This window comes from Carettochelys insculpta, chromosome 11 (assembly GCF_033958435.1).
Source record: "Carettochelys insculpta isolate YL-2023 chromosome 11, ASM3395843v1, whole genome shotgun sequence".
Lineage (NCBI taxonomy): Eukaryota > Metazoa > Chordata > Testudines > Carettochelyidae > Carettochelys > Carettochelys insculpta.
This window is the reverse complement of record NC_134147.1, coordinates 25,517,039-25,805,396: the sequence shown is the minus strand read 5'-3', so window position 1 is coordinate 25,805,396 and position 288,358 is coordinate 25,517,039. Positions and strand designations below refer to the sequence as shown.

Here is a 288,358-nt window from a genome sequence, read left to right as displayed (position 1 = left end):
AAACAGAGGGTTGGCTACTGACTTCTAGAGTCGTCACTAACTCTCTTGTCTGAATGGCTAAATCCCTGCTCCAGATTCAACAGACCTTGAGTTTGGTGTCCCACTCATCTCTGCCTGGGATTTGGCTTCACTGGTGAATAAAAACGACTAATGAAACCTAAATCTAAGTGTCCTTCTCTGATCCAAAGAGATACGCCCCACTCCTTTTGTATCCTGGTTGTTACTAACTCCACCCACTTGTAGGCAAGGCTCAGCAGTCATCACCCCAAATGTTAACAAAGTTTTAGCTTCCAAGGCTAGGATGGCTGAACAGAATTGCTCAGCGCCCCTCTATAGGGTGTTCGTCTGCCACTCTGTTAATGTGGGGGTCACTCCAGCTACTAGCAGGCACATGCTCCCATCCTAGCTGGCACCCCTGCCATCTCCACAGAGCTGGTAAGCCACAGCTCTCTTCCACAGTGTAATAAATGAACACATGAAAATGAGTAGAAAAATCTATAAATTTACTGTCTCCTCTTGGGAACAGCTTTGTTCATTCCTGTCAGCTTGGTGCTCTTGCTTAGTCAGTAGGAGAAAGAGTTAAACAGTACCACAGTGCTGTATCTGGCCCCACCGAAGCAGGAAAGAGCATTCAGGCTGGGCTTCCTGTTGTCACCCTCAACATCACCCCTGCAGAACACCTCTGCATGCACTTCCTGGCTCAGTAAGACTTTGCTGCCGGATTCTGTCTTTTGGGGGTTTCAGCTTCTCCTGCATTTTACAGCCAAGGTTCCTGACAAGAAATTAAGTTTGGAATGAACCAGACTGATTTGAGTGTTCTCCTTTCTTGCCTGGAGGGACTCCCAGTGATAGTGATCTGGAGATGACAGAATGGGGGAGGGGGAACAAAACAAAACAAAAACAAAAACAAAAAAAACCTTACCCTCCCTTTTGTTGCCTGTATTGTATCTATTCCACGGCCCAGAAGTCTTCATTTTCCACAGCTGTCAGTCCAGCCTCTTTCATTTGCTCTTTAATAACAGAATGCTGAGTGCCACTTAGTGTTCCACCAAATGTTGGAATGGATTTACTCATGATGGGCTAAACCACTCTCCATCTCCATTAGGGTTGCCAAACCTCCATGATTGTCCTGGGCCTGGAGTCTCCAGGAATTAAAGATTAATCTCTAATTAAGGTCGTGTAATGAGATGAAAACTCCAGGAATACATCCAATCAAACCTTTAATCTCTTTCACTAAGAGACCGGAGCAGTACTACTTCTGCAGGTGTAGTAACAGAGAGAGCCGTGCTACTTTATATACTTTCAAAATAAAAAAGCCGTCCAGTAGCGCTTTGAAGACTAACAAAATAATTTATTAGGTGATGAGCTTTTGTGGGACAGTCCCACTTCTTCAGACCACAGCCAGACCAGAACAGGCTCAGTATTTAAGGCACAGAGAACCAAAACTAGCAATCAAGATTCCTGCTTTTTTGTTCTGCAGACATGCTTCTTTTCCTTGTTAGGATTACAGACATATAGGAGCCATGAACGAAACTACCAGCTCCGCCTATAATGACCGCCCAGCCCCCCCTTCAAAGCTCCATATTTTGGAGATTCCCCAGCCCAGCGTGGCTAGACTTGGCTTCCTCCAGAGCTCAGCATCAACCTTCTTGAGTGGGCTAAAAGAGAGGCTCCTGACTCCCATCTCAGTTTTGAATACATTCCCCCCCAGCACCTTTTACCCTGGAGTGATCTTTTGACTCCAACTATGCTTCCTACTGCACTGCCCCTAGATTCTCCCTGATAATCCCACTGAAGACAGATATGAATACTAAAAACCAAAGAATCAAAACCTGTTGTCCTTTCACAAGACAGGTAACCCCCAAAGCCATTGCCAGAGTTAGCCTGAAATCTGTCAGAGCACAGATCTTTGAGAGGCAGAGTGCAGGCCTTTTCAGATTAACCCCTTCTATACTACAAGGCCATCTGCACATGAACAGCAATTTAAGTGAATATATTTTCATTAGAAAGAGCCATCAGGTCATATAAGGCAAATATAGTGCCTATCTTTAAAAAAGGAAAGAAAGATTCTGGGCAACTACAGATTGCTCATCCTTACCTCAGTCCCCAGAGACATTATGGAGCAGGTCCTCAATGAATTCATTTTGAAATACCTGGAGGAGAGGAAGGTGATCAGGAACACTCAACATGGATTATTGTTACCATAGTTGATCTTTTGAAAAAAGAGGACACCCCTGAGAGGGAGTGTATCTGTATTGGTATCTACCAACTCACATTGCATTAATGTACTGTATATACTGTAACACATTAATTCATTGTGAGTTGGTAGATACCGATGCAGATACCTCTGAGGAGTGTCCTCTTTTTTTATATGGAAAGCCTAACATGGATTCACCAAGGGCAAGTCATGCCTGACAACCCAATTTCCTTCTATGATGAGATAACTGGCTCAGTGGATAGGGGAAAGTGGTGGATGTAATAAACATCGGATTTAGCAAAACTGTTGATATGGTCTCACAGTATTTTTACCTGCAAATTAAAAAGTAGGAATTGGATGAGTGGACTGTAAGGTGGATAGAAAGCTGGCTAGATCATCGGGCTCAATGCGTAGCGATCAACAGCTTGACATCCAGTTAGCAGCCAGTATCAAGTGGCACGCTCCAGGTGTCAGGCCTGGGGCCTGTTTTGTTCAACATCTTCATTCATGATCTGGATAATGGGATGGATTGCACCCTCAGAAGTTTGTGGATGACAGTAAGACAGGAGCAAGAGTAGATATGCTGGAGGGTAGGAATAGGGTCCAGGGTAAAAGACAAGTTGGAGGACTGGACCATAAGAAATCTGATGCAGTTCAACAAGGCCAAGTGCAGAGTTTTGCACTCAGGACAGAAGAATCCTGTGCACTACTACAGGCTGGGGATGGACTGGCTAAGCAGCAGTTCTGAAGAAAAGGACCCGAGGATTACAATGGACTAGAAGCTGGATATATGAGTAAACAGTGTGCCCTTGTTGCCAAGAAGGCTACTGGCATGTTGGGCTGCTTTAGTGGAAGCATTGCCAGCAGGCTGAGGGAAGCAATTATTTCTCTCTATTTGGCACATCTGGAGTATTGCATCCAGTTTTGGGCCACCTACTAAAGAAAGGATGTGGAATAACTGGAGAGAGTTGAGCAGAAGGTAACAAAAATGATTTGCCGGGGGTGAGGGGGCCGGGGCACATGACTTATGAAAAGCTAAAGGAACTGGTCTTCTTTAGTCTGCAGAAGAGAAGAGTTAAGGGAGATTTGATAGCAGCCTGCAACTACCTGAAAAACGGGGGGGGGGTGCGGTTGGAGGGGAGATTGAAGTGGAGCTGGTGGCAGATGACAGAACAAGAAACAATGGTCTTGCAGTGGGGGGAGATCTAGGTTGGATATCAGGAAAAATCTATTTCACTAGGAGTGGGTAAAGCACTGGAATCGGTTACTTAGATGGACGGTGGACTCTCCATCCTTAGTCTTTTCAACACCAGGCTTGACAAAGCCCTGACTGGGAGGAATTAGTTGGCATTGGTCCTGCTTTAAGTAGGGGTTTAGACAGGATGATTTCCTGTGGTCTCTTGCAGTCCTAATCTGCTATGATTCTATGAGGCATTATTAATCTTATGTTTATTACAGTAGCAGCTAATGACCAGCCATTGTGCTATGGGGTGTACAAAGCCAGAGAAGTTGTCTATAAGACCTTCAAGACCAGCCAATTAATGATGTGCCTGGTCACAGAGCCTCACCAGGTACAGTCATTTCCATGGCACAGCCTGGTTTTGCCCTAAAGCAGATGCACCAAAATCCCAGGAATGAGGCTCTTCCTGCAGAACTATTTATCTAACAAGAAAGCTGACAAGAATGTCATTTCTCACAGAATTTCCAGCCTATTTTCCAGATCATTAGAGTTTCAAGTGATTTTGACCATCAGCAGCAGTAAAACCTTGGTCTGTTTATCTGGCTCTCTGAACTGTTTCAGTCTCTCCAGTGGCAAAGTCCTGGATTCCACTGAAAACATTTCCATTCCCAGTTCAGCCAATTTAATGCTCATAAGATTTTGATCCAGTAAATAAAACAAATAAGAGATATATTCCTGCAGAACTGCGGAAGGAGCTGGAATTGCACATTATAGAACAGTTTTGGGCCCACAGGACATTTATCTTGGCTCATGACAACTCACTCACAGGGACATATGTGAGTCAGCAAGGGGTCTCTGGGAATCACATTTACTTTCTGTAAACATTCACAATGACAGACATGTACTGACATTACTGTATCCTATTTAAACCAACACTTCGGCAGCCAATGAGCCACAGACACAGTATTTGTGATGCTAATGTTCTAGAAGCAGTGAAAGAGACATTCCAGCATGCACAGACCCAGCTCTCCCCGTAGTTACTAAATCACTCTTTGGCTACGTCTACACGTGCCCCAAACTTCGAAATGGCCACGCAAATGGCCATTTCGAAGTTTACTAATGAAGCGCTGAAATGCATAGTCAGAGCTTCATTAGCACGCGGGCGGCCGCGGCACATCGAAATTGACGCGCCTCGCCGCCGCGCGTCTCGTCCAGATGGGGCTCCTTTTCGAAAGGACCCCGCCTCCTTCGAAGTCCCCTTATTCCCATGAGCTGATGGGAATAAGGGGACTTTGAAGTAGGTGGGGTCCTTTCGAAAAGGAGCCCCATCTGGACGAGACGCGCGGCGGCGAGGCGCGTCAATTTCGAAGTGCCGCATCCGCCCGCATGCTAATGAAGCGCTGACTATGCATTTCAGCGCTTCATTAGTAAACTTCGAAATGGCCATTTGCGTGGCCATTTCGAAGTTTGGGGCACGTGTAGACACGGCCTTTGTTCTTTATTGCAGATGGGATCTATTAACCTGCTGGTTTTTTCTTCTGTGGGCAGGGCATACTCTCTCTTCCCTCTAGATAAGTTTTACTCCATAGTTTTTTACTTTGCCCACTGCTGTTACTAGTTCCCATCAGACCCATCCCATCCCACCAAAAATGCTGACCCTTGATTTAGCCATCAGGGAAGTATATGACTTCAGTGCTCAGATATCACAATAACTACCTCATTTATTTTACCTTCATGAGATTTGGGATTATTTTGTTCCCTCCCCCCACCAATATTAAAGGAAAAATTCTGCCAGACTTTAATGAATGAGAAAGGGCAGCTTGGCTCAGGAAGCAATCCCACTTTCTCATGGAAGGCTTGGACTTCTGCCAAAGCAGGTCACTCTCCGCCACTTATCATCTGAGGTGGTCTGTCAAATGGGGAGACAGGGATGAATAATTCTCAGCAGTGATCCACCAGCCAGGACAAGTTTATAAAATCATAGAATCCTAGGGTTGGAAGAGACCTTAGGACGTCATCAAGTCCAGCCCCTGTCTCAAAGCTGGACCAACCCTAACTAAATCATCCCAGACAGGACTTAAAAATCCCTAGGGATAGAGATTCCACCACGTCTTTAGGTAACACGCTCCAGAGTTTCACCACCCTCCTCATGAAATAGTTTTTCCGAATATCCAACCTGGACCTCCCTCAGTGTAACTCAAGAACATTGCTCTGTGTTCTACCATCTGTCACTACTGAGAACAGTCTCTCTCTATCCTCTTTAGAGCCCCCCTTCAGGAAACTGAAGGCTGCTATCAAACCTCCTCTCACTCTTAAAACATGGAGATACACATCTCATATAACTGGAAGGGACCTCCGGAGGTCATTGAGTCCAGTCCCCTGCCCTCTTGGCAGGACCAAGCACCATCACCCTTTCTTGTTTTTTTTAAATCTATTTGCCCCAGATCCCTAAATACCTCCGCCCAGGACTGAACTCACAGCCCTGAGTTTAGCAGGCCAATGCTCTTCTCTTCTGCAAACTAAATAAACCCATATCCCTCAGCTTCTCCTGGTAAAGTTCTCATCTGTTTTGCAGGACGTCATCTTGTACATCCAGAATGAAGAAATGGAAACATGGGTGTTTCTCTTACAAAAGTAAACCCCCACCATCACCAAAAAACGCACGTACAAGTCACCAGAAATTGCCATATAATTGTTGTTCCCCATCAACTTATGGTACAGGGCCAGTTACCTCCCCACACACCTCTCTGCCCCTTGTGGAGTATCCTTTATTTTAATGTTCTAATGTGCTTCCGTAGACTTGCAAAGCCCCATCCCTTTTCTTTGGGACATTTACTTGGTAGCACTTGCCCATCCAGGCTTAGATGGCTAAGGAATTGGACTAGTATTGTGGCTGCTCTACGCACCATCTGGCAAAAGCTAATAGGGATTAGAATGAGTAGGGTTCTCACTCCAGAGATTAAATGTGGTACATCTGCCACAGGAGAAGAAACCTCCCCTCTCCCTCTGAGAACGTTCCTAGCCCAGAATAGTCTAGACAGTGGCATGAGTGTTTTGGGCAATGCTAACCAGACAGACTGGGACTCATCACCATTAACCAGCAATGGGCTACTTAGGCTACTACGTGGGCTGCATGAGTGGCCATCCTTCATCTCAATGGGAGGCAGGACTGTTGTAACCAAGATGGTCTCCTGGGCTAAGTTAGTTTTGCAAACTGCCTACCTAGAATTTGCAGGGTGCATGGACTGAACTGTAGCCGTGCTGTGAATGGATGCAAAGAGAGAGCACAGCTCTCACAGTCAGTATTGCGTGCAACCAGCATGCACCTCACTTGGCGTGCTCTTGCTTTGCTTGTGTGTCATGTTACTAATACCAGACGGGGGAAAAAACTACACAGACAGAAATCAGCAGAATCTGCCAACCCTGCGTGACATGGGCAAAATATCTCACAGGCCACACGTACAACTCTGATGCCGTTTCTTGTGTGTTTCACCTTTTGGTCTATCCCTTTGCTACAGATTTTCCCTGATACAGGATTTCTTCCTCTTGCTATTCTTAGTGCTCTGCCCTTGCATTATGTAATTAGACAGCTCATCCTGCCTGGCAAACAGACATTTACTGTAAATACCAAGACATCTGCTAAAGAAAGAGAGCTGCACAGCTCTAATGAAGAGAGCCTTATAAATCATCCGTGAGGCTGTATTTGTGATGACACTAACAGACTGTAGGTAGGAACAAACAAAGACTCTCTCCATACTGCCAATACACAGAAGAAGGGGGAGTGCTGCGCAATGGGGGGGGGGGCAGATCAGGGGATTACGAGTCATGAAAACTGCAGTCACACAAACATTGCAAGTGCTTTGCTGTGTGACACTGGGCAAGCTAGTTAACCTCTCCCAGCTGTTGTTCCTCCTTTTTAAAGAGAACACAAGACCTACTTCTCAGGGGCACTGCCAAGTGCTTTGAGATCTTCGAAGATGATCAGTTTCTGTAGAAAGGACTAATTCTGGTTACCAATATACAGAAGTCTGTGGTAAGCAAAAGAGAAACACAGTGGCTCAGGAGAACTGGCTTTGTAGAGGAGGATGTTGTAGGTCAGGTTACACAATCTCAACCAGTAAAACATATGTTAGCTCCTGGAGAAGGAAGCATTTTCATGCTACCGCAGTGACAGATTCTGGCTCATGGGCCATGGAAATGTAGACATATGTAAGGATTGTTTTGCTTCTGTGACAGCAAGCACAGCCAATTGGGCTTTTGGGAAATGCTGCCTATTTGGTGCTGGAGGCAAAGAGAGCTCCCAAGGTCAGCAGCTTTCCAGAGGCAGATCTAATGAAGACTGAATGCTCGCTGTACAGTCTCATGAAGTGCCTTGTCTACATGCCTGGGAATCCTGGCAGTCATTTGCTAAAGCCTCATTCCTTGTTTTAGGAGGGTTCTGGTGCAACTCAGTGTGTAATGGATACAAGTACGTAGTCACAGTCAGGCTAGAGGGTGGATCTTCAGTTCAGCCCCCTGGCTGCCCGCTAATCTGGCAGGGTTTAGAATTCCTTTCTGGTTACGGTAACGCTGTTACATTCAGTTATGCAATCTTACAGGACCCTTGAGGCTGCTTTTCATTTTGAGCTGGCATGAGTTTTATTTCGTTGCCCTCCCTCTCCCAGCTATGCCCTACTCTGAATGTGGAGGCAGAACTGCATATAGGGAGAACAGGAAGGGGGAAATAATGACATTTTAGCAGTTATACATACATATGAAATGAAAGCAGATTGTAATTTAGAGCTCAGCAAAAGCCAAATCCAGGGTTAAAGAGTTAGGGCCAGATCTTCAATTTGTGTGAATTGAGATAGCTCTGCCAGTTTAGACCATTTGAGGATCTGACTCCCCATTTTATTACCAAGCTCTCCACTAATTCCTCTTAAATTGCTGAGGCCAAAGAGACAACAATGAAGCAGTCAAAGGCCTGCTAGATATTGCAATCTGTTTATCATCTGTTTTCACTGAACCGCTCTCAGTCAAAAGTCCAAAGCCCGGGCAGGATTGCAAACAGTCACCAGTGACCTACAAGAAGATATTCTGCTACTGATTAAGGGAGGACAAGCAAGCACACACACCCCAGGGAGAGCAAGCGCAGCTGACTTTGTTAGACTGAATTTATCAGCAAGGTCAATAATACGACTAATAATCTGTTTTATTTTGGTGCTACTAGAACTATGCAGGGAATTGCAGTACTAATCACAGGGATTTTTCTTCCCAATTCCCAGAGCCGCAGCAAGCATCCTTCATCTGGGCAATTCATGTAGAGATTATTAAATCAAACTGCCTTCACTGCAGCTGGGCCAAGGTTAACTAGACAGCCCACAAACACCCCATGAGCCACAACATTTGAGTCCATTTGAGAAACTGCGTCATGATGGCAAGGGATGGGCAAAACAGCTGGCACGCATGCACATTCTGACCCTGGGCAGGTGGAGACAGACCGACATTGGGTTTCCCCATTCTACTACAAGAATCAAGGGGCTTAATTCCTTCATGTTTGTATACCCCATGGAGCACCTCAGTGGAGGGGAGTAGCAGAGGGCAAAGGAGTGTTATTAGTGATCGTGATCACTCTGCAGCGACAAGCCTGGTACTACTCAGTGATGGCTATATTCACCCCAGAATAAAGGGGAGAGCTCTGCTTCCCCCTTCTCTGACTGGTATGACAACTGAAGCATGAGAGTAACTGGTGATTCAGTGTTGTGTTGTGACAGAGCAGCCAGCTTCATAATGCTGCCTCAGTGTGGGACATCACCGCACAGCAATTCAACACCACCAGACAAGCAGATAGCAACTCAAGTATCTGGCTGGTGCGGGTGCACCTACTCACAGAGCCTGCTGCATTTCACAGGTTGAGGCTACCTCATTTCCACCAACTAGGTTAAGATGTTTGTTTCCTCATGTTGCTACCCACTGCTGGGGAATTTTCAATGGTAGAGATACCCAAAGGCTACAAATGCCACGTTCTCTCTCTGAAGCTGCTGGGTGTAGGCCTTGTTTGGTTCCTTCCTCCAATTCAGCTACATTTTATTTTTGATCCTGCAACTGCAGGCGCGTTGTTTTACTGACATTCACAGCAGACAGCTTTGTCTCTCCTGTCAGCTCTCCTTCAGCTCAAGTAATCCCCACGCACTCTGATAATGCTCTGTGCCATCAGTCTGGTTCCACGTTGGTTAACTAGCAGGGAGACGTCAGAGGATGATGCCCATCTGCTGGGGCACCTTCCTATGTAAACTGTCAGACGATAGGTGTGCCTGTCTCAGAGTCCCAAGTAGAGTCCAGTGACTCGGCCCTTTTCTACCTCCCAGCCCGGGCTTTAGAGTTCACAGCAGTCAGCAGATTAGCCACAGAACCGTCCAAGGAGCCAATGCCTATTTCTTCACAGCGAGAGCCTACTGAGCTCTCTGAAGCTCTTGTCGCTCCAAGGCAGCCCCAGTCCTTTGTCCCCTGGTCCCTCCCATCTGTGCTGTCAGGGATCCTGCACCTGCCAGTCTCTCACTCCCGGACAGTTCTGAGCCATCAGCTCTCTGGCCCACCAAGGGCCCAGGCGGCATCTTCTAAACCCAACAGGGAAACAGCTGATATCACTGGCGCACCAGACCTTCTTAAAGGGCCAGGGTCACCCTCTGACATCAGTCCAAGGTAGGTCTCCCACCAATCTCTAGAAACAAATTCTCTCTCCCTCCTCCACGGTTCAGTAGTTGTGGGCACAAGGTGCTGTACTTCGGCTGTGAGAGCTCTGAGTCATTTACACTGGGTATACTCACTGGCCATTTGTTTAAAAGGCAAGTGCAAGACGTTCTGTCTCATATACTGAGACACAGCCACTCATTCACCAACATCCGAAACAAATCGCTGCTGCTCTCCTACCTCCATAGCTAAATTGACGGGTTGTGACTGGGCAGCAGACTGGGGGTTGATTGTTGTTTGCTGTATGCCTGTTTTCCACTGCTTAGAGTATGTCTACACAGGAAAATTGTTTCGAAATAACTTTGCTAGCATCTACACAATGCAAACGATATTTGGAAATAATTTTGAAATAGCAGTTGGCTTAGTTCAAAACAGGTAAACCTCATCCCATGAGGAACAGCACTTCTTTCGAAACAGGGACAGTATAGACAGGGAATAGAGCCTATTTCAAAATAAGCCATAGTGCATCCAATGGCTCTGTTTTGAACTAGGCTCTGAGCGTGTGGATGCTTTATTTCAAAATAGTTTTTGGGTGTAGCAGCCTTATATTGAAATAAGCTATTCTGGATCAACTCTTCCAGACTAGTTTATTATGGAATAACTCTGTTGTGTAGGCATACCCCTACTCTCCTGACTTCAGTGGAGTTAACCTGATTTAGCTAGGAGTGAGATAAGAATCTGCCCCATTATAGTTAAGTTAGAAGCAATGGCTGAGATATTGGAATTTAAAAATATTCCTTACCTGAAGCCATTGACAACTGATTTAGAAGCCTGCAGCCTTTATGGCTGAATGCTAACTCTTCCAAAGCTCCTTGTGCTTGCTTTCTTGGGGGCCTCTCTCAGCTGTCTCTTGGCAGATCAGTATTGCCCTTTCTGGGAACTTCTGCACTGGCACTGTTTTACTGCTCAGCTGACAAACACAAACCAGGCAAGGGACTTGCCCAAACACAGATTGAGTCAGTGGCTGTGCTCACACTGGAACACAGTTGACATTTATTGGCAATCACTGTGTAAAAGGCCATCTGACTTGCACACGCTCAATTATCCCTCTCCCACTATCCATTAAAAACAGTGAATCAGAGATTCTTGCACTGCCCAAGGCCCCCCCGTAAACACTGGTCAAGAGCAGCCTTATCAAGGTAATGGGTATGTCTATGCTTTCCAGGGGATCAGAGCACCACAGTCAATCTCTCTGGGGCTGACCATCAACCCTGGTACTCACATAGGGTAAGGGATGTCAATGCAAGCCTGAAGTGGCCTGATCTACACCTGGGAATAAAGTCAATCTAGTTACGCAAATGGCATGGCTAGAACTGCATGTCTGGGCTGGACTTTGATTCCTAGTGTAGGCCAGACCAAAATCTCCAGCTTGCCCACTTCACTTAGCTGGAAGACTGATGGGTTTTCTGAGCACCTTGTCAATGGTGTGTGGGAGTGAGGCAGGCAGATAGTCTGGAAGCAATAAGATCACTCTCCCTAACAGGAGGCATGATTTACTTGTGTTACATGAATCTTTGGGAATGGTACCTTTCAGACATGGTGCTGTGGATGTGCTGGGGCCCAGAAAGCCAGGTTCAGGCGTTAGGATTCTTCTGGAGGAAGAGTCAGCAGAAAGCAGAGAACATCTAATGATCTGAGTAGAGCAGTCCATGGCACTCTCACTTGCAGCATCTTCTTTCAGAATACAGCTATTAGAACATTTGCGTCTGCACCTACCCATGCTCATCCCAATGTACTGTGGAGAAAATGTGGGCAGCTCTCCCATAGTGCTACAGCAGGGGACAGAATACCTGGAAGATAGAGTTCCCGAGCAGTCGGTGGGTAAAGGCATGGAGAGATGGAAGGATGGACTGCCAAACTGCTCACGTGACACACAGCAAAGCAACGTGGTGCTGAACTAGTTACACTCAGACAGCCACATATCAGGTTTGGGCTGGCCAGAGGTAGAACATGGTTAGCTACCTTGGTTAGTAACGGCATACGAACCATATTGTGGGTTGACATGGACCATGTCTTGAGCCACCCTTCTCAGGAATGTAGGCTAAAGTTTGCAATATGGAAAGAGTCTAAGAGCAGAGGTCAGGGGAGGAAAGGACGCCTAGAAGAATGGCACCTCATGTGGGAGGAGATCTATGACAGGATACACCCGGCTGCCACGTGTGGACAGAGAAGCTGCCAGAGGACGGCATTCAAGTAAGTCTGTTAAATATTAAGCTTTGGCCATTTGGACATGCAAGTCTTAAAGAGTCAGTTGCAAAAATATGCTGACGATCAGCCCAACTGGGAAGAAGATGGAACTTCTCCGGTCTTGCCCACACTTCGTTAAGCACACAGACTCATGCTCTGCAGCCCCAGTAGCATCCCCTAAGGTGATGGAGTGGCAGGAGAGTTTGTGGTTAAACCTTTATAAGCCACCCCAGCAGGAGGGAACCAGATCCCAAGGTAGACTAACCCTGGTGAACATCTCCCTGCTTTGCATGCTGCAGCCCAAACCAATCATGTTCTTTGGCCAGCAGCATGGGACTCGGCCTTCTTGCAGGTTAAAAAATAGGGGTTTGGAGCAGAGAGGAGAAATAGACAATGAGGGCCAAATTCAACCCAGGCATTGACAGCAATCAGTGGTGTTACACTTGGGTGGCTTTGACTCACAGAGACCTAAAAGGGAAAGATGCACTCTCAGATGCAGAACTGCAGATCCCCCGTTCCCTCTGCATATCACACACACTGGCCTTACTTCATTACAGAAAAGAATAGATGAGGAGCCTGTTCCCTGAATACTTCTTGTTTTCCTCCTGCGCTGTTTTATCCAACAGCTGATAATTACCCCCGCTCTGAGCTGAGCTCTAGGAAATCCCTGCTTATCAGTTAAATTGCCCCTTGGGCAGGGATTGCCAAGGCCTGGGGGCGAGAGAGGGCACCGATAGGAGAACAGAGAATTTACCAGTAGAGCAAAGCATACAGCACATTTAAAAGCAAAAAGCTTGGATATGGATTGCAAGGGGCGGGCGGGGAGGAATCCATTCTCAGGTTGCTATGGCAGCTGCTTTCTTTTTACTGATCCAATAGAGACCATGTGGAAAGCTGTAACCTAGGCACCTTGTAATTAAAAAGGCTCTCATGTAACTTGTGCTGCACCATTAAAATGTTCCCTCTGGCATCAAGGAGGAAGGAAAGCTGGGAGAGGCTTCTTCTGGGACCTAATCCAATTAAAATACCACCCCCAGAAGCAAAAGCCAAGTTAACAGCAAAAGAAGGGTCAGTAGAGAAGGGAGGAGAGCAGCCTGCTGCAGCAACAACTGTTTGGGATGGTTCCTGAGTTGCAGGAGGACTCCAGTGTATTTGGGATCAATGGGGAGAGAGAAGCTCATCAGCCACCCAGGAGCTGTAACTCCATGTCTTGCTGTTAGGCTTTGGAAACGTGGTGATATTTCTGCTTCCTGGGTGTAGCCCCTCCCTGTACTGTGCAAGAATAAGGTAGGGAGGCTGGAACTGGCCATCACTGAGCACTCAGAATACATCCTCTATGGCTGTTCCCTCTGCACTACCTGTGCTAAAACTTGGGGCTGTATTTGGACTCTGCCTGGGGACATGCCTTTCACTTCATGTCTTGTGTCATCCCATTTTAACACCTCTGCCTCCAATCACTTCTGTCCAGGCCAGCCAGGGCTGTTAGCCCGTTGGAGATGATCGGCATCAAATGTGGGTTTAGATCACCAGGGAAATGCTTTTATTAGTGTTAGATTCGTGTCACCGATCATTTGTCAGGTGGAAGCCATTACACAAATTAGTCCACTATACTGTCTCTGCTCAAGACAGACCCTGGACTGGCCCAGCAGGGGGACTGCAGGGGGGCTCATGAGTGAGAGGCATTAGCACAGGCAATGGGGGTCAGAGGGGGTACTGGATTGGAACAGAAAAGATTGCTGAGGGCTTACCTAAGGGCTTGTCTACACGGGGAAGTTTAGGGTCTGAATTTAAAATTGCCTAATGCCTGCTGCAGACAAATGTACTGGGCACTGTGAGCAGTTAATGGCAATTAACTTCATATACTTCCAAAGTACATTAAGCTAACACACACAAAGACTCTCAAAGTGCAGTGAGTGTCAATACAGGGAGTTAGCGTAGAGTATCTAGAATGCACTGGCTCTGGTGGGCTCTTTCCTGATGCAGGCCAGCTCTTAGACAGGGGCACTGGCAGAGCTGTGTCACTAAATTCAGCCAAAATTAAGTTAAAAATAAAGCATGAAACAGACGAGCCAGCCCACTTCCATTCAAACAGCAGTAATGACACATTAAGAAAAGCAGCCATGAGGCTATCACATCATGCTAAGAAAGAAGTGGTAATGGCGAGGCACATGTAATCAGCTGAAAAACCTATATACAGTCCTATAGAAAAAAACAACATTGGGAGACGATGATAGGCAGGAGGATTCAAAGAGGTACACAGGCCTGAGCAGTTCAACTGGTGGGATGGGGGTTTGATCTGGAGAGACGATGTTGTCTAGAGAACCTATGCTACCAAACAAATTTCCAGTGTCAGCTCACCCCAGGACCTTCCCTCAGAGAAGGAAGCTACTGCCACAGACAAATGAGATACCCGCCTCCTTGGATTTGGTTTGTTGGCAGGAGACGAATCAATTCATGAGATAAAACAACAGAGGCGTTTGACTTCACAGCTGTGGAAATTAATGGGCCGGGCTGAAAGAGACGCTCCAGTGGAACGTGCAGGACCAGCTGCTGGGCTCTGTGAAGCGGAAGAGGTGCCTCAGGAGATGATTTCCTACACAGATGGAGCTGTACATAGCCTGTGCTTTACATCTACAGAATGGCAGAAGCCCACCCCCACCATTGCCAAGGAGAAGGAAGTGCTGCTCCCACATCGCTGCATGCATGAGACCGGTCTTCCCAGGAAAAAGCCAATGTTCCCTCTCCCATTTACCAAACCCGTGGAGTCACTCCATGCCACCAATCTCTGGGAGGGACAACAGGAGTAAACACACTCCAGGGAAAGCAACAACAAAAGAGAAAAACTGCAAGACATGTTGTGGCTTGGACCTCGTGAGCTCAGGGAACTCTTCCAGCCCTAATATGGGTTGAACTTCTATTGTCCAGCACCCTCGGGACCTGACCAGCATTTCTGGGACCTTACTGGTGCCAAACAAGATAATTTACTGGACTATGGGAGGTCAATATTGTCCAGCAGCATTACGAAACATTTCCACTGCTTACTGGGCTCTTAGATGACATTAGAGGTATTACAGATAAATAACAGCACAGAACCCTGAAAGCCAGGAGGGGTGGCTATAAACAAACTTTTTCAGACCCCAGAAAACTTGGCCACACCCATGATAAGCAGTCATCCAGCTAACTAAATTCATGCTGGATTACAGATGTTGTCAGATGAGAGTGTGCTGGACTAGAGAGGCTCAACCTCTGCAATAGCCCAAGCCTCTCATCTGCCTCAGCCTCTTAGTGGCTGATGAGTTTCAGATGCGTAGCCATGTTGGTCTGTAGCTACAAAAACAACAAGGAGTTGTTGGAGCATAAGCTTTAGTGGGCAAAGACGCACTTTGTCAGATTTGCGAGCGGGTCTTTGCCCACGAAAGCCTATGCTCCAAAATATCTGTTAGTTGAAAAGGTGCCACAGGACTTCTTGCCTTTTTTTTTTTTTTTAAGCAGATGATATGACTGACACAGATGTGAAAAGCCTGGAAAAACATAACAGAGAGGTCCCTGTGGTGTGACTCACATTCTGGAGCAGGACTGCCTGTGGCAATGGCTCGGCCCTATGTTCACAATCAAAGTTACACTCATGTCAGCAGCCAGGGCACGAGAATCCCTCTCACCTCAGCACAAAGCGCCTGCACTTATTACTCTGTAGCCCGCTAATTACACAGCAGGTAGAACTCTTGGTGGGCCCTGTCATTTATAGGCTCCCAAAATAGCTCAAGCTGTATAGAGATATACATGCTTTCCCACCTGACACCAGCGATGAGGGAATGGTGCAGTGTGGTCAGGCCGAGGCAGTGGGGCTGGGGTGGGGTCGCCCGACGATTCAGCAGAGTGGTCTGGTGCAGGCCATATGTTCCACTCATTTTTTATGCTCTGGTGCCATGTGGGAGTCCCCCTGTCCCCAGAACCCCAGCAGCACTGGTAGGTCAGTAGCACTTGAAGTTGGCAGCTGGAGCTGAGCCCGTAAAATAACACTGGGCCCATCCTCCTGTGTGTGCCCATGGATAACAACTGAACCCAGAGGAAGGTTCAAGCGTTGCCTCCTAGCTGAGTCCCTTTGCCCTAGCATTGGAAGGGTTCAAATGATCGTTCACACTGCACATGGCTGCAGCCCACTCCAAGGCAGAATGCGTATGGAAGACCCTCTTTTCCCCCACTCACTTCATGCATAAACCCCCTCTCCGTTATATTTCTTGGATTTCCTCCAAGCCTTCTTCCTGAGTTTTGTCCTACATGCACCTCGGTGGCTGCTCCCACTCTTCCAGACGCAGACCAGAGCAGATCACCCTGCTACTGGTGCTAAGATCTTCCTAGTCCTGCTGTAAATGCAGCCCCAGGCTGGTTACATAACAGGGCTACTCACACGTTGCACAGCCCCTCTAGCCCTATATTTAGCCTCTTTGCTCATTTTCAAAGCCACCCACGGGAAACATTTCCATTTTATCATGAAAACAGCTTTGCTGCGAGAATGAATTATGAGGCTATCAAAGCACTACTATAAAAATCTCCCTATGAAAGAGAGCCCTAGGGCACAAAGTAGGCAGCTCTTCTGTATGCCACTGGGTCAGATACAAAACAACCTCCTAAAGCTCCTTTCAGAACCAAAAATAATGCTACAAAGGAGAAAAGCAAATTAAAACAGAAGGGAAGTGCGGCAGCAGCGAGCTAATCAGGACCAGGAGAGTGACTCAGCCCAGCTTTTGCATGGAAATGAACCCAGCAAAATCCATCATGCAGCTCTCCAAACATGGCATCTCTGAGCATAAACATTGTCCCAAACTCCCCTGGTTCCTACCATTTAGGGGCCAATGTTGCAGCATGCCATAGCCAATGGGGGAAGTACATCCAGGGATCTTAACGTAAAGGAATTGGGGGTCAGATTGGCTAGGGAGCTATGGAGCGAGTTACTCTGTTAGCAGATGGAAATTCACAACATACATTGGAAAAATCACAGTGTATAATACAGATTGAACCCCTCTAGTCCCACACCTTGAGACCTGACCAGTGCTGAATGAGAAAATTTGCTGGACCAAGGGAGGTCAATACGATCTAGCAGCATTACCAACACTTCCAGTGCTTACTGGGCTCTTAGCAGACCTTTAGGGGTAAATTAGAGCTAAATAACAGCACGGAACACTGACAGACAGGACTGGTGACTGTAAACAAACTGTATGGGAATCACTGGAAATTTGGCCACACCCAGGACAAGTGGTCATCTGGCTAACTAAAATCATGCCAGTTTATGGATATTGCTGGACAAGAGAGGCTCAGCCTGGAGTAAAATTACACCTATTTGCTTTTAGTCACAGGAGGGGGAAGGACTAAGCCACCAGGGCTGGGAACTTAGGAACTATCAGGCTGGAGCCAAACTAACCAGCACCCCTTCTAGCTCAGTGTTCAGCAGGGACCACATCAAACTCCATAATGGACAGTCATGTAATATCTGCCCAGTTCTCCTTTTGGAAGAACTATTCCTAAGTCGAAGGCGAGGGAGTGACTTTCAGCACAAGATGAGTAAAGGACTGAACAGGTCACAAAAGATTGACTTCTCCTCTGACCCCACCACATACAACTACTATTACAACTGCTTAACCCTAGTATTCCTCCAAATAAAGCTGAGGCACGCTGGCAGGGGACATTGTGTGGGGTAAACATGCTGCAGCAGCTGCACAAAAAGCACCTTAGGGACATCCATCTCCAGTGAAGTCGATCCAGAGAAACAGCCAGTTAAAAAGGAGCAAGAGACAACTCAAAATGCACCCAGGCTGAGTCCCACTCATCCAGTACAGACCAGACCAGACCAGGCTCTGTGATCTATTAACTCATCAGCTTCTCAGTTGAGAATGCCAACCAAGCTGGCCTTCTTTGGTGCTATTTTCCTTAGGGGGACAAATCATCTGCCCCCATAGGAGGAACTGCTCAGAGACTCATCAGCTGATTTTATACAGGGCACTAAATGGCCTTCAGGCAAGAATGAATTTGATGATGCCTGACCCATTCAGATTTCAATTCAACTCATATTTCAATGAGCAGCGGTTGCTATGTCAGAGAACGCTGTAATCATTCCTCAGTGAAGAAAGAGAAGTTACTCACCGTAGTAACGATGGTTCTTCAAGATGTGTCCCCATGGGTGCTCCACAATAGGTGTCGGGCTCACCCGGCGCCGCAGATCGGAAACTTTCCAGCATTCTCCTGGATCGCGCATGCGCCGGCGCACACCGCTCCCTTGTGTGCTCCCGGCCACGTGTGCGATCCGGTCCCCGCCAGTTCCTTGACCAACCGCCTCGAATGCTCCTGAAAAAGACTAAACAGAGATCCGAAGCGGGGTGGATGGGCGGGTGGTGGAGCACCCACGGGGACACATCTTGAAGAACCATCGTTACTATGGTGAGTAACTTCTTTCTTCTACGAGTGTCCCTGTGGGTGCTCCACAATAGGTGACTACTCAGCAGTAACCCAAGTAAGGAGGTGGGTAATCGGTTTATGTGCAGCTTGCCCCCAAAAGGACCACTGGTCGACAGACGAGTGTCCTCTTGGTATACCCGATGTAGTGCATAATGTTTGGCGAAGGTGTCATAGGATGACCAGGTCGCCACTCTACAGATGTCTTTCAACGCGATGCCCTTGAAAAAGGCTGTTGACGCCGCCACCGCCCTGGTGGAGTGAGCCCTAGGCGGGGCCAGCAAAGGAGTCTTTCGAAGTTCGTAGCACATTTTTATACAGGACACAATGTGCTTCGAGATTCTCTGTGAAGAGAGACCCTCTCCTTTTGACCTGGGAGCGAGAGAGACTAGAAGTCTGTCCGTTTTCCGGAAGAACTTAGTTCTGTCTATGTAGAAGGCCAACGCCCTCCTCACATCCAGGAGATGTAGGCGTGCCTCCTTGCTGGAGCTGTGAGGCTTCGGGTAAAACAAGGGTAAAACTATGGGTTTGTTAAGGTGGAACTCTGAAGAAACCTTCGGAACAAAGGCTGGTGCAGTCGTAAAGTTACCGCCTCCTTTGAGAATACTGTGCAGGGCGGCGTTGCCACAACTGCTGCGAGCTCACTCACCCTGCGAGCTGACGTAATTGCAAGGAGGAAGGTTGTTTTTATCGTAAGGAGACGTAGGGGAACTGAGGCTAATGGTTGAAAAGGTGGACCCGTTAGCGTGCTGAGCACCAAGTCCAAGCTCCACGATGGTGGAAGCGGTTTCCGAGGGGGGTACAGGTTTACCAGCCCCTTCAGGAACCTGGTAACAATAGGATGGGCAAATACCGTGGGCCCTTCCTCTGCATGCTGAAAAGCAGATATAGCGGCGAGGTGGACTTTTAGCGAGGATAGGGAAAGCCCGCCCGTCTTGAGGTCCAATAAGTATTCTAGTATTACAGGTATAGGAACGTCAAGGGGAGCTAACTGCTTGGCGGAACACCATGCAGTGAATCGAGTCCATTTCTGCTTGTAGGTCTTCCTGGTGGAGGTCCTTTGGCTACTTTCCAGGACTTGTTGTACTCCCTCCGTACATGTACTTTCTAGGGAGCTGAGCCATGGATTAGCCATGCTTGTAGGCACAGACCTTGGGGGTGTGGGTGCACTATGGACCCCTGGGCCTGCATGAGTAGGTCCGGCGCCACCGGAAGCGGGAGCGGTGGGTGGTCCGACATGCGCAGAAGCAAGGGGAACCATTGCTGTCGATCCCACGTTGGGACTACTAGAATCATGCGGGCTCTCTCCCTTCTGGCTTTCTGCAAGACCTTGTGGATGAGCACTGTGGGGGGGAAAACGCATAAAGTAGAGGGCCCTTCCATGAGATCGCGAATGCGTCCCCCAGGGACCCCCGCCCCAATCCTGCCCTGGAGCAGTACTGGGGGCACTTCTTGCTGTGCTGAGTGGCAAACAGGTCGATCTGGGGAAACCCCCATATGTGAAAGATCGGTCATAGCAGATCGGAGCGGATCTGTCATTTGTGCATGAGTGCAAAGCACCTGCTCAGCTGGTCTGCTTTCATGTTGTGAGCGCCCGGCAAATACGAGGCTTTCAACGTTACGTTGTTGGCGATGCACCAGTTCCACAGCCGGACTACTTCCGCACATAGGGCACGGGATTGGGCGCCTCCTTGTTGATTTATATAAAACATGGTGGAGGTATTGTCTGTATTGATCCTGACTACTTTGCCCTGTATGTGGTCTCGAAAGTGTTTGCAGGCGTTGAACACTGCTCTGAGCTCCAGTATATTTATGTGCAGTGACTGCTCCGCAGGGCACCATAGTCCTTGCGTCACCTTGTCGCTGATGTGTGCTCCCCATCCTACGTGGGAAGCGTCGGTAGTAAGAAAGATAGAGATTTGTGGTTGGTGAAAGGGTACCCCTGTTAGCAGGTTCTCGGGGTTTACCCACCATTGCAGGGATCTGCGCACCTCTGTCATGGGCGACACCACCCTGCGGACAGTGTGGGATGCCGGCTTGTAGACGCTCGCCAGCCAATGTTGTAGGCTGCGCATATGCAATCTGGCATTCTGCACCACCAACGTCGCCGCCGCCATGTGGCCTAGCAGCTGCAAGCACATTAAGACCGGCACCATGGGGCTGTATGTGATGACTTGCACCAGCGAACTGATGGTGCAAAAGCGGGCGTCGGGTAGATAGACCCTTGCTGTAATAGAGTTTATACGTGCCCCTATAAACTCTATGTCTTGTGTGGGGTCGGTCTTTGACTTCGCGAGGTTGATGACCAAGCCCAGCAAATAAAACGTGTCTGCTGTTACGCGTATCATGCGTAGGACCTCTGCCTTTGAGGCCCCTTTCAATAGGCAGTCGTCCAGGTATGGGAATATAAATACCCCGTCTGTGCAGGTAGGCTGACACCACTGCCAGGGTTTTGGTAAAGACTCTGGGGGCCGAGGAGAGGCCGAACGGAAGAACCTTGTACTGGAAATGCTCCTTGCCAACCACAAAACGGAGAAATCGTCTGTGTGCCAGGTGGATCGTTATATGAAAATACGCATCTTGTAAGTCGAGGGCTGCAAACCAATCTCCATCATCCAGTGCCGTGAGTATGGAGGCGACTGTTGTCATCCGAAAACGTTGTTTGCGCAAGTACCGGTTGAGGCCCCGAAGATCTAAGATGGGCCTCCAGCCTCCTGTTTTCTTCTGTGTAAGGAAGTAGTGTGAATAGAAACCTTTCCCCTGGAATTGCTCCGGCACTCTTTCCACGGCCCCTATGAACATAAGATGGTCCACCTCCTGTTTGAGTCTCGCCTCGTGGGAAGCGTCCCTGAGGTGGGGCCTGGGCGGAGGTTTCGGCGGTGGGAGCGACTGGAAGGGGATCGCGTAACCCGTGGCTATGATCTCCAGTACCCATTTGTCTGTGGTGATCTTTTGCCATTGGGGGTGGAACGGTCAGAGGCGATGCTGGAACATTAGCTGGGAATGGCATTGCACGATGGTAGTGATAGTGCAGCCCTCGACCTGCCCGTCAAACTTGTTGCCTTTGGGCCTGCCCCGAGGATGCACGGCTTTGTTGAGAACGTCACCTGGGAGTTCTATACTGTTGCTGCTGCTGCTGTCGCCCTTGGTCGTAGCCCCGTTGGTATTGAGCACGCTGTGGTTGGTACGGGTATCGTCTTTGCTGAGGGTAATACTTTTTCTTCCTATATGGAGGGGTATAAATACCCAGGGTTCTACGTGTAGCTCTGGAGTCCTTACTGGAGTGGAGGACCGAGTCGGTTGAGTCTGCAAACAGCTTCTGCGTGTCAAAGGGAAGATCAACAATCTTCGCCTGCAGATCCCTCGGGATACCCGATGCCTGGAGCCAGGATTCTCTACGCATTACCACTGCTGCAGCCGTTGAGCGTGCCGCTGTGTCCGCCACATCCAGGGTGATCTGGACTCCCGTCCTCGAAGCCACGTAGCCCTCTTGTACAATCGCCTTTGGCACCGGCTTCTTATCTTCCGGAAGCGAATCCATGAGAGAAGTAAGCCTGGAGTAATTGTCAAAATTATGGTTCGCTAGATGTGCTGCATAATTTGCCATTCTCAATAGCAGGGTGGAGGAGAAATATACCTTTCTGCCAAACAGCTCTAGCTTCTTGGCATCTTTGTCTGAACCCCCCGATTTGTACTGGGAAGTCTTTGATCTCTGCTGAGATGATTCTACCACCAGTGAGTTTGGTTGTGGGTGACTAAAGAGGAACTCCATGCCCTTTGCCGGGACGAAGTATTTCTTATCCTCTCTCTTGTTTATAGGTGGAGTGGAGGCCGGGGTCTGCCATATGGTAGTGGCTGACTCCATGATGGCTTCGTCGAGCGGGATAGCAATTTTGGATGAAGCCGGGGGTCTCAAATTTTTCAGGAGTTTGTGATGTTTCTCCTGTACCTCTGCCGTTTGGATGCCTTGCGTGAAAGCCACCCTTTTAAACAGCTCCTGAAACTGTTTGAGGTCGTCCGGGGGAGCAACATCCCCCGGGGGCCGTGGCCTCGTCAGGGGAGGACGAGGAGGAACCACTAGGGTAAACCTCCCTCGAACTCTCAGGTTCTTGCGGCTGATGGTACACCCGCTCGCTGGGGGCTTGCGAAGGAAAGTCTCGGGGTTCCAAAATTAACTCCCCTTGAGACAGCTGTGTTTCCATCCCCGGCCGGGAGGGTCTGCGGGGGTATTGGACGGCTGGGGGGGGACCTGCCCCTAGGTGTATGCCTGGGGCGTCTGCGTCCAGCATGGTAAGAACGACCATGGCAGCATGGGCACGGGTCCGGGGATGAAGACATGGACCACTCTCGGGGTGCGTACCCCCGATGTCTGGGAGAGCGAGATCTCCGTGACAATTCAGACAATGGTGAAACTGGTTTGTGATAGTACTCCAAGGGATCCAATCCCAGAAAGGGTGAAGGTGGCCCAAGCCATGGTGACGCTGGTTGGAGGAACGGAGAAGGAGGCTCTGGATAGGCCGGTGGAGACCTAGATCTTCTGGGTGGCGTGTGCAGCATAAAGGGAGGGCTTGTTGATAGCAGCATTGCAGCCCTGTCCAGAGAAGGGCTGCGGTGCCGGGTTTTTGCTCTCACCTTTCCCCTCCCCTGTGGGGCTGGCACCGCCCCCTCCCGTGCCAGGGATCTCGGCCCCGCTGTCGGCGCCGTGCTCGGCCCGCTCAGCTGCGGTGCCGCGCGGATAGCTTCCTCCGGTGCCTGCAGGCTGCGTGCCTGTTGGCCCTGCACTGCTGGTGCTGCAGGGGTCAGTGCCGCCTGTGGTGGTGCTGCCGGTTCCGTCGCTTGCCTGGCCGCCGCTCTGAGTGCTGCGCATGCCGGCTGTTTGGTAATCGGAGGCTCAGCCTCTGCCACGTGCGCTGCTGCTCTGCCGCTTGTTTGGGTATGAGGCTGGGGGCTGTGTGCTGCGCCCGTCCCGCTTGCTGAGACCGCCGACAGGGATCGGGCTGGAGAGAGCTTCCTCCATTTCTGTACCGAGGGGGTAAGGGAAGCCGCCTTCCTTTTATGGAGCCCAGGGGGTCCCTCTGGTTGAGGCCTCTCCGGCACGTCAGGCTGGAGAGCCTTAACAAACAGGAGCATTTTCAGCCGCATTTCTCTGTCTTTCCTGGCCCTGGCTGTGAGCTTAGCACAATAGGAACACTTCTGGGTAACGTGTGATTCCCCCAGGCACCGAATGCATTCGCTATGCCCATCGGAGGCCGGCATAGCTTCACGGCAGGACTCACACTTTTTAAAGCCTGAAGAGGACATCGTGGTGAGTCTTTAGGGCACTTAGCACTGAATTCGTGCCTGTTTACCCTTCGTGGACACCAGCCTGCAGCGGCGGGAGGCCTACTGGCCTTCACGTCCACGCGTCTTCTCTCTCCTATTATTATTTATTCATTTATTTATTTTTTAACTCTCTTGCTTTCTCTCGTCTTTTTTTTGGAACGGAAAAACAATTTACACGAAAATAACTCTAGCTAATCTGACTCTGGCCATAGCCTGAGCGGATTCCGTCTGCAGCCGATGGCGGTTGAGAAGGAACTGGCGGGGACCGGATCGCGCACGTGGCTGGGGACGCGCAAGGGAGTGGCACGCACCAGCGCATGCACGATCCAGGAGAAACTGCTGGAAAGTTTCCGATCTGCGGCGCCGGGCAAGCCCGACACCTATTGTGGAGCACCCACGGGGACACTCGTAGAAGAACATTCTGTTCACTTATTTCAGAGATAGCCAGGTGGTGCCTGAGGGAAAGGAACCCACATTCCATGAAAGCTGTAACACTCCAAGGTGTAACAGGAACAGAAGTCTCCTCCGGGCTCAGATTTGCTAATCTCAGTTATTCGTTTCATTGGAGACAGTCAGGCCTTGGCAGAATGCCTGCTTAGAACTCCACAAATAAGAGAGTGAGACCAAGTTCCAGGTCACCTTTGATTGCATTTTCACAGCTGCCCAGTTGCATGCGTTGATTCTGAGCCCAGTCCCCCAAAGCTCCCTCAGTGATCGATCCCACTGTCCAGGTTCCCTGAAACCCTGCTAAATACCCAGGTTTTTTACAATAAGCAGAGAGAAAGAGATGATGGGTGGTAGAAAGTCTTCTCCCCTTAGCGTCGACCACTCCTCTCCCTTTCAAACTGGGCACATCTCCCAGCAGGTGAAGTAGAGGTTAGTTCCCTCTCCTAACAGGGTTGTCAGACCTGCACATATTTTACCCCCACCTTCTCCTAGAGCCATCTCAGTGCTTTATCCACCCAATCCCTTAACCTTGGAACTCCCTCTCTGGATTAATCCGCAAGGCCTCTACTTTCTCCTCAAAATCCTTCCACCAGTCCCACCAGTCCCACTTCAACTATCACAGCCACTAATTACATTCCAGTGGAGATTATAGATTTTCTGAGGAAAAGGGGTAATACATAAAGAATGTTCTCCTCTTCCTAGATTGTGAACCCTTGAGATTCGCCAGAAAATGCAGTCCCTGTCTCTGCATGGTCAGCATCTGGCACGTTATGGCTGCTACCAGGAGATATGAAATAATTTAAAAATGGTGTTTCATAGACCATGTGCAAGTGAGGCATTGTAAGTTCCTTGAGAAAAATAGCTCCCTTCTGTAAAATGCACTCGGGCTGAGCCTAGCTCAAGCAGTACTGATGTGGAAGGTATGAATACCAGGGTGTAAAGAATGAATTAACTAACTATAAGACTGGGCAGAGTTCAAGAGTTCCTCAGAAGAAGGAGCGATCTACGAAAGGCTTCCCAGAGCTGGAGTCACACTTAAGGCGACTGTCAGTAATCCAGAGTGTTCTATCCATCTTCAGTGCCTTCAAATACCAATGACAACAGGAGAATCTCATTCACTTGTTAAAACATAACTTCAGCACTGACGTGTGGAGGTGCTGGGAGCCCATACACTCCGCAATCTTGAGAGGAGTAAGCTGGACCTGTGGTTGGGGAGATCTCAGCTGCTAAGGGTTCTGACTGAACAGAGCTGACTTTGTCGCAGTAAGGCAAGGCACGGGTGTGGAAATCTTGGCCCCACACCGCCCAGCCTGTGTGGATAAATGGAGATTTCACTTTCCAGAGCTGTCAACCCACCTTTCAGCAGCATGAAATGAAGAAAAAAAAAAAGTCTCTGTACAGACACCCCTATTAATTCCTAGGAAGAGACTGAAGTACTGCTACACTGCTCTGAAACAGTACATAGATTTCTGTGTCAACCAAGCACAGACATCAGCAACCCCTGGCACAGTTGCCAAGAGTGGCACAAGAGCCACTTTTCATTGGTACGTGAGGCGGGAGCTCAGCCCTGCCCCTCTTCTTCCATGCAGCTGGGAGCTTGCTCAAAGCCAGTTCATCCGTGGATTAACAAAGGACCAACTAATGCTACCAACCACCACCTAAACAGTAAAGCTCTACATCTTAATGTATTTTTAATTAGCAGTTTTAAGTAGGACTATTAGGCTATGTCTACACTAGCCCCAGACTTCGAAATGGCCACGTAAATGGCCATTTCAAAGTTTACTAATGAAGCACTGAAATACATAATCAGCACTTCATTAGCATGCGGGCGGCCGCGGCACTTCAAAATTGATGCGGCTCGCCGCTGTGCAGCTCGCCCCAATGGGGCTCCTTGTCAAAAGGACCCCGCCTACTTCAAAGTCCCCTTATTCCCATCTGCTCATAGGAATAAGGGGTTTCGAAGTAGCTGGGGGTCCTTTCGAAAAGGAGCCCCACTGGGACGAGCCACATGGTGGCGAGTCGCATCAATTTCAAAGTGCTGTGGCCGCCTGCATGCTAATGAGGTGCTGAATATGTATTTCAGCACTTCATTAGTAAACTTTGAAATGGCCACTTACATGGTCTTTTCGAAGTTTGGGGCTAGTGTAGACACGGCCTTAGTGACTTTTGAAAGTATCACTGGCTCTCAGACCATATAGAGGTCAAAAGGTCAAATTTCAGCATTCCGCCTCTGAAAGGTTGCTGTCCTCTGGCTCAGAAGATTTCAGAGCATCTCTCAGGACTGAAAGGCTTTAAAAAAATACTCTCTGAGATAAAATGTGATGGTGATGGGAGGCTGTGAGGTCCCATTACTCTGAAGGCTGTTCCCCACTCTGAAATTTGTTCTCTACAACACCTGGGAGTTTTGCTTTCAAAGGGAAACATAAAACAACAGTAATTCATTCAAAGGCACTATTTTTGTTACAGGCAGCACTATTGTTTCAGCTACACCTATATCCATCAGTGGCAGCTGTTCTAACATGTTTTCTGTGCATCACCCCTTCTAGATTGTACTACTGAGTACCATTAGATTTTGGGCATGGAGAGGACTGTAAATCCATGCCTACCCAGTGCCCTAATCTCGAAATAAGTTATGCGATGCGTGCTTCACTAATTGCATAGCCTATTTTGAAACCTGTCCTGGGAGCAGAGCACAGTTCAATACCAGACATCCATTTAAATCTGCCTTTATCCTGACCTCTATGTTCGTAGACCTTGATGTACTTTTTAGTGTGCCAGGGATCAGCAAGGCAGGAAAGCTAACAAATTTCTGTAGCTGGAAGTGAAAGGCTGCTGAGAACCCAATAATCTTGACACTACGTGTCCTACTACTGCCTAGCAATTAGTTGCACTCAGGAGAATTTCTTTGTTGTCCCATTTTTGAATTTAAAAAAAAAAAAAAAAAAAGGTCTTTGGAAGAAAATTGCATGTGATCATGCATCAGGACCCCATCTGCAAGGCTTGGGGTCGAGGACGGGGACTGAACTGGAGGGAACTCTGGAATGTGATCTGAATTCAATCTAAAAGGGTCAAGACTAGAAGCAGTGGCCTGTACCAGTGTCATGCCATAGGTTCAGCTCAGTAATGAGACTGATAAGCTGCATCAGGTTGGAGCCAAGTGAACCAGTCACAGTACAGCTAGTGGACAAGAGGCAGGACAAGACATAAGGATCAAAGCAGGAGACCAGGCGCTCATGAAGGGGAGGGATCAGGAGTGGAGCGGGGACCAGGAATCAGGGCCACAAGCAAGACCAAATATCAGGAGCATACCTAAAGTTCTGTTTACAGCAGTAAGTCACGGATCCACCTAGCTACCCAGACAACCTTCAGCAGTTTGCTGTAGGCCTTAAATAGCACTCCTGGGCTAATCAGGGAGTGCAGTAGACTCCACCATTCAGGACCATTACAGGTGGGACAGGCTGTATTGCTTGAACCAGTAGAGCTCATAGGCTCTTAGGTTCCACTTGGGCATGGACACTGTAGCTGCCCAAGAGCCAAACAGGTTTCAGACCTGTGGATCTTCACTGTGATGGAGTGGGTCACAGCTGCATGTGATAACAGACAAATCAAAGCAAGTTACTATGTGAAAATAAAACAAAACATGCCAGGTAACTTCTCTTAGTGTCTGAGGTTTATTACAAATCACAATTGCTCCTTCTAATTCTTACTTCAGGTAAAGTACTTCTCAGGCCAGAGATGATCTTTTTCCAGACCTGGGTCTAGCACAGCGGTGGGCAACCTGTGGCCTACGGCCCACAAGGGTTCCACCTGTGGCTGTTCAAGGTCTGGGAGTGGGGGAGGAGCAGGGATGGAGCACAAATCAGTGGATTCATGGCACTCTAAGAGTCCTGGGAGGGAGAGGAAGAGAGGAGTAGGAAGTGTGGGGCCTTAGTGCCCCATTGTGCAAGAGGTGTGGGGAAAAAGGGGCACAGAAGAAACGTGCAGGCCACTGGTGGAACCCCCATGGGCTACAAGCCACATGGCGTGCAGCCCACTGAGACAGTCATGTGGCCTCTCACTACTCTTGGTTGCCCACTGCTGGCTTAGAAGTTTCTCTTTGTCTTGTCCTTAGAGTTCTTTGTGTCCAGGTGCTCTCATGAATCATTTCAGGGTGGGGAGCAGGATGTGAAGCCAGCTGAGGACAATCATGGTTTGCTTCCAATTCCCTATGGAGAATTTCTGCAGGGTGAGAAGTCCTTGTTCAGTTCTGTCTCACCTCTATGGAAAAGTACAAAATTCAAGATGGAATCCAGGACCAGGTGCCAGGACCAGGTCATATGTTTTTGTAGGACCAACCACTATTCAGGTTTACAGGAAAAACAACAACAGAGAGGTAGCCGTGTTAGTCTGTATTCTAATAAAATAAGCCAGCAGTCATGTAGCCCTTTAAAGAGTAACAAAATAATTTAGATCACAGACTTCAGCACTGAGCCATTCAGTTCCCTGAGTCCTGCTAATGGCTTTCATTAACACTTATAAACATATAAGTGTGCTTATACTTCATTTTTCTAATGCCACATACAAGAATGATGCATGTACACAAACAGAATATACATATTTAGGGGATTTCAAGCTCTGCAATGATAGGTCATATGCTCTATTTATCATGTGTGAGTTACACACAGTGCTTTTTTTTGTGCCAGGACTTGCTGGTACTGAGAACTGGCACCTCAGGATTGGCTGTGGGTCAGGGCACAGGGGCAGCCAGCTGGGTACCAGCAGTTTTGTTTTGTTTTTTTTTTTAAACACAAAAAAGGTACTGGTTATATATATTTATATTCAAAATATGGGGGCAAAGTGTCACACTCAGACCATTTCATCAAAATTAATGTTACAATTTGTACACATTAAGTTCTGAGGGTTCCCCTTTAAAGCCCTAATAAAGTAAAGTACTTTCAAAAGCAGGAATTTTCTTTAATAGAGTTTTGTATTTACATACAGAAAGACTCACTATTCTTACCTCTTCTGGTCCTATTTTCCTAGCAGTCAACCCAACTGCTTTTCTTATACCTCCCTCTCCATAAATACATTTGTTTTCCTAGTTCCAGCAGTTGACACTTAAGAACACACACAATGTTCCGTTCAAGGAAACAAAAACGAAAAACAAACAACAAAGCTATAATCAGAAGAGATGTGGGGTTTGTCTAGTTTAGCTTTTTTGCAAGAACAACATTGTGGCTTGATTATTTTCAGTTTTGCACTTTACACACTGAATCAGTCTGAAGTGCTCCAACAAGCAGAGTCCCAGCATAACCAGTCATGTCCAGCCTGGCTAAAAATACTGTCAAGTAACTAACGAGCTTCTGTGAGTGGCGATTTTTATCCCTCGGCTCGTAAAGCAAGAATGAAATTGAGACCAAACTGTTGACCGTTACATTTCGAATGTCCCTCACCAACAGCAATGCAAATAGAACCTAGCACATGGCTGGAAAAAGTGCATTTGCGTTTAAAAAAAAGGAGCGTGTGCATACAGAGCTGTCCAAAGTGGGGGCTGTCCTGGGGCAACACTCCCCTGAGGTACAGGTCCCCTGGAAACCTTCCAGTGCCACAGGCCACACCCCTCCCACTGCTCTGCCCTCACCTGCCCTCCACACTTACCATGAGGCTCAAGTGGCAGCCTGCTCTGCTCCATTGCTCCCTCCCGGCCCACTGAGGCCCACTTCTCTGGATAAAGGGGAGTGCGGTGGGCTGGAGGGAGGCAGCCCCCAGCTGCCGCTGCGGTCACCCACCAGCATGCCTCACCTCAGGTCATCCTTCCTGCTCCCTTGCATAGGACAGCTGGGGTGGCTGCCATGGGGCTCCCAGAAGTACGGGGCCTCGGTGGCTGCCCCGCCTCACCCTATGGACAGGATGGCTCTGTGTGGATGTTGGTGTTTCGAGATCCATCCTGCATTTTAGGCATGCAGAAGACGTTCACAGTAGAGGTCCTCGATCTGCCACTTGACTCTCACTGAATGTAAACTACAGGTTGAACCTCTCTAGTCCGGCACTCTCATCTGGCAACATCCGTAACGTGGCATGATTTTAGTTAGCTGGAGGACCACTTATCATGCGTGTGGCCAAGTTTCCTGTGGTCCCATGAAGTTTGTTGACAACTGCCAGTCCTGGCTCTCAATATTCTGTGCAGTTGTTTAGTTCCAATTTACCCCTAACGCCCAGTAAGCAGTGGAAGTGTTGTTAATGAGCTAGAAAATATTGACCTCCCCTGATCTGGCGAATTCTCTTAGTTGGCACCAGTCAGACAGATCCTGAGGGTGCCAGACAAGAGAGCTTCAACCTGTATAAGCTCAGCAACAGGCTTCAAGCAGGAGACAGTTCAGGGCCTTAGCTCTATTGCTCGTTTTGAAAGTTTTACAGCACCCATCACAGAGCAACAGCTGACATTTTATATGTGTGGCTGAGCACTGACACAGCTCTGGCACGTGAATGCAACAGACTTACATGCAGCCTCTGGCCAGCAGTTTTGGAAGTTAGATCAGTCTGGCCCTGTGCTTTGTGAAGAGCATGAAGACTAAAGCAAACACCTAGTTGTGGCTTTTGAAATGATGTGCGGTTAACTCTTTCATATCCGGCATTCCATCCTCTGGAACTCTCAGATATCCAGCATTTTAACCATCAGTACATTTTAGTTACGTTTTCCATAAGTGCAGTATAGTGAGAGTAAATGCAAATAAACACAGCGCATGACACACCAGAGCAACTGTAGCAGTAATAAGTTCCTAAGGCAGTGATGAGCAACTAAAGCCAGTGAATGGGCCACATGAGAGGTCCCCCTTCATCTCAGTGGGTCACATGATTGTAATCAGTCACGTGCACTAACCATGACCCCAAGAATAAGACTAAATACTTTAATATCTGGCATGCTGAATATTTAATGTGAAGAAATGTAAAACCCTGGTAATTGGAGATACAGTTTTAAACAGCAGCAGCAAACATCAAAATCAACAATGAAGAGCTAGGGAGGGTAGATTGATTCACATATCTTGGAAATACAATAAGTCAAGATGGTACTCGCTCTGAGGGCGGGAAAAAAAGAATAAGGAACGGCAGAGCAAAATGCAGCCTTCAGTAAACTTAGGAACATTTGGTAACAATACTGTATTCTTACACACAAAAACTAAGCATCTGTTCAGCCATGGTTGTAGCCATAGCAACCTATGGTAGCGAAACCTGGCAACTTAAGTAAACAGATGCTCAGAAGTTAGATGCATTTCATCATAAGTGCTTGGGGAAAATATTAAGAGTGAGCTTTGAGCGAAAAAAGACCAAAACAAATGATGAGGGCAGAAAAAAATGGCTAAAGAGAGGTCTCTGTCACAAATAATTAGTAAGATAAGACATCAGTAGCTCAGGCATGTGTTACGAATGGCTCATAAATTAACTACCGATTCTGGGTCTCATTTAGAAGCCAGAAAATCCCATGAGAAAGAGCAGCGGAGGTAGTATGACTTGGAAGTATATGATCATCAAGCACAGAAATGTTTCATTTGAAATGGGAGGACTTAGGTCACATGGCAGCTGATAAGCAAGTATGGAGAAGATGGGTAGCCCAATGTGCTGTAAACCACAGCGTGGTCTAAGGACGCTGAATATTTCAAAACAAGTAGAGATTCTTTAATCATGTGTATATTACTCGAACTGTCATCAGCTTCAAACAATAAAAAACCCAAACATTTACATTTACTTTACAATATCAAATCCCAACCTGACCTCTTCCCTGCCTCCTGTTCCAAGCTGTCCTGACCCTCCCCTCCCACCCAGCACTTCCATAGCACCATGAATCAACTGGTTTGTCCCCTGACCTCACTCCTCTCCTTCCGTCTCACAGCACAAACACCGTTAATCAGCTGATTTGCAGCATTTAAGCTCTGGGAGGGAGGGGAAGGAACGGGGATGGGGTTGAATCAGCCAATTCATGGCACTCCAGGAGGGCTGGGAGGGATAGGGATAGGTAAGTACAGGGACCCCGGTGCATGGGAGGTGTAGGGGAAGGGAATAGAGAGTAGTATGTGGGTTGCACATGGAACTCCAACGGCCACATGAAGTCCATAGACCATAGGTTGCCCTTCACCGTTCTAAGGTTTAGTTAAGACCAAATCCCTGCCGTCCTTACTCAGAACTGCCAAAGAAATCAATGGAGAGAGCTCTCTTAGCTGTTCCCCTGCCCGCTATGTGTTGTACCAGTGTTTCAAGGCTTTCCTGTCTCAACCAATATTAGCTCTTTGGATTCTGAACAGTCTAAATCCTTCCATCTATGCAGCTTCATGCCCCGTGCAACTCCCATTAGCATTGCTACTGACATGACATTAAGGGCCAGGCGTTTATCTTACGTGCACAAGTAGTAAAATGCCAGGCAGAGAGTGAGGGTGAAGGTAGCAGAGCTGCCACAGATCAGTAACAAAACAAACCCCCCAACACACAGCACCACCTGCCCAGAACTGTGCCTGAGGGAGGAGCTGCAACCTTGGTCCCTTTATGCTGACAGATAGAGAAGAGGGGATGGCTACCTTGCTTGACAGCTGCTGAAGCCACATTTTAATCCGGTGCCTTTTTTGTAAGTGAGACATTTGTATCCACCTGTCCTAAATGGTGACAGGATTCCTCAGTGACACAGAGGACATGGATTTAAATGTCTCACACTGATGTCACTTCTCTGTAAAGCTGCTTTGAGCCAGATAAGAGCTCTGCTGAGCTATAGGTTCCCGTGTCTCAGCTCAGACAATGGAGAACTGTGCACTGCGTGAGGCAGAGTTGCCATACAAAAATGCTCTTGGACCACAAACAACAAGCAGTCCTCTAGCACCTGAGAGACTGACACATGTATTTGGAGATAAGCTTTTGTGGGTAAACCCACTTCCTCAGGTGAATAGATTAGAAAAATAGAATCCAGGGTTTTATACTCCTGTACTGCTATATATAGTAGTACACATCCTATTTCATTTGCTTCATTAGCTGGCTCTACGAATGACAGGTAACTTTTCCCCACTTCCTTCCAAACATGCCCGGCCCACTGCCGCCCCTAACCCCTGCTATATAAACTCTGGATTCTATTTGTCTACCCCGTTCATCCGGAGGAAGTGGATTTTACCCACAAAAGCTCATGACGTAATCAATTTGTTAGTCTCTGAAATGCTACAGGACTTCTTGTTCTTTGTGAAGCTACAGACTCACACAGCTACCCCTCAGAGACAACAGGACCATGTCATCAAACCCTTTGCTGCAATGTACGGGCACAAAGGGGCCGAACCAAGGGCAACCTTAACAGGTGGTGTTGCCTAACTGCTGTACTTGAACTTGCAATCTTGACAAACCTTTTAAACTAGCTTTTGTATCCAATTTCTATAAAACAGTGTGTTGGTGTGTACATGTAAACACACTCACTCCCCAAGCAGAGCCCCCTGTGGCAAGGACAGAGCTTGCTGAATAATACAGGAGGCGATAAGTCCTCCAAGAGTGCAATAGGAATTCATGGTTTCTCTATAATGTTTCCTACTGCTCTTAATAACGGCCCCAGTAATTATTGGGTGAGGTCAGTGGTGCTATTCAGCCTATGTAATCCATCCACAGTGGGCCTGTGCCAATCAAGTGTCATAGCAGCTGGGTTATTCATTAGTGAGCCTTCAGGCAGCTCAGCAATCTTGCGGTAGCTACTTCATGGCAGATGCACAGGGTGGCAGCCACCTCTCATTTGCACAGGGACAGCTGCACAGTTTAACTCCTGATTCATTACTCTCTTTGCAGATGGCAGCTGTGAATGTTTTCAGTGCCAGCAATCAGACTGGAATCAGGGCTGTGCCAACTGACAAGAGACCCAGTTATGAGCTAGGATACGTCTCTGCTGTATACAGATTGCAAATTAACTATGGAACTATTTGAACTAACTGTATAGTCACAAGAGAGACAAACAGAAGATGGAATTGTGTTTTAACCTTAATTACAGGTTCCCATCCGTTAAGCGTCCTGCCTCCGTCCCATCTCCCAGGGCCAGGAGACTGACCTCAGGCTCCCATATTGCACTACTTGACTTTTACCTCCTTCCTTTAACAGTGCAATTATACAGCATGCAGCAAGGCAGGAGTTTTCCCACTGTTGGTAGTCTGCATTTCATTTTCCTTTCTCCCAGCCTCTTCCTTCCCCTCTGAATCTGGCTCACTCCCAGGCTCCTTCAGTTTCATTTTAGCCTGAGCAGCTGGTCATTTCCCAGTCACAGGTTTGTGCTTGTATTTAACTTTCTTCTTGCAGTTAGCAGCCCTGATCTGAACAGGTTCCTGGTTTATTTGACTTGGAGCAAACATAACACTGCAAAATGTTTTAGATTGGGTGGGGGGGTGGGCAGAGAAAGGGCTTTTTATTGTAATGTTTCGTGGACAAACTTCATGGTTGTGAAAGTGAGTGAGAATGCACTGGCACCAGTGGTGCAGGAAATGAGGGGGAGGGAGATAACAAGCACAGAGCCTGGCCTTCCTACTGACATTTCCTGCACTCTGGAGCATTGCTGGCACACTTCCCCCTCTGACTGAACTGACTTGTTTTCTTCTCTTTTGATGTTTGTTATTCCGCATTAACTACCAATAATGGGCCACTTCCACCCTGACTGAATAGACCTTGTCAGCTCTGGGAACTGCCCCCGCTCTTTAAATCCTCCTCTGAACCCCTCCCCCTCACTCATGCATCTGACGAAGCGGGGCTTTGCCCATGAAAGCTTATGCTCCAAAATATCTGTTAGTCTATGAGGTGCCACAAGCCTTCTTGTCGTTTGTGAAGACGTGGACTGACACGGCTACCCTTCTGATACTGGTACACATTTCTACCCTTCCACCATCTTCCCCAGCCCCCTGACTTTGCTCTTGCACATCAGTGGTGACCTGCACCACCCTCTGCTATTCCAACCCTGCCACCCCAAGCTCACTCCTGGACCTACCCCCACTGAGAACTCTGGAGGAAATCACAGGCTAGGAGTGTGGGACTTCTCAGCCCACATTTGCTGCTCTGAAATAGATGCACCTTTCTTGGTCAGGGATCAGCCAGAGAAACTGCAGAGTCTACAAAGCCATTCTACAAAACACTATGTTAGTGCCTCAGTGTCAGCCAGCACAGGTGATACACAGCCCAGCACAGGCACAAGCAGCGCCTTTCCTAGTGGCGTTCTGGGTTGCAGAAAAGACCCCCTGCCCCCGTTTACACTGTTAATCTGTGGCTTGAGGTGACAGGGTAAGAGGCTCCAATCACAGCTGTTGTATAAATCCGATTCCTATCCCATTTCCCCTTCCGCACCCACAGAGATGGGCTTTCTAGCTTAAAGAGCAGCAAGGTGCTCTGAAAAAGTTGACAGTTGCTATTTGTGAACAGGCAGCTAAGTTTACTGTCAGCAGCAATGATCTTTATCATCCAGTCAAGTTAATTCAAGCTGATCCTTCTGCTGGGAACAAGAAAAGGTCATGCTGGTTTACCACCTCCAACCAGCAGAGTGAAGGCCAAGGTACCCAGGTGGCAGGGCTGTTTCTAGCACTTCCAGGCAGTTGAAAGATCTGGGAACTTGGCCCCAGTCACTTACTGCTGGGTGATTCAGCAGAGGGATTGTGGGATTAACTGGTAGTGATTGCTCCTGTTTAGCCTGAAGGGACCAAGAGCTAGGTCAATTATCTGTTTCTGGACTTGTTATTAGGTGTTGCTCATTGACAGAGCCAGACTCAACACCATTGCAGCAGAGGGACTCTGTTTTCCTTCTTCCCCTCTAAGATTTTTTTGGTAAGTCCTCAGCTGCAGAAAGCATAGCCCTATGCCCCAGCTGTGACACACTCGCCTTTTCAGCTCTTTGCTAGCGGCACAGAGGCAGTCAGCAGAGAAGCGTAAGTCCTCAACGCTGGGTTCAGTGCTTACTTTCCACCAGTGCTGAGCCCCAGTATCTCTAGGTGTGGGCCCCAGGCTCTGGGCATGCCTCCCAAGCTCAGCAGCTGCTGCTGGGGACCCTGAGCCCTGGCTGCAGCTAGAAGAGGGGGATCTCAAGCAGGACTATTTCCACAGCACCCCAGGGGTCTTTCCCAGAGCAGAACCTCCAGCCTGGCCAGGGCCTCCCTTGCAGGTGGCTGTCCTGGAGCTCAGAGGACAGGAAGGTTGTGCAGGCAGAGCTGAGAAAACAGCCATAAGAAATTCCACCTCTACAGCCAGATCGCTGGGGGCATGTCAGGGAAGCCTGTGACAAGAACCTGTAGCAGTGCTGCAAGGAGCTGCAGCAGGCAGATAGTGGCTCAACTGCAGAGCTGCAGATGTGCCACTTCTACCAACAGCTGTGTACCATCCTCTGAAGTGACCCCATCTCCCTGGCCAATGGCCTTATGGACACTTGGGGGTCTGGATGCATGAGCCACTGGGGCACACCGTGAGATTGAAGCGCTGATTGAGGAAGAGCAGAAAAATGGAGGACAGGCAGCAGTGGGATCTGGCAGTGTGGCAAACCAGGGTTTTATTTTTTCACTCCTGAGCACTCTGGCCATTCCCAGCAGTCCAGCTCTGGTGAGTCTGATGCAGAGATGGGAACCTCTGCAGCTGCAAATGCAGCCCAAGACTCCATCAAGAGGCCCATACCCAGATTCCTGGTGGTGTCCTAGGTCTCCACTGCCAGCCCCACACAGAACAGGGGTTACAGCTGCTGCACAGTGCTTTGCTGCTAACTTTATGCCCAGCACCTGTGGGGCTGGTGGCGGAGGCTGACACGATCCTGTGTTCCCACTGACACATTGATGATTAGGCTGCAACTGGAGTACTGTTCTGAGCACCGCATTTCAGGGAAGATGTGGAATAATTGGAGACGGTCCAGAGAAAAGCAACAAAAATGAAGGCTAGAAAACATGAACTATGAGGGAAGATAGATAAGCTCAGTTCCTTCAGTCTAGGAAAGACAGAGGGGACATGAAAACAGCTTCCCAAAACCTAAAAGGTTCTTGCAAGGAGGAAGGAAAAATAATGTTCTTCTTAGCTTCTGATGACAGGACAAGAAGCAATGGATTTAAATTGCAACATGGGAGGTGTAGGTTGGACATTAGGGAAAATTTTTCAACTGTCAGGTTGGTTAAACACTGGAATAAGTTGCCTCGGGAGGCTCCTGAATCTCCATCATTAGAGATATTTAAGAGGAGGTTAGCTAGACATCTGCCAGAGAAGATCTACATGGTGCTTTGTCCTATCATGAGTGCATGAGACTAGGCTTGATGACCTCAAGGTCTGTTCCAGTCTTAGTATTCTATGAAAATAACTACTTGAGCCCCAGCACTTCTGTAGTTACACTTTAAGCACAGCTTCATTTAAAAAGTGGGGAAGGATTTCTTCAAGGAGCCATTGACATTGAAATTCAGTCCCTCCTGGCCCAAAATACCTTGAGTGGGTGGATCACCAGGGAGTTCTGGAAGGGCCATATATTGCCCTAGGTGACAGAGGCACCTTATAGACGAACAGAAAAGTTTTGAGCATGAGCTTTCGTGAGCACAGACACACTTGAGTCTGTGCTCACGAAAGCTCATGCTCAAAAATTTTCTGTTAGTCTATAAGGTGCCACAGGACCCTTCGTTGCTGTTACAGATCCAGACTAACATGGCTACCCCTCCGATACTAGGTGACAGAGGAGGACTGAGAGGTTGGGAATAGATAGGTTGCAGATGCAGTTCAGCTGGCCTGTGGGTATGGGTTTGGGGTGAGGCAGGGTGGGAATGGAGCTGAGCCCTTTCAATCCTCAATGTTGTAGGAATTGTAGCTTTTAGATGATATTGGAGAGCCTAGAGTGGAGAGGCACCTTTCACAAACCTAAAGGAAATATCTTAGCACAGGAAAAATGGTTGAACTGTTTTTGTTGCTGTCAGAGTCTCCAGAGATTTGATTCCCAGCTTTGATGTGTGTGGTGCTCAAGCAAGGCCCGAGGCAGAACTGGCTGGAACACAGGCCTGATGGAACCGCCACATGAAGCAAAGCTGTGCTGCTGTGGTTGACTTGCATTTCCCTGAGGCACTTCTAGAGCAAGTGAAGCCATGTGACCGAGGACCCAAATGGAGCTACTGTTCCACTGGCAGCGTGGGGAGCAAGTCATACATTTTCCCCTGTTCCACTCAGAACAGAGCTGATGAGCATTGCCAGTAGAACAGCCTGTACAGTGATGCAGGCCTGACTGTAGCTGCAAAGCCCAGAGAAAAATAACCCCGTTTAGGGTATTTATAGGGCTTTGCATCTAGAGCTCTGAGGGTTTCTTTTCTCAATCTCCAGGCTTCCTGCTTTCCAGGCCTTTCCCTGTAAATCAGCTCTGTGCCAGTGACGGACCATCTGACAGCCAGGAGGGAGAGGAAGGGGTAGGTTGCTGGCTGAGCCTGAGTGGCCTGGTTCTGCACACCTGATGAGTTTGTAACCCTAGAGAGGGCATCTGTCCCTATTCCCCTCCTGTTGGCAGGTACTTTTGTTCCTTTCCCTTAGGGGAAGAAATGAGAGACCTCAGCAGAGGAACACCTGAGGCAGCACTTCATGGGAAAATCTGACAGCTGTGATAGGTGGGAGCCAGCACAGAAATAGGGTCTCCCCTCTGCCCCAGGAGGCTACCCTGGCAGTTAAAAAAACAAACACCACACATCATACATTCTGTTCCCTCTGTTCCCAAACCAGAGGGCCTGCCAGCTGGTGGGCTGGATAACTAGGTGGGGCTATGTAGCTATAGCCAGTAAAGCATTATAGAACTGGAAGGGACCTTGAGCAGGCATCATGTCCAGCCCCGTGCCCTCACAGCAGGATCTATCATCATCTCTGACAGTTTTTTTTTTTTTTAAATCTAACTTGCCCCAGACCCTTGAAAGGGCCCCTCAGGGGCTGGGCTCACAACCATGGGATTACCAGGCCAGTGCTCTAACCCCATGACGTCCAATATGTTTCCTGTTCACCACATGCGGTGAACAGGAAGCTGTTGTGTGGCAAAATGGAGTGCCCTCCACCTGCTCTGCTCACACCCCCCCCACTCGGACAAGTGCCTGTGGCAGTGACAAAAACAGTTCCTCCAGCAGCTCTGCGCCATGGGCTCTAGCGGCCCCAGTGGCTGTGTGTGTCTCACACACACACACACACACACACACACACACACACACACTCTGGCTCTAGTCACTGCTTACTCGCTCACACACGCGGCACCAACTCCGGCTGCTCCAGCTTGTAAGGCTCTGGCGAGTAATCTCATGGTGGGGATGATGCCTGGGGTTTCTGGAGGGGGTCTGTGGAGATTTTGCCATTTCTTTTGGACACCACTGCTCTAACCACTAGCTATTCCCTCCACCCAGCTGGGCTCATGGCTCTTTGTTTAAAGAGCTGGTTGCCATGAAGCTGCCCTCAAATGCCACTTGCTATTGACCATTGTTCCTGAGCCTAATCCAGGGTGAGACACTAGCCCTGCATCACACAGTTGTTCCTGAGGCAGTGATGCACCCCCCAACATGGGCCTATAGGCTTTTGTGACTGGGACTGCTCCCCTCCCATGTGATGGCATGTAAGCCAAACCATAAAGAACCTGGCTGGCTGTACCCACCTGTAGTGACAGGACCATGCTCAGTGGTAGATTAGCATATACCCAGGTGAATGAGGGGATCTGGGCATTAGCTGTGCTGGAGGGTACAGGGACAAATACCCTAATATCTATGAACCCACCCCTAGGGGCCAAGAATCCAGAAACCATTGCCTCTGGAACAGGAAGCTTATCACTTCTGGCCCTGCAGTGGTGATGTTCTGCAACCCAAATAGGAAACACTGGGGGATTGGAAGGAGGAAAGGGCAAGATTCTCGCATGCTGGATTATCTAAGTGACTCAGGGTCCACAGCTTATCTGGGTATTTGTTTATCCTGAGAGGTCAGCTTCTGGCCATGGATTATCTTTAGCAAAACTATTTTGCAAATGTACCCAAATTCCCTTCCTGATAAGCTCCAAGGGGAGCTCAGGCAAGTGCGGTTGGGGTAATTACTTCCCCCAACCACAGCGAATGAGTCAGCTTTAATGTATTGAGATCTTTAAGGGCTGAGGTGTATGTGTCGGTATGAGCCTCCCAGCTAGCCTGCCCACTCAGCACAGCTCCGACCCAGCGTTCGTGTAACCCACACGCCTACGTGTGGTTTGCTGTCCCACGTAGTGGTACCTAGGCCACTTCACAGAGAAAGACTGAGTGCTCTCTACAGCCTGAGCTGAGAGCCAGCTGGTCTTTAGCCCAAGCTGTAGAGGTGCCTGCATGATGCTCCCGAGGTCCCAGGTTCAAGCCTACCCCTTGGCAGCCATATTAGCTTTGTGTACAGGCAGGAAAAGCCCTACCTGGAGCACCATTACCCTGGCAAGGCCCCAGTCATTGTACCCACTGTACTCTATCAGCTCCGGTCATGAAAACAGAGAGATATGCCCAGCCACCATCACACAGCCTATGCCAGGGGTCAGCAACGCCCGGCACACTTGGGACATGAGCTGATTTCCAGCAGCTTGTGGCAGGAGCTTAGCCCCACCCCTCCATGCAGCCCAGGAAGCTGCAGCCCTGTAAGTTTTCACAGGGAGTGGGGCTGGCCCAAGAGGGACCTGAGGGGGAGGGGTATTACTAGCCCCATACATAGAAGTCAGAAGGTCAAATTTCAGCACTCTGCCTTGGAAAGGTTGCTGACCCTTGTCTACAGTTTATACGGCATAGGACAAGTTCTGCATCTCCAGAGAAAGATGTGTAGGTGCCTCTTAGCTCTTCCAGTGATTCCTTGCACAAGTTACATCTGGTGACAACTTGTTGGTGCTCTGATAAGCTCTGCAACAGAGGGCAAGGAAGGGAGAGGGATTAACAGGCTCCTCTCTTTAGACTGAAAGGAAATTGTATAGTCAACCCTCTTTACAGCCCTTTGCAAAACACAGATCTCAAAGCTGAATGGTTTGGAAGCTTCACTCACCCTCACACAAGCACTTTCAGCCTTTGTCCATGGGCACACCCTCCATCCAAGGCTGTCTCCATTCCAGAGGCTGAGGCACCAGCATTAATTCAGGGCCAAGATCTCCCCTGACAACAAATGGAGCCTTAGGACACCTGACCTGCTGACTCTGGCACCTCTACACAGCTTGAGCATTCTTTATACACTGGGAAAGATGCTGTCCTTCAGAAAATGTCACATGCTCAGGAAGGGGCAGTAGGAGGCTTGGGGACATTCAGACAGAAGCAGGAGACTTGGGTGTCTGGTAAGATTATCTATACAAACTCTCTAACCCTTTCTGTTGCCGTAGGCAGAGTTCAGTGCTGCCTCTCACCTTCTGCGATCTAGTTCGCCTCCATGCTGATGCACCAGGCAAAGAATCTCCAAGTGTATGTGAGACACAGGGTTTTATGGAAAGGTTTTAAAATTTCCCATCCACAGAAAAGCTCAAAGTTTCAATTTTTTGCAATGCTGGAACTGCCTGTGGAATGGGAATTCTCTTGTCCTGCCAGCTGCATGTGCCCCACTTCCACACACGAGCACTTTGTACTCCCAAGCCTTCCCTGACAGGTAGCAATAGGACAGACTTGCCAAGCCCCTGGGCAGAGAGTGGTAGGAGGCCAGCCCTGTGCTCCTGGAGGGAGGAAGGGGTGGGGTTGGGACGGCTAGCCTCCCTCTGCCAGCCTCTCCACACAGCACCCCACGGAGTAGCCTGACAGGACAGTGCCCCAGGGTGGCAGAGCTCCCCAGCCAGGGGCAGGCTTGGGGCTGTCCTCCCCCGCCAGACCTTCAGCAATGCCCAAGGCTCCAGCAGCAATGAGACAATACAGAGGACACTTGATACAATTCCCTGTGTGTCCCTTCTCACCCTCTTGAGCACTTCTCCAGTCAGTCATTTAGTCAGCAAGTAAGTACGGTACAGTTGGTAACCACTTTTCTATCGTGCCTCACCCAACCACACGCCCACTGGCAGAGAGCTAGGCCCACAGCCTCCCCACAACTGCGTATCAGTGCAGCACAGACACAGGAGTGCCTGACACTCGGGGAGTGCTATCACACCTAGTCACCCCTTTGCCACTCAAGAGCTTGGGGGTCACCAACTCACAAGGGGAATGGTAGGCAGTTAGGGTGGAAATTCAGCACGTATTTAAATGAGCTGGGACCACAGATCCCATAAAGCTCAGACAGGATCTCCATCGTCTGAGGAAGCGGGTCTTATCCACAAAAGCTCATGACCTGATACATTCATTAGGTGCTACAGGATTGCTTGTCATTTCCAGTGGGACTTGTCATTCTAAGTCACTTAAGTCTTTTGGAAATCCTACCCTAAGAAGTCACTTTCACTCACAGTGAATCCCCAGGCTGCTAGCAAGCCTCACCAAATGTACAACTCCCCCCGTCTTCCCCACCCACCCCAGGAGACGCCACTCCCTTCTGCCCTGCTGGAATGCAGATACCTCCATTGTGGGACAGCAAGAGGCAGCACCATACAGCCTTTCAGTGGGGAAGGCTGTGTCACAAGGGCTCAGTAGCTGATACTTCAGGAGCTGTTTGGATTGGCAGAATGTCATTCCGCTTGGCTGAATTCTGACTAGGACTTCAAGGATTTTAAGTGAGCACAAGCAGTCAGGACATTTAACATCTCATGAGCTTCCAGCAGCACAGCACCCCCTGTGGCCCTCCTGGGCCCCATTTTCATACTGACAGAAGAGTTCCAGCAAAAATGCATTGCAAACATTTATTCTGCCCACTGGAGTGTGCCCTCTTCTCCTGCTTTATGTAACTGCATAAACATCCTTCTCTTTCCTCACATCCAGAGAGACACATGCACCTATGTATAGGCTGAGTTGACGCCAATCTGGAAAAAGGCTGAGGATAACTAGGTTATTTTTAGATGTACTACGCAACCAGCGTAGATAAATAGGCTTTGTTGGCTACTTCAGACAAGTCATACCCAGCCTTCAGAATAAATTCATTAGTCTCTTCAGTGGGCTGAATGGGAAGCATACATAAGCCCCTTCTGAACCCAGACAAGGCAGGAGTAGGAAGCGAAGAGTATAGGAAAGAGGTATGCAGATGGCTCAGAGCACACTGAAGAATGACAAAAACATGACCACGCAATCTTAGGTTTTTGTTGGTTTTACCTAAATAGCAAGGCCAATTCACAGACTAATACACAGATAGCATGTTCCCTTTGCAGAGCCCTACACAAACATTGACTCATTATTCCCGACAATCCACTGACGCCTTGGGAGTAGGTCAGCACCACCCACTTTTCACAGATGAAGAAATAGAGGCCCAGCAATGGAGAGACTTGCCCACAGCACAGTGAGTCAGTGGAAGAGTCAGGACTTTGACTCAGGAGTTCCTAGCCCTCAGACTGCTGCTCTAACCATTAGACAAATTGGGTCTCAAGAAACCGCCATATTTTGTCCGTCCTTGTCTCTGCGGTCACCAGAAAAACCAAAGAGGGTGGATGAGTGCTAAAGAGTGAGCAGCCTGAGGGGATCAATCAGTGGCGAGGGATGTAGTTATTTCCAAATTTCCTGCCTGAGCAGGGGAAATTAAGATGAATCAAATTGATTTATCATCCATCCTGCTTCATACACAGAGATTTGCATTTGTATTTTCCAATCACACGTCACGGGCATTCTCCCAAATGGTAACAACTGGATAGGCAATAACATCTTGCACCCAGAGCTTCCCCAGCCCATGAAACACATACACCCTTAATCTGCCTTGGAGACAAAAGCACAACAGATGCACATTGGACATAAAAATCAACATTGCATGTAGCCATAAAACCTCTAACCGCATGCCTCTCTGTTCTCCTGTCTTCAGAAGGGAAGTGACACGTTGAGGGACAGGATGTTAAGGGCAAGGGAATGGAACGCATCAGGATGAATGCATTCCTGGGTAAAGACACGAGGAAAGTTAATTACAACCCCTGTCTATTCACCTTGAGCTGTGGTAAGGGAGTCGTTTCCTTCACTCAGAACCAAAAGATATTTCCTCGTCGGAGCAGGATCCCAGGAAACCTTCAGCAACCAGACTTTCCCTCTCATATTGCTAATGCCCATTGTACTCATGCCTCCCACCGGGAGCTGCCAGTAACTCTCCACCAATTTTGCCCATCACATTTAGCAGTTCCCAACTCTTCCTCTCAGTCATCAGGCAAAATGCTTCACAGGGTACATCTATACTTACCAGAATAGCCACTTGATCAGGGTCAACTTTTTTTTCAGGTTTCAATTTAGCTCGCCTAGAGGGGATGCACCAAACTGAACCATCATGGTTCTACCATCAAGCTGGGTACTCCTCACTGTTGTGAGGAGTAAGGAAGGTCAACAGGAGAGTTTCTCTTATTGACCTTTTGCTGTAGGGATAGCTGGAAAAATTGATTTACACTACATTGATTCCAGCTACACAATTGTAGCGGGAAATTGTGCATCTTAAGTTCACTTTTCAAATATAGTGTAGACCCAGAGCAAGGTTTGTGATTTATGTGCCAATGGACCTACCAGACAGGGAACCAACAGCACAAACACTTTGGTGACCAGTAAGAGCAGTGTCTGGGTGACTCCCCAAATGGGAATGAGGAGGGACATAATAACCGACTACAAAGCACATAAAAGGATGTTGTGAAGAGTAGGGTGATCTGTTTTTCTCCCTAACTACTGAGGGCAGGACAAGAAGTAATGAGCTTAAATTGCAGGAAAGGAGATTTAGGTCAGACATTAGAAAAGCATCTTATGAGTAAGGATGGTAAAACACTGGAATAAATTACCTAGGGAGGTTGTAGAGTCTCTATCACTGGAGGTTTTTAGGAACATGTGTCAGGAATGGTATTTAGTCCTGGCTCAGTGCAGGGGATGGGGCTTGATGCCCTGCTAAGGTCCCTTTCAGGCCAACAATTCTATGATTCTCAGACAGCTCAGCTCCTCAGGCTTGTAATTGTAATACATCCTTGTGCCTCAAATTCCTATCATGGGCTTGTCTCACTGCAGCACGTTGGTTTGTTTGCTAGTTTCATCGTATGCCCTGGAGTTGCTAATTGTGTCCCACAGTCCTGCTTCCCTTGGAATTGCCCAACCCCTGTTTTTCCTGAGACGTTCAGGCATGTATGAACAACGTGTCTCTTGCTATCCAGGAGCACAAAGCCTGTCACCAGACTATCCCTAACTAAATTGCTGAGCCGGAACCTTAAAAAAATCATGAATACAGTACAACAGGCTTTCCTATGCCACAAGGCCCATTGACCCAGGAACTTCCTGCCTTAGACAGGAAGAGTCTACAGCAGGGGGCCTAGTGCTCTGGCCCCAAAGGGGCCACTAATTCCTAGATTTGTAATTCTGTAACAGCTCCACTCAGCTGTTTGAAGTCACTCAGCCTGCTAAGATCCTCAGCTAGTTCTTCTGGGTGTACTGATTAGCTCAGAACTAGACCAGGACCCAGCCATCTCCCCTGGTCACTCTATATCTGTCAGCCAGCCCACTGAAGGGGAGGGCAAAGAGATTTGCATTCAATTCCAGCAGTGACTGGAGCCCCAGGCCTTTTAAATTGCCACCAGAGCCCGGGCTGAAGGGCTGGCAGGGGGAGGCTAGTCCCAACCCTACTCCTTCTATCACAGGCCTGCCCCTTCATGGGCCCTGCAATTCTGTTAGTCCTGCGCTTGTCAGGGAAGGCTTGGGAGGCACAGAGGGCTCATGTGTAGAAGCAGGACAATAGAATTCTCATTCCATGAGAAGTTCTGGCAGTGCAAAAGTTGAAATTTTGTGCTTTTCTGTGGATGGGAAATTCCAAAGCCCTAGGAAATGTTGAAATGTTTCCTTGTGGAATTGTTGACATGGTTTATTCTGATGTATTTTAATTAATATTAATATTCAATAGATAAATGTAATAAGATATTTCACACAAAGATGTCTAAATGAAATGAACAAAAGTCAAAAGAAATGCTTCCAAGCTTTCCTGTTGAAAGTTTAATCCAAATACATAGGTTCTTCCAAAACATTTGCCTTTTCTAACAGAGGAGTCCCATCAAAAATTTTACCTTGCTCTAGTAATAAGCCCTAAAACAGGGATGTGCAAATTGGGGGAGCAGACCCGCTTGGGGGGCATGACATTTCATAAGAGGGAGGCAGCATTATTAACCTGAGACCCAGCAGCCAACCCTACTCTTTAAAAATGTGGACCTAGGTTACTGTTTTTATGTCTGTGTATTCACATTTATATACTGATTAATAAAGTTTTTACATTCTACAGACATATGTTCTTACACATGCTGAAAGGTTGTTTTTTTGGCCCCATATGAACATAACTGAAATTTCCATCAGTTTGGATTACATTAGACAGGTGATGGGTGGGGGAAGGGGGCCCCTGCTAATTGCAGGGATGAAAAGTGGGACCTGACCTAAAAAGTTTGTTCACCCCCGGTGGGTTGCATGGGCAGCCATTCCACCAAGGCGAGTGCCTAGCTGACAAGTCCAGGCAGCCTGGGGAGGGTGTGTGTGCATAGTAAGACTGGGCAGCTGATACTAGCCAGATGAATCAATATCCAGACCTGACTCTTGCCAGTGGAACGCCTTTCTTCCAAATCAAACAGCAACAGTCACTCTTTGTTTGAGCCACTGCACTTTGATGCCCTTTTGTGTCCAGAGAGCAAGAGAACCAGTGGCAAAGGACCTGTGGATACCACTCTTCCCCTACAGTAGGAGCTCCCTGCCAGGATTTGCGAAGCAGCACATGGCAACTCATGAGCATTTTGAGCCCTTTAATTTCTCAGTCACTCATCCCTATTCATTTTACTAGACTGTGCTGCTTTTTGGCCCCGTGTTGTTTCAATGAGGACACATTGACCCAGCAGAGAGACTGGCAGCATTATCCATGAACGTCTTCTACCTTCAGCAGCAAAAGAGATTCTTGTTATCATCTTCTTCCCTCAGGCTTGGGAACAGAGGTGGGAAAAGTACCCACAAAGGTTACTTGCATAAAAGTACAGCTGCTTCAGGAGAGGGGGTGGGTGGGATGGACTGAAGTACAAGGCACTGGTGTTCCCCTGCAAAACTACTGGAGTAAAAAGTACACCCACATCACATCTTGATTGTGCAGTAAACCCTCAATTTAATAGGCCCTGATATAATGGACTTCAGAAATAACGGATGCTGTCTCCCAGCACCCTCCCCCCAGCCTAAATAGAAGCCAGAGACTCAGAGCCGCTGCCGGGGCTCAAGGAGCTGCAGGAGTAGCTGGGGGGCTGTGGCAGGGTGCAGGAGCTCTCCTCCCACAGCCCCATGTGGATGGAGTATGTCAGTGCCCAGCTGCCGCTGCCTGACATGGCACTGAACAGCAGCCATGGTGTCAGAGGCTGCTGCCCACCTGGCAGGCTGGGGGAGTCCATGCTCTACCTTCATGGGGGTGGCTCGGACCCAGGAGCTGGAGGAGCCACGGCACTGAGAGCTGCAGGAGGTGGAAAGAGCCAGGCCAGCATTCAGCTCCTCTCCTGGTAATTGGGAGAGGGAGGCAGAGGACAGGCATGAGTGATGGGCTGGGAAGGTCGGTGCATCATCATACAGTACAACCACTCAGATGGAATGGATTTTCAGCATTGACAGACACCTCCTCCCCGCATTAGTCTGTTAAATTGAGTGTTTACTGTATTCAAGTATCCAGATGTGAAAGCAGCTGCACTTTTACTCAAGTAACTTTTGAGGTACTTTTTCTCGCCTCCGCTTGGGAGCCAACTCTTCCCTCTCTGGTTCAGCTGGGGGAGGGCTTTGCAGATGAGCCGTCTGTGCATGAGGAAGTTCTAGCCAGCCAAGCCATAAGGTGTGCGTTACCAGCCCCTTCCTTATTACCAGGTTTCTGACAGCTGCGGCAATGAACGGCTTTGTGCTGGGAAAACAAGGTGTCTGGGAAGTGCCCTCTGGCTTCTGACTCAGCATTGGAGCCGCACAGACGCGCGCACGGTTCCACACAAAATGCACCCATTCCTCATTCAGAAGCCCAGCCATGTCCCGCACTGAGCTTTCCAGCAGAGAACGCACACCAGTCTGCCACTCCCCCCCTTAGCACAGCCCATAGCTACCAATGGCTATCACCGTGCTGACAGGCACATTCAGCTCTGGGCTGCTGGACGTGGGGCTGGTTTAGGTAGGCCTGTAGATGTTTCCCCAAGTGGCAGGGCTGACTAGACTGACTCACAATGGAACAGGATATTAAAAGGGCCTTTGGGGTAGGTAACAGTTCACACATTCCTTGGAATTCCCTATTACTACAGTAACATTGTTCAGTCGGAACAGAATCAGACAGGTTGGCGTGCGGTCGGCCAGCTCTGATCCAACGCTCAGAGCTGCCAGGGCAAACACCCTGACTGAGTTAATTGCGGTGGAAGGCGGAGGGCGTTTCCTAAAGCCAAAGATTAGGATTATCTTGCGGGGGGGGTGTGGGGGGTGTGGCAAAACACTCAGCTGAGGCAACCTTGCATAGGTTAAAAACTGAAGCTAGGCCCAAGGGGCCAACAGCTAATTACCCTCATTGGAAATAGGCACGACTTAATGTGAGTTTGTCCAATGATGCCTTTTTTGGCTAGATTAAAGAAGTCTATCTGAAATCTCTCCCCTGTCCAGGTACTTTTAGACCATGATCACATTACCTCTTAACCTTCTCTTGGATTAACTAACTCAATTTAGCTGCTTAAGTTTCTTCCTATCTGATGTTTTCCAGACCTTACATCATCCATGTATCTCTGTTCTGAATCCCTTCCAGTTCTCCAACCTTCATTCTGAAGGGTGGGCACCAGAACTGGACATGGTATTGAAACTGGCTAGTGCCATATGTAGCACTGATACCATCTCTTGATTCCTACTTCTTATTCCCTTGCTTATGGAGCCAAGGAACATGTTCACACTCTTAACTCCAGTGTCGCACTGGGAGTTCATGTCCAACTGGTTATGTAGTGTGACCCTGTAAGTCCTTTTTAGTGTCACTGCATTCTGGGATACAATTCCTCATCTTTGTTTGTGACTTACATCCTTTGTTCCCAGATGTACAACTGCATTAAAACATATTGTTCAGATGAATCCACCTGACAAACAAGTCAAGTCAGTCTGTAAAAATAACCTTGTCCCAATCATTATTTCCCCAAACTACAAGGTACAACATATAGTTTTCCTTCAGGGCCAGACTATCCCCAGGGTTTTGCCTGAACGCTCTTGAAAGGGAAGTTGTCTTTGTCCTCTATTGTCCTAACCTGTGACATTCCAAGAATGGCAGACAACATTCCACGAATGACAGAAAGAACCGGCATGTGACAGACTGGGGATGTGCCTATGTTGGACTATGAATTCCAATATCAAAACAAAAATGTTTTAGAAAGAGAAGTGGACGAAGTGACATTTATATTCAAATTCGGAACATTAACACATGGTTTAAATTGTGATGGAAACTTTCTGAATCACTATAGGGACTCGTCTGCATATTTGACTCAATCTAATTCTTGATCTTCCCCCCCACCCCTCCACTCTCTGATTTGCTCACCTTGATTATCTTTTTCTGATTTGTCCTCCTTGCTTACTGTTTTTGGTTCTCTGTGTCTTAAATATTGAGTCTGTTCTGATCTGGCTATGGTCTGAAGAAGTGGGTCTGTCCCACGAAAGCTCACCTAATAAACTATTTTGCTAGTCTTTAAAGTGCTACTTGACTGCTTTTTGTTTTGACAGTGTCTAGACTAGCATGGCTTCCTCTCTGTTACTATGAATTCCAACGTGTTTTGAGAAGCCCATTTTATTTCAGGGGCTCTGCTTTGCGCTGTGAATTTCATTTTTGACGTATGATCTCCATATTGCACTGCAATGGCCATTGCAGATTACAGCCTCCTTTTGGCAGTAGAGGGCTTGCCTCTTACTTGAAAGAAAAACAAGAGGTCCTGTGGCGCTTTATGGGCCAACAGATATTTGGAGCATAAGCTTTCATGGGCAAAGACTCGCTTTGTCAGATTCCTTGCAGTGCAGTGTGGAGGTCATACTCCAAAATGAAATTCACAGTCCAAAGCCCGGGTGGTAAATCTAACGCAAATGCTCAGGGTCCACCTGATATCCAGCTATGGAACTGGGAAAGAAAGTTTTCCCCAAAGGTCAGGTTGACAGGCACCTTGGGAGCTTTTCTCCTTCGCCATAGAAGGGGGCATAGTTTGCTTGCTGGGAGCATCTGGGCACATCTTGCCTAATCAAGTCCCTGTCACTACAGGGCCTCCGGCAATTGTCTCAATCTCTGCTTGTGGTGCACAGTTTAGTATCCCGAGAACTGAAATGCCATTGTCAGCAGGGCCAACAGCTACCAGGGCACAGGGGCAAAGTAGGTGAGGCCCCTGGAAGGCAGGGCCAAGGGCAGAAGGGGCAGAGCTAAGGGCAGTCAGCCCTAGCCTCTCCTTCCACCCTCCCCACTTGCTCAGAGCCACTTGCAGAGCGGCAGTACAGTGCTGCTGCACAGTTTCAAAGGAGACTGAAGTGGACAAACTGCCCGTTTGCCCACCCTGCTGGCAGGCTGAGCTGTAATGTGACTGAAGTCTTAATAGAGGAGTATCTGGGTAAACTGTAATGGCCTGTGATAGCCACAAGGTCAGACTGACTTAAAGGGTCCCTTTTAGCCTTAAACTCCATAAACTGGCTGAATAGTTTCAGCCAAAGTCTTAAATAAAATTCCACCTGAAGCAGACACCCAGCACAGAAATTTCAACCCAAAATCTATAGGTATTATAGTTATATAAACAACTGAAAAAGGGTCTAATGGGAAGTGTCAGGCAGCTTTAATTCTACCAATCGTATTAGTAACTTTATTAGTCTGTAGGCGCATTGTGGGAGAGATCAACAGTAAAATCCCAGTCTGATTAACATCTAGTTTACCACTGATTTCAGCATGGCCAGGATTTCATTCCATGGGTTTTCCTCTCTGTTGTGAGGCCATTATGCGCATGATATGACTACGCTGTTACCAGTAAGGAACAAAATATTAGAAAAACTGGAAATAACTAGGGCAAGTTTCATAGAGCCATTATTAGCTTGAAGAGTTTACGGATTCCATTAGTGACAATTTTTATATGAAAATTCACTCTAGTCATGCTAATGTCTTTATCTGATGCATAAGAGCCAGCACTTACCGATACCCATTCATTGAGACAAGTGCTGTAGGTGGTGGATGTGGAAAGCAACTGTGGGAGCTTCATCATTTGAGATGTTTAAAAATAGAAAACTCCGCAGAGATTAGCATATCAAACACCCCTGTGCAGCCTTTCAGTCTCAGTGCCCATGTAGGGGAACGGTCAAGCAACACCTTCTACTGAGAGTTGTACAGATGCAGGAGGCGCAGGGGCAGGCTGGCAGAGGCGAGACAAATGAGATACACTATGTCTACACTAAAGAGTTTTGTTAGACAAAACTCAGAGCATCTACACACAAACTGTGTTTTGCCTGAAACTGTGGACCAAAAAGACACCACATCATAGAAGAGTAGGACTGGAAGGGACCTTGAGAGGCCATCGAGTCCAGCCCCCTGCCCTCATGGCAGGGCCAAGCACTTTCTAGACCATCCCTGAAAGCCATCTATCTAACCTCTTCTTAAATATCTCCAGTGATGGTGATTCTACCACCTCCCTTGGCAATTCGTTCCAGTGTTTGATCACCCTGACAGTTAGGAACTTTTTCCTAATGTCCAACCTGAACCTCCCATGCTGCAATTTAAGTCCATTGCCTCGTTCTATCCTCAGAGGCAAGGAAGAACAAGTTCCCTCCCTCTGCCTTATGACACCCTTTTAGATACCTGAAAACTGCTATCATGTCCCCCCTCAATCTTCTCTTTTCCAAACTACACAAGCCCAATTCTTTCAGCCTTTCTTCATAGGTCACGTTCTCTAGACCTTTGATCATTCTCATTGCTCTCCTCTGGACCCTCTCCAATTTCTCCACATCCTTCCTGAACTGCGGTGCCCAGAACTGGACACAATACTCCAGCTGAGGCCTAACCAGCGCAGAGTAGAGCGGGAGAATGACTTCTCATGTTTTGTTCACAACACACCTGTTAATGCATCCTAGAATCATGTTTGCTTTTTTTGCAACAGCATCACACTGTTGACTCATATTTAGCTTGTGGTCCACTATAACCCCTAGATCCCTTTCTGCTGTACTCATTCCTAGGCAGTCCGTTCCCATTCTGCATGTGTGACACTGATTGTTGCTTCTTAAGTGGAGCACTTTGCATTTGTCCTTATTAAACCTCATCCTGTTTACCTCAGCCCATTTCTCCAGTTTATACAGATCCTTTTGAATTATGACCCTATCCTCCAAAGAAGTTGCAACCCCTCCCAGCTTGGTATCATCTGCAAACTTAGTAAGTGTACTTTCTATGTCAATATCTAAATCGTTAATGAAGATATTGAACAGAACCGGTCCTAAAACAGACCGCTGCGGAACGCCACTAGTTATACTTTTCCAGCAGGATTGAAAATCATTAATAACTACTCTCTGGGTATGGTTATCCAGCCAGTTGTTCACCCACCTTATAGTAGCCCCATCTAAGTTGTATTTCAGTAGTTTATTGATAAGTATATTATGTGAGACCGTGTCAAATGCTTTACTGAAGTCTAGGTATATCACATCCACCGCTTCTCCCTTATCCACAAGGCTCTTTATTCTATCAAAGAAAGCTATTAGATTGGTTTGACGTGATCTGTTTTTAACAAAACCATGCTGGCTGTTCCCTATCACCTTACCACCTTCCAATTGCTTGCAGATGAGTTCTTTAATGACCTGCTCCATTATCTTTCCTGGCACAGAAGTTAAGCTGACTGGCCTGTAGTTTCCCAGGTTATTCTTGTTCCCCTTTTTATAAATGGGTACTATATTTGCCCTTTTCCAGTCTTCTGGAATCTCTCCCATCTCCCATGATTTTCCAAAAATGATTACTAAAAGCTCCGATACCTCTATCAGCTCCTTGATGATTCTAGGATGCATTTCATCAGGCCCTGATGATTTGCAGACATGTGTAGACACTCAAAGGGGACCTTTTGTCAGCAGAGCAGATCAAAAGATCAATCCACTTCTACGCGCAGACATGAGTTGGTGGACAGAAGTTTTGTTAGAAGATCTCTTCTGACAGTCACTTCTGTAGACAGATGCTTCTAATGTAGATGTAGCCATCTAGAGTGTACGAAGCTTTTCTTGGCATGCTGCTGAGATGATCTCATTACTCAGGACCACCCAGGAGTTATGCAGAGCACTGTAAACAAAGACCACTAAACATTTCATAACATTATGTACTTTGCACGTGGCAAAAATATTAGATTAATTCATGGCCCATCAATAGCTATTAGCCAGGAAGGGCAGGAATGGTGTCCCTAGACTCTGTCTGACAGAGGTTGGGAATGGGCGACAAGGAATAGATCTCTACAGCACTGCCTGTTCAGTTCACTCCATCTGGAGCATCTGGCCACTCCAGGTGCACCTTCACCCCTGTCAGAAGACAGCACACTGCACTAGCTAGCCCTTCCGCCCAGTACGGCCCTTCTCATGTTCTTTTTCTGACCTCTCCCACCTCCCTCCCTTGCCCTGGGTCTGCTCAGTGGGTAGGACCCCAAACCTGCATGGTTTCCACACTCATTATCAAGCCACCATGGCCCCTTTTTGAAAATCTACATTTTCCAAAGGTTTCCCAGGCCTCATGAGGCCCTGGGAAGGCAAGACTTTCCTGCAAAGCTAGTACAAGGCCCTCCCTGGGGGGTTCTTCATGTGTGGCTCTCGACTGACTTTAGAAAGATGTCTTCCTTTTACAGATGGGGCAACTGAGGCACCAAGAGGGGAAGAAACATGCCCAACCTCACACCACAAGGCGCAGAAACCAGGCCACTCCCAGACCCAAGCTACAATCCACTAGTCCACAGCTTCTTCCCAGGCCAGGGCTACTGTAACCTTGTGTCACGCTTAATAAAAAAAGCAGACTTTGGAAACCTTGAGTCTGCCTTGCCTCCTGGAGTCACTGGCAGTCTGGTTTCCAACAGCTGGGCCAGCCATTGTCCCCTTGCTAGAGAACTCTGCTCTCACAGAAATGACGTAGCTCTTTCCCATCACTGTTCCGGGTGTGGTTTGTGCTGATACAAGCCCCTAGATGCCAAGTTCTCTGGCAGGCTGCATCCTGATAGTTACCCGAGCTCCCTGGAGGTCCCAGGCAAGGTGAGCTGCACCAGTCCTGCCTGACCTCTGGCGCTTGGGCCCCCTCTTCTGACGGCGCCTCTGGCTAGCGCCCACTGTCAAGGATTTTCTTTTCCACTTAAAGTGTTTCCTGCCTGTCTCAGGAGGGCCCTTCTCCTGGCTGCTGCTGGGCAGGGGGCAGAAAGGACAGCCAAGCCTGCTGCCCCTGGCTGACAGAGAAAGGGGGCAGTTCTCCTCAGGGTCTTGGGCAAGGAAAGCAGGGAGTCAGGACAGAGGAGACACATCCAGGGAGGGGAGAGGACAGAGGGAGCAAAGTTCATGCTAACGGCAGATGAGGAGAGCGGGTGCTGTTCTGGAGAGGGCAGTCTGAATTCCCTTCCAGAGCCATTCAGGCAGCAGGAACAGGGGCACAGGTCAAGATGGGGCTGGTTCCATGCCCAGAAGAGGCAGGGCCAAGGGCAGAAGGGGTGTGGCTAAAGGCAGCCATCCATCAGCACCACCCAGACCATGGCGCTGCATCCCTCCCCCCCCCCGACCCCCAATCACTCCCTCACAGCTGGAGCTGGGGGCAAATGGCAGACCTGAGCAGAACACACAGGGGGCAAGTCTAGGACTTTGCCCTTTCCCAGCACAGGCAGATATGACCAGCACTGGTGTCACAATACAAGACAGCCTGGCTCCAGTAGTCGAGTGTGAAAGGGTTAATTCCTCCACCTGGGCAGCCTCCCAGTGCATGCAATAGGTGGCAGCCCAAGCCAGGTCCCTGCCCCATTGCGCTGCACGGCCCCATAGCAGTCCCAGCCCCACTGCTCAGCATGGCCTCTGCCAGCCAGGCAGTATTCAAGATGGAGTTTTCCATCCTGGCCAGACTGAATGCAGCCCAGATCCCCTGACACATCTAGCCTGGGAACTTGTTTGTACCCTAGTTTGCAGCACAGAGCTGGGGAACCTGGAAGGAAGCCCTAGCTGTACAGCAGAGGCTATTTTAAACTGCTGTCACTGCCCTGCCGGTTCTCTCTTCCCTAGGAATCCCTCTGGGTTGCTGGCACCACACGTCACCACCTCGTTAGTAGCAGCTTGCTCTAGGATCTGTCTCCTGTCTCTTCTGACAGGCCAGCCAAGCAGACTTCCTGTTTATAGAAGCAATGCACAAAGCCACTGGTGCAAGCATCTCAAGCTTTAAATAAACTCTCCTGCCCCCCCCACCCCCCGCCTTCCCCCACACACTCCAAGTCTGGCAGCTGCCACGGGGACCAAATTAAATGGCCACAGAGAGCAGCATCTCAGACATGCCTGACTCTGAAAACATTCCCAGAATGGCAGGTGGGAGAGAGGAGGCTGGTCACTGAATGTGTGAGAGGGAGAGTCACTGTGGTTAAATGCGGAGCCTTTCCCTGAGATGAACTCTGAGGCCTCTCATCTCTCTGCAGTCAAATCCCTGCAAAGATCCACTTGAACTGTGACACCCATGTGCCAGCTAAGAACAGCCAGGGCTAGGGGCGACTGAGAATCCTTTATATAGCTTATCAATCATGAGCCCTCCTCCCCAAATGCAGCGGGAGCTGGCCTGCCACTGATGCAACCACACCACCTGTTTGTGGTGCCCCTCATTCCATGCCCTATGCCCCTCTCCCCCAGCATAAGCTCTTTGTGGGTGGGACTGAGCCACTGGGTGCACAAACGTGAGCTGATGGGAATACATGACCCCTGCGTGCTCTGCCCAGGACGCAGTTAGAGCAAAGGGTTGCAGCTGTTGTTCTCATGGTTCATGGGACTCCATTCCAAGCACATCCATGTCAGTCAGTCCCTCTGGAGAAGGTACATTTGAACACCACTACACTCACCCACCTCCCTGCAGGGGATGAGGGCACAGCCTTTGTCAGGTGAGAACCCACCAGGGAATCCTATCCAGCTCTTGTGCATGGCTGTACAGAACACTACCACTAGACCAGCAGGCCAACGGGAAGAATGAGCTCAGGACCAGGAAATGAGCTGTTTCCCACATGCCAAGCAGAATGCTGACCAATAAGCACAAGAACTGGTCTCCTTAACTGTTCTTCCGGGAAACAACTCCTTTGTTAAATTTACAGCACAGACCCAACTAGGCCCAGGGTCCAAAGCCAGCATCCTGCTGCTACTCATCTCTGGCCTACAGCAACGTCCAGTGACCAAAGTCACAAGACAAAAAACTATCATACCCCCATGTAGAAAGGGAGTGTGTTTGAAGGCTCTTGTTAGCCACTGCAGAAAATCCCCCAGTCTGATCTGCACTACACTGAATCAAAAATAAAGGAAACCACCATGCTAAGCTGGGAACGCTTTACTAAGGCCTGGTCTATACCAGGGAACAAAGTCAATCCTAGATATGCAATTCTAGCTATGCCATTTGCATAGCTAGAATTGATGTAACAGGATTGACTTCCTTCTGTGGTGTAGACTGGGGCTCTTTGGGCTCAAGCCAATGACTCTGGTACTCCACACGAAAGGGACAGACAGCTGAGCCCAGAGAGATCGATTTTGCTGTGTCTTCAAACACATGGCCAAACACCCCCCGCCCCCAAAAACCCCCAATCCCTGGAAGATCAATCACAGTGCATTGACCATCCCTCCTCCCTCCCATAAGTATAGACATACCCTAACATGTAGATTCTCTTAGGCACTTAACTGAAACTCTCACTGACTTCAATTGGCGTTCAGGAGCTAAATGTCTTTATGAACTCCACCCTAAGAGTCTGCCTGATGCAAGGGGCAGAATCATAAGCCACAAAAGAACCGGAATGCAAAGTAACTCCTCTGAGGCAGCCCTGCCAGGAAGAGTTATTAGGTACCACTGAGAAGAGCTAATAGAAGAGAAACCCAGAGAGAGAGAGAGAGAGAGAGTCTACAAGAACTTGCCAGTTTCTAAATTTGCTGTTTCTCAGAATTTGCAGGTTGCATTCTTAACCTGAAAAGCCTTTTGATGCGATTTATTTTTTGTGATACTATGCAATTAACATGCAAATCACACCTAGTCGAAGCAAGCCCTGGTAATATCATAATCACGTTCCATTAAGTGTCATACAAGAAAATGTGCTTTTAAATAAATAGTTTGTCCATTTCCATAATTACAAAATGCTTTCCAGAGCAGATCAGAAGCCAAAACACAGGTAGGCAATATTTTTTTGCCAAGGGGCCTAGGAAGCTATGCCCCCATATTTTTATAGAAGTATATTTGTTATGCATATTCATATTCAAAACATACTTTATACAAAACAGGTTAAGTAACCTATCATTCAAGAGCCCATAATCCCCTGAATGTGTGCATGTATCATTCTTCTATACGAAGTTAAGCAGGTTTACACTTCCTATTCTATTAATCTAGAATTTCTAGCGAGATCCATTAGTGGAACATAAGGGACTTAATGGCCTGGTGCTCAGGATAATGATTTGTAAGCAGTTTTGATTTCCTTTTAAGCTTAAACTATGGTTAGTCCTACAAAGACATGACCATTTCACCCAGTGCAGGTATCCATCTTCAATTTGATATTTTACATTGGGATGGTTAGAATGAAACAAGGACTTCCCATCCTGGGGAAGTTCTGTTTGAGGGATGGGAAGCAATCAATGATGGTCTTCAACTGGCTTTTGAAACTACCTCCTTTCATCCTAAGAGGATATATATGAAGAGGCATGAAAACAAAGAACTCTAATGACACAAGGAGCTATTAGACCCAGGCCAGAGAAAAGAGCAGTTCTCACTTCAAGGAGTTTATCTGAAATAAGGACTAAGGTGAGAAATATGATCTGCAACAGTCTCTGTTAGTGTGTTAAGCTCAACTGGTATATTTTATATTAGTAACTTGCTTTGATCTGTCTGTTTTTACTTGAAAAAAAAAATCACTTGAATCCCTTTTTTATACTTAATAGAAACATTATCAAACCCAGTGTAAATAATCGTTGGCTGGGGAGGAGCAACCAAAGTGCATATTTCTCTTTCATTGACAAAGAGAGTAAGCGTGTGACCTTTCTTTGTGTAAGACTGTTACACAGAAAAAGACAGGTTTATCTGGGGCTTTAGGCTGTTCTACTGGCTGAGCCCTTCCAGAACTTTTATCAATATTTGTGTTACTCTGATGGGGGCCTGTTACCCTAACTGCGTGCCTTTGCTGCAGAAGATCAGAGTTTCTATCCCAGAGAACAGGGTGGTGGGGTGCCCCAGAGGGAGTAAGTTCAGTGGTGTAATCAGAATACAGAGGGTCAGTCTCAAGACCACCTCTGTGATCCCACCAGTCACAGCAAATTCTTGGAATGGCCTTAAGTGGTCAAGGGCTGCACTTTATGCTATTGATGGAGGATGTGCAGAGTCTGGGACGGAGGTTAGATGCAGAAAAAAGCTTGGGGGTAAGCAACTGGGTTGCAGGAGGGGGCTGTGACCTCCCAGGGGATGGGGATACAGGAAGGGATCTGGGAGGGGGATAGGGTGCAGGAGAAGATTCCGACCTGGGGCAGGGGTGTGGGTAGCAATGAGGGGCCGGTGCAGAGGGTTTAGTTTGTGACCTGGGGCAACAGTGCAGGAAGGGGCACAGGGGTCCGGCTTGTGACTTGGAGCCAGAGAGAGTTGTGATCTGGGACGAGGAGTTATGGTGTGGGAGTGGGTGAGCCAGGTGCACACTTGAGCCTGGAGCTGCTCACTGGAGGCAGTTCTTGGCCAGCAGCCTGTAGGACCTTTGAGCAGGCTCCTTGCTTGCCACACCCCACCCCCATGCCACTCAGAGCAGCCAGCTGCTGGGACTGGCACGTGCACCTCTGTGGTGCATGCAGGGCGGTGGGGAGGCTGCTTTGCAAGTGCCTGCACTCACAAGCATGGCCCAGGCAGCTCCCATTGGCTGACTTCCAGTCAATGGGAGCAGTGAGGATTGGGCTGTGAGTGGGGGCCAGCACAGAGACCATCCCTTCCCCCATGGAGCATGCCACACAGAGAGGTACACACTGGCTCCAGCAGCTGGCTGCTTTGAGCAGCATCTGAGGGGCTGGCCAGCCCGACCACGCTAGCAGGCATAATTCGACAATGGTCGACACGGTCCAGGTTGCTTTAGACTGTAAATCATTTTGGGCCAGGGGAAATTGGCCTCCAGAGCACAATGGAGGTCAACGTGTGTAGTGAGGAAGGTGCCCAGGCAAGACCTGAGGGTATCAGGAGGTTGCCTAGAGCTCAGCGAGTAACGGACATTGGTATAGAGAACAGCCAGTGGGCACAAGGGGTAGCAACTACCTGCAGTCGTTCCAGGAATGTTCATTTCCACTTTTCTTGTTCTCTGAGGTCTGGTCTCATCAGATGTGCAGCATCCAGACCCTGTCTCTCAGTTCCCACGCCACCACATCTGTGTATCGTCAATGCCAGCAGGGTAGTTTTGTCCCTTCTACAGCTCCAGAAAGAAGTGAGTTGGAGCAGCCTAGAAAGCCCTTTGCAGATGCAAGTCTGAGAGAGCCAGTCTTCCTGGACACCAGCCCAGAGGGTCCAAGAGGTTACCAGTCATGACCTAGAGCTAGCTGGGGCCACAAGTACCAGAGAGAGTACCCATCTTAAGAACTGCCTGGCACAGCAATTCCTAAATGCACTATCCCCTTTCACACACGCACAGTGCAGGAGTCAGAGGTATAAGTCTGCAGCAGGCACCCGGTATAGCAGGAGAGAAGTCATGTAAATCTAGGAAAATAAAGGTATGCCCAAAAACCTAGATGAATAGAAAGTTAGTGCCATTTAATTCCACCTATGACAAGGAACTCAGAGGGCCAAGGACAGATGGACAAGGAGGCGTCAAAGCTGTCTTATCTTTCAGCCCATGTCTAAACCCTGCTCTTTTCACCCCCCTAAGATTCTGAAAACTTACCTGACCTCTCTAGCCACACAGCTAAAACTCCACGTGCTCATCAGCCTGTTCTACATGCTCAGCAATCTGTATTTCAATTCCTCTGATCCTCCTTCCCACCAGTCTCTCTAGAGTCCACCTCATCCTCCCCAACCTCTCCCAAACAAAAAAAAACAAACAAAAAAAAAACAAAAAAACCCAAACCAATAGTGCCTCTTCCAAAAAAATTAATGGATCAGTAATAATCACCTATTTCACCTGCAGAAGCAAACAGCACAAGGCGGCAAGGTTGTGGCCTTTCATGGGAAGAGTAAATTCAAGGGCTTAGGAGTGGCATGGGGCGCAGGGTAAGTTTGGGCACCAGTGGCCCTCCCATACAGTTTTAGGGGCCTTCTGCCACTTCTGCTTCCTCCTCTCTCTGGGGTCTGAGACAGAGCATGCATCAGCTCTCAGGCCTGCCCACCCCCAATCCCAGCTCCCACTATGGAAGTTTTCTAGGTGTACCGGGTTGGGGTTCAGTGTCCCCTGCAATAAATTCCCCACAAGGAATTACCGCTTAAGGCCCCATCCCTGAGAACCTCCTCAGAGACTCCAAGGATGGATCCAAGTATCTGGTTTCCCCACAGTCCTGACCTAAGCAGGGCAGACAAATGAACTCTACTGGGACTCAGAAGTGAGATTCTGCAGTAATCCTCATGTTGCCACAAAGATCTCTAGGAGTGGATGGTGGTCTTTCCCACCACAATGGGATTATGCGAGGGAAAAAACAAAACAAAACCCAATGTATGACACAGCCAGACACTGGGGCAACCTCAGGCTGCAGGAACCTGCACTGTGATCAGGAATAGTAGGTCAGAGGTTCTTTTCTCTTGTGAATCCCTGGGAACAGGGGGCCCTTATGCCCTGACTCGGCTCTAAAAAAAATACCAAGCACTATGACTACGTAAGGAGGGAAAGAAACAGCTACACACCTTCACTTGCCAGTCTGAGAGCTCCAGAACCCACTGCTCCCAGTCAGCCAGGGAAGGCCCAAGTAACAGAATACTGAAGTGCAAACCATTGGCATGGTAACCTTTATCCCAAAAACTTGCTGCAATTCCAGGCTAAAAACTCAGGGCTGCATTTCAAAGACAGCAGGCTTAGTCAGACACCTTCCTTATCGCCCTCCAGAGACAGGCAGGGCTACAAAGAAAGTGTTTACGCAAGGAATGTTAAGTTTCTACTGCTGGTTCAGCCTGCCTCCCTTCTGGCTGCTTCAGTAGGAAGGGAAGGGCTCATGCAGGATTGCAAAGTTTCTAAAGCCAGTGTGACCAACACACTAGCCACACGTGGCCGTTTGGCCGGCTGGGTGTGGCTAGTTAGCTTGGACAAGACATATTTCCAGAATAATGGGGCTAGTTCACTATAGAGCGGCTACTGCTTCAAAAGTGGTTGGATACCAGTTCTAAAGGCAACAGCTGGAGCCCCGGATGGGATGGACAGCTCCAGTTACGGGCCCCCTCCCCATGGGACAGAGACAAGTAAACCTTATTAAGGGTCTTCACAGGCCTGAGCTGGCTTGTCTTCATACAGTACTGTGCAATTTCAGACTCTCAAGACCAACACCCAGGCGCCATGTGAAACAACAACTGTCTTGCTCACCTGCAACTGACCTGACTGAGGGGCCAGGAGATCCAGCAGGGAGCTGCAGGACCACGCTGCTTTCTGGGCAAAGTTCTGGGGAAATCTTCGCTTCGCTTCACTCAGCGCCTGCGTCCTAGGGCTCCCAAGACATAAGAAACCAAAGCACAGGGCTACAAATTCATGGCCACGTGTAACCAAAGTGCTGCACTCCAGGGAAAGGTATGAAACTCCGTAAATACTGGTCTTTCTACAAGAGACTGCAGAGTCTAGCTAGACTCCAGACTAGGGAGTCAGTTTTCATTTTATTCCAGACTTTGCCACTTCCTGACTGCATGAGCTACAGAAGTCACTCCACATCTCTTTTCCCCCCACCCCTCTTCTCTCTCCGCAGCGGAAACAATACTTATCCTTCGCTGCTGGGTGGGGCTGTCAGTGCATATCTGGAAAGCGTTTTGAGCTCCCTAGATGGAAAGCATCCAAGAGAGCTGAAATGCTATTGTTAAATACAATCTGTTTGGTGCAGTGCAGAGCAGTGCTGGGCCACAGAACAGAGAGCTAGCTGTATTTTCAGTGTTGCTGTTTATGCAAAGAACAGTGAATGTAAGGGGAAAGAGGCACGGCAGGTGACGCCGAGGTCGCACATTTGCATGCCAGCAGTGGAGAGGGCGGGAAGGAGGAGGAAAAAAAAACACAAGGAGGAGCTTTATTCCCTTCTTCAGAGCAAGCTTGAGATGACAGAAGGCCATCTAAGGCCATGTCTCAGCAAGCGTTAGATACTTAGGACCAAAAGCCCTGAAGTAGAAAGGTGGGGGAAGGCGGAGGTGCGAGTGAGTCAATTGCTGTAGCGCTGAGCACAGATTGTGCCATTCGGAAGTAGAGAGCACAGGGCGGAGCAGCCTGTGCAATAAGACCAAGAGAAGACAGAGCCATGAAACCAAGGAACCAGAGGGTTCCAACGAAGAGGAAACTAATGTTGTGCAGCACTTGATGGCCAGCACAGCAGAAGTACCCCCTACTATTGCTCTTCAGAATGAGGGCGTTTCCCAGGATTCCTTAACATGCAAGCGGATGGGTCTGTCAGTACCGGGTAAAGGAAACACCACACACCCTCTCCACCAACAGGTGGGCTCTGGTGTAGACATCTAGGTGGAACTGGTGTGCCACGATGGGAAGATGCAGTGACACACTTGGCCATCTCACTGTTCATCTCCCTCTCAAGGAGCCTAGATCAACTCACACGTGAAGTGAGTTTGTGCTCCATTCAATGAATGCCCTGCGCCAATATAGAGCTAGCAGAGAAGGACTGCTCAAGGAAATGGCCTCCATCCTCTTGCCATCGGATAGAGAGAGAGAAGGAAATGGAGGTACAAATATAGCCCCTAGGTGAATTATTATATAATCACAGGAACACGTGACAGCTGCCTGATGAAAATCTAAACAGGGCTTGTGCCACAAATGAAACCTGAAAGTCAGCATAATTGAGAGGGTGGCTCTGACGTGGCCAAGACACCTCTACGAAGGTGGAGGGTGAGGTCCAAGAACAAGAGCAGGCTTGCAGTGGCTCGGGGCTGAGGTGCAGGCAGCAAAGGTGTCCAGGGAAGGCCAGACAAGCACCCATTTGCACTTGCGCAGGCTGGAGCTATGTAGCGTGAAGTCACTCGCTTCCAAGAGAGACGCACATAAGAGGCCTGAAAATTTGCCAGGAATTCTTTGTACAGGTTGTTCATGCTAGTCTCTCAAAAGGGAAAAGGTTTTTTGTGGCTATATGCTGTGCGCTGATGCTCTGTGGCCCTTGATGTTCTCTAGGACTTAATCGCTGTAGGCCCAGAACTTAGCTAAACCCCATTATTCTCACACACACACCCACACACACACACCCCCCAGGGATTTTAGGTCAAAGGATTTCAGATAATGCTGACAGGGAAGGGAAGCCAGATATTGCCCACAAAACTGAGTCTAAATTCAGGACATCAGTTGAAGAGGAACCACTGTGTATGCAATCACGTTCTCTGTTGCATCATCTGTCTCTCCATTTCTACGGCAGCACTGCCTGGGGCACTCCCAGCATCACACTCTCTTCCAGGCAACCTGAAATCTTTTTAACTCCCCCGTCCATGAAGGAGGCAGATGCAAAGTGCGTGTGTGCTGGATATAAACACTGGAGAAATTTATGGGAGTTTTCCTGCCTACTGAGCTCTGTTTGCATTGTTAGGGAATGCTGGCAAGGGAGCACATACTAAATAAAGCCTCCAGAGGATGTGCTGCTGTTGCATCTTCTTCAGCGCACGCCTTGATGTGCCCAAGCATTAGGAGTCTTCCTTGGTTTTAACAAGCAAACCAGCTGAGGAATCACAATGCACCTCAGATTCCTTAACAGGCTGTTCCATTTTATGGAGGCACAAAGCCAGCCAGGTACCCAGTTCCCTGGCAGCTCCTTTCTCCCATAACATGCTTCTGGACAAGTTCTCCTTGGACAGTAAACAAACTGTGGCTGAACACAGTCCTTGCAACAGCATCATCCAGGGGTGCATAATTAATGCACCCCAGGGTACTGAGGGAATTGGCAGAGGTCACTGCTGAACCTTTGGCCATTATCCTTGAAGACTGTTGGAGATCGGGGGAGATACTGGATGACTGGAAGAAGGCAAATGTAGTGCCCATCTTTAAAAAAGGAAAGAAGGACAATCCAGGGAACTATAGACCTGTCAGCCTTACCTCAATTCCTGGGAAAATAATGGAGGGAATCCTCAAAGAATCCATTTTGAAGCACTTAGAAGAGGGGAAGTGATCAAAAGTAGCCAACATGGATTCACCAGGGGCAAGTCCTACATGACCAATCTGATTAGCTTCTATGATGAGGTAACAAGCTCTGTGGACATGGGGAAGTCAGTGAATGTGATATACCTTGACTTCAGCAAGGCTTTTGCTACGGTCTCCCACAACATTCTTGTCCATAAGTTAAGGAAATATGGATTGGATCCTTGGACTATAAGATGGATAGAAAGCTGGCTTGATGGTCGGGCCCAACGGGTAGTGGTCAATGGCTCAATATCTGGATGGCGGTCTGTTTCAAGCAGAGTGCCGCAAGGCTCGGTTCTGGGGCCGGTGTTATTCAACATCTTTATTAATGACCTGGATGAGGGACTGGGTTGCACCCTCAGCATGTTTGCAGATGACACAAAACTAGGGGGAGAGGTAGATACGTTGGAGGGTAGAGAGAGAATCCAGAGGGACCCAGATAAATTGGAGGACTGGGCCAAAAGAAATCTGATGCGGTTCAATAAGGAGAAGTGTAGAGTCCTGCACCTGGGGCGGAAGAATCCCAAACATTGTTACAGGCTGAGGACCGACTGGCTCAGCAGCAGTACAATGGAAAGGGACCTAGGGGTTATGGTGGATGAAAGGCTGGATATGAGTAAACAGTGTGCCCTTGTAGCCAAGAAAGCTAAAATGGCACACTGGGGTGCACTAGGAGGAGCATTTTGAGCAGATCGAGAGAAGTAGTTATTCCTCTTTATTCAGCACTGGTGAGGCCACATCTGGAATATTGTGTCCAGTTTTGGGCCCCCCAGTATAAAAAGGATGTGGATTTGCTGGAGCAGGTTCAGCAAAGGACAACAAAAATGATTAAGGGTCTGGAGCACAAGACCTATGAGGATAGGCTGAGGGATTTGGGCTTGTTTAGTTTACAGAAGAGAAGACTTAGAGGTGATTTAATAGCAGCCTTCAACATCCTGAAGGGGAGTTCTAAAAAGGAGGGTGAGAAACTGTTCTCAGTGGTGTCAGATGGCAGAACAAGGAGTAATGGTCAGAAGTTGAAGAGGGAAAGGTGTAGGTTAGATATTAGGAAAAACTACTTCACCAGGCGGGTGGTGAAGCATTGGAATGCGTTGCCTAGAGAGGTGGTGGATTCTCCATCCCTTGAGGTTTTTAAGTCCCGGCTGGACAAGGTCCTGGCTGGGATGACTTAGTGGGAGTTGATCCTGCTTGAAGCAGGGGGCTGAACTAGATGACCTCCTGAGGTCCCTTCCAGCCCTGTGATTCTGTGATAACAGACGGAGGGACTGCTCTCAGTCCCTGTGCACAAAAGAAGCAATTAGCTCTGAGGTTTCTGCACTACCCAAAGTGCCCACCTCACCTGGTGTGTCTCAGGGCTCTATATAAGGCCTGTTGAGCTAAGCATATGAGAAGATTTAGATAAAACCCAGAGGTGAAGAAAAACAAAATTAGTTCAGGGGCTTTTCTAGGTTCTTCCCAATGCTGCCTACTTGCCCTCACCTGCCCCTCACCCCTGCCACCCCACAACAATGCCAGCTGCTACTGTCCATTTGTTCACCTCACAAAACCAGCTCTGTGCCTCCTCCCCTTACACAGAGGTCAGGATTACCCTATAGACTTCTGCCAGCACAGCTATGCTGGACAGGAAGGGGAAAAGAGCTGTAATCCGTGCTAGCAGAGCTAGGCAGTCTCAAAGATGTGGTTATACCAGCAAAGCTACTCCTGGGCCAGTTTATTTAATTTGTGGGGGGTGGGGAGGAAAGACAGGCTGGAAGCAGCTATTCAGGCAAAAGCCCAGTTTTGCCAGTATAACCAGTGTCCACAGTGGAATGCCTAGGCCAGCCAAGTTCTCCAAGTGTGGCCCCCCCCCGCCTGAACACACAGGGAAGCACACTGCTCCTCCCACGTAAGGATAGCTGGGCTGCGGGGCAGATGAGGACAGTGAAGATTTTATCTATTTACTTGATCTATTAAATGCTCAGGTGCAGCCTCAGAGTGTCACAAGCTCTTTGCAGTGTGAGGTCATACTTTTGCAGAAAGGCACATACAAAGGGGGACTAATCCTGACTGGTCCCCTTAGTTCTACTGCAATCAAAAGCTACAATTGCAACATTGTTGTCTCCTAAGGATGGTCCCCAACTCTCCCTACCCCTTGTGAATCTGGCTGTCTGCCAGGCATTTTCTAGTCCATTAGTTTCTTGCTGCAAGTCAGAACCCAGAACAAAGTACCAAAGAGTTAGAAGTAAACATCCACAAACTCCAAGTGTTTGCTTTCAGCACCTGCAGGCCTGAACTCTTAGGTTTTTGCAAAGCAAGTTAATGATTTAACCTCCTTCACAGTTGACTTGTCAGTAAACGGCCAAGTCTAGACACTTTATGAAATGGCAGACTTTGACCTTGCAAGCTATCAGCTCTGAAGGATGCAATGGGACAGGTCATGGCATAGACTAGGCATCTCATGATGGCCAACATACAGCAGAGCTTCACAAATATCCAAGCGGTAACTTCTGCCCTTCCCACCTCTGAACCAAGGACCCAAGAAGGCAACATGAAGCCTGCTATGAATTGCTAGTACATGTACTTGGCTAATAATCTAGGCCTAGCTGATGATGCATAATTTATTCCTGAAGATGTTTTGAAGGTTCCAAAAGGAAGTGGAGCAAGTCAACGTTGGATTAAAAGAAACATTGCAGATTTGGAGTTGAGAGGTGAAATCCTGGCCCTGGGGAGTCAACAGGAGTCATACAGTTTATTTCTGTGAGGTCAGGAGGAAGCCAAGGCTACAAAAATTTCAGCTGAATGCCAAGCTTCCAAGAATCGAGCAAGCATGGATCTTTCCAAATAATGGGTGTGTAACATGGTTTTACTCCTGCAGCACAGAGGGCAAGTTTTATTCCCTGCCCCTATTTGGGCCATCGATGGCCCAGTTGCAGGATTCTGCCCCAGGATTTGCAGTTGGCTGGGTTGGATCTTGCAGTGCTGCAAACGAACCTCTGGCTTTAAACACTGACAGCTGCCATCTGTTAGAAGAGATCAAATGCTGCCACCTGGTGGTGGCAGCAAGAACTGACCATTTCTTGGATTCCCCCTCAAAAAACAGCTCTGGGGCTCTAAGATGGAGCAGGATGCTATGAGCAAGTTCTGTGTACTCCCTCCACGTTGCACTGCAAATAGAAGAGGAGTATTGCCTGCTACAGAGGTGTGCCATGCTGACAGCAGAGCTTCTGTAGCTGCAGGCTGAACCCAGTAGACAGACGTATTAATGGCAAGTGGTATGATCTTCCAATCCATCGTAAAAACAAGAAGTCCTCTGGCACTTTATAGACTAACAGATATTTTGGAGCATAAGTTTTTGTGGGCAAAGATCTGCTTCATCAAATGCGATGTAGTGGAGATTTCAGAGGCATGTGCAATTATTCAGGCTCATGAAAAGCAGGGAGTCCCAATCAGGAGGAAGGCCAGAGTCGGAGGTCAATTCAGTCAACCCCTCATTAGAAGATCTCGAATTAGGTTCAACCCAAAGTTTTCAACCTGTGCTCTGCAGACTTCTGGGAGGTCTGCAAACTGCATCTACGTATTCCAAAGAAATCTGCACCTCCATTCCAAATTGTTTAGGGGTCCACAAAAGAAAACAAGATTGGGAACCCCCGGGTTTGACAGTCCAACACTCACTCAAGATTCGAGTGTTGGGGAATTTCTACACAGCAAAGTTATTTCAAAATAGCAGCTGCTATTGATAACTATCATAGCATCTACACAACACAGCTACTACTATTTCAAAACAGCAGGTGTCATTGCAAAACTGGTAAAACCTCATTGTACAAGGAACAGTGACTATTTCAAACTAGGTATTTCAAAATCAGGGCTATGTAGACAGGGATTAGATCCTATTTGAAATAAGCCACAGTGCGCCCAATGGCTCTATTTCAAAATAGACTCTGTGCATGTAAAGGCTCTAAGTGCGATTTCAAATGCATTCTGAGTGTAGCTGCACGATTTTGGAATAAGCTACTCCAGGCCTTCTCTTCCCAAATAGCTTATTCAAGAATAACATTGCTGTGTGGACAGCATTGGAGACCATGCTCAAGCTTTCAGCCACAGGAGGGGCTGGAAGCATTAGCAGAGATTGCATGGCATGTATATTTTGCTGGTGGGGGGCAGAATTTTAAAATTCAGCCACCTTCCTAAACACCTTGAGTCACTTCCCCCAGGCAAGCTCCCTACCTTATCCTGAAATAAGGAGTAACTACTGATTGGGAAGGGCACAGGTGACCATCTCATGTATTACCCCTGGATCTGCAGCGGTTTGCAAACAAACATTCAGGGGAGGCAACTGCAGTTGCAGGTGAGGGCTGCAGAGGCCAGCCAGCCCCCTATACCCTCAAACTTTGCTTAATGCCCGAGGGCAGTTCAGAGAGATTACGAGTCTGGCTCCCAGAATGAAGGGGCAGCGATTCTGGCCCATTACAGCAGTTAGGAGCTTGGAAGGAAAAAAAAAAAAAAAATCTCTGCTCCAGTTCCTGACACCACCACCACCGGTAACTCACATCCACAAGCGTTAGCGCTGTAATCTCATCCATAGAGGCCAGGCCAACACACCTGCCGGTGGCCACAGTTCCCAAAAGGTGGGGTGGGTAGACACAGGTGACTAACCCCTGTCCTGCTGCACACAGCCCCCTTCTGTCTGCTCAGAGCCTGTTAGGCAAAAACAGGTGGAAAGAAAAAAAACAACAGAAAACAAACCACCACACTTCTGAGCCCAGTTCACTTGTGGCCAGCATGCTGGGCTGATTTTGTCCCTGTTCAGTTTTGTACTCTTGCCTATTGCACAACTGGCTGGGATTCAAGGACATGCTACCCAAACCACTCAGCACCTTCTACCTCCGCACTCACCCTTCCGCTGCCGCCCCCACCCCCCGCCCACCAAACAGGTCTTTGAACTTTGTTCTGGATGTGGGTCATGCGCCCCAAGACCTCCTTGGTTACAGCACCATCAAGCAAAGAAAATCTGTTGATTTCCCTAGAAGCAGCTAGATGTTCTAGTGACCAGAAAGCATCTGTCATATTTTCCATTCACAGCCCATTAATATGGATCTGTATTTGACCATTTTCTCTTCTCATGCCAACGTCAGGTTTCCACACAGTATAGCTCTGTTGGATACGTGCCTATGTCCCTTTAGGGCCATGCTGCCCATACAAACTGAGACAAAGGTAACTGGGGGCGTGGAGAAGGAGGTTGGGGGGCGGGAAAGAGACCATGTTTCCCTATCATGAATATGGGACACCTGATAAAATTATTTGTATTCAAGTGAGTTCGGCAGGCATCACACAGAACTATGAAGTACAAATCTGCAAATTAGCATCAGGTTGACTGAGCCCCTGTCAAAAATAATCTAACCGAGCAGAATTTCTTTGTATTTACCTTCTTAGTTTTCAGGCTTTAAGGTTCAAAAGGGGTAGGGGTGACACATACTTCCCTACCCCCACACCACCCACTCAGAAGGGGGACACACACACACTCCTGTACATTATGGGGTGGGGGATCAGATGATTGACTCAGCCCTCCCTGTCCTGGTGCTCACCACCTGCCATGCATGGCTGGACCTCTCCTGGCAACTGCCACCATGTCTTTCTAAGATACTGGGAAGGGGGCATCATATGCCACCCTCTCCCATTTTCTGCCAGGGTTCACACCAGAACATGGCCAGCAGCAGCCTTCAACCCTGTGCAGGAGGGAAGGGAAGGGACCCATTTCCTGCCAGAGGGGAGGGATGACCATGTCTTTGCGGAGCTCATCTCATCTCTTCTTCCATCCTCCCCGTCTCTTGTGGCTGGAAGAGCTTGTGCCTTCCTTCCTGTACAGAGTCAAAAAGCTGCCGCTGGTCACCCACGTAACCCAGCCACCTCTTGCCCCCTGGCTACAGCATGGGCAGGAAGGAGTTAAGCCCTAAGAAGGCATTGTGCATCAGGGCCTAGGGAACCTGACTGCAGGGACTTCAACAAACCTGGCCGGAGAGAGAGCTCAGCAGGGGAAGGTGCCTGGGAGATGGAGAAGCTCCATGTTCCCTGGAGGCAGGACTCAGGGTCAGGCCACAAACAGGCTGGAAATCACTTCCTCTCCCACTTCCAGAGCTTAGCTGAGGGGGTGGAGAAGCTTCCCCATGCCAGTACTGGGGGAGCTTTGGCACATGTAGGGCTCAGCTCTTTCTGCCAGTGTGCTGAGCCAGAGGGTCCTGGGCTTTCCAGGGGCACTGGCCCAGGCAGAAAACAGAGGAGAAGGATCCTGCCAGGGAAGCTGTTGGTGAGATCCACACTCTGCCCAGAGGCTGGTTCTCTGCACAGTGCTGGGAGCAGGATGTGTCTGCTAGCAGGATATGGAAGAATAGCCAGGCTGGTGAGGGTGAAAAGGCAAAGCAGGGAGAGGTCAGTAAGAGGGTAGTATGTCAAGGGCTGATGAGTGAGCAGCAGAGGCACTTATCCGGGACTGCCCCTTAAAAACAGGACCTCTGCTCACCTTCGAGAGGTTCCCTACCTGGACTCACCACTGGTGCAAGAGATCTGCATGTCATTAATGCTCAACCTAAGGACAAGTTTTCCTGGCAGACAGTTAGGCAAATCACATGTGGCTTGAGCCCTTTCTTCACACTAGCTCACCCCCCGGCAGTGCTGTACAGTGAGAGAGTTTCTCATTGGAGAGAAACAATGGAACTCAGAGGAAGCTAGCTACAAACACCACCTTCCGTCTGCAGGTCTGCACCTGCTGGCAAGGCCGTCACAAGGCTTAGATACCCAGGCTACAGTTACTACAGTGCTCTGTTGACAGAGGTCACTGTTGGAAGAGATTTCCTGACAAAACCTCTGTCAACAGAGCACAGCCACACACAAAAGCCAGTCAGAAGAGTGCTTGGCTCTGTTGACAGAGCGGCCGATCTCTTGACAAAACAGGCACCCAGAAGCACCACAGACAGGGCTGCTTGTTGTTCTGGATGACCTGTCTGTCTGTCGGGAGAAGTTCCACCACCCTCCCCCACCCCGCCCATTGCATCCACACAGCTTTTTTGTCAAACAGCACCTGTTAACAGCAGCATTACACCTCATGGCTGAGAGGCAGAATGCTGCTGGAGAAAGTGTTGAGTTTTGTCAACAAGACACATTGTGCGCGTGGACCTTCCACCAGTTTTGTCGGCAAAACTCGCAGATGTAACCGTGGCCCAAAACCATAGAAGCCAAACTAGCCTGTTGAAGCGCCAGCAGCTTCCCTTTTCCCTCCCACAGATATGACATGTATCCACACTCTGCCTGCAGCCCCCTAACTCATTCCTTCTTGAATGCCACTAGGTAAGGCCTATTTAGTGCAGCCAGTACCACCCAATTATCCAGAGGCCTCTGGAATCAATTACAGTGCCAAAGCAGTGAGCTAACCAGCACTCTAAAACCCAGTTGCTAATTCGTGCTTTCTGGGTACCTTGTCTTACACAGCAGAAAAGTGCTCACTACACTTGCTATGAAACCTAAGCTTGTTGCAGCGTCTCCACAACTTACCTGAGATAAGCCCCCACAAGAGCACTGGCTGAGAGAAAGCAGTAGGAGTATGATCAAGCAGGCATGCTGACATCTAAAGCAACTTACTAGGAACAGCTGCAGACACCAAGAATTTGACTGTTGCCTTTCTTCCACAGGAAGTTTTGCAGAGGGTCTAATGGGGGCCTGAGCTCACTGGTTAAGTTCAGTAGGGGAACAAAGCAAACAACTAACACTGGAGAACTTGGCCAAATGAAACAGTGGCCAAACCTCCTTGGGGACTGAGTCAGTGTAGGAACAGCTTTCTGCAAATGCCAAGCTATTATGGAGACCCATGAATTTCTCATGTGAACATGACCTCCTTATAGTTAGAGGACCAAGACAAAATATTCCAGGCTTCAGAAGGGTGGACTTCCCAGCAAGCCAGAAGACTCCTTGCCAACTTGAGAATCCTTCTCCCCTGCACTAGGTGGAAAATGACCCATAGAATAGTTCCCCATTTACTCCAACTCTTGGCCCTCAGTAAGGCATCATAAAACCCCTTTCTCTGACAGAGCCATAGACATACCTCACACAGCCAGTCAGTGTACTGGCTAGGTAACAGGGTAGCACCACTCTCAAGAGACAGCTGCTTCCTGTTCTCAGAGCTGCAACTCTCTTCACCATGCTGCTCTCTCCTTGTGATATGTAACACATGACTACCAAGTTGTTTCCTTGCCCATCTCTGCTCCTTACAGCTGTTCTGCCTCCTACCTCGTTTAGCTCTGTAAATTAAGTACTTTCTCCAGCAGGAAGGGGGAAAGCTTCACTGTACCCACTTCTAGGAATTTCCCAGAACTCACCACTTTATCTGGGAGCTAACAGCTGGACACAGCCCTGACACTCTGTACTATTGATCTGATGATTGTGTTCAGCTGACAAGTCAATCAGGGGATTAAACAGGGAATCAGATTTCCACTAAAGCAAGGGTAATTCAGAGTGCAGTTAGTTGCTTTCCCTGCCAGGACTGCAGGCTGAGGGGCTCTTCTAGGAGGGTCAGAATTTTTGCTTCTGATGTTGGAAAAACTTGCCCAGATGGCTTCAAAGTATTAAAATAAAATAAAATAAAATAAATCCAGTGGCATTTCCTTGCCATAAAGGAGGGTGTCAGCGTGTTCTTATTTAAAGCAGGGGTAGGTGGAAAATGAGTATGTCTGATCGCAGCAAACTTGGTAGGGAGCATGCTATTACTGGCTGAAGTGCAAGGCAGCACATCATCTTTCTGGGCTATAAAGAGCTGCTAAATTTAGCTGGGAAGAATGTTGGCATTAAGGGATCTATAACTAGGATGAAAGGAGAAATTGTATGCTGTGGTTTAGTAGCACAGAAAAGGGCCTTGACCAATGAAATGCAGCAGCCTAGAGTCATGATAGAATGCTGGGGCTGGAAGTCTGTGTTCTTTTGCATTTAGAACGTAAAGTCTTTGCCAGGTTATGGACCTGCGCAGTTGCAAGGTTCAGTGGTACAATCCTGCTGCTGATTAGCCTTGTTTTCAGTCCACACATTGAAAAGGGAGGAACTCAGTATTGTACGGCAGTAGCAATGCATGGGATCAGAATCTGCATTCTAAGCCCCCCCTCCCAATGCTTGAGAGCGCTTGACAGCAGAACACCCATTTCTTGCAGACCGTGACCTCTCCTGTCCCAGCCCCTGCATGGTCAGTGGGCTGGAACATCCCACTGCTTTTGGAGAAATAAAATTCAAATGTCTGGTTTGAAAAAGCAAATGCAATGCAGAGGCTCTTGGGAACACAACTGCTATTCAGAGTAAGGTTCAAAAGCCTGTTTAAAGTGCGGTGAATGACTCTGCCTGGATGTGGGGGACAGTGGATTACAGTGCCAAATGTGCAACAGCCGGGAGGAACAACATTGAGCCAGGGGTGATGGCCTGCAGACACTTGGGTTTAAGTTCTACCCATTCCGTGTAACATGCAGCATGCTGGCAACTGGAAAGGGGCTGGGCTGCAGCAGAGGGAAGGAGGAAAAGTTGGGGGTTGGCCCTTGTGGACTGTGGGGCAGTTGTGTCACTGACAAAATTATAGCACTATTGCTTGTGTGCACAAAGTACCCCATTACCTTCAGGAACAGGAACAGAGATTTCCCCTTCCAGCTCCAAACTGCAGAGACTGGTCAGGAGGGGGCAGGAAAACCACCGTCCCTTAGCTTTGGGAACCTCACCAGCAGTTTTCCCTGTAAGCTGAGCACTTGAGCATCTAAGAAGTTTAGACCCAAAACAAATCTGAGACCAAGACTAAGGACAATTACACAAGTTACAACATCTCCCCATTTTTGATTTCTTGGCACAATTAGAGAGAATTTAGAGAGATGCAGGTGCCACCCAGCTGATTGGCAGAGCACCCACAGTGGGCTGCCTGGCTTTCTATCAGTGGTGCACACCTACACATGCCTTAGTGCACATAACGAAGTTTATTCCACCCACAGATGAAAAAGTGCTAACCAGGAACCTCTCCCTCTCGAGACTGAAAGGCTGGGCACAGCATTTTTTTAAACACATCTGGCACCATTAAAATACCCAAAAGTCAATTTTCTCCAGTTGGAATTACATACTGCCTCAGTGCCTGCAGAACCAGCAGGCGGCAGCCTTGCATTAAGTTGAAGACTTAAGCAACCACGAAAACAGTACAAAAGCCAAACTGTTTTCCTCTCCCTACCACCCTGACTCCCCACACCCCTTCTCATTCCTTTCATGCTTCCACTCGCTGCTCCTCACTTGTTTCAATCATCTAGCATTTGGGTCATTGCACTCCCCCAAACAGCCTCCAATCATCTTTCCTAGTTTTATTTAGCCTCTCTGTGTGGCTGTGGTCTCCTGTCTTTTTCTGGTTAGGGGAGAGATGAGCTTCTTCAAAGACACTTATCCCCATCTGCTTCTCCTTTTACTTTCCTAATGGACAAGGACCACTAGGTGCAGGTCAGTACCCTCCTGATGAAGCCCCTTCTGTTGTCTCTGTGAGGACCTCAGCTTGCTATGATCTGCTACAGCCTCCAGGTGGCACTTTCCCATTAAATGCATGATACAACTGACTAAAAGGACAAATGCTGTTTCCTAGGGAAACACACATACCTCATTCACCAGTCAAGGCAGCATCCAGCACTCGGTGCCAAATCAGTGCTGAGGCACTGGGCTGTGGTTCTTCGGGGGGGTAGGGATCAGAGGAAGGAACTGCTCTTGCCCCAGGCCATGGGACTGTGCCCTCACGGCAGCAGCAATCTTGTTTCACACATCTCTCATGAGACAAAATGGCTTCTCCTCCCCCATGCAGCAACTGCTTGCCCAGGCCTTCACTGGTGCTCCAGGACACGCAGGGAGTACTGACCCTCTGTACTTCTCCCTGTCCTCCCAAGCAGCCCCAGAGCAGAGCAGCCCTTTGGTCAGGCAGGGCCCACCTCACCAGAGTCGGGTTTGCCCCTTATATAAGCGTAACAAGCATCTTTTATCAATGTCATTGAAATTTCTTCATTCCAATAGGCTGCAAAGCACAACAGTAACAATCTGCAGCTTGTAAGAAGTTTAGACTCCAAACAAATCCAAGACCAAGACAATTACACAAGTTACAAAATCTCCCTTTTTTGATTTCATGGCACAATTAGAGAGAATTTAACTTCCATCGTGGCCTTTCCTAATGGGATTTTTATGCCACTGTGTTTTATCATTATTAGTTGTGTTTATTATGGTGGAGTCCGATGACCAACCAACAGAATGATCCTATTTTGCTAAGCACTTACACACACAGAGTTGTAGATGATCCCTGCCCCAAAGACATTGCCACCTATAAAGTCCAGATATCTGACAGGGAAAATGGAAGAACACACAAGCACAATGAACACTCCAATGGCAGCAAATGTCATGATAGCGCCATAATTTTCCCAGGGACAAAGAGTTTTGCTAAGCAGGATCATCTGAATTGGAAAGAAAAGGGAAAGGGGCTGACAGGAGCAGGTCGGGGGACAGGATAAAAGGGGCAGGCGTGGAGTGACGCTGAGAGGAAGAGTCTGTAACAGAGAGGTAGTAGCCACTCAGCACAGGGCAGAGCCAGGCTAGGCAAAACATCAGAAAAGTTGCCAAGGCACCAGTACAACGCCCAAGCTCCCAGCCTTGAGGGGATTTTTAAGAGGTTGTTTCTATTAGCAGTTTTCAGGGAATAGTCACACAGAGGTGGCCGTGTTAGTCTTTGTCTTCACAAAACAAAAAAGCAGTCCTGTAGCAGCTTAAAGACTAGCAAAATAATTTATTACGTGATGAAATTTCGTGGGACAGACCCACTGCTTCATATCTGGAAAATTTTGATAAATGTAAACTGACATGAAGAGAATTTAACAGAAAGATAGAAAAAAATTAAACGAAAACTGATGAATCAGCTATGTAGGAGAGAAGCCAGGGTAGAGCAGAAAGAAAATTACTTGCTGCAAGTGTCTATAAGTTAAGTGGGCTGCCTGAGATCACTACAAATATCAAGAGATGGGGAAACTGTTAGTCCTGGCCCCACTTAAGGTAAGCGATACCTTTGTTGCGAGGAAGGTGTAAAGTATCTAACTTCTCAGGGAGAGAGCAGAGAAGCAGAATATCAAATACAAAGACTATCATGCTGAGACCAAGTGGGGGGGGCAGGAAGCAGTCCGAAAAAGCAAGGTGTGAAGTGCCCATCTCAGTCTGGAAAAGACAAGGGCCTCCTCCTCTGAGCTCAGTCCCAACCAGAGACACACCTGGGCAGCTGCTCCAACTGGAGGAAGCAGGTTTGAAAAGGGAAGCTGCTGTGCATTGGAAGTCAGTGTCTTTCTGGAAAATAGCTGAGAGAAAAACAGCTGAGAAGCCTCCGCTGCCTACAAAGACTTCCCAAAAGACCTCTGAAAAGAGCAAGACCTCTGAAATTGCCTGAGTGTGACCCCTGAGAAAGGCCCTGGGCATCCCACAAAGACAGGTGGAATTAAGGGGTGTATGGCACCTTTACAGAAATCTCCTTAGACGTCACTGCGCCCCTATAGCTTGTGGCCTAAAGTCTGCTGTGCACATGAACGTTTCTGCAAAGGGAAGAACAGCTAATACTTGGTTTGATAATTGGATGAGAAAAGCAAATGCACAGGAACTTCACCCCACACCCTTTGCATCACAAACACCAAGAGGGGCTGTGCAAGAGGAGGCTTTTTAATACACCTGTCACACAGAAGGGACCTGCCCCATCCCAGCATTCCCTGTGGAATCTCTGGGCCAGTGGAGGAGAAGCCAGGTAAGCTGGATTTATACAGAACCAGTGACAGTTCCACACCACACAACTAGCACAGAAGCTGCAGCTGCTGTTGCAGAGAATAGACTGGAGTAGTAGATGCTAGGGGGTGAGGCCCCTGTAATATGCCCAGCCTGACAGGTAGCTGGGAGTGCACTCCACACTCACAATGCCTGCGTAGCCACCTTCATGCAGGTTTGTTTTATTTCACCCTAAGTATATCCCGCAATACAACACAGCTATTTACAGCTATCCAGGCTAGTACCAGTGGGCATGCATGCATAGAACATCCATTCTGCAACTGCTTTATTCTCTATGCGGTTTTAAAAATACAAATTCAAACCCAGAAGCAGAAGTTCAAAGGGACAATGCACACTGCATGGAAAGAATATGCTCTGCTTCTCAAGTGATGGTTGTCTGTCCCCCCGTGGGTAGCCAAACCCTTCCTGGTGCATTAAGTACTTTGAGGCCAAAGAAGTGGGGTCTGTAAGTGAGTGCATCCTTGCTGAAGTGGTCACTGCCAGAGAACACTGGAATGAAGGAAAGGGAAATATTAAATGCATAACAGAACAGTAGGGAATAAATGCCTTGGAACAGCACTCAAAATCAGTCACAGTTCTGGAGTGGCATCACCTTTAAATAAACTGTACAAGACTAGATGACTGGATTATTATTAACAGCAACATTTTCAAATTTGTAAACTGAACTCTTGGAGTTTTGCCAATCCCTGCTGAAGCAGGAAGGCATTTAGCCAACTTCCCATTACTCATTTTAAGTAACTGTACATTTTCTGGAGTTGCATCTCAAGTATAAACCAGTAGAAGTACCACAGGTATATCGCGAACTTCTGTGCCCAAATCATGGGCACCAAGTGAAGTTTAGGTGCCTACAGGATCAGGATGCAACTTAGTGGGACTTTTGTGGATTAAAAGCATGAGACTTAGGCACACATGTAGCTTTGTGGATCCCACACTAAGCAATCAGTATTCCAAGCTACAGCTACATCCCTACCCTATTACCTACATCATTTATGTAAAGAGCAGGCCTACAATATCTGACACAAATTCGTTTACAGTTCTGACTGTGGGCCAGTTAGAAACTGCACATCTGATCTGACTGTTGTAACTTGATTTTAACTCGAGCTTTTGAGGACCGAATCCCATTCTCACAGAACGCAACAGCAAAACTCCACTGACTTTAAGGAAACCAGAATTTGGCCCTCATTGCCACCCTTATATTTCTTGATTCTCTAAAGTAATCATCATCATTTCAATACAAAAAACAACAAGAAGTCCAGTGGCACCTTAGAGATTGACAGCGTATTTGGAGCATATGCATTTGATGAAGTGGGTTTTTGCCCATGAAGGCTCATGCTCCAAAAACACTGTTAGTCTCAAAAGGTGCCACAGGACTTCTTGTTGTTTTTGTGGATACAGACTAACACAGCTACCCCTCTGATATTCATCATTTCAATGAGGCTTTAATAACCTAGAGTTCAGAAATTTCAAAATCAGTCAAAATACCCCCATGATGCCCACCCGCTATCCCCCACCCAGTGAAAAATTAATGCATAGAGGACTCTGTAAATTACTAGATTTTAATTATTGTTTAAGTCCTTTGCATATTCTGGAAACTATGTAAACATCTAACAACTTTTTTTCCAGCTTTCCACAAATGAAATTGTCAACTACTTTGCATTTATTCCTGGAGCAGAAACATTGGCAAAGCAATTAATCTAATGTATTTGTAAGTTTCTAAAATAAGAATGATGATTTTTCCTTTTAAACAAAAGGCAATCTAGCAATGGATGTGAAATACATATACAGATCATAGTACATTGGAACAGGAGCTCTAAGAAATTCAGGCTTAATAATACAGTCTACAAGTGTCTTTTCAGCTTAGAAAAAATGTCAGACATTGATGTCTAAGGAAGAAGTCCATGGGAACTGAGTGATGGTTTCATCCCACACACTTGCAAGGAGACAGTGCACTCTTTAGTCTTCTATTAAATACAAACAATGCCTGAGACCACGGAGCAGCCTCCCATCAGTGCTGCAGCATGAAGTGCTGCACAGCTTCAATGAATGCATGCAGCTGATTTTTGAAGATACACAGCAGGGATGTGAACTGCAGAGTTATGTCTGTGAGGCAGTCCAGCATCAGTCTCTACATATTGTGAAAGCTGCATTACAGATAACAAAACTTAAATAGTCTGGCTCGTTTGTTTTCATACAATTTCATTTAGATGGAAGTTAGGACTGTAAATTTAATTACATATACACTTCATCAAAAGGAAACACTACTGTACTTTGTACTTTTCTGCATCACTACATTTTAAAATGCATTCCACTGGAGCTTATATTGCATCTGCTTGCAATCCACATTTTAAAAGATGTAGGAAACACAAACGCCTGTAGATCATCAAACCAATATTATGACACTTATCTCATTAAGCTTACATCTGTTGCATTTGATTTCAATTACATTACCAGCCACAGAATTCACAGAATTCATTAAGAAACATTTACATCAAATTCCTCAGCAACACAATGTAATAGCTAAGAGCTCACACCCTTGTGCTAACCTGAATTTGTTTGTTCACTCACCTATCCACAGTATTATTGCTTAAATCAGGCCCCAACCTTAAAGAACAAATGCCTCCAGGAGTTTTTTTTCATTTGTTTTAATAACCGTTTTGAAACAGCCCTCCATATTTGAGTTGTTATATACGCATCAGCTTAACATCAAAAGAAAGTATCCCCCTTTAAGCAAAGCCAGATTGTACAAACACCTCAGTATTTCAGATCATTAAGACAATATTATACACACACACACACACACACACACACACAGAGGAGTTGTTCAGGGAGTAAAAACCCATCTATGTAAGTGTAAATATTCTGGACATACAGTCATTTTTCTCTGCACACTAGTTTTAATGTGTTGCCATCATTTTCTGCATAAACCGTAAGTTAATGAATTGTATCAACAGCAATTCAGCAGATGCCTGGAACATCAGAATTCTTTTATAACAATTCATCATGCAATGCACTAGACTCCAAGCAGCAGAAATACCCTTAATCACATTTTATGAAGTTTTTCCTCTTCCCTTATTCCTTTTATAGCCTAGCAATGCCTAACATCTATGTTCCGATAAATTTTACATTATATAAGATCAGGTTTCATGGGCCGCATAAACTCAGAGTTTTCAGTATATTCCATGGTCATAAATTTTCTGATTTCACTTTATTTTCTAGTTTTGTATTTTAAAAAAAAATGTAATTTGCTCGATGGACTCCTTAGGTCTCTGCATGTTGCTAGCGCTACAGCTTTACATGTCAATGATTCTGGTTTCCTCAGGGACTCTGGCATATTTGCCGTATTTTGTACAAGATCCCTGAGAACTTACCAAAGCATCAATATTTCACAATTCAAAACATTTTTAAGTGCTTGACTCTACATGAAGTTCAGGCTAGTTTCTTATTGGTCTCTGTGTTATGCACCAAAGCTAAGAATTCCAGTAAGAGCTTCGTCATTTTCCTGGGCCGCTCCACTACCACAGCGTGTCCACAGTTTTCCAAAATATATACCTGACAGTCAGAAATAGATTTTGCTAGAACATCCGCTCCAGAAGCATCCAGAATCTGAAAGGACAGAAAAAGTATTAAGTACCAAAGGAAAAAAGTCTAGGAGTCAAATCAAAGTCTTTATTGGCTGTTCCATGAACTGCTTGAACCATCTCTAGTGTATTTTACATCAAAGAGGGCTAATAAGTTACCATGGAATCCATGTGTTTTCCACATCAGATTCTGCTAAATAGCTCACTGCTATCCAAGCACCTCCTCCACCCATCCTGCACCATGTACAAGCCATGCCCAGCAGTAGAAATAATAACTCCATGCAACAGAATCCTACGGTTACAATTTAGGCAGTCTCTGTGCACATGCATGCATATAAGTAAAGCATACACCTCTACACCCTGTAGCACAGTTTTATAAACCAGTTGCTAGGATGGTTTGCAGATAGAAAATATCCTTGTTCATATTTATCAGGGAAACCATTCTATGACCTAATAACAATCACCAAGTGTAACGAGCACTGTGGCTAGCAGTAGCTCTGCTCCCAGTGTGAATACAGCCCAAACATCCCCATCACCAGGCTCCACCTCCTCTCATCTGCAAAAGCCCTCTCTGTCAGGGACTAGTGTAGGGCTACTAGTGCAGGGGAGCTCCCTTAGCCTTCAGCACTTCCTCCACCTCTGTGCCACACCGGGGCTCTGGTGAAGGGGGAAAATGACCTTATGGCCTCACTGCCACTGTTGTGCCCCACCTTATGTCTCAGCCTCTTTTCCTGTGTTCCTTTTCACCTGTGCGTGCAAATATATGCATTCTTCTCCTTTGCATGCTCCTCTCCACTCCCCTTAACATTCCCTTTCCCTCCTTCCTAGTCTCACATCTTTGTGCCTCTCTTTTCCTCTGCGGACGCTTTTCCTTGTTGCCAAGGCAACTCTTTTTTGCCTCCAAATTCCTCTTCCAAGCCCACTTCTTGCAGTGAGCTTTCCATTAGGTGCTCTCTCATGACAATTAAGTAGACCCAATCTGAGCCCTTGGCAGCCAACTCCATTCCCAGATTCTCTCCCTGTCCTTTTTCCTGTCTGTTATCTTCCCTCCTCCATAGTCCCCCATATCTACTCTAACTGGGAGATCCCTGGAGCCGACAGGGATCTTGTAGTCTTACAATTGGCCCTATAAAACCCCATGCAAATCACTAGGGTTGGCTAAATTAAAATACGGTAACTTCTTTCATATCCAGCATTCTATCATCCAGAACTCTCAAATAACTGGCATTTTAACCATAAGTAACTTTTAGATAAATTTTCCCTAAATGCAGTATAGTGAGAGTAAATACAAATAAACACAGCAAATACAAAACAGGTTTACAGCGTATGATACTGCTGCTGTTGGTAAATAAAGTACTCAGCATGCATTTTTGTTTGTTTCTTAATACCTAATCTTGTTTGTCTTTAGTGTTATGCATTGCTAGGTATGCCTCTCTGTTATCCAGAATATTTGAGTATCTGTCAACCTCCCAGTCCTGGGGCTGCTGGATATGAAAGAGTTTTGTTGTAACAGCATCTACAATCTTCTAGTTTACTTGCTGTTCACGCAACATTTATACAGATGGAAACAGAGTACCAATTCTGGTATTAAAAAAATACAAAAAAATAAAAACAGCCCAGCAGAAGCAGTACCTGATCTTGTTTTCCCCAGATGACCAGCGTTGGGGCTTTGATCTTGCTCATATTTTCATGAAGAGCGTGTCTGGACTTTTCCTCTGTAACTTCTACAAATACTTTTCAGCAGAAAAGAATTAGTCAAACATAAGTGGAATTTATTCCATTTACTGCTATTCAGCTGGGCTGAATCCTGAGGAAATTCCTCCCTTTACTCCTGCAACAGGCCCCTGAGGCTGCCAGTGCAGGTATGCCAGAATAAGGAATGTTCTTCTCAAGTGGACTGCGTCCCAGCTGGTCCATAGGAAAGGCAGATTCACCATCCTGGTGCACAGGATGTAAGACCTGCCCATGAACCATCAGGGAGAAGACAGGATATCTGTGATTTCTAGCATGACAAGATTCTCCCACAGCTCCATTCTGTGTGCAGGAGTTAATTAAAGTTGGCCAATGATTAAAGCGGACACAGAAAAGGAGGGAGGAAATTAACTCCTCCAGCCCAGGAGAAGAGCTGTTTTCCCAAATCAGGGAGCTGTGTCGGGGTGTGGGAAGCACACCCGTATTTTTTTAGTGAGAAAGGGAGCTGTACTCCCCTCCCCATTACCTCCCCCCATATTTCAGCCCCTCAGGCAGACTCACTGGGACAGATGCAGCTCCTGAATGTAAGAGAGCTGGGATAGAGAAGAGCGAGGTAGGGCCTGGAACAGTCAGGCTGTGAGGAGCAGCGCTGCCCACGGAGAAGGATTTAGCAAGATGTCCAGGCAGGTTTTACTGGAGTTACCATTTCATTAATAAATCTGAGGGTTTATTTTCTTTTCCCCCTTCTGGGGAGAAGCCCTCTGTGAAGCATGTTTGGAGTAGATAGGGCAGGGCCAGCTCACAGTGCTGCAGTGAACAGGAAGGACGGGTGCAGATGAGTCACCCGGACTCTGGCTGCGTCACTCCATCCTTAGCTTTGCCGAAGAATACTACAGAAGAGGCAGTAACACATGTGTAAAGCTGACAGACCCTGGTCATTGCCAGGTGGGTTGAACCCGGGACCAAAGGAGCTAAATCCATAACCCTCTACTCACAAGAGCTAAAAGCCAACTGTAGGCTGTAGCAGACTTCTCTCTCCCTAGTGGTCCAAGGGCCTCTTGGTTACCCATGCCTCAGGACATTGTCCTGCCCACTCCCCTGCAGCAAGGAATCACCACACTAATGAAGCACCCACCACAGAAAAAGCCTGCTGTGGAGGTAACTCGTCCTCTTCTGCCTGAGGAGGACAGATTTGTACGCAACTTGGGCACTGAGATGCCAGATCAAGAGTTCTGCTCTGCCGGAAACGAACAAACACACTTACATTTCCGGTAAAATTCGTTATGGGGGATGCGGACATCAACAAGGCCCTGCAGGATCTATAAATAAACAAACATCCGTCAGGGTAAAAGAACAGACGTGTCACACCCAGCCCATGTGCTGCCACTCTGGGGTGATGGAATATGGGGCAGTTCTCTAGGGAGACAGGTCAAGACTGTGCCCAAAATGACTCTGCGGCTTGGACCTTTTTCTGGTCTGTCCTCTTGTGCATTACGCAACGTAGCTAAAGTGTAAGCTTACTTGCAGACACTCTCTGATAACAGGTTATTGCCATAATATCTGGTAGGGCAAGAGAGAAAGCATATTGTCCACACTCCTCATAAAGAGGCTTCAAGTTTGCAGGATAAAAACAAAGCAGAGAAAATGTCTTTTGTACTGTGCAGTTGGAATTTTCTATGAAGCCAGACCACAAATTCGTGTCCAGGTTACCTCCAGAATGACCATACATCAATTTGTTGTTCACATAAAATTAATGCTTCTCACTTGGCATCACCTTACATTTCCTTTCCTCCTGTAATCTAATCAAAGACTTCCTAAAGGAAATGTTATTGCTAAATTGCTCTCTCCTCACAGTGACACAATTAATTTGTCCATTGCATTTGCTAAAAAAGAACAAATAATTCTCATACATACTGGGCAATAACTTTTCGTCTATCTGGCTTTTCCTTGACACACACACACACACAGAGAGAGAGAGAGAGAGAGAGAGAGAGAGAGAGCACATCCACCAAGCATCCATCCAACAGGGAGGCATCAGAAAAATATGGCTGAGGGGGAAAAAAAAAGAAAAACAAAACAAAAGGAAAGTGGTCTAAACCACTAAAGATACTGTTTGGATGCAGAAATTATTGAGGGAAAGGGGGAGAATTCTATGACCAGTTTTATATAAGAGGTCGGACTCAACAGGGTGATGATAGTCTTTTTTGGCCTTAGAAGTCTATGGAAAATATTTTTCCATTAACATTCTCATCCCTAAGAAGAATACATCTCCAGAGGAGAACAGCACCATAGATGCGAGACCTTCAGGAGTATTGCCCTGACACTGCCTGCAAAGGCTGCTGTGAAGAAGTTACATTTCTGAAGAGAAACTTTTTGAAGTGTCTAGGAAACCAAAAAGAAAAAAGGTGACTTGCTACTATTAGTACAACTATGCAAATACCACATCTGCTACATTCAACAACCTGTATGCCCATTATAATTACTTCTGATTTAATACAATAAATTTAGTTGTGAACATGTCTCTTTGTAAAGATCCAATTTCACACATACTCAAAATGAAGGACTAGTCATAAGGGTGATACCCTCCAAGTTGATCTAGAGCACAAGGGGAGGAGAAAGGTATTTTGGCTAACCTTCCACACCTTCTCATTAGCTCTTTTGGCTGCTTTCATGGAGCATGAAGACACAAATGCCAAAATTATACTTCAGCATATGCTTTCTGCTACACTTCCTCTAGGATCACATCACTGATGTATCAAAGCAGGTGTGACCTACGGAGAACATGAGGACTGGACCTGACCCAGTACAAATACCAATTTTTTGCCCTGCTGTACTACTTCAAACAGTGTCTTAAGGGACCAGTATTCTGCACAAATCACTAACTGTTCTTTCTTTCACCCTCCATATATATACAGCAACATTACTGGGAGAATTACACTGTTCTAAATAGGATCCTAGATGGTGTCATTTCAGTTTCATTGCCTTTAGGACAACCATGGCTTTTAAACCCCTTGGATTTCAAACAGAGGCAGGTTTGCACTTTGTCCCTCTATGAGAGCTCTTCTGCTTATGGCCCATCCTGGTCATGTCTATTGCCTTCTGTCATGATTAAAGAGGATGACTGTCTGTGACATCTTACCTGCTGAGGTACTTTAAAGCGCACATAAGAACAGAGCTTCAGCATGTCTGCCATTTCCTCAGGCGTTGATGGAATTAAGGGAATCCTCTCAATGCACTGAGACTCTTTCAGCTCCCGCAGCTGCTTATGAAATTTGTTCTCAGTTGGATAACGCAGACCTACACAGGATAAACACACACACTAAAATCCAAAAGGAACAAGGCAGTCCTTCCCAGACAAGGCAACTTGCCACAGAACGTAGTTATTTCTGGGTACACTGTACATTTGACTTCTGTAAACTGGACAGTCTCTCTGTAAAAGAATGAATGGACATAAATCAGACATCAGAACAGTAATGTACGAAAGCCTGTGGGAGAACACTTCAATCTCCCTGGACACTCAGTGGCAAATTTAAGGGTGACAGTCCTGAAACAAAAAAATTTCAAAAATCTAACGGAGAGAGAAATCTCTGAGCTGCAATTTATTTGCAAATTTTACTCCATTGACCATGGATTAAACAGAGACTGGGAGTGGCTCGCAGCTTACAAAGGCAGTTTCTCTGCTCTGGGTGCTAATATCTCCCCATTAGACTCTGACAAAGGCTCACATCCCCCTGTCTGATCTGACTTGTTTCTTCCTCTTTTGATAAGTACTGTTGATACTGGGCCATTTCCACCTTGCTGAATAGACCCTGTCAGCTCTGGCCCTCCCTCTTACCGGGACCCCACTCTTTAAATACCCCTCTGAAACCACCCTTCCACTCAAGCATCTGATGAAGCGGGTCTTTGCCCATGAAAGCTTATGCTCCAAAATATCTGTTAGTCTATAAGGTGCCACAAGACTTCTTGTTGTTCTCGAAGCTACAGACTAACATGGCTACCTCTCTGACAGTTATTAAGTGACACTCTTGGCTTTACACAACACTTTTCCCAAACCGGTTCTACATCAAACCTCTTCACCAGCATTAAACAAAAAGCCAAAGGACTTTATGAGAAGATTGAACACAGGCCTCTTCTGCTTCATTGTCTCTCAACTTTTCCAGGCTCCTGTATCCCTTTCAGGGGGTCTGATTTGGCTTGAAGAGCTCCAGTTTCACTTCACTGAAAAACTGGTTGCTCACAAAATTGGATGTAAAAATACAGGTGTCACAGCACAAGATTACTGAAAAATGGCTGACTTCTTCACTCTTACCATAGAATTATAAAATAAATCAATTGGATTATTCACTCTATACCTACCCCTCTTCAGTGCCTAGAATACAGCAAGCGGGCTCAACTTACTGGCCCTCGGAGCTGCATATGACAAACTACTTCAAGAGCTGGAGCGCAACTGCCAAGAGCTGTGTCTTGTCTTGGGGCTTCAGCCCTGCTTCTGCTGAAGCCCTGAGTCCCAGAACGCGCACACTGCAGGCCTGATGCCCTGAGCCCCAGCTGGTGCACTCTGCAGGGCTGAAGCCCTGAGACCCCCCTCCCCACTGGACTGAAGCTCCTATCTCACCACCTCATAGCAAAGTAGAGGTCCCGCGCTTCCTCCCCTCACCCCCAGTCTGGTAGCTGGAGAAAGGAGGGGGCAGACGGGTGCAGCGGGCTTGCAAGCCACGTTTTAATGGTACAATAGATGCATGTTCCTCTCAAGCCTGCTATACAGAGCAGTATAAACAAATCAACACGGATACAGAATTTTAGTTTGTACTGGCTTGGCTAGGGCTTTCCACGTAGCCTGTTGTAAAACTAAGCAATATCTAGATGTAACCCCTGGAAGACCTCTGCATAGCCCTAGTCAGTGCTTTTTGTAAAGAAAATTTAAAAAAAGAGCCCAGGATCCCATGGCTTGGGGGTGCGGAGGCAAGTACAGGCACAAAAAAAAAAAAGCAGCACCCCTTGTGGTTATCAACATGTACCTTGGTTGAGAACCATGGTTCTGTTTAATAGATGCCTGACACACACAAATTCACATCCCTTTTTTCTCCATAAGAACATAAAAATGGCCAAACTGAGTCAGACCAAAGGTCCATCTAGCCCAGTAACCTGTCTGCAGACAGTGGCCAAAACCAGGTGCCCCAGAGGGAGTGAACCGAATGTGGCAGAGGTGATAACTAAGTAATATTCCACTTTGCCCTTTATTTCTTGCCTTAGACTCACTTGTTTACTGGCTGAGCAGCAGGAGCTATTATGACAACAGGGACAAAGAGATAACACTGTGACAACACTCACATATCTCTGCAACATGTAATTCCCCAGCTTGTACTGAACAGTCTGGCAATGGGTGAACACAGGAGAATAAGCTGACAAAATGTGAAATGCTGCATAACCAGGTACTTCAAAGTTCACATTTATTGAGTAATTTCCCTTCTTGTAACAGTCTCCAACCAGCTGGAGACAGCGGGGGAATTAAGTGGCAGATTTGAGCAGAATCAACTAAGCAAGCTTCCCTTTCAGGCTTTCCGAACACAACGGAAGCAATTCTCACGGCCAGGACTCTTTACACCACGCTAGCAGCACAAAGGTGTCTTAAAGCAGGGCCCATGTAATTTACACCCACTTCATGACACCTACCATTGCCAGAGTGCTGCAGGGAGCCCTTACAGTGACTGAGGGTCAGACCTGTACAGATGAGACTACCCAGCTACCACCCTGAAAGGTTTAAACCAGACATGTCTTGTGAAGTCCATTCAAATCACCCCACTTGACCTTCCATTTCCATTCATCTCAGCCACTCCTGTCCAAGCCATACAGCTTTGTGCTCTCCCCCTTAGAAACAACACAGAGCACAACGGCTGAGGCAGACTCTGCCTAGCTACCCAGCTGCTAATATTAGACTGTTGGATGGAATTAAAATGTAAATGTTTCTAATCTTGCCCACTCTGGGAGAGCCACAACCCACTGCTAACACCAGTGAGGAAACAGCAACTCTTTGGCTGAGCCTGCAAATACTCCACCTCATTCCAGGTCCCTCCTCTGACCTATACTTCCACTTCTGCCCTCCCTCCCCTGCAACGGATGGCAAAGCTGCTCCTTGCATAGTCTGCTCAGAAAACCTCTGCCTCGGTGTAGCTTACAACAGAGCTACACTAGGGAACAAAGTCGATCTCCAATACGAATTGACGTACCACAACCAACTTTGTTCCCTGGTATAGATGAGGTCTCTTCAGGCTCGCACCAACGTCCCTTACTCCATACTATCGCGTGGAGTACAGGGGTTGATGGCTGAGCCCAAAGACGTCGATTTTGCCACATCTTAACACTCGCAGCAAATCGAACTCCAAAAGATTGACCACAGAACGTTGATCTCCACATACGAATAGATCAGCCCACAGGCTACGCAGCAGCAAAAAACAAAGGTGCTGATGTGAGTCATCCTCTGCAACAGTGGGCATTGTGCATGGGGGTGACACCCAATTAAGGCTCCTCTCTTTCTGCCCAGAGTCTCCCTCAAGAATGCACAGCTGTGAGAGTTCCATTTTACATGGTCACAGCTCACTGAGAACCAAGCTTTTTCAAAACCATAGATGGTCGCCCCCCCCCTTCCCCAGCTTCAGCCAATATTGAGCTAAGCAAACACTGTTTTCCGCACACATCATTAAAAAACTCCAAAACATCACCTCTGGGCTGCAAGCATGGATCAGCTCAGCCTAAACAGGAGCCTGGTTGTGAAAAGTGGGAAAAGGCACTTAGAACAGAGACTAGAATTCAGCTTTCACAGCATTCACAGGCTCACATTTTCCATGGTCTGCGTTCCAAGAGTAATGTACTTTTCTGTAAGAATATTCATTAGCCTTGAGGCATATAAATAAATTTAAACTGGGTTCCAAAATACCTCAGTTGATGCCAAATATTCCTTCCCACTATCCAATTCACAAAGTTCACACTGGATTCAGTACTACAGAGGGTCCCTAAATGAATCCTTTGGTACAGGGTACACACCCTACTACTTTTATCCATGCTCAGTTGTTATTGTGCTACTCACCTGCAGGACAAACAAGAGACAGGCTGCAAATATCTGATGGGTACTGAGCAGCGTAAACTCCTGCAATATTTCCACCCATTGAGGTGCCGATCAGGTGAAAGGGTTTTCTATTCAGCTTGATGCATTCAACAAACTGAAATGGAAAGGGCAATGAGGCCCAAGGCAGCAATTAAACAAGTACAGTCAGAGCCATTAGAAAAAATAGGTTCTGAAGCTACTAAGGAATATAGCAATCATGAGTCCTCGCAGCAGGACAGTAAATCCTGAAAGTAAAGCTAGAGCAGTATGGGGGAGTTACAGAATTTTAAGAGTGCTTAAGTGTCCCCTTTAAATAAAAGGGACAAAATTGCAGTGCTGAGGGTGGAAGTCCCCATTCATACAGCAGGGGAAGCATCCCCCACCTTGTTCCAGCAAAGTGCTTTGTCTCTAAGCAGGAGGAAAAATGCTTGAGAGCTGTAAGAGTAGTTCAGGATCCAAGACCTTTCAGTTTTTAGCCATTGCTGAGACTATCAAATGAGTGACGAGTAGGGAAACAGCTTCTCTGACAGGATACCTGCCCACTGCAACAAGACTCACAGCAAAAAACAAAATGAAGTACCATCAGGTATCATAGCAAAGAAGTAGCAGCATTGTATCTGGCTTTAATAACAGAAGATATACACCCTCAGTGTATGATATCAAAAAAGTGTCAGACACTCGCAGCACATCTGCGAATTGCTCACAGAACGGCAGTGTTTCATGGATCATAGTTTAAGAAACACGGCTCTTGAGAACACCAGACCATGCTTCACCTCCTCCCACTTTCTTGCTTGGCCTTGTTCCTCTTCTCTCCTATATTCCAGCCCCACCCATCTTGATAATACCCATAGGGGAAAAGAAGAAAAAAATGTAGACTTCTAAAAAAACAAACAAACAAATGTGGTTCCACACTTTCCATTTATTTCTACAGCTAGCTCAGTGGTTAGCGCAGTAGCTTTGTAAACCCAAGGTTGTGAGTTCAAGCCCTGAAGGGGCAGGTTAGAGCACCCAAAAAAAAAGGAAAAAAAAGTCTGTGAGGGATGGCAATAGGTCCTGCTGTGAGTGCAGTGGACTGGACTCTATGACCCCTCAAGGTCTTTGCCAGCTCTGTGAGATATGTATGCATGTACAGCATCTTACCATCTGCTGCAGAGCTCACCTTAAGAGAAAGTTAATGCTCTCCATTGAGGCCTAATGCTCATTTACACGTAGGTTCCTGTACAGCAATGCAGAGGTGTTCACATAAATAAGAATCTGGCCCAGAATATATTATATTGTTAAATCAAATGTGAAGTAAAAAGCAGTGGTACGGAATCTGCTGATGATACCAAAGGAACTGGACAACGGTGCTTGGCAGCTTTTAGAGAGATGGGGGTTCAATACCACTTCAGCAGTGTCTAATCTGACAGAGTGGTGCAGGAGTGATTGAGAGAGGAGTGAGAAGGGTGGACCAGGAGGTGATGATCCTGGATCCCTGCCTGTTTTTACTGCCAGTGCTTGACAAGATTTGTGGGTGGGGAGGAACTGAAACAAAAAGTCAGAGTATATGACTGGGGAAAATACCACCACTGTGCTCCCACAGCCCTGCCCCCATCCCTCCCCATAGGCATCTGTCTTCAGCTGCACCAAACCCTTTAATTATGACTCTGCATGGCTCAGCCACTATGCTGAAAGGAAAACGGACACATTTCATAATCTGTGCAGCAAAGTACAAAAACTGTCTCCAGTCATAGGGCGCTCCTGTGAGCCGCAGGGTTTTTAAGAATGCATCTGATTGCAGAGCACAGGGTCCGAGCTGTAATTGCACACTGCGTGTTCCCACATATTCATACATGCCTAAAGCAGTAAGGCTGTTCAAGTTTGTCAATCACATGGCAGGGAGTTACTCCTTGAAGGAACAGAGGGACACATTCCCTCTGCAAAGTTCCGTCTGCAGAATGGCCGCAGCTTAGCACATGAAAGAGAGCCAAGGAGCAAAAGCCATAGGGGCCCATTTATGCTCCAAAGGAATGCACGGCTGATCTGCACAAAGGGGGAGGGAAGGGAGAAGCGAACTGCACTTGCAACAGGCCAAGAGTAAATGGTTTTCCCTGCAAGGAGAGGAGAGAGGAGAAATTACTTCACTGTGGTTTTCCTGAGTCATCACACTCACAGGCTGCCCTCTACCCAAGGCCATAATCTAGCCTTCCATGTGTTTCACCTTCAATCGTCTAGAGCAAGGGTCAGCAACCCCCGGCACAGATGCCACGAGTGGCACACAAGCTGATTTTCATTGGCAGATGAGGCGGGAGCTCAGCCCCACCCCATCCCACACATAGCCAGGATCTTGCTCAAAGCCAGACAGCCTGTGGATTAGCCAAAGACCAGCCAATGCTACCAACCACCACGTACGTGGCAAAGCTCTTAATGTATTTATTATGCTTCTTAATGTATTTATTAATGAAGCTGTTGTAAGTAGGACTATTTGGGACTTTAAAAAGTTTCACCAGCACTGGGCCCATACATAGAGGTCAAAAGGTCAAATTTTGGCATTCTGCCTCAGACAGGTGGCTGACCCCTGGTCTAGAGGAAGAAATCCTGGTTTCCAGTCGCTTCAATGACAAATCAAACCCACATCACCAGAGTGTCCAGGAAAACAGACATGAGGAAGAGGCATAGAATCCATCTCAGGCTATCACCTGGTGTATTCTTTTAACTTGCCCATTGATGGAGTAGTCATCTAACGAGGATCGGGTGGTGCCCTCGTGACCAGGCATGTCAACACAGACCAAGTGCAAGTTCTTCGGAAGGAACTGTGGATACAAAGCCCTGGGCAGTTAGGCTAGAGAAGGAATACTATGTAAGCAAATAATTAAGGAAATTGGAAATTATGGGGAAAAATTGATTTCTTATTAGAGACTCTGAGCATTGTGCTGACTAACACAACAGACCCCGGGCCGTGCCATATCACAACAGTTCACAGTGAGCTGGTCCTGTCCTCTGTAACCTTTAAGAAGTTTCAGGGTTTAAAACATAGAATCCAAGAAAAAGAGATGGGGAGGACCCAAAAAAGGGGAAAATGGGGGTGTTTGGTATGTGTCCTCCCAGTCTGAGAGGTGATTAAATCCTAGGCTAGATTTACCACACACAAAGCGTCTCTCTCGCAGCTCAGCCTTGCTGCTGCACAGAGATGGCTTCCAGCAGAACACAGGTAGCTTCTCCTCTGCTGCTGAGACCTGTAGGTACCGACTCCATGAGCACTCACAGACAAAAATTACCAGGTACTCAGCACCCACTGCCAGCCCAGCAACCTCCCTCCTCCACCCACTGACCCCAGTGATCCACTGTGTGTCCTGTCTGCCATGCACAGCTATGTCACAGCGTGCAGGATGCTCCAGCAGGGAGGGCCAGGAGCATGGACAAGGTGTGCTTTGAGGAGCGTGAGGAAAGACGTGGGGCCTGAGCGTCCTCCCCCTCACCCTACCCCCAGCAAGAGGGGAAGTGGGTGCTTATGGAGACAGTAACTTCACTTCCTTCTGCTAGCTTTGTAGGTCTGCAGTTGGAGTTGTTGTGAGGACATGTGAAATGAGAACCTCTCAGGATCATCCTGCCCACACCTCCACGCTGGCCAGTAACACCCTGGTTCTGGGGGTGGGAGTGTAAGGTCTCTACAGACAGTTTTGGCGTCAAGGAGATGTCTGGTTTTTGAGACTCTGCCCTCCTCTCCCCCTGCAGATTTCAGGTCTTATTGGCCTTCCACAGGCATTCTGCCTAGATCGGGGTCCCAGACTCGCAGAGGCCATCTATGGGCTGGAGCATATTCACAATCTGGCTTGGGAGTCCTGCAGCCTGGGGGAAGGCGGGGCATACCCATCTGTGTTCCGCAAGCTCCACCCCTTCCCGCTCACTGCACTTTGTCCCCTGAAGGAGGCGGCCTCAGGGATTAACAGGAGGCCTGGTGTGGGATGGCAGCTGCGGTCATACGCTCCCCTGCCCCGCCCCCTCCACGCTTCCCACGACCGCAGGAGCCAAGGGGAAGCCGAGTGACGCAGATATACAGGGGTCAGACTGGATGACCCTGTGGTCCTGCCTCACCAGGAACTCTGAGGGTTTGTCTACACAACAAACTCCAGTTGACTGGCATTAGGTCAACTGACAGCTACTTACAGGGGCTCATGAGCACACTACTCTCCTCCTGTCAGTGGTGCACCTCCTGGGTGGGGGCACTTCTAGCAACTGAAGAGGAGCGGTGTGCGGAGCTGAGAGAGGAGGGCTACCCGCACTGTACCACACAACTCCTCACTCGGAGCCCAGCTGCCACCTGGGCTTTTGGCTTCTCACCTTGTGTCCTGGGAACAAAGGAACAGCACCCTGGATTCTTACCTTCCTGAGCAAACAGCTGGGGTGGGAGACAGGCATGAACCTACCACTGCTCTAGGCTCTATAAAAGAGCTGTGAAATTGACAAGGGCGCCAGCCTACAGCTGAAGTAACACAGCATCTACAGAGACACTCCGTCCCCCTACCTACACCAACACCTCTTGGGGAGGTGTTCTAATGATGTTGAGGTAGCAAGGCACTTACATCCATTGGACCAAGGCTGCAGCATGTACACTGACATTAGGCGGCTTTGTCAACCTAATTCTGTTGTGCAGAATAAGCCGATAACATTATTAACTCTTGCAGTACAAATCCTGTTAAAATTTCAATGACAAAAGGGGTAGAATGCATCAGATGATCAATATGTACAGTAGCTGAGAATATCTCTAGTTTTTAAAAATAATTGTCAGAGCTATGGTCAGTAAAGTTAAACTTCTGAATGTGCTAGCAAGAGAACACTCCTTCACAACAGCAGCCCTTCAAGTAAAAACGTTCTCTTACGAAGGCAGTATCAATTTATTATTAGAGAAATGGAAACATACCTTGACCACAGACAACCACACATCTTTGTGGCCTGCAAATCCATGTAACATCAATATGGATGGTCTGAATCCAGGTCTCCCTCGATAGGAAAAACAGAACCGATAATCATCAGAGTTAGCATACCTAACCTGCATGCCCAGTGCTCGACGCCAGTACCTAGAGACAAAGAAATAAGCAAAACGGGACATTGGAGCATGATCTAATGGAGCATAAGACAGGAAGACTGGATTAAGTTCTAGGCTCAAACCTGCTGTGAGAACACACTTAACATCTAAATCCTCAATGGTATTTAGGCACCTAACTCCCGCCAATTTCAGTGGAGGTTCAGAACCTAAAGAGAAGTTACTCACCTGTGTAGTAACGATGGTTCTTTGAGATGTGTCCCTGTGGGTGCTCCACAGTAGGTGTCAGGCTCGCCCTGGCGCCGCAGCTCGGAAAATGTTCAGCAGTCTCCATCGGGTTGCGCATGCGCTGATGCGCGTCGGCTCTTCGCGCACTTACGGTCACGTGCGCGATCCGGTCCCCGCCAGTTCCTGATCAACCGCTCCGGACGCTCCTGAAAACACACAAACAGAGCTCCGAAGTGGGGAGGAATGGGTGGGTAGTGGAGCACCCACAGGGACACATCTCGAAGAACCATCGTTACTACACAGGTGAGTAACTTCTCTTTCTTCTTCGAGTGGTCCCCGTGGGTGCTCCACAGTAGGTGACTACCCAGCAGTAACCCCCCCGCCCTTCGAAAAAGGAGGTGGGTACCCGATTTATGCGCAGCTTGCCCGTGAAAGGACTGCTGTCGACAGACGTGTATCCTCATCAAGCATCCTGTGCATGGCGTAGTGCTTGGCGAAGGTGTCATAGAAAGACCACGTCGCCGCTCTGCAGATATCTCTCAGCGCGATGCCTTTGAAGAAGGCTGTTGATGCCGCCATCGCCCTCGTAGAGTGGGCTCTTGGCGGAACTGGCAGAGGAGTCTTGCGAATCTCGTAACACAGTCTTATGCAAGACACGTGATTTGAAATCCTCTGCAAAGATAGTGCTTCTCCTTTTGACCTGGATGCAATGGACACCAGGAGTCTGTCCGTTTTCCGGAAAGGTTTAGTTCTATCGATGTAGAAGGCCAGTGCCCTTCTTACGTCAAGTAAGTGCAACCGTGCCTCTTCATTTGAGTTGTGAGGCTTAGGATAGAACGAGGGCAGCACTATTGGTTCGTTGATATGAAAATCTGAAGAGACCTTCGGAACGAAGGCTGGGTGTAATCGTAAGACCACCACTTCTTTTGAGAAGATCGTGCAGGGTGGTGTGGACGTTATGGCCGCGAGCTCACTCACTCTGCGAGCTGACATGATTGCCAGGAGGAAAGCCGTTTTAATGGTAAGTAGTCGGAGGGGGACCGTAGCCAATGGTTCAAAGGGCGGTCCCGAGAGGGTATGTAGAACTAGGTCTAAACTCCATGACGGCGGTATTGGTTTCTGAGGGGGGTACAGGTTCACCAACCCCTTTAGGAAACGCGAGACAACAGGATGGGCAAATGTGGTTGATCCATCCTCTTCATGCCGAAAACGCTGATGTAGCCACCAGATGCACCTTTACAGAGGATAGCGGAAGTCCGTTTTGTTTGAGTTGTAGCAAATAATCCAGAATCGTAGGTATGGTGGCGTCCTGGGGTATTAGTTGCCTGGAGGAACACCATTCGGAAAAACGCGACCATTTGTGCTGATAAGTCTTTCTGGTGGAAGTTCTCCGACTATATTCAAGGACTTGTTGTACTCCCTCTGAGCACGTAGTCTCTAAGGCGCTTAGCCATGGATTAGCCATGCTTGTAGCCGAAGTCTCTTCAGGTGCGGGTGCAGTATTGACCCCCGAGCCTGAGAGAGAATGTCCGGTACTGTTGATAGGGGAAATGGCTGATGTTGAGCCATGCGCAAGAGCAATGGGAACCACTGTTGTTGGCCCCAGGTTGGGACTATGAGTATCATGCGTGCTTTCTCCCTTCCGGTCTTCTCCAAGACCTTGTGTACAAGTGTCGTGGGAGGGAACGCATAAAGTAGAGGGCCCTTCCATGGGATCATGAAGGCGTCCCCCAAAGACCCGTGTCCCATGCTCGCTCTGGAGCGGTATTAGGGACATTTTTTGTTTTCTCGGGTGGCAAACAAGTCGATTTGGGGAAAACCCCAACTGCGGAACACTTGGTGGAGTAGGTCTGGATGGATCTGCCACTCGTGAGTGGGCGCAAAGTGTCTGCTGAGTTGGTCCGCCTTGACGTTGTGGACCCCCGGTAGGTATGAAGCCTTTAGGGTTATATTGTTGGCGAAGCACCAGTTCCAGAGCTGGACCGCCTCCGCGCAAAGCGTACGAGACCTGGCTCCCCCGTCGGTTTATATAAAACATGGTGGTGGTGTTGTCGGTATTCACGCCGACTATTTTTCCGTGCAGATAATTGTGAAAATGCCTGCATGCATTGAACACTGCCCTGAGCTCTAATATGTTTATGTGCAGTGTCTTCTCCGCGGGGGACCATAATCCTTGAATGGTTTTGTTGTCCATGTGAGCCCCCCCATCCCATATGGGAGGCATCTGTTGTAATGAACACCGTAATTTGCGGTTGGCGGAAGGGCACCCCTGTTAGGAGATTCTTGGGGTTTCCCCACCATGTTAGCGAGCTTCGTGCCTCTGTTGTAAGTGACACCCTCTTGTGGACGGTGTGGATTGAGGGTTTGTATACGGTTGCCAACCAATGCTGCAATCCTCGCATATGCAGCCTGGCATTTTGCACCACAAACATGGTGGTTGCCCTATGCCCCAACAGTTGTAAGCACGTGAGAACTGGAACAGTGGGGCTGTACATTAGTAGTTGTACGAGAGATTCGATGGCATGAAAATGAGCCTCGGGTAAATACACCCTTGACGTGACTGAGTCTATCGGAACCCCTATAAACTCTATATTTTGCGTGGGGTCGGTCTTTGATTTTGAGAAATTGATGATGAGGCCCAGTGAGGTAAATGTGTTTGTGGTGATGTGTATCATCCGTAATACCTCCTCCCGGGAAGTTCCCTTTAGCAGGCAATCGTCCAGGTACGGGAAAATGAAAACTCCCTGTCTGTGTAGGTATGCTGACACCACCGCTAAGGTCTTGGTGAAGACTCTGGGTGCTGAAGAGAGTCCGAATGGGAGGACTCTGTACTGGAAATGATCCGTACCCACAAGGAACCGGAGGAAAACGCCTGTGGGCTGGATGAACTGCGATATGAAAATACGTATCCTGTAAGTCGAGGGCTGCAAATCAATCGCCATGGTCAAGTGCCGTGATTATTGAAGCCATCGTAGTCATTTTGAAGCGCTGTTAGCGTAGGTACTGGTTCAGTGCGCATAGATCCAAAATGGGTCTCCACCCTCCTGTCTTCTGCTCCGTCAGGAAATACCTGGAGTAGAACCCTTTGCCTTGAAATTGTTCCGGTACTCTCTCCACCGCCCCTATGAATAGGAGGTGGTCCACCTCTCGCCTTAATTCCGGTAGGTGAGAGGGGTCTCTGAGCATGGGTGCGGTGGGAGGATTTGGTGGAGGTAAAGACTGGAAGGGGATCGTGTATCCCGTGTTTACAATCTCCAATACCCACTTGTCCGACGTGATGCTTTTCCATTGTGGGTAAAATGGCTCAAGCTGGTGATGGAACATGTACTGAGATTGGCACTGAGGTACGGTCTTGGCTTCGTGGCCCTCGACATATCCGTCAAACTTGCTGTCTTGCACTTTGCCCTGCGGATGCGCTGCCCTGCTGAGGCCGGCACCTAGGGCCCTTATAACATGTTTGTTGATGACGTCCCTGATCATACCCCCCTTGAAATTGGGTACGTTGCTGTTGGTAACCATAACGGCGTTGCTGAGGATAAAATTTCTTCCTTCTGAACGGTGGGGTATATATCCCCAAAGTCCGAAGTGTCGCTCTGGAATCTTTGCTGGAGTGTAGGACTGAGTCGGACGATTCAGCAAACAATTTTATTTTGTCGAAGGGGAGGTCTGCAATTTTGACCTGTAACTCCTTTGGAATGCCGGATGTGTGAAGCCATGACTCTCTCCACATTACCACTGCAGTGGCCACGGCGCGGGCCGCTGTGTCCGCCACATCCAGTGCAATCTGCACACCTGCTCGAGAAGCCGCGTAGCCCTCTTGCACAATTGCTTTAAGAATTGGCCTTTTTTCCCCTGGAAGGAAGTTCATGAGGGCAGTAAGCTTGGAATAATTGTCGAAATTGTGATTCGACAAATGAGCGGCATAGTTGGCCATGCGGAGCAACAGAGTAGAGGAGGAGTAGGCTTTTCTACCCAGAAGATCCAGCTTCTTTATGTCCTTGTCCAATCCCCCAGATTTGTACTGGGACGATTTGGACCTGTGTTGGGACGATTCAACCACTAGCGAGTTTGGCTGTGGATGACTAAATAGAAATTCCATACCTTTCGCAGGGACTAAGTACTTTTTGTCCGCTCTTTTGTTGGTAGGAGGAGCGGATGCTGGGGTCTGCCATATATTAGTGGCTGCCTCCATGATTGCATCGTCCAGAGAAATAGCAATTTTAGAAGAAGATGGAGGCCTGAGGTTTTTAAGGAGTCTGTGGTATTTCTCCTGCACCTCCGCCACTTGAATATCTTGGGATTGAGCTACCCGTTTGAACAGCTCCTGGAACTGTTTCAGGTCATCTGGGGGAAAAATGTCTCCAGGGACCACGGCCTTGTCTGGCGAGGATGAGGAGGCATCACTATGGTATCTCTCCTCCAATTCCTCTGGATCCTGGCCGTATTGATGTGATTGCCTTTGTGGAATTTCGAGGTGGGGTTCAATGTCTTTAGACCCAGCCTCTGATTGGGGAACCCGTGGTGTTCCCCCAGGTGGAAGCAGAACACTGTGGCGTTGAGGAGTGGTCGACGGGGATCCATAGTGAGACGTCGACCTCCTATGATGACACCCTGCATAATGATGGCGGTTGTAGCGACAGGGGCCCGGCGATGGAGACCTGGACCATGACCCAAGGATGTAAGGGTGGTGCCTGCAATGTCGAGACCTCTGAGATGATACCGACGTATGAGGAGAGCCTCTGTGAGAAGACTCGTAGGGATCTCTGCTAGATGCTGGAGAAAAGCGTGCAGATCCCTGTGATGATCCGAAGAAAAGGAGAAGGACGTCTGTGGCAGGCTGAAGGTGTTGCTGCCCGTCGAATCTCCGGTGGTGATCGTGGTGACAGAGGCAGCGCAATTACCTCAGGAGAGGGGCTGCGGTGCCTGGTCTTCGTTTTAGCCTTTACCCTCTCGGGTGGTCCTGTTGGTGAACTTGGTACCGGAGCAGGTGTCATGCTGATTTCTACTGCTCCCGGTGCCGTCGCCGGTGCCGTCGATCCCGGTGCCGTCGTCTCCGGTGCCTCTGGGGAAGTCTCGATCAGTGCCGCAGCAGCTGGTGCCGAACTGATTAGTGCCCGCATGGCTCTCGGTGCCGTCTCCCCGGTAACTGCAGGGCCTTGAGTGGTTGCATGTGCCGCAGCTTTACCAGTGGAGGAAGCCAGCATGCGCGGGCCCTTTGCTACACTCGTCCCGCTCCCAACAGTAAGAGGCAGGGATCGAGTAGGCGAGGCTCTTCGCGGGCCCTTTGTTACACTCGTCCCGCTCCCAACAGTAAGGGGCAGGGATCGAGTAGGCGAGGCTCTTCTTTTCTTCTGCGCAGAGGAGGTCAAAGAGGCAGCCTTCCTCTTGTGCGGTCCTGAAGAGCCCTCCGCATGCGTTGCCTTCGATGAGGCAGGCTGAAGTGCTTTGTCAACTAACAGCATCTTCAGCCTCATTTCTCTATCTTTTGTAGCTCTATTAGTCAACTTGGAACAATGGGAGCACTTCTGGGGAACGTGCGTCTCCCCAAGGCACCATATGCATCTGCTATGGCCATCCAAAGCAGGCATGGCCTCTGGCAAGATTCACACTTCTTAAAGCCGGGGGGGGGGGGGGGGGGGATGGCATTGTTAAAACTTTAATTCTGAGTCCTTAGGTGCTAATAGCACACTTAACAGTATGTTAGGTGATGTTAATAACCGTTGGCCTTTGAAGGCCGACAAACAAAAGCAGCAGGCACGCCCGGAGGCGGCCACTGCGGTTTTAAGATAGTCTTTAACTTTTAACAACTTTTAACAGAGTAACTAATTATAATAACTATAGGACTGCTAACTATGAACTGTTAAAAACTATTAACACGAGAAAAAATAAGACTTATCTGTCTCAGGCATTGGAGCCGGAGAGGATTCCGTCTGCAGCCATTGGCGGTTGAGAAGGAACTGGCGGGGACCGGATCGCGCACGTGACCGTAAGCACGCGAAGAGCCGACGCGCATCGCTGCATGCGCGACCCGACGGAGACTGCTGAACATCTTCCGAGCTGCAGCGCCGGGGCGAGCCCGACACCTACTGTGGAGCACCCACGGGGACCACTCGAAGAACTACCTTTCTGCATCTGAGCCTCAGAATCTAATTCTGAGATGATCTGAGCATCTTTTGTGAACATTCAGCACCACCAATTTCCCAGGAGGTCAATGGATATTGAAGATGCCTCATAGGACATACCAAACCTTTACCTCAGTTTACCCAACTTTAATTTGGACATAAAATTCTTTCTTATTCCGGAGAGGAATTGTAAGGCTTGGTTTATATTTGAAGAGCACATGCAGACACATGGGTAAAATGACCCTATGCAAAGGCAAAGTATTACGGATATACAAAGCCAGCAGTTACTGCAATGCTCATTTAAGTTCACTTAAATATGCAACAGAAATCTCAGGCCTCCATAAAAAGACTGATACACCACTTACATGGAATGTGGGGCTCCAGTGTTGGGCAGGGCTTGTGCAGGCCCTGTGCATGAGGGCAGACCCAGACCTTAGGGGAACAAGCAGTCAGGGACCCCACAGATAGCTGTTTGGAACTTGACCAGAGTAGAACAGCTAGCAAACCCTTATCAAAGTGCAATCGTTCAGCTGCTGCCACGGGATGGCTGACCCCTTCAAATGAAGCTGGTCCCGTGCTCTGTGTGGGAATACGCTCCTGGTTTGGCCCACAATGAGGACAGGGCAGCACCTGGATTCTAAAATGATCAGGGAGACTCCGAGAGGGAGCGAGTCCCTGAATGAAGATGCAGAGGGTTCCTCAGAGAAGGGAGAAGAGGGGTTTTCTGAGCGAACGTTCCAAAATGGAGAGGATGGAAGGCAAGAAAGTAGTCGAGAGATCTGCCTGCTGATTTGCAAGCTGGATGGACAGAGACAAGGGCTAAAGACAGGCACGTGGTGGAAGGACATACCTGCTGATGTCTCATATGGGTGAACTGGCACCAGAAAGAAAGAGGACCAAGGGCTGGGAACAGGTGCAGGGCCTATTTTCTGCCTGTTTCAGACGGGCACTTAACAGAAATGGGGCAGTGCTGGGTGCTCCCCGGGGAGGATGAACTCCCAGCAGAAAGGCTCGGGAGGTCCAGCCAGAAGGGCTGGTGTGGCTGTCTCGACAGGATAAGAGAATACTGAAGGGGAGCCCAAGAATAGTGGAAGGCTCCAGAGTGCAGTACTTGCTATGTACTGACCAGATCCCCTGGGATTTTAAGGACCGTAGGGCTGAAGGATGAGAAATGGATTATGTTTTGGGACTTCTGTTACAGATTATTTGCACTGGTGTTTAATAATAAATGGGCACTAAGGAGGTGCATTCCTGAGAGAAGAGAGCCTCTTACACAGTCATTAGGGGCCTGAAAGTGGAACTAGAACTGCAAACCTCGTGCCAAGAAGCCCATCCAAAAAGGGAACACTCCACCTCAAAGGGAAAATTGTTGACAAATGATTTATAATATTAGAAAAGATAGTTAAAGCCAAAAGGGACTGGGAAGATATTGCCGACAGCCATACAGCATCCTGTATTGCTTACAGCTGAAACAGAACCCCTTTGGAATGATACAATGGTTTCAAACCAAGGGTTTTACTAACAGCCTCAATCGCCTTTAGTCAGCTAGGGCTGAGGCGTGCAAATAGCCATTTTGCTGCTCACGAAAAGACAAGAGAAGTCAACCAGGCTATCACTGTTTACAGCTGTCCATCTGAAACGGACTGGGGTGTGGGGCTGCATGTACGCAACCCAGTCCCAGATACAGCCTCCTGAATGTCTCTCTCCAAGGCTCAACCCAGGGGCTTCCTATTAACCTCACTCAAAATGTCAGGGCTCCATTTTTACAAGATTACCCTTCCTGCTTTTGCTACTGCTCTGTCCAGAACCAATCCTGAGTGCCACAGGTAAATTTTAAAACAAATGGGCTTTTGCTCGTTCAAACAAAGCAAGAAATTGCAACACAACGCAAATTCTACGTTCCACCACGCTGAAGTAAAACAAGACTGACTTCGGCAAAATCAACAGAGTTACGCTGAGTGAGAGTGGACATTGGCCCCGTCTGTATATTAAACAAATAACTGCAAAGTGGCTGGTGACCAGCGTATTGATAAATGCCAGCTTACGCAGCAGCAGTTCATGTAAGAAACAACTATTACGTCACTATGGCTGGATTGTTTTGTCATTGTGTTGTGCAGAGAGACAGCAAAAAGCTTAGGCAGCACCTCAATCCTTATTTACTCTAAGCCCTCAAAATACGGCTTATGTGGTGCCTAGACCTTGTGCCTGTCCTACGTACAGAGGTGAATTTCACCCTGAATGCATAAGTGTCTTAAAGTTTGCCTCAGGGGCCCCCGTGTAAACCATCACTGGGCAAGATATTAACATTTTTAGCAACTGATCCTGATGGATCAATTCAACAGAAGAGAAAATAATCTGTCCAAAGCTGACCTGATCCCTCACAAGGTGTTAACACTATTAGCAGCGGCAGGAACACCAGCTAAACGGATTAGCACGTGAAGCACAGGAGAAGTGATCCACTGCCAGATGGCGGTGGAACAGCCTCAGACCTCAAACCCTGCATGGAAACACACACCAAAAGCAAGTGAGAAGGAAAACATGAACTTTTCTCTCTATCGCTAACAATTAAAAAGAAAAAAGCCACATAGCAAGTTCTAAGATGCCTTGTTCAGCCTGGCTCCCCAGAGCTCTCTACCATCAGCTTTTTTCTTATATCTCTACTCCAAAACTCTCTTGCCTCTGTCTCCACTGATAAAATATTTACAAGTACATAGGAACTGCCATTCTGGATTAGCCCCAAGATCCACCAAGTCCAGTACCCTGTTTGTGATGACAGCCTGAGCCAACTGCTTCAGAGGAAGATGCAAGAAAGCCCAGATGAGGCAGACTTGGGGTAATCTGCGTCTCCATGAAGGTTTCATCCCCATCCCAATGAGTTGTGAGATTGGTTTAAACCCCAATAGCCTTTCAAAAATTCTTTCAGTGCTATACCAAATGTGCATATATTGCTATCAATATCATCCAATCCCTCTGTGATATGTACTAAATACTTGATCCCTGTGGTGCTAGGAGCTGTACAAATATAAAACAAAAAGATGGTGCCTGCCCAATATCTATGCAATCTGTTACATCAATGGCTGCTGATAACCCTACTGGTTATAGGCCATTATGGAGACACATTCTAAAGAGATACAGAATAAACAGAGATTTTTAAAAAATAGGAAGAGCATCTACAAGAAAATGGAATTTGGTTAATCCTCTTTTGGCAATCAGATTTATACAAACCCAAGGAGAGAGAAGTCCCAAAATTGGACTGACATCACCACAGCAGAGACCTGGCAATGAATTTTAGTCATCTCCGCATTTAATTTCAGAAACATGATTCTGCATTGCAGTTTCTGATGGGATTCATGAAGGGACAGAATTCTTCCTTACACAAGTTTAGTCACCGACATTCCTGGGTTTTATCACATCCTTCCAGTTTTCACCTACAGTTGCCTCAATATGTAGGGTATGAGATTAATCAGAATAAATCTGAGTTAGACCTACATGTCTGTCTGTTAAAAAACAATGAGACTGATACTGCTGCTTTGTCTGAGTGACTGGAAGTGGGCTTTCAAATTGCAGTATGGTCACAAATTGCTATTGAAGACCAGTTTGATTTTAAGATATCTCAGTAGTAGACAGGAACTGATGAATGTCCAAATTAAAACCACTCACACTCCAAATTGTACCTCAGGTACAGCTACACAGCTGGAATGCCCTGTAAACAATTTTTAAATGAATATTTTCTGATTGAACCTGCAGCTGAAATAAACAGAGGGATAAAAATAATAATTTCTTCATTTCATTTCCATGAAGACCAAGGAACTATTGTAGCTCTCATCTGTTATTGGAAAGGATGGGATACACTAGTCTGTCAAGAAAGATTATGCAACTTCTCTTCAACACTACAGTGCAAAGAAAGAGAACCAGAAAAAAAGGTTCCCAGCTTTAACTAGCAGGTTTCACATTCTAAATGATATTCTTAATCACCAGGAAAGATGTAGCGTTTTAGGCAACCTGATACCAATCAGAAAACTCAGATTAACATTCATATTCAAGAAACTGACAGGCCACAGGTGAGTTACCATAGGCAGGGATCATGTCTTTGTTCTGAGCAGCTTCAGCATTTTGCAGTAACTGATCGGCTATTGTTAAGTACTGTGGCAATTTGCAATACAGCTGTCCCGGGGAACTAACTCAGAGCCATTAATGTTCCTCAGTGACAGCCCATTATCCCAGTCTCCTTTGCAAAGGAGTTGACGACTTACAGAAATGCAACTTGTGATGAGCTACAGAGACTCTGACAACTGCATCAGCAATGCAGAATACTGTACAGGGGTATTCTACTTCTCCTGAGCATAACACTTCTATTTGTCCCGAGAGTGAAATTACCATGCATCCACTTGGTTTGCTGGGAGATTGAGCTGTCTCAGTTAACAGAGGATTCATGAAGCCTCATGCTTGTAACTCTCCTCCATACTTTCACTTGCTTCTCTACCCTGCTTGACCCCAGATTCTGGCCTCATTGTGACAATCACTCCGCCCACAAGAGCCAAATAGCATTACTGATTGAGGAAGGTATCCAATCAGCCACGTGTTCCCAGTCCGCTCTCCCGCATTGCGAAAAGTGCAAATGACACCCGTTCCCATAGTAAGCCATCACTCTCAAATGAAAGCAACCCACATGATCAAGCTCTTGCAGCCTGTCTGTAACAAAGACAAACCCCCAAAAGCCCTCTGAAGGGAGAGGGTAATAAGGCACGGGAACAGTCCTGCAGTCTGTGTTTTCAATGTATGTTTTTAAGAATAATATAAATATATTAGAGCAAAACTTCATGTTAAAATCTTAATCTAATTTTATATTAGGATCCCTAAGAATACCTCCCCCATGCGCCAGCATACCTTGATATCAAGAACAGCTGACTGAGATTTTAGGAAGTTTTTATAACACTCTGTCATTTCTTCTAAAGTGTGCTAAACCTGGACTCCACTGTGAGTCATTTCAGTGGGCTGGAAGAGAATACAACACTGACTCCGGAGACCAAGGTTCAGCACTTGGCTGTGCCAGTGACATCCAATGCAGGGGGGCGGTCTGTGAGTGCAGCAGCATCTCCAGGTCTGAAGTGGTTTCCATCATATGCAAGGTTTACAGTTTTGTTCAGTGGCTCTCTGCACCCTCACTATAGAAACTGTCTCAACGTCACTGCTCGTACGTGACCCTGGACCCGTCATTCAGTCTCTCTGTCCCTCAGGTGCCTGTCTGCAAAAGCAAGATAAATAATACTTCTCTTCTCTGCACTGTATAGCTAGACTGTAAGCAATTTGGGGCAAGTGTCATTCCTTACTAAGCATGTGTACAGCACTGGTCACAACAGGGCCTTCAAGGCTGAGGCACCAGACCCTACGGTGTGAATGTACATTAGGATTATTAATTACAAACAACAGAACGACCAGGGAACACAGCTTTAAGATGAGTAGGACTTACACAGCATTCTGTCTGGCACCCACAAAATTTTAAACCTAAGCAATAATGTGAACCAAAAATCATCATTATACTTTAACTTACCAATAATAGATTTTGATCAATGCAGCCGGCCACAAGAGAAAGGAAGCTACAAATGCTAGAATGGGGATAGCAAGAGTGCCACCAGCTATGACAAACATATTTAGCACATCAAGATCCATGTTGTTCTTCAAGGCTCCACCTCACCTGCACACATGAAATAAGAACCAGAGGTTAGCTACTAAATGGCAAGTAAAGGTGAGAGAGAGAGATTGGTCAGAAATGCAGCAACCCTGTTTTCAGTTTTAAAATCATGTTTCTTTAGACTCAAGATGACATTTACAACTACAATCTCATCTTCTTGGATCAAAGCTAAAACAGCTGGTCATAATTCACAGCACATTGCAAAACAGATTCTCACTCCTTCCTGCCATTACACTATCCCCAGTCTAAGCACTGGGATAAAAAAGGCTTCAGTAGCTCTCATTAAGCATTCATTTAACCCAAATAGCTTTCTGGGCCTCCATACAAAGCTTGAGATTCACAGCATGCAGTCCTCTTCTTTAAACCCTTGTACTCTGTGTGGAGCACAGGTCATCTACAAATGTCCTCCACTTCGCTCTGTCTTGGGACAAACCTTCTAGCTGAACCCTGGAGTACCCCGGTTGTTGTCCTTCAATCTCAGTAGATCTTCGCCACGTAGTCCAAGGTCTCTCTCTTCTGCGTTTTCCTTGAGTGTTCCATGTGAGAGCTTGACAGATGATGCTGGATGATGGTCTTCTGAGAGCGTGGCCTAGCCATCCCCACTTCATCTTGATTTGAACATCAAGTGGATCTTCTCCTGCTCTGTTCCAAAGCTCCTTGTTTGTATCGAGGTCTTGCCATTTGATGCAAAATATGTTCCAGTACCTGACCTAAAATGCAACCTCATGCATTTGGGTGAGACTCCTTTCTGCTTTAGGCAGCCAGCTGTTAGTCAAGGAGCAGAGCCTTTTAAAGGTCTCAAAGAAATTTGAGGAGACCTGGCAAAGCGTTCTTTGTCTGCAGGCCCTCAGAAGAATAAAATTGGTCCCCTTCTCTGAGAAAATACTGGCACGCTCGAATACTTGTACAAGGCTGAAAATAAACTGCACCTAAGAGATAGGTGAAAACGGCCCCTGCCAGAATCTCCAAGAGCCCCAAATGCAAGGCCTCAAAGATGGCTTTTCAAACGCAATCATCTATGTAGGATGTGAGATTCCTTTGTTTCTGTTCTCTCATCTCGTGTGTAGGCACTTGATTGTTTAAGGGTTAAACCCTATCACTACCCAGTTATCCTGGACATAACCTTTAACTCTTGATGCTGAACATCTGCCCTACTATCCATTTCTCAATCCCAGCCTCATCAGAAGAGTGAATTAAATCCAAGCTCATTTAAATCCCTGGTTCCCTGGTCAGCCATCTCCTAATGCTACTGCTCAACTTCTCTCAGCATGGTCCATGGATAAACTTACTTCTATGTGCTCCAGCTGGGTTATTTTGAGGTGTCACTGTATTTGCTATGGTCTATTATATTGCTGTGGCATATTACATCACCAAACAGGAACCAAATATTAGATTATAAGTACATTAGGAACTGGAGCTGTTCAACTGAGCCATAGTTGATCTTAAAATTAAGAAAACTATTTAAAAGTATAAATGATCAAGATTAGCTGGGGTGGGGGGAAGGCTGAAGCAAATGTTCCGTATTAGCACAGATAATGAATACGGTCCATCTAATTTCCTCGGGCATTATCCCAGAAGAGTCCAGGTAATTTACTATGTAGGACCCCACTGTAGATGTGTAAAAGACTGAAGAGAGTCAGGAGCTCTCTCTTCCCTTTACCCCCATGCAGAAGAACAGCAAACCCCCAACCTGCATCCTCTCCAGGCAGGAGGATGGAGGGTTTCTAGTAAATTTAGTGGTGCTACAACACATAGGCTATGTCTACACTAGCCAAAAACTTCGAAATGGCCATGCAAATGGCCATTTCGAAGTTTACCAATGAAGCGCTGAAATACATACTCAGCGCTTCATCAGCATGCGGGCGGCCGCAGCACTTCGAAATTGACACGGCTCGCCACCGCGCGGCTCGTCCAGACAGGGCGCCTTTTTGAAAGGACCCCACCTACTTCGAAGTCCCCTTATTCCTATGAGCAGATGGGAATAAGGGGACTTCGAAGTAGCCGGGGTCCTTTCTAAAAGGAGCCCTGTCTGGACGAGCCGTGCGGCGGCGAGCCACGTCAATTTCGAAGTGCCGCGGCCGCCCGCATGCTAATGAAGCGCTGAATATGTATTTCAGCGCTTCATTAGTAAACTTCGAAATGGTCATTTGCATGGCCATTTCGAAGTTTCTGGCTAGTGTAGACAGGGCCACAGACACGGTTCCATTTTGCCACCTCATGCACACTGGCTTGCAGCCACTAATCAACCTTTGCTTGACAGCAGACCTCACAAGCAGCACATGTAACTGTCAGGCTGACTTTGTAAACTTAGAGTAGGGGTGCGCAAAATGGGAAAGTGGGCCCTATTGGGGGGCATAACATTTCATGGGGGAGCACAGTATGATTGGCTGCTGTGTTGCAGGCTCATCCACCTCATTAAAAATGATGAAATCTGTTACTGTTTTTATTTCTGTGTATTCATTTATATACCAATTAATAAAGTTTTTACATTCTACAGACTTATTTTCCTAGATGTGCCCAAAAGGTTTTTGTTTTTTTTTCATAAGATCATAACAAAAATTTCTGTCAGTTTGGATTACATTCAACAGGTGGGGGGTGGCTGCTAATTGTAGGGATGAAAATGGGGCCTTACTAAAAGGTTTGTTCACCTCCGCCTTAGAGAGAAGCTGGTGGTGCAGCAGATGGAGAACATCGACAACGACTTCTTTCAACACAATAATTTAACTGATAGAACACTCCACTCCTGGATTAGAATTTAAACATAACAATGAGGGTCTTTAGAAGTATGGCTTACTGTGCCACGAAAGCTGCTTCCCCTTGGGTACAGCTGCCACAGGAATGGATGATGGTCTGAAAGGATTATTAAAAAAGAAAACACGTAAATAATACTCCAGGTTTTTTTTCCATGTTTAATAGCAGAAAGATACCCTTCATTTCTGCTGTTCAAACTATATCAGAACACATTGTCACTAACTCCCTTCAACCTTTCCCATTGATAGCTCTTCATATAATGAAAAAATATCAAGACACTAGCTCCAAGCAGCACAAAGTGCAAGTCAACATGCAAGAAACACTGTAATAGAGTAAGAAGGTTAACACATTCTGAGCCAAGAGGAAGAATCCACTTAACAGTAGGAACTATTTCATCAAGCCCAAGAATGAGGAAATTTAACAATAATAGCTCAGCGGAATGGAAGAAAAGAAGAAAGATAGAAACTTAGGATCACAACTATCATTAAAAATATTAGTACAATTAAATTATATTAAGTAAAACTCACTCAGGTTCCCCTTTACTCCTTTTTATTTGAAAGTCTCTTTCCCCCAAGGCTTTAGATTGTCCCAAAACTTGTTGATCAATTGGGCTGTAATTAATTAGCCAATGCGTATTTCTCTGTACTCCTACAATAATTAACAGAGCTTTCAGGATGAGTTACTCAACAGTTCTAGATAAATTAGCCTCTGTTACAGAACACACGGAAAGACATTTAATACATAAACTGCACTTGACTCATAGGTATTATCGGGTCTCAAAGCTGGTTTATGAATTCCTGTTATTTGATGTGATTCTCTTTAAGAGCCAGCGGGGCAAACCAGGAAGCATATCGTTGTTTCAACTGGCTGTTCTGCATTAAAGTTCAACACAAAAAGTCATGTTTACCAGCTTCCTGAGTGCACTATGTTCCTGGGGGTAGCACTAGCAGCTGCTGTAACTCTTCATGTAGTCTGAATTTTCAAATTTAAATTGGAGGGAAAAATCCAAACTACTAATGTTTCCATTACTATAGTGTTTGGTTTTAATATTCAGTCACTCTTACTGTAATAACTCTACTGCCTTTCGCAGACTTTCTCCCAGTTTATACTACTGTAAATAGGTAGCATTATTAGGCCTGTGGCCATATTTAAACAAACAAGGAAAACCCAGAGGGCTAGATTCATTGATCCAGCCAAGACCCTAGGAGCACAAGACTCAAGGCAGAGGTGTGGAGACATTGGTGCTGCTGGACACCTTTGTATTCCAGAGTGGATAAAATCTGACGATTTTAATAAAATTAAATCCATTTTTAAATTTACATTAGATGCAGGCTTACTTTTAAAAAAGCCTACATAAAGTTAAATTTGAAATTGACTACTTATGTTAAGGCTAAACTACTAACGATCTCTAAAGTAATTTAAATTAAATGAAAAAACAAATATTAAGCAGAAACTGTTTGCTGCCACCTTAAAAAAGTCAAACTACTGAATTGTTGGAAGTCATGGACTATAGACTTTGAACCAGAGTTTACTGAAATACTAAACCAGTTTTTCACAGCAATAGCCTCTTCTACAAAATGCAGAGAGAATATTTTCAGTTTATTCAACTAGTTTAGATCCATGACTGCTTTATTTAAAGTTTAAAAACAAAAATAAACCACTGTCATGAACCAAAAAAAACAGGAAAGCTTGTTTTCCCTCTTCCAATCTATGAATAAAAACTAGATTTCAGAGTATGAGAGCTACTAGTTCTAAAATCTGGAAGAACCAAGTGACCAGAAACAATCAGTTCAATTCATGAACTACAATTAATATTTCCTTTGATTAATAAATAATCAAAATATATATTGCATTTATACAGAACATTTAAGGTAATTTCATTTTACTTTAATTTTATTTAATTTTTAAAATGTTGGGTTTTGCATTTTGAATGTTCATCCAAGTATAGTTTGACACAAATCATAAATTTAAAATAATCTAGTAAATGAAAAATGCATCATTTATACTTTTCAAACATTACTTATACTTTGTAAGTTGCACTATACAATTGCTTAAAGAAATGTGTACAAATCTCATGGTTATTCCTGATTAGGAACAAGAATTACCCAATTTAGTGTAAAAGCTATGCTAAGTTGCAAATCAACATATTTTGATGGTTACCTACCAATGAGAATCAAACTTGCTTTAGTTTAGAAAAATAAAAAGTACAAATTCAAAACAGGATTTCAATCTACAGTTTAAAACAGATAAACTATTTGTGAATTAAAATCAGTGATTTACATTACTTTGATATAAAGCAACAAAACAGCATAAATTTAGCACTTTAAAGACTAAACAAAATATATAAATCAGTTCCATTGCATTCCTTATATTCTGGGATCGTTCAGAAAGGTGGTTCTCTTGCCAGTCCCCTGGGGCTGTCAGAAGTCACTAACAGTCAGAACCCCACACCCTGACTCAACACACCCCATTTGCTGGAGGTGTAGCAAAGGGGGCAGCATAAAGCCATATGAACACCCAAGCCATACAGAGAAAATTAATGCTACAGCTCAACCCTCTAACTGTAGGTATAACAGTGGCACCATTCTGACAAGCAGCTACTTACAATACCTTTTACCCTCTGCTAAGTGCCTTGTTTACTGTATGGTGAGATTGGTTTTGGTTTTTTTTTTAAAGAACAGAATTAGAAATACGACAAAATTGTTATAGCAAACGTGGCTTCCTGCACCACATGCCATCCTAGCAGGGACCAGGAAGAATTTGGAAGTAGGAAGTTTGTCCCTTACTGACAGGCTGCACTTTGTTTTCTTCTTCAGCAGCCACCAGAACCTAACCAAAGCTCACAGTACCACCAAAGCTCCTAAGACAGACAAAATTACATTACAATTATTAAAAAGGTAACGGCTAAAAAAAAAAAAATGCAAATTTAACCAGCAGTGAAACACAAGCAGCATAATGAGTCTGTCAAATTAAAACAAAACCCAAATCCAGGATTTGCACTCATTCTCAGCTGCACCACTGGATCACAATCTGTTCTCAAAGGCTCAATTATTCCACCAAGAGCTGTGTAACCAAGTGTGGTTTGCACTGCAACATATGGGAGAAAAAACACACTTGGCATCTACAGTGACTTCTTTACATGGTTCTCAAAGCAATTCATAAACAAGCAATTAATTAGGCAAGCCTTATAATGCAATACCAGTGCAAGGTACGTAACTATTACATCCATATGCCAAGTGGAAACATTGATGTGTACAATGAGCTAGAACTAGCAGTGCTGGGCCTAGAACCCAGATGTGAGGTAACCACTGGACCACATGCCTCTAAGGCTATGTTGATTATAGGGAAAGAAAGTTGACTGCAGGTACATCGATTCTAGCTACGCAATTGCTGTAGCTAGAATTGCATATCTGCAATCAACTTACCTGGCCGTCCTACCTGAAGAAGGTCAACAGGAGAGTTTCACTCATCAACCTCCCTTACTCATTGCATCTCCCAATTAGTACAGGGGTCGATACCAACCCCTGACAGGGATGTGTGAAATCGACCTATCAGACACATGAAATTCAATCCCAGAAGATCGACCTTGAGCAGGTCGATCTTGCAGGGTAGTGTAGACATAGCCTAAGATTCATGCATTCTCTAGAACAGGATACAAAATAAAACTCTGTCATCCCAAACATTTTACTGCTATCAGAAAAAGTACGTAAGTGAAAGAAGTAAAGTAAGTGATGAAACAGGACTTAAATTGTTCAAGAGCTGTTTCAGATAGTCTTATGAAATTTACCCAACAACCCCTTCACCCAAAATTATCTAATGAATAATTACCGAACAAAGAAGGACGAACAAGGATATTTATAAACCAGCACTTGTCAGGTCAAAAAAATATTAGTCCCCACTTGAACTCAATTAACAACTGCTTCAAAGGTAAAAATGAATTAGAAGAGTCACAACTTAGTTAGAGTATGGCAGAATAACTGCACGGTTAGCAGCAAAGTTAGCCAAAAGACTGAAGCTATGCCTATATTGAAGTGATTTTTCAAAAGAAGTTCTTCCAGAAAATCTCTTCCAAAAAAACCTCTTTCGAAAGAGTGCACCCACACACACAAACGTGGATTGAAAGTGCAATCCACTCTTTTGATAGAGAGCAGCCACACAGCCTCCACTCTTTCGAAAGAATGGGCCAGTGATTGAAAAAATCTGGTGCCAGGAGGACTGCTCTTTTGAAAAAAGGGCCCCCAGAGTATCTATGTACTTTTTTTTCTGAAAGACACTTTTAGGAAAAAGGCGCTCTTCCTGTTCTGAAAGAGGAAGAGGGCCACCAGAAAAAGTGCTGCTTTTCTTCCAATTTCAGATCAAAAGAGCGCATATTATGTGCACATAGAGGTTCTTTCAAAAAAAAAAAAAAAAAAAAGCATGCTTTTCCAAAAGAAATTGTTACTGTAGACCCAGCCTGAATGAGTTTTAAATTCATGTGTATAATCTCTCTTGTTCTTTGCTGGTATCCAAATTGGCATAAACAAATTCCTGGTGTAAAATTCAAACGTTTGTTTTTATTTTAAAAAGTCATTCCCAAATAGGCTTCAAAAACAGCATTTAACATGGAATGTCACCTCACCAAAATTTAGTTAATCTGAATTAGTCTAATACTGTTTATGAGATTTGAAAAGGGGAGACACCCACACAGAAATTCAGATCCAAATCAGTAAGCACCAGAGCAAAATGCACAAAGCTTTGATGCATTTCGTTAGTATCAGCAGTTTTTTGTATGCTGTCTTGGGGAATGTTATGTAACCTACAAAGCAAATTCCTTTTGATGAAATGGCGTTTAGCATGGAAAGGATCAGACACACGATTAGGAGCACTGACATACCAAACAAACTCTGAACTAAGAAGCTAGAAATGTAAGTGAGAATTTAGGAATCAATTCAGCAAGGGAAGGAAAAAAACTATTTTGTATGCTGGTCAAATCTGTGATAGGTCATGGAGGACTTTCTGTAGAAATCATATATATATCTTCATTAAACACTGAACTTAAATGCATCATCAGTAAATAACTGTGTCTGTAAAAACCAAAATAATTTTGAATATAGTTTATATTTACTTTAATGTGAGTGGGTCCAAAGAATTCAATTTGTCTTACATGTCAATAGATTTGTAAACTCAAATTCTGAAAGTTTAAAAATTTAAATGCATTTTATTTTTATTTGGCATATTAATAGAGAATAAACAACATAATATAAATGTAAGACCCCCCTGAAGAATTTTCAGGCTACGATAGACTACTAGGTTTCTACTATTGCGGTTTATCACCAGAACCCCAATATGAGCTAGCTAATGACAAAAAAAAAAAAGCTTTAAAAACCGAAGTTCCTATCTTCTGTTTAGAAGCCCATTTATACAAGCAATATAAACAGAAATCAGGGTATTTGGATGCAGTGTCTTTTTTTTTTTTTTAAACTAGCAGTTATCAAACCACAGCGACGACTGATTAATGGTACTTGTCAACAGGATGGTTAAAACACAGTTGAAAAGCTTAACTGGAATTGGCTCAGTCCAACAATAGCAGCTGGCTTAAGGACACCAAGAAAGGTCTTCATCTTTCTTTCAAACCCAAAAATAATCTGTTCCTTTTATAGATGCATGTACATCAGTATGTATAAACACACATTTTAAGAGGCCTACAGAAGTTGTGTAATTTCCCTATTTATTTCATTTCTGTATATCTGAAGTTATCATGGCTCATATCTGAGCATATGAATGTAAAGATTGGGGAAGAGATTACACATTTTCCCCAAATAAAATTAAAGAATGGCTCCTACTTAACCAGATTCTGAATTGTTTAGTGTATAGACACTGACCAAAGGAGCATCTGTAATATGCTGTGTACTACATATAAAAGTTCTTTTTGGGAAAAGGCAAGTTCATCAAAACAACAGACATGGATACCATTTTTCCTTTCCATGTTAAAAAAAAAAATGGAGATTTTTTTCTGTAGCTGTTTGTCTACTTTGGAGTTAAAAATAGTTACAGTGAGAACTTTTTTTAAATACCAAAAAACTTTACAGGCGCTCATGAAGATCCCCTGGTTTGTTAAACTATGAAACACATATACATGTACAAAACACATCTACTTCCTTTTCATGTCATGGTCCCATTACTTCTAAAATAAGCTGCCTGTAAAGGTGCAGACACAATACAGAAAGCAATACTTAACTAACAAATCTTTTCTAATGTCTCACATGCATCTAGAATAAGCAGAGAATAAATGTGAAAAATCAAGAGGGGGAAAAGGTTGCCTGTATAATATGAAGGCCCTAATATCAAGACGGTCCCAATAATATTGGGGTGTTTAGTCACCTTAACTGCATCGGAAATTTCCCCTAGCCATGCTCCTCTCTCCTTCATTAAAGTCCAAGACAATAAAGCAGCAACATCCCCCACCTGTTTAAGCTTAACAGTGATAGATTACTAACAACTCTTCCTTCTCAAAACACAAACACTAAAACATATTTTAAACCCTGGCCCAAATTTTGACATCTCTAGATGAAAGGTCCATGTTACACATAGCCTACTTAGTTACTGAGGGGACACAGTGTCGTTTCCACTGGTGCTCAGGAGGTCATGTGTACTAGGTACATTGGTTTATACTAAGTACATCAACAGATTGCCCTGTATTAAAACAGATCAGGATTTTTCTACTGAAAATAATCCCCCAAACTGCTTTTAATTCTCCCAGTCAGGTATCTGATTTATGCCCTGTTTTCTCATGCCACCCTGAAGAGACACCCCACTCATAGTGCTGAAATATTTAAACTCAGTTTAAAACTTCAGCAATCTTAATTATCCTGTGGCTATGATTTTGATAGCCCAGAAGCATTCTACAATGAACCAGTTTACTTACGAAGCCTGCAGTTTTATGCCAGATTTATATCTGAAATAGCACAGGGATCTGTGCAATAATCTTATTTTATCAGAGAGGTAGCTGGGTTAGCCTGTATCTTCAAAAACAAGAAGTCCTGTGGCACCTTATAAAATTTTTAAATAGGCCAATTTCTCAGACCCACTTTAAAGAATGACCAAGTGAATCCCTACAGCCCACAAAGGAGGTTGAGGCACTGGAGAATTTACAGGCCGTTCGTTCTTCTTGCTAAAACCACAGTTGGGGCAATAAAAACATTGTTCAAGAGCCTGACGGTTGGCAGCACCAGTGAGACCCCAGTACATACACTACAACAAGGAGTTAGCTGCTCATAAAATTTTGGTAAATCCCGGAGAAAGGTCGTGCTGACTCAAGGAATCGCAGCTGGAGGAAACGTTCTAGAACAGAATCCCACCTCGGCTCTCCCTTCCGATGAGTCCGCGCCAGCCGGCGCTTTACGGAGCACCCCGGAAAGGCAGCCACTTCTGGGGAGGAGGGCGGCGGTGGCGAGGGCAAGGGGACCCTTCCCGCCTCCTCTGCAGAGCAAACCGGGATTGCATGTCTGGAGTCCCATTGCAATGCGGGGCCAGGACCGTGGGCAGCCAAGAGGACGTGCGCTCGGGGGCCACAGGCTGCCCAGGCCCAGCTTCAGGGAGCAGCAGGCTCCGGGGTCTGCCCCACCCGGCTGCAGTAGCAGCTCCTCTGCCCGGCCCCTGGAGCCCCGATCGCTCACAAGCCGCGCCATTGCTCGCACCCCGGCAGCGGCACAAGCGGAGCTCCCCCGGCTGTTTCCGCCGCCTGCATCCCGGCCGCTGCAGCAGCATCCTCCCAGCGGCCCCCTCCACAGCCTCCTAGCTCAGCCCGTCCTCACCCGCCCGGCTTCTCCGGGGCCGGCCCTGTCGCCGCGGCCCTGCTGCGCACGCGACACCTCCTCCAGCTGCGGCCGCCGCAGGCTGCAACCCCACAACTGCAGCGCGGGCGGCTCCTGTCTCAATCCCGCTACCTTAAAGGCAGGGAGAACGGGAGCCTCCCCCTCCGACAGAAAATGCTTTGGCTCCCTTTGTCTGAGCTGCTCTCACCCGGGCAACGGAATATATCTTCATAAAGCTCCATCTCTACATCCCCCGCATGCAGCTGCTCTCCTTAGCCAAGCACCCTGGGACATACCGGCCAGCTACCGAGCACGGCTGCTTGGCATGCCCGCAAAGGGGTCGGGACCCTCAGGCAGCCCTGGCTTATATTTGCATCACTGTGGTCTGGAACTGACCAGACATTATCACCAGAAGTGGCACATCATCACCATGGGCACCACCACTAAGCTGATAGGATAGCACTTTGCCTAGGGTACTTCAATCACCTCACCACCCTGGGCCTGCTCAGGAACCAAGAAGGCAGCTCTATGTGCCACTGAGTTAAACTATGCTAATGTAACAAAACAAAACAGTAGGCATGGAACACTTTAAACACTAAGAAAATGATTTATTAGATGATGAGCTTTCCTAGGACAGACCCACTTCTTCAGAACTATACCCTATTGTAATTAAAGGGACACTGTCAGATTAAAAGCCCTGTAGGACATGCAGGCCTGTAGCACCTTAGAGACCAACAAATGTATTTACTAGGTAATGAGCTTTCATAGGTAAGACCCACTTCCTCATATTTGGAGTGCACAATTAAAATTCAGGGTTTCTATAGCCGGGAGGAAAGAAAGAGTGGAAAAAAGGGAGGTGAGATTACCAGACACTAACAGGACCAATAGATGAAGCAAATTAAGTAAAGTGGGATGTGTGCCATTCCTGCAAATACCAAAGGTGGGGAGATTGCCCTTGTAATTGATTTAAAAGTTGTCATTCTTCTAGAAAAGGATTTTACCACAATATTATAGAGGGCAACTTCTGAATTGGAATTCATTTGCAAATTTCACACTTTAAATGAGGCCTTAATAGGGATCTCGATTATATTATGCACTATTGAATGTCCAAGGAGGTTCTCCTACAAGTTTAGGTGTAGTCCAATTTGTGAGGACATATCTATATCCATTCATCCTTTGGTACAGAGACTGTCCAGCTTGTTCAATGTACATGGCAGAGGGGCATTGCTGACACATACCACCTTATTGGATGAACACTTGATGGTGTGGCCAAAAACGTTTCTTTTTCTGTTCTAGTAATACAAGTTAAGGGTTGGACAACCCACTAAATAGTAAAAGTACCATGGATATTGGTTGTTTTTGGTGTTGGTTTAGTTTTATTTGCTCATTTTGAACAGTGAAAATAAATATTCTGCTCCCAATCAGATTCACCTATTTCTAAACACAGTGATGTAGTAAACTATTTAACTTTTTAAAAAAGCATTGACATATTAGATTTTGTGAAAATCTAGATAAAATCTAACCTATTTGAAGTAATTCATTAAGAGTTTGTCTCAGCATGTCCATTAAAGAAAGATGACCCACAGAGGAAAACAAAATGGGCACTTGTCTTTTTCTTTCCTCTTTATACGTCTAAAAACTTGTTCCTCTGATGACCTCAAAGAAACCAAATGACCTCTACTCCCACAGTTGCTATAATATTAACTGATAACACTTTACATAAGACAATTTATGATGATATGAAACAGAAACTACCATATCCATTGCAGATCCATGCAAAATATAAATAAATCAGCTTGCCACTTGACGAAGCGCACAACTGGCAAATAGAAAATAGCATATTAAAGCTTAACAGGATATTCCATTTCAAAGATAATTCCCTCTTTGTTTTATGCTATACTTAGTTATTCATATTGAACACACAGCATTCTATGGGGTTTAGGTAAAGAATTTAATTATGCAGAATAAATTAAATACTTAATTGTGTCAGATGAGCACAGCTTCTATGATGTGAAAATAACTTCTCTAGCTTTCTGAAATTTTTGAAAAAGCTAATCAAATAGCAAATGAGGGCTATTCAGGGGTTGTAAGTTTATCTGAAGCTTCAAAAATCTTATAATAATGTCCTGCCTAAAGATTTACTTCAAAGAAGATAAGGCGTTATTAAGATAGAGTAAGGGTTAAAGTCTCATTGGGGACAGCAAATTTTCTAGCTCATTATAGGGACTCTTTTACATCCTTTGCTTTATCTAATTCTTGACTTCCCCTGCCCACTTCTGCCCCTCTGCTCTCTGATTTGCTCACCTTGATAATAATTTTTTTTATTTCAACTTTGATTACTAATTTCAGTAATTTCAACCTTGATTACTATTTTTGGTTCTCTGTGCCTTAAATATTGAGTCTGTTCTGCTATGGCTATGATCTGAAGCGGTGGGTCTGTCCCACGAAAGCTCTTCACCTAATAAATTATTTTGTTAGTCTTTAAAGTGCTACTGGACTGCTTTTTTGTTTTACTCATACATAGACTAGCATGGCTCTCTCTCTGTTACTAGTTAAACTTCAGTGTCTTCACCACATCAGAAAGTTGTACTTTTTCAATTTTTTAAAAAATATATTGCTGTAGGTAAACCAGTGCACGCTGATTTTCATTTGACTTTGCTTTAAAAAAGCGTCCTAATCAACAGGAGCTATCATCTGTTGGGGACTAGGACAGGAGGCTGAGCAGAGGGTGATGCTGAAGGAAGCTGGCAGTGCTATTTGAGACTTCGGAACCTTACAAGCAGTGTTCCCTTTTTTCCATCCATGGGCAGAATAAATTTTGGTACATGCCCCAAGGCATGTGCAGATGTGTGCCACCAGTAAAAACACATGCTGCTGGCTGTGGACAGCTGTGCGCACTCTGCTAATCAGCTGGTCTGCTGCCCAAGCACTCAGCTTACAGGGAACACTGTTTACAAGCTACAACGCCTGCAGCATTTGCCTGCATGTGGTGCACCAGGCACCACCAAAGACTATTCCAGAGACCATATGAAGGGCAACACAAGGAGGAAGGAGGCTGAGGACTAGATGGGACATTACTGTGGGGAAAATTGCTGATAATGAAGGCCTTTCAGAGTAGGAAGTCAGAGCCGAAGTCAATGAGGCCTATGACTAGAGAAGGGGGAAGCCAGCTGAGCAACAGATCACACTGCCATGGAAATGGGAGAGGAGACAGAGTGTTCAAAGGAAGAGGAAAAGAGGGTAGAAAGGATTTTGGGTGAACCCAGAGGCAGAGGGAGAGAGCAGGAGATGAAGTAGTCATGGACACATGTCTGGGAGTTGTGAGCATTCCAAAATAAACGAGAGGAGGAGAGAGTGATAGTGGGGAGAGGAGAAGGAAGCGCTACCGGTATTGTGGTGATGGCAGGGAATGGTGCAGGAGAAAAGGATAATGACTAGGCAGGGCCTGGGCTGGGGCAGCCATCAACATAGAGAACGAGGATGCAGAGGTAGGGCTTGGATTTGAGAAAGCAACAGGAAAATATAGAGCTGGTGGCAATTTTAAAAAGAGAAAGGAAGAATGTGTCATAGTGGGAGCTGGAAGAGAAGAAAGGCAGGGCAGGGGAGTGTTTGGAATCAAGGAGGTGCTACAAGAACAGCCAGTTATTTTCCTTTGTGGAGGGGGAAGTTTGGTTAAGTTCAGTGGCAGTTCTCCACCCTGGTGGTCATCTCTTTGTATCAGAGGAGGGATAGCAGTTTGGTGGCACATCTGCTGAGCAGCTACTTGGTAATCTCTGAATGTGACAAGGTAGATACCAGATGTTCACCATACAATGCCTGTGATCAACAGACCTTTAAGTTGGTCGTGCTTCGGTCCATGATCTGTCTTATTTCATCCTACTCTTTTCCTATCTGCCCCCTCACCTCCCCCTTCCTCCAAACTCTTTATAATTCAAGGCAAGTGACTTCTCATAACCAAGGAATGCTGTGATCTGGATTTTTGCCCATGCCCTCCTCATAAGTACTTTGCTTATATTTTGTAGGATTAAAAGCTTTAGAAGGCTCTTTCTTAGGAAGCAGTTTCAGACCATATATCTGTCTGAGGCACTGGTATCTCCTCACCCCCACCCCATTTAACTATCCTATCTGAGCATGTCATAAGCTTCCATATGTTTCTCTTCATGGTGCCTCTCTGAGAAAGGGCCGTGGTATGTAATGCCATTGTATCAGTGGAGAATCCAAGCACAGAGCAGCTAAGTGATCAGGGTCTCCCCAGATGCTGTGACAGAGCAAAAAGCTGAACCAGCCAGGCTAGCATCCCATCTACTGGACAGTCCATCTAGAGATGGGGGAGAAATTTGAGCACTGAGTTTGTTTCTATGGCCTTTTAGCCCTGACTAACTCAGCCTTCAGCCTAAAGAAAAGATTCTGCTGTTTTGTGAAGATATATTTCTGGTATGTATCTGTATCCTAGCAACAATAAATCAGATACAGTCCTATATTAACTGTCTCTCAGCCTCAGTTAAATTCTTGGCCATGATCAAGATCCTGATCTAAGATCAAGCCAGAATGTTTCAACAAAGGGAGAACCTTTCATCACAACCAGCCCAGGAAAGCTTCTTGGACACATAGGAATTTTTAAGGGACCCCCAGGATAAGCTGTGGCTTAGAGAAGAGCTAGGTAACCTATTTATGACAGAAAGTGATGGCTACTATCTATGATCCATACAACCTGGGCAACTAAAATTCAAGATCAGTCTGTAGTAATCATCTCCAAGTGATTCTCTTGTAAATAGGTGGATTAAAAAACTCCCTTTGCCCCTTCATCATATATATTACACAGTATATGGAGCATCTGCCAAAACCAAGATGCTGACATTTCAGTCCATGCTAATTAATTTGTTTTGTAGCCAAACTGCTGTCTAAATGTTTCTTAAGCCACAAGTTCCACAGTATTTTAGTGTCCCAATGTGTGCTGGATGTTAACTGTAGGATCACTCTCCTGAGACATAATACCCCCAAATCAGTGAATGGGGAAGTCAATGAATTATTTACAATCTAATCAGGAGACATGTTTTTGAGTCAGAGTAACACCACAATTTAAGTACTGTATATGAAGTCAGAACTAGCTGTCCAGTATTGCCAGGAAACTGAGTGTAATTAATATAAAAGTATACTTTGAATATGAAAATGCTTTGTGCATATATTCACTGCTGTTTAGGCATGAAAGATTAAAGTTATGTTTTTAAACTGGTTAAAAGAAAGAAAACAAAAGATAGGAATAAATGGTCAGTTTTCCAAATGAAGAGAGGTAACTTGGGGTATTCTGCAGGGGTTCATTCTGAGACCTATTCAATACACTCTAACAATCTGGAGACAGGGATAAAGAATGAGCTAGCAAAATTTGCAGATGAAACTAATCTGCTCAAGTATCAGAGGGGTAGCTTTGAAGCAAAAGACTTATCCGTCTTTAGGTGACTAACAAACAGCTTTATTGAATTCAATAAGGTAACAGATGAGCCAAACTGGATACTAGTAAAACCAGGTCCAGCAAGGCTGCTTGATGCAGCTAACTCTAGTATTTTGTGCCCTTACGCAAACAAGCCCAGTGCCAGAGGCAATTAGTTAGAGAATCGTAAATCACTTTCCAAACAAAAACCATTATCAGCAAGGAGGAACAGGTGTCAGGGAGTAGGAGCCCCAAATCCAAACAGTTCATTACCGCATTCCATAGAGCTCATCCTCCCAGCCATTCCCAGATTGGTGAGGAAAAGTTCAAGCTCTTGTGTACGTGCCAAAATAAGAAATGTGAAACGGCTTCTATATAAGATGGCTTCCACAGTAGCCAAGTTAGTCCGTATCTTCAATAACAACAAGGAGTCCTGTGGCACCTTATAGACTAACAGATGTTTTGGAGCATAAGCTTTCGTGGGCAAAGACCCACTTTGAAGCCCACAAAAGCTTATGCTCCAAAATATGTGTTAGTCTTAGGGGAATGATATCTCCCTGTCCCATATTTGAGACAGGTAGATATGGGAGGAGGGGGCAGCTCCTCCTGGCTCCACCAAGCCCCAGGAAGCTGGGAAGGAGGTGGCAACCCCTGGCCCACCCCAGGAGCCCAAGGGAAGCGGCAGCCACCAGCCCATCCCAGGAGCCCGGGCTCATCTTCTGGAAGAAAAGGTCAGGGAGGTGAGGCTCAAATACAGGACAAAATAATAGGGACTAAATTAGCTATTAGCCCTTAAGAGAGAGCTTGGTGTCATTGTGGATAGTTCTTTGAAAACATCCACTCAATCTGCAGCAGCAGTCAATAAAGCACTAGAATTCTAGAAATCATTTAAAAGGGGTAGAAAATAAAACAGAAACTACCTTATTGCCTCCATATAAATCTATGGTATGTCCACGTCAGGAATACTGCATTCAGATGTGGTTGTCTCATCTCAAAAAGGGTATTTTGGCTTTGGAAAAAGTTCAGACTAGGAGTTTAGAACAGCTGCCACATAAGAAGAGATTAAAAAGACTGGGGCTTTTCAGCTTAGAAAAGAGGAGACTAAGGTGGTATGATAGAGACCTATAAACTTATGACAGGTATTGGGAAAATAAGTAAGGAAAAGTTATTTACTTGTTCCCATAACACACGAATAAGATGGCAATGAAAAGAAATTAACAGCAGGTTTAAAATGAACAAAAGTGAGTATTTCTTCATGCAATGCACCGTCGACCTATCCAACTCCTGGCCAGAGGATGTTGTGAAGACCAGGATTTTAACAGGGTTCAAAAAATGAGCTAGATACATTCATGGAGGATAGCCAGGATGCTAACTCTTAGCCATGATGGGTAGGAATAGTGTCCTTAACCTCTGAGAGGCTACATCTACACTAGCCCCAAACTTTGAAATGGCCACGCAAATGGCCATTTCGAAGTTTACTAATGAAGCGCTGAAATGCATATTCAGCACTTCATTAGCATGCGGACGGCCGCGGCACTTTGAAATTGACGCAGCTCGTCCTGATGGGGCTCCTTTTCGAAAGGACCCCACCTACTTTGAAGTCCCCTTATTCCCATGAGCAGATGGGAATAAGGGGACTTCGAAGTAGGTGGGGTCCTTTCGAAAAGGAGCCCCGTCAGGGTGAGCCACGTCAATTTCGAAGCGCCGCGGCCACCCGAATGTTAATGAAGCGCTGAATATGCATTTCAGTGCTTCATTAGTAAACTTCGAAATGGCCATTTACGTGGCCATTTCGAAGTTTGGGGCTAGTGTAGACACGGCCAGAATGTGCGACAGGGGAAGGATCAATGATTACCTATTCTGTTCATTCCTCTGGGACACCTGGCATGACCACAGAAAACAGTGTACTGGGTTAGATGGACCTTTGGTCTGACCCAATACAGCCATTCTTATGTTCTCTCAGTTAAGGACATTACATAGTCACTAATAAAAACTTCCATGGTATTTTACAGTTAACTTACAGGAAATGAAGCCTCTGAATGTGTAAGTTTGCATTGAAGTGGAGAAGCACGATGACCATAACTGTAATAAGCAAATGTATTCCAGTTTGTAGCCTGAGTAGATTTGACATTTTATCTTCTCCTTCCATCATGCAGCTAAAAAGCAGAGAGGAAAAACTTTCTGAAAGAAGGCATGGAGAAACCTCCATAGTCCCAGTGTACAATACTCCATATTCCTATTAAAGTAGTACGTATAAACTGTGACCAAGCTCCTCCCCTGCGTAGGTGGGTCTCATGCTTTCAGGCAGATTGGCTCACAGGAGCCCTTAGTTTAAACACTTTCCCTCAGGCACAAACTTGCCATTTATTTAGCCACCCTCACCATTGACCAGCCTGGAGAAAGGACAGAGAATCAAACCTATAGTCTCTGCTACCCCTCAAGTGGTTTGGGGCAGGACAGACTCCTTTTCCAAGCTAGTCCTTCCCCTATGGCATGTCCCACTGTCCAGTTCAACTCTCTCCCATGGGATAATGGGAGCTGGGGATTGAGTTAACCTGAGCACACCCTCTACTCTGGTTTCCAGCCCAGAGACCCTGTGATAGTCTATAATGTCTCCAGGGCCAGCTGCATGACAGCTACTATTCCCTGGACCACTTCCCCTCCAGCCCTCCCTAGCACCATCCTTACTGCAGACTTTTCTTCCGAGTACCTGCTAGCACTTCTCCTTCCCAGACCTTCCACAGCACCTTCCGTCCTTGGCTCCTTGCACACTCAGCAAGCTAAGAGATAAGGAGTCCCTTAAACCAATAACAACCGGTTCTTCAGTGGTTCCAGGTATCCTGATTAGCCTGTCTCACTCGATTCTCAAAAATTCCCAATTGACTCCAGGTGTCAGACTGTCTCCCCTAATTGATTCTGGCAAATTCCTGTTTGTTCTGGATTAGCCCTTCTTAGTTTACCTCAGGGAAAAGGGACCTATTAATCTGGAGCTAATATACTTCCCAACTATTACTCTCCTGTACCCTTCTCCTGGCTATGGCCAAGGTGGCTGGTCATAACACCATGGAGCGAAGGTTGGCTGAGGGAGGAACCTGTGACTGTGGGGCCTGTTTCCATTCCCCTGTTCACACATACGAGCTGAGTTCCTCTGGGTGTCATCCTCTGGCTCCCTCAGTGCTTTCAAGGTACACTGGGTGCAGTCTGGGGCTCTCTGCTTGGTGTCCTCTTCTGGTTCCCTTGTTTTAGCCCATTGATCTTCACACTCACCCCTTCTCCCCTATCTTCTTCTCATTATTCCCAAGTCATCACTTGGTTTCCTGGGTTCAGTGGAGCCTCTTATTCCTGCCACTACCCAGTTGCAGATAGGATCACTTCCTTGTAGCCCTCTGGCCTGACCTTTTCACAAGACATAAGCACAATGTAGTTAAACACTTTCATCAGAATTCAGGCATGATGTCCTCATTGCATAGAGATGTTTGCTGTAGCTTATTATAAGACGACAGCAGATGTCCAATAAGATCAGTGAAGTGGTTTTTAGCCATGATGGTTGACCATTTCTGCTAGAATCCTACTGGTAACCTGTCAAATTTAACATTCACAGGGCTTTAATAGCAACCCAGCAGGCTGCTTTAGGAAACATGGCAAGTGACAGTAAGGCTACATCTATACTACCATGGTAAGCCTACCTAAGCTACATGATTCCAGCTGTGAGTAACGTAGCTGGAATCAATGTATGTTAGGTCACATTACCATTGGGGCAACACTGTGAAGGGATCAACATGAGAAACTCTTCCATCAGCTTCTCTTATTCTTCTTATCCAAGGTAGAGCAGGGTATTGACTGCAAAGCAATCTGCAGTCAATTTGGCGTGTCGTATCTAGACCTGCTAAATCAAATGCCAGTGGATCAGTCTCAGGGTGTGGATCCAGGCTGTAGTGTAGAGAGAGGCTAAGGCGCAAAAAAAAAAGTTTTGATGTTGTGAATGTGGTTGCAATACCAGTCTCACCACAAAACAAATTATGGCCACTGCAGGACCGGGGAGTGTTCCTAACCCTGACATGTTCATAACTGTGAATAAAACATTATGATTCTTTCACAAGTTTACAGCTCAACTTGAACCTAATATAGCTTTGAAACTTTATTTTACAGAAATAAAAAATCTGCTTTTAAGCAGCTTAATTTAAATGAAACGAGCACAGAAACAGGTTCCTTACTTTGTCAAATTTTTTGTTTCCTCTATTTTACTAGTTTGCATTTAACAGAGTTTTTACTGTACTTTTTGTTTTCTTGCAGCGGGGGGCGGGCAGGAGGGGTCACTGCAGCTGCCCAGTTGCATACTTAAGGTTCCAGAGGAGTTGTCTGGTTGACCGATCAGTTTATAACTCCAGTGTTGTAACTCTGAGGAGGTTCTTCTGTAACTTTATATTCAGGTCTGATCTACTCTCTGAGCAGTGAGTTTAGGGCACAGAGGTGAGAGCTACCAGCAAAGCAATAGTCACAAGGGGTGATGTGTAGGTGGGCACATGCTCCCAAATGCTGTGGACAAGGGGCCAGCCAGCAACTAACACAGGGACTAGGAGAACGAGCAGGGAGGCCTGGTGTCCACAGTAGGAGTCCACTGCCACCCCCAGCATAAGGGGCAGGCAAGTCCCCAACTCTGCCTCAGAGGCTTATGGTCTCTGCCTGAAACTGAGAAGAGGGACTGACTGGGATTTAGTGGAGTCTTTTCACCTGAAAGGACTAACCCTACTCCAGAACAAGCTCCAGCCTTAGCTTGTGTGTAGTAGGGTTCCCTACCATCGACTGGTGGAGGTTAGAGCCCCATCTAGGCAGCCTTAGGATATATTTGCACTGCAAAGGAACACCCACAGCACGAAATCTCTGCCTAGGAGCAGTGCCTCCTGGATGGGTTGTGGGGCTAAAAATAGCAGTGTAAACATTCCAGCTCGGCCTACAGCCTTGTCCTCTGAGACCCTATTTGCTGAGGCTCTGTCTAGCCCAGACCCAAATGTCTCCACAGCTGTATTTAACCCTGCAGCCTAAGCCCCAAGAGCCCAATTCAATTGACTCCATCTCTGAGACTGGTGCCGCAGGGTTTTCTTAGGCACATCTATGCTGCAACGTGTCCACCTCTCAGAGCTCTAGGAAAACAGCTTGGGGACCCAGCTGTCACCACACCCAAAGCCAGTAAGTACTTGCTCAGAAGCAGGTTCTTCCCCACAATCTGTTCACCTGCCTGGGAGAGGCTCCCTAGCACCAGCTCCCCAGTCCCACCCCACAGTGCATCATTTCTGTTCTTTCCCCAGTGTTTGAAAGTGCATATTTGCGCCAAAGAAATATTCCAGGCCAAGTTCTTTAGCATAAACATGCTACCTCCCAGTGAGCGGCTTGGGAAAACCCTAATAAAAAAGCACTGCAATGTGGCATTAGTGAGTCCTAAAATAAGGTCTGTTCATCATGTGTGTTACCAACATACACTCTCAGCCCATGTATTTGTACCGTAAGCAAAAGGGCCAACGAACCAAAAAAATTATGTGGCTGTTAAATGTTGGAATTTTCCCCTCTCGGATAAGACTTACACTTGTAAGTGGTCAGTAAAAGATGGTTGGCTAAAGTATTTTAACAGCAATATTACACCTCCAATTGTCCCTGGTTCTGAAGGTAACAGAAAAATTGAGGAGAGGTTTACACATAGTTTAAATAGCTGGAAATGGATGATACAGCATGGGGAGGGTTGGCAAAACTATCCTTGGCCACACACAAAAAAAGTAAAAGAAATAACAAGCAGTCCTGGAGCACCTTAAAGACTAACCATTTTATTTGTTAGTTTTGTGCGGGAAGGTGGGTCTTACCCATGAAAGCTCCTTACGTAATAAATAACATGGTTAGGCTTTAAGGTGCTACTGGACTGCTGTGAGTGGGGAGGGTGTTTTTTTTTTTCTGATGAAGCTAGACTAACACAGCTATCCCTCAGCCTTTTAGCCACAAGGCAGAGGTGACTCGGTTAGAAGCAGGCAATGTCATAGGAACATTTTTAAGAATGTGGTGCTGACACACACCCACCCACCCACACACACACACACACACACACCTCACCCGCAGTTACCCTGTTCTGCCCCCTCTAGCTGAGGCTGGGAGCAAAGCCCTGTATGCGGGCAGCAGTTCGGACACAAGACTGGCAGCAGAGCCCCCAGCCCAGCATGGGGCCAAAACAGAGCCGTCTGCCTTGCAGGGTCAGACACTGGGACCCCAGAGCCAGCAGCAAAGCCCCAGCCATAAAGAGGCAGCAGCCATGACTCGGGGTGCAGAGACAACAAAGCCCCTGAAGAATGGTGCCTGCCGTGGGGCTGGCAGTAGAGACCACAGTATGCAGGGAAACTGCTGAGACCCTGGGCACTAGGTTAGGAGGCCAGGGATGCTGCAGCATCACCCTGGAGCTCCAGTTCCCACACCCAGAGTGGAGGGAAATGCAAGTCGCATGCTCCCTCAGATTTCTGCCAGGGTTTATATGTCCTGCCCTAAACCCCACTGCACACCACTAGATCCTTTAAAATATACCCCCCATTATCAACACTCATGCATTGTCTCTGCCAAAAGGAGGCATGAAAACTGAAGGAAAGAAACAATTTTCAAAAAGTTGCAAAAGAAGTCTTACAAAAGTAACAGAGCACATCACAGAGCTCAAAGTTTACATTTCTTTAGAGGTCAGCAAAATCATTAGAGTTGCTGTTGCTTCTTATTAAGATTGGCCATGCATAAAGCCTCAAAAAAGGATTCCTAGGAACAAGGATTATATAAAGTTTGGATGGTGAATCATTCTCTCTCATTTACTGTGAGCTTTTACTCGGATTTGAAAAAAAAGAGTTATGTTCATTTACTTGTCGGTGCCAGCTCAGCAGAGCGAGTGTGTGTTCCGTCAACCCGAGCAAGATAACTTGGCTCTGATGATCGGTCATATTTCAGAACATTTCTAGGGGGCTGTTTCTGGTTGATAGAGAAGGAAGCAAACGTTTTCACCTGCCAGCTATTCTTCAAGCTGACAGAATAGTCATTCATCTAGCATCTTCTTCTCTTCCTGTAGGTGCAACAAAGCTGGGGCCAAAGTGATTTGAAAAAAAAAATAAAATAAAATAAAAATTAAAATACCTTACCAGGGTGGGACTGGGACACAACACATGTCCTGCAGTAAAAACATGAGGGCAGGATAGCAAATGCCTAGAAACTCCACAAGCTTTACACTATGCCATCCTTACTCCCAGAATCCAAGACAGGGGCTGTGGCTAGACAGCCTCTGGCTATTTCCAGTTTCTGTGAATGGCTCTTGGGAGTCATAGGCATCCAAATATATGTTGGAACAGCCTTGAGGCTACTCTAAATTACTTTAGGGGGGTCAAACTATTCCCAAGATTACCCCAGAATTAAGGAGCCACAAACATGACTAAAGCCATCTTTGCCCTCTGCCCCTTATGAGCCATGCTGACCACAGCTTGGTTAGATCAGATCATCACACACATGGCATGTTTGTCACCTGACCAGCTTTTTCCAGTATCAACTCTTTTAAGGAGTAACTGTCTTGGGAAATGTGTAACAGTGTTCAGATACACACTGCCATCGGTTCAAAAGTCAGATGTGGCAACCCTTGGCCCAAGGCTGGGTGTGTTCTTTGGGTCTGTGGTTCGACTGGCTACTTTTCACTTGCAGGCATACTTACTTGCTGGGACATCCACCACTTTTTAGACCTCTGCTACATGGAGGCTATTTCCAGGAATAACACTGGTTAAGTCATATGCCTGGTGGCTGGAGGCTTCACATGTAAATTATTAACATTGTTACCACTTGGGACAGCTCACAGAGATTAACAGGAAAGTTGTGAGCAAGACACAAGAAGTCACTCTTCTGCTCTATTCTTCACTGATTAGGCCTCCACATTTCAAGAAAGATGTGGAGAAACTGGGGAAGGTCCAGAAAAGAGCAACAAGAATGATTAAAGGTCTTGAGAACATGAGTTATGAGGGAAGACTGAAAGAATTAGGCTTGTTTAGTTTAGAAAATAGAAGGCAGAGGGGGCATGATAGCAGTTTACAAGCACCTAAACGAGTGTTGGAGGAAGAAAAATTGTTCTTGACCTCTGAGGCTAAGAAAAGAAGCAAGGAACTTAAACTGCAGCGAGGGAGGTTTAGGTTGACCAATAGGAAAAACTTCCCAACTGTCAGGGTGGTTAAACACTGGAATAAACTACCTAGGGAGGTTGTGGAATCTCCATCACTGGAGATATTTAAGAGCAAGTTAGACCGACATCGGTCAGGAATGGTTGATTGTCCTTGGTCCTGCTGTTAGGGCAGGGGACTGGACTTGATGACCTCTCAAGGTACCTTCCACTTCTAGTGTTCTATGATTATCCCTCAACTTGAACTAAAGCATCTGAATTAGAACAGGTTCTTCAAAACTGATGCACAAAAAAAGTGAATTGTCTTACATGACCAGGATATGCCCTTTGCTGCTGGGAATATTCTTTCTGAGTTACCATTGCTCAGGTCCAAGTCTGAGTCAGGCTGTGATCCTAGACCTGGCTTGAGTAAAACATTTCACATCCTACCTTTGCCGTTCTCACCTTGCTCATTCCCTACTCTGGCACTTCTATATTAGTTTTTTATACATTTTGTGGCACACCTACCAGGACTTTCCCCATGCACAGAAAGAGCACTAGAATGAGGGCTAAAACAGTGGATAGAGAAATATAGCATCACAAGTCTCCCTTTGCAGTCTGGCTTTTAATGAGTTACATTTACTGAATAGCTGGAACTGTGCTTTTGATTGTGCCCCTGGGATACAGAGAAAGCACTCTGTATACTCCAACTGATTTTTATTTTGATACATAAAATCAAGGAAGTAGTCCACCGAAAGCCAACCAATATCAATGTAATGAGAAAGCACATTGGTTCTGTGTTATGACTCTCTTGGAAAAAAAATAACCAGACATGCGTGGGTGACTCTTTTTGGATATGCGAAGGGGGCTTGACTTTTAGCTGACTATCTATACCTTCCACTGCCTTCAATGCCACTAAAAGTCAAATCCAATGTGTCTTAAGATGGGCACTCAAGAAATGATGCACTCCCACAAATAACTGTGGGTAAAAATGTTTCACTTTCACCTCTATCTATGTGTCTCAATTCCTAGTTATCCATCTGTAAAGGAAGGTAATGCCATCACGACAAAGCTGTATGAAGATTTAACTTACTGTCACCACTAAAGGAAACAATTCTTGGCATTTCACATGCCACATCCCAGTCAAAGGTAGACATTTTCTGACAAAAAAAAAACAAAAACAGAAAGAGTAGGGGTTTTAAACTTCCTTGTTATTGACTTTCTTTAAAAAAAATGACTTGGTTTCTCCAAAACAGCCTGGCATGCTAACTTTATCTTTTTACTGAGGGCCACTGAAAAGGCTTCATCATATTGTTTGGTGAGGGAGAGGCTGCTGGGGAAATCACAAGGGTAGGTCACCTGATGCTGGAAGATACCCATGATGGCTAGTGAGGATTCTGGAATACAAAGAGAGCTGCAGATTTCAAAGTGCCCCACCACCGCTTTCAGGCTGAAGAGAAAGCACAATCTCATCCCTGTATGCAGTAATACTAGTGTTCAGCTGTGAGGCTACTTACTGTCAAGGGTGCTAGGCCTCATGACAAGTCAGAGCTAATTCTCCTGTCTGAGGTTTTTCCTGCTTTCACATGCAGGAGGTCTGGTAATTATTGCAGAACATGCATGCTGGAGGCAGACAGAGCTACGAGAAGCAGTAAGGAGTTATCTTTAGAGGAAACAGAAAGAGCTTCGTTGGGCACAGAACATTCTGGGAGTGGCTTAGTTGACGATGTCTCAACAAGGAAACTGCCTGCTGTTTGTTTCAATAGTGTCGGGGCAACGGGCCTTTGTGTACTTTAATTTAAATATATAGAAGATTACACTGAAAGCATAGCTGACTTATCACCCATTTCCTAGCCTAACAGGAACAACCTTGCAAGGCCCTGTTTTGGTGAACCACTTAAGCCAAAGGTCAACAATAATATCAGTATTTGTTGCTTTGTTGCAGGGTGTATAGAATGCACAGTGTGACAAAAGGAAAGCAGAAGGAGCCAAGTATCTCCGAGCCAGACCACTTCACACTTCCCCATTTTTCTGTTGTAGATAATGTTGGCTCAGTGCTTTCTTATTCGTCCCTCCCCTGACTGTTTCTGTTAGCCCCCGGCTAATTCAGCTCCACATCTCACTGGTTTGTTGTGCGCGCGCGCGTGCACACACACCCACCCACACACCAGCAGCAGACCTGTCCTGCAAAAACACCAACCCAGAATGCAGTGCTGGGGAGAGTGTTTGTGTGGGAGGTACCATGCACAGTATAGCTGAGACCTCTGTTCCCTTCTAGGGCATCTGGCATGGTCATGGAACTCCTAGGGTGTACTCAGACAGGGCTGCACAGCCTAATAAAGATATCTGGCCTTAGGATTTTTTTGAGTGGGGTATGAAGCAATACTTTGCTCCCTTGCCCCCTGACTCTTGCTTGCAGGAACCAACTGCTTGCACAGGACAACTCTAAGGATTTTTGGGAAGGGTTAGTAACATAACTGAGATACATAGCAAATTAAACTGCCTCTTTTCACAAAGAGATTTTAACACCAGATTACAAAGGGAGACATCTGAATTGGAATTCATTTGCAAGTTCGATACATTTAACCTGGGACTCAACAAGGATCTCAATTATCTTGCACATTGCAAGGACAATTTCCCCACCTTTGATATTCATAGGAGTGGCAGACATCCCACTAACTCTTCCCAGAGGTCCTCCTAATAAGTGACTCCTCCCCTACACACCAGTTTCTTTTTCTGTTTTTAATCCCCTCCCTTTTTCTCCCCCATCCCCCTTTATATTTTTTCTGATTTCTCAGTTCTGCTCCATAATCTGATGAAGTGGGTTTTACCCACAAAAGCTCATTACCTAATAAATAAAATTGATAATGTTTAAGGTGCTACAGAACTGCTTCCTTTGTTTTGACTCTTTTCACATACAGATCTTGTCCACCTCTGTGATCAGGATTTTTCAGAAGTGGTTAGTGATTTGAGTGGTCATCTGACTTTCAGACAATGCCAAGTACCCAGAATCTGAAAAAGAGGCCCCGTTAAGGTATTTCATGTTATACAACAGAAATGAAGTCACTTTTGGAAACTACCTTTTGCCTTATAGAGCTGTATAGCTCACACCTCAACAAAAAAATAGCACAGCCACTATATAAATTAAAAAATGCTTTAGCTTCCATTAACATAAGGGGGAAGAGGCGACCTGAAAACAGAATTTTCAAAGAATGATATTTTTCCTTCCTACGAAAATAATTAATCACACTACAGGTTGCACATCCAAAAACCAGCACTCTCCTCTGGCAACATCCCTGGTCCAGCAAGATGAGGGATGATCCTGGACCACAACGCTGGCACAGGAGGGCAACCAGCTAGCAGCCCCACAATGCGGCAGTGAGGCCAGGCTGGAGGCCACATCCTCCAGAAGCCCCACATGGGGCCAGAGCACTGGGGCGGGGGTTGGTTGGTGGCTGTGGTTTGAGTCACAGCTGGCGAGACAGAGAGCTGTGGTCAGAGATCCAATGAGGGGTGACCAGGGACAGGGGCATTAACCTCCCCTGGTCTGACAAAATCCTTCATTCGGGACCAGTGAGGTCCCAAGGGTGCTGAACCAGGGAGGTACAGCCTGTAGCAGGTAGGCCTCTGTGGGGGAGCATTGCTACGTATCTACTAGAAATCATCATTGTAATTTATATTGTAATTTATAGTGAAATATAATTTACAGAGAATATTTCTACTTCCTCAGTATGCTGCACTGTGCTTGGTGGACAAAAATCTGGATTACCAGCAAATCCTTTGCCTTCTTTCCTTTAGACCTGTCACTGTTTTTGATCTAATCAGGATCACTCAACCCCCAAGTGCTGCATTTTATGTTAGTCCTATCTGTATCTGTTTAAAATTGTTTGACTCACCACATAGGCATATTAAGACTAACAAAATAATTTATTAGGTGAGCTTTCGTGGGACAGACCCACTTCTTCAGACCATAGCCAGACCAGAACAGACTCAATATTTAAGGCACAGAGAACCAAAAGCAGTAATCAAGGAGGACAAATCAGAAGAAAAGGATCAAGGTGAGCAAATCAGAGTAGAGAGGCAGAAGGGGGGGAAGTCCAGAATTAGATTAAGCCAAATATGCAAACGAGCCCCTATAGTGACTCAGAAAATTCCCATCCTGGTTCAAACGATGTGTTAATGTGCCGAATTTGAATATAAAAGACAGCTCAGCTGTCTCCCCTTTCAATAGTGGTGCGAAAAATTTTTCTTCAGTAACACGCAAACTCTTAAGTCATTAACAGAATGGCCCACTCCATTAAAATGTTGACTAACTGGTTTGTGGATCTGGAGTGTTTTGATGTCTGTTTTGTGCGCATTAACTCTTTGTCTAAGGGAGTTAGAAGTCTGTCCAATGTACAGAGCATCTGGGCATTGTTGGCACATGATGGCATATATGACGTTAGTTGAGGAACATGAGAATGTGCCCGTGATTCTGTGAATAAACTGGCTAGGTCCAGTGATGGTATTTCCAGAAAAGATAAGTGGACAAAGCTGGCAGCAGGCTTTGTTGCAAGGAAAGGTTCCAGGACTGGTATTCCTGGGGTATGGACTGTGGCTGTTGGTGAGGATCCTCATAAGGTCGAGAGGTTGTCTGTAGGAGAAAACAGGCATGTCACCTAGGGCCTTCTGGAGTGTGGCATCCTGACTGAGGATAGGTTGTAGGTCTTTCTCACCTTGATCATTTATTTCTGATTTGTCCTCGTTGATTACTGTTTTTGGTTCTCTGTGCCTTAAATATTGAGTCTGTTCTGGTATGGCTATGGTCTGAAGAAGTGGGTCTGTCCCACAAAAGCTTACCTAATAAATTATTTTGTTAGCCTTTAAAGTGCTACTTGACTGCTTTTTTGTTTTGATAGTATATAGACTAGCACGGCTCCCTTTCTGTTACTATTCCACATAGGCATTTTAGTTTAACATGATGTCCTCTCTTGGGATACTGTTAATCTGTGAGAGAGAAGCTGAGAGTTGTCTTCATTCTTGTGCTATTTTTAGTTTGTTATTTCTGTTTAATTAGATTTTTGTTTGTGCAAATCGTTCTGGTAGTTGACTTTGGTTGATAGTACTTTTTCTGGTTTCTTTGTTTTTTTCTTTAAATACCATTCTTTTGCCAAGATCATAGTGCATCCATCAGTTAAGTACAGGTTGAATTGCTAGTCCAGCACACTCTCAGCTGGCAACATCTGAAATATGATTGTAGTTAGCCGGACAGTTACTTATCTCAAGTTTTCTGGGGTCCCACAAAGCTTGTTTCCAGCCACCAGTCCTGGCTCTCAGTGTTCTGTGTTATTGAGTTGTAGTTTACCCCTAAATGTCTTCTGAGCCACCAGTAAGCAGTGGAAGTGTTGGCAATGCTGCTATACAATATTAACCTCCTGAGGTCCAGCAAATTCTCTCATTTGGCACCAATAAGGTCCCAAAGATGCCAGACTTATTTGCAGCCTTCTTTCTGCTGTTTGGCTGCCTCCCATTTCTCTTCTGCTTTAAAAATCAGGCAGATGGCATCCAATCACAAGAAAAGAATGGTTCACACCTGTCATATCAACTCCTACCCTTCCTGAAGGTTCATCAGCTCTATTATCTGCAGGAACACAAGCCCGCAGAATGAATTTCACTGCTTCAAAATGCTTTGGGCTGGGGGTTGTTGTTTTATTTAAAAGACAATGAAGAGGTGATTTGATCATCACCTTCATGGGAAGAAAACACCAAGTAGTAAAGAGTTCTTTAACCTAATGGAGAAAGGCAGAACAAGAGACAATGCCTGGAACACACAGGCAACATGACACAAATGTTTAACAGTGTGAGTGATTAATCATTGGAACAAACAGTCAAGGAGAGGGGTGGATTCTCTAATTTCCTGCTTTCAAATAAAGACTGAATGTCTTTCTGGAAAATTTGCATTAGCGAAATACAAGTTATTGAGCTAGATACAGAGTAACATATAGGTGAGGTCCTATGGCATGCGAGATGCAAGAGGTCAGACTACAGTAAATAGCCTAACGATACTTACTAATCCAAAATTCTCTGCTGCCTATAATTCCAGCTGAATGCAGGAGTGGGTAAAACAATGCATATCTGAGCAGCAAAAGGAGCATATGGGAGACTAAAGGAGGTGCAGTTGTAAACCAGCAGCCCAATCCTTCTCCTAAATTAAGCAGTTCTTCTTCCTTCATGTTTACTCCTCAAACTCTCATTCTTGTGCCACTGATTTCATTTAGTCACTGGGCATGATTCCCTAGGAGATCCACCAATGATCATTTCCTAATGGTCCTCAGTGATTAATAACTTTGGCAAAATGCTGACTATGCAAACACGTTAGTCTGGTCTCCAGTAGCACAGACTAGGCTTGCACTGGAGGGTGAAGAATCTTAGCACAGGGAAAAACACTTAATTTACCCTGCAATTTATGCCAACTGTGCATCTTTCTCCATGTGTAATCATTGATTCTGTTTTAATTTATGTGCAAGTGAAATATTGCTATGACATCCTGCAAAAATGATGCTAATCAAGAATGAGATGGAAAGAAATGATGGTATGGCTCTTGGTCTTGCATAGAACCTCCCACAGTCAGAGGCTCCCATCAACTGTCTTACCTAATTTATCATTCTTATTACTACTCTCAATGCCCTACAGAAATATGCCCCTCTTACATGCTTTCCCTTGTTTGGCTGCACAGAAAGTCCTCTTTGCTGCATCCCTTTCCATCCCATCCACCTTCCAGATGCTCCAAGCCTTGCCTACTCATTTGGCATTTGAAGGCACTTGAACAATATCATCAACGCTGCCTCAGGAGAATCCTAGGAGGATAGGTGCATGAACACTAGCATCCTGGAAGAGTCAAACATGACCAGTATTGAAGCCATTGTCATTCATCAACAACTTTGTTAGGTTGGTCATATGGGTCAGATGTCCGATCAGGGCCTTCCAAAACAGATTGTTTTCCCAAATGGAGGAAGGACAGGGGAGTGTTGGGGGCCAGCCAAAGCAATATAAGGACATGCTGATAGCACACATGAAAAAGTGTAGCATCGGTGTTGACACCTGGGAGAATCTTGCCCAAGACCACCCCTACTGGAGAATGGTAATCTGTGAAGGGAGGATGTAATTTGAGAGGTCCCACCACAGTGCAGACGAGAAGAGGTGGAGAAGAAAAGAACGTCAAAAACTGCCCCATGCCCTTCTAGTAGCTACTAACATCTGCCCCTTCTATGATAAGATCTGTGGCTCCAGAATCAGGCTGAGCAGCCATCAACGGACTCACAAATAGGAGGGTGACGTGAAGACATCCTAAGCATTTTCAAGTGACCACCAAGACCCATTTGGCAGCTTCTAACACAACTACCTCCATGCCCCTATCCATGCTGTCCCTTTTACAGGGTGTAACTGCAAGTTCTTCAGCAAGACCCAGCCTTGAGAATACATAAATCCCTCTTAAAAATCCACTTCTCCCATGCAGCTTATAGTGAATCAAGTTGACAATTACAAATTTTCCTATTAACAAGCAGTCCTGTAGCACCATAAAAATTAACAAATTTATAAATTCCTGATTTTATTCCTGTTTTTTCTCTTGACTTCAGTCTATTTTTTCTGTCTCCAACTTGTAAGCCCCTTGTGCCAGTGATTTTCCTTCTTCAGGGTTTCAAAAACTCCTAGCACACAAACAAAACAAAAAGCAGTCAAGTAGCACTTTAAAGACTAGCAAAATAGTTTATTAGGTGAGCTTTCGTGGGACAGACCCACTTCTTCAGACCATAGCCAGACCAGAACAGACTCAATATTTAAGACACAGAGAACCAAAAACAGTAAGCAAGGAGGACAAATCAGAAAAAGATAATCAAGGTGAGTGGCTGGTACTTCCAATGAATTTGTAATATTGGCAGTAGTTAGCATACAGCAAAAGGGGTGTTGGGGCTCAAAAGTAAAAGATGAGGACCTTACACTGTAGAAGTTGGCTCTTAATTGTTGGTGATCCCCTGAGGCAAAAGTTCAAGTTATCAGTAGTTCCCTGTCACGTTATAGAGAAACCCTGGGAAAAAAGGAACCAAGTAGTTCCTGTTAAGTGGTTTGTGACTGCTACAGTTAAATTCATTTAACTTGCAGTCTGAGCATCGGCTGCAGAATACGCACACTCCTCATCAGCACTCTTTGTTCAAAGCCTTCAAAGATGTTATGTATCTCTTTGTTTTTGCTATTTTTTTTCAATGCAGCTCTGAGCATAAAAATCTGCTCCTTCAACGTGAAGTCTTTTGGAGAAGCAAAAATGGCGAAACCTGAAGTCTTAGACATCATTGTAAAGGTATGTTCATTTGGATTGAACTCTTTGGACTTTTTAGCTATACTACCCTGCAGGTTATTTGATCTTTATGCACACAAATTTCAAGTTAATGAAGGACTGAGAATTCGAAACTGTTTTGTACAGCTAAAAAAACAATCAGTAAACCCAAAGCTACACGTTCTGCCAGTAGGGTAATGTCACAATAAAAACTGCAGATACAACTTGCTTCATAGAGTTAGGAGATGCTGGGAGTCTGATTCACAAGGAAAAATATCTTCCCTTTGAATCTATAGAGCTTTATTTTACTTTGATGTGTTATTTACTTCATTTATTTAATCGTTACTCTGAAAGGTGCTTGTCTCACTAAGAAATCATCATCACAAGCCATTTCCATTTGCAGGACAATATAGAGTCACAGATTCTACAGCCAGAATGGATGGTGATGGTCATTTAGTTTGCCCTGCCTTGTAACACAAACCAGAAAAAGTCCCCAAAATTGCAAGTGTGTAGTCTCCAGAAACACATCCAATCTTGATTTTAAAATAGTCAGTAACTGAGAATCCAGCAAGACCCTTGGTAAATTGTTCCTGTTTAATTACTCAGTTAAAAAAATGTATCTTTCCAGATTGAATTTCTTCTAGCTTCAGACTCCAGCCACTGGATTGGGTTATATCTTTCTCGGCTAGACTGAAAAGCAGATAATTAAATATCTATTCCTCAAGTAGACGCTTTAGATGGTAATCAAGTTACCCCTTAAACTCAAAGAGCTCAGTCTATTTATCTGACCAAAGAGAAGGTTGTCACTTTAAAGCACATTTCCTCATCCTTTAATCATATGCACTGTGTTGTTTAAACTGCTTCATAAGCAGGCATGATTAGAGCAGTGATTTCAAATGCAAAAGCCTGAAGGTCTAGTGTATTGCAAGAAAAAGCTCATCCCATTTTCAGTGTGTTTCATGAATGAGGCAGCTTCATGTTTTTAGAAGAGTGCAGGTTAACTAGAAATGAAACCAAACACACCAAAACTTTCAGATCTGTGAAAATTACGGATTGTAACTTCAAACTCTTGTTTGAAGATGTCATAAGGACTGAACACACCATTTTAGCAGGGTGAATGAATACAAATACAGTATTACTAACTCAACAGTGTAATTAAAGTACATTATAGCTTTGAAAAATAGAATAAACAGATATTACCCACAATTATGTCAGTGTTTACCTTGGGACCTCCTACTCGCAGATACTATATTGGATTCATTTTATCTGCTAAAGAGTTACAGTAACTGAGATTGTTGAGAATTATGACCACAGGCTTTACTTGTGTGGATGTCACTTACTCGTAAGAGTAGCCCCTCTGGGATTACTTTTGTGAGTAAAGGTTTACAAGCATGAGTCTTTAAACTAAGCTAGAGAAGATCCTGCTGCCATTAGAAAAAAATGAGCATTTCCTCATTTGTCCCTCACACACTGTCACAAACAACTAAACCAGAAGGGATTTGCACTTATTTTCTTTGTAAGCATTTCTTTTAGTCTCTTCTGAAATTGGATTATTTCCATTTATCCTGCCAAAACTATAATTTTACCTCTGTTGCATTTCCTATTGAGCACAACAAATGCCTTTCATAAACAAAACTATTATAGAATAGACACTGGATGTCTGGACTGGCCTCTCATATTCTGCAGCACAAAGCACATTTGGGCTACGTTTACACTAGGACGCAACATCGAAGTAGGCTATTTCGAAGTAACGACATCGAAATAGGCTACTTCGAGGCATATCATCCACACATCCTCCAGGGCTGGTGCCGTCGATGTAGAACAGCGAAGTAGAAATGGGGAAGGGCGAAAGGGGCCACCCCGGAAGGAAAATCAGAGCGTCCACACACACAAGCACCCCCCTTTGAAATAAGGGGCCAAGAAAGCCTGTGGACAGGGTCACAGAGCAGACTAGCCCTTCTGGGGCAGCGCAAGCCACTCCCTTAAAGGGCCCCCTCCCAGACACACCCAGCCTGCACTGCACAAGCCCTGTGTTGGTGACACAAGCCTCGCAGACTTTGAGCTCACTGACATGGACATCCAGCAACAGCTGGAAACCCTCCAAGCCGCCTCCCGCAGAGCAGGCGCCCTGCGAGATGCTGTACGGGTGGCTGCCCAGCAGCTTCTGGAATGGGAGCCCTCCCCAAGGGCACAAGGAGACGCCCCGGACCATTGGGCCCTCCTGCCCGCCCCCGCCGGGTGCCCCACCAACTCTGGAGCTACCCCTCCAGCACCAAGTGGTGGGAGCACCTGGTTATGGGGGAATGGAATGATGACCAGTGGCTGCAGAACTTCCATGAGTGGCAGACCTTCATGGAGCTCTGCCAGTGGCTCACCCCCGCCTTGAGGCACCAGGACACCTGGATGCGATGCACCCTCACCGTTGAGAAGAGGGTCACAATACCTGTCTGGAAGCTGGCCACTCCAGACAACTACCACTCCGTGGGCCAGCAGTTTGGCGTTGGCAAGGCCACAGTCGGGGCTATCGTGATGCAGGTAAGGAGACCTGGGCCTGAACCCACTGGGGAGGGGGCCCAGGTGAGGGGGCCACACTCTGCATACCCTCACAGGCACCCATGTCCCCTCCCCACAGGTGGTGCGTGCACTCAATGCCCTGCTGCTGCAGAGGGTCATCCCAGTTTGGGACCTGGACGTGGCCATCGTGGGATTCACCGCCGTGGGATTCCCCAACTGCTTTGGGACCCTCGATAGGACCCACATCCCCATCTGCACCCCAGACCACAGTGGTGGGCACTATATAAACAGGAAGGGCTATCACTCCGTGGTCTTGCAGGCCATGGTTGCTTCCAGGACACATACGGGGGCTGGCCCAGCTGTACCCATGATGCTCATGTGTTCCATAATTCGGGAATATGCCGCCAACTAGAGATGGGGACCTACATCCCCCAGAGGGAGATCCCTCTGGAGGATACCACCGAACCCCTCTGCCTCATAGCGGATGAGGCCTACCCCCTCCAGCCCTAGCTTACGCGGCCCTATACAGGCCACCTCAATGCCAGTCAGGAGCTCTACAACGCACCACTCAACCATGCCCGCCAAGTGGTCGAGCGAGCCTTCAGTCGCCTAAAGAACCGGTGGCATTGCCTCCTGGCCTGCCTGGACCTGGGCCTCCCAAACATCCCCCAGGTTGTGGGTGCCTGCTGCACACTCCACAACCTGGCAGAAAGCAAGGGGGAGGCCTTCGTGCAGGGCTGGGTGCTGGAGGCTGGAACAGGCTACCTCCAGCCAGCCACTGCCCCTAGCCGCCAGGCCCACCGGGATGGGGTCTGGGTCCAGGAGGCCCTGCAGGAGTACTTCGACCAAGGGGCCTAGTGAGCACCACCCCAGGCTATCCCTAGTGGGCCCCCTGCACACCGCCCCAGCACCCATACCCCACCCTCACCAAAAGCACACGGGACACGGGTTTTTGAAACATAAAACTGCCTCATTATTTAAATAACCAAAAACCTCACCTCTGTTGTGCATGTAAAACTAATACAAACAGCTTCATGGAAAATAACTATATACAGGTGGGGACAACTATAATAAACCATATACAGGGGAATCAACTATAAATAACTATATACAGGGTGGGGACAACTATATACACGGGGCAGACGTGGGCAGGCCAGACATCGGCCCATCATTCCAGGGCGGGGGTGGAAGGGCGCGACCCACTCCTTGTTCCGTTGGCCGGTCCCCGGCAAGGCTGGCTGGGGGCCGGGAGGACAGGGAGGTATGGCCAAGGCGGGTCCTCAGCCCAGTCATCAGCCCCAGTGGGCTCCTGCCCTGTGGAGCTGGTGGGTGGGGTGGCAGGTGGGACTTCAGACAGGGCAGCAGGCAGGACACCAGGCGGGGTGGCAGGGAGGGCAGCATGGAGGACATCGGGGGGGCAGCCGGGCCACCAGCTCCTCGAATGTGGTGGCCACCCCGTTAAAGGTGGCCATAAAGTCCCGCCAAGCCTCACGGCACCAGGCAGCCTCCTGCTCCTTGAAGTGGAGTCTCTGCTCCATGATGTCTGCCTGGCGCTGGAGGGCAGCAGCCACTTCAGGGTCGTGCATGGTGCGCCTCTGGCCCCAGCGGGGGTGGGCCCGTCCCGGTGCAGGCGGTGACCCCAGGCGGTGGTGGCCCGGGGGTCTCGGGGGGGCTGTCCGGGACCACAGATGGTACAGCTGCAGAAATGGGGGGGAGGGGGGCCGTGAATAACCAGCCCTGACCCGTGGCCCACCCCGCATGGGCATCTGGTCCCCACCCCCCATTGGTGCATGCAGTGGCCCTGTGGGTGGCCCCTTCCAGTGGTCTGCCCCTCCCACCAGGGTGGGGAATGGAACTGTCCATGGGTGAAGGTGCTGATGGGCACTGGTGGCTGTGGCACCTGGTCTGCCCGGGCCATGGCAGATTGGGGTCTTCTGGGGATGTGGGGGTCCCCAGTCAAGTGGTGCCCCTACCCCATGCTCTGGGGGTCTGTGCCCTGTGGGGTGCAGACCCGATGGTCCACTGCCATGGTCAAGGGAGGCCCGTCTGGCGGATGCCCGGCTGGAACTGCGGGAAGGGATGTGCAGCACGAGCTCCCCCTCCTCACTGGGCCACTTCATGGCTGGGGTGGAGGGTCCCGGCTCTGGCCCGGGGGTGCAGGGCTGGCCTCCGGACCTGACCCTGGCTCCGAGGCCTGCTGGGGCTCATCGGCCATGGTGTCAAGGGTGGCTGGGGGGGAGGTGGTGTCCTGGGAGCCCAGGATAGCCCTGAGCTCCCCGTAATAGGGGCAAGTGGCAAGGGCAGCCCCAGACAGGCTGGCCAAGTCCCAGGCCTGGGTGTAACCCTGCCGCAACTCCTTGACCTTACTCCCGACATGGTCAGGAGTGTGGGCAGGGTGACTCCGGGCAGCCAGGCCCTCAGCTAGCCAGGCGAATGCCTCTGCGTTCTGCCGCTTAGTCCCCATGATGTGGAGCACCTCCTCCTCCTCCCCCCAGAGCCCCAGCAGGTCACGGAGCTCAGAGTTGGTCCAGGATGGACCCCGCTTCCTACCCCACTGACTGGAGGCCTGGGACGGCCCAGGGTGAGAGCTCTGGGGGCGCTTGGGGGGGCTAGCTTGCTGCCATGGTCTCCCTCTGGGCCATGCAGGGGCACCTCATAGCACAGCTTCTGCATGTACAGTGTCAGCTTCCTGATATGGGGTTTCAGGGTCCATGCAGCTTTAAGAATCGCTGAGCACAGAGATCAAGAGCCCTGCAGGGGCTGGACAGCATGTCTCCGCCTAACAGCTGATTGCTGCCATGGTAGACCTCGCTATTTCGAAGTAGCAGGACACAGAACGTTTACACATATCCTATGTCGATGTTAGACATCAACAAAGGCTGCTATTCCCATCTTCTGCTAGGAATAGCGATTTCAACATCTTGCCATCTAACTTCAATTTCAACTTAGCCGTGTGAGCCGTGTAGACGCAGTGCCTGCTATCTCGAAGTTGGGCTTGCTACTTCGATGTTGCATTCGAGTGTAGACACACCCTTACTGCATCTTTAAACTGGACAGCTGTTTTTATTTCTCCTTCTTCCCCAGTGTAGGGGAATCCCCAACTATCAGTCTGTTCTGTGCTCCCCTTTCCCAGCTGTAGGGGACAGACTGGCATGGAGAGAGGAAGATCACATACTTGTCATCCTGTCAGAGTAAATGGCTCCTTAAGGCTGTGTCTACACTAGTCCAAAACGTCGAAATGGCCATGCAAATGGCTATTTCAAAGATTACTAATGAAGCGCTGAAATACATATTCAGCACCTCATTAGCATGCCACCGGCCACGGCTCTTCAAAATTGCTGCGGCTCACTGCTGCGCAGCTCGCCCAGACGGGGGTCCTTTTCGAAAGGACCCCAGGAACTTCAAAATCCCCTTATTCCTATCTGCTGAACTGTTCCATGTGAAATATCATTACTCTCTGTGGTATTTCAACGTCTAAGCTGACACTTGAATTGAATAATCCTCTGGCTGGTTGCTGATAGGAATAAGGGGATTCCAGAGTTACCAGGGTCCTTTTGAAAAGGAGCCCTGCCAGGACGAGCCACGCGGCAGCAAGCCGCATCAATTTCAAGGTGCCATGGCTGCCCGCATGCTAATGAGGCACTGAATATGTATTTCAGCGCTTCATTAGTAATCTTCAAAATGGCCATTTGCATGGCCATTTTGAAGTTTTGGGCTCGTGTAGACACAGCCTAAGAGCCATTACAAGCTGGTATAGATCTAAAGAAATGGGTCTGTCCCCTGAAAGCTCATCACCAGATAAATCATTTTATTAGTCTTTAAAGTGCTACATTTCTGCTGCTTTGTTTTGTTGAAGTACAGACTAACAGGGCTACATCTCTGTTACTATTCGAGCTGGTATAGGTTAGTGTTGCCTTCTGTTTATACTCATAAATGGGGTCCTTATGCATAAGACACATTGTAAAAAAGTAAACAGCTGTTTGAATTCCAGTCCCTTGGGTGCACAGTTTTGCCTGGTTGTTCAGATATTTGTGATACGGTTCTTAGGTTCACCTTTTGTCTTACAATATTTATATTTAAATCTCTCTGATAATCACATGTAAAGAAAGAACAAATGGTAGAGATGCCAAGTAGTTAGATAACTTCAGTGTAACATTCACGTCTCCTGCTGTACCTATATCTGCCTGTGATATTAGGCTATACTGATGGCTTTTAAATTATCCCAGTTCATCATCATTTTATAGTACCATCCATGATGTCCAAGTATAGCTAGCTACAGTATCTGTCCCACAAAGCTGACATTCTGTATGTCTACTCCTACCAACACACTGGTGAGTAACTTTTCTCACACAAATAGTTCCAGTTACTCAGGGAACCAATGCAGTTCTCACAAAAGACAACTGAAAACTTCCTTTAGTAATGGAAATTGGGTCAGGCCCGGAGGAGTAAAATTACTTGTGTACACAAGACCCAGCAGGATTGGAGACAAGCTGCAAAGGAGAGGAAGGAAGACAAAACGTAACAGGCTGATGGGCAGAACAGCCAGCTGGGGAAGATGAACAGTGCGCTTGCCAGGGTTGCCAATCCACCAGCAGGAGAATCACTTCAATTTTTTTTTGGGGGGGGGGCAGGTGGGGACAGTGGGACTGACAGCCACACTGGACCCCAGGGCAATGTGGGAGGAGGCTTGGCTCCATGCCACCGTAAGGAGCAGAGCTGAGGGTGGAAGGGGAGGGCCCTCAGGCTTCCTCCCAGGCTGGTGGAGTGGCAGTGTGTGCTTGTGTGTGGCTGGGTAGGCATATTTGGGGGTGGGCTCAGGACTCAGGCTCCCCCCTTCCATGTGTGAGTGTGGCTGAGCTCCCCTCTTCCCTCTGTGTGCACACGCGTGGGGCTGGGCTCCCCTCTTCAGGTGGGTGGGATCCTCCCCCTTTCCTTTGGGTGTGGCTGGGCTCCTTCTACCCTCTGGTATCGTTATGCATGCAGGCATGCGTGTGCACCTGTGTATGAGGCTGGGTTCTGCCCCCCCCGGGGGTGTGGGGCTGGACTCCCCCTCCAGCCCTCTGGTATGTGTGAGACAGACTGGGACCTCCCCTGTCCTCAAGAGTGTGGCAGGGGAGCTGGACTTCCTCCTGCCCTCTGGTGTGGGAGGTGGGGGCTGGACTCCCCCCTTCCCTCTGGGAGGTATGTGCACCCCTGCCTGCTTTTAAAATACCTCCATTAATAATCAATGGTTGTGGCCCCATGGTGGCACACATCTAAAACAAGCACACGTGACCTCACTCTGGGTGCACCAGGCAAAACGCACTCCATTCATAGATGAAAAGTCAGAGGGAACCGTGCCCCCTACCCAAACCCCTGCCCCCCAGACTCTCCCCCACACACCGTCTGCCCTGAACCTCCCCTCCTCCTGCACTCCATCCAACACTTACATTTCTTACATGCACTGTTATCTCAAGTAACAGAGGGGTAGCCAAGTTAGTCTGTATCTTCAAAACCAGCAAGTCGTCCTGTAGCACCTTATAGACTAACAGCTCTTTTGAAGTGGGTCTTTGCCCACGAAAGCTTAGGCTCCAAAATATCTGTTTGTCTATAAGGTGCCACAGGACTTCTGGTTGTTCTATCTCAGTAGCCCCGTCCTGCGTCGAAGGGAGAGGGGAAAGAACAGTTGTTAACAGTCCACTACCAGTAAGAAATTTATTACTTTCACACCTGGTTATGAATAAATACAAAGGACTGGAAGGATTTCTCTAAGAATTTGAGGGTATAAACATCACATCCACGACATTTGCTGAAGGTACAAAAGTTTGACAGACTCTGCTACCCTCGAATATTAGAAAGTAAACAGGAGCTAAGATCACTGACCAGTTAGAAGAGGATAGCACAGGAGATACACATTTATAACATGGCTGGCTGTTGAGGGCAATGATTTGTCGTTTCTGCACTGTAACCAGCAGCAAAGGTATTTCTGCGGAAAAGTCCTTGGAAATCACAAGTGCATTTGCTGCCTGATGAAGAATCAATATGTGTGTGCAAAAACCTGGCCCCTCCCTGGTAATGTGACCCAGCCCATTGTAAAAGAATGCCTCAGACAAGTGGGAAATGGGATACATGGAAGAATAGATGCCACACCCTGAAGTACTGTCAGTCCCTCCTAACCTGGAGAGTTGGAAGACTAGGAAAGTGAATCTGGAAGAGATGGGGGTCTTGGGCAGAAAGGGTGGGGCTGGGGCTAGGGTGCCTTCAGGGGCATCTGGACTGAACCACACAGGGCTCCTGTGGTTATTTAAAGGGCTCAGGGCTCTGACCACTAGAGCAGCAGGTGGGAGGCCCAAGTTCTTTTAAATCACTGGGCCCTGAGCCAGCTGCTCCCTTTGCCCTCCCTCTCCCATTGGCAACTTTGGTCCAACCAAAATTGGCAACCCCCAACTCTTGTCCATTTCCTCAGAGATTTTTTATAGGTTCCTAATCTAAGGCCTTTTAACACAAACAAGCCACTGAGAGCAGTGGGTTCCCCACTGTCAGCCACCTTCCCAGCTGACTGAGTGGAAAGGATTCTCCATCACGCACAGCTGCCACCACGGCTACTTCTTATCTGCCTTCAAAACCTACCCCCAAGCATCCATGTGACAGGCACGGCTCTGGGCTGTCCCTCATGCACTTGGGCTTGTGGAGGGCATTCCTTGTCACCATCATCTTTTTCTTTTTAAAAAATTTCTAACCCTTCAAAAGAGACTGAGCACATGCCGGATTTAAACCTGTCACTCTTTTCTGCTGCAGGTTCTCTCTCGCTGTGATATCATGCTACTGATGGAAATAAAGGACAACAGCAACAAGATATGCCCCCTTTTAATAGAAAAACTCAATGGGTAAGGCAAACAAGACAAATGTGCATGCACTAACACAAGTACATGCAGAGTAGTCACTCAGAGCAGTGATTCCATGGTCCAGCTAGTTCTGTCTCCTCTCTCCAACAGTCACCAGTATGAGATGCTACACCTTAAGGTTGAGGAAACCCTGCACTGGGCAGATTGGGGGTAATCTGGCTCCCAGGTATTTAAGATTATTTCCTAATAGTTAGAGGTAGGTTCAAAACCTGAAACATGAGATTTATCTCCTTCACCACACACTGTGTTAGCACAGACTATTGTAACTATGAATAGTCCTGTTGTCCATTGGGGGAGGGATCAAGCTCTTTAATGTTTTGCTAAATTCTGGGCCTCAGTAGTACCCTGTGGCAATATGTTCCACAGTCTAATTACAGAACATATAACAATGTATTCCTTTGATCTGTTTTGAATCCTTTCACCATTCAATTTAATTGAATACCCCCTTTTTTCTTGCCCTGTGAGACAGGGATGACACCCCCCAATCTACCATCTCAAAAGCATGCATCGTTTTATGTATATTTTGTTGTGGACCCTCTGTTGCAATCCATCTTTATATGATAACTTTACAAATCCCCTAATCATTCCATTCACCCTTGTCCAAACCCCTCTAATTCCACAATTTTTTTTTGAGATGACCAGTACTGCACACGACACTGAAATGGGGAGAGAGGAGATACAAAAGTCCATTTGATCTGTGGAGCACTCCTTTGAAGGACAAGACCTTTTAGACTGAAAGACCTCAGATTGAACTTCATGCATGAAAAAAAAAAAAGAGTAGAAGAAAACTACTGGACTCTGACTAGCATAGTAAAGACTAGCACTAAAGTCATTTACAGGCAAACTTAGAAAAAATGCATCAGAGTAGGATAGGCTTCAGTAGGTCTAAAACCAATGCATTGTCTAAAGAAAGGAAAAGAAAAGAATGAATTTACTTTAGCAAGAAATAGGAACTGTTTTTGTTGGATGAAGATAATGCTGAGATGAAAACTATTCTTATAACTCTGCACTCTAAAAACATGATGCACATTTGGACAGATGGAAATGAGGAATAAGAAAGCAATAGAAAATACAGTCCAGAGCATAAAGCCTGAAGTTAAAAAGAACCGCATGTGAAAGTTTAAGAAAAAATAATGTGAACAATAATACAACCCTGCATAAGAAGTTAGGGTTTCAGACCCTCTCACGTTTGTTTACAAACATAAGGTTAAACGGAAACCCAAACTCATATAAAGACAGAAATCTGTATAAAATATTCTCTTTCTAGTCAGCCCCAAGAAGAATATGACTGCGTGATCAGTGAACGGTTAGGAAGAAAGTCCTATAAGGAACAATATGCTTTCATTTATAGGTAAGTGAATACCACATTGTTTCTCTCTCTTTTTGGAAACTATACTTATACAGGTTGAACCTCTCTAGTCTGACACCCTCAGGACCTGACTGGTGCCAAAAGAGAGAATTTGCCAGACCATGAGAGATCAATATTGTCCAGCAGCATTAACAACACTTCCACTGCTTACTGGGCTCATAGACCATATTTAGGGGTAAATTTGAGCTAAACAACAGCACAGAACACAGAGCCAAGACTGGTGGCTGTAAACAAACTTTATGGGACCATGGGAAACTTAGCTATACCCATGTTAAGTGGTTGTCTGGCTAACTAAAATCGTGTTGGATTATAGATGTTGCCAGAGTGGAGAGGTTCAACCCATACAATAAAAAGATTATAAAGTGATGCAGAACATGGCCTTCTGTTGCCTTAGCCGTGGCCACATCATCAAGATTATCACACTGGTTCTTATACAACTACAACTACATTTCCAATTGCTGTACAGGTGAAGATATTGGTGTTGACACAAAAAGCCTTGTACTAGCAGGATTCTATCAGAAAGATTGCCTGTGAAACCCTGGCCCCACTGACATCAGTGGTAAAACTCCCATAAACTTCAGTAAGGGTAGGCTTTCGTTCCACATTGCTCCCTATGCCTTATCATGGCAGCAGTGATCTGTAGCTGCCAAGATTTTTAATGCGCTTAGAGTTAGACCTTGCCTAGATTGAGGATTTGCCCTAGTTACGGTCATTAGTGTAACTATACCAGTTCAGCTTCAGTGTAGACCAGGCCCACTAATGCAGGGGCAGGGAGAAGGGGCAACTGCCCCAAGGCCAAGCAATTCAAACGGCCCAGGCATCCCAGCTCCTGTTACTGTGGCAGGAACTGTGGCCAGAGCCCCAGGCTCTTTAAATCATTGCCACAGACCAGCGTGGCACACTGGACAGTATTAAGGGCTGTCTAGGGTAGACAGAGCACACTCTGGACAATGCTGATGCTGCCTGGGAGAAGCTAGCTTATCCCCAACCTGGCCACCCATGGCCGTGCCCCTTCCAGTGGTACAAAGCTGCCCTCCCTCCCCCCTACACCTTGTCCAGGGGCCCAGCAACTCGGTCACTCCACTGGTGTAGTCAGACAAAGGTGCTATTCTAGCCAGCCTTCAATTTCTGGAATTTAAGAAACTGGGATGGTTGTTAATACTAATCTGGAGCTTAGAGATGACATTGAAATGTATTTATTCTACTCACTTACTGAATAGCAATTTTATTAAGAATTCAGAAATGCGCTATAATGCAACTTTTACTATTAGCTAAGATATTATTAAGTGAACTGATACGAGCAAATTACTAGTAAATGTGATATCTAATATTCTTCTTTATATGTTAAACTACCTTGCAGATCAAACTTGGTATCAGTGAAACAAACCTATCAATATCCAGATATTCAACCTGGAGACATAGATGCCTTTTCGAGAGAGCCTTTTGTTGTCTGGTTCCACTCTCCAAAAACTGGTGATAAGTTGCCAAGATTTTACTGTGCTTTTGCTAAGGCTTTTATAAAATGAGAAAATAATGATGCCAAGTTTTACTGCACATGGAGTACCCTGGGATTTGATTAACTTTCAGTAGGGGTCTGAGATAGCTCAGGTTATCCTCATATGAAACATGGATGCTGGTATTTGGACCTTCGTTTAATTAGTAATATTGTTGACAAGTTTGCAGACACTCCCTTGGGTCATGTCATCCCTTCCACTGAGCAACATGACAGGGCAGAAAGTCTAGTCTGAAGGTCTTATTTCACAGCAGGATAGGTTCACGTTGCAGAACTGAGCCTATAAGGTCTGGAGTAGCCAACCTGTCAGATAGACAAACACAGGCTCAACACATCTGAAAATCAGGCTCTAAGTCCTTGAACCATCAGAGGCCAAGAAAAAGGTCATGACTGACTTCCTCAGAAGTACAATCTGGATCTGGGTTGCCCACATAGTTAGGTTTTTCTTAATGTGATTAGTCACAAGTCAGTATTGTTATTAATGGTGCATAGGACTCTAGTATTCTTATCGGTCCAGTAACACAAAGTACACTGTGATCCTTTTCTAATGAGCAAAATAGATAGAAGTGGGGAGCCAAGTGCAATCATTCTGTTAATATTTGGCTGAAACCCGTAATAGGCACTTGGAGAAGAAAATTGCCAGGCCTTCTGCTGGAGCGGGGGCAAAGGGAGCAACTGCCCCAGAGCCTGTCATTTCAAAAGGGCCCAGGGCTCCCAGCCACTGCTGCTATGACTACTGCAGCAGCAGCTTCTGGAATCTGCACCCTTTAAATCACTGCTGGAGCCCCATGCAGCACACTCTGGGCAGCAGTGAGGGCTGCCTGGGAGAGGCATGGAGCACTCCAGGTAGTGCTGAGGGCTGCTTGGGGGTGGGAAGAAAGCCCCATTGGGGGAATGCAGAGCTGCCCCCTCCCCCCCAGGGGCCAGTGAATCTGTCAGGCCCACAGAGTATTGCAGCCTACGCTGTATCCTTTTCAACTGAACAAACACACACCAAAAATGGGTTTTCACGTTGTAAAACCCTAAAACATGCAATATACGGCAGGTTAGTGATCATGGTGGTTTTGAAAGAAAATCGAGCAGATGGACTATTAAGGTTCATAGTCACAGAGGTAGCCATGGTCGTCTGCATCTTCACAAAAACAAACAAGCAAGCAGTCCTGTAGCACTCTAACAAAATAATGAATTAAGTGATGAGCTTTTGTGGGGTAGAGCCACTTCTTCAGATCTGGAAGTAGTCCAGATCTGCCCCACAAAAGCTCACCACCTAATAAATTATTTTGTTAGTCTTTAAAGTGATACAGGACTGCTTGTTTTCTTTATTAGAGTTCAGTTAGACAAGGTGCTGAGCGCTTGTCCCGATCCAGTACAGCACTTAAGCAAACATTCAGTTTTATTCATGGAGTCACTGGGACTATCTGTGCGCCTGAGAATTCTGTTGGCCCAGAGCCTGAGAACTCAGCACCTTGCAGGAACCAGATTTAATACCTTGCCTGCTAGAATTCCTATCACCGTGATCACTAACGCTGCACACTGTGCACATTTAAGAGATTTTTCCATATAGGAAGATTTTTCTACACTTTGGTTTCAGTTGGAAGGTCAGATCCATTAGTCTGACAGACACCCAGTGTTAATGTGCTTAAGAAAAGACCCTTAATGACACAGGCTATTGGTAGTTCTCATCCTAACTATATTCCTCAATATAAAGGGTTGCATGAAGGAACTATTATTAAAGAACATTTTTATTTCAAACAGCTCTTATCTTGATGATTCGTCTTATAGATGTTAAAATGAAATCATTTAAACTTTTTTTCCCTGTGCATTTGCTTTCTTTAAATCAGTTGTTAAAGAATTTGTGATAATCCCTCAGCACACTACACCTGAAACAGCTACCCGGGAAATTGATGAGCTCTATGATGTGTATTTAGATGTCAAACAACGCTGGAAATCGGAGGTGAATCATCATTAAGCTCTGATATTTATACGGCTAAATAGATTTCAGACTGAAAGCGCTTAGTGACACTGGATCAGTTGGTGCCAACATTGTGAGGCTCGTGATGATTTCAAATGTGCTGATGCCATGATCAAGAAACTGACACATTTTCAAGTGGTTCTGTACACTTTCTGGTTGGCAAATTGGCCATCTCTGAAGAAAGTATGCTTCTTAAACGGGCCTTCTCCCTCACCGTTGCATTCTGCTGCTGAGAATGCGCAACTGCAGTCTGGTTCACAGTCTGTCTAACCAGGCCAGCCTTACCATGGGTAGGCAAACAGATGAAATTTCAAAAGTGACAATTACCTGATAACGGTGTTGCCCTCCCACGTGCTGATTGACCAATATCTTCTTACTTTGGAAACACATAATATCCTCCAAGAAAAGCAAATATGTCAATCTCCGCTCTATGTCCGTTCTTATATCTCACCCATCACGCTGGTACTGATAGTGTGAGATTTGCTGGCATAGTTAGAGATCCTGTTTCCGATCTCTTCTTACACTGACGTAAACCAGGAACGACTCCATTGAGGTATACAGAGCAACACCCCTGTAAAACCAAAGAATGTGAGATCACAATCAGATTCACTATACTTGCCCATTGCCCAATCTATGGTAGTAACCTTTCTCCAACAGTGAACAATATCTTATGCTTCAGGCCACATCTACACTACAGGGATCTTCTGAAAGATGATCTTCTGGAAGATTTTTTGAAAGAGCACATCCACACACAAAAACTGGGTCAAAAGCTCAATCCACTGTTTTGACAGAGCATGCACACAGTCCCGCTCATTTGAAAGAATGGGCCAGTGATTGGAAAATCTGGCACCATGAGGACTGATCTTTTGAAAGCTGGGTGTGTGAAGTGTCTACACACTCTTTTTCAAAAGAAGCTTTCGAAAGGAGGCGCTCTTCCTGATCCAGGAGCAGAAGAGGGCTTCCAGAAGAAGAGACTCATTCTTTCCATTTCAGATCAGAAGAGAGCATTTTGTATGTGGATGCTCCGTGTGTTCTTTTGAAAAGGGGCCTGATTTTCTGAAAAAAACTTGCTAGTGTAGGTGCTGCCTCAGAGAAAAACAAATGCAAAATGCACATAAACCAACAGACCAATGCTGTACACCAGGTTGGAAAATTCCTCCCTGATTCCTGGAAACAATTTGGAATCCTCGTGAGTTCACCTTATGTAACCACAATGGGCATAAAAATATTGATCCTATTTTTTAAAATCATTCTCATTACCTGATTACTCCCTGTAGCAATAAATTGTGGGATAGTGGTCTTTGCTCTAAATTCACTGCTCGTTTCTTTATTGTTCCTTTGTTTGGCTATTGTGAGACAGGGTAAAGAGAGAAAACAGAGCATTTTCCCTTTGTACAGTGAAATATGGACCCTGCAAATAGAATGGAGGATTATTTTTCTTTTAGACTATATACCAACACTGTAGAAAAAATCCTCCCCCAACTTTCTCTTCTCCCAAATAATAACAAAATGCTATTTAAAGATTATTTATATCTAATTAGATATCAGGCCATGTAGCATCCTCAGCCCACAGCAGGTACCCTTCCTAGGAGGCACAGGCCTCCACAGCTTGCCCCAACCTCAGTGTCCAGCCAACTCTGGGGCCTTGTGTCCTTTAATGGGAGGCTCAGGGCAGGCCTGCAGTTAGGAAGCCCAGCCCTCAGTTCAGGGCGGGGCAGCAGGTAAGCCATTTGGGAGCCCAGCCCTTAATTCAGGCCAGGGCAGCAGACAAACATTTCAGGAGCCCAGCTGTTAGGGCAGGGTGGGACAGCAGGCAAACAGCCAGCCACTGCAACGGGGTGGCTTGGGAGAGGTGAGGGGTGCATCTCCTGGGGGTGGGGTAGGGGGACACAGGCCCTCCCACTCCTGTGTGTCCTGGCCTGGGGGCCCAGAGATCGCTCTCACCCTGAGCATGGTGGTGGGGATCCAGGCCTCAGCACACCATCGTAGGCTCAGGTGGAGCATCCCTCAGCCCACTTCCTACCTCTACCAGCGCTAGTTCCCAGTCAGGCTGTTCAGCAAGTCCGGGCTGGTGGGTCTCCTCCAGGTAGGTAGCGTCTGGCTGGTCTGGCCACTCAGGCATCTTGATGGCATTCGGATGGTCCACTGGGGGCAAGACCGTGAGCTCCGGGCAGTTGTAGGCCTCAGCGCCATGGGTGGCAGGCAGGACTCCAGGACCATGTTCAACTTGTGTCCCAGGGTAATTGGCCATAGGCAGCCTTTCTGGCCCTGGTGGGGCCTGCCGCAAGCCCAGGGGCCCCAGCAGATCAGGGAAGTCAGGGTACTGGCCCAACAGCAGGCTGGGCTGTGGCTGCCTGGGCTGGGCAGCTGGTGGGCAGCTTTCGCTGGCCCATCGGTTGGCCCCGGGTCCCCCTGTCCTGCTGCCCAGGAGCCTGGTCAGAGGCTAGTCTTTTAATGGGCTTTGAGTCCCACCCCTGGTCCTTCTGGCCCCAGGTGCTGCTCTCTGAGGGGTAGAGCGCAGGTGTTCTGACTCAGGCCCCACCCACCAAGGTCTTGCAGCCATCTCCTCTGCCTCCAAGTCAGGGGGAGGCCACTGCACCTTGCTACAGGCCAAATCACACCTACAGATCTGAACTTCCTAGCCAAAGCAAATAATGGTTTGGAGCAGAGTTTGCAGTCTGTCTGTCATGGACCAGATCTGAGCAAAGAGTTTGGAATTTGAGGGTAATCTCCCCAGGCATGACTGTAACACACACATAAATAATAGTAACAGAGAGAAAGCCGTGCTAGTCTATAGACTATCAAAACAAAAAAGCAGTCAAGTAGCACTTTAAAGAAAAAAAATGTACAAAACATCTGGGCATTGTTAAATAATGAAAATTGTAAATTAATGTTAAGATTACTGCTAAGTTAAATATAGTCTTTATGCAATCTGTGGACATCACTGACATTATAGCTGGGATGGACATGATCTGATGACTTCAGTGGAAGCAGGATCAGACCCTCTATGTTAAGCGTATATATTTTAAGCATCCATCCCTGTTCTGACCCCAGTGGTCGTAGTTTAACTTGTTTCATATGATCCTGCCTTTCAGAACTTCATCTTCATGGGGGACTTCAACGCTGCCTGTGGTTATGTTGCGAAGAAGAACTGGAAAAACATCAGGCTGAGAGCTCACTCCGAGTTTGTGTGGTTAATTGGTGACAAAAATGACACCACAGTTAGGAACAGCACAAACTGTGCCTATGACAGGTAATAGTTCGCTTGAAAACATTCAGCAGGGAGCTTCAGGGTCTAAAGTATTTGCAGGACACTAGGTCATGTGAGATGGAGGCAAGGGGTAAGGCATGGTGCCTAGCCTTTTGTCGAAGGCAGGAGATGGATGGCAGGAGACAGATTGCTTGATCATTGTCTTTGGTTCACCTCCTCTGGGGCACCAGGCATTGGCTACTGTTGACAGACAGGATACTGGGCTAGATGGACCTTTGGTCTGACCCAGTATGGCCGTTCTTATGAGTCAGCACCACATAGAGGGGGAAATGGCCAGTGTTGGGCTAATGAAGCACTGGTGTTAGCTCTTCTGTCATGTAATTTTCCTAAACCACTCAAGCAGTCATTACCCAACATTCTTTTAACTCCTCAAAACTGGACACATGTCTAGGAGCATTGGACACATCCGAATGACTCTGCTTCTTTTAGGATTGTGATCCGTGGTGAGAAGCTTGTCAATGCTGTTGTCCCAAACTCAGCTGACATCTTTGATTTTCAAGAGGCCTTTGGAATGACTGAAGAGCAGGTATGACTTTCTTTTCCGTTTTCTGTTACAGGACCCTTGGCAGGGTTTAAATCATGGGCGTCCAACCTTTTGGCTTGCCTGGGCCACGTTGAGTGAAGATAGTCTTGGGCCGCGTATAAAATATATAATATAGTTAATGTATATAAACCACATAATGTTAAAAAAGTTTACGATCTTGTGGGGCCGCATTACTAGCTGTCCAGGGCCGCATGCAGCCCGTGGGCCGCAGGTTGGACACACCTGGTTTAAATAATGAATTGGCCAAATAAAGATTTTGGATGGTGCATGTTGAATAAAATGTCTTTCAATCCACAGAAGCAATGTGCTAGCATATCTGTAAACCAACCTAGCTGCTGATTACAAGGATAGGACTCTCACCTAGTGTTCCCTGTAGGAGATATTCAAATGCCACCCGACTGCTGGGTTTTTTGTTTCTGCAGATGATGCACATCCGCACATGCCTGGGTAGGCATCAGATTTATCACACACATGGAGTAAAAAGATTAGGGGGAACGTTGGTCTCACCTTCCATAGTTGTATAGTTAAATGTACCCACTAAATGCACAGTGGGTTAGCATAGCTCAGTAGAGTGGGAACAAGCCTTTTTGGAAGGTGAGACAAGGTGGCAGAGCACCTGTAAGACAACTCACTGCCTAGTGGTACTCTGTCTTGGACAGAAAAAGCAATGTTCAAACATCCAACAAACAACCCAATAAGGGAAACCAACGATGAAAACATTGAATAATGGCCCTATTTATAAAACCAGCCTTAGCTTCAGCTCCATGACTAATGCTTTTACATTCACAGGAACCATTTCACTTACCACTAAAATCAGCCATCCCTAGAGTAGAATTTGGGAGATACCTAACAATACATAGCAGCACCACACAGCAACACCAGAAAAGGACAAGGGAAGAATACTGGCATCCAGCTAAGGCTGTATTTTGTGCTATGTACTGTGACTGTACATTTTTTAACTTCACAGGCTCTGGAAGTTAGTGATCACTTTCCAGTAATGTTTCAGCTGAAGACTACCCGTGGTTTCCTCAACTGGCTAAGATCACTTATGCCAAAGAAAAGAAAAACAAGAAATCTTCACCATTTGCCATCTTAGGCAGGCTGGATCCTCTTGCTATCATCCTTTGCACGTACATTAAGATTACTTAAACCACCCTAACATTCGCTTCTAAATCCCACATAACTTCAGAAGCTTGGCCTCTCTTGTACTCTCACCTGACTCAATATTTAGCAGAAAAATACAATATTTTGTTTAAATGCGAAATATCATCTAGGAAGTTGAATGAAGTCTGTTGATTATTATAACCTCACTAAAAATAAATCAGCTAAAATTAGCATTGCTAAATTCTTGTCATGCTGAATACAACTTAGTGAGAGATTTTCACGTGGAATCCTTTACCACACTGCTTCCAGGCTTATTAGACTGAGAAATCCATTTATTCTTAATTGTTCTACATTTTTGGCCCTCCTGTTTTGTGTCATTCATACAAGTTAAAACTGTTAGTGTCACAGGCTCAGGATAGCACTGAAAGGGTGGTGCTGCTTGCAGTATTCTCCTACCATGTTCCAGAATATAGGTGAGAGAAGGCAAAATGAATAAACACATCCATAGCAGTAATGCGTCTCCTTCATTTTCCTTCCCTCCCTACCCCAATCCTAATTATTTTATGTAGGCTGAGAATTTCTAATTTATTCTTTCATGCATAAACGTTGGACATTTAGTGCATGTATACGGAACACCAAATAGTGATGGTGTAAGTTATTCGTATGAATCAAAGTGATCCTAGGCCCCATGTTTTTAGGGAAAGACAAATTTTTATAGGCAAGTTGTTTAGCTCCCTGAAATATGGGCTCACTCTGGATATGCTGTGTGCCAGAGAACACCAGCACTTGTGCAGATTTATTGACAGCAACCATGCACATTCAGTTTTATGGCCAGCAGTAAGAATAGGACTAAAGTGAAAGAACCTTCTTTATGCCAATACAGGGAACTAGCACAGTTTGGTAAGACACAAAGTTTTACCAAGTGTTCTCTAGGTTGTGTTGTGCTAGCGAGACAGAATCCATTTTCCCCTGAAAAAAATGATTGTGTTGATTCTAGAAATGACATCTTCTAAAACAAATTCATTTCCCTTTCTTGCATGAAAGCAGCCCAGAAGTAACAATGCCCTGTTTGTTCTCACTCCATAACCAGCTAATCACTCTTCTGTCTGCTAACATTCATCCTTCCTCACAGACACCCCAGAAGTGTAGCTGCAGCTCAGGAGAGGTCTCCTGTGGACTGTTTCCATGAAGAGGCTGCAATTTCAACTAACCTGTGATGATTTCAAACACTGATTTGTTCTAGGCTTACACAGAAATTAACTGCATTTCCCCCCCGCCCCACCCCCCCAGAGTTTTCACAGCAGCAAACACTGCAACAGCACAGATTTAACAACTGGAATGGATATTATTATTATTCAATGCCACATTGATCAGTTTCTTCAACCAAGCCCATAGGGCTTTACCGGGATGCCTGACCCTGTTGGGTGACAGACTTGTGAAACCTGTCAATTTAACCATGCAGTTTGAGGAATTAATTCAGAACACCCTGACTGCCCAAGTCAGTGCTCTCATGTGTTTAGTAGCTAAACAGAATGATAGGGTGGGAAGGCAAACAAGATACAGTAAATCCTTAAGTTATGTGATGGTTGCATTCCTACAACCCCCCGCATAACTTGAATTTTTGTGCAAGTCAAGGGGAGACAGGAACCAGGCTGCAGGCTGGTTCCGGTCTACACTGGGCTTGCAGGAGCCAGGAAAATGACAGCCCACCAGGGCTGGTCAGTTTCCTGGCTCCCAAAGTGGTGTGGAGCCAGGAACCAGTAGGGGGAAGCCTGGTTCCCATTCCCCAACCACTTGCAGGAACTGGGAAACTGACCATCACATGGCTGGCCAGTTTCCCAGGTCCCACAAGTAGTGAGGAGACAGGAACTAGGCTGCCACTTGGTTCCCAGCTCCCTGCTACTTAGGGGACCTGGGAAACTGACCAGCCATCAGCTGATCAATTTTCCGGGTCCCACAAGTGGTGGGGAGCAGGGAACCAGGCAGAGTCCTGGCTCCCAGCACCCCTCCCCTTGCAGAGCCAGGAAACTGACCAGAGCAACAGCCTTGATCAGTATCCTGGCTCCAGCCAGTGGAGGGTAGTGGGGAACCCAGGGCAGCCTGACTACTGGCTCTCCTCTACTGGCTGGAGCCAGGAAACTAATCAGTGCTGCTGCCCTGGGAGCCAGGCTGCTGCCTGGTTTCCAGCTCCCTGCCACTCTGGGGACTGGGAAACTGCTCCTGTCAGAGGCAGCAAGAGTGAGGCGTATCTCCAGGGTTTACTGTACTGCTTTTTAAAGAAAAATGAGAATTGACCTATATGAAAGCTTATTCCGTGGGGAGAATGGATTTGAAGACAGAAGCTAAGTGTACAATAGATCAAGTCAGTGTGGGGGGGAAAAAGCTAACTAAACTTGCTTCAGGAATTAGTCTCAAGGACACAGTTCTATAGTCTCCCCTGGTAATACTGCACTAAAAGCAAAACAATGCCAGATTTAGAACAATTATTTACATCATTTTATTAAATGCCATTATTTGATACCAGTCATGTTTCATTTAAAGGGTAGCCTACAAAAATAATTGTAATATCCAGGCCTCACAGCTAGTAAGGTTAAATTTAGAGACGAAAACCATGCTTTTTTTTTTTTGGCTTTCAGAAACAAAGTTATATGCACAACAATAAGACTCACAGAGATAATGAAAATGGACATCTGCAATGACAAAAGTACTCACAAAAAACACCATTATATATTTTACTGAAGTGTTTTATATGCTTTGTCTTCAGCTGCAACCTTGAATATTATCCTTGATGCAAAATATGAAAAGACAAAAAACACCATAAATATTCAGGCTTCAAACATGAACACACCTGGCTCCTCTGTTTTGATGCAATTATCTAAGAGGATTCTAACTTCTAGCAATTGCAGAGAAATGGCTGTGCTCAACACAGCGCTTAAGCAGATGATTTATGATAGGAGAGGATGTACTTTTGTTGCAGAGTTCCAAGAAGATATAGTAGCCAGGTTCATAATAATCAGTTGGGTTTGGATGACAGCACAGTAGGCATTCACAGTTTGAGTGGTTAATAATGTTCTCAAACTTTCAGTAGGTCTATAGGATATGCCATCACTTCTGTGTTGTACTCTTTAAATTGTACAGAAAACATTACAGATGTATCTTTATATGCTTAGTATTTTGTGCACTACATCACTTTCCTCACCAGGCGGAAAGAATATCTATTTTTTCCTCTCTGAAAAGCAGCTTTTAAAAATTTGCAGCATTCTTGATTTTGTAGATAGACAAAATATATTCCTCTTGTGCTTTATCAGATTTTTAGCTGCAGGAGGCTGCATGCACTTTATGATCAAACAGGATTTTTGCACTAGAAAATGAAGCTTTCATTGCTTCAAAAATGGTCCCCCGAAGGTTTACTCCTTAGCAGACCAGGAGCAATATTATGGCTGAAAAGAGAAACAAAGAGGCATTTCTGAAGCTGCAGAATCTATGTTTTCACTGCAACAATCTTAACAGAGCAAGAACAAAGTACAAATAAAATTCTATTGGAAAAAAAGAAAAGCCCAGGGCTGCCATTTAGACTCCAGAAAAAACTCCCATGGTAACCAGAAAGGTTATCTTAGTGTTTCCAAGAGAACTACTGCCTGAATTTGCATTGAAATCATTATATCAACAACAGGAACGATTCCTGCAGAGCTGCCTCCTTCCAGGTGTGAGTCAGGAGTTGTACAAGAGCCATTCCTGGTCTCATATTCTAGAAAGTCTATCTTTAAATTGAAAATGAGCCAGTGTTTGCCAAGTTTTCCTTCCCTCCACCTTCCATGGCTCCCTCCCTTTCCCAGGAGTCTTGTCTCTGCATTCTTAGCATGGCAGTGTCAAGTGCCATGCTCTCTGCATGACCACTCATTTTTGTTTGCTATGTGTGGGTTACCTTTTGTGAGGGCCCAGTCACCTGAGAGGGTAAAGGCTCTCCACTCCTTTTGAATATAGCACCTTACTGCCCCCTCCTGTGGGAATGCCCAGACGATCTGGGGAGGAGGAAAGCTTTGCAAGGTTTCCCTTGTGGACTTCCCCCACCTATGAAAGGGGCCTGGTATTCCCCTGGCAGAATGGAGACAAGCCTGTCCCTCAAGCTATGTAGATCCTAAGGTATGCTGAGGCATGGAAGCCTGCACCAGATCTAGCGCCTCCTCCTGCTCCCTGGAAATGCAGCTCCAGTGAACCACACTGGAAGCCCTACTGGAAAAGGTAACATCAGATTGGGAGGGTTGGGGGGTTCTAGCAGACATGCTCTAGCTCAGTGGGTCCCAAACTTTTTGGCATCATGCTCCCCCTTTTGATTTTTGAGAAACCCTCACATCCCCTCCACCTCTTCTTTACCATCATTCAACCCCTCTTTCAACAAAAATTCAATTTGTAATTTAAAATACACAAAAACTTGATATACAAATGTTATTTAAAATTAAAATTAAGTAGAAGTACTTTTTCTTGGGCCCTTGCTGGTGCCTGGTGCAGCCCCAGCTGGCCAGCTGCCTGAGCCCCATGCCAGCTGTCAGAGCTGCCTGCACCAGCTGCCCACCCAAGCCCCGCACTGGCAGAGCCACCTGCCCAAACCCCACACTACCAGGGCCAGCCTGGCTCCATGTGGGTCTTTGCCAGCTGCCTGCTTTTTATAGTAGCTGCACTGGTCACTCACATAAAACGGCAAGGAGCTCGAAGTAAAGGCTGGATCTTTCCTTGGGAGGGGGAAATGACCGGGGGGCTGGGTTGCCTCGGGCTCCCCTGAAGTTTCTTCAGCCCCCCGGGTGGGGCGCACCTCCCAGCTTGGGAAGCCTTGCTCTAGCTCATGTAGGAATTGTTTCTGAGGAGTCCTATGGGCCATGTTACACAAGAGATCAAACTAGGTGTTCACAAAAGTGCCCTCTGGCCTCAGAATCTATGAAAACAAGGCAATATAACCCCAAGCTAATCTCTGCAGGGCCATTTGGGGCTAGAGCAAAAAACAAGCAGTCCTGTAACATCTTAAAGACTAACAAATGTATTTATTAGGGGATGAGCTTGTGGGTAAGACCCCCTTCAGGTGTGGAGCACTTTTAATAGCCCCAACCCATGTGAACAGCTTAGTGCTGACCCTGGGCTATCCCAGCCATACCCTAAGCAGACCCTGAAGGGATGCTGTTGCAGCAGCACCTGCCTCGATCTCTCCCCCTGAGATCCACACACAGGAGATCTCCTTGGGCACAGATTAGGAAGCAATCACCTCGGCCTCAGTTCCACATTTCCTGATACATGTAAAGACTCGAACATAGGAAAACAATCCCCAGAGTATCCCTGTCTCGATCAATTTGGCCCTGTACACATCCCAAGCATGCCAACACAGTCAATCAAAATGCATCACTGAAGGAAGCTTTAAAATGACCAACAAGCCGAAACAATGTACGAGAAACAGGGTGGGTAAGAGGTATGATATTTCACTGGAGCTCTGCATAAGCTTGAAAGTTTGTTTCTTACACCAACAGAAGCTGGTCCAGTAAACGTTCTTTTCTCTCTAATGTCCTGTGCTTCATGCAGTTGCAACTCTGTACAAACAGGCATATCCAATAACATTTCAACCACCCTCCCAAACAGGAGATGAAACCACCTCTCCAGTAGGTCATAGCTTAGAGAGAAAGGTCTTTTCCAATGCCTATTGACATGGGAAGATCTGTGAATCTGTATGGGCTTTCAACTCCATCAACAGAACAGTGAGCATAACAGTGCTATTGGGAAGTTGCCCTGCACTGGTAATGACCACAAGAAAAAAAATTAGAAGCAGAAAAACCCTGGTCCATGAGTGTTTAAAAGAGGGACAATGGATCTAGCCATGGCTCCATTTCACCTATTCTTGTCTATGAAGGTAATTACAGAGCAGGATTCAAATGTAGCATAAAAACAATTAAATCTGAAATTGGCCACATTTATCAGCCTTTCAAAAACCACATCTGTAAAGTTCAGTCAGCTCCTAAGGAGACTCACATTTAGGAGAAGAAGCAGGGCAGCTCACTAGCACTGCAGAGCACAGCTCGTTACTTTGAGCTGCTGGCGCATCACTCAGATGCATGCAAATCTGCAGAACACTTACCTTGGTGCTCAATATTAAGTACCCCAATTCATCCCTGTCCAACAAGTCCTATAAGCACTTACATTATTAACCTCAAGCACAAGAAGGTAAACACATGCTTTGCTAAACATGAAGGAGATGACTTACCCACTGAAAGTGAAGCATGCACATAACTGCTTTGCACAATCAGGGTTTCAATCAGGAGACCAGTAAACAAGAATACCTGATTGTACTATGGCCCAGCTTGCAGATTTTTCCTGTACAATACTGATACAGTATTGAAACACTAACACACTCACAGCTGTTTCTTGTGGTTCTCTCTTCATGCAGAATTTCTTAGTACATACCCTCTCTTTATTCACCAAGCTATGAAAAAGAGGACAACGGAGGAAGTCACTAGCTGTTTCCCAGGCCTTATTCACAAGGATTCACTTATATTTTTCCCTCTACATATCTGAATGCAGTTTAGTGTTTTCATTTCTCTTTGCAAATAAACCATCTGTTCAGGCTGTGTAATCTCCTTTCTCAGGCACAATGCACATATTTAGATTTGAGTTGAGTAATACATATTACTAGGGCACCCTCTGGTGGCACTGTTGCAAATGTCGATTTTGGAACTTCAGTAAACTTCTGTAACATTTTCGATAACACAGTCTACCCTGGACTATTGGAGCTGTTGGAGTCTCTTTCCTTGAGCCCATGATGCCTCTGGGATGCATTTCCTATCTGCAGCGTGCAAACTGACCACACCAGAGGAAAACATTTATCATTAATCTGAAATACCACCTTCAGGCATGCAACTGTAGCACCAGATCCTTCTTGGTACAGAGATCAGGCATGGTGTATACATTTTACAATTATACGCAAGCATGGACCTTCAGCACTTCACTGGACACAGGCAGTGCTTTTCTTCCTAGAAAAAAAGGTGCAGGAACTCAAGTCTGATGATTCCTTCCCACCCCCACCTCCGACCCTAAACCCCTCTCAGCCCCAAACTCCCACTCTTCAACCACTCACTGCCCCCACCACCACTCGAGGGGGTGGTAAGTCACCTCTTTCATGTTTAGCAAACCCAGGATTAACTTACCTTATCCAGCAGCTCCGCATGCTGCTGCCCTATGCTGCTCCTTGTTGGGCTGCTGTCACCTCTTCACTGCAGCTGTGCTGCTCCCTCCACATACAGCTCAGCAGGGGCAGCGCCCAGTGCCCTGCCATGCTGAAATAGTACTCAATTTAATTGGTTTAGTGGACCGATGCCTCCTGTCAGCCATTAAACCAATTAAATCGAGCCCTACTGTTTCAGAGTGGCAGGCAGGGAGCTGGAGGAGCGAGCAGCAGCATCTGCAGAAGCCGCAAATGGCTTCTTAAGAGCCACATGCAGCTCAGAGCCACCCAGCAGGCTTCCAAAACAGCAGTGCTGCCAGCTCTGCAGGCTGGATTCACAGGGAAAAAGGGTGCTGGAATGCTGTTCAAGTGCATTCCACCAGAAAAAAAAGCCCTGAGTACAGCTGATTGCGTGCGGCATCCTTAGTTCCACAAGGTTAGTAAATGAGTATTAGAACCAAAGATGGTACTTTTTTTGCTTATGCTCTATTTTCTTATTACCCAGAGCATGCTTAGTTAGGAAATAAACCCATGACCGAAAGAGTCTTCAGATGGCAACCCACGCAGTGAGAAAGGCAAAAGTCTGTAGAAAAATGCACTCACCATGGCGCACAACTGCTGAATGTATTAAATAAGAATCACTTCTAGCACATCACATTGTTAGTGGAATAAAATACCAAAATTGTTGAGGATGATCAATGGAAGAAATCTTCATCGCCCAATAGAAAATAAAACATGAAGAAAATATGGGCCCCATTGAGGTCAATCACAATTTCCCATTGATATCATGGAGGTGGGGGCACGATTGCACTTTGGGTCTCCCTCCATTAAAAACCAAACCAAACAAAAATAGCAACGAAGGGTCCTGTGGCACCTTATAGACTAACAGAAAAGTTTTGAGCACGAGCTTTCGTGAGCACACACTCACTTCATCTGATGCATCACAAAAGCTCATGCTCCAAACTTTTCTGTTAGTCTATAAGGTGCCACAGAACCCTTTGTTGCTGTTACAGAAAATAGTAATCCAAACTTAAGAAAACAGTCATGAGCACAAACATTTTAACTTGCTACATTGTTTACTTGGCTGATAACTATATTAAGCTTAACTGGATTATTAAAGGGTTTAGTTTAATAAAACTACAAGTTGAGCCACTCTAGTCCAGCACCCTTGGGACCAGAGCTGTGGCAAACAATTGAATTTGCCAACTCATGGGAGGGCAATATTTTCTATCACATTACCAACACTCCCACTGCTTACTGGGCTCTTAGGGTCACTTAGCTGTAGTTTAACAGCACAGAACACTGAGAGCCAGGACTGGTGACTGGAAACAAACTTGATGGGACCACAGAAACTTGGCCACACCTATAAGGGGCTGTCCAGCTAACTACAATCATGCTGCATTATGGATGTTGCCGGGCAAGAGCGTGCCAGATTACAGAGGTTCAACCTGTATTGGCTGAAATATTCTCAGCAGCATTTAAAGGTTTTTTCCCCCTCCAATTAAATGGCTTTGAGCATTTTTCTTCTTACAATTTTGTGAACTGGGGCGCAGACAGTCATACTGGGCACCTAGGGCTGAGGGTGGATAGGATGGGGCTGAGAGCAGCTGGCCCACAGTGCCACTCAGACTATGGTGCCTCCCTTCCCCCACCTGGCAGCACTGCCTGGAGCATGCTGCGTGGCACCTCTTCCTCAGCAGGCAGCCCGAAGAGCTGTGTGGATGCCAGTGCTCCAGTGGCGGTTTGAGGGGCTTGGAGCTCTGAGGCCTGCTGCTGCAGCAACATTACCCAGAGCCTCAATCCCCCATGACTAGCCACCTCCTATGCGCCCCGGTCAGTGGGCCTGTTGTGCACCTATGACAGTGCATCCTGGTAAGGCATTAGGTGGGACATTGAGTTCAATACAGAGAGGCAGGGTCTCCAACCCTCCCAACGTCACTGAGATTATGTTGCAATTATGATCTCTCCCTCATGGGTTAGTGAAGCCACACCACAAGATTGAAGCAGCTAAAAGCATAGCGGGGGCTAAGGCTCCCTGCCTGCCCTGGCTCCATGCTGCTCCCACCAGTGGCCAGCAAGTCCCTGGAGAGGAAGACCAGAGGGTCTGCGCATGCTGCCCCTTGCCCAGGTACCGGCTGCACAGCTCTCATTTGTTGGGAGCTGCAGCCAATGTTGGTTGCAGGGGTGGGTGCCTGCAGGCATGAGCAGAGCATGGAGCACCTTTCAGAAAATTCTGGAAGCGGCACAGAGCCCCAACAGGCAGAAGACTCACCTTAGCCTTGCCATAATGCTACTGGGGTAAGCACGGCACAAGGCCTGTGCCCTCACCCCAACCCCCTGCCCCACCTCTGAGCCCACTCCTGCATCTGCCCCTGCACCCAGATGCCTTCCCAGAACTTGCAACCCACACCGCCTCCTTCACCAGACTCACCTGGAACCCCCCCTGCATATGGAACCCTTCAGCCCCAGTCCACACCCCATTCAGCACCCCAACCACTTGCCCCAGCCAAGTGAAAAAGTGAGGATGGAGGAGCGCAAGCAATGGAAGATGGTGGGACAGAGTGAGCAGGATGTGACCTTGGAGAAAGATGGGTTAGTTTATATGATTAGATGCTTGGCAGCCCTACAGAGACTCTCATAAGCTGCCACTATAGGACTAGAACCCCTCTTTCTCCCAGGCCCATAGCGAGGTTGGAGAGCTCAGAAGTGTGTTCTGACTTTCATCTGTATTAACTCTTGAGAAGGGCTTTGGGGGGTTGTGAAAACCTCCTCACGGGGATTCTAGGACAGGCAGAAACCATCAGGTGCACGACTGTGCATATATTTACATTGGGGCTATGTAGTAGTAGCAGCAGCATCCTTCAGTCTACGTAGACTATGGATCGCGCCCTTCGTAGTTCCATTTGGGATCGTCATTTGCAGCATCGACTGTGACTGTGAAGGCCCACACAAGAGTGACAGTCCCTGCTGCATCTGTAATGGGCGTCTGGCAGGTCCTTACTGTGCTTTCTGTGGGCTCGCTTCTCCTCTGCTAGATGTCTGATCCTCATCTCACCCTTCTGAAGGCCCTTGTGTAGTTCCTGCCTCCATCTGCTGCGATCGTCTGCCAGCTCCTCCCAGCTGTCCGGCTCGATGTCTACCTCCCTGAGGTCCCTCTTGCAAACATCTTTGTAGTGGAACTGGGGGCGTCCAGGAGGTCTTTTGCCAGAGGCTAGCTCGCCATACAGGATGTCTTTTGGGATCCTTCCATCATTCATCCTGTAGACATGGCCAAGCCAGCGGAGCCACCGCTCCCTGAGGAGGGTGTGCATGGTTGGGATTCCAGCTTGATCAAGGATGGCAGTGTTGGACACTCTGTCCTTCCATGATATTCCAAGGATGCGCCTGAGGCAGCGCAAGTGGAAGACGTTCAGCCTCTTTTCCTGGCAGGCGTACAGGGTCCAAGACTCGCTGCCATAAAGGAGGGTGCTGAGGATGCAGGCTCTGTAGACTTGCATTTTGGTGTGGGTGTACAGCTTGTCGTCATTCCACACTCTCGCTGAGTCTGGACAGAGTTGTGCCTCCTATTTAGCTCAGTGTCCAACGACAGGGTGTCAGTGATGGTGGACCCGAAGTAACGAACTCGTGGACGACCTCTAATGAATAGTTGTCAATGCTGACTGATGGAGGGTCAGCAACGTCCTGAGCAAGTACGTTTGTCTTCTTTAGGCTGATGGAAAGCCCGAAGTCCTTGTATGCTTTGGAGAACCGAGCCAGCAGTTTCTGAAGCTGGTCTTGTGTGTGTGTGACACTACAGCAGCGTCATCTGCGAACAGCAAATCTCTGATGAGGACTTCCCGCACCTTGGATTTAGCTTTCAGCCTTGCAAGATTAAACAGTTTCCCATCAGATCTTGTATGTAGGCAGTGCAATAGTACTGGCCTCACTTCAGATAGTTCTGACCTCCTTGTCAATATCTCAAGATCCCATTCTTGAAGAGCCAAATCCCCACTTCCACCAGTGACAAAACTCCCACAAAAAAGGTCAGAGGAAATTCCGGAAAGAAGAAATTTGAGGTATTTCCTGACTGCTCCCAGGGTTTTGTCAGAGACTTATATATACATAGCTCATAGAGCTGGAAGGGACCCTCAAGAGGTCATTGAGTCCAGCTCCCAGCACAAACCATCACTAGCCTTAGCCAGGGTTTTTTTTCCCCATCTAATACGCCCCAGAACCTTGAAAGGCCCCCTCAGGGATTAAGCCCACAACTCTGGATTTATAAGGTCAATGCTCTAACCACTAAGCTCTAGTCAGACCTTGGGTAGTTTACATTTAGCATGGGACTATTATGAAAGCTGGAACTAATTATGCCTTGCACCAGTCCGAGCAAATAATCTCACATGCCCCAAAATTCTATATCCCATTTCTGTTTAAACACGTGGGTGGCATCTATCCTGCCCCTCCCTTTCAAAAGGGGGCATGCAAACATGGCCAATCAAAAATGCAAATAGTGTTGGTATGCATATTCAGTGCCTCATTTGCATGATGACAGCCCCTCACCATTCTGGAAGTGCTGTTTTCTAAATGCAAAACAGACACATGGACGGGGTTCCTTCGAAAGGAAGCCCTCCTTTCAAAAGCACCCTTCTTCCTGGAAAAGAAAAAAATTGAAAAGAGTTTGAAAACACCACTTCCAGAATGGTGAGTGGCTGCCATTAGGCAAATGAGGCTCTGAATAGGCAAAACAGCACCTCACTTGCATTTTCAGCCACTTTTGCACACCCCTTTTGAAAGGGAGGGGCAGTATAGAGGTGGCCTGCACTTTGAGGTCTCACTCCTGAATGCCAATGTCTTAATTAGCTCATTCTGTGAAAACAGAACACTAAAGATTAATATTTAACTTTCATTCATTCTGACGCAGCTATGAATTTCATTTCCAGACACTAGCTTGCTTTTAACTTGCACTAGGACAATTAACCACCATTGAGGGCCTTTGCGTGTAAAGTATAATTGTAAATAAAGAGGTTACAGGTTCAGTTTTAAATGTTGGCACTACATTTTGAAGATCAGTCAGGTTACAGATTTATTAAGAGGAATTTATATATCAAAGGAGTCACAGAACTTTAATCTTGGAACTGGAAGGAATCCTCAGAGGTCATAAAATTCAGGCCCCTGCACTCATGGCAGCACCAAGCACCATCTAGACCAGGGATCAGCAACCCCGGTATGGGTGCCAAGAGGGGCACATGAACTGAATTTCATGGGCATGTGAGGCGGGAGCTCATCCCCATGCCACCTCTCCCATGCAGCCTGTAGATTAACAAAAGACTACCCCCTACATGGTGAAGTTCTGCATCTTCACTTATTCATGAAACTGTTGTAAGTAGGACTATTAGTGACTTTGAAAAGAATCACTGGCACTCAGGCTGTACACAAATGTCAAATTTCAGCACTTTGCCTAGGAAAGGATGCTGACCCCTAACCTAGACTATCCCTGAAGGGTGTCTGACTCCTAAAAAATCTCCAGTGATGGAGATGCCACAGCCTTCTTTAGACAATTTATTCCAGTGCTTAACCACCTTAACTGTTAAGACGTTTTTCCTAATGTCTAACCTAAACCTCCCTTGCTGCAACTTAAGCCCATTGCTTATTGTCCTACCAGAGAATAAGTAGAATCATTTTTCTACCTCCTCGTGAAAACCTTTTGGCTGACATTATATAAATACTGGCCTATGAAACATCCCCTTCTGTCCATGCAATAATCTTGCCAACCACAACTTTCAGTGAACCTATATAGAAAATAAATAGGCTATGCTTTGTCAGAAATAGCCCCAAGCCTGCAAACACTTAAGCACATGCTTACCTTTAACTCCACTGAAATCAATGGGACTGGTCACCTGCTTCAAGAGCAGTGCATGAGTAAGTTCCAGAACTGAGGCCTTACAAAGGAAGAAAAATGATGGCGTAGGACTGCCACACAAATTCTCACACTCTCTTAGAGACGCTTTTCCTTTTATTTAAAAATAAAATCAGATACATTAGATTACTATGTTATGGAAAAGATGACATTTAAATCCTACTAAAATTAGAGTGAAATGAGCTTTAAATTCTAGTAGAAGTGGATTTAGTGGCTGCTGCTTTTTTTAAAATCAATACAATTAAGTACAAATATGAATTAGTTAAATAAAACCATAAAAATCTGACATTCTAAAAGGAAGCAAAGATTCTGTTCCCACGGGAGCTATAGGAAGCAACACAAAGTGGATGCCTGGCAAGAAACAATCTGTAATGCACCCAGGCTGTTTTGATGCCCTTTTAAAGTAAAAAGTCCTATGGATGATTAATTGTTAAAGGGGGCATATGAGAAAACATTAGTTTGGCAAATTAGTCTACTCCCAATTCTCAGGCTATGTCTACCCTTGAGAGTTTTAGCACTAAAAACCCCTGGGGTAGCCACATTCCCAAGGTGTACTGTCAACAGTAAAAAAAAAAAAAAAATCAAATAGAACGCAGCACTTTTGCCAACAGCATTCTGGTGCTCCCCCAGGAGACAGAAAGCCTCTGTCAGAGATCCGACAGAACGCCAGTTTGGATGTTCCTGGGGGCCTTCTGTTGACAGACAGGGCTTCTGGGACCCTGGGCAGCCCTGTCCGCTGTGCTCTGTTAGGCCGTTTTGTGGACAGAGCAGCTGGGCAGTTCAGCAGCTCTGTCAGAGCAGGTCGCTCTATTTGCTTGGCGATCTGGCCCCAATCTGTGGAGAGAAGTTTTATCAGAAGGTATATTTTGACAGTAACTTCTGTCGACCGACAGCTTTAGCATAGACAGTGCCTCAGAGGTATCAGTATGGAGACACTGGTATTTCAATGAAAAATAAAGAATGCTGAGATGGGCTTGCCCCCTGCATTACTACCAGGAATGTATGTGCAATCCCAGGAAAACTTGGAAGATTGATACTCTTTCCTTGGAACAAACCATTTTGTAGAAAATATTAATGAAGCCTTGTTAAAGGGGCTTTTTATTTCTGCATTGCTATAATACGGCATTTACTAATAGGAACCAGGGAATGTGTCATTTCAAGGTTTTAGCAGAATATTTTTTTTTCTAGACACATGGACTTAATTGTGTTAGAAGCTGAATTCCACCCTACGGGGGAGGGGCAGGTGTTCCCAGGACAACTATGCTACACTATTTTGTGTAGATTATTATTTGGTGTTCTCCTTTCCCCAAGTTTCTAGAGGTTCTTTGGAATGTTAACATTTTAGACTGCAGGTTTTAGCCACCTCTTCCAAGGGTTAATATGATGTGAGGACCCTGCAGCCACTGGGCCAGATTAGCATTACAGTGTCCCATCCCCTTCATACACTGTTCAGTTTATCACAGTGCTCTTCACTTAGGGCAGGTCTACACTAGACTTGAAAGTCCATCTTCAATGAGTAATTCCCACTATGACAATTGTATAAGTGGAATTCACATATCTCAGATCAATTTTTCTGGCCATTCCCACAGCAGGAGGTTGACAGGAGAAACTCCCCCATGGACCTGCTTTGCTCCTCACAACAATGGGGAATACCAGGATCAACTGTTGAGCCCTGATGGTTTGATTTAGCATGTCCCCACTAGGCATGCTGAATCAAACCCCAGAAGTCTGTCAATCTTTCAGTAAATATAGACTTTCCCCTTAGTAAAACAAAATCCCATGCAGACAGTAATAGGAATTGAAGTTCCTTGGGACTGGACCATTCAACGTGCCTCTAGGAGGAGAAGAAACCCAGCTCTAATAAACTTGGCTAGGAGGGGTACAGAAAGCGTAAATGTGTGAGGTTTGGAATACCAGCTCAACTCAAGAGCCACTGGTAACTTAGGTAGCAAAGTCAGGTGTGGCAGAAGCTAGATATGGAGCAGGGGTTAGAAGCCTCATGCAGCTTCCCTGGCTGATCTCTTGGATTTCCGAGCACAAACCCAATCAAGTTAATGCAGAAGGGGCATTCATTAGCAGTTTCCCTCTGCATCTTCCACTCTGCAGCCCTCAAGTTTCCTGGACCCTCTTGTGGTTCTCTTTTGGGGTGGGGGGCGGAGAGAAACACCTGTGAGCTAGGGGCCAAAAGTTAACTTAGGGACTGAATCTGAGACCAGGTGAAGGGAGTTAAAAAGTGACCTAAACTACAGAGAAAAAGTGGATAATGAACAAAGGCCTATGAAACTGGATGAGTCCCAAGACCAAAATGGTTCACTACCATTCATTTTTCTAGTCCTTTTAAAAGCATTGACTAACATGCATCATCCCAACACCCAATGAACAGGGATAAAGAGTTTTCTTCATATCACAGTGAAATAGAGAGGCTGCATGACTTAACCAACATCAGGGATGCAATCAGGATCAGAGCAGAGTTAAGACTTGTGTTCTTGGCACCTGTGTTTGTGTTTACACCACATTTGTCAACAGGTAAAATGCTCTTGGTTAAGAGCAATGCTAATCATCACAGCCGCCATAACACTTTTTCCAGTAATGTATAAGTCTGGAAACAGTTGAGAGACGCCCAGCTACTATAAAATTTCAGTCAAATACTAAAATTATTTATGGGTATATTAAAGGCTATATAAAGTGAAAAAATATTTAAAGGACAATCTTTTGAACATATTACTACTTAGAAATTTATCATCCCTTTCACTGAATGGATTTTTTTCTCCCTGTGGTACTGCTAATATCGTTCCTGGGCTCCGGGCCTTTGTTCAGTCCATTAACCCCACGGCCAGGATGCTGTTGCCCTTCTTGAGATGGTGGGGATGGCGGTCTCGGGAGACCCTGAGCCTCACCCAGGGACCCTGTGTGGCTGCTACTGGTGGGGAAGGGTTCCTCTCACACTGGACACTGCAGCTCTTCTCCCTGGGCCTCTTCCCCGGAGGATTCCCCCACCTGCCCCCGGTAGCAGCAGCACATTCCCTCTCCTGGATTGGCTCCCCACATGAGATCAGTCCATTCCAGCATCTGGCTGAATCTCAGGGCTGCCTGGATAGGGGCCTTAGCCCTTTGCTGCTGCATACTCCTCCCCTCCTCTGCTATTTCCAAAAACTCCTCTTGCCTCCTATACTCTTCTCTGTCACCCTCCTTTTTAAAGGCAGTCTTAAGTGGGGCCAGCTGGCCCTAATTGACCCACAGCAGCTTCCTCCCCAGCCACTCACCCTCTGTTTATTTGCCAGCCCTGCATTTTCCTGTTGAACTCACCACCCTGCCACCAGCCTTACCCTGTCAGGCCCCTTTTATTTCACGTTTAAATCTGTCACCACTAGGGAACTATGATTGGTCAGCTGTAGACAGGCTCTTTAATATTTAAATGTGATAAAAGCCAAGGAAACAAAGTGAAAACTCTAAGGTTGTGTCGACATTACAAAAATAACTTCAGATTTGCTTACTTTGGAGCACAACTTTGAAGTTAGTGTCTACACATCCCTACTTCAAAGTATCGCACTACTCCTTTCCCAACCATGGAGTAAGGGCTTTGAAGATGGGTTCCCTAGCTAAGGAAAAACATGTGGAGATGCTCTTCAGGCTACTTCAAAGTAGCCCCTAACTTTGAAGTTAGTTCCTAGTGTAGATGCACCCTACTAGTAGGGAAGTTTAGTCTATCTTGCAGGTACATTTAAACTCAGAACAAAGTTAGTTTCAAATGAATACATTAGAAAGTTAAAAACATACAGAGAATGGAGCAGGTTCTGAATTAGAAAATTTAAACTTGTCTCCCACAGAAACAATTAAATTGTTACAAAATTTGTGATCTGACAAAGACAGTCATACTAGGTAACTGCACAAAGCGTTCCATACATTAGAAATGCAAAAGACACCAAAGCTCATGCCAGCTTGTCAGTTTTTGATGGATGACTGAAGACTCCATTCCTGATGTAGAAAGTATCCTTTACAATTCCAGACCTGGCATGAATTGGAGTCTTGATTTCAGTAATAACATCTCCTGAAAAATAAAGCACATTTGATCAGCTTTTATGACCTCAGCCATTTCACAGTTACACTACTGTGTGCTGTGTTGTTGGAGCAGTGTCAGTCAGGGGAGACAAGGCAGGTGAGGTAATCTTTTATTAAAGCAACGTCTGTTGGCGAGAGAGACAAGTTTCTAAAGCACAATTGTGCACTTTTTCAGATGAAACCTAATCGGAGTCTGAGTATTCAGACTATTTTCCCTAGACCTAAAGAAGAGCTCTGTAAATCTGAATGCTTGTCTTCTCTCAAAACACAAGCTGGCCCAAGGAAGAAAAAAGTTTACCTCACTCCTCTTGTTGCTCTGATAATTACCCTGATACAGGGTTACCATATTTGACCTTTCAAAAAAAGGGGCACCCCTGTGAGGGAGCGTATTTGTATCAGTATCTACCAAATCACGTTGTATATATGGTACATTAATACATGAGTTGGTAAATACTGATACAAATACACTCCCTTGAAGGGGTGTCCTCTTTTAGTAATACAACCCTACCTGATATTATGGAAGGGCTGAGGTAAAGCTGAAAGTGACCTGAGTTTAGTCAGCACATTAGGCCCAATCCTGCAAAGCACTGACTAACCTCAACTCCAGTTAAATCCAACAACTTCAAAAGAGCATTCAGCCTAGCATAACATCCCATCCATAGGATACCTGTAGTATTATGCCACCATAGGATTTGGGGTCCCCAAGCTCTGCAGCCCATCCACAGCCAGGAGTGACTCACTCAGCAGGTGGAAGAGGTTTATTATGTGACAGGCATACAAGCATGCTATAGAATCATCAGTCCAGCAACCAGAAGTGGTCCTCCAACCCATACTGGGGTGGCAGGAGGAGGTCCCCCAGAGGGAACCCCAGGCCTAGAGATCCTGCCTGGGTCCCTGCCTGCTTTGTTCCTCTCCAGCCCCCAGGCAACTTCCCCTAAATGCTCTGCTTCCAATTCTTAAAAAAGACCAGCCAGGCTCCACCTCTCCCTTTGTCTAGGTCCCAGCTGAGCAAAGGTGTTACCTGGTTGCCTAGGTTACAAATGGTCATGCCTGGTCACCAAGGTTACAGACAGCAGTTCAACCATCTACATGAGCCCTCACACACAAACACTGTCATATACACTATATGGATTCCCCCGTAAGACTCATACATCTGGTCTTTACCCCCGAAAGCTTATTGCCACAAGTGGTCTTGTGTTTGAAGATACAGACTAACTTGGCTACCCCTCCAATACCTGTAAGACTGCAACTGCCCACTTTAAAAGCAAGACACATGACTGAATGACCTAGGCTTTGGTAGCTTTCATTAGGTACTTTGGAAAGGTGATGTACAAAATGCATGCGTGCATGTGTTCCACTAGGGACAGGAAAAACAAAAACAAAAACCCCCACAGTACTGGGGCCCTTCAGACATTGCCTTCTGGATTAGGGGCTGGCCTGGAACAGAAAGCGTCCACACCTATCGCTCTCCTTTCCTGAGAAGTTGTCTCCTTTGGGATCCCATTCTCTGCATGGAAGAATTAAAGTTCTGCTACATTTTTCACTACACACACACTGAACAAATGGACAAAGTAAATATACAAACCTCAGCAGGGAAAGTGAAAAGGAGGAGATGTAGAAAATTATGTTCTGGTCATAGAAACATGCTTGACTCATGGGCGCTTATGGGCCTGCTTGCAAGAGTATGATACTACACACATCAGCACTTGCTGAATCAGGGACATTGAAACAAGCAGGTAGACAGGGAAACAGTTTGCATTAATTCTACTTTGGTTTGTGTTGCAGTAGGAGGTTGAGGTAGACAGAGAAAAAAGGAGTAAAAACCACGAGCTAAGGTTAGATTTCCATCATTTTTTGGCAGCCTTACTTAAGTGCCAGCCGTACTCCCAGGATGACAAGACTGGATAGTGGAATTTCTCCTCTGGACTCTTCAGCTTTCTTGCTTGAAGATACAGGTGCCTACCTTTGCCCTCCTGGGAGGTGCCCTGGTACAGCAGATGCTTGGTCTTGGGGGTGGCAGGTCTCATTTCCATAAGATGGGGGTCTTGACCCTTATCCTCTTGCTTCCTGGGGAGGTTTACGACTTCCCCCTGCTTCTTAAAGCCAGTTCCCTCTTCCTGAGTCCTAGGAGAACTGAGCCCCTCCTCCCGCTGCTTGGGAAGGCAGATAGCAGGCAGAATACCCTTCCTCCTGGAGCCAATGCAGGGCTCTAGTCTGGGGAATTTGTGCCCATACTTCATCTTCCAGCTCACCCTGCTGAGAGCCTCTCTCTCAATCAGCTCCTTCCAGCATTGCTGGGCCCTTGTGGTCAGCAGATCTCTCATGGCCCCGAGCTGGAGGCTGAGCCAGCTGCTGTGTTTGGTACAAGCGAGTTGCTGTCTCTGGTATCCAAGGAGACAAGCACACAGGAGCCAGTGGAGCAGGGTCTCCGGTTACAGCGTCTCAGAGGCGGAAGAGAAGGGGTGCTGCACTCCCCCCCCTCTCAGCTTCTCCCTCATGGGCTGCTGCATACGGACTGGGAGCCTGTAAGGGGTGTTCTTGAGCCCTATCATGCCCCTCAAGCTGAAAATCTAGACGAGTTAGTTACCACCTCACCAGCTCCCTATGGTTGCAGAACTTGTCCATCTTGCTGACAGTAGCATTCGAGGTCACCCTCCCACTCCCATGCCTAATACTCCACAATAACCCACCCTTCAGGGTGGTTGAATGCTTGCCCAGATATTAGCAGCACCTTGCTGTGCTGCAGGGGAAATAGAGGAGGAGAGATCCTGATTCTGCTGATGTCAACAACAAAACTCACTGTCCTGAAAAGGGCTAGTGTTGCAACCTGAGTGCACCCACATGAGGTATTTGCAAGAAACCTGATTTCCAGAAGTTTTATTAGTGCTGGGTTTGAACCAAACCAAAAACTGAAAGCCAAACAGCAGAAACTTGCCAGTTTCACTGTGCTTGGGGTCAGCTCCAAAGGGAGTTTCTAGATTTCCACAAACTTCCTGGTGGAACATGTTCTGAGTGCCAGGAGCACAACACAAACGAGAATGATGCAAGTTTTGACTGCAAAGCAATTTTTATAACAGTTGCCATGGGCAGGGATCAAGTTCCACTGGAAGACAGGTAAAGGAGCTACCTCTCCTTACTAACGGATATTTTTCCTACCAAACAGTACACACCCTGGCTGAAGCACTTTTCTTCAAAACAGAAGATTACTTATGTGGACAGCAGAGTCCAGTACAGTTGTCAATGGAATCCTTATCTGAGAGCCCTTATTTACACAGAAGTCAAAAAAAAAAAAACCAACAACTAAACTTTTCTTTCCTTTTCTCCTTCAGAGTGAGACAGCAAGGACCACACCCATAATGAAGTGGAAATATTTGGGCCTTGGAATTTAGCCACTAATTAAGTTCCAAATTCCCAATCTCCTTCCAAATTTCAAGAATTTCACAGTAAACTTGACTTAAAAAAAAAAGGAGTGAAATGTCTTAACACATTCATGAAATGTTGAATTATCTTGGTTGAAAATTGTTGTGCCTAAGAGCACAGCAGAGAATAATACAGCTTTTGTATAGGGGGAAAAAAAAAAAAAGACACCCCCACCACAAATGAGACATTTGACATATAAAAAAACATTTTAGAGTTTAGTCATTAGCCTCCTACAACCACCACACAATTTACTTTTCACAATATTCATTATACCACATACAATGAAGCCAAACAAAGACACGCTCATTTGTTTTGGTCAGGAAGGAGCAGACTGCTGTTAATGTCAAGTCTACCTACTGCATATGTGAATTACTCCAGGAGAAATTCCCTGGTTGCACCCCCTCACTTTTGCGCACACAGGCCCATACACACTTCCACCCCTGAAATCCTGCATAGGTGGAGGGGTATTCCAGCTGTGCTCACAGAAGATGCATTGTTTTAACAGTATTTTCACATTTTTGTAAAAAAAGTGAACTGGAGCAAGGATAAACACACAAGGCAGAAAAGTGAAGTGTCTTGTACAGTTAAAACACACTGATCTTGTAGGGGAGGGTTTTATTTAAGTTTTAAACACTGATTCTACACACTTCAATCCATGTTGATTACAAAGAGCCCCCCATTTCTCCTCAGTCAAATGCCTTCATGTTAATCACTCAGCCAAGCAAGACACTAAGTTTGTGTAATAGTGTTATGACACAAAGCTGTCATGTCATGATTGTGCAAGTATTTACACTACTAGATACTGGTTTTATATGATTGACATGCTTATGTATTTTAAGCCCTGCCATATCTGCACAAACTTGGAGACAACTGCAAGATCAGTGACTGTGTGTAACTATCATTCATTCATTCTTAGAACAAACTTTCCTCTTCTCTGGTAGCATAAATGAGGCCCCTTGGGGTTATTCTGTACAACAAATGAACTACAGTAAGAAGTAAGCCTAATTGCAAGCCTTCGATGTTGCTGTCATTGTCCTATGGCATTCCAGACAGACTAACATTCCAAGCAGTACTTCAAACTGCAGGTTTCGTTTTAAATACAATTTTCCTATATTTTCTCATTTTAAGAGGGAGGGAAATAAATAGCTTTGAATAAGTCTGTAGCAGTCAGTGGCTAACAAACATATGCTGCGCTTGAATTAATGTTAAAGTCACATACATACACACATTGGATGAAAACACATCACCTGATAATTGTTACCAGCTTCTCAACTTTCATGCTACCTCTACCTATGGAATTTGGAAACAGACAATGTTGTTTCTGGTGGCTTTAGGACTAAGCCAGGACCTTCAGGTCAGGCCACCAGAAGGGGTTTTGTAAAGCTTCAGAAATTCTTCAGCAACCACTAGCATTAAGGCAACTTGCTGTATTCGTTCTTCTTAAAACATACCAAAAGTCAATTTTCTGGTCACTTACCAAGTCACCAGGGTGGGTTAAGGAGAGCAGCTGCTAACAAAAAGTTAAACTTCTTATTCTGTTCCACGGCATCTCTCCTTGGAAGTGGAGAGCAGTGAATGAGAGTGCTGAAGGAAGGAAAGCACTTTATTCGTTAAGTGGAAGTACACTTGAACCTCAATCTGGCAATCCTGGGAAACAAGGTATGTGGAATTAAAGAATTCTCTGGCCTGATAGGGCATGTCAGGACATGGGTGTGAAGAGGACCATGCTGACCTTCCCCCAGGACAGAGCCACTTACTCCTTCCTCTGCCAGAGTGTCTGCATTACAGGTGTTGCCAGATCACATCAGGGGTGCCTGGAGTATAGAGGTTGACATGTAATAGGTGGGAATGGAGATCTCTGCTCTGATTCAAGGTTGCCTGAATCTGTATGAAGGGTAGGCAGGGTGGGGAGAAAGACCCAGCCCTGAACACCCTAGCCATGTGTATCAGGGCCAGTACCACTTGCTATCCTTGCTCAGATGGCCGCTAATGAGTGCAAAGTTGAAGCAAGGAACAGAAGCAGCCAAAAGCCTAATAAAAGTAGGCATGAGAGTGTTCAGCATTGCTTTGAACACCAGTTTTCACAGGAATCTAGAAGTACATGGCTCCCAGCTGATGGAATTTTGCTCTGATGTCCTCTAAAGGGACAGCTAATTTGAGGGTAAAGAGGAGGGCAGAGAAAAGAGGGCCTTTCAAAACAAAGTAAAGTCAAGTTAAGTGCCACACTTATACATATTGCATAATCTTAAAGATCCTAGTGGCATCCACAGTCCAAGTATAACTCATCAGTTAAGAGTGGTCTCAGTTAACTCAACTCAGGGTTCCCTCATCTGCTACACAAACCCATTACTATAGTTCAGTAGAAGTAAAGTATCTAAAAAAATACACACTTTATAGTTTATTGCTTAAGTGATTTCTAATAGGTGAACTTCATTGACAAAGCTGAGAAAACTACAGGCAGAATGATTACATGGAACTTGAGGATTATTTACATTGAACCCAGCATTAGTTAGTAATACATATAGCAAGTTACACCAACCTGTGTCTATTGTAATCAGTGAAATTGCCTGCATTCTATAGCAGAAGTATGGCACAGAATTAGTGTTTAGCTCTTGCACAGAAGTTTGAAGGGCTGCAACCTCCATATCCATTTGGAGGACAACTCTTGGGTTCAGCTATAGAATAAGGCACAGAAGGGTTAAATGGTTTCCTTTTGCCTGCTGCTTCTACCAGGGCACAGCATGCAGCCCTTTGGTAGCAAGATAAAGGGCAGGAAAGGCACACATTTTCCTCCCCTCCTAGTTGCTGCCTTGAGTGAAAGTTTCGCATTAACAAAATGTCAGCCTTAACCTGGCTTTGTTAGCTTTGCAGTAGGTCAGTGGTAACTAGACAAGAGCCAGAAACAAGACAAAGGAGCCTCCTTGGCAGAAACCTGTACACTGTTTCTGGTTTCTACCTGACAAACCTGGGTTGGGAGTGCTTGTTTAGAGAAACAGTGCCAGTTCCTATAGCAACATATTGCTGTGTTAAACCTAAGGAGATAAGGATGTCATAAGCAGGTGGAAACCACCTTTTCTGATGCAGTACATGCAGATTCTGCCTTTCAATTATCCAAGGAAAGCACCTAGAAAACAGCTTTAGGCCATCAAAACTCATCTTTGATTAGTTTATAATGGAACTGACATTAAGCACCCATATATTAGCCTTCCAAACTGACATGAAGGGCTTCACTTTGAAGGCTGTTCAGTTGTCATATGCAGTCCTTAAGCAGAGATGACCAGCAAGGTGCTGGGACAGCACTACTGGGCTCTGTAGAGAAGCCTCCCCTGCCCCCCAAATATCCAAAGTGGTTTATTTAGTACTGACCCAACATGCTCTGTTCAACTTGAGCTGGACCACAACCTCCATACTTTACCCATCTACGTGCTGTTTAGCTCACCTCATGCCTGGTTTATGGCTCAAAAAGAGGACTCCCTACACTTCCAGATTCGTTTACTGTTCATTTGACAATTCCCACTTCAGCAGCTCATTGAAGCAAAGCAGGAGTGGTTAAGAGCATGAACTGGAAGAACTAGCAATACCAGTGATGAGTAAGACTGAGTGGAGATAGTCTTGAGGATAGACCTTATTCACCTGGGTATCTGAGAGCCACTGTGACTTCACAGTTTCTGAACAAGGGAGACTTTAGTGCTGCTACCTCATTCTGAGTTATGTTAACTGAAAAGTATCAGAGGGAGCCATGTTAGTCTGTAGCTTTGAGAACTACAGGAAGTCTTGTGGCACCTTATAGACTAGCAGATATTTTGCATATGAAGTGGGTCTTTGCCCATGAAAGCTTATGCTCCAAAATCTGTAAGTCTATAAGGTGCCACAAGACTTCATGTTAACTGAAGTGTCTCTGCAGTATGATTTTGTCTAGATTGAATATCACATACTGCCTAGTCAAACCAGGTCATTTAACAGCAAAGCAATCGGGACATTTAGATATTACCATCATCAGTTTCCTAAGATTAGTCAAGTTTAAAACCAGGTTGTTGGTGACTAGTTACAGCAGGACTAGAAAGCTTTTTTCAGGTTGGGGTCACTGACCTGTAGACAAAAGAAGTAGTGAGTCAGGGTCCACAGAAGCAAAAAAATTCACCTCTTCCATACCCCCGATGCAGTCCCCAATTATGGGCTAGGGGGCCTGGGTGGGAGGGTGCAGAGGGGGTTGCTGATCTAGGTAAGAGGAAGGTGTGGGGAGGGAGGGGCAGGGTGGGGTGCAGTTTGCCTTTGACACCTCCCTGGACTTCCAGGTAAATTAGAGCAGAAACAGCAGGAAGCCTCCAGGCAGGCTGCTGAGGCCAAGGCTACTTCCCTTCCCTTCCCTAAGCTGGGGGAAAAAAAAACAGCAGAGACCAGCAGTGGAGCCTATAGCTGCTTCCTGTCCCCCAGCTATCAGCATAGCCCCCCCATTTAGATCTGTACTGGGGCTTGCCTGATCAGGCCCGTGAGGCTGCGGTCTCCAAACCCTCCACCCCACTGTGGGCTGGATGCTATGGAAGGAGCCCCAAGCCTTGGGGTTTGTCTCCTGACAAGCAGTGGTCTGGATCAGGACCACAGGCTGGTGGTTCCCCACCCTTGAGTTATAGGGAGAGGTACACAGTAGCAACAGCTGTAGCTAGAAATTAGACTTGAGTGATAGTATTTTATTAACCACACTAAAAGCCTGTTTCTTGAAATAGAAGAGGACAATCTGCGCTGGTTTTTAAACATGCACATTTTAATGAAGCCAACAATGTTTTAATAAGTTAAGATACAATTTTACAATCCTGCATTTTATTCCAGTTTTGTTTTCATGTCCTAGTTTACAATGTAGTAAGCATTTCACATTAAGGCACAAAGCACAGTAAAAACCCTATTGCTCAAATTTCCCCAATGAACTGTGCTGAGAAGTAGTGCATTGACATACAACTCCTACAAAATTGCTAAGTGTGGGAACCTCTTGCTAGAGATAGAAGGTAAGCATCAGATTTCCATCAAATCCTGCCTAAATCAAAAAGAAAGCTGTTTAGCAAGAAAAGTTTGCTCAAACCACTGCTGTCAGCAGTAAACTTCAGTTTAGACTTTTGGAATGTATTTGAAGTTTTCCTCTGTAATCATGCAAGCTATAACTGAGTATTCGTTCCCAACTCTAAGCATGGATGAACCCTTGTGCCTTTTAGAAAGTATGCAGCATGAAATATTTTGGAGACAGATTATTTACTGAAGTCCTTGCACTGCTGTTCTCAGAGAGAGTTAGGACATGGGCAAGCAACTTGTCCCACTATGCCTCCTTTGTGGATTCATAGTACTAGTCACTGAATTTCAAACACTATGTGTAGAGATAGTTTAATCCAAAGTTAGTTAACCTTTTGATCTTTTCCTTTTGAGAGGCTTCTGAGCTGCATGGAGTCATTTGTCTTGAATAACTGGATTTAAAAGGTTTTATTTAAACTGACTGATAGAAGCTTGTGCTTACAAAAAAGCAAAGACTTTAGGAAAGTTATTAAAGTAATGATTGATCACACTGGCAATCTGCAGAGCAAGTTTCTACACAAGTTTCTCTAGCAGTCCAAGCTAATTAAAAAGATACCATTACAAGCATCATCAAAAAAGCTAATATAGTTTTACAGGGCATTAAATGTAAAAAGGGCTGAGAGCAGACCAAAAGTTCCTTCCTAGTAGTTTAAGCAATTCCTCTTTTAAGTGTAAAAAAAATCAGCAAAGCATTTTGCAAAATAGTCTCATGTTGAGTAGTGCCACTTTAACAGCTTTTCATAATGTTAAGTATTAAAATTGGTCAAGTATACAAAGGCACATATTTAGTACCAGCTTTACCTCACTTCTTTACAGAAAGAATTTGAACTGGGGACAACCCAAGTCATGTTCCATAACTAAATGTAGAGTCTCCAGTCAAAAAATCCCACAACAAATCAGTAGTTTAAGATACCCAACTACAAAAGACAAAATTCCAGTTTTCAATTAATACCTCAAGTCTTCAACATCCACAAAAGGAAATTAGTGTCTTAATTATCCACGATTCTCAAAGTTGATAGTTCCCCACTGACAGTACTAAAGGTACAATTTAAAAAAAGGATATTAAATAGATTTACATTATATAGTATTATATTTAACTAAAAAGTTGAAACATTTCTAAAACAGTTATAGAATTTACTTTAAGTGTATTGAAATGTGAGCTCTACATCTAGATACTAGAATGGCAAATGGTATTTTTATAAATCTGAATGGCAGATGCAGTGATTTTAAATAATCAGAAGAACTTAAGGAACAGTGACATGGAATGGACTTCCAGGAATGTGCGCTTCACCCCACTTCACTGCCAGAATATAGTCACCCTTCTCTTTGACGACATATGATACGTTGTATTGGTGGTTTCCCATGTGTTTCACAGATACTTCTTCGCATGGTATCGTGGGTCCATGGACACCAACTAATAGCATATTTGAACCTATGGTACAATAGGAGACTGTTAGCTTTTATAACTATGGCATGGTAACAGCTGGCTTACTTAAAAGGCAGTCACAAAATTATTTACAGATGAGCTTTCATGGGGCAGATCCACTTCTTCAGAAGTGGACTATTGTTCAGACCTGAAGTGGGTCAGCCCCACAAGAGTTTGTCACCTGATATATTGTTAGTCTTTGAAGTGCTACATGGCTGCTTTTTGTTTTGTGAAGCTACAGCCTAACACAGCTACCTCTGACAGTCTTGGTTGCTGTACCACCACAAAAAATGTCCCAATTCAAAGTGCGTTCCATCTTGGTTTGTTTTTGGTCATTGCTGTAGCAATTTGTTTATTTAGCAATAGTCTCAGAGGCTTGGTTAAGCCACATTAGAACTTGGAAGGATGTTGTATTTACATCTCTGGGTGAAGTGTCCTCATTAGGCTAACGTTTTGTTTGCATGTAGTGTGTCTGACCTACATACAAGATATTTCTACCTTCATTGGCCTGGCTTGACATGAGTCACTTAACATGGGAGGGTCAGCTTTTTGTCTTGGGAGACCTGATTAGACAGGCATATGAACCATGCTGGTGGGAAGTGTACTAGCTAAGATGAGGAATAGCCAAGGAACCATTCAGGAGGACAGGATAAGCGTGGAACATCAGAGGAGGTGAGAAGCTGGGCATGGATAGCATATACTGTACAGCAACAAATTCCTATCAAGTGACCTAGATAATGCCAAAAAACACAATACAAGGTATAGTAAATGCAACAATGAATATGTAGAAAAAAGTGTTTGTCATTTTGGATGTGGGGTACTTCCTATAGCCACCTCCTAAACTTCCATCTAATCAGCTAGCATAGCTTTGCCATATCCCAAATAAAAGAAACCCAGCAGTCATGTATCACTTTAAACAATTGATTTTTTGGGGGGGGGAACCTCATAGCTGTAACATTATTCAAAATTCCATTTGCCTGAAGCAGGTAATGGTATAGCTAATTAGTACCCTTGCAGCTTTACATTTGAGGACCACAAGCTCTTTAGTAATGGCATTGGAAGGGCTGAAACCTGAGGAAGTTAGTACCACACTGGAGAAGTGAGTTATACACAAGGGCAGACTTGAGTTCTCCATAGAATTAGGACTGGGACCGAGTGCAAAAAGGGACTCCAGAACATGGTAGTGAAGAAAAAAAGCACGGCAAAGCCCAGTGACGGTTTATTAAATGCCTATGAAATTTTCATATAGGACCCATTGGCAGTCCTGGGGAAGGATAAAAGGCAAAGAAAGCCCAAAACCAAAGCAGCAGTATCACAGTGACGACTTCTGGTGGCAACCTTAACAAAACATGCCACTTTGAGGAATAACTGTACAAAGTCACAAAAGGCAAATTAAAGCTGTGAAAAAGCAACTTAAATGGTGTCATCTGTTTGTATCTTGCAGTTTACAAAAGGAAGACTTCAGGCACACAGAGCCACTTTAGGAAACAAGTTCAAGAGGGGCCTACTGGTGCCAAGCAAATTTATTTTGGTGTCATAATAAACTGTTTACAACTTAACAAGGGGCTGCAAAATTTAACACAAAAATACCTGTTTTAAAAAGTAGAATGTGTAAAATAAATTGCCTCTTAAATGCCATCCATCCAAGAATCTTTAATGAAAAGCTGACAGACTTTGGACAGATGCCAACATGACCTGGCACTTTGTTAATCAGTGCTTCTGCAGAGACTTAAACACTGATAACCAAATTGAACCACAAAAACCAAAGTGAGAAGGACTGAGGGCAGCTAGACCCAGAGTTTGTAGTACAGGAAAGAGACCCAAGCACTCACTGCAAAACACTGGACAATTATTTGCTTTAATTACTTTAAACTTTTATACTCTGCAAATACGATTGTGCTCTCTTCCATTACCAATGGATCTTTCAGACACCCAGAAAAGTTGGCATTTACAGGATGCCATTAACTCAAAGTGTATACAATGACATGCACATCTCTTAACCCTGCTCCCACAGGGTCCTAGAATTACTTTGTAGAGTCCCCCAGTGCAGAGTTTAGGCAGGGTCTGTTATCTACTCATTCAGCCTCACACGCATGGTACCACATGCTGCATATCTTTTGTTAGCACTAAATGAAACAGTTGCAAGATGCTCCCCTCTCCCAGCATGGGATTTCTTTCCACCATTATGCTTGATCAATCAGTTGATAGAATTGATTGAGTGGCAGATTAATGGCCAACAATAAGCAGCTCACAGCAGCCAAATTCCCACACTCTAGAAGTTTGGTTAGCTGCAAGATTACCATCCTGAGCTTAAGTTTCATATGCTGATCTCCCATGGGACCCTTAAGTCCATAAATAAAAGTGCTGCAGATATATTGCTTTAAGATGAAATTCTTAAGCCCATACCTGCTTTGCTGCAGTCTACCGTAAAGCTGCTTTTTTGACCCACAAAAGCCTTTGAGAGTCCTGCACCTCTGGAGGTCACTCTGCTAGCGTCAGATGCCAACTTGGGAATGGCACTGTAGCAAGTTTCTGTTGAGGACCTTGTCACCGATTCCACCATGATTGAGCTAGTTTCACTTGCACTGCCTGGGCTAACCAATCGCTGGCCTAGGAAAGGAAGACATTGTCAGTAGGCAGGTTTCCAAAACGCCTTCTTAATGTACTGAGGAAGTCATTCATTTCAACAGGCAGGAATAAGATATAATTTGACCACCACTTCCTGGTGGAGCACCCTGGAAAAGGGATTCACTACAAACTGCACATCTACCCTTTAGTACCAGATTATTGCAATTAAATTATTTCTTCTGTTCACTGACCTGTTTAAGTTTGTGTGGAACCTGTTTTCTAAGCTGCAAGAAATGCTCAAGACTTCTATAGGTATGAAGAGGTTGTAAGAACAGTAACACTTCCATCTGAGCCTGATTTTTTACTTCAGCTAGAAGTACTCAGTCTGCACCTACCTGGTGATGTGTGTGCAACGTTCCCTCTATTTGTCAACCCCGAGTAGAATGAATTCTCTTATGTGCATCAACATGGAGCTGTTGTGCAACACCACTTTCATATTGGTGCACATAAAATTCTGATGGTGGAGACAGGGCCAAAGGGTTCCAAGTGCAGGAGGTGGCTCAGGGCTGGGACAGAGGTTCCTGACTTGAGGAGGAGCTATAGGCTAGGCTGGACTTACAGGAGGGTAACAGGTATTGGAGGGACTCCAGGTAGGGTAGGTGGTTAGGACTCTGGATTCCCTGGGAACTCTGGGCTGGGAGGGACACCTCCCCCTCCATCTTCAGAGCCTTGAGCTCTCCCTGCTGAGGACTTAATGGGAAGCCCTGTGGGTTAGGGAAAACTGATGCACGCTGTACATGGTCACACAGTAAGTAAATCGGCATATTTCCTGAACTTTTGGCATTCTGATTTACAAACCTGGTGCTAGTTATGCTCTGGTGCATGCACTACTCAAGCATTGGGCAATATTTAGAGATGGACTTGTTCATTATTCTTCTGCAGACTGGCTCCGACTATGGAAGTCAATTGAATGAACGTTTGCTCTTATTTCTGTAAGCCAACACCAAGAAATCTGAAGTGCTTGAAAGCCATTGGGGACTTCAGATTTTGAGAAAAGTGAAACCAACTGGCTGAAAAGAAAGGAGTATTGTGCACGAGTCACAAATGCCAGTGACTTCATGTACTTGAGTTGGCAGAACAGAGTGGGCACAAATTTGTACAAATGCTGAAAACTGTCTGCCCAAGGCTTTGCCAAGTCAACAAGAAGCTACATTTTGTGCAAGAGTGGTGATATTTTACAGATGGACAGCTAACACAAGCTGTGCTTGTGATTTTTAACACAAGGTCACTGCCACTATCAGGAACTAAACTCCATTCCATGCTTTGAGCAAGTTAGATGTGAAAGCCTGAATTTCCCTGTATTAGCTTAAAGCTGTTCAGAAGGTACCATTGGCTGTACACATGTGCCTATTTCCTTAATAAAGATGTTATTTTTAGATAAGGGCAAGTCAGAGACAAGATGGCACCTAGTAAGTTTGCCTTTAGTGATAAGGCAAAAAGACATGCTTGGTAGTGGTCAGTAAGAGTGAGCTGGAGCCAGGCCCGCTGACAGGAGGTGGGGTCCAGAGCTCACCACCACCATTACTACAGCAGCCAAAGCCCAAGCCCTTTTGAACTGCTGTCAGAGCATTGCTTCATGTGGCTTTCAGGGCGGAATGCTCTTGACCTCACCAGTTCTGAGGGGATGACACCAACCTCCTCCTCCCACTGTCCTGGGCCCTGTGGTGGCTGTCTGCCCTGCTGGCTAGAACTACTGCCTTTTCAGTAAATTCTGGGTAATGTTTTGTTCGGTCATTGACAAGCTTTAAATAGCAGCCACCTCCTTGGCATCCATCTCAACCCGTTCTTATTGGTGACAAGCTACCTTCTTTCAGATCTGAGAGCTCGGGGGAAAATGCTGTGCCCTTAACATACTTCCACACAGCTGCTAAAAACCCCTTGGCAGTATTGCACTGAGATGCTACAGAGAATTAAACAGCCTTTAGTTTATGCCATCACTGGTTCATACTTTTACCTGTAACTTTTGCCTTGAAAGGGCTGCCCACTATATGGTTAGGTCCACCATATTTAATTCCTATTAGATAGTTCCCTGGAGCCATAGGAGTATACATGACATCATAGCCATCTGGAGTTTCCTGGCAGTCCATCTTCACCTTTGAAGGCCCTTCAATAGTAACGGAGAGTGTTCCTGGACCAGCTTTTGTTGTGTTTATGTGGAACTCTGACTGCAATCCTGGAAAGAGGTTTAGCATAAGAATTAAAAAAACCACAACAATGAAGGAAGAGTGGTAATGCATACTACTGTGTTCCCTTTAACCATCTCCATCCATGTGGAGAACAATTTTTTCTATGTGCATCAAGGCACACACCATGCAGAGAAACAGAAAAAATTAACTGCTGGAACTCTGTCAGTCAGCTAGGCAACGTTTAAATTTAAACAATGGACAAGCCCAGTTTACAACGAATACTGATGCTCACCTATTTGAGCAATCACTAGCATGTACTAATATAAAAAAGTTCAATGTGTGATTCAGGTAGCAAAGCAAGACTATTGTGCTGAGAAGTGCAGTCACTTTTAGCATGTAACTGCAAGAAAGCCATGAAGTAGTGCAAGTAATGTTGATACTTTAAACAGACTAAACATAAGTAGTCATTTGGCACCTTACAGACTAACATTTTGGAGCATAAGCTTTTGTGGGCAAAGACCATACATGTATCTGAAGAAGCGGGGCTTTGCCCGCGAAAGCTTATGCTCCAAAATATTTTAGTCTATACAGGTGCCATAGGACTACTACTTGTTTTTGGAGATACAGACTAACTGGCTATCCCTCTGACACTATGACTAAATATAGTAGGTCAAGCTTTGGCCCTGTTCTGCTCACATAGGCTGCCTTCATGGCAATGAAGCTACTGATTTCAGTAGTGTTACCTCAGCTCTACACTTAAAAGCAGAATGGTTTCTAGTATGCACATTTCCAGGAGCAGTGTTTCACATGTCAACATTCTGAAATAGTGCCCAACCCGAGCTCCAGCAGCAGTGCCCAACTCGAGCACCAGCACACACTTATCAGCTGCTCATTTTTGCAGATTTAAGGGACTTAGATTGTTTTTCAGGTGTTCTTAGTTATCAGCAATAAAAACCTAGAGTCTTTCAGACTGGCCTATTGTTTGAGTCCTGCCATGTTGCCTCCAGCAACTCCCAGGTTAAGAACTTAGTTCCATACAGGACTATTGGCCTTGTTCCCATGTCAAGTTCAATGGCAAAATAAAATTCAAGAGTTCCACTAAGACAGGGCAGTGATTGATCATTGACTCAAGCTACCTCAGTCATGTAGAGAAAATCTGCATCTTTACTTGCTAAGACCCCATCCAGAAAGGTATTTAAGCACTGCAGTCTCAGGTTTAGTTTCCACTGCAATCCACAAGACATGCCTGCTGAATGCTTTAAGTCCTAGCCTCTCCAGGTGTGCGCACACAGCTGTCCCCAACTATGCACCCACAGACTTGTGTCCTATCCAAGCCTAGAAACAATTCACAAACTGGACAAGACAGGCAGGCATGCCTGAGGTCACCAACTGGATTAGGTCCATTCAAGTCTCTCCAGAGGCACTACCCACCTTAACTTCTAATTACTGGGTCACAGCACTCACCTGGGAGGTGGGAGAACAAGGTTTTATTTCCCCCCACCTGTCAGAGAAATTTGTATTCAAAGAGCAGCCTACCACCTCTCTAAATGCTCTCAACAACTGGGTGTGGGATGCAGCAATGTGGGGTTCTGAACATTGGTTGAAGCCGATCCACTGTGGATTAATGTTAGATCACTGGAGTGGAGGTTACTTGAGATCAGTACTCAGGGCACCCACCTGCAAAGCAAGACCCAGACTCCAGTGCCCCTGCTCCAGTCACTCTTGGCCACAGTGGAACAATTTTGATGGTGATTCAGGGAGGCTGTCAGCAAGACGCCCCCTAGCTCACTGACAGAGCACTGCCAAAAGGAACAGAACAGGAGTTTCCTAGGTTCCTTCCCTTCTGCCGGGGGTGAGGGACAGTGCATGGTGAGGGGAAAAAGTCAAACCTCAGTCTTAAACCAGTGAAGTGCACTAACCCCTGAGCTCAAGGGGAGGTTGTGCTCTGCAAGGCAGGCAGCTAGCCTTGCAATACTTGGGTGCCTAAGTCACCTGTTCCAGCAGATGGTTTGTGGGGATCACAAAGCAGAGATGGGGACCTCTCGGGGAAGGATGGGTTAGAAGTACACACCTCTCCTTGCTAGCATCTCCCATTAGGCAGCTCCCTGCCTGATGTTCTGTTTTTTTTCCAGATTACGTCCCAAAGAGATCATTGCAACGTTAATTGTGCAGGAGCCTAGCACCTTTATTCAGCCTTCGTTGTATTTTCTAGGCACTTCAGAGTCGTGTTCCCACCCCCCCCACCCGGTCCATGATGCTCAGCATTACAACCTTTAGAGCCTGTGTCGATCTGGGTCTGATTAATTTTCATTCTGCACTTCTGTCTCACAAAGCTATTTGGACAAGGAGTTTAACACATTTAGTTAAAAAGTCTCCCCCTTTGCATAAGTCTGTGCCACATGCATTAGGGCTGCGAATAAAGCCCAAGCATTTCCCCAGCTCCAAGGGATCACCTAAATTGACCCGAGCTAACTGGCACAGATTTGCCCAATCAAGTTGCTCAGCAATTCAAGTGAAACCTTTGCTACAGCCACCACAAACTGCAGTCTTGAATCCTGCAAGTTGCTGGTTTTACACTCCTCTTAAGCTTTACAAGAAGGCAGAAAAAGGGTGATTAGTATCAAATAAAGGTGGAAGAACAGATGCTTGTTATTTGAGCTGCCCTGGGCATGGAGTAAACATTTAAGGGGGTTGTATGCAAAGTCAGGCTGAAGACTGGCTCTTTCAAAGCATTAGAAAGGAGAATTTCCAGGGAGCAGAACAGTACTGGCAGTCTAATTTCAGCTTTTTAGAAGATATTACCTGTGATGCCACACTCTAGACCAGGTCCATATGCAGTAACAAGCGCTGGATTGCCTGCCTGCCCTGGCTCCCCAACTCGTACTTTAAATGGGCTGCCCACCACGTGGCTTCCATTAAACTTCACATCAATAGAGTGGACACCATTTTCATGTGGGATGAAACGAACAGCATACTTATCTGTAAGACAAGCAAAATGAATTAGTTCGGAAGTGCAGGTAAGAGTATGTATCAACCCAGACCAATGTACAGTAAGATTTAAGGACCCAGAACTGGGACGTTGGGTTGCACACGTTGTCATGCTTTCAGTCTCTAGTGGGATTTAGGTCAACAACATGATGCTATTCTGAGTTTGACGAACTCTTCCCCTTCCTAGTTTTGTGAGTAGCAGCAAGTGATCTTAATAGCATCCACAGTACTGGCACCTTGGCAGCTCACCTCAGCCATGGGATATGGGGGGCGGGGGGGAGGCAAGGAGCTGGTACTGGCTCCTTTTTACACTGTTACCTGTACTAAAAACCCTAGCTTTAGGTAGCTCTGCAGTACAGCCATATGAGTCATGTATCAGTTCAAGTCACCAGCTACATCAAGCCCCAGAACAGCAGACTTCTAGTCTTGGGGTTCCATATTTGAGTGGTTACCATTTTTGGCTTCATACATTAACCCAAGGGGAAAAAAGTTGAGCCTACAAGCAACTTCCACTGACATTTGTAGGAAAAAATCCCATTGACTTCAGAGTCAGTTTTGCTTAAGCTCTTTTTCCAAGCCACAGAGCCACTGCCAGGTGCAAACAGTATATCCAACATGAATGGTGCCAAAAACTTTCCTATAGTTTAAGCTATGAAATGACCTGTTGTAGTCAGGTCTGCAAAAAAGGAAGCAGCCACTGAAACGGGAAATTGCATTTTCTTGTGTTTAGACCAATCAAAACCATTTTTTATTTCTGCAGCAATCTAACACACCCAAGACATAATTTTGAATAAAGCCTATTTGCCCTTTATGAAGGCTCAGGTTCTGTACTGACTGCTACAAAACAAGTATAAAGCAGATGTTTTACTAAAAGTACTTTGTGCAAAGCTCACTACAGTACCCGTGGATAGGGAGTACTTGGAACCAATGTTCCCTTTAATCTTTTCCATCCATGTGCTGAATAAATGCATGCAACGAGGCATGTGCCAATGTGCATCACCAGCAGAAACAATAGCCAAGCTGTGGGTGCTGTGCTAGTCAGCTGGAGAGCACTTGACCTGGGTGGCTGCACAAGCCTACAGTTTTCAGAAAACACTGCTTGGAACTCAGGAATTTGTACTTAGCAATACAGGAAGCCAGGGAATAATCTTTTACTTTTGGGCTAGCATTAAACTAAATGTTTCCCCTTGAATTTAGAAAGTGTTTGCACTGAGTTGATTAAAGACTAGGCAAGAGAATGTATGATTATCTGGTGGGACAATTCTAGCCAGAAGAGATCCAAGGGCAGGTTTCTAGCCTACCCAGTTATCTGGTTTGTGACCAGAAAATTATCTGAGTTACCAGATACATTGGTGGTGCAAAGAAGTGATCAGCTCGTGCAAACAGTGATATTCAACTACTGCATGTAGTTACCAACCATTAATATCATCTAGAATATGACAATCCCTACTGACATGTAACATACTTTGGGCCTTTCATACAGGTTCTTACCAGGCTCCAGTTCAGAAACGTGACATTCCTCTACAGCTCCAGAGGGGCTATGAACTTTAGCATCTATCTTGCCCTTAGCCCCGTTAAGTCTTATAGCGAAAGATGCTGGCTGATTAACTTTTAATCCAGATTCCTAAGAAAGCAATATATTTAGATTACCAAAATTTACTTTAGTGGCTTGAGGCATTACAAGACTATTTAAAAAAAAAAAAAAAAAAACGAACACTTTCAAATGCTCCAGCATTTTTTTTCCCCCCCACACACCAAAAAGACTTGTGTCCAGTAGATGTTAGACTGATCACTTAATCATTAACTAGGAAGCCATACTACACTTTCTACAAGCTACCCAAAAAGGCTTGTTTACTTACAGCCAGTAATTTTGACATTCCATCAATAGTTTCATATTCCTACTGTATCATGAAGTCATTAATACTCAAGATCAGTCCCCCAGTATCAATGGCAGTTGTCAGTTTTCAGATATTTAGTTACAAGTTATTCTACTTCCTGTCTGATTCTTTCCAACAATTCAGAAAGTCTATTAATGTAGCTGTCAGAGGATCTAAATGCACTTTAAATTTCCTGCAACATGCTCTATTTAGCATCACTACCAATGACAAACTGTGCAAGATTCATTACATAGGAACATCTGGTTTCACGTTAAAGAGATCAATATCTTGTTAGACAAACAATCAGTCCCATCAAGTATATTTCATAGCTATTCATGCTATTAACAGGGTCCTTATCACTGGGAAACTGCTTCATTTGGTTATGCTTTAGCCAAGTCAATTTTGTTCTTAAAGCATTATACTTTACCTGACCCCATTTGCACTTAACCTGAAGAGGGAAATAAATAAAACTGAGTGGAATTTAAGTGAGATTAAAATGCACCTGTGAAAAGTTTAATGAATGGTACAGGCTTTTGAAGAGATTGTACAGAATCGTCAGCTTTATCTCCCTCTGCAGAGAAGTTAAGAGCATGCCTGTCAAAAGTCTTTACATGAAACACAAGAAAACCATCAATGCCACAGTGACTCATTAATGCCCATGTAACTCCTTCGGCTCTCAGTTACTAGTCTTAAAGGTCAGCTTCAACTTTAAACTGAAAAACAAGAACTATTCAAATTCTTTATAGGTTTAATCAGGTCTTGTATACACAAGACAAGGAAGAGTGATCTAACCAAGTTAAGAAAATTAGAGCTACCTGAATATTTCGAGTGCAGCAAGATCTAGGCAGATCAAACTCTCATGCTTTTAAGCTTGTACTAAACTACAAGTAACCACAAAAAACCTCGTGAGTTGCCAACTATAACAGACAAGCCCAAAAACGAGCACAAAGCTGGAATTCACTCACATTTACTGCTGTCTATGAAGCAGAAATGGTTCAAGTCTGTGGTTTCAGGACATTGGCACATAAGTGAATTACTGCCTTGTGTTCATCTATTTGCACACATGGATTCTCAGAACAAGCCTCAAGTAAATGCTTAAGCTGAGTGTGCTGTTTTGTTTGGGTTCAAAGCAGTGACTAAACACATACAGTTTACAAGTAAAATAAGCATTACTGGTTAGTAGTTACCAGCAATTGTATTCACATTACAAGAGGTTTCATGGATGAGGGGCACTAAGCTGTGCTCAGAAGTTCCAAGTTAATTTCAACCTCAGGCAACTCTACCAACTGGTCAGAGGAGCAATCCAAGTTTTACAGTACCACTGCTTCCCACTCCTTTTGCTTTTATGTGAATTTCCAAGTCTCCTAGTGTTAGGAGCTGAAGCATGGCTAATACATTTTAAATACTAGTTCTTTAGAGAATGACCTTTAGGATTATCCTCCAGACTAGTTACACCTCCCTGGACTGCCTAATTACTTTCAGTTGCTATAAGCTTTTTCTAGATAAGTTTCATTTGGATGAGGGAGTATGAATCCACCAAAAAAACTGATCACCTAAGGTAAGATGAATTAGTGCCTCTGAGAACAAGGACAAAAAAAGAGTCAGCCAGCCTGTGGTAAATTGTGATGTTTCCTTATGTCTCACCTGAAGGCTAGTAACAGTGAGTCTGCGAGCATCATCTGATGGGGCAATGACAGGAACCAGGTAGGGACTTTCTGGAATATGTTCATCATTGAACTTTATGGACACCTCATAGTTACCTGAAAGAGACAAGAAAGCAGTTTGTAAGAATACTCCAAGTCATAGCTCTTGAATTTTTATAGGTCTTTTAGGAGTATTGTCTCACTACATACCAGGTTCTTGAGCAATGTATGATACACCACAGGAGCCATCTTTATGGTCTTCAAAGGCAATTTCTGCTTTACTTGGACCTTCTACTGCAATTGAGAGCCCTCCAGCTCCAGCTTCTCTTGTCCAGATACTAAATTCAGCTGTTAACGTATACAAGCAAAGTTCTCACTGGAGACAATGCCAATCAGAAAATTGTCTTTCAAGTATAATATATGCAGTGGTTTGAAAAATATTTGGGCTATCATGTGACGACTTCTACCATATGTAAGCAAATATGAACAGGGTTACCATTAAGACTTAGAATAAACTGTTCTTAGGCAGGGTTACTAGCCAATCTGGACAAGATGACAGTACAATCCCTTTCAAACTGGGATATTTGCTACATTTTAGGCTCCATCTGTATTTTTGGTACTGATTTAACAGATGCAAATCCATAGTATAGTTGTGGTGAATTGGCATGAGGCTAAGACAGACCCATGCAAGTTGCAGTGCCTATACTAAACACTTAACAGACATCAGTTTCTAGTCAAGACAATCTAGGGTTACCATGGACCTCAATATGGTAAGTCAATGACAACTTTAAAAACCAAGGAAGATGCCTGTATGAGTGGCCTTCTGCTGTATTTGATATTTCTTTTAGCTTGATTTCAACTGCATACTACAGACAGAAAATGATGCACCAGTATTACAACTACATTCCATTTAAGCCATTGCGCAACAGAGCCCAGTTTACATTTGACGACTGTAGACTTGCCCTATGAAGCCAAACACATACTGTGCTCCAAGCTACAGGAGCCTGGTAAGTCAAGTCAAGAAATTCTCACCTGGGATGCCTGCTTCTGCTCTCTCAAGCCCCGGACCTCCAGCTCTTACTTTATTAGCTCCCCCTTCACCAAGTGGTCCAACAGTGAATTGGAAAGGACTGCCTGGGACATGCTGTCCTCTGTATTTGACATCCACAGTATGGACCCCCATTTCTTGAGGCACAAAGCGGACACAGTATGTATTTTTTCCAACTTCAGCTATTTCTGCAGGAGCCATTCTTCCAGAGGGGCTAGTTACCTGGGCAGTCATATCACCACTATCAATTTCTGGACAGAAAGTGAGAAATTAGTCACTAATGGAACAAAAATGGATTTAAGGCCCAGACATGAGTCAATAGGCATTACACGGCTAACTCCCTAAGGTGCATTTAAAAATACCTCCAAGCAAAATTTATTACAGGCTAGATTTAAGAGTATTCATATAAAACTGAATGTGTCCAAGGTTGGTCTTTCCAAGGCCATCCTAGACTCACCCATAAAGAATCCACCCTTATGTGGCATGGTAAACTTTCAGTCTGTGGGCAAGAAGTTTCATTCTATAAACACTTCATTTGATACATGCTATAAGGGCAAAGCAGAGCTCCCAGCCATAGGGGCTGAATGCACCATTTCTGCAATTCTCCCCTCCTAGCAGAGGACATATTAAAAATTGAGACAGTAAAAAAATCAGTACTGTTGACAACCCATTAGCGGCCTAGATGCTTGTTTAGCTGGTCTCGTGTCAGTCAGTCATTCTTGTTGTAGGTGACAAAATGCTATGGAACTATGCTCACCGTTTCAGAGCTCTGTGGACATGGCTAATTGAATGTCAAGGGAAATGGACACAGGGATTTCCACTGTCTTCACAGTGGAAGTATTTATCCTAGCCAGCAATATGTGGGTAATTTCCTAGGAAAGTGTGAAATATTAGCCAGCCACTAAAGACATGAAAAGCATGCACAATTATTCAAGGAGTATATTTATGGTGACTTTTATAAAAGCCAGTCACCAATATCATGGTGACAGCTTCTTTTTAAAAATAGTGAATTAAACTATTTGCTCACAGCAATTAAAGTCAATTACTTCATCCAGAAAGTAGTATAAGATTGTTAGAAGGCTTAAAGATAGCAGTTCACTTGTCCCTGATGTGGAGGGGTGAGCCCTACCAGTCCCTTTTGACTACTTAAGGAGGCTAACAGGCAAGAAAAATCTATGAATCTTCACTTCATTCTTTCAAATTCCCTCCTATAGTGCACTACATTTGACCACAGATATTCACTTAAGATGGTGCCAACTGAGACTGGACTTTAGGCAAGTCAGGCTGGGTAATTAAGTGGAAACACAGAGCATGGCAACTTAAAGATACCATACATCCCTACAAAGCCCCCTCGAAGCACTCTGCACTGCTGGGGACCCAAATGCAGATCGACTAAGGTCTGGACTCTGACAGTAGTGCATCCACCATGAGAATGTCAGGGTTTCTATTTCCAAGTGAGTTGGGAGACTTTCAGCTTGACCAACAGAACTGATTAATCTGACCAGAGAAATCAGTGAGTTTCTCCAGAGATGCATTACTTGAAACCAAGTCACTAAGAGAAGGCAGTAAGGCAATGAAACAAAAAAGGAGCGGAAGGGGAAAGCTAGCCAGGACTGAGTTATAATAGAAGCTGAAAAAAGAACCAAAGTTTTCACTAGAGTGAGTGTACACAAGTGGGTCTGGAACCAGAGCTCCACTATACCCAAGCTCTTAGTTTGCATTATGGGACATCTAAATATTTGCTGAATGGAGACAACCACACACACTTCAAGTCTTTTGAAATTTACACCACATTGTGGGAGTGATAGTGGATTAGTAGTGTACTATATACTATACTACTAGAAAAGCTTACATTGCCTCAATTTTGCAAAGCAGCAGCAAACGAGAGTTAATCTACAGAAAATTGTCCATTAGTACAGTAATCATGTAGATGCACCTCATGGTATGTATGGTTTGATTTTATATTGACAGTTATTCCTGCATTTGTTAAAACGCTTATTTAAGATTGTAAAGCACCTACTTTTTAAACAGAGAATTAAAACATATGCACTTTAAGTTTCAGGTCCCATTAAGACACTCACAATTCAGCTAACAGCATGTTAAGTAAAGTTTCAGTATTTCCCCTATGCTTTCTGCAGGAAAGCAGGTATGGATCTAAAAAGTTAAATCTTGGGCAGCATAGCAGCCTGTCATGCAGTGTTACCTGGAATTTTCAAGTTAAGATCACACATGCTTCCAACTGTTGCAACAGTGGGAGCACCTCTTGCACGCGTGATGCTTTCCTTCACTCTTCCTTCACCACTTATTTTCACAGTAAATGGACTACCTGGAAGTAGCAAAGCATTTCATGGTGGGATTACTGGATATATAGAGAGATCCTGCACTTAAATTCACTAGAGTGAAATGGGTTCTTCAAAATTTAGTCAAAGACAGTAAGTGCATATAATCTGCCCTGCTAAGCAATTCTGCATGTTTCTTCCTTGTGGTGAGTAGGGAAGAACCTAAAAAGGAGTGCCACAAAATACCGTACAAGAACTGAAGAACTAACATCAATGGAACAAACTACTCTAATTTGGGAAAGTGCCTTTTTGATGCCACTGCTGGACATTTCTCCCAAGACAGGTATCTTCACACACACACAAACCTGGAGGGAAAAGTCCCCACTCCTCCCACACCCAGGTTGTGTTGCAACATGCTTACAGAAGAGCACAACTAATCCTGGCATCTGTACATCAGCAGGGGAGGGGAAAACACACTTAATTTTGACTGAAGATTCCATTTCCCTCTTACATTAGTATGGAATGTGAATTGAGCAACAAAGGAGGCTTAGCTCAGAAAATAGGGCTTTCCATGGTACCCCTGCTCACAGCAAAAAGTCTTTCCATTAGGCTGGTTTCTGGCCAATAGGTAGAGATTGTGCTGAGGGATAGGGCAGGGGGAGACAATCAGCACATGAAGCCTTCCAAGCTGTGCAGCCACAGGGGCTTGATTAAGGCGGCTTGGCTGGCCAGATTCAGCCTGCAGGTCATACCTGCCCACCCCAGCCCTAACTCCCATAGCCAAGGGAACAAATATAAAACCAGGGAACCAGTACAGCAGCTAAAAAGAATTCCATCCCCGACTCCAGTGTAGGAAGCTGCAAAGCCAGTCCTTACCTGGAACATGCTCATCTGCAAACTTAGTGGACACTATGTACAAACCAGGTACAGTTGGAAAATAGGATACTTGACAGGTTCCATCTTCTAGGTCTTCTGTTTGAATATCTACCTTGCTAGGCCCTTCAACGGCCAGTGAGATCCCACCATAACCTACAAATTGCAACTTGTTAGTTTAGCCCCACATACAGGCAAAGAGTGTCAAGTTACAATGATTTGAAGTCCAACATGGGTCAAATCCAAACTAGTAATGGATTTTGAAGCAAAGAAGCCAGTCATTCCAGCAGATGGATGGATGTCACATTAGACCTGAGCAAGATAGTTCAATACTATTTTTATTGCAGGTATGTTCCGGCTAACCATTGTCTGAACCTGAGATACAAGGGAGGGGAGGTAATCCTTTTATTGGATCAACTTCTGTTGGCAAACACAAGCCTTTAATCTTACATAGCTCTTCGTGTTTTTGGTTTAACATGGGTCAGGTATAACCTGTTTAGACTGCTATGCTGGCAGTACTCCCATTAGTTTCAGATAAGGAAAGAAACTGCAGGTAACAGTCTTAGATCCCATGTCAAATTGGCAGTTCCACAAAAAGAGTCAGGAAGGTATCTAAGTGCCTCCCCCCGGTTGCAAGAGAGGCCCATAAAAGGAAAGAGACCCTGCTATGTTGGGGGAGGGGGGGATGGAGGGAGAGTTAAAGGTACTGTTCTAATATGTTTAAAAAGGCAGTTTTATAATTGACAATACCTAAGACTAACCAACAGGCAGAGGCAGTCATCCCTTGAAAGGTGTAACTTGTTTACAACTTACCATTAATACCAAGTATTAGTGTTACTCAACAATCAGAAGAATTTTTGGGGCCAGCAACTAATATGCACTTCACATTGTGGGATTGTACCTTAGGATGGAAAGCTGGGTAATATGGATCTGGGGAAGAAGGGAGCAGTTGTACTGCTTTTGTTAACCTCGAATAGACAATCTAAAGGGTCAAACACCATCCTGAAGAGCCCATATCTCAAGCCTCCCTTGGGGAAAAAAGTGCGCTGAAGCAGTGTTCCAGAACAGGTCCCACTCATAGCACTAACCTGCATCTCTTGTGTCCACAATGAAGTCACACATCTCAAATGTGCGACCCTCTATCAAGCCACGGCCTGAAACTCTTGCTCTGCTTGCATCTCCAATCTCAGACTGAACCACCATGATAGATACAGGGCTGTTTGGCACGTGACTTCCATTTTTCTTAATGCTGACAAGGTGTTCACCAACTTCTCGTGGAATGAATGAGATCCCTACAAGGTAAACAGGCTGGTTTGCCTCTTTGCATGCATCACCCTGATCAACTCCATGAAACAGTACAGCACTGAGAAAGCTATTAAGCCTCATGTTTGCTGCCTAGATGCAGTTATGGCCAGGAGATAATATGGTGCTCCAGGGAACTCAATCCAAATTGATTCACCATGGATAGCATCTGTGCACCTAGGGATGTGCTTCAAGTACTACATTCAGTCTCCTTACCCATTCTGTTCCTGGCCAACATGGGAGCCAGGTGAGGATTTGTGGATGTTTAAAGGGAACTGGAAACAATCAACCCATTCCACAATGGCCAGTTGCAAGGATGGCATTTTAGTTTCCTTTTTAGAGAAGAGGCTTACCAATGTGGTTATTGGGCAATCTTTTCAAAAGACAAGGCTCATCACGACCAGAGGGAGCTCTAATACTGGCTGTTAAGAGGCTGAGATCAGACTCATTAATGTCCAGCAAGAAGTCAGCTGCAGAACCAAGCTTCACTTGAGATCTTCTTCTACCATCATCTACAGAAACGTAAGCAGATTCCAGTTAGACCTATGTAAGGCTAGCTTTAGAATGCAGGGCTAACGTGAGACCCACATCTTGTCCCTGACAGGATGGTCAGTCTGAGCCAACAGCCTACTGTGCCTTGTTTGCTGATAAACACTCCAGTGCTTTGAAAGGATCTGCTATAAATACAAGCTACCTAAACAGGTCTAGTACCAACTGATACACCAGGTAATTATTCGGCCTGGAAGACCTTCAGTCCTACTGGTTTCTATACCTTAGCATAAGCCATCATTCCTACTACAGTGGTTGGGGATAAGAGCATTTGGAGTTCAATTCCATGAAAGGGTAAACATGGAACTAGATTAAAATCAGCAAGACACTTTGCTGCCAAGATGGACTGAAAGGTGAGCTGGTCAGTCAGAGCTCCATTTCCTTGTAGAACACCTGCAGACCTCACCCAACAGCATTCTGAGAGTGCCTCCACTATCCGACAGTTCAGTCGGAGTGCTTGCCTGTTGATTCCAGATGCTTCTCTCATCCTGGTGGAGTACTGGAGTCAATGGAACAGCCCAGCTATGTCGTTTGTATATCTGAAGTCTCACAAAGATGTACCGAGAGAAGGGGGTGTAGACAAGGTCTGAGTCAGTGAGGCTAGATGGATGACCAAGGCCATCCTCTCAGTCTATGCTTCTAACAAAAACAGCAGTATGGCTACTACAAGAAGGTTAATTTTGCGATATTTAAATAATGTAAGAGGAGGTTACTATTCCTACAGATTCAGAGGACTAATGTGTAGACTTCACTGAGGGAAGATAAAACTGGCTGCCTCATGCAGACCAGAAGGTAACTTCCCAATTTTGCAGTTATATATTGAAAAGGCTGTTTGATCTGTGGATTGCAACTGCTTTGTCTCAGTTAAGTGTTTTCTTCATACCTGTGATCTTGGCAGTGAATGGGCTGCCTGGGATGTGTTTGTCATTGTACTTCACTAGTATGCTATAATCTCCAGGTAAGGTTGGCAGGTAAGTGACTGTGCAAGTGCCATCTTTGTTATCAATGCAGCTAATTTCTGCTTTTGAAGGTCCTTCAATAGCTAAGTCCAGTCCACCTGTTAGAGAAAGCAGTAGTATTCTAATTTAATAACTTATGAACAATTTAAAAGGGAAGATGCTCCTATGCTTTCAACAATTTTAGCACAACACTGAACAAACATCAAATGTGAATAGTAGGTGATAAATCCATTAACTGATGCCTTCATTACAGCTATTTCCTTCCGTCAACTAGAAGTGTGCTGAGGAGCCCTTGATAGCATGATTCAATATATTACATTTGATCTATAAAACTGAAGTTGGTGTTTCATGAGTCAAATGCAATAGAGTCAATTTACCAACTAATGCATTCACCCTACCCCACCTCTTAGGAGTTCATTAATCCAGGAATCCAAGTTTCAAATACTATATCATATAGGAAGTGACATTAAAAGGTTTACACTCTGGAAAAAAATTAGAGCATAGAAAAAGAGGAGTCTGGAATAAGAAGTCCACTCTTGTATAGAATCCCAGCTAACAAGTTACTGTCCATAAGGTAGATCACTATTAGTTTATGACTTCAGCTCAAATATGCTCACACATTTACTTGATGCATTTGAAAATTGTTTCAGGTTTGAGCAGAATTAAATACTCTGCCATCCCTCTTAAAGAGCTCACCTTCTCCAGCATCTTCTGTGACAATGGTGAAAGTTGCTGGTTTGTTTGCAATCCCATAAATGAGACCAGGTCCATAGGCAGACACATGTCCACTGTTTGGATAATTTACATAGAACTGTAATGGGCTCTCTACAGAAAATTAAGAGAAACCAGACAATGAAAACCATCAACAAAACCACACTTGGGGGTTTAGAAGCACTGATATTTATTCAATAGTTTACCAAGACCCTAGCTTTCTAGTGTTCTCATATACATTTCCCTGGAACTTTCCTTTTACCATTAAAGTAGTAATGGCAATTCTCCTAAAAAGGAAGGAGCAGCAATAAATGTCAGTTCTCCTCTGCTCCCAGACATACTGCTTTACTCATATTGGGCCAAGATGGGAGACTTGTCAGCTAGTCTAAGCTTCACCACTTTCACTTACTCTAGTACCCTGTTTACTGAAACAAGCAAAGCCATTTGAATAGTAAATGCCTTTCCAGGCACTTCTACACAGATGGAGCACCTCCCAGAGTTAGGCAGCCTGCTAATTACAACTAACTCCTCCCAAATATCTTTTGTTGGCAAAAAGAATCCCAGTTTTACAGACATCCCCAATGCAAAAGTTGTTCAACTAGATACCCACCTGGAATATGCTTTCCCATATATTTTATGTGCATTTCATGAAGCCCAAACTCTGTAGGGGCATATCTCACTGTTATTGTGCCATCTTTGTTATCCACAATATCTGGCGTAGCAGTTTTCCCTGATGGCATATGAACTTCCCCTACAGGGGACAATTTATGAGTTAATAACTGAAACAGGGGATGCATGCCCTCCCACCTCATTTGAGCAGTCAAGTAGGACATTTTAAACTCCCAAGCATTTCAGAAGCTTAAGTTACTTGCCCACAAGCACAAAGAACACTAAACATTTCCACTTGTGCTTGTGCATTGTATTTGTATAGCTGATATATGGGGAACAGCCTAGTGATGTTGTACAAGTTTATATTGGCCATGTGGTCACTGGGTGACACCCACTTCTGTAAGAACCTCTCCCATAGTCCTTTCCAAGTGATTTGAGTAGCCTTAACACACTTGGGCAACAGCTGATTGACAAGTGGGTGTGTTCTTGAAGAAAGCCAGTTTGCATAATTTGTAGCAGCTCCCTGATGTGCCACTTGCAAGGACCTGGATTGGTGTCACTTCTATCTGTGAAAAGAATGTCAGCTCCTGAAGCTGCACAAAAGGTGTGGAAGAGGTCGCAACTATGGTCCATGATTATCTGCATCATCTATGCTGGAGGAGTTCACTGGTTATATTGCTCCTAAAACTAATGCAGCTTAGGAGAAAAGCATCCACAGCCTTTGAATGGCATAGGCAAGATCTTGGCTTAGGACAAGGGCGACTGGTGGAGTTGCCTCAAATTCAGAGTACTTTGCACATTCATATTTTGTTACATATCTTGCTTATGCCTCTTGTACATCAGTAGCAAACCCTTAAGTAATAGTATTTCGTGCCATTACATACCATGCCTTTTTCAATGAAATATTTCCATTTATAAATGCTTAAGTGTGGTCAAAAGCAATGCAGGACATTGAGCTATGAAGCATTTACCTGTTATTTCTCCCTTCCTTACACCCAAAGGTATAACTATATCAAAGGGCTTAAATCCCACACCATTCATGTCACCAACTGGAACATAAGGTTCTTCTGTAACCTAAGGAAAAAACAAATATATTGTATGGGGACAGAATAATCTAATGGTTATTGTTTGCTTAGAATACAAAGAGGAGCATTTGATCTGTGTGCAGTTACAAAATTTGTGTTGACTGTCGTAGAGATGACAGCCACAGAATTTTGCCTAACTAGACAGCAACCCACTTAAATGTCCCTTAGCTTAAAATATTGACCCAACTCCGATAGTCCAAAATAAAATTTCAGCAAGATAAAAATGGAACGAGTGAAGAAAAAGCAGACAAAAACGTAACACACAAGATGCAAAATGGTTCCATCTGAGAAAAGAGTTGTAGTTGCTCAAGGCCTGGAACAAAAAAGTTTTAGAATGGTAGAATGATTGCAATGTAAGCAGCAGCAAATTTTTGCCTGAAGAAATACAAGTTGCACAATGCAGTTTTAGACTCAAGACACACTGCTGTTTTACTGGGAAAACTTTGCTGGAAGTTATACTGCAAGGTTGAACTGGTCAGTGTTAAGTTACACAAATTTAAGCCATAAAAGGGCATTCTTTAGAGAGTTCCTTTAAGCAGCAAAGAAACAGATCTGCAGGAAGTCTGAATCCCAAAACACATTTGATCAGCTGGAAAGCAGTGAACAAAGTGACCAGAAAGACCAAGCAGTCCCAAGCAGCAGGCTGTCATTTCTGAAATGGAATGAAGGAAGAGTAAAAAAATTGTGTACCCAGGGATGGAATCCAGGGGGACATGCGCTTACTGGCTCCTGTGACAATACTGCAACTTCGTCTGCATCTGTAGCCTGGTTAGTGGCAAACGCAGGTTAGTTGGCTATCAAGGACTGAAGAATTAGTACATTCCACGTAATATTTATCTTTTGGGGCCCTTCCCCACCCACAGTTCCATAGCAGCACCTCACCAGAAGCGAGGCATTCAGCTGGAGGACCTGACTAATGAAAGCTGCTTTTGCATCTTGTCTCAATGAGTGTTTGTGATGGTGACTTCAAGAGACAACCTTATTCTCTTCTCCACACATCTCCCTTTCCACACAGCTAGGCAGGGTGACTGGCAGACTCAAAGCACTCCTACTTAACGGAACAGAGCCGGAGCACTGCATTAAGCCAAAAGCCACTTTAACTGGTGTGCCATTGCTCTTACTTTGCCAATTTACTTCACTGCAGGTTGCTGAAGTTAATGATGTACTGGGAATTTACACTGAAACAAGGCCTATTTAAGAGACTTTTTGGTATTAGGACCAAACCCATCTCTAGACTCAAATAATTCACTACTACACTAGGAAGTAGCAAATTTGACTGCCTTTGGAACCAGCTTGTTGGCCTCATGGAGGTGTTTTCTATGGGTGTTTTGAGAGGCTGTGAAGAGGAGAGCCACTTCTATCAAGGAAGTATCTTCAGGGAATGGAGTAACTACCTGCAGAGCTAGCCAACATAAAAAAAAGTCAAAGCATAGGCCTTTGAAGGGCAGCACTAGTAAGTCATGCTGTGAAATCAAGCCTAGCAGCAAGGCAACACTTGTACTTATAGCCAGCCATTTTTAATCCCTATTGACAGAACTATTCTAAACTTTCAGCCCAAACAGAGTGGTTTTAGTGATGCAACATCTGCTTCTGTAACAAGACATTTTTCATAATAGTGGGAAGTGTTGAGACATGTTCTGTTCTACATCATGGAAACACCACACCAGCGTGGAGACACTAAAGAAAGTGGTCAGAACCTCCTTCACATTACCTTGTTTATTATGCTGACATGAGATCCTGCCATGCACACAAGTTATCTAAGCCAAACGATGTACAAGTTGCATCTCCCTTATCTGGCATGCTTGGGACACAACTCATCCCCAACAAGAGAGGGGAAATGGGGAGCTCCAGATCCTCTCATCTGGCAACATCCATGGTTTTTGTGGTCCAGCCTGTTATTTGCCAGACTACACAGTAAGAACAAAAATCTTGCATACCAGATTTGTAAACCCTCCAAGAGCTTCTTCGGGTAGTTACAACCAAGGCACCTCTCAAATATTTCTAACTGCCTTATATAAACAGACATACCTAGCATGCCCATGTATAAAACTGGCAGTTGCTAGAAAACAGGGGGACCTGACTTCCAATCAGTGAAGTCATTTAGCAGTCAGTGTGCAATGTTGGAAGAGCAAGAGCAAGTATGTTCTACTACATGTTCTTTCACAGATGACTCATTTGGGATGAAGTCATAAGTTATAGCCAACTGACCAGACAAGGTGTGTACGTAGCAGAGCTTACAGTAACAGCAATCCTGTAAACCAAAGTTTAAGGACTGAATTGTAAAGGGCCAGAAGTAGTGAGGAAAGCTCTGCAAGTAAAAGATTGAAACCTGACTCAAGACCTTCCTCCTACTTACAAGATTAGGCGTAGCAGCCATGTTAGTCTATATGTGCAAAAATGAGAAGCTGTGTGGCACTTAGACTGATTTTTCTTGGAGCACAGGCTTTTGTGGGCCAAGATCCACTTAGCCCAACATACCCACAAAAGCTTATGCTCCAAAAATCTCAGTCTATAAAAGGTGCCACATGACTGCTTGTTCTTCCTCATACTATATCCAGTGCAACAGTATCATGCACCATTAGTACTGTAAATACCTGTATATAAGTGTCCAGATATATTCTGCCAAACTATTAGAGAACTACCTCTGGCACACTTCCATTTTAGAAATTTGTTATAAAATAAACTTACCATTACAGTGAATGGGCTGTTTGGGATATCCACTCCACCGAAGCGGACATAAATTACATAGGTTCCTGGTTTAGCAGCAGTATAGAAGATGTCGTAAGTCCCATCCTCATTTTCAATAACTTCTGCCTCAGCTTCTGTACCATCTGGTGTCAGGACTGTGCATGTCACTTTACCTTTCCCTGCAGATTTAGCATCAACTACAAAGCCAACTTCCTCACTAGTCTTCAGAGTGGATGCAATTCCAGGACCTAGAAAGCAATTTTAGGTTAGACAGCATTAGTTTTACGAGTCAGGGTGTTTTAAAGTAACATTAACTATTCCTGTCAAACTACATAGAAATGCCCCTCATTAAGACTAACATAGTAAAATGTTCACAGGACCAATTTTATGGCAGGAGTTGTAGTTCTGGTAGATATGACTTTTTGCTTAGTACATACTCATGTGTTCCAGGAATACTTTCAGCTGAAAGACAGTTAACCTTATTTTTCCTTCAGCTCAGTTTCTCCCTCAAACACAAAGCTTGACGGAGAAACTGGATGGAGAATTGCTTTCTCAAATATAAGTCATCACTTTTTATCCTTTATCAGGTGACTGCTTTGCATATGGAGCAAACTGTCACTCAGCCTCTTTGTACTAGATTTGAGCGAAATAAGGCCCATTTCCTCAGGATGGGCTACAGGCAGGTCTACACACAGTTACCAGGCATTTGATGCAGCAATTGCTCAATTTTCTGGAATTTGATTTTTTGCAGCATCTTTGTGCGCGCAGCAAAAATCTTTGGGCTCAGCCATGGAGCTTGCTACTCCATGCTATCGCATAGAGTAACGGATGTTGGCATGAGCCTGAAGAGCCCCAACCTGTACTATAGCAGAAAGCCAATTCTAGCTATGCTAATGGTGTACCTAGAGACTTGGCTATCCTAGATTAGGCCAGGCTTAAGTCAAGATGTGCCAGAGGTGAAATGCTGGCACAACTGACCATCATTGACTCTGCAGGGACATTCACTACGATGCCTCAAAAAAAAGTAATGAATGTAATTGGACATTCAGTAACTCCTATGAATACATAGCCATCAAGCACAACCAACTGTAAAAATATTTAGGTCTGATGAGAAATATGAAGTGCATTTTTACAGTACATTTAGGACATCTGCTTTAGAATGCCAACAATGGTATTTATCCCCAAAGAGGGTAGTTTGACCATATTCAAAGTGAGCGCTTTTTGGAACTTAGTCATTTAATACAGATCCAAGCCATTTGAGAGTTTCTATGGTAACTACAGATATGCAAATAGAGCCCACATTTTAGACTTAAATCCACTTCCTTAAAGGTAGTTAAGCGGACGTGTGATAAACTGTCAGTTCAAGCCTTTAGCAGTTAGTGTTGCTCTCAAAGCTAAGTACTTTAATATCCTCATGCCACTTTGATTCGGTCTAAAGCCAAGTGCCCCCCCCTCAATTTTACAGTAATATTTCTTCATTCATGATAACCATCTATAGTTATTTTAGAAGCCTGAAACTGATTCAACTGTCAAAAGCCACTAACTTTAGAAGGTGACAGTGTTAAGCTCAGTCAAAACATTAAAGTTTAGTTAACCACAATGTTTTATATCTAAGCCCTTGAATGTAGATTAGAGTTAGAGTTTACTTACTAGCTAACAAGAGATTATGTTTTCCCTCCAACTGTCACCAAAACCTGGAGTAGAATTCTGCTCTGTATATTTCACTACAGCAGTTAAGGCCTGAAAACTAGCAGTTAGGAAGCTGCTGTTCATTGAATTCTGTTCTACAGACAGTTCAGGGTAAGCATTTTTGTGTAAGACTTAAGAATGGCGGCTTTATGCTACTGTAATCCATAGCATTCCAGCCATTACCCAATAGTGCAAGTTCTCATCTGTTTGATTGAAACTAGTTCCTGTACATTCAGGTCTTAGAACTTGCATGATGTGAGAGCAAAATGGAGGTTTTAAATCACACACCCTTACCCTACACAAGGGCTTAGCTCTCCGGTGAGATTCAACAATACAAATTTCATAGTATGGTCTGACTGTAGAAAGGAGGGCTGAGGTTGATGGTATGTGGCTTACTCCTTGCAGTTTCAACTTAACTCACAGAAAGCAGTCATCCCTAGAAGATAACCTTCTGGAAGTCAATTCTGTTAGAATGGTGTTCTACTAAAGCCCTGCATGGAAATAAGTTTCTCTGCAGGTCTCTGCTCCAGAGACCTGCAGCAGCTTAAGAACAAGCTGGTGTGACTGTTCCCACCAGCCAACACCCCATACCAGCAGCTCTTCCTGACCAGGTGGCTGCACTGTCCCCAGAAGCCAGTACAACTCCAGACAGGAAAGACAGCTGAGTACACCTCAGTTGCATGACCAAGAGGAACTGCCAGCATGGGATACTGGCTTCTGGGAGCAGCCAACACCAGGTTCTTATTGCTTGGTGGCTCCAGTTCCCAGGAGCAGAGCCCCGTGGATCAGAGCATCTAGATTTGTCTGCATCTGTGGACAGAAGTTTGTATTCATGCAGAACTCCATCTCCGAGAAGCTATTTGGGTCCTGCACGTAGTTATGCTTAGTATGAGGACAACCTCTTTACTTTTGTTGTCTTTTCAGGCAAGGTCACAGGAAAAGCCTTGTGTAGTTTGGCAAGAAATAGTTGCAAAGACTACACCAAGTAGTTTGAAACAGCAGAATGTCTACATACCTGTGGCCAGACACTTGCTGGCATCCCCTGCTGGTGATGCACGGATTCGGTAAGGAGAAGCTGGGATGTCATCACCACCATATTTAATGCCAATCATATACCGGCCTGTCTTGTCTGGGACATATGTTACTGTGTAAGTGCCATCCTTGTTGTCATGGACATCAGCTCTCTTGGGCTTGCCTTCCTGGTCCTGAGAGGCACAAGCAAAATTAGACAACTGGCTGCTCAAGTTATGCATTTAATGCAAGTTGTTCTTAGAAGTCTTCACACCACAAGTTTTACAAGAGGAATTATGCATTAACAGAATAGTAAATCTTGTCAGGCATGTTTAGAAATGTGCCTGCAGGTTCTTAAACCCTGGAGAAGAAAAAGTCACTACCTGAACTGGTTTAGTATCCTGATAGGATTAAGAACTAGAATTAAAAACATGCCACTTTAAGTGGGAAAATTAAATAGGTGTCAAGTAATATTGCACAAGTAAAAATAGTAGTCAAGGTTGACAAAAAAGTTAAAGGTGAGCAAAATCAGAGTAGGGGCAGAAAAGGTGGTCATAGTTATGGGGGGTGGGGTCGTTTTCCAGGGTCATTATGGGGCTCTTGCCTACTTGGCTTAATCTAATTTTTGGCACTCCCCCTACCCCCCACCCCCTTCTGTCCCTCTACTCTGATAATTTTTTTTCTGATTTGTCAACCTTTGATTACTTTTATGGTTCTGTGTGCCTCAAATATCGAGTCTGTTCTGGTATGGCTACGGTCTGAAGTGGGTCTGTTCCACAAAAACTCCTCACCTAATAAATTGTTAGTCTTTAAAGTGCTACTGGACTGCTTTTTTGTTTTGATAGTATCTAGACTAGTAGAGCTTTCTCTGTTACTGTTTCACAACTGCCACTGTCTTTATTGCCGACAAGTGTGTGCCAAAAGCTGGTGGTAGCATCCAGCATGCCAACTCTTACTCCAGCTGCACCCAAGGCAGTTTCCAATACAACCCAACTTTGATCCTTTTTCTTCATTATGCCACAAGCCTAACACATTACCCCCTACATATAAGGGTCAATTAACTGTTGTGAACTTTAGCACCTTAAAGAGACCTTGACATCTTACAGGCACAAGGAGTTAGACTAAAGGAGCAAAGTTAAATGAAAGTAAAAACCCCCAGGAGGTCACAACTCAAGACTGTACAAAAGGATACTTGACATGTAGCAGTGAGTATACAGCCATCGTCTGACCAACTCTCTCATGCAGACAGCCACACTTGAAGTGTTACAGAATTTTATCTAAGAAGCTACTTCAAAATTGGAAAGTTTAAACTTGCTATGTTAGTGTGACAAAATGAGATGTCTGCTGTGTTCTCTATAGGGTTGTGACCATCCTTGTGTGTTACTGGTTTAATCAGGTAAGGGCAGTGGCAGTTTGTTACAGGCACCAGCACAGAACTGGGGACTCCTGCCAACTGTCTGGGGAACAGAGACCTTGGCACCTAGTGACCTGGAAACCCAGCTCAGATTGACAGCAGTCTGCTCTGGCCTATGGAGGATACCAGGCTGTGAAGAATGCACCCTTGTGACCTGAGCAGCTCAGGTCAGCTCAGTGGCACAAAGAACAGATAAGAGGTAGAGGAGAGAGGAACAGGCAACCCTGTTGCAGGCCCAGAGTGCATGGATTCCCTGAGGGGGCCCATGCAGAGACTAGCATGCTAAAGGCTCAGAGGGCCAGTCCCAGGAGTCAGAGGGGCTCACTCATCCATACTCCCACCCCCCGCAAGAGAAGGGTTGTCATACCGAAGAGGGTTACCCCTTGGAGACTGCATGGGTGAAGCATGGCCATGACCTGCAAGTTCTTGACAGTTACTTCTGCTGTTAACAGCAGGATTACAAACCAAGCAATGGCATTATGGAGCATTACATTTGGACACATGAACCCTGCAAAGACCATGAAGTGGTGCATAGGGCTAGACAAGGCAACAGAGAAAGCTACCCTGTGTCCAAAGCCCTTAACAGAAGCTCTGATCAGGAAGCTTCACTAGCTGACTGTACAAGAATAAGGTTTTGCCCATGTCACAACCCTCCTCCTCCCCTTCTCCCCCCCACCATATTTGATGCTTGAGAGAGAAAGAAGATTTCTTGCAGCAGTAGCAGAAGTCAGACATGCACATTCCAGTTGTATCAGTTGACAGTTTGTATATTTTGCAGGCAGAGAGGATATTTGATTTATCATCCAAGGCAACTGTAACAGCAGAAGTGCAAGATTGGTCTTACCAGATCAGATAGGTAGGAAGGTGTGACTTTTTATTTAAAATTTGTTTTAAATGTCTGCAAGAGGATTTTTTTTTGCATGCACAGTGCCTTTGATCTTTGGAAAGATTAGAAAATCTGGAAGTTTTGACTTCAGCTCAACAGGTCATTTAATGCTTGATTAGTCAATTCTCCAAGCTGTTTAAGTGTCATGGTATTAATCCCTAAATTTCAGCTTCCAAGCAGTATCTGAACTTGCACACCTGTTTTAGCCAGAACACACCCTTCATGACTCCAGGTATTTCAGCATGTGTCAACCAATGCGATTTACAGAGTAAACTTTAAACCAGTCTACTCCCACTCAGGAACAGGCAATGTTTGCCAAAATAGGACTGACAGTGATTTACCGTTATCTGTATGGACAGAAGCCCCTCTCCTGCATCTTTGGCATCGATAGCAAACTCCACAGGTAAACTGGCTGGAACTCCATACGAGCTGATACCTGGTCCACTTGCAGTCACCTTACTTGCATCATATGTAGGAAGCACTTTTACCTTGAAAGGACTTGTTATTGGGGAACAAGTTTTGTCAGTAAACATTCGTTAGTGTCTACTGTAAGAGTTATCACTATTCAAGACTACAACAACACTTAAGCATGTGCTTAAATCCTATTATACTTTCCTGAACTGGGACCCAAGACATTAGTTTAAGGCATATGTTAAAATGAAGATGTTATAGTTTGTGAGTTCACCCATCCTTGCTTACACATGCCACTGCAAGATATTTACCATTTCTCCCCACATCCCAGGAGATAAGAATCATCTAGCAATACACAATTAACCAAAGACCACCTTGACCTGTGTTATGGTCCAGAAAGACATCTTTTCAAGTTTAAGCACACTTAAGTTTAAAAATTCATTGAGGCCCTTAGGGTTGAGGTCTGGAAAATGCCTCAAACTACACTGACTTAGAAGAAAGCTGAGCCAAAAGCAGTTGGTCAAAGTTACAAAGGCTATGACTCTTCAGAACAGGAACTCTGTAGTGCTATTTTAGGTAAGTGGTTTTGTGGAGAAATGGATGCTTCATCAGCTTACCTACGAGGAATCTCTTCATCCCCATATTTGATGGAAATGGCGTACGGTCCCTCCTGCATAGGTGTGTATGTGACTGTGTGAGTGCCATCACCATTGTCAACTACATGAACAGGCTCCACAATGCCTAAAAAACAGGAACAAGCCACTTGCTGAACAGCACTAGTCATCCATCCTATCTGAATGGCAGAATTGCATTAGCAGTCTTGTTACTTCAAGCTTGAAGCACTGTTGATTTAAAGCCTTACAAACAGATCTCACATATGCCTCCAACAAGTGCAATGTGTAAATACTAGGAGATTTTTTCCACGTCTTCACATTTGAGCCATAGTCAGAAATAAAATACATGCCTCGGCAACTTTAGACTTTCTGCTGTAGATATCAGCAAGAGCCAACAGAACACTTCGAGAAACCCTGAAACTGAAATGCTTGAGGGCAAGCTTAGGGCAGGAGAGCACACATTAACTCAAGTGTATCTGAAGAGCTTTACAAGAAGGGAAAGGTTATCGCCAAACTGTCATTGATAAGATTATGCACTATCAATGGGCTACACTGCACTTTGAGTTCAGTGCTGAAGCATGTTAGTACAAGACAGTGATTTTAGTCTCATGCTTCCCTAGTGTATCTGGAAAGATGTTGTGTTAAACACTTGTCTTAGTGCCCACAAAGATATCTTAAGAAAAAGCATGTAGCCTAAAGAAGTTTCATATTGAAATACAGGAAATCCTACAAACTAGAACCAACTGTTTCAACCTACTCTACTTCAGATGCACCAAATTTCTTACCATGCAGTAGGATTAGAGTTATTTACATCCAAGCATTAACGCAATCAATTATTCAGCAGCTATTAAATTTCAGTTGCCATGCAAAGCAAGTTAACCGTTGATTTTTGCTTATGTGCCAGCAGCAGTTAGTGAAAAATGCAAACCTGTCTCATAAGCTTCCCCCTGTGGATCACCTTTAAAGAAATCTGAAATTGCTTTCAGGGGACTGCGCCATGACTGGGAATCCATTTCATCTGCTAGAATTAGATAACTGTTATTTATAGGGCACTCATTTACAGAATTACTGCTCATCTTTTCTTATGAACAAGAGAGGAGACCAGAGGCTCATGTGACTAGCCCAGAGGTCACATAAGCAAGCTAATGCCTTCTAGTCAAGTTTTTAGCGTGCAGTTTCTTGCCTCTTACGACCAGGAATCCTATAGAGCTACATTTGACTTCAGCTTTACAAGTTACTGAAAAGCTAGGACTAACATGTGGGTCATAGTTGTATAATCAAGCCATGAAGGTCTTCCAAGGTATTCCACTGACTTTTCAGGAAACTTCCCAATGAAAGCCCTCTTCCATTTTAAAAGGGGAGTTCAGCATGCTTGTTTTTCATATTTTATATAAAAAAAAATATCAAAGAGCTAAGGGGAGAAATCAACCACCTCTTGGATTTACCCACTGATACTCCAGATTGCATAGTTCAAGAGAAAGCTATTCTTCCACTGAAATGGTATGTGCGCTCTGTCTGTATTTGTACAGTGGAGGCAAATACCAAGATACAGTCCTTGTTATATGAACACCCATTTTTAGCATCTTGGCCCTGGAGCTTGACATCAGCTAAAAGCCATCTCACTCAACAGATCTGGTAGTTTAAGAAAACCTGCGGTATGACTCAGGTCAGGGCTTTACGGGAGGGAAGATAGATTTCTCACTTCTTCCAAGGCAAGGCAAGACTAACCCATTGCTTTCCCGCCGCCCCCCCCCCCCCCCCCCCACCACCCCTGTAAGGTTTACCACCTGAAATGTGAACTCGAAGAGTAAGCCCTTGTTCATAGTAATCCTTTATTCTTCAGTCTCAAACATCAGAAAATTAAAGTTGTCCAAGAGCACAATTCTAGTAGTCCTAGAACAAGGTCTGTCAGTGGGGACAGTCATTCATTCTCACTATTCACAGGTCCAGACAAACCAACCAATCATGTACTCTGCACCCACAGCACACACCCCCCCCCCCGCCTCCCCGATTGCTACAACAGGCCAAATTTGTGGGGGCCCTGAGGCACCTGAATGCTATGCACTCAATGTGGCGCATGCCATGTGAGGGCAAGGTTAAGGACAGAGTGCTGAGCTGGGAGCATTGACAAATAGCTAGGAAGGTCTTGTGTGACCAAGATGTCTTTCCCCCCAGCCCCATCCCTGTCTTGTCAGAATAAAGTGAGTCTGGGAGAAATGCTTTGCTGAGTAGTTCTCATTCACACTGCATAGGGCTAGCAGCCACATCTAGAACAGAGCAATAGCAGAGTTCAGTGCTGCTCAGGTTTGGCTGAAGTGCTCCTCTAACAGGGCAGCCAAGCCACATTTGACACCCTATCCTCCCCCAGAACTGCCCAAGGCCCTGCGATTCTTAATCCAGCACTGCCTGCCAGACCTGAGTAGATCCATCAAAGCAGGGTAGCACAAAGACCCTTACCTCTGGATGCTGCCACCATAACTTCAAGTGGTGCCACTCCAGCCTTACTGGTGTCCACAGTAAAGGACTGTGGGATTTTAGCACGCACTGCTGTTCCTAGACCTGGGCCTGCAATCTTTACCTTGCCTGGATCCACAACATCTTTCACAGGAACTCTGAATGGACTGCCTGTAAAAGAGGAGACGAAATGGCCATAGTAAGATTTTAAGAAATAAAACAAGCTCACTGTCACCTTTTGAACTCCTGCACTCTGTAGTGTTTTCTTCCTCCTCTGCCCTGAGCATTGGAACATTCTCCAGTAAAATAAAAAACTGAAGCTGCACTTCAGTTTGTTAAAGGCTTCCAAGGACAGCTGCAGACTCCCTAGCACTAGAGGTTTAAGGGGAGATTGGACAAATCTCAATAGTCCCACCCCTATGCCAAGCAGGGCCAAACTGGGACCAATGACCTTGCACCTTCCCTATATTTTTAGGAAACTGGCTGCTAAGGGACCACTATCTCCAGTTTTGATCTGGTTTCAAAAGATAATTAGGTTTGTGGAGGAACATGTTGAGTTTCATCATCTTTGATGAAAGTATTTAGGTCACATGCTTCAAAATGCCTTTTAAAAAGGTGGTAAAGTCAGACTTCAAGGCTCTAACTGAAAGGGTGTCTCCATGGCCACTGGCTATTGTTTCCACCTGTGAAAGTTAGTATAAGCCAAAGGTGTTTCATCTCTCAAATGAGATAGAGGTCTCAGATTTAGGGAGACTAATTTAGCCAAAGATTGTTGCTAATGGAAGCCAGTTCTCTTGTATCTTGGGGTTCCCCCACAAAAATAACCTTATATTTAGTGGGCAAACCACACTGATGTGATGGTCCCTACTCCCACTATAGTCACTGCTATCTACAGCAGATGAGTGCCTCGTTTAAGATTTAGGACATTGCATTTGTGCTTTTGCAGCATTCAAGAGTTGTGGCTCCTACAGTCACACTTTTGGGCTGCACAACATACAGGTGGCACCTTGTGAAGAAGGCTACGTCACTTGAAGCCACCAAAGCAGCACCTCCCAACCTTTCCAACAACACGGTACAACTTCAGAGAGAATTCCATGGCACACCCACTTTTCAGGTGCACTGATTGCTTGTAAGTGACAAAATTTACTTGTTTACTATGGTTATGGCCAGATTTGCAACACAGTGCACACAAGCTAAACTAATGAATCAGAGGGAGGTTGAGTAACGGCTGAAGTATTCAACGGATTGCCAAGTAAGGTGGCAAGTCCACAACTCCCCTTCCTGCCAGCCCACTGGAGCCAAGATGCAGGTCCCAGCTCTACCAGGCTCCCATCCTCCCTCCTTGCAACTGCAGGGAGGGGAACCAGCTCCCTGCCAGTCCAATCCATTGGCAAGCAGCATTTCATCTGCTCCCCCATGTGGGCTGGATACTGGGTGGGGGGGCAGTATTTCCCTCTCAGCAGCTCTGCAAAGAGCCACCATGGGTGGCTGGGCAGTGGGGTGTTTGGTTCCAATCACAGGAAGATTTCATCTTATTTCAAGAGTTCCTGGTAATGCCAAAAACTAGATCTCTATTTTACATGGTATAGGCTCCCTCGTTGCCACCCTATTCCTCAAATCTTTAAAAGCCCAGTGAAGTTAATTTCCATGTTTAGTCTTTTGTATTTCTACAAGCAGCTATCAAGTCTCAACTGTTGTACATATCTACGGAGACTCAGCTACTAGGTGGATTGTTCAATCTAGTCACTTACCAAGCTCAGAACCAAAGCTTCCTGACCATGGATGAGTCATTTTACCCCCTAGACACCCTGCTTGTTTATGGCTGCTTAAGATGACAGCTTCTTAGTTGCTTATTTACCCATAAAATAAGGGCTTCACACAGATCCAGTTGTATAGGCTATTCTATTTCTAGACCTGCTGTGCAGTATAAAATCTGAAGAACTCAGATGGCATGGTTAGATTACATGCCAGTACTTCCTTTGGCTTTTCATGTTGTTTTCACAAGTGACCACTTCTGGCAAACTGCTATCAAGCAGTGCAAAAAAAAAGTGACAAGTGTTCCAAAGGCAGAGCTGTATTAGGCAGTTAACCAAGAAAAGGGGACTACACTACGCAGATTTAATGGCAGGAAGTAAAGGTCTTGGCTTAAAAGGGAGGGGGATAAAGAACCAGAGAAATACTTGTAGGGCCTGCAGACAGCAACTGGAAATATCTCGGCTATGTGCCATAATTGGCTGGACCAGAGTGCTTGCTACAAAACACAAAAAAGGTTTCACTGTTGTAAGTGACCTGCCAGCACCCTCCTCCTGCAAACTGGATGTTTAGCTGTGAACCATTTGCCTGTAATTTAGGAAGGAAGGAACAGTGAACAACCCAGAAACCCAAATGAAGGTGCATGCAGGCATCCAGTTCCTTGGCCATTTACCAAGTTGCAGTACATTGATAAATGAGACTAGTAGCAGTAGTCAGTTCCATGAAGTCCTAGGAAAAAAGGATGTACATTGTTCTATACGTGGGATGCTAAGTGCTCAGAATGCTTTCAGTAAAATTAACAGCCATTTAATCCTTGGTTTAAAGCTTAAATCATGGCTAAAAAAAACTTTAAATTTAGTTGCTGCCAAACTCTTGGAGCACTGTTCATGTGTTACTATGGATATAAGCTTGAGATCCAGCGTGCCCATGAGATAAAAGTGGGTGCCTGTTTATTTTCATGGAAATGGTAGCAGTAAGGTATTTTGTTGCAGTGCAGGATAATCCCAGAATATAAAATCACTAAAATTTGTTCATTGCAGAAAACAGGGTCCTAACATCCATACCTTCAAAGGACTGCCTTAGTCTGGCCCTTCTGGACTTCATTGTGCCATTTCCTTAATTGGCGGATCAAACTTTTGGAAAGTGAGTTTACTCTGTTTCTGTCCCAATATGCTATTGGGCTAGGATTTATACAAGCTAATACCACCTCAATGCACAGACACTGCCCACGACAAATGGATCATTATGTCCATTAATATTTGTCAGGAGATACTACAGCCACTTTAAAATGGACATACCCAGAGTACAAGTTCTGTTTGCATTGGGCACCTACCCATAGCTTCACCCTTAGCTAGCTTTTGAGATGTTTTTGCAAGTTTCTGTTTAAGAATCTCAAGTAACTTCAAAAGACTGCCTAATGCTCCCAGACTTCTGACCAAGCAGCATCAGTGTATGTACACAAGCAGGGACACAGATTTGTAGGTATCTTTCAGCACAGATGAACTTCAGCAACTTGGAAAAACTCTTATCCCAGCCACTAGTTTGCTACAATACACAACATTAGAACATGCTACCTGAATGTGAAACCTGGCTATGTAATTATATTTTCAACCTCTTATTAGTTTTAGGGCATTTTCTAATGGAATAATTCTTACCAGGTATATGTTCTCCCCCATATGTGATGTTGACATCATAATCTCCTGGAGCATAAGGGATATATTCAGCACTGCAGCTGCCATCTTTGTTATCTTTACAGCTTATTTTTGATTCAGAAGGTCCTTCAACAGTTATGCCAAGTCCACCAATTCCTGCCCCTCTGCAAAATGAAAGCATACTCGTGTGCTGCATTTTATGTTGGCATTTACAAATCTTGTCACCCCTCTTGCATTTCAGAGAGTTGTGGAGTAAGTATGGACAAGAATGTAGCTTTGCTGCATTTTACCCTAGAAGTGTATAAAACTCAGTTGAGAATCAAAATAGTTTAACTGCTATGGGAGGCCACATATGGATCGGTGTGAAATTTTAATTGAACAGGATATGACATAAGCCTAACACCACAGGTTTGCAATAGCTACTTCTAGAGCAGCTTTACCAAAAAGGTACACTGGATTCAATGGACGTAACTGGTCTGTCTTGAGTTACATTGGGTAGATGACCTGAAGTTAAAAACTTTTGTAGTATATTGGATTCAGCACTTGGCCAAGTTGTCCCTAGTTACCTGGTGACAACAGTAAATGCATTTGGTCTATCAGTGAGTGCCTCTTTAAGTCCAGCTCCTTGGGCTTTTACACGTGATGGATGGCAGCCTTCAGTAACATCCACTTGGAAAGGGCTGTTTGGAACAGGTACATCATCATACATCACTTCAATTGTGTGAGGACCTGTGGAAGTGAAAACCCATCATTAGGTTAAACCGCCACCACCACCACCTTTAAAGGAGCCATTCATTCAAGATATTCAAGCAATTCAGACAGTCCTCTTCCTCTAGAGGTCTCTGATGTGATCTAACAACTAAACTTAAATTCTAGGTTGTGTAGCATGTTCTGCTGAAGTGATACTTAAGGAAATAACTTGTCGTACATAAATCCTATTTCCTGAAGAAATAGCTCTTCAGTGAAATATTAGCATTGACAGAAACAAAACCAGACAAGGTATTGGTTTGTCTCCCTCTTTTCCACACAAGGGGGTCTGACACCAGGTTACCTTTCTCAAAGGGTGTAAACTCTACTGCGTATGTTCCATCTGCATTGTCTTTGATGAGACAGTCTGTGGAAGCTCCAGAGGGATTTGTGATGTGTGCTTGGATATGGTCTCCTCCAGTCTTTGTTAGGGGCTGGGCATTTACAGTGAAGTCTGTTGTAGCTTCACGGAAGACATCTGCAGAAAGATTGAGGGCAGGGGGAAAGAGTCATTTAGACTATGAAAAATCCTTAATTTCTCAGACATTTGTGCCAGCTATGACTGATGGTATAGAAGTATATTCTCTGGGGAGGGGAGAGAGAGTCACTTGCTCTAGTAGCGTAGGTAGGTATATCCATTACTGCCTTTCCAGTCCTAGAAGTGTTGTGTAGGGTCAGGCAAACAAACCTAAAAGCATGCGAGTCTCACCTTTTCCTTCTATTCCTGGTCCAAACACTTTAATTTTGCTTGTGTCCACAGCTGGATCTACTTTGACATGGGCAGGAAATTTTGGCACTTGCTCTCCTCCATACATCAACATAAGCGTATACATTCCAGCAGAGAGAGGCATATAAGTAACTGTGTATGTTCCATCTTTGTTACTGTGAACTGCAACTTCAGCTTTAGAGCCAGACTCTGAAACTGCTTCTACTCCCAGCTCCCCAGGGCCAGCTTCTGAACAGTCAACATGAAGTAATCCTGCTTCACCAACTTTCCCACCTTCAAGACCTGGGCCTGTGGCAATCACTTTAGACACATCAAATGGCATTTCAATATCTGCTTTGAATGGAGAACCAGGAATGTGAACATCTTGAAACAGAATATTTACATAGTATTCTCCAGGTTTAGTAGGTAGGTAACTGACTGAGCAAGTCCCATCCCCATTGTCCGAGCATTCAATTTTAGCTTCACATGGGCCTTCTACAGTCAAACCTAAACCTCCAGTTCCTGCCCCTTTGGTATCTATTGTAAACTCTGCTGGTCTTCCAACAAGACCTCCTTGAAGGCCTGGACCATGGGCTTTTACCTAGGATAAAAATATATCTAGTTAGATGCCATCATATTAATGCAAATTCTGATCTAGCAGTTGCCTGGCAAATAAGTGCTTCCATAAAAAACTCCAGACTAATTCACTTGGCATGTCTTGCTAAAGTCTGCTAAACTCACAAATTAGAGAGCCATTACAGCAAGAAAATAAGCTTCTTCCCTTTGAAGGAAATCTTAATGTCAAGTTGTATTAGAAACAATATGAAGTCTGCTAAAGTTTCCATGCTTACAGACTTAAGCTTGGCAGTCTCTAAACCCCTGAAACAGAAAAGGTAGCAACATTAAGAGGTGTTTATCCTGAGTTATTAGCCAAGTGTATTACAACATACATTCTTTGAGAGTGAAATCAAGCAAGTCTCATTAATTGCCATTAATACTTCTAGTTTCATATTGCTTAACACACCTAGAGTTAAGTTTTCAGTAGTGAGAGCTCTTTTAAAGCTGCAGCTTAAAGGAATGAAGTCCTTAGTTATGATTTTATGAAGCAAAAACAACTTAATGCTCAAAATTTAGGTAAGAGCTACTTATGTTTTTTCCCCCATGGTTGTGATGGGTTGAACATGCTGTGAAAATGTTCATGCTCTTATGCAACAAAGGAATCTGAGTCATGCTCTGTCAACAGTTGAAGCATTTCCCACGAGTTTACCTTGGTGGGATCTGGTGGTAGTGTGGCTTCCACTGTATAAGGACTTCCTGGAACTGGGTGGTCATCATAACTCACATCAACGACATAAAGGCCTTCTTCTCTTGGAATGTACTTGGCAGTGCTGTACTCTTTGCCAAGAGTGGGCTCCACCACACATGGCACAGTTTTCCTTGTAGGACTGGAAATACTGACACCCAGCTTTCCCTGTCCGCCAGCTCCTTGTGTGTCAATTATGAATTCCTGATCCTTCCCTACTTCCACTCCTTAAAGAGAAGGCCCATATTAGCATTGCACAATTAACGGTCTGGTTAGATTTCTTAAATCCTGTCTTTCGACACTCAAATGGCCTCATGCACACAAAAGGAGAAAGTTTTACAGGGACTTTTGATGAACTGATAGGAATATTTCTTCAGATACAGAAATCTGTCATGACAAGCAGAGGCAATAGGTTAATTGGAAACTTAAGGATCAAATGGCAAGCAAGATCATGCTCAGACCTGTTCAGTGCCTCAAATGCCTCTGAAAGCAGCAATGCTCATTCAGAAGTTTGTTACAGCCTTTTCCCTGCTCCATGACCATTTACAGATAGCAGAAGGTAATGTGCAATTTAAACCCTTAGCGTGCATATTTGCTCTGGTTTTGCCCATTGGTTAACAAAAACAGCACCCCCATACCTTACTGAAGCTGTCCATTGTGATGAGCCACCGGCTCAGAATTGGAATGAGTGAGCGTTACCATCTTTCACTATAAGCCAGCACCCTAACAAGGCACTTTATAGCCAAATCAATCCCTTGAAAAATTGATTCCGTCTCTCCAAATAAGACATTTGGAGCTAGCAAAGCATCTGGTGATCTTTCATATGGGACCTTGCCATGTGAAAGGTCTTCTAGAGCTACCCATCCCACTGGCACCTCTGACAAGGGGCACTGAAGTTTAAATTATATAGAACAGTTTACACTGAACATGCTTGTTTCTGGTTATTGTAAGCCATTTGTTTTGAACTCTAGAGACAGTTTTAAAGGTGTTAAATGCACTTTGGCATCTAGTTCTCATTGAATTAAGTGGGAGACTGAAATGCCTAGTTGATGGGCACCAGACTTCTTGACAGGTAGATAGGCACTTCATTAGTAAGTGTGCAAAGTTAATTTCAGCCATATATACTGTCCACCTATTCGTTTAAGCCAGTTTTTAGTAGACAAAAATAGCATCCACAGTGCAAAGGCTAGTGTCTGAGTGACCATAAAAGTCATCTATTTTCTATTGTTCTCCTGCAAAAACAAAAAGTTATAAACCGACTAGGAGGGAATCTTGTATTCTCAGAACTATACAAGACTAACCCAACCCCTGAGATTTAGGTAGAACAGAGGTTGAGGTGGTATGAAATGCTAGTTAATCCTCGCTTTTGAAAGCCTATTGGGCATCCAGCTCTGGTCTGAAGCCATGTGAATTGATTCAATCAACTGGGTCTTATTCTCACTGGACTAGTGTCCAATGATAGATCCAGTCAAATCTGAAGGGGGAAGACTCCCATGCATTTTCAGGTATTCCTGGTGTAATTTAAGTCTTAGAAAAGATTCTCAGTTCAACTCCTATGAAGGTGTTACCTCCTGGCAATAACATTGCCAAACCTTACAAGAAAGGTGTAGTGGGGTCTCTACTACAAGACAAAAAAAACCACACACACACACACACAAACACACTTACCCCTAAACTAGGGATACATTATATTGGATTCTGAAACTGGGCCTCAGAGCAAAGATTTTCAATTACTTCTATGGCCAGGAACAGGATTTTAAACAAACTAAAATAAAGTTTGTTATCCTTTGGTATAGTTTACAAGCTAAACATATGCCACAATCCTGTTGGTGCAGCTATCTGAACATCTAGTACTGGCCACCATAATTACCTAATTAAACTAACTTATATTGAAGTGGTGCTATTGTTACTGTTACTTGGGCTAGAATACCAAGTAGTTGTAAGAGCAGGAGGAATTCTTGAATGTTGGAGGAAAAACACACAAGCCAAGTTACTCAGTGATAAGATCGCAAAAGCAAAAAAAAAAAAAAAAAAAATCTTGCCACACTAAACTATGCACTGCATAGCTCATTTGCTAGTGTACTTACTGTTTTCAAGTCTGTTGACTTTAATTTTGCTCAGATCCAGTGGAGCAGCTACCCCCACAGTGAAAGGGCTTTTGGGCACAGGATCACCACCATAGGTTACAGACACTTTCATTGGACCCTGCCAAGAGGCAAGTATTGTAGGTTAGCTCTTCTGCCATTTCATGAATGTGCTTTACTACTCAAAATATAAATGCACATGGTTCTGCCAGTTCCCTGCCCTGACTTCACACCAATATTTTAGGTTTGAACACTTCATTTGACATGAACAAGCTTACTCATGCCAACAGAAAGTTATTTTGATTCCACCAAAGAATTCAGGCCACAGTTGATTTCTACTCTTACAGAGCTCAAGCAAGACAGCTGAATGAAAGACCCAACTGAAGACCAGGTATCCTGTTGCACAGTAGGGACAGCCTGCCAAGTACAGGCCCACAAAGGCCCATAAAATATCAGATGTATAAATCAAACAGATTAATGCTCCTGTGTGTTTTGGCTGAAATGCCAGTCATGGCCAGATTCAGAGCAAGTGTGTGCTCCTTTCACACTTTCCTACCACAGTCCATATTTCAGCTATACTCTGTTTGCTTACTTTTTGTTCTTGGCTGGTTTAGCTCCTGTGTTAAATATGCACGAACATTTTACATAAGCCAGTGACCAGATTTCCCAATTTCACCCAGTGCTTCTGTAACTGCTTATAGGCTATTCATTCAGATTATGATTCAACTGTATGTTTGTAGTTAACAGCATTATGCAAACATTTGTGTTAATGCTGCCCCTTGGGAATTTAATTGCTTTGTAAACTCCCACATCCCTATGTGGATTTTACCTACATGTTCCAATGAAATCTGCATGGAGACAAGCTACTGCCCACAAATCAAAGCCACTACATGGAAAAAACTCAATGCCCAATAGCTACAGCACTCCCTCCTGCCAGGTTGGCAGCCTTCTCCCCTTTTCTACTACATACTGTTTTACTTCAGCTGCCCTCAGTCCCAGTTACTGGCTCCAGCTGAGGTGGTCCCTTCTCCTTCATGATCACCACTACTATCTACACCTATAATTTCCCCAGGCTTTTGTACAACAGCCCATTGGGTGCCAGATGAATATTTAGGGAGCTAAAGGATAGTTTCTGGGCCATATAATGCTGAAGAATGACGATTACCACCAGCATCTCTGGCTTTGTGTTCTTTTCAGATCTTTAAAAGCCACAGAAGCAGTGGAAGGATAGCATGGACTAGATCCTTTGCTACCTGCCCCCCGCCAAAAAAAAGACCTCCTAAACCCTACATGTCTAATCATCTAGGGTGGAAAACAGTTGGTTTAATTCTCTGAATAAAGTGAGACTGAAGTTGTATTTTTACAGGGCTGGGAAGTGTTTAACTGGCATTAGTCACTGCTGTGTTTACTGATTGGTGACCATTTCCTCCCACAATGTTTGCTTACTCCTCCTCCCATGGAAGTTTTTGGGCTGTCTTCATTCCCTCCTAATCTTTGCTAGGTTAGCCTGTGAAAAGTCAGAGGAACATATGCCACATTGGTCAAACAGGCTATTTCTCAAGAATTATGCCACATACTGTATTGTTTTAAAATATCTGCTAAAGCAGGCAGAGCCACCACTTTTACCTCTATTGAAATTCTGCTTCCTTTTTTAACTGGAAGCCTTCAGGGCAAGATAGAGAGCCCATATAAAGAGCATTTAGGCATCCCACCACATTGGCAACCACTCTATTATAGGCACCTGGGAAAGCTTTGTAAGCTGATCAGGTCTGCTTACCTAGCTACTAAAACCCAAACTCATCTATTGGGTAAATAATTTCCTCACCATAATCACAACACTGACTGCCAGGAACATTGTGTGTTTGGCAGTAACAGCAACTCTGTACACCCTATGCAAGGGAGGTGCCCAGAGTCTGGCAGACTTACAGCAGATGTGATGTTAAACACCCCCCACTTTTTTGGGGGCGTGGGGGGGGAGAAGAGGAGGAGGACCAGGAATGCTGGCTATTTGGATGCAGCAAACTTGGTTACTTTTGCTGCCATCACTTTTTATATGCAACAGCAAAGCCAGACTGAGAACCTTAGATGTATGTTTTTAACAGGTGCTCTAACAAGAATGTAGAGATATCAGGTGTTTTCCTTAAGGTTTAATACTCATTCTAGGACACCTGGGCCAGTAATAAAGTCTAGTCCCATGCATACACCAAAGTAGCCAACCTCTTACATATTACTTCTCTCCAAATACATTAGCTGAAGCTACTGATGTTCTTTGGCCAGGTCTCAAGTGCACACCAATTTTATGTTAGATCAAAAAAAACTCAGACTAGTGTTTAAGTGATAACTGAAGCCTACCAAAAAAAATCATTTGATTGTACTAAATTTCTTAATACTCAAGCTGTTTTTTTTAAATTGGCAACATAAGCAAGCTTAGAGCCCTCTAAAAAGTAGTATCATTTGCTTTTATTTCTTCCATTCTGGTTCTTGTCCCCTTAGCCTAAGGGACTTGGCTCCCAAGTCATCTGAAAAGCTACAGTAGTTTCATTACTTTACTGCTACAATAGTGATAAAATTCTGGGGTTTCATGACTTTTTAAAAATTCACACAAAGCTGCAGATAATGGGAAAACTATGCTCTCTACAGAGAGAATGGCTCTCCACTAAAATACTGTTCTCTCATCTGAATTCAGGGTTCAAATTCTACAAACAAGCTAGCTGAAGCTGCTCTTGAAATTAATTTTGCCATGAAACTGGTTTATCAGTAGAGCCCCTCAAATGTGCAGGTGACCATGAACTGCATTTATGGATATAAATATATCCATGCAGGGCTCTGCTCAGATTTGATTGAGGACAATTCAGTTCATTACTTGCAGCCCATGCACAGCAGACAACTGCAGCTTGCAAGAGTCCAGGGGGCAGATGTGGACATCTGTCTGCTAGTTTTAGCTTTACCTAGCCAGGGTTGGGGGGGGAGGAGTGCCAGAACTGGGGAAGGAGGAGGACAGCAACCCCATCATGGTGAGCGGTGGGGTGAGGGGACAGATGGGGCATAGGGCCTCTGTTTGGATGCTGCTGCGGTATTGCTCCCCCATGCTTTTAAGAGGCTTCTGCATGCCTCTCAGTCGATAGCTTAGGTTTATCAGGTTCAAGTTGTTACCATTTCAGCAACTTGTTATCCCATATCAATGGCTAAACTTCAGATATGCTGCTAGCCACCACTACATTCTGAGATTCTTTGCATCCTTGTTTCAGTTGCACTCTTGACAGGCCAGGCCAAGCCAAATGTACGATCTACAACTTTACACAAGTGCTGGTTTCTGCCTCAAGTGTCTACAGATTAGTGTCATGGCCCCTAAAAATTCTACAGTAAGGCAATCCAGGGAATGATAAGGATTTTGTTACTGATTCAAGGAGCTAAGTTCAGTTACAGCCACAGCTTCATGTTGGTTCACTCACTACATATATTTTCAGATTTGTTTTTGCTGCAAGATGTCATTTAATGGGTGATAACACTCATTGCTCCAGCGGTTGGACTTACCTGCTGTACTGGTGTGTATTTAACAGTGTGGGAATAGTCATAGTTGTCAATGATGTCCAAGTCCTTCACAGCCTCTCCTGGCACAGGTCCACTGAACTGCACATCCAGGGGTGCCTTCCCAGCACCCTTAGTGAATACGGTGAAATGTGTTGGTTTACCATTTTCCATACCTTTACAGGAAGGTAAGTGAATTTGGATTGTTAGCACAAGCAAGTTATCTATGCACTAGATTAACTTTAGTCCATAACATGAAAGTTTGGCTATTTCAACTTAGTCGAGTAAGTTCCAAGGGAATGCAGAGAGATATTCTTCTGTAATGGGACAGTTGTGATATGGTTCTTTGCCTACATAATAAGCTTCATCCTACCTAACCACCCCATGCTCAGCTCAATACATCATTGGTATGAAACAAAAGCACTCTCACCAGTTTTGGTTAGTCCAGGTCCTTCAGCTTTCACCTTTGTGGCATCATGTGATGGGTCCACTTTAACTCTGAAAGGGCTGGCAGGAATCTCCTAGAGCATAAAACATGCTGTTTCAATAGCAGTTACAGCATTTGCTTTTCAGTGAAAGGACTACTGTCTTAAGTTTGACATAAGGCATTGTCTCAGATAAGAGACACACAGCTCTCCTGAAAGTTGCAACCTGCCAAATAAGACATCCTAATGCATCCCATGACTACTAGCCAGCCACTCCTTAGCAAAAGCTGAAATAATGCATTAGTACCTTCCCTCTAAATTCCACTGCTCATAGAAAGGCAGAGTCAGATTAGAGGGGTCTCTTATTACTGTTCTAGAAGATTTGTTAACTTTTGCATCACTTTGCAAACTGTAACCTGGCTCTGTGTTTAAGTAACATCAGAGCATTTACTGCACAGTTACTCCAATGTTAGAGTTAGACAAGAAACCATGATTAGAGAAATTTCCTTCTTGGAGTTTGGCCCAAGCTATGAAAAACCTTTTCAAAAGCTTATCAGTGACACCCCTATGAACAAAGTACATAAAATCCTAATGTAGAACTACTATTTAAAGCCTTCTGCATAGTTAGCACTTCTAGTCAGCAAATACAAACCTCTCCTGCAAAAAGCACTTTTATAGTGTAACGCCCAGAAGCAGGTGGCACATATTTCACTGTAAATGTATCATTAGCATTGTGTATGATGTCAAAAGCAATGTCTTCCTCTTCCTCACTTATAACATGAGCATCACATTTAATGCCAACACTGACATCACCTAGGAGGAAACAGATGTGCCACAAGATAGTCAGGAATCTTTAGTATCCAAATAGATGTATTCTGAGCAACTAAAAACAAGTCACATCTTGATTTTAAGTTCTTGGATAGATAAAGTAGGTTGTCAAGTACATGTATGACTCACACCATGCAGAACAGCACAACTGGCATTTAAAGCCTCACCTTTCCCTTATGAAGCAAAAAGCTTGAATCAAAGGATTGTATTGCACTTAGGGTATCAGATAGCAATCCATTATCTACACTTTTACCTTCTCCTGCTTCTGTGCAGTCAACTGTGAAATGAGTAGGCTCATTGGCTTTCAGACCAGCTCTCTCCACTCCAGGTCCAACCACTTTTACTTTATGTGGATGACTGCCTTGTCCTATGAGGACCTGGGTAGATTCACAGATGTTCATAGTTATCCCTTGATTATACAAACTGTCAGAAGCTAACTTAATTCTTGCTTAAAAGAATAGAAAGTTCCTAGACTCACTAGTATTGGAGCCCCTTTTGACATGCTAGCCCACAGAATGGGACAGGCCACTTCAACCAGATGGAGGTATGTAGCAAGAATTCACTTTGAGTAGCTCTATCGATTCATAATCACTAGCATGGGTAAGGACAAACCAGCTTGATGTGGTTTGTTTTAGAATATGTAACACTAGTCCCAGCCACATAAATCTGCAGGTTTTCATACTTACCCTGTATGGACTATTTGGTACATTAACTCCTCCCCAGACAATGGCAATAGTATGTTTCATTGGTTTAACTGGCATATAAGAACAAGCACAGATTCCATCTGGCTTGCTCGTCACTTGGATGTCAATAGGACTTCCTTCTGCATCCTGAAAGCAAGTGTTTGAGATTTAGAGACTGATGACACAAGTGGGTCCAAAGAGACAGGACAAAATTCAGATGCAGGACTATCAAAACAGGAAGACAGCCTTAAGACCACAGCAAAGCTACTTTAAATTTTAAGCACTAGATTTGTGTTAGACCATTGAACTGCTTGACTCTCCTTGCCCCTGCTTGCCAAATAGCAGAAGTCTAGTAAACTGGCAAAAAGCCAAATTTTAGGACCACTTTGAGAAAAGTCTCAATATGTGCAAGCCAGGGACTCACCATGGGCCATAAGTGGCTTTCAGTCTGCATTTGGGATTATGCAGCATGCCTAGCTTCCAACTGTTTTTAGAAAATGCAATAAGTTACACAATGCTCAGAATCTACATGGATTTTTTTTTTAAAAAAAACCAGAAGATTAAACTAGACAGACACTGTTCTGCCCCTGTATTAAGATGGATTGATAGGCAGTCCAGCTGTCTATGGGTTTTTACCTGTGCATATATCTTCAGAGGTGCTTTCCCAGCTTCTTTGGTCTCAACAGTAAACTCAGCAGGATTGTTTACAATGCAACCAGTTCTCTCCAGTCCTGGACCATAAGCCTTTACCTTTTGTTCCAAAAGGAGGAAAAAAGGTTGTGCAGTGATTCTCCAGTAAAAAAAAGCAAAAAAAGCTAGATGCTAATATTTCTAAGAGATGACCCAAGACCCTAGCACAAGTCTTCGTGAAAGGAGGATATCATTAGGTGTTAAATATACAAGTGCCAAGCCTGAAGATGCTTAAACAGCTTTTTGCCTGCTGAGCAAGCGCCACCCAAGTTATTTGAAATACTATGGTCCCATTATTGCAACAGCTCTTATGCTCAAAGTTTAGCAGGCGCCAAGGAATGGCCTCATTTACAGCATCTAAGGAAAGCACTGGGATGGGGTCTTCAGCCAATCCCTGACAACTAGTTAGAATATGTACAAATGAAAAAAGTCAAGTCAGTAATATTTGTACAAATGTAAACAGCCTTAATCAAACAAACTATGGACAGATGAATTCTTCTGTGTCTTGCCTTCTCTGGGTTGAAGTCTCCAGAAGCTGGTTGGATGAAAGCCATGTATGGGCTCTCTTTTATGTCTTCATCATCGCACATAATGTGGACTGCATATTCACCAGGCTCTTTGGGCCAATACTTCACATCACAAGAGCCATCATTCTGATCATCACATTCTATTTTTGCTTGAGATGGGCCTTCAATGGCAAAACCTAACAGAAACAAAAAGCCATCTTGTCTCCCAAAGACAGGGGCAGGATGTAGGTTTATGGTTTACTCAAGACTGCCTCCCAAGTGCCACATATCTTCCCTGTTCACGATTCTTACTCCAGACATGGAAAAGGTGAGTGAGGCCAACCCACTTACCTCAGTTACTGTGGTGTTGTCTTCACCTCAGATACATAAGTCTAACCATATTTGCATAGGGAAAGCTATTTTTCAGAATATAGGATACTCTGAATAGAGCCAGATATTGTAAGCATAATGTTTAAATAAATAGTGATTCTGATACAGTCTAGGGAGGCAGAATCCTGGTGTCCCCCCTCACCCCTCAACTGTTTAAATGGGAGCTGCTATAGACCAGGGCTGCTCCAACCAGACTGAAGCACCCATAGCATGCTCCAGCCCCCATTGGTTAACCATGATCAGTAAGCATCACCCTCAGTGGAGGCTTACCTGTTAGCCATTAAACCCCTAATGCAATCACAATAAAGTTGTCAGAAAGGCTATTCCCCACCCCCATCAAGTAGATTAACAACTAAAGCATCTGAAAGCCTTAGCCAGGAAAGCCAGGAGGACTTACCAAGAGACCCAACTTCTGTGCCAATGGATTCTACAACAAAGTCAGCTGATTTACCAACAACTCCTTCATGAAGTCCTGGTCCCCAAGCTCTCACCTTCTGTGGACCTGCTTCAGGACCTACTTGAACTTCAAATGGGCTATTAAATGGGGGGGGAAGGAGTCCAAATTCAGGATGAGAGAGAGAGAGTCAAAATTAGCACCCATGCATTTATCACTTGTCACAGCTTAAAGCTACATTACACAACTGTTACCCTACCAGTGCATGGAACAAGCTTTCCAACTGAGTTAAGTCTTGCTATTGAAGCAGTAAGTTAAATAACTAGACAGTGTCTGAGTCCTTCAGAGGTTCCAAGCTCTTCCTAAAGCCATACTGAAAGTTCAGTGAAAGCATCTCCCCTGTCCTATGCTGTTTAATACAGACTGTGGATCACAAGAGAGATCTGAAGAGACCAGAATCAGACCTGAGCAAGCTATGCTGGGCTTGGAGCAGGAATGAAGCTATGCACTAGAGCATCTAACCACCAATTTCTTGCCAGAGCTGCCAACACAAGTTTGACAGAGTGCACTCATGGTAGCATTGGTTCCTACCACATGATCTACTGAATGATACCACTTACCTCTTAGGGATGTTGTGTCCACCCCATAAAATAGTGACAGTGTATTTCCCTGGGCTAACTGGATAGTATTCAAATGTGTATATACTATCCAAAGATTCCTTTTGTTTCACATGTTCTTCCAAGCCCTCTGAAGGGGAAAAAAAAAAAAAAAAAAAAAAAAAAAAAGACAGCTCAGGATTACTCAGCTTCCAGTTAACACCTTAAGTTACTTAGGCACATTCATGTTCTAATATTTACTCAGCTTCTTGAAAATAAAGTTTCCACCAGCATGTGGCTAGGAAACCAAGGCCATTTTAACTGCCCTCTACAAAAGCAAGTTTTAAAGTTACTAGATTCAACAGGTTCTAGCATGTTTTGTCATAGGCAGACATGGACACACTGCAGACTAACATTTGTCAGACTGTGACTAGTTAAAGCAGGCCTACCACCAGCTTTCTGCAAGGTAAGTCTTTCAAGACATTGACATTTACCCTGGCAGATCTATTGCTTCTCTCTCCGGACCACATTAAGCCACAGGCAGTTGGAATACCCTTGTTTTTTGGAGATAGTGGTATGTAAGATAGTTAGCTATTTCCCCTGAGTGTTTACTTTAAACTAGGGCCATTTAAAATTACAAGTGAGCCAGCATCACTGGTCAGCTGTGCCAAATTAGGGTAGAAGACAATCCAGCTGTGTTCTTGTGTAGTTGAATAGGCTAGTTGCTTATCCACCTCTCCACATTAATATACTGAAGGTACAGGAAACTAGAGTTTTAAAAGTCAGCAATGGGAGAAGCAAGTTTGAGTTTAAGGCTGAAAACTCCTTTGTTTACAATGGTTACATATAGTTAAGCTATACCCTGAAACTTGACTTGAGCTCTAGAATTTGTTTGAGTGTTTATTCCTTTGAGCAACATCACAGCAGTTAGGTTACGAGTCATAATATTAGACAGGCACTTTCCTAATTGTGGCTTAAACCGATCACTAGCATTATGTTTTCAATTGGTGGATTGTGTGCGCTCAATATTAAGCTATAGGACAAAACCAGCCCAGTAGCTTCAGACCATGGAAGTTTATGGTAAAGCATCAGGACTCAGAGCCTCACTGAAAGTTCTTGTCTAACAAGCATTCTCCAGTAAGTGACTTCCCTGTGTCTCACTGAAAAATGATATCTTGCTGTAAGGCACAGACTGAAGTTAACATTTTCCAGCTTGCTATAGTAAAAGCACAGTGGATGTCACCTGAGGACAGACAATTTTAGTGTCAAGCCACATGAAGCCACTGAGAAGAGGCTAGCTTCATAGCTGTATCCATGAATGTGTTCTTTACATGTGGAAAGATGACATTAAAATGGGTTTCACTTGATTAAAAAGGAAGCCAAGTTATGGATATTGTTCAAAACTGACATTCCTTGAGTGGTCCACATTTGAGGTGGCCTCTCCTTCACAGCAGTACTGCAGACAACTTCAAACTTCACTTACTTGGTCCTTTTATGGATACATATATATCCCCACTCCCTGCTGCTTTAGTGTCAACCTTGAAGTCTGCAGTTTCTCTGATCCGGACACCTTTAGGTTGTAGACCTCTGCCACCGGCACGACAAGCACTTGGATTGCATGCTGCAAAGTGAATTAAGACATCAGTATAAATAAGGAGGAGAAGTCCTGCGTCATCTTAGATCAGATGTTTTTGGAGCAAAGACCCACCTTTGTGAGATGCAGGTTAGTACGACCTTTGGTTCTTAAGTACATGTAGCCTAGCCAAGATACTTTAAGTAGCTGCAGGTTGACTCAGGGGATACTTAGCTTTTGAATGTGAGAAGTTGGTGTCACACTAATTGAGGGGACCAGCATGAAATCCAGACAGCCATTCTGCATACAGCCCTTAGGCTTTTGATTACTACAGCATTAAGGTGCTTCCAAATGTTCTATGGTCATGTACCCTGAAGTCAGCTGTTTAGAGAATGGGAAGCTTTTGATTTGGAATATTAATTTATAACATGCTCAATTTAAAAAAAAAAAAAAAACACCACACACTACATACAACCTACCATTCCCAGTATACTTGCTTCTAAGTCATTTTTCCCCTATTGGGGCAAATTGCATGCAGTATATAAAATTTCATTTGGGAGTCTTACTTCTGTGCTAGTCCTTTTTTTTTTTTTTTTTTTTTTTTTTTTTTAAGGGGGCAGCTTGGCAGTATCTACAGTGAGTGCTGGATTCAACTAATAACCAGCACCTTGAAAGGCTGGAAATGGTAACCCCGCTTTGCTGCAAGTTCCTATGAACAGTGCAAGATAGCATATAGCAATGTTAAACCTGGGGCTGAACAATACCGCATTGTAGGATTTCATTTGGTATACAAGGCTACAGAAGCAGAGTGGGTGGCAGATTCTTAAACTTGAGTTTCCCTAAGTGTAGCTGCCCAAAGCCAAATGTTTTCCCAGCCATGAGCACAGTGTAAGTGGAAGCTTTTTACAAAGTTAAGCAACTATGAAAATTTGGCCTTCCATTAAATGATGTTCCAGCTATCTGTTAAGTCTTCAAACTTGGTAACATTCTAGAGACTTCACTCAGGATAATAGTTCCCTAGGTTAGTCCCAGCATGGACTTTATACTCTACATGTGCAATATTTATAGTGGAAGTGTAGCAGCAAACGCTTGCTGACAGCCTTGCAAGCAGTTCTTTTGGTTTCTTATGTCAACAGCTTGGAAATAGATAACTATATGACAGCTGGTATAACTGACTCTTAATCCAAGCTGTCAAACAAGATCTAAGCTCTAATCAGCCCAGCAACAAGCCCAAATTCAAGTAGGAAAATCCATGTGTCCTATGCAATTCAGTTAGTTAATTTGTGGTTAGGTAGCTTCACCAGCTTGATTTATTGCTAGACAAATCTTGCTGCTGTCAAAACTGATAAGTGATTCAGACTGCTTGCACCTTTTTGTTCTGCCAACAAAGCAAGGGAAAAAGCTGTTGATAGTCCAACAAGCTGCAAGCTCAAAGACTGCAAACAGTGAAGAAAGTAAGCATCCCCCTGCACTTCTTACCAACATAGCTTGCTCAACTAGGAAGCCATTAGCAGTGAAGTCCAAAATTCCACAAGTAGAGGGTACCTCAGGAGAAGTGAGTAGAGGTCAGAGCACAGAGGCAGGTGAGAAATGGAACAGAAAGCCAAGCGTCAGTTGAGCAAAAACAAAGTAAACAGTTGACAGAGCTGGAGAAAAAAAAGTTGCATTTAAATGGAATTTAAAGTCACCTCTTCAGAGGAAAGGTTGGTTCAAATTAAAGTCTATTGACAGTCTATTGCTTAGGGCCATGTTAAAGTGCAAGAATATTGAATTAAAAATGGACATGCAAGATTCTTTAATATTTGCAGCAGGAGACTGCCCTGCACAAAAGGATGTATGTATCCTTAAGTCTGAAACATGGACTGCTTAAATCTGGATTTACAGAAACTTTGGTGCAGCCATCTTAATACATACCTTCTCCAACAGAGACAATGCAAGGACTTTTTGGAATAGTCTCCCCAGCAAATGTCACTCTGACAGTATGTGGACCAGGCTGAGTAGGTCTGTAGGTGCAACGGTAGACTTGGTTCCCTTTGTCTTCCATCAGAATCTCCCCTATATTCTTTCCTTGAGGATCCTCCACTTCCACCTTAATATCTCCCACACCAGCACCTATACATAGCAAAACAAGCTTAGATCAGCCCTGAAGTCAGATGTTCCAAGTTTCCAGGTAAGTGAACAAGACAGATCCTTCCAAGCCTAAGTCTCCTAAAAACCAATTAAAGCATTGTTTTGGGTTGGCAGCTGTGTGTGAAGTAAGCAGTCCATAAGGAAGCCAGCATTTGAATATTTTGCTGTGGCCCAATTGTGCTAAGGTAAAGGTGCAAGCGATACATTAAATGATCTGGTATACAGATAGCAGCCTTGACTCAAAGAGCTGACCAGTTTGACCTTTGTGCCACTTCTCTTCAGGAATCATTTGAGTCATAGCAATTAAATCCTAGTTTACTTTCACCTTCTTTCCTCTCCTCCTTGTAGTCTTATGGCAGACAGACAGATCCTCTTTGTACTGTGTGAAAGCTTAGAGCTCCCTAAGCTGATGGAGCAGCAACTGGAGGCAGTCAGCCTCCAGTTAGCATTTAGAACAAATTACTCTAAAGCACTATACAAGCAGCTATTTAGACAAGCTGAACAGTTGTTTCTCTTCCCCATACAACCCTTTCACAAGTCAGAAAATTGCAGAAGCCATAGGCTGGAGAGCCACCTAATCCAACCTCTTCTTGGCCACACTGATCTGGATTTGGCCACAAACCCAGGTGTTATGCTACACTGCCAGGTGACAGGGGAACAGTCACATCTGTGTGAGGGCCATTGTAACAGACATGCAAGCTTGCTCCAACATTCACATTTGCATGGTCAAGGGGCATCAGGGCCAGAGGAAGGTTGAACAAACTGAGCTGACATGTTCCAAACTGATATGCAAATGGAAGTCCCACTCAAAGTTTTCAGGCAGCTGGTAGAGGATGGGTTTGTGCTCTGCCCAGACACTTCAAATAGCACCCTGTAACTGGCACAAGGGAATCCAATTCTCACACTTTCAAGTGAGTGCGAGTTCCCTGAAAATAACCAAGACAAGGAATTTCAAAAACTGGAACAACTTGGAGGAAAAAAGTTTCTCCATTCAGGATGAGTTAAGATTAAACCAACAGCCTAGTCTAAACAAGGGTTTTTTTTCTCTCTCTCACCACCACTTAACACCTGTTATTCAACCTTCTTGCATTGCTGATTGTTCCCAGCATCCAGGCATGTCTTTACAAGAAGCAGATTACTATTTTCCCCCAATTAGAAACAATGTTTCACTAGAGTAGCACAGCACTTCCCCAAACTAGACAGCTGCAGCCAATATTTTAAGAGCCTCAGGCAAAGAGTTTAATATATTAAAATCACTGGGTTGAAGTAATTGCCACATTTCATTTTACAGTCAAGTTCTGCATCAAGTTTACAGTACCTTAAATCAGTTTCATGTGGAATAGAGTATGTCCACAAAAACTCTAAGCAGCATATGGTCTAAGATAGTAACTTAGGAGTTTACTAGTAATTTTAGTGAGACAGGTTCTAGACGGAACTCTTGAACACCTTGTAGACAGGTGGATTCATTTGCTGAAGTTAGATACAAAAGATGCAAGCATGTGGCTTATTTATATTGACTGTAGCAGAGGGTTAATTGTCAGCTCCACTAGAAGAAAAATCCATTATAGCCCCATTTTAGCTATTACTGGATCAGGGTGGGGGGGGGGGGGAACCACACAAACAGGTCAGTACTGGCCCAAAAATAAGTCAAATGGGAAGTATAAGCTGCATAACTGCTATCCTCAGGATTGCTCGGCCTCATTTAAGCATGCTTACCTGCTGTATAAATGTCAAAATAGGTAGGTTTATTGGCAATGTTTCCTGTTGCCTCCAAGCCTGGTCCTTTTGCTGTTACTTTGCTAGCATCTCCCTGGGCTTTGTCAACATTCACATCAAATGGACTCTTTGAAATATGCTGGCCAGCAAATAGAACTGTAACCTAAGGGGAGGGAAAAGCCATTAGTACTGTGGGTGCATAAGAGGCCACCTTGCAATTGTGTTATGGCCTGGCAGAACTTCCCCCTTGGGTCACAAGGTCAATTTACTTGACCTCTTACAGTTTAAGGTTCAGTTAAGAACTGCTGTGGAAAGAAATTCCAATGTTAATTCCTCACTTTGTGTCAACTGGAGGTCCTATAACCACTTAACACCCTCTTAAAGATGGGAAATACTGCTCTCAGGTAGCCTTGTGCATCTGTAGAAAGGGTCTCAGTAAGAGTGGTATTCAACTTCTTGAAGTTCTACTGCTACCTGCAATAGTGTTTATAAAGCTACTGTGCTATGACAGAGGATGGGGCCCCATTTTACTTGGCACAATACTGACTGAATGCTACAGACCAGACTGCCTAACCAAATCTTAAACCGATTGTGGGAGAGGGATGGAAACGATCTTCGTTCTTCTAAGACGGGGTAGAAGGTTGAAAACTTATGCACTCCCATCTTGCAATTTGTCCACCAAGAACCAGACAGTAGTTGTGAGGATTATGTACACCCCACTGAGCTGAATACAGATCTAAAGACAAAGTTCAAGGAAAGGAAACTTCATCTAGTTTGCCTGAAAAATATGCACTGAGTGCCACATCTGCCTGCTAAGTCTGTGGTGCACACAGTCTGATGGCTTCAGCCATGTGCTCTGTCAGTCAGAATGAAGGAGAGTTGACTAGTGACCCCTGTGCGGTGTGATAGCAACACAACTCTCAAGATTCTGCCTCCTGCTATCCTCCAGAGAGCTTCCAGCACTTTGGGGGTGCAGGGAGAAGAGGATGAGAACTGAAGATTGAACTCTACTTCACTGTCTCTGGACCTGGCCCTACTTGGTTTACCAGCCCCAACAGTGACAAGGAGAACAAGACTGGACACAGCTGGAGGTTCAAGTCTGGTACAAAATTTAGAGATACTACATCAATTCTGGATCTAGATCTGCCTGCAGAGCTTGCAGGCATCTGAATAGCCCAGGTACTTCAGATGATCAATAGGATGAGGACTGTTTGAAGTCAAGAGGGAGACAAATGAGGGTGCAGACTGGAGAGCTGGAACTACAATGTCTGCAGGGTCAGCTCTCATACATTACTAGAAGAACAATTAGACTACAAATCCAGAATATAGGAGGCTATAGCGCCTACAGCTATTCAACTAAGGGTGGTTTTTGAAGGGGGGAATTGCAGGAGACCAGAATGATCCAAGTTTTGCTTCATCATTGTTACCACCACCACCCCCTGCCAACACACAAGATCTAGCTTGGACAGGGCAAAGGACTGGCCTCAACACTGGGCCCTCATAGTTGCCTGTATAAAAAAAAAAAAAGGAAGGTACTAGGACCCCAGGACTGAGATTATCAACCTTCTAGGGTGGCAGTTGGAGATTTTCCACTGCTTCAGCTTGGAAGTAGAGGATACTGGAGAATATGCATTTAATAGAAACCTTCAAGTCCTTTCAGCCATGTAAAACAAGGATCTGAAACAACTGCAGCCCTGGGGAGGTGGAAGAGCTGAATGTAGTTCATCTAAGTTTATTCTTGCCAGCCTCTTTCTGGGAGAGATCACAGTTCCACTGTAGTTACCCTGGCAGGCCTTAAGTCAGGGTGAGTCACTGTCCAGTCCTGGTACTAAAAGCTCATGGAGCAGCATGGATAAAAAAAGCCATGTTTTTAAAAGTTTGGATGAAAGACACTAAGTTTCACATTGAAAATATAAGTTTATACCCACTCAGTCTTCCCAAAGTTAAACTACTAGCTCTTGCTTGTTCCAAATTCCAGGCTTTCAGTTTCTCAGAAGACTGAGTAGTAACATGTTAGACTAACAAGCTGGATAGGGCTGTTTCTGTTCTGGGCTTAATTGGTAGTAGGCCACGGCCAAGCACAGCAGAGTAGCTTAAGACACTGTCTTATACCTGGGAAAGGACAGAGATAGCAGATAAAGTGTATTGACTAGAAAGAAGGGTGAGAGACGTTCAGTATCCACAGTTTTCTATATCTCCCCCCCCCCCCCCCCCCCCACACACACACACACCCCCCATGACTTCTGAGCATCAGAGAACTTAAATGGGAATATTTTGAAGACATTTGTTCCCTTGGTAAAAGTGGAGATGTGTAAATCGGTGCATGGATGAATTCAAAGAAAGCTGCTTGTTGGGAGAAAATGTGAATATGAATGAGTGGATCAACTGGTTACTAACTTAAATTTCACTTTTCCAATACATTGTTCAAGACTGTGCCAGTTACTTCAATGTGATTTGACAAGTAAGTTCCCAAACTGCTTGCTGTGTTGGGGGCGGGGGGAGGGGGAAGAGTCTCCTGGCTAATCCTTATGGCTTATTAGTTATTTGACCAGGCTTAGACTCCCTCAACTATACAATAGAGAAAGCTGCAGTAAGAAAAATCTAGAGTTGCCAGTTGCCACTGACCATCAAATTTACCTATATTACAAAATACATGCCCCTTATTTTGGCAACATAAGGGTCACAGACCATAATGGCAATGCCCTGTTTTACATCAACATAACTCAGCTTTTCCAAGTCACTTCTGCAGAGCACAAGCAGACTTGACATTACGGCAGAGAATAGCAGATAAGCCCAGCAGCACAGAAGAAGTGACTGTAGATTGAACCACTCCAGTCCTGGTACCCTTGGGACCGGACTGGTGCCAAACCATAGGTCATTGTTTAGCAGCATTACCAAAAATACTTCCATGGCTTACTGGGCTCTTGGATGTTTAGGAGTAAATTAGAGCTAAAGAACAGAACACAGAGCCATGACTAGTGGCTGTAAAACTTAATGGTACCATAAGAAAACTTGGCCACACTCATAAGTGGTCATCCAGCTAACAGTGTGATTTTAGGATGACAGATGTTGCCGGACTATGTAGAGTGCTGATTAGAGAGGTTCAACCTCTCCTTTCCCCATCCCTTGGAGAGCAGTGATATACTAACCTTTTGATCTGCAGGTTCCATTTTCTTTGCATACCACATTAAAATAAGAGTACTGATGGCAAGGCTGTATCTCACACCCCTCCCCAAGCAAAGGCTGGGGAAAGGATGAACCTACTTACTTGGGCAAAGGCAAAGAATAGCCCATTAGTCCCATACTGTGGAAACTCAAATCAGTAAATATGCAAGTTTAAGATGGCCATATAGAGTGGCATAACAAGCCCACTGAGCATTCTGCACACCACAATCTTCTAGCTCACATACCTTGTGAGGGCCAGTAACTTTTGGCACATATTCTACAGAGTAGGTTTTGTTCTTGTCATTGTCTGGTGTCACTTTTGCCTAGAAAAAAAACATTTGTCCCAGAAATGTTAGTAGTCCCCACTTGACTAGCTGCTAAATTAAGACTTCTCACAAAAACAGACATTAAAGTTTCAACAGATGAATTTGATGCTGAAACTGGGTTTGTTATATTAGGACTCCAACAATGTTCGATATAGTTACCATAGCTAGCAGTACACCTGCTGTCACTGGCTCTCCAATATTGGTATAAAGCCAGTCATTTCTAGGTATGTGTGACTACAGTACAAGCTTGTGACCAATTCTGTGGACTAACAACTATACTGGAGGCTGACCAACATCTTTAACTAGTATTAAGTTTAACTCAGTTTGCTTGTCTCAAATGTGTTAAGTCAAATGTTTGATTGACCAAAGTAGCCATTAGTCACAGTATATTAGATTCCTATAATAGAACCAGCATTTGTTCCTATAATAGAACCAAAATTGTTCTAGTGTACTAAGTAATTGGCAGCAGATATTCTATAGCTTTAGCTATTGTTCTTACAGAATGATTAGAGCCATACTGATTTAGTTATATTTGATGAAGACACACTGTCATTTGCAAGTTTCTTTTGCTTGGTCAAATTCAGTTCCCTAAAAGAATGCATGGCATACTAGAACTGGAAGGGACCTCAAGAGGTTATCAAATCCAGTCGCCTGCCCTCATGGTAGGACCAGACACTATCACCCATGATGGAGATTCTATTCTCTCCCTAGGCAATTTATTCCAGTGTTGTATCACCCTGACAGTTAGGCAGTCCCCACCCCCACCCCAATATCCAACCTAGAACTCCCTTGCTGTAATTTAAACCCAATTCACTACAACATTTGCATTGCTGAAGTTGTTTCAGTTATTGTTCCCCCATAGCAAGAGTGTGACATATCAGGAGAAAGGCTCTGAACCTGATAGCTACAGTAGTCTGGGTACTCTTCAAATGTTTTCTTGCTATTAAGATATTACTGTTTCCCCTAAAGTTGTGAAGATTTCAGAATTACTGCCAGAGGTCAGACTGCCCACAGTAGTTGTGCCAATGGATCTTAATTAAGGAGCACATGTTGGATGCCAAGGTGACCATCCATCCTGTTTTCACCAGGACAGTCCCATATTTTAGGCAGGCATCCTGCTTTTTGTTTATAAACAAAAGCAAGTGGCCCTCTATATTTGCTCCCCCTACTAAGCTCCCCCCTTCCCCAAGTCAGGGCAGCTGCAGGTAAAAACCAAACCAGGAGCTGGCTGGACAGTGTGTCCTGACTGGACAGTAGAAGCAGCAGCAGGAGAGGGAGCCAGAGGCCCTGCCACAGAGGTATGGCAGGGTAGCATGGTTTTGTCCATGCCCCTGCTTTAAGATTTTAAGGAGGACCTGGTGCCCCAGCAGTTCTGGGTAACCCCTCCATGGGGCAGCTGCCCCTGCAGCCAGGGAGACAGCCCAATCCCCACACAGCCTCCCACCCCATGCCCACCCCTCCCCCCGGCCAGTTGATCAGCCACCTCCACAGCTAGGAGGCTTCTGCAGCCAGGGAGCATCCCTGTAGCATTCCTGGTGGGAACAAGTGCATTCTGGGGAAGGTGGAGGGGGGGCTGCCCTGCAACTAGGGAACTCCAATGGGACAGCAGCCCTGTTCTAGTGCCCCATGTCATGGGGCAGCCAGGGAGCTGTATTTGCTTGACAACTGCAGAGCCCCCCTCCACCCTGGTGACCCTTGTTTGGCATAGTAGAATATGGTCACCCTATTGGGTGGCTTATTTTGGATTCATGTTACAGCTTGAGGATTTTTCAGAAACACCCTCTCCCTTGCAATATCTGCATCCTGAATACCACTGCAGACTTCAATCCACCTTTGTTCATAGTCAAAGCTTTAGAATAGAAAGAGGAACAGGACAGACTGACAATCGGAACTGTATTTGTTCATGTCCCACCTGATCAGCTGTAACTGAAGGACAAAAATAATAAGTTTAAAAAGAACCATGTACATCAATTTAATTAAATAGTCAGTTGGCATGTTTGCCTTTTAATTAATGCACAATAGAATATGAATAAAATACAGTTTACCAAATGACTACACAGAGAGTAATTAAGCTAGAGATTTTCCCTTACCACTTTTCATGCAAAATAGATTTAGCATACAAACCTCTTCTCTGTTTCCCTCTGGATCATCTATGAAGACCATTACATCTCCCTGCCCAGCACTGATAGTGTCTACTGTAAAGACAGCTGGTTGCTTCACCATGTTTCCATGTGGCTCAACTCCTGTAATAGGATGACATGAAATGGCAAACTTGCCTTGTTGTTTGCCAACTAAGGTTTTTCCACAACCAGTTCTGATGAACCCTGGGGGCGGGGGGGGGGGGGGGGAAGGACACACCCCCTCCCCATAGCTTCCTAGGCATGCTTGTTTAGTGAGAGACTACTGGAATTAATTATACATAACTGTCACAGCTTAGGAGTACCTGCACCTGTGTTTTTCCCTTATTGGTCCTAGACTTAATACTTCCAGCTTTTCAATCGAACTGCACCTCCCTCCCTTCTGAATGGCATATTCCCAGACTGCAAAAGTCTAAACAAGCCAACCTTATTCTTAACTAGGAATGCTTTTGGAGCTGTCTCCCCACATTTGGGCTTAGACCTACTGTAGGCAATACAAGCAGCAGCTTTCTTCCCCTTACAGGTCAACCTACTGTCAAGTAAATACCCTGCATGAGCAAGTGTGTTATTCCTTACCTCTGCCATAAGCTCTTGCTTTCTTTGGATTCAGCTTAGGTTTTAGAGGAGCTCCCGGTTTGAGCTTGGCTTTGGGAAACTGTGACAGGTAAGTCATTACGGAGTGCTCATCCACATTAGGGTGAATAATTTCCTCAGGAGTAATCACCTGGAAGATGTGCAGGTTAGAATGGTAGACCATATATACCTCAACCATTTATATTCCCAAGAGCATTACAACTCAGATCCATGGGAATTCCATAAATTTCAATCATGCCCTTTACATAGGAGTTTTAGGCTCACTGGAAGGTTTAATACAAAATTGAGTTTTGATTATTTAAAGCAGTATCATGGGCTGAGTTAGTAGCAAAGTAGTCTGCAAAGCTAGTCCTCTAGTTTTAGAGCAACTGAAATCACCATCTTAGCAACAATTCTCAAGTGCATTACTTCCAAGCCAGAGACCAGTTATCCTCCTAGGAAACCATGGGGATATTCCTTGAGGATGGTAGATTAAGAACAGCAGAAGTGAAACTGACATTTGCAAGAGCAGTAATGCTGTCATGTCCATCATTAAGTGTTCAGTTTGTTCTAGAGTACTGAACAGTCACTGCTCAGAGATTCAATGTACTTTTCTGGTTATACTATTAGCATAAATCTGGTTTTAGAGCCCCTGGCTCCTGTTTAAGGTCATTGCAAGAGAACGATTAATAGAAGTAGCTATGTAGGTGGCAGATTGAAATGCATTGAACAAGGTCCTTGGATTTAAGCTAGTACACTTAGGTTTAGAAAGAAAGGCGTACTTCCACCCATGCAAAGAATACCCAGCCATAGCTTTAGAACCAAGTTGGAAATATTTGAAAAAGACTGCATGGAGGAGGAGTTCTAGATATGCATTCCTCTTGAAATTCATCTTTAATCAAATCTGCTGTAACACTTGACCTGACTTCCTCCAGTTAAGAGCCCAAGTCACTTCTACTGTTCTTTCACAGACTACAGAACAGTTGGAAATGGGAAAATAACCAGAAATAGAAGTCTCAAGGTTACAACAGGCACATCAAGGGGAAAACTCTTCAGTAAGAGCAGGGTGAACACACCACTAGTTGCTTGCTCTCCTCCATAAAAAAAGTTAACTACCCACATCCCTGCTGCAGTTATAGCCACCAAGCCTCCAGTGTAGGCCACAATGTCAAAAGAAGGCTCTCTCCTGTTAATAGTCACTGCTTCTTGGGGAAGAGCAGGTGAGGTCTGCATGAAGCTCTGCAAACTACTGGACAGGTGGACAAGCTTTCAGTCAAAACAGGGATTCACACTGCTAACAGAACTGCAGATTCCTAGCTCTACACACCAAAGACTTCTGTAGGGGGGAGAAGTGAAAGGCTCAAATCTCAACAAGCAGTGGCTGTCAGAACTAGATTAGTGAAAACACTGACTCAGGTTTGATTTTAGTATTCATCTGGCTGTTGCTGCTTTGCTTGCCTTACCTGTGGCACACCCAGCCAGTCATCTGCTTGCTGCATGGCTTCACGAGCATTATCAACTGGTTTCTGAGGGTCCCAGGTCTCCCAATCAGGGCAGAGACCTGAGAATAAATTAGGTTAAACATTCAGAATTTCACACTGACAGTTGCTAGAAGAATTGAGACTGCTACATGCAACACTGCTTATTCCAGGTAGTGACTTTCCAAACGTGTGCATACGCAGTCTAGAAACACTGGCTCTCAAGACAAATAAATAAGTCTCACCATATAGTGAATGCTTTTCCCTTTCAGATTAGAATACTTGTTTCCTCAGAATTCCAGAGCTATGCTTTCTTTGGGTGCAGCCACCATACTGCCACAGAATTGATTTGTCACTCATTTGACTGCCAAGGGTCTGCACTGCAGGATATTAGTCAAGTTGTTTTCAAACACCAAGTACTTTCAAGCTCTTCTCCGAGCAGAGGCCAGACAGGAAAGACTTTCCCTTTTTGCTCACTAGAGACGTATGACTGGTTCAGAGAGTCATCTGATGGGAGGTTTTTAGATTTAGCTTAAAGAATGAGCTACCTTCCTATGCTTTATATCCAAGAGATACAATGACTTAGTCCTAATGCTATGTGGAATCTCGTGTGGAGAGGACTTATTTTCCGAGTACAGGTTCTCGTAATGGTGCATAGCCAGAGTCGCACTAGGTTAACTCAAAATGCTGCTCACGAGGGCATTGTTTCACAACAGGAGGTACTTGAGATGCTCTCCACTCCTCCCAGTCATGTCTTAATTGAAGACAAATACACAAAAGCAATTTAGGAGTCTGAGTGCACAGCCTCCTGGAATTCCTGCATTCTGCTGCCTATGTGTTTTGAAAGCCTTTGTGTGACCTTCTGTTCTCTAAAGTTGAACTGAACATGAGAATTTAAGTTTTCAGTTTGGGAATCCATGCTTGCTCCTTAGCCCCCTCATGCTGAGCCAGTAGGTTTAAGGAGAACTCAAGCAGCTGCTGAAGTAAGCTAAAAACTACACCTTTAGCTAGTCATTTAAAGCTTGCTTCCGGCTATTGTTTTGTAGCCCTTTCATAAAAAGCAGCCTGAAGTCTGATCTTGAGAGAGAGTTTGTCTTAGCACCAATGAGTGCTGCCACAAGTATGGTTTACAAAGATTGCTTACCTGGAGCACAGCTATCAACTAGGGCACCCAATGCTTTGCCATCCTGCCAGTTTTGATTGAAGTTTGTGATTGGCAAGTAAGGAATTTTGTTCTGAATCCATCCCAGTAGTCTCTGCTTAGGAGTCTGTTTCTTGGCATCATCATCTCCTTCATCCTCCCATACAGGCATGGAGATGGAATAGTGGAGGATAAGGGTCCATACTAGGCCAAGAATGAGTTTTAAGTTCCCATCAACAATTGCTTTGCTATCTGCAAGACAGGAGACAAAATTTGGTTAGGCCATGTTGCATTGATAAAGGAAAGATCTCAGACTGACACTGCTATCAAGCATGCACAGGAATTACCAGACTAATTCACTCAGTCCAGTGCCCTCTACCTGATCCTCTGACCAGTACCTGTTGCTTTGAGTAGTAAAAACCCTGCTGAATGCAGTTCAGGAAGAACCTGCTCTGAAGGAAGAGTCCTTATGACCTGGAGCACATATGAACAAGAATGGATATGACCCAGAAAGTTAGAAACTCCTCTTGATGCCTAAGCTTTTGGCCTCAGGTCTCTGGGTAGCAGGTTTCTTTAGGTAATTATGTCTTCACAGTATTCTCCTTTACCTTAGTTCAAGGTGTGTTGCCTTTAAGTTTTATGGTCCCCTTTTATGTAGGGGGTGAACCACTGGCTGGGGCCCTGGGATTTTCAAATGCTATTTGTTCTGCAGGTAGATTTCTTACGTTGCAGGACAAGCCCCTTGAGCAGAGTTTTAAGAGAAAAGACACCATAGCTAGGAAAGAGCGTTTTAAATGCTTATGGTATCTGTACAGTTGTATGAGTCATGGCTGGCCTACATTGCTCAAGTCAGGTTCATGGAGCTCAGGTTAAGACACTAAAATAGCAGCATAGATGTCTGGGCTCAGGCTCTGCAATGGTTTAAAGACTGATTTTAGGATCCATTTAGAGTAGCATTACAGCGGAAACCCTGTGCAGACATTTGTCTCGAGACAATCCATATCAAAAGCCAGGTTTCTGGAGGCAAGTCTACAAGAAGCAAATGCAGAATGCACACCAAAAGCAGTTTGATGGTCATGGTTTCATGGTGTATCAGCTCACTCTGCATCTACCATGGCTGGATATACCTGATGTTAAGTTAGTTGTATCTAAAGACCAACTTTAAACCAAGGAGGCAGCCAAAGCAGAGCACATCCTCTGTACTCTGCATGGCCCAGCCATGAAGTACTTCCACAGCCTATGGCAGAGCTGGCATCTGGTGCCAAGCAGCCAGCAGCCCCTGGTGCAAATCAGGTCAGTCTGGCAAAGCTACCAGGTTACTGAACGCAAGGCTCAGGAGGTCTGTCATTGTCAGACATAGCCATAGCTCCCTACCCACAGAGAAGCAATTCTACAGCTATTGAGACTCCCACAGCTGATGTTTGAGTGCTAGAGACTAGCTGCCCGGTCCCCAGAACTGGCCAATGACAGTGCTGCCCAGCCCCGGGCAGCACTCAGACCTGTGATGGGCAGCCTGGAGTTCAAAAGGGCCACATGCTGCCCAATGGGGTTCCATGTGTGGTCCATAGGACATTTTGCATACTGTAGCCCATGCACAGTGTTAGTCTGCTGGATTTCATCCTCCCCCCAATACCAGGGGAGGGTGCAGGAGTGTTTTGGGTCTGGAAGGAAGGAGTCAGAAGCAGGGTACAGGTGAGGAGTCCACAGATGGTAGGAGCAGGGCAAGGGGGAAGGTGAGGTCTGGGAGGGAGGGTGCAGGATGTGGAGGTGAAGGGTGCAGAGGAATTGCTTGTGAGTGAACAGATTTTGGCAAAGACCCTCATTCTGTCTCATAACAGCCATTGGGCCAGAGAGAACAAGTAACTTGCTACATGACTTTGGGTGTTGCCTTCAAGCCCCTGCACCACTAACTATTCAATATTGAACGAACAGAACAGCCACACCAAAAACATCCCAAAGGAGAACAGCTAGGGCACTCAAATGCAACCCAAGTTCAAATCTTTTCTGCACAGCATGCTAAAGAAATGAACATGGGTCCTCATACCCTTGATTAGTTCTCATTTAAGCCAGCTGGTAGAGGAGGAAAGGAAGCCCCCTGCTGTTTAATCTAGTCCAAGAGTTCAACCTTTCCAGGAGTCTCATTGTCTCACCTACTGCCCCTTCCCTGCTCCCCCCAGGTCAATCTCACAAAACTACTTGCTTACAAAAAAGCAAAAAGACTGTCACAGCACACTATTCAGAGTAGGAGGGGAAAAAAAAAAAAAAGCAGTTTCTCCTAACAAAGCCACTCATGAATGACTCCTGTATTATTAGTGTTTGACAGATATTGTTTTAACATAGCAATCAGTGGTTTCAGCTCCAAGCTTTATATTGAAGATGAAGAACCAAACTTGTTTAAAGAGAGCAAGGGACTCCAAGACATCTTACCTTCCCCCAACTTAGAGGCTGCTTGGCACCCATTGATACCATTGACAGGTTTGTTCACAAAGGCCTTAGGCCAATTTTTGAGCAGCTAGTCTGCCAGGTGAAACAAGTAGAACCCATGTGGTTCTGCACACTAGAGTTCTAGATATTCTGATCTCAGTTTTAAGACTGGAAGTCCTATTTTACAATGCCCTGTTACTGCCAGGAACATTCTCTAGAAAATATACTGACATTTCAATTTTGGCAATAGGCTGAAGACTGCCAAATTTAAGGTTAATTCATTGTAACCAGTTACTACCATGAGACTTAAGTTAATGTACAGCAGACTTAGTTAAATATTTACAGCTTAACAGTATGTTCTTCACAGAAAATATCCCAACTTATATCCCATTCTCAGGGGCTAATATGGGCATTAGACTGCTTTTGGAAGCTAGGTTGAGCTATACCTTGCTGAACTGACAAATTTAAATACTTGCAGAAGGTGTCAAGCTTGTACGCCAAGTACCTATTAATAAGGGACAGGCTGCAGGCTACTGAAGCCCTCTTAGAGGGGGAGTGGGCAAAGTTGGGGTTGGGCCCCGGCCCCTTTGGGAGCATGAAATTTCCTGAGGGGGACCACAATGATTGGCTGTTATATCAGACATCCATCTCATTAAAAGCGTTGTAATATATGTTACTGTTTATGTAGTTATAATATACTGCTGAACAAAAGCTTCTATATGCTAAATAAAATAACCTTTCATATAAACAGCCCCAGTACCAGGGGGTTACAGGATATTCAAATATTCTGGATAAATATGCCTAGCAATGCTTAATATTTAATATTGTTTTAGTGTTAAGTACTCTGCATGCATTTCTGTTAACAGTAATGAAGTACACTATTAACTTACTGTATTTGTATTAGTCACTACTGTACTTATGGAAAAAAGTTTAGTTAAAATGCTGGTTGAGCATTCTGGATATGCCAGATATGCAAGTTGGCATGTGTAAATACAGTAGAGGGTTTATTCCTGTATAACCCTAACTGAAAGTGTCTGTTTGGATTACAGTAGTTAGGCTGGGGGAGCCCTGCTGACTGCAAGGATGAAGAGTTGGAACCTGAGGTAAGAAGTTTGCTCACCCATCTTAGGACGGGAGCAGGTGTTCCAAGAAAAAAAAAAAAAAATCTCAAACACTGGCAACAACCAAATCACCTCAAGATAAGAGCAGCTAGTCCTTTGTACTGATTGTAGTGTCAGCCAGATTCCTTACTTAGTTTCATTTAAGCATGAGAGGAAGGACATGTAACCTATTAACTAAACCTGTTTCAGGGAGGTATGCCTGATTATCACAATATTTGCCCTCTGGCTTCAGGGAAGTGCTGGCTGCTTATATTGCCATGAACAGCTAGTATGTACTTGGTTTTGGAAATGGGCAGAAGATCTTGGCAATGTATGCAAAATCTGAAGCAGATGCCAACTCCCTATCATGCTTCCTCATTTGGTATTTTACACTGCCTTGCTTTATTACAAAATATACAGAGCATTTCCATACCACACCAAGACCTCATTCCCCAGAGAGTGGTTAACTGACAACCTCGCTGTAATACACGATTAAGAAATTTTTCGGTGCTTCAGTTCTAGAATGCATACCAGCCATCAGTATTAGCGACACCCTTGGGCAGCAATTAGACAAAGCAATGACTTATGTTCTAGTTTAGACTTCACCTAGTGAAGGCATAGCCTAAGTAGACAGCAGATACATAATTCTAGCTACAGCAGTTGCCTAGCTAAAAAGAGATGGATCTTCCCTTCTATAGATGCATCACTGGAGAAAGTCTATTTCCCCCCTTCCTCATGCATCACAAGGAGTACAAGGGTCACCTGCAACCCCAAGAAGTCAGTTTCACACATCTCTACTAGATGTGCACAAAAAAAGTCAGTCTTCCAGGGTAGCATAGACCTGCCCTGAGTTTGAATCAAAGCCAGCCAGCTGAGGAAAAAATAAAATTAATGCCCACTAATCAAGTTGCTGTAAGTAAGTGTTTCATTATCACCCAGTATGGCTTCACCAAGTTTAAGTACAACACTATTTGGCAGATATGGCAAAAAACTCTGGATTTGCAGTTAAGACAGATCACTGCCTGCAATGAACAGTTTAGTGTCCTGAATCATCTTCCTGTAATCTGTGACCCTCACCATTTCCTTGGGTGTGCCTCAGCTACAGTCTCTGGCAGAAACAAGAGGCACTTTAGACAATGCAGCTGCTGGAGTCTTGTTTTTGGGGCAAACAGCTTTTTATGCACAAGTAAACAGAACAGATTTCAAGAGACACTTTCTGAAAGAACAAGTCCTGTGGCACCTTTTAGGTTAATATTTTGTAGCATAAGCTTTCATGGGCAAAGACTTGCTTCAGATGCATGAAAGTGGCCAATATGAACAAGAAGTCTTTGATTAATCTGGTCCATAAGAGGATACCCTCTAATCAGCTGCATTTGCTCAGTCACTTGACCACTTCATGCAATGTTAACTTATTCTGTCACAACAGAAAGAAGTCTGATTCCCCTAACTCAAAGCAAAGACACATGACATTGATATGCCGAACAACTTGCTGATACATTTTTCATACAAGCTGAACCTCTAAGTTTGGCATCAAGACCTGTCCTGTGCTGAACCAGAGAATATGCAGACCCACTCCAAGTCCCTATTGTCTAGCAACATTTCCCACACTTCTACTGCTCTGGGCTTCTAGGACAGAGCTAAACAGCACTGAACAGAGCCAAAACTGTCAAGTGTAAAACTATGACTGTGGTAACTGTGCTATGGTAAGTGAACTTCCAGCTAATGAAAGTTATGGACTATGGATGTCGCCAGACCAGAGGAGTGCTAAACTAAAGAGCTTCAACCTTTATCAGTTAAGAGGGAAGGGGTGGCAAGAATTTACTAGATACCATCAACCACTTACATTTGAAAGTATTGTTAAGGCCATGACTGGCACCAGCATTTAGTCAGACAGGTTACAGGCAATACAGGGAAGTTTATGGGAACCTGTGACCTGACTTACTGAAGATATGACGAGAGACCTCAGCTGCTACATGCCTGCACTGCCCCCAGCAGCTCATCTGCTCTGGAGGGAGCTCTACTGTTCAGCCATTGCAGGCTCAACTCAGCCAGCATTCATTGGACATCATTGATTCCATGGCCTCTGAAGAATTGTAGCCTTAACTATTGACCATTTCCAATGTAATCTTGGTGCATCTCCCATTTCACTTGTACATAGGTCAGTTGGCCCCATTTGTGGGTCTTCTATAGGAAGGTGGTTCAAAGAGATAGGGAAACTGCTATTAAAGCCTAACAAGTATGCTGAGGCTTAGCTCCAAATAGGTCACCACTTTAAAAAAAAAAAAAAGCAAATTGCTCCTCTAACATTTAGTATCTCCATAGATTTGTAAAAAGGAGTCCTTTAAGCATACAGAATTATGTTTTGCACTATGCTATGCTTACTAGCTTAGGCTTTGTCAACACTTCAGAATTCCAAGTTACAACTGTAGCAGCACTTGTGTGCATGTTGGCTGCTCCCCTCATGGAGGTTCATCTACAGGTACACCTACCCTTTGTGGTAAGCCTTCTGGTGTTAGTGTGTTCCTAGTGGGGAATATGAAAAGAAACCAAAAACTCGTTATTCCAAGGACTTCCATTGCATGGAGACAGCCAGGTAACTCAATGGCAACTCTTGTAACTGAAGTCATTTATCCAGGATCATCTTCAAAGTCCAATGTAGACCTGACCTAACAGTGCAGAGAGCATAGCTCCCAGTGCAGTAGCCTGGTTTAGACAAGTGCTTTAACTTGCCACATTTGGAGAGTTGGGGGAGATGAGGTGTTTCAAGCTCTTGAGCCAGAAAGTTAGTGCTGTGAAGTGCCAGTGTAGACTCAGCTTTAGTCTTCTTTCACTAAACAGTTTGACAAAATTGATCTAAAGCAGCTTGGAAACAAACTCTCCATTCAACTCAAGTAGAAGTATCCTGCACAAAAGTTTTAGGAGCATATGGCCTGGATGACAACCCAGTGATGCACATGGCTGCATCCCTTCTCTCAGGAACTGCCTTCCACTGCTGTGACTGGCTGCAATTCCAGCCCATCAGAGTATCAGGATAAAGCCTCCAGGCAGTATTGCTGCTGCCTCTTCCTTTACCACTGCTGCTTGTTGCACTCCCAGCTGGGGCTGTGCTGAGCCACTTCCTGACCTCCTACCTCTCAGGAGAGCCTGTAGGTTGGATCTAATCTCAGCCTGATTAGTCCAGGCCACAAGGCTTGGACTACTGACACCCCACCCTGCCAACAGGGGGATGCTGAGGAGGGGATCCTAGAATATTGGGGCTGAATCCAGGCAAGCCATGGTCCAGATCTGGATGGTGAGCTGGGCTCCCTGACTTTAAGCAAGGGCATGTGATGTGCATGCTGGTTGCACACAGAACCATTCACTTCCTCTGCATCTAAAGTACAGGTATGGGTCAAATCTTCACACCCTGCAAACTAAGTATGCCAAGTACAGGTAGCAAGGCTATCCTATGCTGGGAGACCGCCTTGGTTACCACAATCTTGCAACTCTGAGATAGGAGGGCCACTTTTGTAGTGCACTCAGTAGCTTAAGTTGCTCCTCACTGATCCAGAGCCATGCCTCTAGCCAGCCACTTGTATGTGGAAGTGGAGTGCTGAACCAGGGCACAGTGGCTTACTTTCACTGTTACCCTGGATAGTAGTCATGTGCTCTGATGTGGGGATTTGCTCAATTGTGTTGCATGAAGAAACTAAGCCATGTCTGTCTCAGTCTTATTGTATAAGGTGACAATTGTCTAGTACAATTCATGATCTTGAAGCAACACCAAGTGATTTATGTGCATTTCCACTAGCAGTCAATGTCATGATGCTGTGTATTCAGCTTGCTGATGGTACATCAGATTAAACACACACAAGAGGATAGCTTTTAGTTCTGCACAGACATTCAAGAAGCTCCATAGAAGACATGTTTCTGAAAGGATTAAAACAGCTGTTTAACTGTGAATATGCCTAAAAGAGAAATAAAGCATTATGTTTCCATGCTGGGGACCTCAACTGTCTAATCCACTGATAGTGATTGCCAGATTGAAAGAATCCACTGCACCTCAGCCAGCTGGCTAAGCCCAAGACATGTAAGCCTAGGTAAAGTATTCAGCATCCTTATTTATTTCCCACTGACAGTTATTTGAATAAGTTACCAAGGGCAGCCTAGGCCCTGCAGTAAAACCAAAAGGAAATGTCATCTTAGCTTTTGTTTCTGACAAGGAGCCCTACAGATACATGAATCTAAAAGTGACTATTGCAGGAAAGACATGGGGAAAAAAAGACATGGCTTTGAATAAAAGGCAAAAAGGTAAATCCAGCTAGACGAGAATGAGCAGTGTTCAGAGGACAAGGAACCTCCAGAGGGGTAGCACTCTGGTAAGCGTGATGTCTGTCCATCCTAGCACAGAAGATGGTATCTCCATTAGCTGATTGCCCACCACCCTATATTCACCTCTCGAGAGCCTGCATGCTCTTTAGCCCCTGGGTCAAAGGCCCCTCATTACCTTTGTCCTTCTCTTTGCAAGCTGAAAACTGTCAACTCCTGACAAACCTAGCACCAAATAGTCAACCATCAAGGATGACCACTTCAGAGATTCTGAAGGTTGCTGGTCCTTTAACACAGGCCACATCACTGACTCAGGAGTTTTGCATTGCTCACTTTTAAAGTTGGTACACAAGTCAGCAGGGCCAAGAAGTGTTCAATCTATCTCCCCTCCAATGGTCCATCACCACATCCAGGCCACCAGTGTCCCAAGAGTCTTCTGTTGGAGAAGCCAGTGTTGTACCTCACACACCTGCAGATCAGGGTATTTCCAGGCAGCACAGTTCCCTGTCTATGCTCATCTCCCTACATCTGTCGCTTCCTAGTTGGTCTACTTTTTTTTTTTTTTTTTTTTTTTTTAAAATAGCCTCTGGACGGAAGGCACCAGAATTGCTGAGTAGCCACACTTCACTCAGCGTGTCAAAGATTTCTCCACAAACCTCTACAGATGTTTTAGTTACCAAGGACCAGCTCAAAACTCAATGGACAGATCAGTCCTTTCCCAAAATGTTTCCCCCTGTTGTCATGACAACTACATGCATGAATGAGTCATACTTGAGTTCTGGCCTTTGGTCTTGTCTTCAGACAAAGTGACCAAATAGATCAAAAGGTCCTCTCTGCCCAGGATGAAGCTGCAAAAATCCATCTCTCCAGAGAAAACATGAAGGGGTTTGTGCACCACCCCCTAGGGGTTTCCATGAGAAACTCTCAACTTCATTTCTCCCAGCAGTTTATTCATGTCTAGCATGTTTGTCCCAACATTCCTTGTAAGTCTGACAGTCCCCTGGTTTTAGATTAGAGAGATCTTCCCCTAGAGATGTTACTTTCCCACAGTACAAACATTTGCATTTAATCAACTCTTAAGCTACTTAACTTAATACAATAAAGTTTCCCGTGGCTTTTGCAGCAAACTGCCCTAGCTGTCACAATGCAATCCCCTCAAGAAATGTACTAAGTTACCAACACTTGGTCAGGAAGTCTGCTTTGACACTAAGCAGATGACTGGGAAGTTACCAAATAACTGATGCTTCCATGTGGGCCATTTTAATGGAATGAACCAAAATGAAGTGCTCTTGGTTAGTGATGGGCTAGATGTGGTAAAGCATGGATTCTCTAAATGCCCTTCTCAGAGAATGTAGGCTACCCTAACAAAAGGAGCCAACAATCCTCAGGCACAGCTAATTTTGCTAGTCTTTAAAAGTGCTACTTGACTGCTTTGTTTTGACAGTATCTAGACTAGCACAGCTGCCTCTGTTAGTATTCTACATGGCCCAGCTGTTCACACATGCATCAGCATGTGCTGTAACTGCTACATTTAGAACAAAATGTCAGTCCAGTAGCACTTTACCGGACTTAAAATAATTAGGTGATGAGCTTTTGTGGGACAGACCCACTTCTATGCTACATTTAAATGCTAGTATGAACAAGGTACCCAGCTCAACTAAGCTGTATTTGCAGGGTCACATTTGTTGCCTGACGTGCAGGACCATGTAGACAAGTGCCTCACACAGACTAGGCTGGACAAGTTCTAGTTAGATAAGTCTGACAAGTTGTCTGGGGCTATTCATCTTGTCAGCTGCATCTCTTATGGCCCTCAGTGGGATTTGCATGCAACTACTCAAGTAGCAGGGTCCCTGGTGACCTCAGTCTAATACACTGGTTCTCAACCTTTCTAGGACTACTGTACCCTTTCAGGAGTTTGACTTGTCTTGTGTACCCCCCCCAATTTCTCCTACCTTCTTAAGTGTCACAGCACACAACTGAACTATTGTTTACTTTCTCATTTTGTCTGTAGAGATTTTATTATTAGGTACAGACTTTCCTACTGCTTTTTACTATAGCTAGTTACTAAATTAAGGAACATCTAAACAAATTGATGTACCTGAAGACCTATATCCCCTCAGTGGCATACATACACCTGGTGGAAAAACCCACTGGTCAAATACACAAGCTGACCAGCAATCCAATGTTAAGTCACGACTAAAAAGAGATTAGCCAACACCAGCATGGAGTGGAATTTAAATAAAGCATAAGCGGTCAAGTTTATGCCTTCTATTAGCAATCTTTGCTTGTCCACTATCATTGTTTAGTCCGAGTTAAAAAGTACATGACCACCTAAAGTCAGCTTTGATACAAATGGTAGATAGGGGTTATGAAATTTATGAAGTGGCACCAAAGTACAGAAGCTAAAGAGCTGACTCATGAGTAGTCTCAGAGAGTCAGGGTATAGCATTGAGCTTTTGCATGTCCAGTCAATCACCGAGTTAGACCAGGGATTCTCATTCGTTTGCTGGGCCTCCCCTTGATTTATGTCTGGCGCATATAGATAGCCATGTTTATACCAGGATACTCTTCACATGGTCACCTGGCCAGTGTGTGCTGAGTCTGAAGGCAACAACACTAAAGCAAGTGTGGCAATTTATACAAGTAGACATGCAAGCTGCCTTTACACTGGACCTGTATTTAAGAAACCCCACAAGACATTTTATAGGTGGAGATGTATTTCATAATGAAAATATTGAAATCTTGTAATCACTTAAGATTAGACTCCACCTTCTTCCCCTCCCAAGATCCTTGATTGAAATGTCTGTGCTTTATTATCCTAGTTAAGTGGCAGCTTGCTCAAGGATGATTATAGAGAGTGTCATAAGGCATGCAATATGCATCGCTACTTTGAAGTTTTGATCAGGAGACATGCTTGAATTTAAGCTGATTTTTGATTACTTTAGGTTTTCAACAGGTTAAGTTACTCCATAGGACAGTCTCTGCAGAGTCTACAGTAACTATCAGGTAGAGTGTTCTGGCTCCCATTAGACTCTAGTTTGACTGAGTAAAGCTGGGGAACTATGTATTTCCTATGATTTCTTTAGGAGATCTGTCAATTCACTATATTGCAACAAGGTAGGTGGCAAGTTCACTTGGTCATGGAGGGCTTGGCTGATCAGATTTATGCCCTGTCAAGGCAGGGGAATACCATTCAAAGACTGAAAGCTGGTCATGGATTTTGAGCCTGGACTCTTATTTCCAGGATTCTCCTCATAGAGGGTTGGTTTGTGCAATAGCTAGGAGAGGTCAACTGCAGCAAATATCAATCTCATGGTGAAATAAGAGATGGGATCAAGTTTTTGGACTTTTGGCATTTCAGGATTTGTTTAGGCCATGTTTCCAGGCTTCTGTGCTGCCACAAAAAGTTTCATAATCAGTTAAAGCCAATCTGTAGTCACAGGACTCCACAAGCTGGGGTTTTAAGGCATTCACACTTCCAAGATAGCAACATCTAAACTTGCTGTCACTGGGGTTTTGCTTCCCAAACAGTTTTTTTATTTTTTTTTTTTTTTTTTTTTTTAAACAAACTGGAAGACTAGTAGTACTGTAAAAAGCAAAAAGGTTAAGACGAGCAACTGGGTGTGGAACAGAAATCCTGCAGCAACCCAAGCATGCAATTCACAGGAACTAGGGTTAGTGTCCGTTCATGGTAGTTTTAAGTTTAGATACACAAGAAACATCAGAAAAGATTACATTTGAAAACCCAAATACTTCTTGATCTTTGGTGTGCTGTAGAGCTGCAAGTCTGTGTTAGACAATTTGTGGAAGCATGATAAGATATTGCAGCATACAGCGAGTCAGCTACATTGCTAAACACAGCAACTATACAGGCTACTGTTAAGTCTATGAAACAACTGAAGGACTGGGTATGAGATCAAGACTACAGGAAGATTTCAGACACATGCACCACAGATTCCAGTTGGTTTGTGCAAACCAAGTTGCCAATCTAGGTTCTCAGAAGCACCTTAGACAACCATAATCAAATTTAAATACCTCACCCCTACCTCTGCACTTCTAGGCTAACTAGGTATTTTTACCTGTTCTTGAACTTCTGAACTTAGCATTCATCTCCATGGAGTTAATTCTGCAGCATTTGGGTGGTTTTTTTAAAAAACAATTTGCTTCCTGCTACAAGTTGTGCTGTTCATACAAGCAACTTATTCTTGTATAATGGCTTCACTTCAGAGTTCTTGAAGTAGTGTACTTCAGTGTTTTTTATTCAAAAGAATTAGGGCCTCTCCACAAGTTAAGGTGTAGACCATAGTTGGGCTTTACACATTAAGCTATGGAATAAAAATAGGTCAAAACAGTACTCTTCAGTTTGTCAACTGACTTGTCATGAAGTTTGTCAGCCATTTACAGACAACAGTTGCTTTAGCACATACTGTTGTAAACTAGAGATGATTTTTACTTGAGCATCCAACACCACTGGTTTACTAGTGGACCACCAGTTTAAACATACAGTAAAAATATTATCTTGAACCTCTGGGGAACTGGGGATGCCAGACAATCGAACGTCCTAGATATTGGAGCAGGGCCTGCCAGCTAATTCAGTGGTCCAGTTATCCAGGTGGCAGATAAAGTTTTACCATATCTGCAAAAAGAGGGTCTGCTGTCGTCTGCTTTATATTGATGGGTATCCTGCATCTGTGCACTGGATGCAGTCATCTACAGATTTGCAGGGCTCCAACAGTAAGCCCACAGACACTCAGACATTTAGTCCACTAGATTAGTTTTTAGTTATCAAAATGGATAGTTATGTATTTCCCTCAATATCAACTGAGCTATTTGAGAGGTCTCATGCTAGAGGTACAAAGCCATTTGACCTGTTCACACACCAATTAAACTTCACACTAAACCTCCATTAGTTTTTGGAAGACCAGACTATGCCATCAAGTAATCAGGTTAACTGCAGCCAAATTGCATGTCTATACAAGCTGCACATTAAGTATTGCGCTAGTCTGATTAGAGCTGGTAATGTTTTCCCTCCCCAAAGCATTGTATGAAGTGTTATGAAGCTCTGCTGCAGCATATCCAGGTAGGATTACCACTGAACTACAATGTAAGGAAGGAGGGAAGGAAATTACACTTATGCTTTTCTTCCTATCACATGAAGAACCACTCCTGAGTAGGTTTGTACAGCCTGTTATTCACCAGTGCAAGTGAGAGAAGCTGTGCCTGGCTCCCAGGGTGGAGAGAAGGGCCAGGAAATTCCTGACCATCAATGGTCAGGAAAGTCTCCTGTGAGTGGGGGGGAAGCTGGAGCCTGGTTCCCAGCTCCCTATGTGCACAGGAGATTGGAAACTGACCAGCACTCCCCACACTGGTCAGTTTCCTGGCTCCCAAGCTAGGTGAAAATTCAGCTTAGGTGGAGGTTGCCTTCTTCATAGCCTCTGCGTAAGTCTAGGGTCCATTGTATTTAACCGTATTGCTAGCGGAATCCTGCTAGGTGTCACTTTATTCTGACAATCCAAATACAATGCATTTGCCAACCCTCCCTAATGTCCCAGCAATTTAAGTTTCCATAGGTACAAACAAGGTTGTCCCATCATTGTAACTGCTCCAGAAATGGACAGAAAACCTAATCCATTGAGTAGCTAATGCTACATGAGAAAGGCAGCAAAACTTCAACTATCCCCAGCAGTTCTCACAAGTCTTATGAAAGAGGTTTTGTACAGGAGCATGCAGATGAGACTCACTAAATGGAGTAGACTGAGAAAGGAAATTCTTTGCCTAAGTGTACTGTATACATTCATTCCATGAACTTATTGTGCCTGTTAAAGCAGTTAGCAACATCCTCTATGGGGGATAATGTGTCTCTAAATCAATTAGACAAGTTCCTGTGCGCTTTGAGAAAGTACTTCCACTACTTCCTCCAATAGCCCTCTAGTTTAGGCCCACCTAGCAACAGCTTGTCTGCTTCTACAGGGACTGTAAGTTGCCATTAACTTAATACTCCCAACCTTAGGATACCAGAAAGCGCTACAGGTTTGACTTGGTAGTCTGGGTTCAGTGCTATTTATATAGTCTGTGTACTTAGAGTCACGTGACCAATTTCTCCCAATGTCTACTAATTAAGCTTCATACTCTGACCTAAAGGTCAGAAACTTGACCAAACAAACGCAGGAGGTTGCTCTACGTTTGGACAGAACAGAGTCTGACGCATGTTTCCTACAAAAGATGCAGAGTTTTATAAAAGCATGGCCAATTTGAGGAGCAGAAGGCAGGCTGTTAGACTACAAGCTTGGGATAGGGTTCAAGTGAGTGAGGCCAAGAATGAGGGAATTTGCCTTGCTTCTTTTGGTTTGCTCATCTACAGAAGCAGTTAGAGTGTGATGAGGATTTGGCATTTTGTGCTAATGACCTTTCAGTTCAGCAGTTGAACCAAAAAACCAAACTTGTCTAGGTTTAATATTTCAGATTCAAAAGACTTCCATTTTTGCAAAAGGGCATATTGAGACAGACACTGCGAAAAATCAGTGTAATCTGAACCAGTCTAATTCAACCCCAATTCACCAAAACTGGTGTCTTTAGGTTTCTGCTTTTCTTTAGCAAGACATTTCAACCAAAAGGAAATACACACACAGTGCACCAGGGAGATGGTACAACACTTGGTTTAGCATGAGATTTCTATTGGGAGAGGGAAACCGCTTGCTTTGCAGCCCTCATGCTTCTTCTTGCTGCTATTTAGTGTTTATTACAGTCTTTCCCTGTCTGATGAGTATCTGCTGGTTAAACTCAGGGTAGCCTTAGGGTGCAAGAGGGATCATATGCCTGGCCACCTAGTCAAGTTGCAATCTGGCACACTAGGTTTCAGCACTCATGACTCAGCACAAAGCATGAGTTGCAAGGCAGTTCAGTGTCAGCTTGTGACATGAGGAGCAAGGGCCTAGCCCCCAGCATAGGGTCCATCCTCACAGGCAGTGTGAGGGCCTGACCCACTCTCCTACACTGACCCTCCCTCAGTGGTAATTAGGATGAACAAGTAGGGAACTCAGCTTCAGATTTTTGCTATGGGTCTTAAAACCTGAGGCCCTGAGCAAGTTAGGCAAAAATAGCCTGAGAAGTAGGCCAGAGTGGATTTGCATTTCAGGAGTGTTTAGTGACATCACCCTACCCATATAACATGTTCTTGTGGTATAGGGCTTGGACCTCAAAGATGGGAACCCCTACATTCATCCTTGCAAGAAAAGCTTCCTTGTTGCTTTCTTCTCCTCCTACCCCAATGATGTGGCAAGACACTAGGCCACCACATTTTTTGTGGTGTGTGTTCAACTAAGACTTACTACAGAAGTGGATTAACACAACCCCACTGAGCCACAAATTGCTTCCATAAGGGTGGCTGGTGGAACATGAGCAGCATCTAGGTAACTGCAAAGTTTATATATAGTCACTAGACAAGGCTATAATGCCTGGTAGGGATGAGTACAACCAAACCACCACCTTAGAATGACGACATAATATGCCACCCTGAGAATTTTGTCAGTGCATTTGTTAGTTTTAGCCAAGTCAAGCACAAAGTTGGCATTCCTCAACGTTAACTCTTCTTACAGGGTACCTAGGGAAGTCAGCTTTGTATAGAGGCACATGTGCCTACACATGGGAAAAGAGGCTGAGTGACAGATGCACAAACTCAGTAGTACTGCCAAAATGGGAGGGGGGGACCCTATTAAGGAGGGCATCAAGGAATTGCTGGTGAAACAGGATAAGCAGTATTAAGCTTTCACAGAAAGCAGTGATGTTACACTGATTCTGAATTACAGCCCCTCCCCACCTGCCCAAGTTAACCATTCAACCATCTTACTGCTGTACTGCCATGTACCAGGCACCAACTATTTCACTTAAGTAGTTTTTTCTGTCTACCCATGATCCTTCTCTAAAAGGGAGTTTGAATGTTCAATCTTTATGTTCCAGTAAGCTTTTGTAAGTGCAGCTTTGTTAGCGATACTTTGTCCCTTGCCAGTTTTGCAGGGCAGTCTGCCAATGCTAGTAGAGTTAACCAGAGGTTTCTAGTTCAAAAAAAATGTAGCAGTGGCTAAAGTGTAAACTAATCTGGCAGTTGTGCCTGGAACAGGAGGCACAGCAATGCTTCCTGTTCTAATAAATTCCTCCACACCCCACCAGTGAAGTGCTACATTTATTACTAATCAAGTAGCTAGCTTTCAGTCCTGCTTCTTGTGTCCTTGAGGCCCGCTACAACATGCTTTGCTAAATGACATCATTGACAAACTGCATATTCTGACAAGAGGCCCCAAGAGCACAAGCTCCTCATACTTAAAGCACATTCCTGGTTAGTGAAGTCACCTTTGCTCCTGTGCTAGAGCCCCTGGAAGTGGATGTGGAGATCAGTGTTCTGCATGGGACAAGCCTAGCTTTTAAAAATCACTGCTTTGATGGACTTCATGCATGGATGCTGCAAGCTTGATTCCTACAAGGTTTTCTTGGCAACTTCACCACTGTATGGGATTAAACATGCATAAGGTATCTTGCACAGTCATTCATCCTTAATCTGATTGCCTTAATTCCTGGTCATCTCTTTATTAAAGCAGTGGAGTATGACCCAATTGTTTTAACTACTGGGTTAAAAATGCTCGAGTTTGTGATATTCAGAGCACGTCTATGTACCAACTGATTTTTTGTTGCATCAACACCCAAGAGTGTTCACACTTGCTCCCTCTGGATGGGTCATGGCCACATTGAGGACTGAGTCACTGAAAAGGTGAGCAAGGCACTGTAGGTATGTAATGGGAAGGCAGAACTGATTCCTGTGCAGGTGGATTCCCTTAGTTCTCCCACAGCATCCTCAGCTGCTGGGAACATTATGAGTAGCTCGCTGAACTCTCCCTTCTGAAGAACAAAGTAGCACATCCACCTACTTTGGGGTTTTAAGTGTATGTGACTTTTTAAAAAGATCCTTAAAGGCACCTCAAGGTCTCCACTCCTCAAAAGCTTGCTCTTGTCAACACAAGTCCAATAAAAGCCATTGCCTCACCCATTGTCTTTAGTTGCACAATAAACTTGGGTGCCTTGTTGAAAGTGTCTCTGAAACTCAAGTTTACACCTGAAGTAGTCTCCAATAGTGATGCCATGCAATTGAGTCCAAACAAAGCTGTGATGAAGAAAAACTGGATTATCTACCTCACTGACCCCCCCACCCCCTGCATTTGCTCCCACTCAAGGCACCCTGCCCCAAGTCAGCTGTAGGGTGTCAGTCATGAGCTATAGCTGTGGAAATATAACTGGAGAATGGTGGCAAGAAAGCCTCCAGAAAGCAGTGATGGCAGAATTCCACTTCTCTGGATCCCCCCACACTAGAATTGTGGCAGATGTGTATGATGTAATGCATCCCTTCTGCCTGATCCACTACAGGAGATCAGCATGTTTAACTGGAAAGTCCTCTTGATTTTGAGGCAATCAAATTGGACAGAGGGATATCTGAGCTGGCTAGATTCATGTCTCCAACTAGCTGTAGAAAAAATTTTAAGAGGATACTCCAATATACAGCTGTCTTTCTAGGTTTAGGGAGATACTACTGATCCTAGACAGATTCACAGGAGGCTAGGGACACAAGTTATTCTAGCTTTAATTAAAAAGCTATGCTGCTTCATAATTTATGCCTCACTGATTATATCTAGAGGATGTTAGTGGCAGCAGCCTAATTACTTAAAGCTCAGGTTTTGCTTTGTGTAGCTTTAAAGATTAGATTTTAGTTTATGGGAGGAGAGTGCTTTGCATGCAGCCAACTGTTTTAGAAAATCTGTACAGGAAGATTGTGGTCTACTGGTTCTTTACTGAGACCAAGGTTAGTGCTAGATTTTACTCAGATGTTATGAGCAAGTTGTTTTCTTTTAAACAAGCACACAACCTGATTGTTGGTACCAGTTATTGGCAGGGCACCATTTCCAATGGGACATCAGGAACATTGTGTTATGAGAAACTCCATGTGCATTTCTTCCCTTAGCTGTAAATCATGTATCATCTTAAATAAAAGAGACCAAGTGGGAAGACATCAACTTGAGACTACACTAGGCTACTTGCCCTCCTGTATCCTATTCTGTCTTCCTGGTGCTGTAATACCATAAAAGGGTTAAAGATTTTGGCTTGCTAACTGGGAAGCCTCCAAATAGGTAGGAAATGGTACTCTCTCTAAATAGATGGGTCAATTTTCAAAATTTTCCAGATTGTGATTAAGGAAGAGCTATCCAAGATGTACATTTTTTAATCTGCCTTAAGATTGATACCCTATAACTGAAGTAAATACAGTAAAGTTCCTACCTCTTAGCCAGGAGGTGAGCTCATGAGATCCAGCTCATGAGAGCATTCTCCCACTCCCAGAAGAGAGTGAACTAGACACCTTAAAGCAGGGGGTCTCGGGATGCATTTTTGGTGGCCTCTGTTTGGCTGCCAACTGTTGCTGCTCACACCTCCCTTAAAATAATAAGCTTTAGGAAAAGCTAAATGTGCATACTTCCAAATTCACAATTAGGTCATAAGTGTTACTGTGTTTAATATCACTTCTCTGCCCAGAAAGCTTGGGCACAGAAGTGATATTAAACACAAGTTCTGGATATGGGGAAGAAGGAGGGCAGTGAAGCTGCACACCTGGAGCCCAAATCCCATGGCCAGAGCCTCCTGCCAGGCCTGAAGCCCAAAGCCATAGTCTCAGTCCTCCTGGGAAGGTTGCAGCTCACTGGCTACCTGTTTCAAGTGTTTTGCGCCAGTCTTCTCCACCTCTCCCCACTCAAAACCCCTGCTGGCAACCCTTGCCAAGGCTGTGCATCTGAAGCACCAGGGGAAGCAAGGGGCTGCTCCCCAGAACAGCCTGCAGGCTGTAGCCACAAGAAAAGCCCCTGGTCTGAAGTGTGGTTTGAAGCCTTTTGCCCAAGGTAACCGAGAAGGCTTCAGTGGAGGGGCTATTAACTGAATCAATCCAGAACACTTCAGTGTAGCCTCTTCCCTACAGCACAGGAAATGGCTATTTTATGGCTTCCCTGGAAAAGTTTGAGCACAGTAAGTTACTTCCCTGTTTTACGTTTTCCCCCACTTTAAAGTTCAAGGGTAACTGACTGCTGGTTGTTTCCCCTGAGAACTTTGTGCTTACATCAAGATGCTTCATTTAAGGATTAGGAACACCAATGGCAACAAATAAGTAAAAGCTTCCCAGATGCTACAGAGACCTCTCCATTGCTTGCAAGCGTTTACTCAGTGTGTAGGTTAAGACCATTATAAGGCAGCAGACAAATGCAGAGATAAATGTGCTTATTCACATGTTTCACACTGATGTCTTCTATGCTACAGATGCCAAGTACTGGAGCCAGAGTAGATGGAATTTTTGGAGCCAAAACCAACACATTGAAAATAATCAGTGATTACTGCTTGGGGAAATCCTTGGCTACAAAGCTCATTTTGATTCAGTTTTTCCATTTGGAGTCACTGTACAACCAGGACTGGCAGGAAGAAATCCCCATTCATGCAGCCCCATGCAGTTCAGCCAAGCTCTGCTATGTACTGAAGTATGTATTAAGCAAGACAAGTCTGAGATAGCCTCTGTTCACAATCTGGCATAATCAAATCTCCATGTGCTGTTTGCCTTAAGGACCTCAAGTGCCTGTGAGCAGTGACATTCTGAAGAGACCCACAAATTTGTTCTCTCAAGATATTGGCACTGATTCTTCACTACATTTGTGGTCTTTGTATAATTTGTACAGTTTTGTAGTAATGCTGTGCCACTTGCTATCCTATGGCCAGGTTGTTCATGAAATCTTGTCCAGACATGCTACATCCACAGAAGTTGGTACAGCAACAAATGGTTTTAAAATATTTTCCTGGAAGTTTAGCCATCCTCATCCCATTACCTTCAGTAGAGCAACAGGAGGAAAGTAGAGACAATAGGCTTCATAGAGCAAGAAAGTGTCCTACTTGCTTTTGTTCTTTATTTCTGTAATGCTATTCATTTGAGCAACACCCCCACCCCCCAAAAAAAATTTAGGTCTGTTGTCCATTTTACCATGTGGTGAACAGGGCAGTGCAGTGACATGGGGCTCTAAGGAGCCACACACACACACACGGCACCCCAGCAGCTGCTCCTCCAGCCCCAGTGTGGGCAGTGCCTGGCTCAGCTGGGGCAGGGAGGATAAAAGAGGGATGGATGGATTGAGGGACAGTAGTGGGTCTGGTGATCCATTAAATCTTTCTGGCACCACTGATTGAGATTATGGCAGGGTCCTAGTCAGCCCTGAGCATGCTTAGGACAGTAGGAGCTGCTCTCAGGCAAAGCAAACTAGTCCTAGTGCTGCTGGTTTAATTGATCCTATAATTACAGAGGGTGGGTACTGCAAGGGCCTAGAAACCAGTGCTGCTGTGGACCATAGCTAGAGGTGAGATCACCACTGCTGCATGAGTTCATGTCATGGAGATCTGCCCAATATGCATAGAACCAAAACCCTTTTCCTGATATTACTGCCTCCAAGTAAGATTCAGCTAAACTGCATAGCACTTCCAATAGCAGCCAACACAGATCAGTTAGCTGTGTGCATTTCACCCTGCATTCAAGTCACCATACGAATATGTAGCTAGCAAATTAAGCCCACAGTCTTTGCACTCGTATGTTGAGTGAAAATAGAAAAGAGACTAGATTCTGGTTGCAAGTCTTTGTGGCTTTTTTAATTTTAGTACTGGTATATTAGAGCCAAGTACAGTTCACTTTAACCTGTCACCCTGCAGAACACTGCCAATCCCACCTCTTAAGACAGACATCACAGCTTTTAAGGTAGATCTTTAAAGAGGCAGTGTTTTCCAGATATTTGATGCTAAAATGGAGGGGGTGTCACTTCACACTGAAGTCATTTTAAGCATGTACTTGCTGGTACAGCCAGGACAAGCAACCCCCCCCCCCCCCCCCCCCGCCCTGCCACTGCCCCATCAGCCCAAGATAAAACAGGTATTCTCCATTGCACAGCTGAGATTTCAGATCTGTATGTTTAGCATACTGCACATGAAACTTATGTTTATGTAATTTCAACTAGACATTGCTAACATAAGGAATAAGAATGTTGGCTTAGAGCCCAGATAGCTTGTCTGATCATGGTGGCCACTGTCAGACAATCCACTTTTGAGAAGTTTCCAAAAACAAGGATAGCAGTGATGAATCTGTATTGAATACATTCAGCATGGGTGGTCTCCAAGCACCTTAAAGGGGGCCATATGGGATTACTACACTCTGGACACACTAGCCACAACTGTTTAATGCTTATATGCAGAGTAAATGGCCACAATATATTTTAGGTTAGACAATTTTTATATTGCTACAGAAAAAATTCACTTCGTGGTGAGTTTTCAGCTATTTCTAAAAAACCACCATTGCAACTGGTTCTAAGATTTTTGCAAAAGTTTGATAAAGTTTTCCCAGCAGCTCTAGCTATTAGTACACAAATCAATTGGTTGTTTTCAGAGAGCTACATCAGGTTAGTTTTCAGCCATGCAACAGGTAGACTGTTCTCTCAAGTGGCAGTTTTTCCAACCCTTATTAGTTAAGCCAATCTGTCACTCTTCAGAACAAATTTGTTTAGTTTTCAGAATCATTTGTCAGTCAAAAGGTATTCAGCTCATTAGCTAGCTTGTGACAATAAGTAGTCAGAAGTGCCTCTTAGTGGTGACTGTTCAGAGACAGGTCAGGGAGTTGCTCTGCTCTAGGGTGGAGCAAGATCTAGCTCGTTTGGCACTTAGATCCTATCATGCTGGAGGTGGTGTTTCCTCTGGCTTAATTCTAAGATTCTCTACTCTCAGTGGTAGTAGCTGTACTATTGCATGTGCACTGTACTTAGAATTTGAGCAAGTGGTCTTCTCCAGCCTCCATGAAATGCAAGTACTACAGCATTTAATAACCTACAAAAATGCAGCTCATTATAGACATTATTACAGTAGTTCACACTAGATCACAGCAGCAAAGTTTTTTGCAGTTATGTATTCCTCCACTAATGTGGGCACCTCAAAATGAGAAGGTAACCAATATTCATATTTTGTGGATTTGCTATGATTCAAAATGAGAGAACTCATTACAGTGCCAACTCAAGGAGTCATTTTGTTTGGAAGCTAGTTAAATTGGTACAATGCTTTGCTTCAAAGACAGATATCTTCGGCTACTATTGCCAACCATCTTGCAGGAATGTCAAGGTTCAAACACATCTGTGATCCAGCTCTGCATCAGCAAGTTTAATCATAACTTGAAAGAAGTGGAACAGGTATATCCCTAGACTAAACTAAGCCTGAATTTCCAGGATGGCCCTACACATTTATGAAGCATAATTCATCTGCTTTTCTCAAAGAAAGGCAGGTTCCAGAGATTAAGGATCCATGTTTAAATGCTGTATCAATTATTTGCTTCTAGCAGACGTTTAATAATCCCATAAGAGTAAACAAGCCTAATTTTGGCCTGCATTGACTAGTCTACTTTCTTGGCTTCCAGAAGACTGCACATATGCTGCAGGAGACTTACAAGAATTAGTCTCCACTCAATGGAGACAAGTTACTGCACTAAAAGAATTTTGAGATATTACACTTTTGAAATTATTCAAAAGCCTATTGCCAGCATACTGAAAGCACATTTAGCTAGATGGAGAGACACCACACACATATGGTGCAGATATCCTTTAGCTGATAACTGGGTGGTCTGTTTTAGCCTTTAGTGCATGTTTCAGTCTGAATACTTTTTGTCCACTTGTTCAGAAGCTTGCAATTGCTCTATAGCTCCAGTATGGAAGAACCATAGCTTGTTAACCAGTTTATTACACAAATATAGGGTTTAATTCAATATTTAGGTACCTCTACTGCAGAGAATGTATTTCCAGTTGTGCAGAAGTTTACTCAAAACTACTCTGTAGACCCTACATTATGAAAAAGTTTAAGTATGTAATTCAGGCTCAATATTTCAGTACCACAACATAAAGGTTCCTTTTATTTTAAAATATTTAGTTTCCTCACTTTACCATAGTACTAGAAGCTGTTAGACAAAGCCATTATGATCTTTGTCCGATCAACACTTAGTGCATGGCTTCCCAAACTGGGGGATGCTACAAAATTTGGGGGGGGAGGGGCAGGGGGAGAGGCAACCTAGCCCCTCCCACCCCAAGAAAGAGCTGGCAGGGGCTGAAAAGCCAGAAGCAGCCATTTCACATGGGCAACCCAGCACAGACACCATAAAAAAAAAGCAGGCAGCTGGCAAAGACCCATGGGGAGCTAGCTGTCTCCTGCTAAGACAGCTCCCTACCAGCATCTATTCATTCCTTATGCAGGCTTTGCACACTTTTAAGGTTTGTTCATCCCACTAAAAGAACAGGCTAAACATTTAGCTAAGGTACAGATCAGACGAGCTGAACTGCATGGCAAGTGGCTTAGACTCACGTGCAGTTAATACATCAAGAAGCTGCACAGACTTCCTCAGAGTCTCAAGAGCTGATTGGTTGAGGCAGAATAATGAATTCTACTGCTTAACAGGAGCTCAGAAGGGGGGGTGGGGTCCAGAGAAGGACATGTGCTTAAAAGCCATTCTGACATGAATAAAGTGAAGCAGTTCTATGTCAGCTTCCCAAATTGGAGTGTTCTAACGTCAAAAGCTGGGCCTTCATTTGGCTGTGCTAAGCCAGTGTCTGTACTAGCAAGCTTCTAGGCACCTTTTGACCTGGTTTGGTCTCAGTGTTTCCCTCAGCTGTGCCAGAGTACACTGGCAGTGGTTGCAGGCTTAGCTCTCATGAGCTTTAACACTAGCTTAGTTCAGGAGGCACATGCGCTCCTGCCAGTGAAATGTCTGCAAGGTTTTAGCTATGCTCATGTATTGCTCATTATCTACCAAAGGCAGCATTGAGGTAAGAGTTCCACCTTCCAAGTGTAAGTGTATAGTAGTGGTGAACAGAATTAGGGATTTAAATTTCTCTGTGCACATGGTAGAAGAGGCTGTACTGCAAAAGCATTCAGAGGGTAGTTTTACTGCAGCTGCTGATCTTCAGAAAGCAGGGAGGCAACATCTGTTTAAAAGCTAACGTGGGTGTGGGCCTGGGCATGGCCCATACCCAGATTTTTATATTGCAACAGATGCCCTAAAGTACTGCTGTAAAGTGTACAAGATATTCCAGTTCCAAAGTTAAGTGTCTGCAAGCCATAAGATAATGGCTTGTGTGGGCACTGTTTGCTTTCTGTCCATCACGTTATGTTTTAAGTTACCTTGCACTAAGATTGTGAAGATAGTCACCATAGCTGTGAATTCAACAACATTTCATCATCAGCTTAACAGCTGGTTTGGTAGAGTTCCCTGTGCCTCCAGTTGCAATGCTGGCTTGGCAAAGGAAGAGGGCTAACCCATCAGTTACCAGAATTTAAAGCTATTAAGTCTTTCAGTTGTCTTAGGGCTGGCAAGGGGCTCAACTACTAATGCCAGCCATCTAATAGCCTGTTAGTTGTCACAAGTTGGCAAAGGACAAGATGTGATATCTAGTCTCAAGTTAGTTTGTAGTTTGCTTGGAATTCTGCTTTAGGACCAAGCAAAAAAATTAGATAAGGCTCAAGTCCAGTAGTGCTGTGGTGACAGAAGATTACTTCAACTGCTTCTCAGATGGCAGCCTAACTTCATAACCTCCCTGGAGGGGCATACAACTTGCCTAAGTGTGTGCCAGGTGCTGCTTCCCTCCCCCCCACGAGCCTAGTTCTCCCATTAAAAAGGGCTCAAGTTATTGACTGTTCTCCTTAAGACAAGTGTTTGTTTTGATTTTGAACCAGTTATCCCTGCTGTCAGAGGAGTTTGAACATGACTGTGCCCTTTAAGATAGGGAACTTTATACTAGTGTTTAAGGCTCTTAACTGCATTTGCTTTGTAGCCTGCTCCTTACTGTTTGTCATTGGACCAGGGCTTTTAAGGCTGGCATTAGTATCTCCAGCCTTGCTGTTTGTACTCTACACCACTCAAGACAGACCTGAGCTGGAATTAAGGACAGCCTACTCAGACTTAACCTAAAAGGATGTTGACTTGCACAAAAGATGTTTGAGCTCTGGCTGGAGCCTGACCTCTGAGACCCTGTGAGATGAAAGCCTCTAGTCCAGGCTCCAGCTTGATCCTCAAATGTCTACATCAGTTCTACAGCCCCTTAGCCTTGGTTGGCAGGCACAGGCCAGCATCAGGAGTCTACCTGCAGTATAGTGATATCCTCTGTATATCCTGCCACTGCTTCACAGTCAGCACCCTGTACCTTAAAGCTGAGGTTTCCAAACTGCCAATTTCATATTTAAGTTACTGAGGTGCTACACATATGTAAAACAAGCACAGACAAGAGCTGGCATTCAGATGGATTTGTCTCAGTGATCTGAGGTTCATACAGACAAGAGGTTATCAGTATATAAACCTCAGGGTGTAAACTTCTTAGCCAGACATTAGCAAAGAGTGTGGCTTCACTCAGCTATGGAAATAGTATAAAAGTGCCCAAAAGAAACATGTTCACACTCCACCCAGGTTTGATTGAACAATTGAGAGGTTCCCCCCCTCCCCCCCACAGCCTGTGGTAGACACCCCACAGATACATATGAGCTCTAGTAGTACAGTATCTGTGGCATAACTGTTACAAGTTAGAAGCTGCTGCCTAATAGCCCAAGAGTTAGACCCAGGCCAATCTGTTCTGTTGGTTCATAGGATGTGAATGTTGGGAATGCAATGATAAACTGCATTCTTGGAGGGACTGAGTCAGTTCATCCAGTGACAAAGGGTGTGTGAGGAAGTAATCCACCCAGGGCAGCAGGAGTGCTATTTGCCTGTTTTTCCAGCAGACTGCACACAGACAGCAGAAATCTCTGAACTGCTAGAGCTGTCCATCTCTGCTGTTTGTAGCAACTAAGTGGCAGTCTAATCAGCATGTAGCTGAGAGGCAACTGGTAACATCCTCTGAGGAACAAGAGCCTGCTGCTGTAAGCAAACAGCAGCCTCTAAAGCATAGGGCTAAGAGCTTTTGCTCCCAGGTTTTTAAAAAGGCAAGTGGCAAACAATGAGCAGATTATCTGGGATCCTGACTCTCAATTGGATTTACACTGCTTCCCCCAGAAGTGACAGTTCCTGCCCACCCCCATCCCCCCACCTTAATCAAATACACAATTGCAACTAATGTGAATTAGTCCTATTTACTGCAATGTCTGTCTAGTGGCTGATCCTCCCCCTTCAACTCCACCTACTCCTGTCCTGGTGGAGCACTGGGTTTAACAGGAGAGTCAGAGGTTGATTTATTGCATCTAACCAGATGCAGTTAAAAACCCATTTCTGGAGGATCAATTGCAGAAGCTTCAATTTGCTGGGTAATGAAGACAAATCAAGAGTGGTGCCACAGTTGTAGTCAGACCTCCATAGTCTACATGTACAGCCAGTATATCAGTTGTCAGGAGTTTAAAGGACTGCCAGCCTGGGTGGTTATGTTAAAGATAATACAAGTTTAAGGCCTAAAACTTAACATTTAACATATTCAAGGCTTGCATTAAGGCCTCAGAAGCAAAACTCCTGACCTGGAGTCACTGCTTAAGCACTTGGAACCAGTGGTTGAACTGCTGAGCACTAAGTCAGCTTTGACAGCACTACCATAGATTGCACCAAACTAGCTAACAGAAGTGACAATGGCTACTTAAATTTTTTGTCCACCAATGCAGAAGGAGAAACTACATGTTTGACTAGGAAGTACTGATTTTAAAATCTTGGAGGGGGCCTTGAGAGTCCTAATCACTGGTTAGTGAAGACTAATATTTTAAGACTTCAAACATGTCAAATTCTGGCATATAAGGTAAAATATTTGAAGTCCTCTTTGTACAGTGTAACTGAGTATTTGTCACCCACCCAATGCAGTTGGCTAGTCATAAAAGTGTAAGATTTTTTGGAAGAATTCTTCCATCAACCTAGGTTTGTGCATACCAGGGATCAGGCTGGCTTCTCTGGCTCTCAATGTGAACTTTGCATCCCTGGAGCAAGGTGAACTTTAAGTGTATCCTCCTAACAAGCAATCTTGTAGCATCTGAGTTACTAGGTCATGAGCTTCCTGGGGTACAACCCACTTCTTCAGAGGAAGTGGATCATACCCATAAAAGCTCATAGACTAACAAGTTTTAAGCAAAGGTGCTACAGGACTCGTTTTTTGTGAAGCTAGAGAGACTAACATGGCTCCCCATCCAAGGCCATAAAGCCTCCAAATTAAGCGCTCTCAAAGAGGAGGCGCATAAATAAGCCAGTTTCCTGCTTGTTGACTTAACCACTACACTTTGTTGCCACATCCACCTGTTAAGGAACTATAAGCCAAAACCCAACCCTCTCCTTAGGCAGGTAAGAAATGGTTCTTCAATTACTTCAAACAGGGCTATGATTAGCAAGTTCGTGCCCTGAAGTTTTAATCTAGTGCTCTACACATCAGTTCCTTCCAGTTACAAGCTGTTAGATACTTATGCTCACACTACTACTAGGTGACTCGGATGGATTTTCCTTCTGCTTCAAGCAAACACCTTATGTAGTTAATCCATGTCAGTGGGAAGATACTGCCTCTTGTGAAGGTGTCCATTAGATTTCACTTAGACTCAATTGAGCTGAAGCAATACTTGCTTACTGACCTAGTCCTGGCACTATTAAAAAGATGGTTGAAGATCCCATGCAAAGCCACTATAGTGAGAACAAATCAGGAAAATACTGCCTTATTACACACAAAAAAGGAAAAAAAAAAAAAAAACAGACTACAGCAGAGAAGTATCAGGGAATTAGATAATTCAGCTAAATGAGTCCATCTACAAGTGTTGCAGAAAACCACACATACGTTCTGGGCTATATTAGTTGGACTATTGTAAGCAAGGTATGTTCCTCTTCCAGTCAATTCAGTATTCAAGAAGCCTCAGGTGGATTTCTGTCTTGCTCCAAGCACCACTTAAAGTGGACATAGAGAAGAGTTAGAGGGGCACTCCCCCCCCCCCCCCCCCACACACACACACGGACTGAAAGAATTGTGTTTGCTTAGTCTGGAGAGGAGACAACTGAGGAGGAACACAGAAGGGGCAAGTTGTTCCTGTGCTTAGCTACTCTTGCAGCTAAGAAGTTGCCTTAGGTATAACCTAAATCCCCATGCCACTATGTAAGCCTGTTTCTACCTGTCCTCCTTAACCACTGAGACAGGGTAAGTTATCTAGGGAAGTTGGGGAATGTTACTAGGAGGTTTAACTGGTCAGACAACCCTCTTAGACAGTCTAGGGGATATTTAGTCCTGCTTCAGTGCAATGAACTGACTGGATCTACCATGGTCTCCTCCAACCCTGGATTTCTATGGCTGCTTAAAAAACATAATGGCTATTTAATGGGCAGTTGTGCCATTTGTGACAGGCTCTAATTAGTTCATCATTCTCTTTTGTTGCAAGAGGTTTCCCTTAAACTTTATGGCTATGTCTACACTAGGTGAAAACTTCAAAATGGCCATGCTAATGGCCAAATCAGAAAACACTAATGGAGGTGCTGAAATGAATATTCAGCACCCCATTAGCATGCTGCCCACCACAGCACTTCAAAAGTGCTGTTTTGTGCTCATGTGTGGTTTGTCTGTACAGGGGTGCCTTTCAAAAGGGACCTACAAGCCTCAAATCCCCTTATTCCTTTCAGCTGGGATTGATATTTGCAGGTTCCTTTCAAAAAGGACCCATGTGGGCAAGCCATGCATGAGCATAACAGCACTTGCAAAGTGCTGCACCTGCAGCATGCTAATGGAATGCTGAATATTCATTTCAGCACCTCATTAGTATTCATTCACCAGCTTGGCCATTAGCATGGCCATTTTGAAGTTTCCCCTAATGTAATCTAACACTTTTCAGTGTTAACACTTCAGATTTGCAGGTTCAGAGTAAGGGTGCCCTACATGCGAGTACTGCTTAGAAATACTGAAACTTGTGGAAGGAACTCAAGATCCCTGCAATCAAACAGAAACTAAAGAGGAGCCCAGCTCCTTTATGCTGGACAGTGACAGCAGCCTTTTACTTACTACCATGGAGCTCATCTAGACAGCTCCTCCAACCCACCATGGAGACTTGAAACATCCTACAGTGTAATGTTACAGAATTTCACATGGTGCTTTGCATCAGATATTCCATCCTGAAGTTCAAGCAACTGTGTTCATAGGAAAGGACATGAAGTAGCTGGGAGGCATCCCTGCTTTTACCTAATGCATGGCTAGCTATGGGCATGCTTGAAGACAAAGTTTGATGTCCCATTACACACAAACATGACTGGCACCAGAGACCAGCTGAAAAGTCTTATTCTTGTGCCCAAGTCTAACTTGTTTCTGGTTATCCTACCAGAAGGTAGGATTATAGCAAGTTTAACCCTATAGATTTAATAGCCACTAGGACACTGATGCTAGGTCTACTGGTAGCTAGAATTCAGTGCCAACACACATGTTGTTCATCAGGTCTGCCTGCAACTCAATTACACGAGCCCAGCAATTGTTCTGTTATAGTATCTTAAGCAGCTCAGATTTGATCTGTCAGTGCACATACAGCATTTCTGTAATCCACCATCCCAGATGGAAGTCAGATGTAACAATACACTAGAAAGCATTGACATGGATGTGTGTAATGAACAGCTCCAAGACATGTGGAGGGCCATTTAACTGATGCTAAAAATACAAAGTTACCAGAACTACCTCATTGACTGTTTACAGTACATGGGCCAAAGAGATTCTCCTTTCCACTGTCCAAGTTCCTTCAATCCCAAGCTATCAATGCACTTGAGCGACTTCCATGAAGTATGGAAGCCATCATGGTACAGTCTGTTTAGGACAGGAGAATAATTCAGATGCAAGAAAGAGACAAGCTTAAAATGATTAACAAGTGAGGGTGGCAGTATCAAGATCTGGTGGACAGAAGACTAAACAGAGGAAGGTTGCCACTAGCTGTCTGTTTACAGTGAGGGAATACCACCCATGGTACAAACGTGCTCCTTGTAGACGAAGGCCTTTACAAGGACTCTTGCTGCCCAAGGGAGATTACTACATGGACCAAGAATGGGCAGCTTGTGCTGGATAGTGGGCTGCATGATTATCATAATCAAGACCATCTGAGACAGGGTAGTTTTCTTACCTGCATTTGTGTGGCTAGAATTTGAAGAATGCCTCTACCATAGCAACACTTTAATTGAATGACAATGGAGTGCAGGACTCCCATGCAGTGTTGGGCCATCAGCACACCCCTCACTTCACAGGCCCTTGCTTCGAGTGTCACTTTGACAACATCAGTAAGAAAAAAGTTACATGGATGGAAATCACAGAATCTAGTAACCCTGTGCATGGGCCCAGGGCAAACAAGATGTCTTTTAGGTCACATGCAGAACCTCAATGCATGCAGCCTCTGGTCCTAAGGGTGCCTACCACTAACATGGATGGACTAATTTCAAGTTTCTCAAATCGGATCAGTGTCAAAGGGTCCTGCCCCAACCCTGCAAGTCTGGTCCCAGGGGGCTGCTTGTGCTCAGCTCTTTGTTCCAGGTGCTACAAGCTGGTACATAGGGCTAGTGCTGCTTGTTTCACCCAACTGCTCTTTTGCCATGCCAGTTTGGGTGAGTGGTGATTTGACTCTGGCCCTGCAGAACAGGAAGCACCACTATAGCACACACAGGGTGCTGCTTGAGTGTATATATTGAGAAATACCAGGCATTTTTATACCAAAACTTTTCTAGTTTTAATAGAAGCCATTTGTGAACTGTGATAGCCTGATCCCTAACAAGTTGGTCACAGGACTAAGTTTCCTCTATCCTCAGTGGCCCCTGCTGGTTAGGGTTGAAGCCTGGTGACCAAGTGAAGCGGGAAGCATTAGCTACAATCTGCACAGTTGCTGTACATTTCAGCATTAAAGTTTTCATTGGGCCTGCTTAATTTCACCACGCTGAAATCTGCACTGTAAAATAGTTTTATTTTCTCAGTAAAGAAGTCACCTGAAAAACCAAACACTTATGGGGCAAGCAACAAGGAGGTGGAGATTTACCAGACTTGTCAATGTTCATTATCCTAGAAGAAATCGCAGCTACATGGCTAGTTTTATTTCAAAACTCACTTTCAGAGCAGGTGGCTACCATTATGCAAATGAGGTACTGAATATTCATAACACCTTATTTGCTTTCCCAAATGGCCATAGTTTACATGCCCCTTCCGAAAGGGAGGGGTCGTGTAGCCACAGCCATGGAGTCTTCCTCTCCTGAAGTTCATCTGTCAGCCCTATTGCTGTGCCAACATGGGTTCCTACAGCCATTACTGACAAACCCAAGCCCAGCACTGTCCCACAGGACACTTTTGCTCAAGCTTTTGACTGCAGCACTGGATCCCATAATAGAAGGGTTCCAAACCTGTTCCTCATGCATCTGCCCATCACACAGTACCACACATTTTATGGCAGTTAATATTTTGGGTGGACTATACCCTGCTGCAGCCTTTGGAAAAAGGGTCACATTGTCTCTACTAGTTCAAGTTGTCAAGGATGCTATGACAAGCTCTCACTTCCACCTCCAGTACATCCTAGAACCCACCCCAACCTGAACACTTGCAATTCAAGCAAAACAAGTGACCTCATGCATCTGAGAAGCCAACTCCACTTTAGCCAGCATTGCCAAGGCACGAGTATGGTAGGAGTCATCAAGTCATGTGCAACATAAGAGCAGATGTGATTCTAGCTGTGCTAAAGATAAATGTCATACACCCTCCAGATTGTAGTTAGAAAGATTTGGTGACATATTCAGGCAGATATCTACTTGCTGCAGCTATTCCCGATGAGCTTAATTAGATTTCTTAAAGTTCTCTGCTTCAGATCTTAACATTAGAGTTCTACATAAAAGACTTGTTAAAAAAATCTGTGCTAGCCATTCAAGGCCAGTATTTAGCCAAGGGATGGTTTAGATTTCAGTGCAGAAATGAAACTAGTAGGTTGTCTGAAGTTTAGTTTCTAACCACAGATATGCATCAGAGGTAAGAACTGATTTTAGTTAGACCTAGCAGCTACTAGTTAGACATTATGCTTGTCAGCTCAGTTGCTTTAGACCTCAAGGTCTACTTGGAGCAACCCTTTCTCTAGGCAAGGATCCAGTCAATATTGCTCAGTTTATGCTAGAGTATGATGTTCAGCAGCACTCATGCCAGCAAGCTCTAGCCTGAGGACTACTTTAAGGCTAATTGTCAAGCTCGGGGAAAAAGGATTAATTGTCCACAGTCCAGATTCCTTTTCTGGGCTTGATGCATGCGCTGCCTTGTCTCCGCTATTAAAAACATTAAGCTATAGACCTGCTTTGACAGCTCTGGGGACTTGATCTTTGTGCCCCGCATACAACTCCCTACATGGGAGAGCCTTACAACACAGGTTGTGTTACTGCACAGTGGTCCATTAGTAATAAGAGCCATGAAAAAAGTATGAGCAGACAAGTCAGTTCAGTGCAGAATGGCCGCTTCAAGCAAGCATATTTCTCAAGGGAGCTCCTGTGGGCAAACACATAGGTATATTGGTAAGGCAGCGAATATTTTACAAGCCAGAAGGGAAGCAGCTTGCTTAAGTTTTACTTAAGGACAGTAGCCAAAATAAACTGTTTGCAGTAAGGTTTAACCCTAAAACACTGCTGAGTAGGATGGAAAGATGATCTGAAGTTCAAACATCAGTTATGTTTGCACAAATACCAGAAATTCATGAGTGAATAAACGGAGTCTTTCCCCTACTTAGTAGTCTACATAGCCCTATAGCATTAGCGCTTTGCTGACTTAAGTAAAAATGTGTTTCTCAGTAAAGATGCAGCCAGGTATTAAGCCTCAGTATTCTCCCTGCAAGGCTGTGGTATTCTACATTACTAGGTAACGTGAATACATAACCCAGTGTAGGTTGTTTTAGTCCTATGGAGTTTCCAGTTAGAACACAGAGTAACTCAGAATCCAGTTCAAACACTAGTAGAGTTCTGTGCAACTAGAGGAGCAAGGAGAGGGCAGGGTCAGTGCTCATGAGGGTGGGGAGGGGATTGTTCTGGCCAGAGCTGGGCCAGCCTTCAGCTGCCTTTTCCCCTCCCTAGGAGATTTAGGATGCAGATTCTTGCATCCTCCCCCTGCCAGCAGGGCAGGGACCTTCCCTGGTGCCCCACCCCGTGGTCTGCCTGTTCCAGGGAGAGGAAGGAAAAGCTCTGTGCAGGTGTCAGCAGAAATGAAGGGCTCCAGACATAAGCACGAGAGTTTAATATTCACCTGCAGAGTCCCTTCTATACTGCAATTTTAGATGTTCTGCTCTTTAAGGGAAGGACTGTATAAAAGTATGATCACCCCTTAAGGGTGATGCCTTATTCCTCAGAGTTCACAGATGTTAGAGCATGGAGGAGAACTTTAGATGAGCTTACCTGCAGCAGCATTATTGGCCTAAGACTTACTGATTTCTTGAATTGAGGATATTGTGACTAAGACTGACCTGTTATTCATTTGAAAGCTACTCTTCCGAAATGAGTACACCACACTTGCTTGAAGTGTTATAAAAAGATACATGACAAATCTTGAGATCCTCTGCAGCTTGTCAGTATACTCTACATATTAAACCATGAGCTGGCTCTTCATGAGCCTAGGGTTAACTAAAGCAAGCCGTGTAGTTTTAAAGTATGATGTATGTTCCAACTCCCATGTAATCAGGCTTGTTCTCCTTTTGGCCTATCATTGTGTTCATTACACTCAGGTGTCTTATTGACAAGAAAGCTTCCTGTCACATGCAAGCCACAGCTGCCTTTTAAATAAGATAGTCCTTTGTTCCAAAAAAAATTTCACTCTTGTCTATCTGGCCTCATCTAGCAAGGTGACATTTCCCCAATGTCCATTTGCCATTAAAGATAGCGATACATCAGTATCACACAATAGGCAGTTAAGACTTTGGTTTGTTCAATTAAGGAATTTACCTGGGTTAAAACTGTCAGCCTGAGATTTTTTTAATGGTAAAAGATGAAGCCGAGCTAGTCTATACACTATCAAAACAAAGAGCAGTCAAGTAGCACTTTAAAGACTAGCAAAATAGTTTAAAAAACTAAGAAAAGATTTAAGTTCTCATTTGGTTAGTTCTGAGGTAACATTGTCAAGGTTTAGCGAGTTTGAGACTATCAGATCCAAAGACAGTTTCACCGGGGAGCGGGGGGAAGAGAAAGAGGACAAAAAACCAAACTAGATAAGATGAAGCAGTTGCTTGCTTTAGGGTGACAGTACTAACTCATCATCTGAAAGCAAATAGTTGCTTATGATTTTAACTCATTAGTGCTTGCATTTAAGTCACTTATTTCCCCTAGCATAATTACTAACTAGTTAACTCAACAGCAGCTCACACACCAAGTATAACTCATTAGGTAGGACATTTAAGAAAGTTTGGAATCATTTTATGCCATGTTTGAAAGATTCCAGCTATGCCCTAGAAAGAACTGAGTATTTTAAAAGTTGAAACTCAGTCAGGAGAGGGAGGAGTGGACTACATCCAGCCACTCACTTTCCCCTGCCATTCTTCCTTCTCAACACTTCTCCCTATTCAGGCAAACAACCACCCCAAGACAGAGGTCCCCACTAACCATTGTTCACAATGTAAGGTTGAACTATTTCTACAACTTATTTACAGAATTATTTTGAAGTCCAGCCCTTCTAGTCTGTTCCTTACTGGCTTTAAGGTAATCTTCGCTTCCTGAAAATCAGTAGCATTAGCTAAAAAGTAAGTTTTCCAAAGGCACGCTACTGGCAGATTTAGTTACATCAATCGCTGGATACCAAGGCTTTAGCTTATCTGAAACTTTATTCAGAGGATCCCATTTAAAGTATTTTATACTCATGTTAGACAACTAAAAGAACTACAGGAAATTTAAGTGTGAGCCTCACTGATCCTAATAATTGAATGTCTTTTGTTTGACTGCAGTCAATGTGATAAGGCAGTGTTTCCCAAAGTGTGGTCTGCAGCCCAGTACCATTCCTTGGGGGGGGGGGGGGGGGTCGGGGGGGGAAATGTGGTCCTTAGAAGATATACAAATTAGTGTGCACTAGCCTATTAATCTTGTACTCTCTCCATGTAATTAAGGTACAACAGTAAATTAGATACTTAAGTTATATCAATATTTATAGTATGTGAATATAATGAACACTAAAAATTCATTTTGCAATGTGTTTATCTTTGGGATGCAGAAGAGGTACTAAAAACCAGCTCCCAACCGTATAAAGTTTGGGAAACCCTATGACAAGGGAATGGTTTTATTCTACAGAAGATTAAAGGCAGTTTGGGAGGAAAAAATGAAAATAGGACTGTGGGTTTACATTACCACTGATACTTGCTTAGTCCATGACTAAGCTTACTGTAGTTGTTCCTGGCAGCTCTGATGCTACAGATGCATTTTAGATTAAGATCCTAGCAACTTCACCTGTATACAGGTGATTTCCAGATAGACAGAGCTTAAAAAACCATCCCATACACACTAGCACCATTAGGAATGGGAAAAAAAAATATGCTACTACGTAAAGTCATGCTATGCCCATATCTGGGCTACTACATGCCCCAGGTTTCAATCAGCCTCAAAAGAGTAGAGGATGAAGAGGTACAGAGAAGGGCAACAAAATGATTTACAGTACAAAAGCTACCACATTGGGAGAGATTAAAGAGTGGGACTTCAGTTAACGAAAAAAAGTCAAGAATTGACAGAGGTGTGGAGGTAGTGAATAAATCAGTGTTATTTACTCCTTCACATAAAGGAAGCCAGGAGTCACCCAAATTAAAAATAGGCAACAAGTTTAAAAAACAAAAAGGATGTTCTTCACACAGTCATTGACTGATCTTCTGTTACTCTTGGCCTTCATGACTTCCTTTGGCAGTCTATGGCTACTAGCCAGGATGGTGAGCAATGCAACTGAATACTTTAAGAGTCCTTTGACTCTGCCAGAAGCTGACAGCAGAGAACACAGGATGGATCACTTAATTGCCTATTCTGTTCAGTCCTTAGGAAGCATCTGGCATTGGCCAGTATCTGAACAGACACTGGGTGGTATGGCCCATTGATGTGGGAAAACCATGGCCTGTATGTAACAAAACCATGAAGTGCTATGGCCACTGCTTCCACATTTTACAGAATGATCACAGATCAAGGTCTAATTAACTTTGGCATTTGGAATATCTGTATAGCTTGATATAAGAGAGACCATGTCAGTGTCTGTTCAAGATGGCACCCTAGTTCTACCGCAGCCTGTACACCCAACCTTTAAGTAACACTGCCCACCCAGGCACCCTTACATACAGAGTGCACCAGCCAAATGAGTCGCAACTCACAAACAGCTGGTCCTTGGCTTACATCTGCCTGACTTCACAAGGACCAAGCCTCTGAAGAAATACCACACAACAGTTCAAGTGGTCTATAAATGAGCACACGAAAGGTCAGGAGAGAGCCTCAGTCTCTTTCCAGAGGAAAGAAACTTTTGTCAGCCCCTGCAATGCACACAAGTCACAGCAACTGAGAGGAAAGGTGGCTCTAAGCAAACCCTGGCTGTGCTGCTCACTTGCCCTAGGGCTAGAAACAGGCCCGGCCAGACTCAGGGCAAGCCTGAGCCCTGAGGGGAGGCACAATGAGAGCTGGAGGCTAGTGTCCCACCCAGTCCCATAAAGTAACCGAATTGGGCCAGAACACCGTGGGGTTTAGCCCCAGCACTCTCCCCTCTCTGCACCCAGGCAGAGCCACAGCACACATCTGTCAGAGCAAGGAAGCCTCCCCCAGCTCGGCTGCTGCCCCACAGCACTAGGCCAAGCAGCCAGGCGAGCTGGTTAGACAACCATCCCCTCCAGAGGGAAACACGCCTGCCTGGGGAGTGTCAGTCTGTCTCCTCCCTAGCGCCTCACCCAGCCATCGAGGCAGGCTCCGCCACACCCCAGCGACAGAGCCCCAGAGGGAGCCCTCCCGCCCCTTGGGGGTCTCCAACACCGCGCAGCCCGCCCGGGGAAGCGCCCAGCGCCCTTCACCGAGCCGTGGCAGCCTGGCCCCGTATCGCAGGCAGCAGGAGGGCGTCAGACGAGCCCCTGCCCCCTTCCAGCCTTGCACGGCTCCTGCGCGCAGCAGGGGCGAGCGGGCCCAGAGCAGCGGCCGCGGAGGCTCGGGCGAGAGACCCACGCCCAGCCCGGGGATGGTGGGGGGAGCGCAGACCCCGCCTCAGCGGCGAGCCCCTGGCCGAACCCCGCCCCCCTCCTCCCGCACTCACCGATGGAGACCAGCTTGATGCTCTCCCGCTCCAGGAACTCGAGCGCCACCGAGACGTTCTCCAGCTGCATCTGGCGGAAGGTGGGGCGCTGGTGATACTTGCGGTACATGCGCTTCTGGCTCAGCACCTCCAGCAGCGCGATGAGCCGCAGCCCGTCGCTCAGGTCGCACTGCAGGTTGCCGATGCGCTTGTTCACGCAGCGGAGGTGCTCGTTGCACCAGCGGGTGAAGGTGTTCTGCTGGATCCGCTTCCAGGGCGCGTCCTCCGCCAGGTCCTTCTCGGTGACCGGCATGTCTGCCGCCTGCTCCGCCTCGCCGCGGCCCGCCGCCGCCTGCTGCTGCTGCTCGAGCCGCCGAAACTGCAGGGGGTGACTCCGCGGGCTGCGACTGCCGCCGCCGCCGCTCCAGCCTCTACCGCGAGCCCCCTGCTGGCCCCGCGCCTGCGTGCTCATGCTGGGCCGGCCGCCCCGCCTCCGCCAGGCAGGCTCCGCCCCGGCTGCGCTCGCGCTTGCTGGGCTGCTGCGGGGTCGCTGCCAAGGACGCGCGGGCCGATCTACAGGCAGAAGAGCAGCAGCGTGAGCCGTGCGGTTCTCCTCCTCGTGCTGCACGTTCACGGGGCGCCTGCCGAGCCTTTAAATACCCTGCGGGCCGCGCATGGGCCCTGGAGGCACAGGCGGCCGGGGGCGCGCACAGCTGTGCCGAGGGCAGCGCTCCCGCGCTGGGAGTGCAGCCTCGTCTCCTCTAGTGAGGGATGGAGGACGCCCCCTTACCTCGTCCCGGGCCCTTTATCCGGCTCAGCTGCCGCCTGCTTACCGCCTAGTGCCGAAAGGTGGCCGGCTGCTAGTGCCGAACCTCCAGCGAGGAGGGAAACGCCCTCACTTTGCCTTATGACTTTACTGCATTGTGCTATAAACTCGGCCCCTGCAGGGGTGGTGCAGGAGTTAGTGATCTAACGAGGCGTGGGAAAAGGTTGGGCTTGTAGCTAAGTAGCAGGGATTGCTTGCCAAACACTTTTGCTGAGCCCACGATTATTGATGATGATGATGATGACTCTTTGGTCTCGGGGGTGATTCAGTGCTAAGGTCAGTGGGGTGGCGGTTGTGTGGTTAAGTCGCCTGGGCGGGGGCCTTACCCCTTCTGTGCCTCAGTTTCCCCATCTTTTAAATGGGGATAATAGCGCTGTAAGTGAGAGGGATGCTGCGGTCATTTAGCCAGGGCTGTTCTACACAGTTAAATTGGCCCAGGTAGCATGCGTATGTAACACGTACCTACTGGGTGTGGTTCATTGGCCCGTATAGTGGCACTGAGACCACACAGAGAGCGAGTGAGTCTCCTCTGCAACCTTAGGTGAAAGGCAGCTGGCTTTCAGCTCAAGTAGTAGATTCTCATGTACTAAGTCCCAGGTTTGGTTCTGCCTGTGGGCAGTACACCTAGACCACCCTTTTTTTTTCTCATTAAACATGGTAAAATAACTTAGTCAGTTAAAACAATGTCAGGAGTACAACACCTTTCTGTACACACCAATTGCTGTTTCATCATTTTTAAGGGAGTATCAGTACTCCTGCTTTATAACCGTGACAATCCCTAACAGAACTGATCCTGCAGTGAGCTGCATGCCTGTGGGAGCACACAACAAATTGCAAGATGAGGATTCCAAACTGCACACACTAGCTGTGTCTACACGTGCACGCTACTTCGAAGTAGCGGCACTAACTTCGAAATAGCGCCCGTCACGGCTACACGTGTTGGGCGCTATTTCGATGTTAACATCGACGTTAGGCGGCGAGACGTTGAAGCCGCTAACCCCATGAGGGGATGGGAATAGCGCCCTACTTTGACGTTCAACGTCGAAGTAGGGACCATGTAGTCGTTGCGCGTCCCACAACTTCGAAATAGCGGGCTCCGCCATGGCGGCCATCAGCTGAGGGGTTGAGAGACGCTCTCTCTCCAGCCCCTGCGGGGCTCTATGGTCACTGTGTGCAGCAGCCCTTAGCCCAGGGCTTCTGGCTGCTGCTGCTGCAGCTGGGGATCCATGCTGCATGCACAGGGTCTGCAACCAGTTGTCGGCTCTGTGTATCTTGTGTTGTTTAGTGCAACTGTGTCTGGGAGGGGCCCTTAAGGGAGCGGCTTGCTGTTGAGTCCGCCCTGTGACCCTGTCTGCAGCTGTGCCTGGCACCCTTATTTCGATGTGTGCTACTTTGGCATGTAGACGTTCCCTCGCAGTGCCTATTTCGATGTGGTGCTGCGCAACGTCGATGTTGAACATCGACATTGCCAGCCCTGGAGGACATGTAGACGTTATTCATCGAAATAGCCTATTTCGATGTGGCCACATCGAAATAGGCTACTTCGATGTAGGCTTCACGTGTAGACGTAGCCACTGAGAGTTTACCATTATTTCAGCCATTGGTGGTCATCCCTCATGTAGCTGTGCCTTTGCAAGCCCCCAGTGCAGACAGGTTTGAGTGCTGCAAAGCATAATTTGCAACCATGCAGTTTATTCCAGTTTCAAGCATCGGTAAACTCCACAGAGCAAAATAGAGGCGTTGGTTGTCCACAGTTGGGTTTTGTACTAATGCAGCCTTACTGGGACTGGTCACCAGTGGTGATTACCAAGGCAAGTTCCTGGTGCGGATACAAGTCTTTTGAACTGGGATTTTTGTTTTTTTATGCTTGTAAAATGCCATATGTACCAATGGTATGATGTAGAGAAGAGGAGTAACAACTCGGGGCAGGAATGAGCTCTTTCATTATGTTTTTACAGTCCCTAGTACAGGGGATGCCAACCAAAACAGCAAGAAGAGCCTTTTCTTTTTAAATTCAGAAAAAAAGTAATTCAGGGGTCACACTGCATGTGAATACAAGATGGTCCTTAATAAATAACATCAAAACATACTTTTGTAATCCCTATTTTAAGAACTGCGCGCACGTAATGATTTGTGATGCGACACATGTTTACTGCAGGACATTGACTGTTTAGCGAAAATAGTCAGGAGAGG

At 45.2% G+C, this 288,358-nt stretch overlaps 4 protein-coding genes across 17 annotated transcripts; 1 reads left to right on the top strand and 3 right to left on the bottom strand.

The window, feature by feature from the left end:
- Positions 1–78,029: 78,029 nt before the first annotated feature.
- Positions 78,030–117,872, bottom strand: ABHD6 (abhydrolase domain containing 6, acylglycerol lipase). Of its 10 annotated transcripts, none has more exons than XM_075004906.1 (11): positions 117,310–117,564; positions 110,016–110,071; positions 107,081–107,224; positions 95,057–95,213; positions 92,835–92,948; positions 90,139–90,271; positions 86,194–86,351; positions 84,319–84,373; positions 82,995–83,095; positions 81,334–81,387; positions 78,030–78,273 (listed from the first exon to the last, which is right to left on the bottom strand). In XM_075004906.1, exons 3-11 carry the CDS (start codon positions 107,197–107,199, stop codon positions 78,067–78,069), a joined length of 1,098 nt encoding a protein of 365 aa, XP_074861007.1. In that variant the 5' UTR covers positions 107,200–107,224; positions 110,016–110,071; positions 117,310–117,564; the 3' UTR covers positions 78,030–78,066. The 10 variants fall into 10 exon arrangements, with proteins under 10 accessions (XP_074861007.1, XP_074861006.1, XP_074861009.1 ...); XM_075004905.1 differs by lacking the exon at positions 117,310–117,564 and adding an exon at positions 110,500–110,579; XM_075004904.1 differs by lacking the exon at positions 117,310–117,564 and adding an exon at positions 117,766–117,866 and having other exon boundaries at positions 78,031–78,273.
- A 21,515-nt stretch (positions 117,873–139,387) lies between these two features.
- On the top strand, positions 139,388–163,509 carry DNASE1L3 (deoxyribonuclease 1L3). Of its 2 annotated transcripts, none has more exons than XM_075005845.1 (8): positions 139,388–139,674; positions 148,942–149,030; positions 150,316–150,399; positions 151,778–151,890; positions 153,772–153,884; positions 156,998–157,155; positions 157,603–157,699; positions 158,685–163,508. In XM_075005845.1, exons 1-8 carry the CDS (start codon positions 139,543–139,545, stop codon positions 158,811–158,813), a joined length of 915 nt encoding a protein of 304 aa, XP_074861946.1. In that variant the 5' UTR covers positions 139,388–139,542; the 3' UTR covers positions 158,814–163,508. The 2 variants fall into 2 exon arrangements, with proteins under 2 accessions (XP_074861946.1, XP_074861945.1); XM_075005844.1 differs by lacking the exon at positions 139,388–139,674 and adding an exon at positions 141,969–142,185 and having other exon boundaries at positions 158,685–163,509.
- Positions 163,510–172,055: 8,546 nt separating this feature from the next.
- LOC142019181 (protein SPMIP1) lies at positions 172,056–178,298 on the bottom strand. 2 transcript variants are annotated; one of them, XM_075005714.1, is made up of 3 exons: positions 177,842–178,298; positions 175,819–175,963; positions 172,056–172,749 (listed from the first exon to the last, which is right to left on the bottom strand). In XM_075005714.1, the coding sequence occupies exons 1-2, from the start codon at positions 178,296–178,298 to the stop codon at positions 175,845–175,847; spliced, it is 576 nt and encodes a 191-aa protein (XP_074861815.1). In that variant the 3' UTR covers positions 172,056–172,749; positions 175,819–175,844. The 2 variants fall into 2 exon arrangements, with proteins under 2 accessions (XP_074861815.1, XP_074861814.1); XM_075005713.1 differs by lacking the exon at positions 172,056–172,749 and having other exon boundaries at positions 175,495–175,963.
- Positions 178,299–184,138: 5,840 nt separating this feature from the next.
- On the bottom strand, positions 184,139–286,154 carry FLNB (filamin B). Of its 3 annotated transcripts, XM_075005875.1 has the most exons (47): positions 285,361–286,154; positions 248,250–248,498; positions 247,091–247,188; positions 245,631–245,778; positions 245,041–245,159; positions 242,836–242,913; positions 239,426–239,588; positions 237,494–237,691; positions 235,490–235,627; positions 234,031–234,157; positions 233,414–233,550; positions 232,630–232,823; positions 232,067–232,180; positions 231,434–231,577; positions 231,001–231,124; positions 230,572–230,732; positions 229,925–230,015; positions 229,501–229,670; positions 225,970–226,087; positions 223,847–224,109; positions 222,583–223,180; positions 222,178–222,351; positions 221,693–221,855; positions 221,130–221,290; positions 217,726–217,893; positions 216,197–216,289; positions 215,272–215,395; positions 214,585–214,741; positions 211,948–212,137; positions 209,244–209,491; positions 207,246–207,320; positions 206,442–206,544; positions 205,472–205,612; positions 204,847–204,975; positions 204,075–204,248; positions 202,996–203,154; positions 202,429–202,632; positions 201,344–201,496; positions 200,392–200,514; positions 198,173–198,439; positions 197,351–197,488; positions 197,142–197,257; positions 195,112–195,244; positions 193,435–193,611; positions 190,461–190,679; positions 188,285–188,488; positions 184,139–185,884 (listed from the first exon to the last, which is right to left on the bottom strand). In XM_075005875.1, the coding sequence occupies exons 1-47, from the start codon at positions 285,809–285,811 to the stop codon at positions 185,697–185,699; spliced, it is 8,064 nt and encodes a 2,687-aa protein (XP_074861976.1). In that variant the 5' UTR covers positions 285,812–286,154; the 3' UTR covers positions 184,139–185,696. The 3 variants fall into 3 exon arrangements, with proteins under 3 accessions (XP_074861976.1, XP_074861974.1, XP_074861975.1); XM_075005873.1 differs by lacking the exon at positions 216,197–216,289; XM_075005874.1 differs by lacking the exons at positions 207,246–207,320; positions 216,197–216,289.
- Between the last annotated feature and the right edge of the window lie 2,204 nt (positions 286,155–288,358).

Bases quoted from the DNA above. Each gene is read 5' to 3' on its own strand.
- ABHD6 (XM_075004908.1), bottom strand. From the start codon at position 107,199: ATGGATCTTGATGTGCTAAATATGTTTGTCATAGCTGGTGGCACTCTT. The intron at 95,214-107,080 runs GTAAGTTAAAGT...CTTTGTCTCTAG, and splicing joins TTGATCAAAATCTATTATTG to GTACTGGCGTCGAGCACTGG. The intron at 92,949-95,056 runs GTATGTTTCCAT...TTGTATCCACAG, and splicing joins TGTGGTTGTCTGTGGTCAAG to TTCCTTCCGAAGAACTTGCA.
- DNASE1L3 (XM_075005844.1), top strand. From the start codon at position 142,003: ATGGAGCTCTGCCAGTGGCTCACCCCCGCCTTGAGGCACCAGGACACC. The intron at 142,186-148,941 runs GTAAGGAGACCT...TTTCTGCTGCAG, and splicing joins TCGGGGCTATCGTGATGCAG to GTTCTCTCTCGCTGTGATAT. The intron at 157,700-158,684 runs GTATGACTTTCT...TTAACTTCACAG, and splicing joins TTGGAATGACTGAAGAGCAG to GCTCTGGAAGTTAGTGATCA.
- LOC142019181 (XM_075005714.1), bottom strand. From the start codon at position 178,298: ATGAGAGATCTGCTGACCACAAGGGCCCAGCAATGCTGGAAGGAGCTG. The intron at 175,964-177,841 runs GTAAGGCTGCCA...TTTATTTTTCAG, and splicing joins GGAGTACGGCTGGCACTTAA to GAGATGTTATTACTGAAATC.
- FLNB (XM_075005875.1), bottom strand. From the start codon at position 285,811: ATGAGCACGCAGGCGCGGGGCCAGCAGGGGGCTCGCGGTAGAGGCTGG. The intron at 221,291-221,692 runs GTAACTAGGGAC...TTCATTTTGCAG, and splicing joins GCATTTACTGTTGTCACCAG to AGGGGCAGGAATTGGTGGAC. The intron at 201,497-202,428 runs GTTAGTGCTATG...TGCAATTTGTAG, and splicing joins TGTGGACACAAGAGATGCAG to GTTATGGTGGGATCTCACTG.